This window comes from Neovison vison, chromosome 3, assembly GCF_020171115.1.
Source record: "Neovison vison isolate M4711 chromosome 3, ASM_NN_V1, whole genome shotgun sequence".
Taxonomy (NCBI): Eukaryota; Metazoa; Chordata; class Mammalia; order Carnivora; family Mustelidae; genus Neogale; species Neogale vison.
Window position 1 is genome coordinate 102,477,711 of NC_058093.1, and position 288,358 is coordinate 102,766,068.

At 43.9% G+C, this 288,358-nt stretch overlaps 3 protein-coding genes across 4 annotated transcripts; 2 read left to right on the plus strand and 1 right to left on the minus strand.

Annotated features, from left to right (window-relative positions):
- The first annotated feature begins 10,599 nt into the window (after positions 1-10,599).
- LOC122901870 (5-hydroxytryptamine receptor 5B) lies at positions 10,600-23,257 on the plus strand. The gene is made up of 2 exons (XM_044240950.1): positions 10,600-11,412; positions 22,495-23,257. The coding sequence occupies exons 1-2, from the start codon at positions 10,633-10,635 to the stop codon at positions 22,825-22,827; spliced, it is 1,113 nt and encodes a 370-aa protein (XP_044096885.1). The 5' UTR covers positions 10,600-10,632; the 3' UTR covers positions 22,828-23,257.
- A 5,251-nt stretch (positions 23,258-28,508) lies between these two features.
- On the minus strand, positions 28,509-121,336 carry CCDC93 (coiled-coil domain containing 93). Of its 2 annotated transcripts, none has more exons than XM_044242606.1 (24): positions 121,154-121,336; positions 116,837-116,950; positions 115,243-115,337; positions 106,905-107,016; positions 102,123-102,221; positions 101,281-101,337; positions 92,157-92,257; positions 84,024-84,060; positions 80,896-80,988; positions 80,559-80,606; positions 79,624-79,710; positions 63,725-63,841; positions 60,405-60,467; positions 56,710-56,783; positions 55,457-55,538; positions 54,922-54,993; positions 53,303-53,356; positions 51,374-51,436; positions 49,117-49,225; positions 45,502-45,584; positions 44,411-44,448; positions 42,976-43,060; positions 38,047-38,160; positions 28,509-33,550 (listed from the first exon to the last, which is right to left on the minus strand). In XM_044242606.1, the coding sequence occupies exons 1-24, from the start codon at positions 121,193-121,195 to the stop codon at positions 33,497-33,499; spliced, it is 1,893 nt and encodes a 630-aa protein (XP_044098541.1). In that variant the 5' UTR covers positions 121,196-121,336; the 3' UTR covers positions 28,509-33,496. The 2 variants fall into 2 exon arrangements, with proteins under 2 accessions (XP_044098541.1, XP_044098540.1); XM_044242605.1 differs by having other exon boundaries at positions 80,559-80,609; positions 121,154-121,335.
- Positions 121,337-189,757: 68,421 nt separating this feature from the next.
- INSIG2 (insulin induced gene 2) lies at positions 189,758-208,540 on the plus strand. Its single transcript, XM_044242607.1, has 6 exons — positions 189,758-190,006; positions 195,219-195,600; positions 202,002-202,126; positions 205,299-205,465; positions 205,645-205,744; positions 206,707-208,540. Exons 2-6 carry the CDS (start codon positions 195,357-195,359, stop codon positions 206,746-206,748), a joined length of 678 nt encoding a protein of 225 aa, XP_044098542.1. The 5' UTR covers positions 189,758-190,006; positions 195,219-195,356; the 3' UTR covers positions 206,749-208,540.
- The last annotated feature ends 79,818 nt before the right edge of the window (positions 208,541-288,358 follow it).

Consider the following 288,358-nt stretch of genomic DNA (forward strand, 5'->3'; position numbering starts at 1 on the left):
TAAGGGTTGAGGTTTGAATGCATGGAACAAAAAACAGAAGCCCCTACCTCTGGTCCTGAAAAAGAAAGCAGCTGGGGGGAAGAAAAGCAGACCATCTGCTAATTAAGACTCCAAAAGAGTAGTGGGAGGAGCAATTACTCTAAGGCTCTGTCTCTCCCCACATTCCTGCAAACAAATTAGCAGACACCCACACGATGGAAAAACAAATGCCAATTATGCCTCAATGTTTCCTGGAACATGTTTTCTCTTCCCCATCACCAACTGATTGTTATTTTCTTTTTTAGCATTAAATGCTTTTTACCTTATTTTATTTATTTTTACTGTGTTATGTGAGTCACCATACAGTACATCATTAGTTTCTGATGTAGCATCCCATGATTTATTGTTTGCGTACAACACCCAGTGCTCCGTGCAATCCGTGGCCTCCTCACCATCTGATTATTGGCATTACTTTGATTGTGGGTTGGAGGTACGCCTGTTGCTTATCTGGAGAAATTATTTTCATCCATTTTCATTCAAAAGCAAAGCTGCGGTAGTGGGGAGCCTGAGGGCCCAACCCAGAAACCAGGTCAGTTTCTCCTGGGTGGGAGGTGGGAAAGAACACCATGTCCAGGCGCGGCGGAGAGCACGAGGGGGAGGACTGAGGACCAAGGACAGGCATTTACAGCAGAGAAGAGGAACGTGCATTTTAGAAAGTATTACAGGGTGCCTGGGTGGCTCAGTGGGTTAAGCCTCTGCCTTCAGCTCAGGTCATGATCTCAAGGTCCTGGGATTGAGCCCCACATCGGGCTCTCTGCTCAGCAGGGAGCCTGCTTCCTCCTCCTTCTCTCTCTGCCTGCCTCTCTGCCTACTTGTGACCTCTCTCTGTCAAATAAATAAATAAATCTTAAAAAAAAAAAAAAAGGTATTCTATTATGACGTAAGAAATAAATGAAAAGATGTGGTTAACAATTGTTTTCTTAAGGCAGAGGACACTGTGGCTGATGTTACTGTACAAAGACTAAGTTCCTAGATCTATTTCCCACTCTGGATGGACCGGGCTTGACAAACCTCAATGAGACAAGCCGCGGGTGTGAGGGGGAGAGGCGGCTTTTGCAAAGTTTTGCAGGCACCTTTTTGGTGTTTCTGGGGGTGGAGGCCTGAATTTCCCCTTTGTTGGCAGGCAACTCTTTTGAGTATTTTGGTTATGTCAAGGCAAAGGGGCCATCCTTTCTGGAACAAGAGGTTCCAGAAGCACAAGGAGAGTGTTTTCCTTCTATTTGGAATTCTTCTCTGCTGATCATGTCCCCTTAGGGGAAAGAAATTCCTCCAGGTATGGATTGACACTGTAATGACCTTAAAATATTTTTGTTTGTTCCTAAGGGTGTGTGTGTGTGTGTGTGTGTGTGTGTGTGTGTGTGTATGCAGAGGCATGCTTGTTCAAGAACTTAACCTTCTGTGACAAGAGCAAAAATGGACCGGGACTGTAGCCGGGGGCATGCAGCACCTGTCTTCACTTCCTCCTTTCTTCTCAATGCTTCACATCAGGCATTGTTGCAGACTGAATCACTCTGAGTTCAGGGAACGTACCTCTTCTGAGGTTTCAGCTGGTATTTGCCTCGGCGAGAGAGGAACTCATGCCAAGCCTGGGGAGGAACATTTATTCTGGATAAAAGGAGCCATTCTGGGGGGCTGGAGACCCCAGAAATGGGCTATGGGGTGTGAAGACTGAGGGATTGAAGCCAGAGCTCCAGAGGCCGGGAGAAATGCTCCAGGGCCCTCACATGGAGGGAGGTGGCTAACCCTTGCAAATGATGATTCCCAACAGCTAAACCCAGCACCCAGTGGTTTCCTCAGTGTGATTCCTGAATCTAGGTTATCATGTGGGAAACCATGCCCATGTTGAGGACCTTTCTCTGGGAAACCACAGGAAGGGTACCCAGATGGACTCAGAATACCTGTGGTCAAGGAGAACATTCTAGATGGGAGATGCCAGCTAGACAGAGCCATCTGATTGGCCTAAGTCAGTGGTTCTCAACTACAGGGGACATCAGGCAATGTCTGGAGATGTTTTAGATTGTCACAGTTGGGGAATTGCTACTGGCATCCAGTGGGTAGAGAACAATGATGCTGCTAAACATCCTGGAATAACAGCCACCCTCCTCCCCTGTCCCCTGCCCTCACCACCCGATATGCAGTAAAGAATTATCTAGCCCAAAATGTCAGTAGTGCTTAGGTTGGGCAACTCTGACTTAGACGCAGGTAGTAAATGCACTTAGATGTTGATATGCAAACATAACAAAAGCCGGATCTCCAAAAACGAATGATGTTGATTTTAAATGAAAAGGCTCTCTGGCAAAAGGCAACAAGACAAGATGTATTTGTTGTGGGTCAAGTTGTGTCAGGTTTTGTTCTGGGGTCCCAGCAGCCAACAGAACAAATTTCTTGTCCTCATGGAATTTGTGTTCTAGCTGGGAAAACAGATCCTTAAGAATCGTGTACATTTTGGATCATAATTATAATGATAGTTCTTGTGAATTACTCATTGAATCCAACAATCCTCTGGGATGTGCACTACTCTAATCCCCACTTATTAAGACACTGAGGCATAGAAGTAAGTAGCTTGTCCACGATCCCACAGTTGACAGACCTGACAGACCCAGCCTGACTTCTTTTTTCTTTTTTTTTTTTTTTAAGATTTTATTTATTTATTTGACAGAGAGAGAGATCACAAGCAGGCAGAGAGACAGATAGAGGGAGCGGGGAAACAGGCTCCTCGCTGAGCAGAGAGCCTGATGTGGGATTCCATCCCAGGACCCTGGGATCATGACCTGAGCTGAAGGCAGAGGCTTGACCCACTGAGCCACCCAGGTGCCCCCAGCCTGACTTCTTGATAGCATTTAACATTGCTTATTGTCAGACAGACTTTAGAGCTTAATGAGCGACATGATTTTGGTCCGAAACTTACTTTGTCTTGCTGCTTCCTTTCATGTGTGAACTGGAGGTAATAAAAGTATCACCTAGGATTGTTGTTGGCACTGAATGTGTTAATGTATAGAAAGCGCTTGGTGTTCAGTGAGGGTTAATGAGTTATACAGAGCACATGTCAAGTGCATAGAGAACCTACTTTGGACCAGCAGTTCTCAAAGTCTGGTCCCTCGGTCAGCAGCATCAATATCAGCTTCATCTGATTATAAATGCAAACTTGACCCCGAGCTCACACCTAACCCCGAGGTGAGGGGTTTGGTGTCCCAGCAATCCGTGTTTCAAAAAGCTCTTCAGATGCACACTGAAGTTTGAGAACTAAAGAATCAGACCAAGTTTGAGCTGTGATATGGGAATTTTTCTAGACTCTGCCCTGCCTTCTTCCCTGGCTACAAACTGGTTTGCTTTTCTTCTTTCAGTCATTTGGAAATTCTTTTACTTCTTTTTGTCCCCCCCCCACTGTTTCTTCATTTCTACCTAGCTTTGTGCTTAGCAGATCTCTTCTCCTCACCTTTTTTTTTTAAATTAAGATTTTATTTATTTGTTAGAGACAGAGAGAAGAAAGACACATGCATGCACAAGCAGGGGGAGCTGCAGGCAGAGGGAGAAGCAGGCTCCCCGCTGAGCAAAGAGCCTGATATGGACTCGATTCCAGGACCCTGGGATCATGACCTGAGCCCAAGGCAGGTGCTTTTTTTTTTTTTTTTTTAAAGATTTTATTTATTTATGTGACAGACAGAGATTACAAGCAGGCAGAGAAACAGGCAGAGAGAGGGGAGGAAGCAGGCTCCCCGCTGAGCAGAGAGCCCGATGCGGGTCTTGATCCTAGGACTCTGAGATCATGACCTGAGCCGAAGGCAGCAGCTTAACCCACTGAGCCACCCAGGCGCCCCAAGGCAGGTGCTTTTTAACTGACTGAGCCACTCAGACATCCCTTCTCTTCACCTTCTATGATAAGATATTTTCTCTGATATACTTAAATACCCTCAACTGTTCTCCATCTCCAGTGAACTAGCCCTTCCTTCCATCCATCCTCCCCCCCTCTTTTCCTTCCTTCTTTCCTTCCTCTCTCTTTTCTTCCCTCCCTCCCTCTCTCCCTCCAGGCAGCTTTAGGAGCCACTCCAGGTCCTGAGTAACACCCAGAGGAAGAGCAAGGAGAAGCCCCACCATATCCTCAGGGACCCTGTTATCTGGTAGAGAGACAGAAATGTGTCTCTGTCCCTGGACTGGCTTCCAGGGCCAGCGGGAGCAAGGGCACTGGCGGAGGCTGGGAGTGCAGCAGAGGTAGGGATCAGAACAGCTTCTCAAGGGACTTAATGCTTGTCTGAGACTTAATGAACAAATAGGAAAAAAAGCCCGATGCGATGATATTAAAAAATCATCTGGAAGAACACAAGGGCAATAGTATCAAAGAATGAATGCTTTTTAATAACAGCACAACAACCCAGGAACAAAATCATGGGAGAGGCATGAAAGTAGTAAAGAGAGAGAGAAGCATCTGCTGACTAAAGAAGATAGAAATGTTCTCCCTGTGTTTTCATTAAAAACAAAAACGGACAAGCCCAAACTGAAAAAAACTCTCATTTAGTCCACGTGGGCACTTCCTGACCATTTTCTGCTGGTGTGTCTGGGATTCTTGTTGTTCTCCTTGTGTCTCTAAGCCTTGGCTCACCATTTCCTCCTGCCCAGCATTCCCTCCTCCTCTTCCCCCACCGTCGGTAAAAATCCTCCCGGCTCTTAATGTCCAGGTCAGATTCCGCCTCCTTCAAGAGACCTTCTCTGCCCTTCCTCTTCAGAGGTGATTTCTTTCCTCCAGCGAGACCAGAAACCTTTGCGTGTACTTCTAATTAGCTGTTGGCACATGTTTCTTGCATTCCAGTGACCAGATTCTCTTCTCTGGTGGCTGGAAGGAATCCAGGATAAGGACATCATCCTATCTGCCTCTGTACCAATGCCATGTCTTGCTCTCAATAATCGGGGCTGGACTCCCTTGGACAGGATGACACACAGTATGGGCATGAGATGATCCAGAACCCGTCGCCTTCAGGGTCCCACGCGACTCCAGAGGAATCAGAGAGCAACATTTTAAAATCTGTTCATAAATTTTTTTTTTTAAAGATTTTATTTATTTATTTGAGAGAGAGAGACAGTGAGAGAGAGCATGAGCGAGGAGAAGGTCAGAGAGCGAAGCAGACTCCCCATGGAGCTGGGAGCCTGATGTGGGACTCGATCCCGGGACTCCAGGATCACGCCCTGAGCCGAAGGCAGTCGTCCAACCAACTGAGCCACCCAGGCGTCCCTGTTCATAAATTTTAATAGCAGAAGTAGAGGGCAGGAAAGCAACTTATGATTACAGAGTAAATTAAAGACACTGATGGAGAAAGGATCGATGTGTCTTACTATATAAAAGAAACCCTTATTCAACAAAATGTAATAGAATAAATGCAAAGAGAGGAATGACAGAGGAAACAGCATGTGACAGCAACACTGATGAAAATTCCTCCCTAATTCCATTGCAGTTGATCGATATTCGTAAGTTCAGTACCCAGATTCCTGTGTTAAGTAGTTAAAATGGGATGAACAGCTCTACATAGATAATAAATCACCATGTGGAAAGATGCAGGATTTTCAGCCATTGAAGAAATGTAAATTGAAACAAAACATATCATAATACACCAATTAAACATTTTTCTTCTAAAGATAAAAAAATTGATTTGGACAGGGTTGTCAATCTCTCTTGTTTCTCCAAAACCTGGGCCAAGAGAACAATAAATCCATTAAATCTCTCTAAGGCACAATTCGGAAATATGTAAAAACAATCATACTGTTCTTTTGTTTCAGCTCAGTTATTAAATTTGGGAGAAAAATGCATCAAAGAGAAGTCCCAAAAGGGCAAAAGAATTCTTCTCATTGTAATTTAAAACTCAGCAAACAAAGGTACCGAGTGGGCAGGGCTCTGATGGTACTTGGTCCTTGCAAGCAACAAGTGACGTGCTAACTGTTTGCAGATGCTCTCGGAAGACATGAGACCACAGATCAGAGACAAGGACGGTTATCGCTCTAGGCAAGAGCTGTAGCCTGAGCTCCAGGGACATCTGTGCTGGGTCCCCACATATCCCAAGTCCCATGGAGGTTACGGGAGGGCCTGTGATGGACACCCGCACCTGACCAGGGTGGGGGATGGACTACTGTGTTACAGGAGCAGAGCGCTGGCCTTGGGGGCTCCTCTGCCTTCTATAGGGAGCAGAGGGAAGCTTGCCCTGTGCCCTGGGGGAGAGGTCGCCTCATCCCTTAAGGCCACCTGCTGCAAACACAACTCTGCCAAGTGGCCTGCGTGTGACCAGTCAGGGCCCTGGATCCTTGGTGTGCCCTACAGGAACGTGCCTGGCTACTTGGGACACACAGACCACCTCTTCCAACAATTCTTCTTTCATTCCTTCAACACATCCGCTCAAATGTCTTCAATCCCCTTCTGTGTACACAGAATTAGATATAAGAAACAGCAGTGAGGAGGTTCTCTCCTTAGGAGGAACTTAGATGTTAGTGGGGAAGGTAGGTAACAAAGAGGAATGAAATTAAACAACATGATGTCACATGGCAAAGTGTTGTGAAGACAAATGAAGCAGAACAGTGGGAGACAGCACAGCTTATAATTAATTCAGCTTTCTGATAAATTAGATTTGTTCATTAAAAAAAAAACTTTTGCTATTAATAATGCAAGATCTGAAGACATTTGGTTTATTTTGTACATCTTTATTCAAAAGGTAAAATTAGGATATTTAGAAACTTCTTTTTTTAATGATAAGCCTCTTTCCTGTTGGAACCAATATTTTGATTCATGGATGCTTTGTTGCTCATTTCTTTTTCCTTTTGTTTATTTCCTCCATCAGAAAGTAAGTTCCTGAGCCCCTGGGTCACTCAGTTGGTTAAGTGACTGCCTTTGGCTCAGGTCATGATCTTGGGAATCCCAGGGTCGAGTCCCACATCAGGGCTCCCTGATCAGTAGGGGTGGGGTGTCTGGGGGTGGGAGATTCTGCTTCTCCTTCTGACCCTCCCCCTTCTCATGCTCTCTCTCCAAAAAAACAAAACAAAAACAACAAACAAACAAACAAAAACCAAAAACTAGAATGTGTGCTCCTGTATATTGTTTAAGCTTTACGTTCCTCCAACATATTTCACAGTTACCTTGTCACTTTGGTTTTAAGCAGAGAGAATACCTTTAGAGAGAGGAATAGATTGTCAACTGATGGTCGGGGCTGGAGACAGTGACACTGGAGCAAGAAAACCAGAATGGAGTCAGCCAATGAGCCTCTCCTGAGGGAAGCGCATCCCAGAGAGAAGGAACAACACACCCACAAAAGCCCAGAGAATGGAATGTGCTTGTCCCTTTCCAGAAATCTGAGGCTGGGGTGTCTGGAGTGCAGAGAGGGAAACTGAGACGCGGGTGGAGAACCCCAAGCTGACCTGTAATTGAGACAATAGAGTCCATCCTTCCTTCCTTCCTTTCTCTTTCTCTCTTTCTTTCTTTTCTTTTCTTTTCTTTTCTTTCTTTCTTTCTTAGAGAGTGCTCACTAGAGTGCACTAGGGGGCGGGGTGGGGGTGGGGGTGGGAGGGAGAAAGAGACTCTTAAGCAGGCTCCATGCCCGGGGTAGAATTCAAATGAGCTCAATGAGCTTAACTGGAGCATGAGGCTCAGTCTCAGGACCCTGAGATCAGGGCCTGAGCTGAAATCAAGAGTTGGACCCATAACTGACTGAGCCACCCAGGCGCCCCAGAGACAACATAATTTTCTAACATGACAAACAGACTTTTTATATAAAGTAATTTCTAGAAAACAGTTAAAGGAAAACAATCGGACTAGACCCCAGTCCAGTGCAGAGAGGGCAGCTTGGCTCCACAGACACATGGGCTGGGGGGTGGGGGAAGAGTCAGAAGGGCTAAGTCCCAGCTGTGAGGCACAAGGCAGGGCCACAGACCTCTCTGTTCTCCATCTGCAAATGGGAATGAGGCCTAAAAGGGTGTGGGTAAGATCAAGGGAAATAAAATATGTGCAAGAATTTTCTTGCTACCAATGTTGGAGTCATTGCAATTGAACAAACAGGATCTACATCAAAGATCGAAAGAGAACTAAATGGAAGGTTTAAACTCAAAGTTAAATAGTTGTAAGTGGTCACCCGGGTAAGGAACACTTCCTCAACCCTCTGCCACCGGCTTCCTCTAACTACACGGTTCTGTGATCATCTCTTGGCAGATGTAATTAGCCTCATTTCTGAAATGAGGAAACAGAGTCTAAGTTGCCCAAAGTCTCTCAAGTACTAAATGGCACATTATAAAATATGCAACTACGAATAGACTATAGAGCAACACAGAACATGTTAAGCGAAATCTACAAAAGGAAATAAGACTGATTTTAGGCTTAAAAAAATGTATGTGGCTGGGAGCAAAGACATGAGAACAATAGCGAGCTAGGCACCTGACTGGGGCAACAGGAGTTCTGTCACATTTTTTATGTTCTTCGTTCTTGTTACAATGTTGCCCAATAAAATGGGGAGAACATTATTGTGAAACTATTTCAAAGGCTGGTCCCCATTTTCTGTTCAAGGAGTGTTCTCATCATGTGAGTTTTCTGAAAAACCATCCAACATCCCACTTTTTCCAAGACCAAATGCAAAAACCCTGCTCCTTGGCCTTACACCGGCACGTCTGTCTCCTTGACCCCAGCCTTTCATGCTCCTATGAAGTGCAACCCTCCATCTGGCCCACTTCCTCCCTGCATTTCAGGAAACAGGAAGCGTTCTCCGACCACAACATCCCCATCTTTGTGATCCCTGAACAGCCCATTTCTGGGGTGGACACTTAGGCCTGTTAAGTGTTTTTTACTTCCTTGCAGGTTGCTTCCTCTACCCCACGAGTCTGCTATCAAGTGTGCATGTGTACGCAAGGACCAGCGCACAGAGTATGCAGAAAGCAGAAAGTACCCATTTAGCAAGCGGATAAAGAAGGGAGAGCAAAGGAGAAGGACGTTGGTGGAGTCTCCTTCCTGCTGGGTCCAGATCCCCAAACACTGCCCCAGGGGCCAGGTATGGGACTGCTCCAGGGAAGAAAACCCTTCCATCTGCTACAGCCTCAGGGGCCTTTCTAGAATGCGTCTCTCTGGGAGCGGACTCTCAGGGTACAGTGCCCCCTCTCTGGCTGTTCCTGGGATGTCCTAAGAAGCCAGTGGAGGACTTCTGGTCTGTTACAGTGAAAATAAAAGGGACACTTTGGGCTCTGCGTTGGTGTTTCTAACCTATGCCCAGGAACAGAAGTAATGCAGCCTCGGGTTGAATTCATTTTGACTGAACTATTTTTTAAAAGTGTGAGACTGAGGGGTGCCTGGGTGGCTCAGTCATTAGGTGTCTGCCTTCCCCTTGGGTCCTGGGACTCTGGCCCTGCCTGGGGCTACCTGCCCATCAGGAAGCCTGCTTTTCCCTCTGGCACTCCCCCTGCTTGTGTTCCGTCTCCTTTCTCACTGTCTCTCTTCCCTTAATAAAATTTTAAAAATCTTAAATAAAATCTTTTAAAAAAAAGTCTGAGGCTGAAAGTGGGGGAGAGCAGTAGAAGGTTAGGGGGATTTTGTCCCTTCCTATCTGTTTCTGCCTTTGCCTGAGGGTCAACAAAAAATAATTCCCAGCCTTAACCTTGATCTGAAGACCTGGAAGATATGTAACACAGTCAGAGACGTTAGCAAATACTAGGGGGCGGGGTGGGAAGGACAGATGGGGATGTGGTGGGGCAGGGTTAGGGATGGCGGGGATGGGTCCTAAAGGCTACCTCTCAGGGACCTCTGCCACACTGCCTAGAGGCAGCGCTCTTCCTGCCCCGAGCCAGAGAGAACTTCTCAAGGCACCGTGAAGCCCCTGCCAGCTAGAAGTGCGCGGGTGAAGCGGCAGGATGGAGGCGGCCTTAGGGTCTCTCCCTTTGTGTACCTCACTACCCGAACCTCCTCTTCCAGGTATGCGTGGGATCTTGATTCCATGAGACCAGAACTCCTCCGTCTGGGAGAGGGGTTGGGGGGCGCCTCTGTTTCTCGATGTTAAACCGTGCCACCAGGCGGATCCCAAGGGTCCGCGAAGGTGGCGGCTACCGAAAGGCTGAGAGATCCTGAACCTTCTCCGGAGACAGCCACAGTTAGGGTTCTCTCCGCAGGGCGGAGGTGGGGAGCCCCGCACGGCGGCGGCGGCATGATGGCCTGCCTGGTGTTCAGCACCCGCCCTTCCCGGTGCAGCCCGGCCCCTGCGGCCGCCCGCTGTGGGTGGGAGCACCTCTCCAAGCCCGCCCCTGCGCGCGGACACTCGGCGGCGCTCCCAGATTCCCAGCCCTGTGACAGCCCGTTGCCCCGGGGACGGCGCGGAGAGGTGGGAGGGCCCGGCGCACCGAGCCCACCTGGACTCCCAAGGGGGTCCCACTCTCTTTTTTCCCTCTACTGGAAAGGAAGTCCACGAGGGTTCCGAGCCAAAAGGGGGCTGTGAACCAAGGAGGCACAAGGTAGGGCGACTTGGACACCTGCCCCCCGTCCTCCCGGGGCACGCAGCGACCCCTTCCACGCCCGCACCTGCCGGGTCCACGCGAGCCCCGGGAGGAGCGCTTGTGTCCCTGTCGGGAAGCCGGGATCCCCCGCCGCGCGCCATGGAAGCCACTAACCTCTCGGTGGCCGCCACCGGCGTCGCCCTTCCCCAGGGCTCCGAAGCCTGCAGCATGGGCCCGAGCCCCAGCGGGGTCGTTGGGTCGACGACCGCGGGCGATTCCGCCCTGCCGGGCCGCGAGCCGCCTTTCTCCGTCTTCACGGTGCTGGTGGTGACGCTGCTGGTGCTGCTGATCGCGGCCACTTTCCTGTGGAACCTGCTGGTTCTGGTCACCATTCTGCGTGTCCGCGCCTTCCATCGTGTGCCGCACAATTTGGTGGCCTCGACGGCTGTGTCAGACGTGCTCGTGGCGGCGCTGGTGATGCCCCTGAGCCTGGTGAGCGAGCTGTCGGCCGGGCGACGCTGGCGGTTGGGCCGGAGCCTGTGCCACGTGTGGATCTCCTTCGACGTGCTGTGTTGCACCGCCAGCATCTGGAACGTGGCGGCCATCGCCCTGGACCGCTACTGGACCATCACGCGCCACCTGCAGTACACGCTGCGCACCCGCCGCCGCGCCTCGGCGCTCATGATCGCGCTCACCTGGGCGCTCTCGGCGCTCATCGCCCTAGCGCCGCTGCTCTTCGGCTGGGGTGAGGCGTACGATGCGCGGCGCCAGCGCTGCCAGGTGAGCCAGGAGCCCTCCTACGCCGTCTTCTCCACCTGCGGCGCCTTCTACCTGCCGCTCGGCGTGGTGCTGTTCGTCTACTGGAAGATCTACAAGGCGGCCAAGTTTCGTTTCGGCCGCCGCCGCCGGGCAGTGCTGCCGCTGCCCGCCCCCGTGCAGGTGAGGAGCCGCCTGCCGAACAGGGGGTCGAGGGGGAGGTCAGGGCTTGGTCCCCGCGAGAACAGGCGGCGGAAGCTGGCACCCTCGGGGCGCGCACCGGGAGCGCACGGAGAGTTTGTCATCTGCTCTCCCGGAGCGCGCACGAGGGGCGCCTCACCTGCGCACCTGCGCTCTCCCGGAGCGCTCACTGAGGGGCGCGCACGCGGCGGGGGGCGGGGGTGCGGACCTGGCGCGCCGGGGAAGGGGTTTCACCAAGCGCGCACCCGGCCTGGCGGGGGCCGCGGGGGCCGCGGGTGCACGCCGCCCAAGGGGGCTTGCAGGGGCAGCGTTCCGGGTCGAGTTGAGGGCAAGATCCATGAGCCGCGCCCTTGGTGCTTTCCCCAGGGGTGGCGTTGTCCCTATGACTCCGGCAGCCGGCCACTTCCTGGTCCCGAAGAGACAGAGCGGGACTGCGGCTCGCTGGGAGAGTGTCCTGCAGAGTTCCACATTCCTGGGGTTTCCTTCTCCGCTGTGCCCTGGTCCACCCTCTGCAAGCTAGAAACGGATCTCGAACTCTGTCGGCCAGCTCCCTGCCAGAGAGGAAGTGAGTGTAAAATCTAGCCTAAGTATCACTTTCCTCTTGCTACCCCAACCTCAGTGCTTTCCTCTAGCGACTTTGGAAGGAGAGAGAACCGTCGATTCAGATCCCAGCCTGGGACATGGGGTCTAGTTGCTTCATCTCTGCGGGCCTCTTCTCCACATCTTTAAACAAGTTCATTCCTGCTTCAGAGGGTTCTTGGTGAGGAATGATCACACTTGACGGAGTGTGGGAGGAATCAGCACACTGCCTGGCACCCCGGGGCGCGGGTGAAGGGGCAGAGCTGGCTGGAGTAGGCATCAGGTCTGCACTGGTCCAGATCATAATCCTGGAAATGAATGAGACAGAGGAACACGCATTTGGCAGAACCTTCTCTGATTGCCTTTAGAACTGGAACTTTCTGTCTTTTGGCCAGACCCGAATAAATGCCAGCTCCCTCCTCACCCTAGACGACCCAAACTTTCCCTTTTTGGGGGGTGGTGGTCAGGCTCTGAGTCCTGGAGAACAATAAGAGGATTTTTTTTTTTTTTGTCCCTTCCCAAATACAATAGAGTAGTTGCCCTTTGTCCACAGGCATACTTTCCAAGACCCCCAGGAGATGCCTAAAACCGCAGAGCGCTGAATCATTAATACTGTTTTTTTTTCCTATACATACTTACCTAAGAGTTTAATTTATAAATTAGACACAGAGGTTAACAACATTCCTAATGATAAAAATACAATTATAATAATATACTATAATAAAAACTATGTGAATGTGATCTCTCTCAAAATATTTTACTGTACTCACCTTTCCTCTGGTGATGCTGTGAGATGATAAAATGCCCACATGATGAGATGAAGCGGGGTGATGACGTAGACATTGTGATGATGTCATGTTAGGCTACCACCGACCTGGAGGAATCAGGAGAATCGTCTACTTCCGGACCTTGGTTGATGACAGATAACTGAAACTTTGAGAAGGGAAGCAAAAGCATGGAAAAGAAGAAGGAGGGGGAGACCACTGTGTATGGCTCAAGGAAGGACTGCTGGTGGGAGGGGCCCCGGGGGTAAGGGACAGTAAGTTTTCTGTTGTTAGTTTTGTTTTAATTTTGGAAAGTTAACTCAGATACGTAGGCTACTCAAACATATGTGTTTTAAAAAGCAGGCTTTTTCCTCTTCATTAAATGGCAGAGGGATTTTGTAGCATAAAATAGGAATGTCAAGGCTATAATTGGAAAGTGTTGGTAGGGGAGAGCTTTATTCAGAATTAATGATGTTCTTTGAAAGGTCCCTTGGAAATGCCTGGGATGATTATAGCTTTTCTGTCTGATTGCAGAGGTAGGCTGACTTTGAATAGCTACATCAATCCAATGTGCACCTAGAGAAATCATGGTGGAATGGTTGCCAGAAAGGCTTGCCAAGCCTGAGTTTGGCATTCATTTTTGAAAGCCCCATTCAGGCAAGTGATAGATACCACGAAGAGAGTTAACAAGAACCTGGCCAATCTGGGGTAGCCATGGGTGGAGAGAAAGAGCTCTGGGAGACAGGGCCAGTGCTATGATTTTCCATTTGCTGGCAGTGGGACCCAGGGCAAGCCCTTCCCCTGCTTTAGACTGCAAGTTCTCTTCTCTAAAACACAGTATCCATCTAAGCTATGGCTGGGACTCTCAAGTCACGTGATGCTGAGATTGTAGATGGCATGATATCAGAGAGCATCCTGCTTCCTTAGGCTTTGGGCAGCCCTCACTCAGATGCCTGGAGATGCTGCTCAGTCAGCATCTACAAGCTTCTGGACACAAGACACCTGAATGGAAACTTACAATAATATACCTGTAATACTACCTCTCTACCTTCTCCTCTCCCCGCTGCCATTTCCCACACTCTAGGGAAAATGAGTTGAATTTAGGTGCTGCAGTGTGTCTGTACTGCTTTCTGTGGGGGGACAGAAGCACTTATGGAGTCTGAAGGCTCTAGTAATAGGGCTGTGTACGTCCTTCATTGTTTTCGCCATTCTGAGGCCAGGTCCCAACACTGAGATACGATCAGAAAGGGATGAGCCCCAGTTCCTGGGCAGTCATTTATTTCTCTGGGGCAAAATGTAGTTTTGGAAAGTAGAACTTTCCAACATTTACTAAGTGAGTCCTGTCATCCAGACACTGTGTTGGATGCTCTGCCTCCAACCTCTCATCTCATCTCCAGGACCCAGCTGGGCTGGCCTTATCATCTCGATCAGTCCGGATAAGCTAAGACCTGTTCAGCCACACGTAAGCTCCAAATGGACAGCTTATCTCACTCTCAAGAGTTCAAGATGGGTCCCCTCCCACAGAGCACTCCGCCTGGCAGCAACTCATAGATCTAGACCCCTTGCCATTATCTCGCTCTGTGGTCTAGAATGACTGGCTTCCAGGTTGCTGCGTGAGGGGAAGGGATGGATGGAAATATAGCAGCTTCTAGCAGCCTTCCCCTAAAGTGGGCACGTGTCAGTTCTGTCCTCAGCCTTGGCCAGCCAAACATCCAGGGAAGCGTGTGGATAATTCGGTGAATACTGTCTTTACCACCAGCCCTCATCTTGTAGTTGATGAAACTAAGTCACTGCAAAGTCAGTTCAGCTACGACCACAGAGTTATTGAGTGGAGAAGCTGAGGTCACTGTTCTTAACTTTGTCAATCCTCCATGCTGTCTGCCTCCAGGGACTTAACTGCTGAGCACCGTTCCATTGCCCACAGGAAGGAGGCAGCCATATCCCAGTCAAGGTGGGGCATCATGGGAGCAGGGGCTCAAAACTATGCTCCCAGGAGAGCTGACCACAGCTGAGCACGGAGACACTCAGGAGGCGGGGTTCATACCCACCCTGCCCTCCTTTCCTTCAGCTTTCTAGAATGAGCACCACATATAAAGTGTGTTTTGCCCCCCCCAACCCCACCAAACGACCCCCACAGGTCATGATTATTTTCCACTGGCCTGTGCCCTCTACTATTGAGAAGAAGAAAAAAGCAAAATCAATGGAGATTATGTCTTTGGCTTTTAAAATGTGACCTCAAAACTTTTTTTTTCCAATTGTTTGATTGCCATGCCCGTGTTCATGAGCAGGGCCTAATTATTCATTAGGCACAGTAGCCACAGTGCTTTTAGGGGCCCATGGAAATGGTTTGATTTTAATTTCTTTTAAAATTAGGGGAAGAATGAATGTAAGAGCAATGAATATATAGTAATGTAGCCAGCCTCGGTTATAGTAGTCTTCATAATAATATGGACAAAAAATATAATTTTTAATATTTTTTAATGGAGGCAGGGGCCCACAGAAGCAGAGATGCCTGGGGCTCATGAATGTGATAATGTCGACACCCTTCACTCACTTGCTCGCTCACTCAGTAAACATGTGCCTAGTGGTTAGGAGCAGGGGATTTGGAAGCAAGGAGACCTGGATATCAATTCTTTTTGTGCCACTTATTAGCACTGTAGCCAAGAGACTTAATTTAAGCCTGCATTTCCTTGTAGGTAAAATGGAAGTATGGCCACCTGCTTATAATATTCTTGTGATGAGTAAATGAGTTAATGGTGTATGGGGGTGTCAAAAATAGCAAACCATGAATGCAATCTGCTGCAGCATCTTCATTATTATTCTTTACAATTCCTCTTGTAAGTTATAAATAATGAATTGTGATTTTATTCTTATTACTACTATTACTCACCATCCTACATAGGAGAGTTACTTCTCGCTTGTGTAACAAACTAGCCCAAAGCTTAGTGGTGTAAAACAACAAACACGTATTAACCCACAGTTTCCGGTGGGTCAGACATGGGAATGGCTTTGCCCTTCTGGGCTCCAGGTCTCATGCAGTTGTAGCCAAAATGTCGGGTGGGGCGGCGGTCATTTGAAGGCTTCACTGGAGCTGGAGACTGCTTCCAAGATGGCTGACCCACATGGCTGTTAGCAGGAGGCCTCCCCAGGGCTGCTTGGGTGTTGTCACAACATGGCAGCTGACTTCCCTTCTTCCTGGAGAGCACAGCAAGGAGGGAACTGCAAATGCCTTTTACAAACTGGTCTCAGAAGTTACATGAGATCTCTTTCCCTATAGTCTATTCACTAGAAGTGAGTTGTCAACTGCAGCCCACACCCAAGGGAAGGGGAATTAGGCTCCACCTTTGGAAAAGTATCAGTGAACTTGTGGACAGATTTCAAAGCCATTGCCATAAGACACACAAATGGTGCTCAGAATTACTTGATTGACTGTTACTGACTTGCAAATCAGGCAATGTAGGAGCCTCTGAAGTTTCAAAGAATGAGTGAGCAGGGTCTCTGTTCTCCAAGGATTAATTTTAGTAGACCACAACTATAGAATTAAAAATTTAATAAAGTCTTATAGTTGCTCTGCTAGAAGTTAGTCCAGAATACAATGAATGGTCCTGAGAGACTCAACACTATAATGGGAAAGCACTTTGCACACAGTAAAGGACAAAATAGATGTGTAATACTGAACTGTAGGGTTTGTGACAACTTGGATCTGAGTGTTAGATAATGTTGCATTATAAATACTTGCCTTGCTAAGCTAACTCTGTGTATTAGCATAAATAACTTTTTGTGTTGTAAGCATATAGCACATAAGCCTTGAGTGACCTGAAATCTGTACAGAACCCATATGTTTTTGTCACTTGTCCAACGTTTAGTTGTCATTTGGACCACCCCGAAGACTAGGCTTGTCAGAACTTGGGTACGGGAAGAGTGGTGGAAAATCACCACCCTTGTTCTGATTCCATCTATTAAAAGAACTGTGGGCTCAAACACTTTCTCATGCCAGACTGCAAGCTTATTTTAACTTTAGGAAAGTACATTTTATGAATCAAATTGTATCAGTGGTAATAAAAAAATCTGGTTTATGGTTTGATTCTTTTAAGATTGGCCCCTAAGAGCCTGCAAGTTTCCAGAAGTACTTGGATGTGCCAAGGAGTGTTTCCTCTACACCTTCAGAAATGCTTCTGGCCTTCTAGTCTCTATAAACTTCTCTCTTGCTGTTCCCCTTACATTGTTATATTCATTCTGTCTCTTTACCTCTACTTCCATTTCTCTTTTCTCTCTGATTGGATTGTTGGGGAAGAGTGGAGGGGGAGAGGAGACAGGTGGCGGGGGTAGGCAGGTATGGCACGGGAACCGTGTGTCTTCACCAGTGACCTTGCAATGATCTACTTCTCAAATCTGTGTAGTTCTTGGAGAAGGTTGAACTTCTCAGTAGAACACTGAGGTCCAAAATCATGGCAGAGAAACTCCTAGAGGAGAGATCTCAAATCTATATTGCCCAGTGTCGGACCATAAATAAACCTGCCTTCTGTTCTCTGGAAACCTGAATCTTTTATACAGGGCCACAAGCCAAACTGTCTGCTTTTCCATGGGGAGACACTATCTCTGTCTTCCACGGTTGTTTGCTTTACAAACATCCTCAATAAGCCAGTCTAACCCTGGGTCTTTGCTAGCAAAATGTGCACAAATGCAAGAGACCGGCAAAAGAATCATCTCTCCCAAACCTCCTAATTCAATAGATTTTTACTGATTTTACTGTATACCATATGTGATAATAGGTGCTAGGTACTCTTCAGGGGACAGGACACTCATCGTCCCTGTTGTCCTGGCCTGTTGGTGGTGACACAGCATTCTAAACAATTTGGAATCTTTTCCCTGGCCTCAGAGTCCTGGTGGGAATAGTGGAACAGAATATTTCAAACTGGGACTTGATGGGAAATTCTACTACAGAGTCCCCATACACATAGTAGGTGGTTAATAAGTGTCTAAGCATATAGTGTCTGGCAGATCTGGTCCTTAATTAATTTCATATGAAAAAGCCTCAGATTCTATGAAATGTAAAGGTACACTCATCTTTGAGGTCCCCATCTCAGTATTGGCAGAGAGAGGCCATACAGCTCCAGAACCAGACAGAGCAGGCGGGCACCTTAATTCTGCTTTTTCCCTCTTTTGTGGCCTTGGCCATGGCATTTGGTGTCTCCAAACTTCTGTGTATTCAGAGCCCTTTTCCTTTTATAGCAGGACCCAAAAGGGCCAGGGTCCTACTGGTCGTGTGCCTTCAATAGCCCGTACTCTTTCCTGCAGATTAAGGGAGGTTTCTAACTGGAGGTCAGAGGCCCTTTAAAGCCTGAATGGTCAGGCTTTATGTTTAGATGGACGTGCAGAGGGAGGTCAGGGTGAAGAGGTGAGGGGAGAGAAGACAAGAAGGAGAGATGGAGAAGTTCAGGAATGGCCCCAGAGCTGGTGGCCAGAGACCCTAGAAATCACCACGAAGCCATACATGTCCACACTGAAGAAATCTCAAGCATATATATTCTTTTTTAAAATTATTTTTATTAACATATAATGTCCTATTTGCCCCAGAGATACAGGTGTGTGAATCATCAGGCATAACACATTTCACAGCACTCGCCACAGCATATACCCTCCCCAATGTCCATAACACTATCCCTCCCCCCCACCCATCAGCAACCCTCAGCTTGTTTTGTGAGATTAAGAGTTTCTTATGGTTTGTCTCCCTCCCAATCTCATCTTGTTTCATTTTTCCCTTCCGTACCCCTCAGCGCCCCCATCCTGCCTCTCAAATTCCTCATATCAGGGAGATCATATGGTAATTGTCTTTCTCTGATTGACTTATTTCACTCAGCATAATACCCTCTAGTTCCATCCATATCATTGCAAATGGCAAGATTTCATTTCTTTTGATTGGTGCATATTATTCCATGTATATTCCATATATATATCACATCTTCTTTATCCATTCATCTTTTGATGGACATCTAGGTTCTTTTCATAGTTTGGCTATTGTGGACATTGCTGCTATAAACATTGGGGTGCACTTGCCCCTTCGCATCCCTACATTTGTACCTTTAAGGTAAATACTCAGTTGTGCGATTGCTGGGTCATAGGATAGCTCTATTTTCAGCTTTTTGAGGAACCTCCATGCTCTTTTTCTTTCTTTCTTTTTTTATTTATTTATTTGACAGAGAGAGATCACAAGTAGGCAGAGAGGCAGGCAGAGAGAGAGAGGAGGAAGCAGGCTCCCCGCTGAGCAGAGAGCCCGATGCGGGACTCGATCCCAGGACCCTGAGATCATGACCTGAGCCGAAGGCAGTGGCTTAACCCACTGTCCATGCTCTTTTTCAAAGTGGCTGCACCAGCTTGCATTCCCACCAACAGTGTAGGAGGAGTCCCCTTTCTCTACATCCTTGCCAGCATCTATCGTGACTTGTTAATATTAGCTGTTCTGACTGGTGTGAGGTGGTATCTCACTGTGGTTTTGGTTTGTATGTCCCTGATGTCGAGCGATGTTGAGAACTTTTTCATGTGTCTGTTGGCCATTTGGATATCTTCTTTCAAGCATATATATTTTTTTTTTTTTAAAGAAGCTTTTATTTATTTATTTGACACAGAGAGAGAGATCACAAGTAGGTAGAGAGGCAGGCAGAGAGAGAGGGGGAAGCAGGCTCCCCACTGAGCAGAAAGCCCAATGCAGGGCTTGACCCCAGGACCCTGAGATCATGACCTTAGCTGAAGGCAGAGGCCCAACCCACCGAGCCACCCAGGCACCCCAAGCATATATATTCTTAAAGTAGATTCTATTGTGGCATCTGGGTGGCTCAGTGGGTTAAGCATCTGCCTTCAGCTCAGGGCATGATCTTGGGGTCTTGGGATTGAGCCCCACATTGGACTCCCTGCTCAGTGGGGAGTCTGCTTCTCCCACAGCCCCTCATCCCACTCGTGCTCTCTGTCTCTCAATAAATAAATACAATCTTAAAAAAAAAAGAAAATAAAAAGATATATTCTTTTGGAACCCATCCAGATCAATCACCTTTACTAAAGGTGCAGAACAGGTAGGGTTTGAGAGTGTGGTCTCCAGTTCAAAATACTCCCATTTGACTTCCAGCTCTTACCATTGGCAACTGGGTGATCTTGGACAAGGTATTTAGCTACCCAGAGTGTTTTCCCAACTCTAAAATGGAGATAATAATACCTCAAAAGTTGGATGCAAAAATGAATTCAAGTCATCCCTTCCAAACCTTTAGCATAGTGTCTGTTTTATGATAACTTCTCTGGGCTGTTTTTAGCCTCTTTTGGCTTTCTATTGGATATCACATGTCAGATGACAAAAGTCAAGCTAGTCAGTCTCCTTGCAAGCTGGAATCGTCATCCCAGGTTGACTCAGTCTCTTTGAAGCCGTTTCTAGAAAGATTGCACACTCTTCCAGCATCTCCCTCTGCATGGGGTGTAGCAGGCTCAGGGGGAGAGTTTAGGAAAATGGCTTCTAGCAAACAGATGCCGTGGAGGAGCAGAGCTGGGTTCTGCTAACGTCTCAGTGCTGGAGGCCAGGTCCTTTAAACCGACTTTTTCAGTGAACTTGCCTTTTCTGTTTCCTCTTCTCTCAGGAGCCCTTTGGAACCGAAGTCACTACATTTCTTTGCCTCAATAGCATAATAAGAATTTGGAATTTCCTTACCCTGGGAAGGGACTCAAGTGCCTGGGAAGCCAGGTTTGCTGGAAAAGTGCCCATTTCTGAGCCCTTAGGGAGGAAAACAAACTCGCCACCTTCCACTTCCGTTCCTGCACTGATAACGTTGCTCCCTCCCCACGACATGGCTCAGTATTCATGAACTGGTTTCAGGATGGCACCTTTTTGTGGCTGAGACTTGTTTGATGACTTGAGGATGGTCCACTATGAGGGACTAGGTCAGCACAGTCTCTTCATAAGGCGGATGAGGACATGGGTCTCACACCTGCCCATGGGGATCCGGCAAACCTTGGAAGGGCCCATCAGAGGGCCTCTGGCTGGCCTCTGTGGGGGTGCAGGGTGGGGAGAGGTAAATGCTGTCTATTCCCTTGCTGGCTTCCCTTGCCTTGTCATTGATGACTTCCAAGGGGCAGGTGGGAGGAGACCAGGTGTTGTGCTGGCAAAGGAGAGAACTCTACTTTGTCCACATGACTGTGGCTGATGTAGTGACTTTCCACCTGGAGGAGCTGGGGGCTATGGCGGGAGAAGCGGAAGACACTGAATTCGAAGGTGGTGCTGAGGTCAGGCCACCTGGGGGCTCCTCCACCTTTTGGTTTTGGCTGTCCTGACCCAGTGAGAGATGCAGGTGTGTGTGTGTGTGTGCTGCGGTCCCGTGTGGCTCTCCACGGTCGTGGGGCTGTCCTGCCAGCTGCTCCTAGTTGTGTGCATGCGAGTCTGGGAGCCTCTTGGCCCCCTGCGCCACCAGCGTCTGTGGCCACGGCTGGCAGCACCCGGGTAGGAGGGAAACGCAGGTGCGGACTGTTGTGTTGTCATGATCTCTGGCTCATTCAGCAACTGTTTCCTGAGTTCAGGCCAGGCACCAGATGCTGCTGTTGGGCAGGTGCATGTACAAGGAAGACACAGTCCCAGCCCTGGTTCAGCTTGGCCCAGGGTTGGGGAACAGGTGTAATAGCCAGAATTGCACAGATCTCTACAGAAGAAGAGAAAGGAGTACCAAACTGGGAGATGTGTTTGAGTTCATAGCATCAGAGAGGCCACTCTGAGAGGGCTGGTGGACCTGAGAGGTGAACAGGAGTGGACCGTGTGCTGCAGGCTGCTTCAATGGGAGTTATTACTGCAAAGGCATTTCAGTTGTTGTTTTAAAGCTAGGCAGTAGGGACTGCAGAATCTAAATGGAATCCATTTACCACATCGTTGTATAATTTCTTGCAGTATTGGTGTTTATAGGCTGCCTCTCCAGCTTTGAACTTCATGGCTGGGCTGGGATCTGTTCTCTTTGGGGTCCTAGTCCCAGCCCTCCGCCCACTCCATGAGTATCCAACAGGGGCATGTGCCAGGGGTTGCTCTGGGCATCCAGCACATTCCCAGTTCACTTCCACAGTGGCCTTACGATGGGGGGAGAGGACTTTGTCACCCAATTTCACAGATGGAGTAGCAGGTTTGGACACTGGGGCTGGAACTCCAGCCAGAGTCTGACACTGAGGCTCCTGTTCTTACCTGCCTCTCTCCCTTTTTGTATCTTATTATCCAACAACGTGGGCACCACCACTCTCACTCCAGGAAGAACCTTCAGGGCTTTTTTTTTTTTTAAATTAAGATTTTATTTATTTATTTGACAGAGAGATAGAGAGCACAAGTAGGCAGAGTGGCAGGCAGAGGGAAAGGGAGAGGGAGAAGCAGGCTCTCCTTGGAGCAGGGAGCCCGATGTGGGTCTCGATCCTAGGACGTTGAGATCATGATCTGAGCTGAAGGCAGATACTTAACCGACTGAGCCACCCAGGACTTCCTCCAGGCCTACCCCTCCCCCACCTCCCCCCACCCCCACCCGCCGCTGCCTTCGGGGCTTATTTTAACCTACAGTTTCAGGAACATTTTCACAACATTTTGTTTGGATTACGGTGTAAGCCCATCCTGAACGAGGCTGCCGGAGAGGTGTTGGCCACGCGGGAGCAGCTCCGTGCCGCTTTATCATCCAGGGTCAGGTTTCGTGTGTTAACCGCACGTTTCCTTTGTTCCAAGGTGAAGGAGGCCCCTCACGAGGCGGAGATGGTGTTCACGGCGCGGCGCCCGGTGGTGGCCTTTCAGATGAGCGGGGACTCGTGGCGGGAGCAGAAGGAGAAGCGGGCCGCCGTGATGGTGGGCATTCTCATCGGCGTGTTTGTACTGTGCTGGATCCCCTTCTTCCTGGCGGAGCTCATCAGCCCCCTCTGTGCCTGCAGCCTGCCCCCCATCTGGAAAAGCATCTTCTTGTGGCTGGGCTACTCCAATTCTTTCTTTAACCCCCTGATTTACACAGCGTTTAACAAGAACTACAACAACGCCTTCAAGAGCCTCTTCAGCAAGCAGAGATAAACCTAGGGCTCGGGAAGACACGTGGTAGGGCTGTGCGCAGGGAACTGGTATCTCTGCCCGCTCCAGGCATCTAGGAGACTTGCCCCATAGCAGAGCCGTACCACGGCGTGAGCCGTACCATGGGGCCTGGACTGTAGGAACAGCGATGCCCACGGCTCTCTGGAAAGACTGCGCATGTGTGGAAAGCGTGCCTGTAGGTCCTCTCCCGGGATGTGTGGCAGACATAGCTAATCGATCGTGGCACGTTTCTCCACAGAGCAGGATGTCTGCCTCGGGATCCTTTGCCGACAGCGCTCCAGTTACTGCTAACTGGTTGGAATGGACAAAAGAGTCGAAGCTGACTTGCCTTTCCTTTAATACCCTATTTCTCCGAGGGGATCCGTCTGCATCGAGCCCCAGTGGCCCGCTTTGGGGCCCAATAAAAAGTGTCTAGTGCAACCTCTAGCTACTGAATCAATCAGGCTTTCAGAGAAGTCTGATCATTTATATCATTGAGCTCTTTTTTCGTCAGTGAGAGACAGTGCTGGATGCTTAGATTGTCTTTAGATCAATTAAATTGGCCTTCCCGAAGGGGTGGGGGTGGTGAGACCCAGGCAGGAGTGTGTTTTAAAGCTCCCTAGGGGATTCTACTGTGCAGCCGGCCAGTGTTGAGGACCCCGGTGCGGTCCTTTCTCTGCTTCCCAACAAGGGAGAGCCCCTAGGAGAAATGTTCCCAGCACTCCACCATATGGACTTGTATGTGTAATAAAAATACTTTTGAAGCATTGATTTCTAGGCTCAAAATCATTCATATGTATGATCGATCACACACCCACACACACACACACACACACACTCACATATGCCACTGAAACAGAGATGACTGCTGTCTATGGCAAAACCACCCCAAGCTGCCGTAGTGAATCTTGGCCTTCCCGAAAATACCAAATGTGGCCCAGGCATTTAGGGATCCCAGGGCCTGGATGAGAGGCGATACCTGGACTGAGTCATGCTGGCCACAGTCCCTGTGATTTTGGAGAAGGGCTGATTGCTTACTGATTCGGGTTTTCAATGTATACAAATAGTTCACTCCCCCATCAGCTCACTGGATGTTTGAGGTACATAGACATTCTTTAAGCTTATACCATAGAGGACCTATAATTTGGGGTTTATCCACAGTGCCTTTCTCCAAAATCTTTGGGACCAGATGGGCTTTGGAACTTAGGAGTGTTTTTAAGTGTTAGAAAGGCAATCTGGTGTATATTGAATAAATTAGGCAACACCCCCATCTGGGTTGGGCCAGCAGTCTCTACTCAACAGGTGCAGTAAAATAAATGAATATTTACACTGTGAGAAAAGACTAAGAATAGCTAGCTAGCGTGGAGTCAGATCAGATTTTGTCACCGAATGAGTTAGAAACCACCTCTGTTTACCGAACTTTGTGTTTTTGCCATTGAGGACCCGTACAACCTCAAACCATCCACAGTCCTGACTTTGCTCCATGTCAGCCCTGTAGAGGGGAGGGAATTGAAGGCAGTCGGGGGAGAGCACCTGGTCTAACCATTCCTCTGTGGCTAGTAGTTGGGACACCACAATAGTGCTCCCTACACCAGCCTTCTTGGAGTCATATTTTGGAATTTTATTCTTTCATTGGAAGATACTTCACAAAAAAGTCATATGAAACATGTCAATGCATTTCACATAAAAATGTAAAGTCATCTGTTCCACTCTTTGTGAAGCATGTTTTCGTGTGATAATGAGGACTTTTAATTTATGATGTTTCCATTTTTCCCTTGATTAGGAAGAATAAACCATATTTCTGGCCTAACTTTGGAATCTGTGTAGGAACTGGCATCCTATTGATCTGTGTCTAAGGTTTCTAGCCAGTTTATAATTCCAATTCCCACTTATGTTTTCCTTATCCTAGTGTTTTCTGTTCTGTTTGTATTTTAACTATCATTGTCTGTCTATTTCCTACAAGCCACCTCAAATCCTCTGTGAACCAAGACAGGGAAGAAAGGAATGGGCACACTGTTGTGTTTGAAGGACTAGAGCTCAAGCTTGGGGCTATCAGGGATTTTCCCCTACCGGCTGAAATACACGAGGTGGTATTAGAAATCTTCTTCCCTGTCTCTTCATACTAATTATCTAGCACCCACCATGTGCTGCTGTTGTACTGGGTTTTATATACAAATGCTCATTTAATCCTACCTCTATCCTACAAGGTAGGTATTGTCCTCATTGAACCCTGTCCCAAGAGGGTAAGTAGCCTGTCTGTGGTCACACGAGTACATGGTAGCACTGGTATCTGGACTCAAGTCTGCCTGTCTCCAAGGCTGGGAAAGGATGGGAACTCAATGGACGTCGGCCTGGACTCCATGTTTCAGTGTTTGCCTGCGTTTTGCAGCATGAGCCCTGCACCTGGTGTAGTGGGTCTGCTTGCATTGTTCTCATTGGATTCCAGGCAGGATCCTTAGAGGAAGAGTCTAAGTAGAGTTGGCCGGGGGCGTTTGTAGAATTTTTTGGTTTACTCATCCTACTGAGTAGAATGCTTGATGATTGTGCTCATTTGGCCTGGGCTTTGACTTAATTGTGGATCATGATGGAAGCATCCCAGGCGGAAGGAATTATGTATGTGGAGCCCTTCTGAAAAGGAGGTTGCTGGCTTGCTGACTTGGTGACAATTTCTATTGGACCTTTCAGACTTGACCCTTTTCTTCAGTTAAGAAGACTTTCCCTGGCTACCATTATAACTACAAAATGCTCAATTTCTTTTTTTAAAAAAGATTTTATTTATTTACTTGACAGAGACACAGCAAACAGCAAGAGAGGGAACACAAGCAGGGGGAGCATGAGAGGGAGAAGCAGGCTCCCCACAGAGCAGGGAGCCTGATGCAGGGCTGGATCTCAGGATCCTGGGCTCATGACCTGAGCCGAAGGCAGCTGCTTAATGCTGAGCCACCCAGGTGCCCCTAAAAAATGCTTAATTTCTGAAACAGATCAGGTGATGACTATGTAAGGCTGCACTTGTAATTCTTTTTAATGAGAGCATCAGAGTAACAATCTATTGACAAAGTATCTGACTTATCAAGAACATTGCAGGGACTTCTTTAATAAGCATGTCTCTCCTCTGCCTCAAATCTCTTTGCTTGCAGCACCTAAGATGGGGGTGGGAGGATGGAATTAGTCTCTTCCTTGTGGAGATTCATTTGCTAAAGTATGTTCAGGTCAGAATCCAATTTCACAAAGTTCCAGTCTGTAGGATGGATGGGGCTAACCTAATCATATTATTTTATAATGAGTCATGTACAATGCATAAAGCGTGCTCCTTTTCTCCCCTTTAGCATGGCCTCCATGTTTCTTCCAGCATGTCGGACGGGAGTTTGGATTTGGACCACGATTGCTGTCCAGCAATCCCCACGTGGGTACCATTCCTAGAAGCCTGCTCTTCTGGGCCCTGACCTGGTCTCTCTGCACTGACGCTGGGCCATACAGAAAAGTGTCTGAGTCTGGGAGGTGTCCAGGAGTTGGCTGGGATCTCACCGACCCAGGCTGGGCCCTCCCGGGTCCAGCTTCAAGCAGCGGTTTGTTTGGGTCTAGGTGTGCAAGCCTGACCACCCAAGCACACTTCCAAACCTTTACTCCTAGCAAGTCTGCTAACAACCCACAGACCAACCAAAGACTGAAGTCAAGGGATGGGGAAGAGCATTCCACCCACCAGGATGCCATGACAAAGGTGTGTGTTCCAGGGGAGTGGAGAGTGGCAACAAATAATTCAGTGCTCCATATGTGAAAAAAGCAGAACATGAAAATTCAGAGTGTGGTTTAAAAAGGGTAAGCACAGTCTCTAAGGCTTTTGTTTCTGGTACATATTCACCTGGATTATCAATCATCTCTTGTCTGGGCTCCCTGCTGTTGCCCCTGCTTTCCTGGTTTGTGGTCAGTGCAGCTGCCAAGGCATCGGTCTTGAAATCCCCAAACCCTGCAATGATTTCCTGCACAGGTGCCATCCATATTCCTTAAAACTCACCTGCTGGGCCTGCTTCTACTTCAAGGACTTTACCCTCAGTAGCCCCTCCACCTGGCATCTCCCCCACATAGGCAAGCCTCACGGATGGCTCATTCCCTCACTAATCACGTGTTTGTTTGTTTATATTTCCTTAATGCTAAGAACACAGATATCCTAAAGAGACAAACAATGGAGAAACTCTTTTCTAGGCTGGATTTGATCACAATTTTGTATTCAAACTTCTGAAACAAAACAGCACATAAGTCTAGAAAATGCACATTCTCTTACCTGAATTAATTTGAAAACATGTAAACATTATCTTTAAAAATTACAAATATTAGGAGCGACTGGGTGGTTTAGTTGGTTAGACGTCTGCCTTTGGCTCAGGTCATGATCTCAGGGTCCTGGGATCGAGTACCTGCTCAGTGGGAACTCTGTCTCTCTCTCTCCCTCTGCCCCTCTGTGCTCTCTCACTCTCTCTCTCTCAAATAAATAAATAAAATCTTAAAAAAAAAAAAAGGTATCAAAATTAAGTTAATGCAGAGAAACTACCCATAGTTTTTTAAATCACAGCCAACATCTGGTTTTCTACATGACAAAAATAAAAGCATGTAAAATAATGTGCAGTTTATAGAATTCAAAGAAAATCAGGGTGGCTAAGAGTCAGGTCAAAGGGGCAATTAGGGACAGGAGACATTTCGTAAGGCGGATGCACTGGTGACATCTATGGCAAGGCTGGGCAGAACCAGGAGCCTGATACCGAGCAGGCCCCTATAGGAGGCACACCATTGGGTACGTGTCTCCAGTAGCCAGCAAATTAACTGGCGCTCTGGTGTAGTTTCCAGAATGAAAACCAAGGTAGCTCCCAGTAAAGAATGCAAAGGCAGTCCCTAACTATTCAGTATAAAATTGCAAAACACCACCAACCCAGACACTCCCGATCCTTCTCCCTTAATCAGCACGCTGAAGCAACAAGCGCTGTAGCTTACATGGTCTTAACTTGCTTGTATGTCTTCCCCGCTAGAGTGTAGTGAAGGCAAGTTCTTCTGTCTGCTTTGCTCACAGCTGTATTCCCAGGGCGTGACCCACAACAGAAGCTCAAATATTTGTTGGTTGAATGAAGGATCTGTCAGGGATTTATTTTTCTCATGGAACAAGAAATACGGGGGTGCGGGGCTCCTGGGTTGGTTCAAGAGGCTCGCCATGCCTTCAGGGAACCAGGCTCTCCCTGTCTTTTCTCTCTGCCCAAAGCTCTGCTTGTCGGGATGTGTCTTCTCATGGTCTCAAAATGGTTACGGCTGCTCCAGACACCTCATCCTTCCCCAACAATGTGCAAGAAGAGAAGCTCTCCTAACGCATCTTGTGCTGATACCAGCAGCAATGTCTCTGGCTCAGGGGTACTGCCTCCATCTTTTGCACCCCCAAAACCAGAGGAACAGGGGTGGTGCTGTGACTGTCGTGAGAGAGGGGCAAACCAACAGAGGGGAAACTGCTTCACAGTCCACTGCCCCCTTCCCGTCCCTGCTTCCTCTCCCTATAGCTGCTCTGTCAGAAGAGGCGAGCTCCCCTTTCCACTTCCCTATTTCCCCCAAGACCCAAGAAAGGGAGAGGTTAATTATTTTTCCTAAGGAAAGCAGATTTACTGAACATGAATCTTCTAGCATGTTTCTGATTGGTAGAAAATGAAATCAAGTTAAGATTTAAAAACTTTTATTTTTTGAATAGATAATACATGTACATGGTATAAAATTCAAAAGGTACAAAAGGTATACAGTGAAAAGCAATTCCCACCCCTCTTCCCAGAGGCAATTGAAGCCGTCAGGTTCCTGTGTATCCTCCCAGAGATAGTCTAGGCATACGCCAGAAGATCCATAGTCAGATGTGCATGTTTTCACCACACACGTGTGTATGCCCATCGACATGCATTTTTCTCCACCCCTCTCCCCTTTTCAAAAACAAACACTAGCATACCAAGAGCCTCTTGTCCCCTACTTTACCATGTGCCTTAGGGATCATCCCACGGCAGTACATACAGAGTGACTCCGTTCTTCTAAATTTAAGAGCCCGTTGCACGGATTCGCCATGATTTTCTTATCCCTTGCCCTATGTTGGTGGTAGTTTCCGACTTTTTGCTATTACAAATAATGCTGCACGAAAATCCCTGTACGTGGGTAAGATTCCTAGAAGTAGCATTGCCGGCTCAAGACGTCTGGGCACTGTTCAGAGATACTGTCCGACCATGGGTCTGCACAGTTCGTACTTCTACCAACACCGCATCCCAGTGCTGCTCCCCACTTCCTGGTTTCATGTGGCTGAGTCATGTCAACTAGTCAAGTGACTATTAGGTTCATGACATACTTTGAACCAAACAGACTCATGACCTAATAGTCCCTGACCCCGGTGTGTTCCCTTTCTCTTTCCCCATCTGGGGAGAAAAAACCCACATGAAAGGTAATTGCTTTGAAAGGTCTGAGACTTTTGACACCTCTGTCGTTCCGATCTTCGAGGCTGGAGTCTGACAGACACTCTAGGAGATCCTCACAAGCTGCTGAGTGAAACTGCCCATCTGTATGCAAACGGAGCATCAGTTAGATGCCAAGTTTCATTCTAAACTCTGCTAATACAGGGATACAAAGTCACAATTTAGAGAAGCTATTTTTTTCTGCCAAGATTTCCTGGCCATTAGCCTGAGCAAGACTCTGGGAGATTGCAAAGTTCCTGCTTTCTCCCACTCTGGGGGGTGGGCACGCAGCAGACTTCACAAAGGACTAAGAGATCAAACAGTAAGTAGCCTGTGCCACCAAGAGAGACAGCAGGGGAAAGTGCAGAAGGTGATCGGTGCTGCAGGCCACCACTGAATGGGTCTATAGCAGATTAGGAAAGCCATTGCCCGTGACCTTGGATGGATGGTGGTCCAGGCAGAGGCAGCAGCAAGGACAACAGCCACGGGCAGGTATGAGATTGGCGCGTCTGAGGAATGAGTATAAGGCTGATGCGGAAAACCCAAAGTATTCCCCACAATGTCACATGAGCCATAGGCCAGCTACTAGATCCCCTCAAAGCCTCTACACATTTATCGTGAGGAGAGTGGGCACCATGACAACAGGATTTTTTACATAGTGTTTTTCAGCCCATCGCCATGTGCTGTTGGAAGAAACGCTCTGGACTTGGGGAAAAGCACTGAGAGAAGGCGTGTGTTGGGGGGGTGGGGGCTCTGAGGATGCCTCATATAAGGTGCCCCACCTGACTATTGTGTGGCCACACAGATGGCCAGCAAGTACCTCACCTTGCTGGGGCTCTTCGCCAGACTGCTGTGTGGTAAGGGCTTGTACCCTGAAGCCGACATCAAACCCAAGGAAAGCATAAAGTGCTTCTTCAACGTTCTTCCCTGAAGCAAGCTTCAAGCCAACTCCACCTCTCAGGCTCAGGCAAAGTACCTGTTAGAGTTTATTGCTCGAATGGCTGCTTCCCTCTACACTGATCATCAGTCACGTGCAGAGAGGGCATGACCAGGCCACGCCTGGGGCGCAGGAATCAAGGACTGCACTGCTTGCAGTCCAAACCTCTGCTGGCAGGCCTGCTCTGGTCACTACAGACGTGATCAGGGCCAGCGACAGTCAGCCTGAGGTCATGGGGATGGCGCTTGGTGAGGTAGTTGAGGGCTGCCTGGGGCCATCCCTGTCCTCTGCTCCTGGTTTCAGAGGGTCCCAAGAGCTACGCTGTTTGTCAAGGAGTGATTCCTCAGCCTGAGAAAGGCCTGCTATCTGTCCCAGCCCCTCGGCCTTCTGGTCCTGCTTTAGCAGACACTGGCAGGCCCTGGCTACCCACAGAATATGGGCAACGGACCAGAACCCAGTGAGAACCATACACTCGAGACTCTAACAAGAACTTAGGCCTGACAAACCTGGAATTTGCTCTGTTCAAAAAGGAAACAGACCCCGACATGTCACTTTGGCAGCATTCTCAAACATTTGACACCTCCCTCTAGCGCAATGAGCTGACCCCAGGGACCCATGAGACCGAACCCAGGCAGAGGACATTAAGGAACATGTCTCAATGTCTCCCCATATACCTCGTGGCCCTCTGGTTTGTACTGCTCAGCAGCTCTGACTTCGGTTTATACCAAGGCAGCCCATGTACTCCACGAGATGTCTGTGTGTCAGGGAGGACGGCGTTCCACCTGAGGCTGGCGAAGAATGCCAGGGTACCCGGACAGCAAGCTTATGGCTCTGACTGAACAGGAGCAACAGAATGCTTCCTGGGGAAGCACACATTTCATATAAGTAACTTAAGCATGTTTCCTGCTGCACCCCCCGCCCCTTTTTAAACTCCAGAGAAGTCTGTGGGCTTAGCCCAATACCCAGTCATACTCTGGGCCCATGAGATGTCCCGGAAGGAACTCTCCTGAGGGGCTTCTGAAGTCAAAGGGCCTTAGGGCATCACACTGGCCTCTAAGGCCTGACTGTAAGGCATGCTTATGGTCCTAATTCCTCACAAAGACACCATCCACTCTGAAGCAAACACAGACTTTTCTAATCTGGCTCCTGCAGTCTAATCAAGATGTGTCCAAGGAATGGGAACGAACTTGTCTGTATTAGGCCTTGTGGGTTAAAAGGGGAAAGGAAATCTGATACCTCCCTAGAGCAAAACCAAATCAAAATGAAATTCTTTAGAAACACAGCCCAATAAATGCCCCTAAATGGTTATTAATTAGTAGCTTTGGATTCGTCATGCCATATTTGCCCTGATAGCAGAGGTGGGCTACTGAACCCCAGAATATAACCCACTCTCCTCCCTACCACCTCTGGACAAATAGACAATTTCATAACGGCTCAAAAGGCTAGGGAGTAGGTCCATGAGCTTCTCAACACGAAAACACAGATGTTTCCCCAAACCTGAAATAATTGGCAAACAGCTGCCCCCTCCCCAGCCCTCAGAGGGCCACCTGGTTTCTGGCTGTCACTGGCTTCAACTTCATGGGGCCGTTTCAAAAATCAACATGCAGCTGACAGCAGCCCTGTGGGAGCCACTGAGGGGAGACGTACAGGGCCCAGGAAGGGCACACTTGGCACAGGGGAGCATCACCTCGGGACCTGCTACTTCCACAGCTCTGGGAGCCGGACAGGCCTTGCTGCCTGACCACAGAAACCAGTGCCTACTGCTAATCCAGCAAGGGATTTTTAAAGGCCTGTGCACATCAGATTTGCTTACTACACATCTCAGAGAACTAAGAATGGATGTGCTGTTCCTGTGACTGCACTGAACACCCCAGCTGCCTCCCTGTATAAGTTTCTACGCGTCACGTTTGAGCCTGCTGACTAGCATGTGTGCAAGCATGCAGAATGAAATGCCCACCTCGTGCCAGGGTTCACTGGACACAGCTGGGCTGCCGGATCCCTGACAGCCACGAAAGGAGGGGCTCCCCATCTGGTCCTGACTGCTCATTTCTGGAGGACAGAGTCTACTACTCTGCCTGCCTTCAAGCCCCCGCCTCCCCTGGTCCTGAAGGCTGGTCCCAGCCGGCCTTTCCTGCAGAGACAGGCCCCTCCACTCCTTGCCCAACAAGCACGCTTGTACTCTCCCTGCACCCTTTCAAATTTCTAATTACAGTCATATTTATCCAAAGTGGCCTTCCCACCTATCTCCGCCTGTTAAAATGCAACTCCCCGTTCTGCTCTAGTCCCAGTACTGCCTCCCCTATGAAGTCTCCTGGATCTCTGTGTGCCTCACTGTTCTTCCTCCTCCAATGCCCTCTGCTTTCTGCTCACAGCATTTATCACGCAATCCCTGGAGCCTAGTGGATGGTGTGTGTCTCATCTCTTTGCTTGGCCCAGGACCTGTCCAGATATGGAGCTCCTGGCATGTGTGCCTAATGAAGAGGGGGGCACCATGTCTGGCTGGGACTCACGTGAGAAACAGGGCATATTAAGGTGTCCTTCTTGTTTACGGGGTCCTCAATATGAGGCCCCTGTTTTCAATTTTTGGTGAAATAAACTCGAGTCATGTGTAAGAATTCAGCCACTGAGCTTTCATTCTTGCGGCTACACAATTAAGACTGCTGGCTGACACCTCGAGGAGCCAGTAACAAAAGGCACCAAGGGTAAGCAAAGGGCCCATATGACCATATTCACGTGGGCTGGTCATTCAGCTAAGTCTTTGCTTACTAAAAAAAAAAAAAAAAAAAAACAAACCAAAAAACCTCAGGTGACTGAGCTCTGGGTCAAATGGGCTGTTTCTGCTCCCTGGGCCACTTGCTGGCTGCCCAAGGCACAGGGCCTGGATTTTATACTTCTGTCTCCCTCAGTGCCTACTTCTCAATGGTTGCTCAATTAACATCTGCTGAACAAGTGAATTCCTTTTTATTCAGAGTCCACACAGATACAGGTACCTTCATATGTGCAATGTTACTGGAGAAATTCAAGCTGACCCGACACAGAACAGATACTGCCCGCATTTCTTCATAGGATGACGGGTGTTCTCCAAGCCACCGCGTCTGCACCGTCTGGTTCCGTCAACAACAGAGAGATGAAATGGAAGCAAATGGGAGAAAGAAAATATCCTGGTGCTGCGATCATGGCCCCTGCATCTCTCTACTGTAGTGTTCAGAACTATCTTCACCATCTTGCAGTTGATAAATGGCGTTAAAAAAAATCGATGACATATGGTGACGTCTGGGAATCTTCAAGAGGCCTTGGCTCTCATTTTGGACAGCAGCACCTCATTCTTGCGGCCCTCCTGGAGAGGAAACAGAGAATGTGTCCATTAGCTTTCCCTAGTCCCCGGAGACACAGCGACGGGCCAACTAGACCGGGCCCCGTGCACGCTGCCTCCAGCACTGTGGAGTGGCCGGGACGGGTTCACCTGGCCTCCGGTGCCAAAATTACTGTAACGACAACTGGCTTCTGGACTGTCAGACTGAGAGCGGGGTGAGGATTAGGCACTGTCCTTCCAAAAGACTTCATGGAACCCCTGTAGCTCTCAAGGGGCCAGAAGCAGCCAGCAGACACTTAAGCGCCAATCCTGGACCACCGTGGTAAGGAAGGAAGGGGAAGGTACTCGGAGCCCGCAGCTGAAGGAGTGATGAAAGACAAACCTAGTTCACACAGCAAGCAGAGCACATGGCCAAGTTCTTACCCTGACAACAGCGAAGACTGGGTACATCCTTAGCTTTAAGAAAACAAACTCACAGAAGACTGGGAGAGAGACATGCACTGAGGGATCCTCCTCTTTACAAATAAGCTGTATGAGATCCATGACTGCGTGTACTGAGGGAGGTCACTGGTCCCAGCCCTGCGTGTGGAACCTGATGTCACCTCTGCATCACTCTGTATCTGCCTCTTCAAACATGACCCAGAGCTGCTCACTACGCATGCTCCTTCCCTCTTGTTCCCACTGGCCTTGACAACTCAGGATACCTCCATCTGCTGGCACTCACTCTCCCCTCCATCCTTGGGCCCTGTCACCAGGAGCTGGCTTTAAACTGAGAAGTGAACATGGTAGCAGGAAGGGCCTGGAGAGGCAAGCTGGAGGGGCCCAGCCGGAGAGTGAGGCCAGGTGTCCAGAAGCCATGCTCCCCTGGAGAGGCCCTTAGTGTGGAAGAAATTCTTCCACCCTTGAGCCCTCTGCATCCAAGACCCCCAAAGTCAACATTTCCATCTCCCTGGTCCTAGCTAGGTGCTCCCAGCTCTCTGCAGGCCCTTGGTTCTTTCTGGCAGTATCATAGCTCACGGCTGCAGGGACCCTGTTTTTACTAAGTGCCAGTTCATGTGCAGGTACTTAGCCTTCTCCTCAGGGCTGGGCTCCGGGCCGGGGCTAAGGCTGAATTACTGTCAGAAGCAAGGCACTCTGACACTTTCTGACTGCAGGTTCCTGGAGGGGGAGGCAGTTCACTGGTCCTGGGGCACGGGAAGAGAAAGACCTTTAGTAACATTTGTTTTACTAGAGAAGAAAGTTTTCCTCTTTAAAAGGAATTATTGAAAATAAAATAAAATGAGTTAGTGAGATTTGCTTGGGGAGAAAAGCTTTAGCCAAGAATAAAGTGCTGGTGTGGGGGTAAAGAAGGAAGAAGAACAGGCAGAGAGTCATACTATTATGAATCTCCCTACTTCTGTGTAATTTTTGAAAATTTCCATAATAAAAAAGGTAACAAAGCCATGAATAAATACATTCAGCTGTCACCCACTTTCACTTCTAAATGAGGCAAAACAACTCAGCAGTGTCTGGTGCACGTAGCGTCCTCAGCAGGGGCCAAGGTATGCACAAGACGCCGACATGATGCCGGAACATTGAGGACAGGTGTCCTCCTGTCACTTGCTATGTGTGAGCGCTGACGAAGTCTCACGCAATCTACTGGAGGCCTTTGAGGAAGCTACAGAATGATACTGTCCACCTGTTCAAAGCAAATGCAGAAAGGGTCCTTTAGGCATTTCCTTCCAGAAGAGAAGGGAAAAAACCTCCTTGCCTCTGTTTCTCTCCTACTGAAGACGGCATGCGGCCCACCACGTGCCCGACATGGAAGGGCAGCCCCTCGAAACTGGACTCAAAGTCAGCTTCATGAAAATGTATGGCCTGCATTCGTCAGTGTGAGGCTAGAATTTAAAGCTTGTTTTCGTGACCTTAAGAGAGACTGTGGTTTAGAGACATGGCTAATTAATGTGACACAGCAGCTGAAGAGATTTCAGAGTATGTGTTGTTCCCTGGCAGACTTGCTGTCAGCAAACCCAGCTGCGACAAGCAAGCCCACGGAGACTCAGACATCACAGGATGTCCGTAACCAGTGTCCCGAGGCCAGAGGAGGCTGGGGCTCAGGATGGGGGGGGGGCGCGCCATTGCGGCTCAGTGAGCATGCAGGACACAAACCCACTGAAGGGCACGACGGAGGTGGCCAGGGCCGGGCTCCGGACCCTGCGGTTGTGCTCTGCGTGCGGCTGCTGGCACGAGCACCAGAGACTGGGAAATGGTGGGCACGGGGAACCCAGCGGAGACCAGGCAGGCAGGGGAGAGGCAAGGACAGAGAGCAGAACAGAGAGCGTTCTGGAAGAAGAGCCTGGGATGAAGGTCTGCTCCTTCAGACGGATCTTCCACCACACAGGAGATCTTATCAGGTAACTGCCCTCTGGTGAAAGAGCAGCACCGCTCGGGCTGAAGGAGCGGAAACCAGGGAGCTGCCAGCCTCTGCTGCCTCTTCTTCCTCAAGCTGCGGCGGCCCCAAGAGGGGCCACGTCACCTCAGACGAGCGGGTAGAAGAAGTTCAAGATTTCGGAACACTGACACGCAGTTGCTAATTTTAAATCTTTGCCAAGTAAAATGTTAAAGAAGAAAAAAGTAGTAAATATTATCACTTTCATGTCAAAAACCAAGAAAATAGGCTGTTTTTTTTTTGTTTGTTTGTTTTTTAAAGGGGAGTCCCTTAAATGAAATCTGTTTAGTTGTCTGAAGAACACACACTCCCCTTTCTCTTTTTCCCCTGACTTGTTCTGGATGGAGGAAAATGGCACAGGCAGGCACATGGTCTGGGGGGTCTCAGCGGCTTGGAGGCACCCCCTTGTGCTCCCTGGCACAAGAGGCTCTGCGCCCAGGGAGACAGGAACACAGAAAGTCCGATGCTTACCATCCCTGAAGGAACCACTCCCTTAGGAGGTCATCTCAGTTCTGAGAGCGCAGAGTACGAGAATGAGCTTGTCCATTTTGCTTTTATGTGCTTTGATTTGGACAGCTTATACTTACCCTCCTCAACTTATCTGTTTTCTGTTTCTGTTGTCAAAAGGGCAGTGCTGGCTTGCCCAAGCAACATTTCATTCCTCCCTGCTGGGCCTTTTCTCTTTCTGAATTATTTGCATTAAAGGGGAAAAAAAAGTTCTGCTGGGGAGCAGTGAGTCCTGTTTGATCCCTCAGCTCACTCATTAGCCCTTCCAAAACTTCAGCTCCAGCCCCTGCTAACCACATGGGGCTCCTGACCCCAAGCACTTCACCCAGTCACCCTCCCAGCTGCCCAGGCTTACGTCTCCTGCTGCACCCATGGCCAAGTCCGCACCCGAGACAGACCTTCTCTGATCGCACCATCTCTGTTAGTGCCCCTTCCCCCAGCCAAAACTGAAGTTAGTTATTTGTTACTACTTGTTTACTGGGATTTGTGTTTCCTAGCTTGCTATCTGTCTCCCCAACCATAACATTAAGCTTCTTGACACAGGGAGTGGGTCTGTTTAACAACCTGATATACCCCAGAGGCATGGAAGGAGCTGGAAGAACATTTATGGAAAGTGTGAAAGATTTTGAAATGTCTGTGGGTTGTGGCCCCCAAAAGTTAAATTTAAAAAAAAGGAAAGGAGAGGTAGAAAAGGAAAAATTGGGAAGGAGAAACAAATTTTTAAAAATGTACAGAAATAAAATTTTTGGTATGAAAAGATCATACTTCTTATTCTGCAGACCCAACACCAGGATACATACAAGCTACACCTCTAGCTGTCTATATTCAGCAATCTCTACACTCTCTGAAATCACATGGATTTGAGTTAGAAAGGGGGAAGGAATTCCTGAAAATGAAGTAGCTGATACCCCAGTAAGTGGCAAAATGAAGTCTCCTTTCTGGAAAATCTCATAAGAAAAGGGCAAACACTTTTCTTTCTGAGCCCATGGAGCATGGTCCATTCCCAAATGCAGGGAGAGAAGACGGGGAGACAAAATTCAGCTGAGTGTGGGACATCATAGGAGGCAGACGCCTTTATCCCTCATGTGACCCAGCAGAATCCACCGATGAGGAAACAGGTGTGAGGGGATTTAGCCACTGCCCAAGTGCACAGCTGGTAAGTGCTAAAGGCAGGGTTCGAACCCAAGCCTGCCAAGCTCAAAGTTCACTCTTCCCACAGGCTTCCCAAGGTCCCTTTCCCACCTAGGATGGGATGAAGGAAAATTCCAGATCTGAATGTGTAATGAATGCTGTTCCCAGGTGGCCTTTGATGCTATTTTCTTGTGGGTTTAATATGCTTACTAAACGTTAGGGGAATGAAAATGAAGACGTGATGTCTCTCAGAACGTTCGAGACTTGAGAATGGTCCAGCGAACCACACAGTCCTGAACTAGCTAGATGCGGTACTTCACTGTGGGATCACACAGCTGTGGCCCATCCCCAGACCAGTGGGGAACCAGGCAACCGCTCTGGTTTTTCAAGGCTCGTCTTGAGACACACACAACCCCCCCACAGCCTTCTGTGGCTGGCCCCATCTCCGCCTTACCTCCTTGAACTCCTTCACAGTCTTAAAGTACAGCCTCTGCTTTTCTAACAGTTCCAAGTACTGGTCGTTCAACTGGTCTCTTCGCATCTTGTTCTCTTGCTTCTTCTTCTCCATCTGCGGAAATAGTTTGGGAAATGGGGAGGAAGGGGCACACTGTGACCAAGGGCTGCTGGCAACACTCAGAAGGCGACTATTACCAATATTTTCATGGACTTCCTTCCAGTATTTCTCTTTCTGCACACCACTTCTGAGCCTGACCTATTTATATGGGTGAAATTACAAAGAGGCTTCTCTCATTTCTTCAGCAATTCTATTACTGGGCACTAACTGTCCCATTTGTGTGTGTGTGTGTGTGTGTGTGTGTGTCTACAGTTTGACAATCAACGGCCTGGTGCTTCTCAACCAGGGGCTATTCTGGCCCCTGAAGAGCATGAGGTAGTGTCTGGGGATGGATTAAGTAGCCACAGCTGAGAGGAGAGGGTCCACTAGGAGCCAGGGATGCCGCTAAACCTTCTACAATGTGCAGCCCAGCCCTCACACGACAAGGTGTCATCTGGTCCAAAATGTTAACTGTGCTGAGGCTGAGAAATTCCTATGTAAATAACTGAGTCTGCTTTCTTGCATTATTTCCATACATTTTCATAGTATTTCCATGCTATTATACATTTTCTACAATCAAAACCTAAAATACTCAAGGCATCTGGGTGGTTCAGTGGGTTAAAGCATCTGCCTTCAGCTCAGGTCATGATCCCAGGGTCCTGGGATCTAGCCCTGCATCGGGCTCTCAGCTCAGCAGGAAGCCTGCTTCTCTTCCACTCTCTCTCTGCCTACTTGTGATCTCTGTCAAATAAATAAATAAAATCTTAAAAAAAAAAAAAAAACCTAAAAAACTTTAAGAATATTCCCAATCATACAGCTATTTTACCCATTTTTCTATTGGTGGAAAATTTAGGGTGTTTCCAGGACAGTGACCTCATAAATACAGGATCATTTGGGTTAAAGAGACTTTCCTAAGGTACTGAACAGCTTAATATTTGAACAAATATTGCGTGATCACCCTGAGGACTAAACGTGGTGGTGACGAGGTCATGTCACTGTTCCTGTAGAGGGTGTGAGCTAGAGGGGCTGATGCTAACCACACATCTCACACAATGAGCTCCATGTGCAAAGTCCTATTCATGATCACCACTGTGAAGACAGTGACAGGGCTGGGGCACAGAGAGGTGGGTGGGTGCACAGCCTCTTCAGGCTGGAGGGTCAGAGAGGGCTCTCTGAGGAGATGACATTTGGGCAGAGTCGGCAGTGGTATGTGCATGATTTCCAGCAGCAAGCGAGAGCATCGCAGATGGCGAGGGCAGAAAGCTGTGGAGGCAGCTGGTGCCTGGCTCACAGCAGGTGCTCACGAGTGCGTTGGACGGGCTCACTGGCCTCTGATGCCTGAGCAGTGCTTCTGAGGTACGCATTGGAAGGGACCACTCAGTAAATTCAGGTTAAAGCTTCACTGGCTGGACGGGATCCCAGTCATCCCCAGGCCCATTACCTGGTGAACTGCAACCCGGTGTCCCCACAGAGCCACTGATCTGCCTGGACCACTCCTGACCATGTGTCCAGCTCCGAAGTCACCTGGTGACCTGATCCTGAGCCCCCTGCCGTCTTTCCACAGGTCTGCACATGGACACTGGGACCAGGTCTGGAGTCTGCTAACCAGGAGGCAGGCAGTCCCCTCTGGAGACGCTGGTCAGGGCCATCTTACACTTGGCCCTGGCTCAGCAGGCGGCCCTGGTCCCTTCCGGAGGACTTCCTGATGCTGCCCAGATGACTATGGTTCCTGTAACCCATGTCCCACAGTTGCTAGGAACGTTTTCTGCTGAGTGGGTGGGACCTCTCTGCTGGGTCGCCACCCCTTGAGTTGCAAAGCCTGGTAGTTGGATCCCAAAACTTTCCTGCCTGCTCTGTCCTCCAGCAGAAAATTTGGCCATGAATGACTACATTTTAGTGCTATAAATAGGGAACTTGAATAAATTTAATTTGAATGTCCCCAGGACCCACTGCAAAAGGTAGTGCAGCAACCCTGAAATGGACTGAGCTTGAGGACAGAGAGACCTGGGTTCCAATCCTACTACTGTCACTCACTGTGTATACCTGGACAGGTTATTTCATCTTTTGGAATGACAGGTATCCTAGTTGCAAAATAAGAATATTATCACCTAGATCACAGGTCACAAGGTACAGATGACATTAACTGTGACATGAACGACACATCACTCAGTTCAAGGTAGCTCTTCAACAGAGACTAGGTTTTGTCTTCACACCGACACCCAGAATGTGAGTGATAACAAGCAGATCGAGCCCCCTCACCCTCAGAATCAGGAGATGACTCTTAGGTCTGAGTTTTATTTTCACACTGTCCTAGAAGCCCGTCCCCAGGAACACTGTTCCCATTCCTTGCTCACCCCCACACCCTAGGTCAGGAGCCCCAGATTCTTCTGCTGAGCACCTGCTCCCAGGATTCACCTCCTTGGGATGAGGTGCAAATGCCTTCCAGCGGGGCGCCTGGGCGGCTCAGTCATTAAGTGTCTGCCTTCAGCTTGGGTCATGATCCCAGGGAATGGGGATCGAGCCCTGCATTGGGCTCCCTGCTCTGCGGGAAGCCCGCTTCTCCCTCTCCCTCTGCTTGCCACTCCCCCTGCTTGTGCTCTCTCTCTCTGTCAAATAAATAAAATCTTTAAAAAAATAAAACGCCTTTCACTACGTGACTCTCTCTTCACTCAGGAGCCCCTCTGTGTACCATACACTGTTGCGTGTATACACTGCTGGTCTATGGTCCACTCTGTGTACATCCCACAGCCACCGATTCTGGGTGTGTGTGTGCTCTATGAGGACACAGACTCCCTGCCACATACACTCTGAGCAGGAGCCACGGTCGCATCCATACAGGGACTTTTGGTTTTGAAACAAATACATCAAAAGACTGCATTCAAACACATGCTGTTCTGCAAAGACAGCCTTCTTGCATTTGAAGTGCCAATATTCAAACCTGACCGGGAACCCTCTTTGAGAACTGACTTTGCAGTCAACTGAACGAATTCACTCACTCAGCAAACAGTTCCTGAAAGCCCACCGTGGGTCAGGTGCCGGGCTCGCCCCTGGTGATGGACACATGAAGAAGAGAGCCCTCTCTGTCCATGGGCACGCCCCCCCCCCATCTTGTACCCCACCACCTAGCTGGGGAGGCAGATGCACAGAGCAGCCTCTTCCCCCGGTCAGCACTGAGGTACCAACAGCACGAAGCCTGGGGAGAATGGAGACGATGAACGGATCACATCTGTTTCCTTCCCAAGGAAGGCATCTCCTGGTAAACAGGAAGCCAAGGGGAAAGAAACAAACTCCAAATCGATTGCCAGTGTTCTTTACTATGGACAAGAGCAGCTCTGCAGGTTGCCAGGTGGCTCAGTGGCTTGAGCCGCTGCCTCTTGATTTCAGCTCAGGTTATGATCTCAGGGTTGTGAGATGGAGCCCCATATTAGGCTCTGTGCTGGGGTGGAACCTGCTTAAGATTCTCTCTCCCGCTCCCTGACCCCCACTCAGCGGCTCTCATAAATTCTCAAAAAAAAAAAAAATAAATAAAAAAGCCGCTCCCTGAGGAGCATGATGCATGATGGCAGGGCGGAAAGGTCTGCCACGCTGTGATCCTGTTAAAGGCTTGTGGTCGGCTGGGCTCTCTGTGCTCCTCTTCTGCTACACCCTACCTAGTTCATCAAGAAGGGGCCGTCCTGACTTGGATTTGTGTACCCGTGCAAGGCAGGCCACGTGCTGCCTCACAACTGCTTTCATTTTTGGGGCCGAATAGTTTTGTCACTATTGGTAATTTTCTTTTCCTCCACTGACACCATTTTATTGAAGTCACTAAGGGGAAGGTTAGCTTTTTTCTAGAGGGGAAGGGATATAAAGAGCTTCTGCCCTTAGTTCATCTCTTATGAGATGAGATTATAGGCAGCGTGAAGGTTGGCCATCTGTGTGTGGGTTTTTACGATGACAAGTACCACAGACACTCTTTCCTTTGTGTGTCTGAATTCTGGCGTCACTCCCAATATCACTCTGTCCAAGTTCAAGACAGCAGGTGCCGAGTACCCAGAAGGTCACACGGCCATGCCGGAGGACCATTCCAGTGTGATCCATGTTCTTAAAGGGATCAAAAGTAAGAGATGTGGGAGTATTAGTGAGTTCTCATCTGGTTATAACAGCAGAAAATTGTGGCTACGTCTGATTTCCAGACAGTCATCAAATTCTTACTGCTGTCAAAATGGCCCAAGTGCAGAGCTGCAGAGTGATATAAACTCCATTCTGGCCCCAGACTGAATGATTCTCTGTAAAGCTATCTCTGGAACTCTTACAATGCTTACTGATACCTCTCTTCTCTTCTGAGGCATAACATCCTCTCACTTCAGAATTCAGTTTGGTCATTATTTGCATTTTTTATAGAGGATTCCTGAAAACTAAAATGCTCTCAGGATCCTAAGGAATGAATCTCTAATGGCAGAAATAAAGGAACCAAAGATCCAGTGAGGAAGAGACTGTGGGCAAGAAAAGACGACGCTGGTGAAAGTTGGTTTCCTCTCCTATACAATGTGGGTAACACTACTCATTTAGGAACCTTGTAGGAGGACTAGCACCAGGCTTGGCCCATAGTGGGTGTTCAATCCATGGGGCTACTGTTAAGAGCTGCCTTTAAATCACCAGCCTGTGGAGCTGGCACTGCCCACTGCAGGGTCGGAGGCACGCTGGGCACGCACGCTGTGGACACTGAAGGTGGGTCTTCAGGACTGGGAGCACATTCTCAAGACAAGCAGAAGAGACCTGCTCTTCCCAAGACCTTTTCTGAAACCAGGCTGGGATCCCAGCTGCATTACAGAAAACGAGCCCTCTCACCTTCATTCTGCTCTGCTTAATCCCTTCTACGATCTGTTCCATCTGACGTAAAAACTGGTCCCGGGCAGTAGGGGAGGCCATAGCTCTGAAAGGAACAATCAGCAGAGTGAGGAACAGAATGCGGGACACTGAGGAAGGGGGAGGGATCGAGGCCGAGGCAGTTAGGAATTCTAACCTCTGAGGAAGGCACGACAATTAGCCTCATCTCATAACTGAATATTAATCTTTTTTCCTCACTTTCTCTACAAATTGCTTAAGTAATATGTATTTATGTAAAGTAAAACAAAATGTTATTAAAATCAACAAAAACATTTCTTACTTTGATGATGACACACTGCCTAAAAAATGATTTCCATTTAGTTTTTAGAAATCTGAGGATCTGGAGGCACGGCTCCAGACTGGCAGACGTCTTCTGAGATTTTCCTAAATACACGGTCAGGAAACCTGGTCCTGTTTCTCAAGGCAGCAGCTAAATGAGTGGATTTCCTGGTGTCCTGAAACTGTCCCCTTCACTTCCTGTTCTGTGCTGGGAATGGCACCACAAGGATCCAAGCCCACAGACACAGGGACTAAGAATTCTTCCACAGGATGGCTGACAGAGCAGAGCTCATCATGGCACCATCGAACACTGCAGTATGTCTCAATTATCAGGAAATAATGAGGAAGTCACCATTTTTTAGAAATGTCACAGGGCTATAAGTCACTAACCGAATCTGAATCTTCTCAGGGAGCTGTGAATTTTAGTTAGAAATGAAGCTTAAGATCCAGAGTTCGTAATCCATTCAGATCTTAGTTACCGGTCACCTGCCAGGGGCTAAGAGAGGTTTGTGCTGGAAGCAAAAGGAGCCTGCTGTATAGACAGCAAGCCCTGGGCTGCTGGACAGTGAGCAGACCACTGGGCACGCTTGAGGGCTGGTATGACTTGGGTGCAGGTGGGCCTTGCTGCATAGTTCTTGGAAAAAAAGGATTCCTATCTGAATAAAGTTGTTTAGAAGATGCACAGTGACCTAAAAGCAAAATCTATCATTAGATTTAAAAATCTTTTTAAAAATTAGATTATTTCATTATCTAGACTATGAAGCATCTCTACGGGCTCAAGAACTAATGGTATTGATCAAATCTTAACAAGACAAAAACAAAAAAAAAAACAAAAACAGATTACACTAGTGAGGCACAAATTACTTGGGAGTTACTTTTTTCCCCAAGATATTCCTTGGTGTTTCTCAAACTCCCTCTAACATCACGGTATTTTTGCAAGAACCCTGAGACTGTGTAAAGCAAGACACAGGTGTACTTCGCAGTAGGGGTGAAAGCGTAAAAACCACCTGTCTAGCCCCGTCTCGCCCCTTGTACTTGCTACCGCAGGGAGGTGAACAGAATGAACTGTGCAGGGTACGCCCGGGTACTGATGGGAAGGAGGGCTGCCAGTACTTACTGTGAGAAGTTCTCATGAATTGAGTTCAGTAGGCTGATCTGAGGAGGAAAGGAATAAAAAAAAAAAGGAAGACCTATAAGCAAAAGGAGGTAAGAGCCTGCTATGTGCCCATCACTGTGGAAGTCCCCGGATATAGAGAAAAACAGAACTCAATGCCCCTCCTCAAGAAGTGTCCTCTAGGAAGACAGAGATTGATCTGGTTTGGTTGACAACAGTCCAGAAAGGGGACGCTAATTACACAGGCCTCCATCTGGGGCCAGGTCAAAGATGCACCCGTGATATGGTTCTTACTGAGGGGTAATCAGTGTGGGTTGGCCCAGTGATGAAATGGAAACAGATTCTGCCGACCTGGAGGTGAGGGGTGGGCAGGACTAGTATCACCAGATGCAAGGACCTTCACCGTCATTTCCCATTCTGTCTCCGTCATAGTCATACAAAGCGGGTGCAACGCCCTCTTTACAGAAAAACCCCTAAACTTGTCCAACTTGAAAGCGCATACAGTCGCCACTGCACTGTGCTGCTCCTGTAAAGACCGCATTGTTTCTTCTCTTCTTCCTTCAACTACAGCTGCACACCCTGCCGGCCTGCTCCAGTCATCTGCTGCTGGACGGGAGGGAGCCCGGAGTCATGAGTGTATTTACGCCGAGCACTGGAGTGATGCGGAGGGCGGCGTCAGTGTCTGGGGCAGCCTCTTCACTCTTGGCGAACGGTGATGACGAAATAGCTAGTTTCCCCGCGTCAACTGGAATAAGCCCACCATCCCCATTTTATTTAGCTACTTCCTCCCTTCCTTTAAAACTCAAACATAACTTTTGCCAAGCCGGGCCCCCCTTCGTGTGAGCCTCTTGTGTTTGTTTCTAGATGTCATTTCTCATAGGGCACCAGTTCCACGCAGGCTCAGGTGCGCGCGCAACGTTAGCTCCGAGGTGCCCCTTTCACTCTAACTTTGTGACCCAGCACGGGGCGCACAGCAGGCTCTCCTTCCACTTATGCTGACGGCCTCCTGCTCAGTTTGTCTGACCTTCCAGGGGTCAATAGCCCTGGTCTTGGATCATCTGATTAAGTTATTTTCTTTTCATACAGGTTCTTACCTCTTTTTCCAAATACACCTTTTTATCATCCAGGGTATTATACAAAGTGAAGAACTGCTTGGTTTCTTTGTGCACTGCTGAAACTGTAAATGCAAAGAAATCGACACACGAATAAGAAAATGGATCAGAACACTCCTAAGCACCCCCTGCCCCAGGAAGCCCGCCCACAGGAGCCCAGTGTGCTCAGGTGTCTGTGCGGAAGCCCCAGTGCACACCAGCCTGTGCAGAGCTGCCAAGGGCTGGCAGGAGCCGGCCTCTTGTGACTGGCCCAACTGGGATGAGGGGCTAGACAAACCTGGCAGCACCTGGGACAGGCAGCTTTCTCAGGTAAGGTGTCCTGGGTCAGGCAGGGGGAAGTGGCAAGGATGAGGAAACCCATGCCACCTCTTCCTGTCATGTGGCTTCCCTTCCTTCCCACATCACTCACAAGAAGGACCCACAACGTGCTGCTCCTTTTTGTAATCCCTATGCTTAGTAGGGGCCTATACAGCAGGGCCCCCCAAAATATCTACAGGATGAATGACATGCCTAACCCAGGGCAGCATATGTACCTGGTAAGAATGAATATTCTTCCCATTTCTGTGCATATAACTAGGGGGGAAAGGTCTTATTTACCAGGCTCCCAGCACCCCTTCCTGTAACATGACTCTGCACCTCTGTCCGCCTCATGTTCTTCACTCTTCCCTACAGAATGACTTAGGAGGAAAGCACCAAATTCCAGGACTGGGTCTGGGCCGTATTCACCAGGGGACGAGGTCAATGGGAGGAAGGGTTCTGGCCCCAGCTCATCCTCCTGCTTTGTGGCTGGGTGCTTGGGTGGCCCCCACGTGTCTCTGGGCCCATGTGCCATGTGCCTTCCTCATTGCTCTGAGTTCTCTTTAGCAATCCATGACCTGGACTGACAATCAGGCTTTGGGCCTAACCTGAGCCCTCCGACGTAGCTGGAACCAAAGTTCCGGACGTTTAATGGCGATCAGGCACTGGCCAGATGACAGTGGGGTCTGTCTCCCCAGGGGCTCTTGCTCCTTGAACACAGGTTCCCTCTGGAGCAGCACAAGTCGGGGGAGGGGAGAGAGGCCGAGCAGGCCGTGGGCACTGGTGGTTTCCTTGGGTGACTGCCACTAACACTTAACCCTGAATCTTTAAGCAAACTGGCCAACTTTTAATTTTATCACCAGTGATAGCTGTGTCCTCCTACAGCAGGGTGGGGACTGGCGATGCTGTCCTACACGTTTGGTAACAGAAATAAATAACCCGATACAAGTGTTCTGAGGCAACAGTTAAAAACGTTCCCAATATCGAAATGTCTAATTTGTAACAAAATCGCTACATGAACTACTCAGCATAAAATATGATTCTTGCTCAGAACTTCAGAACAGTGGATGTCAAGCCTGGCCAAAACATGGAACAGTCTGGGGAGTTTTAAAATCTCATGACCAATGAAATGAGATTTTCTGGAGGTGGGGTCTGGTGATTACAACACATAGCCAAGGCTGAAAATCACTGCCATAAACAAACCAATCAACCTTTAGTTTTGTTGCTCAGGAATGTGCCTGTCACCCTTCCTCTATCCAGATCAAGGACTGGGTTGGGGCTGTAGATATTTGACAATAATAATAATGAAAATGATATAGATATTTTGGTAAAACTCCTTGAAACTTTCTTTGATATAAAAATGTGCTATCAAAAGGACTTGAATATGTGTCAAATTTTACTCTGAAATACACAGATGCAAGGTATTGTTGATTATTATTACTGTTAAAAGCTGGAAAGTAGGGGCACCCAGGTAGCTCAGCAGGTTAAGCCTCTGCCTTTGGCTTGGGTCATGGTCTCAGGGTCCTAAGATCGAGCCCCGCATCGGGCTCTCTGCTCAGCAGGGAGCCTGTTCCCCCCCCCCCCCTGCCTACTTGTGATCTCTGTCAAATAAATAAAATCTTAAAAAAAAAATTTTGGAAAGCAGGCAGGGATACAGAATTATGGGGAAAGATTGAACTTAAGGTAGAAACTATTTTCTGCTGAGAAGCTGCCACTGTTGATACCTGGCTCAGACCACCTGAACCAAGCTCAAGGCTGTATATAACATCAGGATAGGGACAGACATGAAGTGAAGCATGACTCGAACCTGAGTAAGGACACTGCTCTGGCCTGAACCAGGAAGGATGTTCAAGAGGCCGAGAGCCCAAGGCAAAACCTGAGGGGGATTCTAGAAGAAGGGATGGAGTCTGTCAAGTGAGAATTGTAGGGCAGTGGCATTCTGGACTTGGGGTACAGCTCACAGGCCAAAAGGCAGATGTCCTCACGAGATGGGTGAGACACTGAGGGACAGCCGGGGAAGCTGGCCTGACTGATGCAGGACACTGATCAGTATCATGAGGACCTGAAGATCCTCTAATGATTATGGAGAGCTACTCCATGTTAGCGCTTTTAAAGCAAGAGTATAAAGTGATCAAATTTCTGTTTGGGAAAGACTTCTCAGACAAGAGTGCAGACTCCGGGCAGTGATGAGAAGGTGGCTACAGCAACAGTCCAGAAGAAAGGACTTGACCATTACGTGGAGACAGAACCAGAAGAGCAGCGAGAGCCACAGAAGACTAAGGGAATGGGGGTGCTAGACAGTGATCCCTGTGACCAGAAGGAGAAACAGGGTAGGGAAGCTGAATTCAGTTTTGTATATGCTGGGTCTGAAGAGTTGGGAAGGGGTCCCAGGTACAGGTAATGAGAGGAGTCAAGGTCTAAGCTGTGTGTCAAAGTGCATGGTGTGTGGAGGGGTGGTATGTGGACTGGGGAAGCCAGAATGTGGGCGTGGAGAAGGAAAGGCGGGCTCCAGGCAGGCTGCTCAGACTGGGGAGGTTCTGGAGATAAGAAGGAGAAATGTTTTCTTCAGGTGGCCCACAGAGCTCCTGAAGACTGGCCAGCAGAGAGAGAGGGAACATGACAGGGGGTGAGGGACTCAGACCAGCTAACGGTCAATGAGCTGAGCTCTGACACAAGTAAGAACAGTTACAACAGTGGCAGTGGGAACAGAGTGGCAGTGACAACTCCGAGGGTCACTCTGAACCTGACAGGACCAGCTCACTGATTCTAGCTGAGGGAGACCCAGTCCGGATTACTGGGTGAACATAGGCCGTCAAAGTCAGGACCACATGGGCAAGAAGGTTCACCTAGAAGAATAGTGACCAAGGACTGATCCAGAGGCCTATATCATGGACTGCTCATGTCCTGGGTAAGGCTGGAAAGCGGACAGGGAGCTCAGTGGCCAAACAGCTAACCAGGAAGAGGGTGGGTTTAAAACGTCAAGCTAGGAGCTCAGTGAGCTCTATCTGGCCACAGAGAGGGCGGCAGAGTGTCCCAGGGCTGCCCCTGGAATTAAGAGTCACTTATCAGTGGGCTCTGCAGAATGAGGGCCCAGGGGGCCTGATGGTGGCAGGTGGTGGTTCTCACTGACTGCCACGATGCACACCCTAGCCCGCGCACATGGGACAGAACTCTTGCCCCCCGTGCCTCCCAGGCTCAATGTGGAGTGATGCACGCCCTAGCCCACGCATGTAGGACAGAACCCTTGCCCCTGTGCCTCCCAGGCCCAGTGTGCAGCATGACTGTGTTCACTGCACCTACTCTGACGGTAGAGTTCAATGAATCTCTTCTGATACTGTATTAACTCAGCTCGGCTGGGGACTTCGTCAATCTTGCGGTGCAAAATCGCTATTTCTCGATTTCTTCGAGCCTAAAAGCAAAAGGAAGGGGGAGATAGTGCTATTTGGTAAAAGGTCTTACATGTTCTCTGGGGAGCCAAAATATTGCCCCACCTCCTTCTGAGCATAACCGCACACCCCACCCCAAAATCTGCAATTGGCTTGAGGACCGCATCTCAGACGGCCCCTCCTCCCACTTTGCAACACAGGGAGAAGGTATGTGTGTGTGTGTGTGTGGCTATGAACAAGAACCAGAGAAGGCAGCAAATGAATGGTGAGGTATGGAAGAGTCAGAGTGGGAAGGGCTTCTGTGGACAGCCCTCAGCCATCCCTCCAGGCCGCAGAGGACTCGAGCAGCTGACTCCGCCATCAGCAGGTGGGGAACAGGAATGAAAAGGCAGGCCTCCCAGGTGACGGAGAATGGACACCACCCTGCTACCTCCATATAAATTCCAAATTCCTTAGCCTACTGAAACGCTTGAACAACTTACTCCTACGGTGTGTTCCTCCTACTTCTGCCCTACCATGGACTGTGTGGTACTGCAGGCAAACTGGCCACTGATGGCACCTGGGGAGGCAGAGCGGTGCGGCGTGGCTGGGCTCTCACACCGTCCCCTTTCTTCTGTGCCACCTCATCTCCCTTGCCGGCCTCCCTGCTCACAACAGCACGTGGGAGTCTCTAAGTACCGGGGAAATGCAAGCCTCCCGGAGAGAAACCCACCAAACCCAGAGCAGGGTCTCTGTGGGTCTGGTCAGAGGGGAAAATGTGCTTGTCCTGTTGGCCAAGGCTCCCCTGTCCCTGGGGGCTCAGGCTCGGACTCCTGCATTGCGTCTGTTTGTTTCAGGAATCTTACTGCTTTTACTGCCATCTGTAGCCTTTCCTTTTCTACTGGCTCCTTCTCACCAACATTTAAATAGGCTAACGTCCCTCACCCCTCAAAAGCCTTTCTATTTGGTTGAGTGCCCAACTTTTAAGAGACGCAAACAGATCTCAGTAACACTCCTACACACACACACAGACACACATACCCTTGAACCCTGTTCTTTTTTTAATGCTTTTTCTCAGTGAATAATACAAGTACCTACCTGAGTCAGAAATTCAAGCACCAGCTTCTCAATCTCTCCTGTGCCAGTTCATGTCTGCCTGGGCCCATGGCCCCCACTCTGGCTCAGGCCCTCAGGAGGCTTATGGTTTTCCTGTAGCTTCCCTCTATCAAGTCTGAAGCTGCCCACGATAGGCAATTTGCATAACAACTCCCTTGTACTTGCATGGATAGGGATATCTCTTGGTTCTCAAATAGCCAGCCAGCTCCCGGAAGATGGGCCATCCCTTTTCTATTCCTGGCGCCTAACACAGCACTGAATATACATACAGGAAACACAGAGTCACAAAGTCTTCAAGCTATATACTTTCCAGGCTCCATTTAATTCTGTTCCTTTAAAGATTAGCAGCATCCCTGTATCAAGGACAAATCTGAGGTACTGAATTTAACCAAACAGCTGAGCAAAGGAAGCAAGAGCCAGAGATAGGAGAGAGGGGCTTACAAGCCCCTGCAGCTGTTTGACTGTTCCCGCCGGAGCCTGGCTTTCTCTTCCCCAAGAACAGGGAGAAGGCCCACGGCAAAGAACAACAAGGGTTAACTCCGGGCTGCCAAGCTTCTGTGAGTCAGATTCTGGCAGTGCCAGGGAATTGTGCAATGAAATTATGACTCTATGTGACTTCAGCTTTGGAACCAACTCTAAAACCTACTTCCCTCATATTTGATGGCTTTCTCACAAACCTCCAAGTTTATCAAATAAGACCGCTAAAATGGGCACATGATTTTAGAGGAAAAGTACTAGACAAGAGCATCGGAACCTGAAGGCTGGCTTTGGCACTTACCAGCTGCTTGACTTTGGACAGTACTTAACTGATTGGAGTCTATCTCCTCGTATAGAAAATGAAGCTAATACCTACTCCCCATGCAGGGATCGTGGTCAAATCCATTGAGATGACCGCGAAAGTAACAAACCAATGTGAGGCATTACTGTCAACATCTTAAACCACGCAGTTCCCCTCCAGACTGAAGACTGGCAAATAGCAGCCTTCGTACCCATTGTTCTTAGACACTGAGATGTTTTTGTTCTCTCCAGGATACCCAGGCAGGTGTACTTGTTTTTCTGCTCTTGCTTTTACTTACCTGTAGCAAACGGATCTTGTAAAGTTTCTCTTTCTCCATGTTATATCGTCTGTCCAGGTCTTCCTAAAAATTGGAAAACGACACAATTATCTAAAAGCAGGAAGCATTCGGGGCGTCTGGGTGGCTCAGTGGGTTAAAGCCTCTGCCTTCAGCTCAGGTCATGTGAGCCCCACATCGGGCTCTCTGCTTGCCAGGGAGCCTGCTTCCTCCTCTCTCTGACTGCCTCTCTGCCTTCCTGTAATCTCTATCTGTGAAATAAATAAATAAATAAATAAAAGCAGGCAGCTTTCAATCTTCGATAAATCATTTTCAAACTGAATTTTATTTTGATCACATCTTTCCATTCCAAGGCCCCAAATTTCTTTTCTCAAATGGCCAAGTTTAGGGTCTGGGTCCCGTGTCCTGTGAATCCCTTGAAAATCTTTCAACCTCACCTTATAACAGTTCTTCCTTTTTCTGGGGTCTAGCGCTCTTAAGTGAAGTATCCTCCAAATTTATGTGCCTCCCCCCCTCCAAAACTATGATGATAAGAAGATAATTATTAAGGAACCTGTTGTTCGAAGTCGCCGTGTTTATAGTGATACTGGTTTGCTTTCTTTGTTTCTACTTAGAGCTCTACTGTCCAACGTGATAGATGCTAGGTGTGTGTGGCTATTTAAATTTACATTGAATGAAATTTAAAAATATTCAGTTTCTCAACTGCAACAGCTGCATGTCAAGGGCTCCGTAGCACAAGGAGCTGGTGGCTGTCGTACTGAACAGCGCAGATACAGAACACTGCCCTTGCTGCAGAAAGTTCTTTTTTTTTTTTAAAGATTTTATTTATTTATTTGACAGAGAGAGATCACAAGTAGGCAGAGAGGCAGGTAGAGAGAGAAGGAGGAGGAAGCAGGCTCCCTGCTGAGCAGAGAGCCCGATGCGGGACTCGATCCCAGAACCTCAAGACCATGACCCGAGCTGAAGGCAGCGGCTTAACCCACTGAGCCACCCAGGCGCCCAGAAAGTTCTTTTGGACAGCACTGAAGCACAAGAGAGGAACTAGCTTGTGCTGAGCCTAGTGAGGTAAGAGACACGGTGACGTGGTTTGTTGCACCAAAGCAAGCGACAAACAGCATCAGAGGGAGCTTCTCCCCAGCACACGTGTGTACACGTGCAAGCACCCCCCCCACACACACACTCTGTCTCCTCCACAGGGCTTGGCGGCACCCAAACCCCACGCGGCTGTACTACAGGACTCCTGAAGCTCAGTCTGAGGCCACGAGGGGAAGAGGTGAACATTATAGGAGGCAAACCTTTAGAGGCTTTCCTGCTTTGCTCTTCTTCCTCCTTTCCTTGTTTTCTTTCTCCTGGATGTTTATGGGAGTGTGGGGAGCATGGGTTTAACTCAGAACAGGGGTCAGCAAACTTGCCGTTGAGCTAAGCCTCACTGCCTATTTTTGTAGATAAAGTTTTACAGGAACATAACCATGTCCTTTCATTTGCATACTGACTATGGCTGCTAGAGTGGGCTGGCACACCACACTGAAAGTATTTCCTATTTGGCTCTTTACAGTTTGCTGACCTTGAACGTAGTATGGTAGAGAGTTTTTCCCCGTGCATCACCTCTACCCCTCAGAGCCTATGTGTTGTGACAAGCCTGTATGGCCAAGTCACGAGCCTCTCCTTCTCAGCCGAGATGCCAGAGCAGACACAGATGCCTGGGACAGGCACAGAGTTGTGGGAGAAACCCCACCAGAACGGCAGTCTTCAGGGCCATCCCTGCAGAGACCCCGCTTCTGTCCGAGGGGCTACGAGCGTACAATGGGGCAAGCCCTCGAGACCCCGCCTGTGAGGCGGTGTCCTAGAGAAGACAAGTCGGCAGGAGAAGCTGTCAGGGGAGGGTACAGTGCTGGCCACTGCGCCGGAGGAAGACGGTAGGCGGGCACTTACACTATGAGTCATCACGGGAGTTAGGCCACCACGTGGCTCTCCAGCAGAGAGGCTCTGAAACAAAGAAAAGGAACACACACTTTCCTGAGTAAGGGAAATGGGACGGAAGCTGTGGGTCTGTGCTGCAGGAAGCAGTCGGGGCGGGCATGGGGGACAGTTCACTGACCGTCTTCAGGCCCCAGATTTTAAATTGTCCCTAAATGGGTGTCACACCCGAACAAGGTAAATGGCAACTGTCTTTGAATGGGATAATCCTTCTAACAAGATGGGACTGCCAAGAAGAAAAACAGGATCCTGAAAGTCTGATTTGTACAAACTCAGAGGCTGACTGGGCTGATGACTTGAGCCCTAAAGGTTCAGAGTTTTAGAAACAACTGGAAAGGCCATCTGGGTGTTGACGGTCCCAGGACACCACTGCACTGCATGGCCAGACTCTACTATTCCTCCGTGCCAGGCCCGTCCCAGCAGCATGGAGGCAACTCCAAGACACACGTGCTGCACAGCCAGGGGCATGGTCCCCGAGCGGTAGGGCATGCAGATGGGTGCCGGCCGGCTTGGACACAGCCAGGGGCACGGTCCCTGAGCTCAGGGCACACAGATGGGTGCTGGTTGGCTTGGACCAGTCCCATCCCCTCCCTGAGCCTTGAGCTGCCCAAGCTAGTTCTAAAGAGAGAGTGCGGTTAAGGGGGGTCAGAGACCAGGTCCAGCTCATGCATCCTCAGCGTAGAGGGCCTCAGAGAATGAGCCGGGAATGAACTGTGAGAAGGGAAAACACAAACAGCAATCCCTAAAATCTTATTTGGTGAGAGAAACACTTTTCTTTCTGGCCTGTGTTTTAACTTAACTTTTAAAGATTTTATTTATTTATTTGAGAGAGAGAGACAGTGAGAGAGAGCATGAGCGAGGAGAAGGTCAGAGAGCGAAGCAGACTCCCCATGGAGCTGGGAGCCTGATGTGGGACTCGATCCCGGGACTCTAGGATCACGCCCTGAGCCAGAGGCTGTCGTCCAACCAACTGAGCCACCCAGGCGTCCCTTAACTTAACTTTTAATGGAAATTCACACTAGCTCCTTGGAGGACCAAGGCCTCTGTCCTGAGAGCACTGGTCAGATATGTTCCATATGCCCAGCAATGTTCAGTGCTGTTGGGGCTCTGATATTACCTCTAGTTCCTTGCTTACTGTGCTCGCTGCGGCAGCACATATAGTTCCTTGCTTACTGCTGCCTTTTAGGAGTGGGGCCTGTCGCTAGGGAGGAGTGGAGGATGGAATGAATAAAGCAGGAAAACACTTAGAGGACGTGCTGCATGGGCAACAGCGGGTTTCTAGAAATACCCTTCCCTAAATGGAAGGAGAGGCCAGACCTGTCATTCGGTTAGTCCTGTCTGGAGCTGCTGCTGAGCACACCCACTGCTGCCTTTTACCCACCAGCAGAGGAGAAAGGGCAGCCACGGAAATCTAAGATAATCCTGTGAGGAAAACAGTTGAGAAGTGTGCGTGCAGAGGGCCGGGAAGCGGGCTGGTCCTTCTCAGCATCAGACTCACTGCTGGAGTCCTCCAGAAATCCTTCCGCTGGTAAGTCATAGCAGCACCTAACAGGTCCTCCGGAGCCTGCATTTACCTTTTCATCTCCTCCCGGCACTCTCTCAGCTTTCAAGTTTTCAATTTCCTGCTGCAGCCGTGTCATCTCTTCCTTTAAAAGGGAAATAAACATCGACAGAACTCAGAGTGCTAGTAAATGGACTTGGGCACACACCGCCCCACCACCAGACCGCCAGGGGCAAGGGCTTCTCCAGTGACCCACAGACAACCAACGCTGACGGGACAGCCCTGGGTCACATGAGGCTATTCTTTCACACTTCATGAGACTTTTAAATAGATACTTGGTCGTGAGTTAATGTTTGTAGACCGTGTTTGTGAGACTGTGCTCTCAGTCTGGGCTTTGGCACACCCAGGTACTAATCTCACTCACTTCCGGTACCATGGGGAGCACCCACTGTCGCACCCTGTTCCTCTTACTCAACTGACAGAACTGCTCCGGGAATCGGCTTTTCCGATGGCACCTGAGTAGGACGCCACAAGAGGACAAGGGGAAGTAAGGTGACACATTTCACAAGAGTCTGGTTCAAGGTCTGCTGACATCAAGCAACACTTACTCGACAATGTGCTTTAAACTCTTGTTCCTGACTTTTCAGATTTTCATTCATGGCTACAAGTGCTCTCAAGTTCTGCAGGAGACTGAAAAAGGAAGACCAAACAATGACATACAGAAAGCTGTTGTGATTTTCTGAATCACAACTAAAACCAAGCCCCCAGCTAAAAAGGGACTCCCTTCTTTATTTCCCTTGTCTCTTGCAAGAGCTTCCAATGGGCTCTCCACAAACAATAATTTAACTGACCACCATTTAACTGACATTATTACTCATTTATACACCCAAGTCCATCAGGCCACGTCCAAATAAATATCATAGAATGTAAAAATAAAATGTCAACTGCAGAGACAACAGTGAGTTTAAGAGCCCTGGGTCTCCTTGCTACCAATTACTCAGCAGTACTCAGAGCATAGACAGCATCACAACCTGTTTCTAATTTCCAGGAAAAGGAAACAAGTTGCTTAAGGTCATTAAAAGAATTAATTTGAAAATAAAAATACAAGTATCTGACAGGACTTGCTCCATATCATGAGAGAAGGGACTCTAATTACCAAGCCAAGTAATCTGTGGGTCCTTCTTCGCTAAAAGTGTCCTTCAAACCTGGGACTGCTCAGTCTGGGCTGGAAGTTTTTAGGATTTACAGTATCACTCGAGTGACACTTAGGGAGCATGGACCAACTAACTGCTTTGGAGCTAAGAAGGTCAAATATAAGTGTGTCTTACATGTAATTTAAATTGTTAAAGACAATTAATTTAAAATAAACAAAAACAAAAACAAAAACAAAAACAAAAAACACAAAACACTGCACCTTTAATACCAAGGAGGCAGGGCTGAAATGTCACCGGTAAAAAACACCAACCTGGTAGCAAGGGCTGACTCCAAGGAGGAGGAATGGGTGGCTGGCGCATGGGGGTGGGAGGAGGACTTTCACCAATGTCTTTTTGCTCTGTGAATGTATTATTTGGTTCTTAAAAACAAAAACCCCCCAAAAAGCAAAATCAAGAACGTGCTGCATTGGCTCTCAGGCGGAATCAGGTGAAGGAGGTGGCAGATTCCATGTGGCCCTGTATGTCAGCAGGTGCCTGAGCAATGGCGAGTTGCCACATTCTCGATCAGGTGTGTGAAAGGAAATGACTGACTCGGGGCTGGAGGCAGTGACCCTGGGCTCCTTAGCCCTGTGCTCAAAGCAAACCACCCGGCTCTGCCAGACTTACTTTCTTTAGGGAGGAAACATACACAGGCAGAAATCTCTCACCTGGGGTCTGCTTTGGATTCTATCTTCTCCAGGGCTGCCTGCTCTTTATCCAGTTTCTCACTGTGACGCTTCAGCTGTGAGACACAGAGAGGGAGGGTGGGGGAGAGAGAGAGACATAGAGAGGAGGTGCTGCTGCTAGGGACTGGGGAGGACCGAAGAGTAAGTGAGTCCTCCCTCCCCCGGCTCACATCTGCGCCCCACGTCCGGCAGCTGGCCCGGGCCTCCGGACTTGGCTGCACGCTGAGAAAACAGGTAGACGAGGGAAACAGGATGGGGGTGGGGAGCACAAAAGGGAAGGTCAACACTGGACCCTTTTAGACACATTCTGATGGTCCAAGAACCCTAGCAATAGCTGTGAACCTTGGCAATAGCTGTAAACCACAGCAGCAGACGGGTGGGAAGCCGAAAGCAATGTGGACAGCAGGGGCCCTTTGGCAGGTCAGGAGGAAGGGGGAATAAGAAGAGGCTACGAGCGACAGACCTGGTTGAAGTGCCATGCATGGCTATTAGCAGGGGAAGGGTTAAGTCCATCTTCTTGAATAACTTCACTTTCTTTTTCTGAGTCAAATGGTGAGGATTTTAAAAAAGAAATTTTAAAGAAACTCGTATTTCCATTTATAAGGTGTACTGTTATAACATGGAATGCTAAGCTGTTAAGAAAAGGTAAGAATAAAGCAGCTTTTTAAGGATGATCTCTACGATCTACTGTTAGCTGGAAGAAAACAATGTACAAAAAAACTGATGCCCTGTCTTTCCAGTGTGTAGGAGGGAATGCATACCCTGCATATAGACATGTATGAAAGGATATACGTGTTCCTTGTATGTGCCTGAAATATTTCTGACTCTTAAGAGACTGGTTCCCCTCTGGAGAGGGTAACTATATGGTTGGGTTACAGCGCTACAACCTTTGTGCTTTTTGAATTTTGAACTGTGTGAATTGTGTTACCTACTCAAAAAACAAACAAATAAACAAGCAAAAAACAAGTTAAAAAATGTTCCAACGGTACTAGCTGAAAACAGAAGAGCACAAGGTGCGATCAGCCCTTCTTGCCTCCAGCCCTAAAAAACCCAGATGACTACGCTCAAACAAGGGAGCAGGTACCTCAGGGCCAAGAAGGTGGCTGACAGAGAAGCAGGGCCTCGGAGGCCTCTGTGTGGGATCAGCAGACATGGGAAGAGTGGTCTGCAGGGCTGGGATCACAGCAGGAGCAGCTGGGCTAACCGGAGACGCCGGCTCCTCTAACGTCCAGCTGGAGCTCAAGCCCCAGAGGCAGGCAGGATCCCGGAACTGGCGAGACCGGGTGAAAGGTGGAGTGTCCAGACGCCATGTACCACTTACTACTGGCTGATCTCACCCAACAGGAGAACCCACCCTTCTAGAATAATCACACAAAGCCGGCTGCATACAATGGGTACAGAATCCACACAGTTGGTAATGGGAGGTTTCAGAATCAAAGATAAGCATGCCACCAAGAACTATCAAATTCATGTGCAGAAAGATAAAACCATAAATGAGAAAGATAAAATGGAACAAATGAATTTTGATCTGACGAAAGTTTATAGATCAAGAAAAACCTTAGATACAATTAATGCGCTTAGAGAAATGGGAGAGAATATTGCATATACTACAAAGAATCAACCTTACACACAGGAAATTAAAGTCGTGACTGCTGAAATTAAAAAGCGGACAGGCTCAAGGCAGGCGGCCTGCCGAAGCAAGGGCGCACAGCCTCCCTGCAGCTGTCAAGTCTTGCCATCTGTCCTTGACCTTCCCTGCCCTGCTCCACTTTACTCAATCCGCTGGAAAGACAGGTCTTCCCTGTTTTTCGGTGTTGCCAGATTATCCTGGGAAGGCAGGTGTCACCAAGAAGGTGAAACCAGCGCACCAGGAGGAGAAAGGGGTCAGAGTACTTGTGTGGGCCAACCCTTGACTGAAACAGATAAGGAGGCTGAAGCCCAAAGGTGAAGTTCACCACTTACCCAGATAAGAAGGCCTTATCTGGTCTTCAGTATTCTGACCAGGCAGGCTTCTCCAGAAGTTGCTGAGGGCTCAGTTTGGTACAGATCCCATTTCCAAGATGGGACTCGGGGTGAGTGCCCTACTACACAGTGAGTGAGCCCTCGGAGAGACAGGGCCAGACAGCCAGTGCTGGAGTCTGGCAGCCTCTGCACGGCCTCAGTGCCCCATCTGCAGCACAAGGATGGTAATAGCGTTGCCAGCGTGGTTATGGAGAGTCAGGGGACCAGTACAAGGCAGGTGCCTGGAGCACACCAGCACACACTGAGGTCGGCTACTATGATTATTTGAGGATAAGAACACCAGCTCCTATTATCGACTTAAATCACATCCCTACCCTTCTAGCACATGAAAGGAGCTCAACAAATATCTGATTTAGTAGTGTTCAGTACAAAGAAAACGACTTCAGAGCCACTTAGGATTTATATCCTAAGGCATGTTAAGTGTCCTAGGAAACTGATATCAAGATGCTTTGCCTTTAATCTCCCCCAGATGTTTATATAAAGACTGATCCATGACTTGGCAAGCTTCATGCCAGGGACTCTGTGGCATTAACATTTAGATAGCAGCAGGGCTTCCCCCCAGGAGTCTGCCATCCAACTCATAGGAATGCAGTCACAGAACAGCGTAAAGAGAGCTCATCTGTACAAATGCAACACAGGCATCTTTGGAGAGAAGGACAAAGAATTCATTCCAACTCTCATTCTTTTGCCTGCCCTTTTCAAACATTCTGACAATCACCGAAGAGACTAGCCCAAGTCAGAATTACAAAGTTTTGTCAATCTGACAACAAGGCAATGAACTGAGTGTGACACATGGCTACAGAAAAAAGAACTTTAGGCAAATTTCATGTGAAATTTAAAGAAAAGGGGGGGCTGTCTTGGTCTCAGAGAGATCTCTGAAGATCAGTCCTGCTTCCACCTGGTTCAGAAAGTCCTGGGCAGAGCACCCCCTGCATGTGGTTCTTGTAGAGTACAGCTAGGGCCCGAGCACCAAAATAACAGAGGAGAGACCATCAGATCCAGATGAGGACAACTTTCTATGGAGACGCAAGGGACAGAAATATCGAAATTCCCCTCCTGACCCAATGTTTGTTTTCTTGGCCCGGTTTCCTAGGCAATGAGCAGTGGGAGGAAAACAACACTAACACTGACAGGAGATGGCACACTCCAAACCCAGGTGAGAAAACAGGTCATGTGGTTTGAAATACTCCTACCACCCCTCCTCCTCCTCCTCCGACCCTGTCCCCCATCCCACCTAGAAGAAAACCGGCAATTCTGAATAACAAATTACAGCCTCTGCAGTTCTCTCATCTTATAAAAAGAAACCCCCTCATTCTTCAGGAATTCAGGATTTTGGAGCTGTTCTCTAGCCTGCGGCTTGTGGAGGTTAAGAGGAGCGGGGCCCACTTCAAATTCTGAGGCCCGTGCCCCGCCCATCAGCCTGGCCTTCCTCAGGAAGCCCTTCCCCATCCTTATGGCCCATGGCAGTGTCCCCTGCCAAGATTGCTGAGGCTTTTGAACATGGCAGTGTGGGTAAACTGACGGCAGGGGTCATGTGCTACAATGTGCTTATCCTCTGTCCCCAGATGGTCCCTGAGCCCTCAGAGTCCACAAAGGCTGACAATCCAGGGTGTTCCATTAATGATGCAGATCAAAAGCGGTTCTGAAAATCTCACCTCTGTCAGAGTTTGCTTTGTTTCATCGTATCTGGCTTGTAGGCTGGTATGACTTGCCTGCAGCTGGAAAAGAAAGGGAACAGATATCGGCTCTTGTTCAGTCCTCAAAACAGCACAGCTGTGAGGGGATCCCCATCTCACAGAGGGGAAAATGGAAATTCAACAGAGATTTAAACTGAGTGAATGTGGGAATTTTAGAATGGTTGCTGACAACAGATGAAGACAAAATTCATATAGTTAGCACCAACTATATGTCAGGGGACAAACGAGGCATTCTGCATGAATCCTATCACTGAATCCTTACATTTAAAGGGAGAAGACGTTTTTTTTCATTTTACATATGAGGAACTAAAGACTCTGAGGGGTTAAGTTACTGGATGAAAGTTTCACAGCTGCTAACTGATAAAGCCTGCTAACTGATCAAATCCAGATCTAACTTTTCTGTATGGCTATGGAAAAGTAGCCAGTTCACTTACCCACTGTGCCCATTCCCAGAATATAAACTGCATTTCACAACTCAGGATGCTAGCACAGAATATGACTGGCTGGCAAACAATCTGAGATAGATGACAGAATTCAAGACTTCAACACGAAGAGACAGAAGATGAATGACCTTTCCTGTTCAAAGTTACATGATTGTAAACTTACATCAGGAAAATGTCATTTCTCTTTTCCTTACTAAAAGATATATTCTTGTGCTATGAACTTTTAAAAATCTGAAAACATTCATCCAAAGCTCAAAGAGTCTACACATTTCCACTTTTGAAAAGGGGAAGTGGCAGAAAATGAAAACAGACTCTGGCTGTTACCCACGTTCAAATTAGCAAAGATATCCTGTATCTCAATGATTGCTTCAAAGTAACTTGACCCATCCTGAAATGTGTAAGTAACCCATTAAAGAATTATGCTGCCTTCAGGAATCACTAGTCCTAAATCATGCTTCTAGTCTTCATAACTGATGAATGGTTACATTTCCAAAAAGGCCTATCAAGAAGCCAACTCAAGCAGAGAGCAAGAGTGATAAAGGAGGGACGCAGGTAGGCTCTGGCTTCTCCTTTTTCAAGGAAGCCATCTGTGCAATGAGAACTTTCACGGACATGTTTGTGTAATTGGCAGAGAAGAATTATTTCTGGAGAATTTTTCTTTTGAAATACTAGTGACTGAACTCCTGAAGCCCTTTTGTGGCTCCAGGAAGGGGTCCTGGCATTTCCCACCTTCCTGTCCACCTCTCACCCATGCACTCACCCAATCCCCCAGCTAACATTTACCCAGTGCTCTGCTCACATGACGTATTTAGGAGAAGGTGAGGAACATGACCTAGTCCTTACCCGCAAGGATGTGGACAAGTGCACTAGGGATCAGAGTGTGAGAATATCTGGAGAAGAGCCAGGCCTAGAGGAGGTCCCAGGACAGTCTGGCTTATCAGCATGTCTAAGGAAGGCTCCACAACAAAGACTCATGCGAGCTGGATCTTGGCAGGGACGTAGCCTGCTAAGAAGTGAAGACTCATTTCTTCCACTTGATTAATTTAACTTATAAGAGCTCTCTTCATCTGCTCATCTGACCATCTTTTCCCAAACATGGGATGTCTCAGTAGCTTAGCCTACTTTTCATCTTGCTGGAATCCTTCATGATCATCCTGCCCTCATTTTCTTCTTCAAAAATTAACTCCTAGACCCAGCCCCAAATTCAGCAGTAGATTACAATCCCCTTTCTAGATTCCTCTTTCCTTCCTCAATGTCAAGTTTCTGCTCAGCTACCTACTAGCTACATTCTAGTTCTATGCCTCTATAATGCATTCCCCTGTTGGACCATGAGATACTCTTTACTCCTTCTCTTGCTTTGGCCCTTCTTCCATTTCTCTGTTGGGGTAGGACTCTCCCCATGGTTGTCACCAAGGCCATGAGTGCCTCCTGCTTACTTTCCACCTGCATGATCTTGGAACAGGGGTTCCTGGGTTTAAGGAGTTTGGATTCTCTCCTATACTATTGATAAACATACAAACTGGTAGAATGTTTGGTGAATAATTTGATGGTTTTAAGCAAAATAGAAAATGCCTGTATTTTTGACCTAGCAATCCCACTTCCTAAAGTCATTCTTTTTTTTTTTTTTTTATTTGAGAGAGAGAGAGTGTGAGAGAGAGCATGAGCGAGGAGAAGGTCAGAGAGTGAAGCAGACTCCCCATGGAGCTGGGAGCCTGATGTGGGACTCGATCCCGGGACTCCAGGATCACGCCCTGAGCCGAAGGCAGTCGTCCAACCAACTGCGCCACCCAGGCGTCCCCTAAAGTCATTCTTATACAAATACATATTTGCACAAAGATGACAATTTTACAAAAATGTTCATGGTAGTGTAAATTTGCAGTTGGGGGAGAGCCCTGAAACAATCTACATACCTGTGAACAGGGGACAGGTACAGTAAATTATAGTACATATACACTATGTTGCATTATGGGGTCAATTAGAAACAATGAGGTAGATCTATATATTCAAAATTTTGGTTTTTCCATTAGTAAGCTGAGTGATCACAGACAAAACTACCTCATGTCTCTGTTTCTCAGTTTCCTTATTCATAAAAGGAGAACAACAATACCTCCTCCACAAGGATGTTGTGTAAAAAGAATAAGTTAGTTCTTCGTTCATCTCCACAGCCAAGTTTTAGGCCTAGCACAGAGCAGCGCTCAGTGAACACTGTCAATCAATAAAAGCTATTCTTTTTTTTTTTTTTTTTAAGATTTTATTCATTTGACACAGAGAGAGAGAGAGAGATCACAAGTAGGCAGAGAGAGGGGGGAAGCAGGCTCCCCGCCGAGCAGAGAGCCGGATGCGGGACTTGATCCCAGGACCCTGAGATCACGACCCGAGCCAAAGGCAGAGGCTCAACCCACTGAGCCACCCAGGCGCCCAATAAATGCTATTCTTAAGTCTTGTGATGTTCTTCTAGCGCTGGGTTGGCAAATTTTTTCAGTTGGGGCCAGACAGTAAATATTTTAGGCTTTGTGAGCCACATTTGGAAAGGGCCAAGTAGTAAATATTTTATACTTTCTGGGCCATGTGGTCTCTGCTGCAATTACTTAGTTCTGCCCTGGAGCTTGAAAACGGCCACAGAAAATACGTAAAGAAGTTGATGTGCATATATTCCAAGAAAACCTTACTTATAAAAACAGGTGGCAGCTGGATTGGCCCAAGGGCTGTAGGATGTTAATCCCTGTTCTAGAACCGCCATTCTAACATGAATATCTTCACTCCTTCCCTGGTTTCTCCCTTCTTGAAGAGAAGCTTCATATTACTTGAAAGAAATTATAAAAAGAAAACACCAACCTCTTCCAGATGTTTGGTCTTCTGTAGAATCTGCTTATTCAAGGAGATGACTTTGCGACGATGAAGTTGAGAGGTTCCTAATTTTTCTGGACTTTCTTCGGCTGACAGCTCAGACTGCTGTGGGAAACACGGAGGGCAAGCCCAAAGGATTTAGTAAGCCCACCTCAGTCTGCGTAAGAGACCCAGCCCTGCTCACCCTGGGCAGAGCACTACCTGGCAGCCTGTCCAAACCAAGCCAGCTCAGCCATGGGGTCCTATGCAACACCCAGGTCCAGATGCGGGGAGCCAACACAACGATCAAGACCCTTACCAATGGAATCTGCATTCCTGGCAGAGGGAACGGCATGTGCAGAAGCACAGAAACACATAATAATATGGTTATGTGGAGGCAACTGGCACCATCAAAGCAGTAAGTGTCTGGAAGCACTTAAAATGAAAAGCAACAGCCTTGTTTCTCCCCGTCCACGGATCCATTCCCTTTTAACCATTTCTTATTTCTACTCTTTTGGTGTCCACAAATGATAGAGCTGAGGGGATGGAAGCTGCTGATGGGGCAGCAAGACGGGGGGAGGTGGGGGGAGGCGAGGGGAGGCGAGGGAGAAAAAGGGTTGCATGGGTGGCAGGGACCTGCCAGGCCTCGAAGGGAGTCAGGGAGAGATTTCTCGGTGAAGCAGCAACAGCACTAACAAACCACACAGAGGAGGACGGAGCTTGATACGGACTCTGAACACAAACACCAGCCTCAGGATAAACAAATTAAAGGGTTGATCCTGTTGTAATAGGAGTCCTTCCAATACTTCTTGGATGGTCATATAAAGGCTTAAATGAGCTTTATTAAACAAACGCCCATTTCTACCACATTTCCCTTTTCAACTGGAAGTATCCTAGTACCAAACTAAGCACTGACTTTAAGCCCTAGTGCAACAAAACTGTTTGGGTATTCGATTTTTTTCTTGCATGTTTTAACAGTGATCATAAGCCTTGAAAGTCTGGAAAATCTGTCCATGGGGAAAAGAGATGGGAAAGTGAGAGAAGGAGAAATTGGATGGAATAGTCACCATTTATTTTGGTTAAGGATTTCCCTGAATAATTCAGCAGCACTACTAACGGATGATGAGTTTTTGCTACTTAATGGTTCCGGAGGTGGGGAACAACCAGCAGGATGTGGCTGCATAAAACAGTAAGGAACATCACTTTCCATCTCCTAGACTGGTAGGCCATAACAGAAATAGAAAAACTGAGCATTTGGTACTGCAACACACCTTGCCTTGAAAACCAGGACTTCGGAAAATGTCAACTAACATATTCCAGCTTATTAGATCTCTGGAAATTGGAGTTAACATTTAAAAATACATTTGGTCGTATCAAGATATTCACAACCTATAGTATGGGGAGGGAGAATTGTTTCTGAAAATGATTTGAGTATAAAAAAAGAGGGAGGAGGAAGGACCACTTCCTATCGATTTCCAAATCACTTGTCAGAAACAACTATAATGAGCTAATTACATCTCCTTTACTTGATAGTGTCACCCTGAACTATTTTATTAACTTGGCCACTTTTGTCTGCTATATATTTAATAGCTTTTTCTTATAGTTCATTTTCAGATTTGGGTTTTAACATCCAACTCAGATTGCTGGGCACTGATTTCCAGCATGTCTTTGGCATATCCTCACAGCATTTAACGTAACTTGGAGAATTACCCAAGCCTTCCAGCTCATGATTTATTGACATCTGAAAGAGAATTCCATGTTCACTGGAACTACCCCACAGGTTATGTCCCTCTGTTTGATGTCAGGATTATCTTGAATATTTTGACCTCCTCCAACTTGCCTCTGTGGCTCCAGACAGAGCTGTGGGCTGGCAGGATTATCCCCCAGGACTCCCTCTAGTCCATTGGGGCAAGCACATACTCATTCAGTGTTGTTCTGCACCTCTGGCCTGGCTTGATGGTGTCTCCAAGTTTTAGCAGGTCTTCCTGCCAATGAACTGCTTTTATGGCCAGGGTCCTAAGACCATGGAAAGTGTATTTTCCACCCAGTTCTTCTACCTACCTGGCATTCCTACAACATTGTTTTAAAATCAAGGCCTCTGGCTTCGCTGCCAAGAAATGCTTCTTGCAGGAAAACCAGTAGCTATCTTGGTATCTGGAAAGAAGGTTTTGGGGCTGGTTGGCTAGCTCTTTCTTTCTCTTTTTCTCTCTCTCTCACTGTCTTTCTATCTAGACTTAATTTTTAGCCACAGGGTCCCTCAAGAGCCTCATGACAGGGGTCTTTGGGGTCAAAATCTTTTTCATAATACTAAAATGTCATTTTTTCATTCTCATTCTCTCATTATTATACAGTGAAGTTTTCCAGATGTTACATGTCATGTATTAGTGTCATTGCTTTGACATTAATATATAAAGCATTTATTATTATCCTCTGTAAATGAATTAATATGTAAGCTACTGAGACCTCAGTAGTTTTTAAGAGTTCTTAAAGGGTCCTGAAACGAAAATTTTGAGAACCACTACTTTAATCTAAGGGGACTGGCTCACTTGAGAATCATGTATTGGAACCAACCATGCATTGGGGTACTCTTAACTCCAATCAGAAGAGTGGGCCCACCTATCACTTATACAACATTGAGAGAGGAAAGTTCTTTCACTAGATAGGTGATTCAGAGAACTATATGAATAGAGAAAATACACTTAGAGTTCACAGAAAGACCTTGAAGTCACTCTACAAACTTAATCTATCTGTTACGATATGCTCTAAGCAGACATGGGCTTTCAACATCCTTTCTCTCATTGATAGGTAGCAATTCTCATTGCTAAGTGCAATCCCTTACATTTGAATCTGCAAAGCATTAATACACATTAATACCAGAACATTAAATGCCATTTCCATATGTGATATCTCTCTAGCCCAATTAAAATGAATAATATGCACATTACAGGCCCATAGTTCACATGAATTTGTAGGTTCCTCTGTTTGCCTTTGAGTCTAGAGATGGTGCTATGCGAAGCACTTTGTTTAATGGGAAGTTATTTTTCTGCAGATATCATTGTTTATTCTAGAGCTAAACTGAAGAGTCAACCACGTCAGTGGAAAGCTGATAGCTCTACTTTTCAAACATACTTTTTGTTAAGCAATCTAGAGACTGATAAAGGCAGAAACAGGTCTTTAGAGCACCTGGCATCCTGGTCATTGCCAGTCACAGTGAGAAGGGAATTGAAGAAGATGAAGTTGATCTGAAAGGATGAGTCAAAGCTGGACAGATGGAGAACAAGGAGAAGAAACTATAGTAAATTCTTGACAGAAAAAATTTAAATCCTTGGGGCATCTTAACTGATTTCTATGTTAAAAGTGCAGTATCTCTCCAAGAATGCCAATCATCTACAAATAATTCCATTTGTGTTTACACTGGAGGGAGGGCTAAAGAACCAATCTAATTTCATTCAACAATTTCAGATTAAGAACGTGCTTTCAAAACCACAGAGTGGATTAAGATGACTTCTACTGCAGATTCAATGTTTCCTAATAACTGACAGATATTCACAACTTCCACTGTTAGGCGAACGAGATTTAAATGTCACTCGATAATATTAGTCTTGTTCAAAATAGTAAATTCCTAAGAGAACTAAAAAATGATTACTTTAGCTAAAACTATATACTTTTATAATGAAAGAGACCCCTAAGGTTATCTACATATCAACCTTCTTCCTAAAATAGGAATCTCTCCTGTATTACCTCCCTCCCCACACTAAAATATGGTTCCTAAGTTGTCAGCAAGAAAGATCCCTATCTCATGATATAGTTCTCTGTCCGCAACAGATGGACTTCGGTTTCTGGCACCTTGATGAATCTTTCTATTGAAAGCAAATACACAGATAATATAAAATTAATTAATTAATGGATTGATTAATTAATTTAGTGTATGCATGCACACAGGTGGTGCGGGAAGTCCCAGGCAGACTCCTGACCTGAGCTGAAATCGAGTCAGATGCTTAACCAAGTGAGCCACCCAAACATCCCAAAATATTTATTTTTAAAATATTAAAAAAAACCCCTATTAGCTAACAAGAATGTAAGAAAACCTACAAGGCCAAAGAGTTAGTGAAAGTGGAGCTCCAGGAAGGTATATATAACCACTGAGGTTGGCTGTTTTCTTGAAAGTACTTGCCAATACCAGGTGATCTCAAGCAATGATTTTTTATAATTCAGTAACTGCTTTGCATAAATGAATGAAAGAAGAAAAAAAATCTGCAGTGAGATTTCGTAACAGGTCCAGTTCTGTAATCCAAATGCATACACTACCTGGATGGTCAAAAAAACCCACAAGTCAAGACTATGTATGCGATGGACCTGGGCTGGGGTGCCTCCAGATGCTTGCTGGAAATAAAAGCAAACCCCACCCCGGAAGAACAGAAACTCATCTCTAGGCTTCAAAGAATTTCTACAAGTAAATTTTCAGGGCACACGAGCTCACAATCCAAATTTGAAAGCATGTGCATAGTAGGAGCAAAAAGCCAGCAGAGACAGAATCAGACCTTGCAAAGACTCAAATGCATACACGGCCATTCTTCCCTAAGGCAACAGAGGTAAGTGCAATCACTCTTCCAGGTAACAGATTCACCTAAAAGTATCCACAGCTCTTTCATCTCCCCTTTCTGTAAAACATGTCGGTACCCTTCCATCTTGGTTACTACCCTCTAGAAATATGCTAGCTGACAAGGGACCTTTCCAACTCTTCACTGGAGTCTGAGCCCTGAAGATGGGATGGGACTATTCATTCACCCTCTCTGCTTCCATTGGTGAAACGGGATACGTAAACATTTTTTTACTATCCCTGACTCCCACTGATGAAATCCCATGAACCTCGAAGACCCATATTCATGCAACCCTGATGCATCTAAGACGCAGCTCTGGGCTCCACGGCAGGCAATGCAGTGTATCTGCCCAGAAAGCACTGTGCATTTAGGAGGCATGAACAAATCCAGAACTCTTCACTCTTCTCCCCACAAACTACCATCCCGTCAGATGGCAAGCTCACTGAATCTTGAATTGGTGTGACTGATTTTTCTGAAGTGAAATGGAACAGTTCCCGCATACCTTCTTGAACAAATGGATTTGTTTGGGCTCCTAATTTCAATCTAAGATATTTTTGAATGTTGACTCTATTCTCTGGGGTGTAGCCATCTCTTTGTTTTAGCTTTAAATGATGTCCAAATCTGACAAACTAATTCTGTGCCTTTATCCAGATTGATAAAGACTCTAAAAAGGTAGACTGTGCGGTGCAGCTTGAGACAATCCTACTAGGTCGACAACTAATTAGCTGATACCATTTTTTTTCTCTTTTTATGTTATTACTTACTGCATCAGTCCCCCAGATTTTAGGAAATCCTGGAATATTTTAACCCCACATTTAGCATCATTCTCTCCAGATTTATAGGGTTCCTTAATCTCTAAATTCAGATTGTAGTTTTAAATCTCTCTATCCCACCTTCCTTTACCTCTTTCAATTACCCTTTAGTCAGATCCTATTATGTGAGAGGCCCAGTGGTAGGCAGTGGGGACACAGACCTTACTCCTGGACATCCACAGTTCAATCAGGTAAAACCAACTCATGCACAAATAAAGGTGTTGTCCTCTACATTCTCTCCTAGCCTAAACTGTGCTATAGAGTAAAAGAGAGTTTTGAAAGGTCTTCTTGATCTGTCTTTCCTCTCTCCCACAAATGGTCATGAAAACCGTATTGTGTTAGGCACTGGGAATTATGCAATGATCCCAGCTCTCATTTACAGGGGGACAGATAGAGACAAATGAAAACAGCATATTGTCAGTAGTGCTCGGAAGGAGACTACCAGGAGTGGAGCCACACAACATCACAGAAAAGCCCGTCATAGGGAGGAAAGTCACTGGTCCTGGCCGCTAGGTGAGTCTTTGCACAAACCTGCAGAGACTTGTCAGCCTCTGCTGAGCAGTCATTATGCATCAGGCAACAGAGATGAGAGCTGCAAGAGGAAACTTGGCCCTCCGGAAGTTGACAGATTTAGGGTGTAACTTAACACTTGTGACCTTGTATGAAGAAATGCAGTCCAGAATGAAGGAGTACAAAAATCCAACCCTGGAAAAAAAAAAAGACCTTTTTTTCTATCTCTGGTCACAGCAGGAGGTTCCCAAGAAGAAAACTTCTCCCTGGTACTGATGAGGGAGCAGGAGGCTGGCTGAGGAGGGAGCAGGGGCTGGCGCCTTGCACCCCCTCTCTACCCACTCCCTTTAGTAATATGTGTGACATTCCTCAGGCACCCCTGATTGCCCTGAAAGAAGAACAAATGGTTATATTGCAGAGATCACAGTCCTGTAAGGCAGGAGTCTCCCTTTGTTTGCAAATGTCCTTGAGATTTACAAACAAAGAAGTTACCTTATCAATAGCCCAATTTCCAAGGACACATAACTCAGTTCCTCAAGCCCTAATGCCACCCTCCCCTCCATAAGAAACCAAAGGAGGCGGAGGTAAAAAGAAAAGTAAATAAAGTTAAATTTCTTCTAAACCTAAATCTCACTCACAAGGATGCTTGATAGCAGGAATGTAACATTCCACCAGGAAACTCCCAATTGTCTTTATGTTAATGCCTCATTAGAAAGGAAGTGGCCTTGACTTGATAGTAACCAGGCCTTCAATATCCTGATAGTATTCTTTGCCCCAATAGCTCTTCTGAACACCCCTTTGTCCTCACCTACCCAACTCCTGTGTATATAACCAGACACTCCTCACAGGCTCGGGGCAGCCGCATCTCTGCCTGCCCACGGGTCCTGTCCCCGTGCTCTAATAAACCACCTTTTTGCACCAGAGACGTCTTAAGAAATCTTTCTTTAGCCGTCAGCTCCGAACCTCACCCCACTGAACCTCACCTAGGTTCGAGAACTTCATCAGTACCATACTTCTTCCCAAGCTCCACATGCTAATGCTGCTGAAAAAAATGGTAAAAATGCTTTCCTGTGGTGGGACTGGTGGGATTAGAAACATTTGCATCTTAGTTGACTAGAAACCACACTGGTTCTGACTCAGGCCTGATTCTTATAACAAAGGAGTCAGGATTTCCCGTTGCTAAGTTTTCCATGATCTGCTAATCTCAGCAAGGTTCCCGGGGTGCAGTAACTTTCCCCAGTCCCCATCCCCCTTAAACTTTATCTTTCCATTTCACCTCAACTGGGTATAGTTTTAAAGTCATTCATTCTGCCCATTTATTCCTATGACAAAAAGTTAAATGTCAACTCTATTGGGTCTGTGGCTCTGGGAATGAAGGAGGAACAATAAAAAGGACCGCCATCTTCCAGGCCCTCCCTGCCCCCTTCCTTAACCCTTGACTCTCCCGCCATAAGGATGTATGCCCAGGTCACATTTCCACAAGTAACCCGATACCTATGCAGGAAACAGGACTTCCCTGACCCTCCGATCACCAAATACCCTACCTTATATGGGTGTAAACCTATGCCCTGTCTTACCCCAGGTAAAAGACTCCCCCAACCCACTCCTGGCAGGACTTCCCCAACTCTCCTCTCTGGAGTCCCGGAACTTCGCCCGAGGGCACCTTTAATAAATCTTGCCTTGTACCTACTGAGCCTGCTGTCATGTTTATCTCGCCTGTAAAACCTTACAAACTCTACCAACCAGTTTGCATTGGGCACATATACTGACATTTCAAATGGCAACAGAAACCAAATAGCAACTGGTATCCATCTGAGATCATACAGGTCATGTTATTCTGTCATTTCTCTGCTTACGGGTTGACTGATGGCTAACTCGGAGCTCCCGGAGGCAGCAGGCAGTGTCCACCTCTTCCTTGTAACTAGGCCCTGCAACGTCCTCCACCCCCCGGCGGACACTGCTAGATTCCACAGTGTGTGCGCAACAGGTGTTGGCTGCGGGAGGAAATCATCCCATCTTGGGGCTCAACTGTCAGTTTCCCGACAGAAAAGAAGTCAAAGCTCAAGACTGAACATATCTCCAAAATACCAATTTTCTTTATAAGTGTTTGAAAAAGCTAACTGGAATAGCCCTACCTGGAAATAAGAAACCAGGGTAGAGAAACAACACTATGAAGGCAGTTACCGCAAGAGGGCGGCTGACATATTAGCAACTGACACTTTTGGGTCAATCCCACCCAATTCAGTTAGACAGATTCCCTGAGTAGGCACCGGCCATGGTACGTGCCTAGCATCACCTGGTTTGTAACAGTTCCTGTGGGGGACCACTATCACCTACTTGCTCCCATGCCAGACAGGCTGCCGTCAAGAGGCAGGCCACCACCTGGCCCAAGCAACTGGACCCCGGAGGTATATGGGACCTAAGCCACGCCAGAGAAATCATCCTTAGGACTCTACGCATAGAAGTGGGGAGGGTGCTAGAAGACTGACAGTCTGTGGTGAAGCCAGCAGGTGACAACAGAGAGAGAAACCAAGGGAAGCAAGAGCAGAGATGAGACACAAGGCTGCTGGAGTCCCTGGGACCCCTGCATTCACAGACCTCCCAGTTATGATAAACACTCCCTTTTTGCTTATACCATTACAGGCAGCTTCCAGTCCTTGCAAACAAAAGGCTCCTACTCGCATACTGTCCAAGTTAGCGAGCGTGGAACTTAGGAGGCAGCTGGTTTTGCATCATAGTGGAATATAAATTATCACAGAGGAGAGGGACAAGGACAAGTGGGACAAAATCCCCCCTAATCAAATGTGGTTGTCTGCATTCTCTAAATTTTTTTTTTTTTTAAGATTTTATTTTATTTGACAGAGAGAGATCACAAGTAGGCAGAGAGGCAGGCAGAGAGAGAGAGAGGAGGAAGCAGGCTCCCCGCCGAGCAGAGAGCCCAATGCGGGACTCGATCCCAGGACCCTGAGATCATGACCCGAGCCGAAGGCAGCGGCTTAACCCACTGAGCCACCCAGGCGCCCTGTCTGCATTCTCTAGAGGGGACTTAATTTCCTTTGTGTTTTTATATGTGCATTCCTGACCATACCCCGGCCATGACCTCTTTTTGGCTACACCCAGCTCAATTACCTGAGCACCCCCAGGTGCTCCTGAAAGACCTAACTTCAAGACCGGCGGGGCTTCCAATTAACTGCCAGAAAATGGGCCTCAGAATCAAAAGTTCAGAAGCAATGGTGCCAGAATTTCTTAATTGCCGGAAAGGAACATTTCCAAAACCTATTAAGAAAAAAATTTCTTCCACAAATAAGTCCTTTGATGGCTGAAAATTCATCAGAATGTTACATTCTAAAGGTTATAAAACTGATAGGAAAAATCACACATGCACACACCCCAAACAGAAACTTCCACAGCTTTTAGCAGCACAGGTGTGATTGCGTGTGTGTGCCTGGGCCACACCATTTTCATTTTGCTTATTTCTGTGGCTAGTTCCCAACATGACCTGGCTTCTCTCTACTTAGCCTAAGGTAGGCAGCTGGACAGTGACAGAATCTAAAGAGGTTTGTCACTGCAAGCCTGGAAGGTGAATGAGAAGGATGACGGCAAAGGATTATGGCTTGCCCCTACAGACACTCTACTTTGCCAAGGAGACAGGTTTCAAAGTCAGACAGTTCTGTATGCGAACCTGGAACTTCTTAGCTATGTGATACCGGACAAGTGACTCAACCCTTTAGTGTCCTCATCTGCAAAATGGATTTAACATCACACGCTTACATTCTGAACACCAACACTGTCAGGTCCTTGCTCCGAGGTTGCAGAGAGCAGTAAAACGTGGTCCACATACACATAAACAGAGAGTTTCAGCTGCACGTGAGGAAGTACAATGATGAAGGAAGGCAGAGGATTATATGCAAGGAGGCAGCACACTGCTCTGAGAATTCACGAGATCATCACATACAAGGCACTGAGCACAGAAAAGGCACTCAGGATAGACTCTTCTGATTCCCCAAGGCAGATCTGTGCTTCTAGATTAACAAAATGTTCTAAGATTCTATCTCAGGAAGATGCTGACCAAGGAATGATTTAGCTGGCTGTCACGTATTAAAGTGGTTGAAATGATATAGGGTTCATTAGTAAGTGGCATTAGGGAGAGTCCCTTCTTGTCCTTCTAGGGGACCTGGCTACTTCCTTGGCTCAGCTTCCTTCCCCTTCTTCTGACACAAGCTAGTGCAGGATTGTAGAGCAGAAGTGGGTTTTGGATAGTCAAGCTTTTTAGTGTTCTGCAAATGACAGTTATAGACTCTCCTTCCCTATAAAAATGAAGGCTAAGACGCAGCGAGCTTATTAGACATCAACACCAAAAAGCACAGCAGTGTCTCATATAGCGCATTCTGGAAAGGGCATTACCCTTCAGAAAAGAAGGGAGATGGTGCTCTTTGGCTGAGAGCCTACATGAACTCATGAATTATATATCTGGGAGCTTCTTCACATTCCTCTTCCCTGCTGCTTTACAGGAACCATATTAAATTGAGTTACATATCTCAGAGGCTTGCTTTGAAACACATGGGTTATTTATCATGTTACACTGTTAGAAGAGCCTGTGAACTTTAAAATCAAAGAGAAGCCTGCACATGTGTTTTCCCACATTTTTTATATCCTAATGCCTGTCAGCTTTCCAAGCACCAGGCTGGCTGTTCGATTCACTGCCTGCTCACAAAATCATTTTCACTCTTTCATACTCCCAAAACTATCTTGTCCCTTTTCTTCACTAAGCAGAAATCCATCCTGTTACCAGATTAATTTGGGTTTCTTACAAGTACCTCTGAAGGCCTCCCTCTGAGGCATCCCTCAATCCCATCTCCACTTCCAAGGGATTTGTTACGGAAACCCGAAAGGTGAGGGCATGGACTTTTGATAAACTGCCAGTGCCTGGTATCAGCCCAGGTATCATGGCAGTAAGATTTTTTTTTTAAAGATCTTACTTATTTATTTGACAGAGAGAGATCACAAGTAAGCAGAGAGAGAGAGAGAGGGAAGCAGGCTCCCCGCTGAGTAGGGAGCCTGATGCAGGACTCGATCCCAGGATCCTGAGATCATGACCGAAGGCAGCGGCTTAACCCACTGAGCCACCCAGGCGCCCCATGGCAGTAAGATTGAAGCGGAAACCAAACAGTGTGGTGGACAACCCTAGGAAAGCCCTATCCCCTCTGCCTCCTGGTGTTCAGGCCTTCATGTAAGCCCATCCCCTGAATGTGGATGGGACCTGTGACCTGCTTCTAACCAATAGAAGACAGTGAAGTGATGGGATATATGTGAGTGCATGCACCTAGCTGTTATACAGAACTACAACGTCTAGCCTATGAGGAGGTGCTCTTCCTTGCTGGCTTTGATCAAACAAGTGGCGATTTGGGGAAGGCCACATGGCAAGGAACCGAAGGCAGCCAGCAGCCAGCAGCCAGCAAGAGCTGAGGACTTCAGCCAACAGGCTGAATCCTGTTAACAACCACATGAGCTTAGAAGTGGATCCTGCCCCAGCTGAGCCTCAGATAAGAAAGCAGACCTGGGCAGCACTTTCACTGTGAGAGCCCTAAACAAAAAAATCCTGCTATTCTGTGCTCAACTGCTCACCCCCAGTGACTGTGAGATAATAAGTGTGTGTTGTTGGGGCACCTGGGTGGCTCAGTGGGTTAAGGCCTCTGCCTTTGGCTCAGGTCATGGTCTCCGGGTCCTGGGATCAAGCCCCGCATCGGGCTTTCTGCTCAGCACGGAGCCTGCTTACTGCTCTCTCTCTGCCTGCCTCTTCACCTACTTGTAATCTCTGTCTGTCAAATAAATAAATAAAATCTTAAAAAAAAATGTGTGTGTTGTTTTAAGCTACCACCTTTGTTGTAATACTGATGTGCAGCAGTAGATAACTAAATGTACGAATAAGCAGAGGAGAAGTAAAGCAGCCTCTGGCATCTGAGAGCCAACCTGGCCTTCTCGACAAGACCTTGATGTTGCTGGGAGCTGCCCTGCACATCCTAGATCTTGGTGCTTTACATAGGTAATTTCAAAGAATGTCAACATCACACAATGTCTTGAAGATGAAGGAAAAGACATGAGCATTCTGTAATCATGTCTGAACATGGACCAAATCTTATAATTGCTCAAATCGCAAAAATGACCAAACATACCCCTATGCTGGCTAATAATAGTACACAGCTTTAACCATGATTCATTACCTCATCTTTTTAATTTTTTTCATTCCCCCATCTTATTAAATTTATTTAGACACTCATTTTTTTTTTTAAAGATTTTATTTATTTATTTTTGACAGAGAGAGATCACAAGTAGACAGAGAGGCAGGCAGAGAGAGAGGAGGAAGCAGGCTCCCCGCCGAGCAGAGAGCCCGATGCGGGGCTCGATCCCAGGACCCTGAGATCATGACCCGAGCCGAAGACAGCGGCTTAACCCACTGAGCCACCCAGGCGCCCATATTTAGACACTCATTTATAGGATCGCCCTTCCTTAAAACATCCAACAGACAGCAAAGCCCTACTTTCTTGGTCCTTCCCACAAATCACCTAAAACAAGCCAGAATCCCACAGTAAGGCTTTCCTAATGCTTCCTTACTGAGATGTCGCATGGCTCCCCACTTGTGCACAGTCTCCCCCACCAGCACCAGCAATAAACCCGACTGTTCAACTACAGTTGTGCTCCTCATGCTCTCTGGTGAGAGGCCACTGATAAAACAGGAGCAAACAATAAAGCAAACAACAACTACAACAAAGCCAAACAGAACTTCACCATGGAAATTGCATAAAATTAGAGGAGTATAAACCAATCAAGTAAGAAAGAGTCCATAAACAGTTTAAATTAAATAAACCCCACAAAAATACAATAAGCTATCTCCAAGTAAGTATAAAGAAATTATGAATAAATGGTATTAGGAGAGTGGATAGGAGGAGGAAAATTGGCACGAATCCCATTTTAGAATATAAATAAAAGTGAACTCCACATAAGTTAAAGAATTAAACATCATCAGTAAAAGATGAACTGAAATGTAATGGATTACTTATTGGATCCATGGAAAGATGATGACCCTGTCACCTGGAAACAATAATAAAAAGATCCATTGATTTACGTACAAATTCCTTGTTTATAATGAAAAGCAATCCAAAAATAAAAAAACACTGGGTGTTACATGCAACTAATGAATCACTGAATACTACATCAAAAACTAATGATGTACTGTATGGTGGCTAACTTACTGTATATTAAAAAAAACAAAAAGAACAGCCAAGAAATACTTTAGTGATGAAATATATAAATCTAGAATATAGACTATATTCAAATTTTTAAAAAATTATTTTTAATTTTTATAAACAATATTTTTATCCCCAGGGGTACAGGTCTGTGAATCGCCAAAGACTATATTCAAATTTATATGAAAAACATCACATACCCAAAAGATAAATGAGTACAGGTAATAACAATTTATATAGTACAAAATAGAGCAAACAAAAACATGGAACCATGGCCCATACTCTCAGGTGCAGAGGTGCTATCTTATAGCTACTAAAGTAGCAAGTTAGACAAAAGAACAAAGTTGGAAATGTGGGGCCACGGTGAAGCCCCTTTATCACTGACAGTATTGTGTGCTGTTACAATTTATTTGTAAAGCAACAAAGAGAGATAACCCAACACCCAAGTCCTAAAAAAATCTCTTAGTAGAAACTATCTGCTCAGAGTTTACGACAGCATTATCCACAGTGGCAAACACAGACAACTTAGAAGTCGAACAACAGGGAAATGTTTGAGGAACTGGGATGTATTAACACATGAATTATCTAGTATTCAAATAAGTGCAAAGGCTAGAAACATAAAAAATCTTTAGGATTCGACATGCCAAAAAAAAAATGCACACTATAAAAAGCAAATGAAGGTAAGTATCAGCTAAAAGCTCTCACGTGCCAGACACTGTTTGAGGTATTTAGTCACATTTCACTTAATCTTCACAAAATCCTGACAGCGAAGTAGTATTATCGCCATTTTACATAGGGAGATAGGAGGACAAAGAGGGGTTAAATAAATTGGTCAAGGTCATACAGCTGGGACATAGAGGAGACAGATATGAACCAAGACATGACTTCAAATGCTGTCTTTTTAACTGTACCACCCTACCTCTTGATGCCCTACCTGATGGCTGCAACTAGGAACCACCATGGAGATGTGGGACCAACCCTGGAGGGTAATATGCAAATGTGAGATGACTCTGATATGAGAATAAGATTAATAGGATATAATTTAAAAAAGCATTACCTTTAACGCTATATGATCTACATACATAATGCAAAAAACACAATCAAGCGGTGAACCCTGAACCTCTAATTCTTCATTAGCAGTTTAATTACCTATGTCCTTGGAAAAACACTGGTTCCAAACTACTTCCAACGTCACTCCTTTCTGGCAGAATGGAATGTAGGTAGAGAGTGCAGTCACAGGTCGTGGGTACAGATCACAGTACAAGGGTGAGGAGGAAAAGTTCAGGGGATAACAGACCCAAAAGGAGACACGGACATGAAGAGCTGACTGGGGAAAGAGGTAAGCTTCAGGACTCCCAGGCAAAGAGAGGCATACGACCAACAAAGGAGGGTCAGCCTGCTTGGTTTCCCTCTTAAAATAATCTGAGCTCTTATCTACCGGCAGTGGGTGAGTATGAAGACAAAAGTCAGGGCCCCTGCAGTGAGTACCCCACCTTCTAGTTGTTTTTTTTAAAAAAAACTGGATTCAGCAATGCTATGTGGCAACATAAAGGCAAGTGCCATCCAATTGTGTGCTGACCACCAATCAAGAAACTTGATTATACATTGGGGCAATGTATAAATCGTTCTCCTCAATTACACTTTCAGGGCTTTTAAGCTGATCTGTAACTTTGAGGATTATCTAAGTCCTTTTCCAGTCAAATCTCTGAGGACACTTTGACTACTGTCATCTCTCCTTGGTGGCAGACTGAAACAGAGGATACTTTGGACTCCATGAAAGTTGGATTAGAAAACCTATATTAAGCAGCACTGATTTGGCGGGTAGCGGGTAGGGGAAATGTGAGAATCACACCCCCGGACTTTCTAAGCCATTTTACTCATTGTATTGCTCAAAGACCCCTCATTGGTGGGAGGTGATCCCCTGCTGTGTTTACAGAAGGTCATAACTCTCAGTTTCAGGAGACATCCTTTCCCCAAGTACATCATCTCTGCAAAATCACTTGAGGAGAATATTGCACGGAGAGCTGGAGCATAACTAATTTGTCGTCAAGGCTTCTGAGACAGGGAAGGCAAAGCTGGATGCTTTAATACACATCAACGTTTTAGGGCGATGGACTTGAGTATGGCTGGGGAAGGAAGGATGTGAAACAATGCCCTGTAAATCTGATTTCACCGATACTACATCTCAGCCAGACCAGAATCAGTTATGTGCAAAATGATTAATCACCATCTCCCTGAAATAGTCAAGGTCCTGCTGCCTATTCTTGGGATAGAAAAAAATCTAACACTGAAATATAGCTTTTAGGCTTTAGTTCATTCTATACCCTTTTAATAAAGTGGAACAAAAAATTTTGCCTTGGGCTTGGCTGAGTTATGGGGTTTGTCTCCTAAGTGGCAAAAGCTTATTCTTCGACCCAATCACCAAACTGAGCCCGAGTTATAAGAAGCCTGGTAGAGAAGGAAAAATGCCTATGCTATACCTCGGACATCAATTTATCAGATGTGATCCTTTCTCTGAGAGACAGGTTTTCTCTTTATATGTATAGAAAAAAGGCACTGCAGAAGAAAATTAACTGAGCTAACAGACAAATGCTGACGGCTTTGCATGGCGTGCATGTTTCTGACAAATGTCGCTGGTGAATTACAATGTGACTCCATCAATGATATGGAAAGGTATAGGGACACAGAAGAGATCCTGGGGCATGACCTGAGGCTAAGACTCCACCTGGGGCCCCACATACCTTCTCTGCGTACTCGGACACGATCTGCTTGATCTCGGCGGAGCAGAGTCCCACAATCTGGCCTACGGAGCTGGCAGTGAGGCGGCTCTGCAGTCACGGGGAGGGGGGGCTTCTTAAGGCCATGCCTTGTCTTTCACAGAACTGGAAAATCTGAATGCTCTGAGTCGTATAGCAAAAATAGATAATACTCCCGGGGAGGAGGGGGAATACTCTGGGCTTTGTTTAGGTATCTATCAACAAGGAAAGGGGAAAACAAGCCGTGGGGCAAATGGTAAGCCATCTCTCCATCATATGAATCATTCAAATGTTTGTGCCAGATTCTTCCTGGTCCCTGGGAAATCATTCTTTACCCCAAATACCCCATCTCAGGGTCTCTTCCTGAGCAGAGGAACCTGGAAGTCTTAGAACTGAGGGGAAGAAAAAATACACATGGGACAGAAACAGGAATCTTAGAGCTCTCCAAATACCTCATTACTGCCACAGGCTTTTCCTGCCCTAAAAAGGAGGGATCCTTTCAAAGCCCTTGGTTAAGCCCTTTGGACAGGCCCTGAGGTCTGGGAAGACCAATGAAAAATGTGGTGTTGTATTTTCTAAGCAGATGGAGTGGGAAGGACGAGGGTTCTTCTGGCATGGGTGGTTGTGGAGAGGCAGGGCTGAACCACGGCTCCTCTACAGATGTCCTTGTGATGCCGTCCCAGCAAGGACATCTCACTCTCACAAGGGTCCTTGCAGATCCCCAGAGGTTCCCATGGACGGCAACACTATGCACTGGGAGAAAGCTTCCTAAAAGACCCTAAGGAAAGAGGAAGCACTGACTGCTAAAAAGACAGGGCTCTGATGAAGGAGGTCCCTCTGGGAGGAGGCTCCTTGGAGTAGCAGAGGGCGGTTCCACATCCCCACCTCCACATGGCGCCCCCCACACAATGCCCCCTCACCTCCTCATTCGCCATGGCGGTCATCTTGGTCATCAATGACTGGATACGCTGCTGGAAGAACGGAGAGAAGTAGCAGTGAGTGGACCCCAGTATGTAAGGCTTCTGCAATGGGTCTACACAGACTTTTGCGGTGCAATCCAAGGTTGTTTACTTGTTGTCTCTAGTGAGGCTCATGGGGGAAGGGGTGAGGAAAGGAAACTGGAAAGGGTGTGAGAGGCCAGCTAACAGCAGTGGGGTGTGGGAGGCAGTTGGCCGCTTGCAAAGCTGGGGATGAAGGAACAATTTCTCCCCAGATGCCTGAAACAGAAGCCCCAGGGGACCTACACGGGCCACACACCTCTTCAGCAGCTTGAAGCTCATCTTCCTCACAGGCATCAGCTTTTTCTGCAGCCGAGAGCCCTGCGGGAAGGACCGTCTTCTTGTCCTCGGCCTGGAAGGGAAGATGCAAAAATAGCTGGGCCCTGGAGATGAAGACTCAGTGGAGAAAGGATGACAACGCAAAGGGGCACAGATCTGTGAAGGACAATATGCATATCTGGAAAGGTGAACCAGTCCCTGCCAAAGAGTGGGGAATCCAGAGACCTGAGCTTCAAGTCCTACCACAGACCGAGCAGGTCAAGGTCAGGGCCTTGGACCGTGTCTCACTCCATTGCTATACTGCTTGCTGGTTCAATGCCTATCAGGTCGCATGCATTTGCCAGACTCCTCCTTTGACTGGGTCTCCTCCCTGCCTTAACGCCTTCAAGAGCAAATCACTGTCTAACAGAGTATATTTTTCAAACGGCCACTTGAGACCCACTGGGGGACATGCAAGTCCTTTAGCAGGTATGGCCAGCATCTATAGACATGACACGAAAATAAGAGAACAGGACACATCAAAGTGCTTTACACATAGTAAAGAGTTAGGCACTGCTCTGTGAAACCTTTATTTTGGAGTTGTCTGTGTGTGTACTGAATCATGATGAAAAACAGAATTCTTACTGCTAAGAGTAGCCAACAAAGTTTAAAAAACACTGGCCTAAAGGATAAAAATCGAACTGCTTCACCTGGTGATCCAGCTTCTGGCTCTGGACCCAGCCTGAGGCTCTAAACATACCCACCGCCACACTCAAGACACCTGCATGACCTGAAGCTTCTCAAAACTGCACTGCAAGTCTAGAGAGCTTGCTCCTAGTTCCGTGTCTGCCGCCTGCCAGCGGGGCGACCGCAGGCTTACCTTCTCTGGATATCAGGGTCCTCTTGGATTGAAAACGAGAAATGGCAGTCTCAGACAGCCTCCTTAGACTGACCCAATTCTAGAAGGCTTTTCTATAACCTGCCTGTAACTGACCCCAGGGAACACTGTGAGCTCCTCACTGCAGGGGATATAGGTATCCCCTGATTTCGAAAACTCGCGTTAGGCCACTTTGCTTTCACAAAAGACCCCTATTAGTACCTGTTGTTGCTGACCAAAAGAAATCTGAAAAGGATTTTCGCTTTTACAAAAAAAGGTGAAAGCGAAAACAGTTTTCAGCGTTCCTTTAGCTGTGAGCCCATTAGGAGGGAGTGTGTAACCTGGGCAATGAAAGCGGGCTGCTGAGCTCCTTCCCTGGGAACGACATTCAGCATCTCAGCATCAAGCTGCAAGAGCTTCGAACTATATCCAAGCATCTGTGCTTTGTCTCAATTTATTTTGTGTGTCTGTTGGCAAGGCTCGTATCAGAAAAGCCTAAGACTTGACTTTTTGGGTCTAGGAATGCTCACAAATTTTTCATATAAATGATGGCAATTGCTTCTTTGCTTTATACCATTTTGGCTTATAAAAGGCTTTACAGCTACACTCTACTTTGGGATAGTAGAGGAAACTTGTATCTGTATTTGTAGACAAGCCCAAAGTGAATACTGTGAGCATCGGGACATGAGCATCGCATGGCTTTTCCAATCATAATTAATACACCCAGTAACTATATGCACAGACATTCTCTTCAGACTAAATTACATGCCAAATTGAAAGTACACATCAAATTCTTATTATGTATCAGATGCCACCTGACATACACAAATCCAGAAAACCCTTGCTTTGGAGGAAATGACTGTTTAGTTAAAAATAAAAACACAACAGTTGCAAAATTAAATAACGAGAAGACCGAAAAAGAAGGTACCCTAATCAATGACTGGCTGCCCCGAACTACCACTGCCCCTGATAAAACAGCTCATGCTTATTTGGTATCTCCCGCATGATGAGTCATTCTCCCCACCAAGGCTACAAGGGGGTACAGTGACCGCCCCTCCTTCACAGATGCCGTGAACTGAGGCGCAGGGAGTAAGTACACTGTCCGAAGTCACACAGAGAAGGGATCTGAAACCAGCCAGCCTGCCTTTGGCACACACGCTCCTAGTCACTCTCTGTGCCGTCTGCTGACTGAGACAGCAATCACCACATAACGCAGGAGGCTGAGAGCCAGGCAGGCTTCCTGGAAGGATTGGGGTTCTGCACAAAGCCGGAGCGGCATGAGAACAGAGCCTAGAGAGGAAGTGTCCTATGCAAGGAACTCTTGGGAGTCTGATGGGGAATGAGGGAAAAAAAAAGAGTACGCATGGATCTCAAACTATAGGACTCTGCTTTTTAAGAGCCAACAACAACTTTAGTCAGCATTCCATTATTTAAAAGGCAGTGGTTAAGAGCACAGGCTTTGCTGTCCCACAGACCTGGGATTCTTATTACTTCCCTTGAAGGGCCTGCGTGATTGTGGACAAATCCCAGAGCCTCTCTGAGCCTCACAGCTTTCTGACCTCAGCTTTTCTGAAAAAAGGTAGTGTCTTCCTCACTGAGTTGCTCAGGGAAGTAAATGAAGAAAGGACGTGCAGAGCCCTGCAAAAAGGGGCTGAGGCACAGTACGGGGTCTGGCCCTATAAGATGCACATGCCCGCCCTGTAGCTGATGGCTAAGGCTCATCAGTAAACACATACATTATGGGAGGTTTCTGAGACTGCCGTGTGAAGTCAGAATGCCCACTTCGACTTCCCTGAGTTCTCCACACTAGGCTGTCTTAGGGCAGGCCTGCAACATGCGGCTGTGTTCTACATCACTGGCAGCACCCTGCTCACACCTGTCTAGGGTCTCCCTCCTCCAGCAGGGAGTGCCCAGGGCCCTGCAGCAGACTTCATCTTCATACCTCTGGAGTTAGGAGAGCCCAGCTGGTTGTCTCTGGGGCCATGACTTCCAGCCCTTCCATGAGGCTGCTGCTTCAGGTCCCTGGCCCACGAGGGTGGCAGACCGCAGCTAGTACAGGGAGATGCAGTGGAACCAGGCAGCTGTCACATCCCTGCCGACACGGGTTGCCCAGGGACTGGAGCCTGGGTCACTGTGGAGACGCATCCCCCCATTCTTGCTAAGCCCGGGGCCCACCAGCATCAGACAGAGGCAAAGGGGAGGGGCGCTTCCATCTCTCCAATGTTTTCTCCCATTATCTATGCTTTTCTTACCTTCTCTGTTTTGCTCTGGCGGCTAAATCCATATCTCCTGCAGGCCACAAAAAAGGGGAGTTCAATTACTATTTGAAAATCACACCAATGTGGTCAAATGCATTTGGGTTGGATTTTTATATGAAAAGCACCAAAGAAAATTTAAGCCTTACGGTAACTGGAGAAAATGTTTTAAGTGCCAAACCACAGACAGAGGCCACTGTTTTTGAATGAAGGGCCAGCCATTCTACTTCCCAGGTGAACACTATGAACGGGAGTTCTCCGAGGGAACACAGTGCAATATTCTTTTTTAAGTGCAGCCATTCCTCCCTGAATCAGGAGCTGTATTTCAGGCCCAAAGTTTAAGCTAAAAGCCTTAAAACTTTCTGTATGAACAAATGCAAGTGTGTTTGCTTGGGGTAAGGATGCTCCCTAATGGTTCTGTTCAGAACCTGGAGTCCGGCCTATTTTTCATTCTCCAGCGTCGCCCAAGCATGATGCCAACAATGTTATGTGTTCACTTCAGGCAACCTTACATTCAAAGAAACTCACAAAAGCACTTTAGTTTAAATTAGTTTATGTTTAGGTTCTTTTTTTTTTTTTTTTTAAAGCAAGTATAGCAATGTGCAAACCATTCAACCTGAAATGAAAAGCATGATGCAAAACACCACACCTCACTTACCTTCAAGTAGTTTCTAAAGAGATAAAGGTACATGCAGCCATTTAAGGAAAGCAAAGGAAGGATGCCTACTCCACCCTTGCTCAGGCTGGGCCTCACCGGCTGGGCTGGTGTACTGGCCTCCAGGCTCACTGCACTCCCACTCCACCTCACTCCCTCTCCGGCTCCCCAGCAGCCTCATCTGCACACGTCAATGGCAGGCCTCTTCCCTCTGGGGCACCTTCACTAAGGCTTCCCTTCTGCAGCTCTGCCTAGCAACCCCTTAGCTTCACCTTCTCACCTGCCATGTTCCCATGTGGTCCCTGCCTGGCAGACCGCTGTGCACACACGGGCTGTTCTCCTGCTTTCCATTCACGCCCACAACTCCGCTCTCAAGGCCCCTCCTCTCTGAAGCATGGCCCACGAAGGACAGTATGCCTGGGCCAATCCACCCCACCTCTGTCGTGCCCCATCCACCCCGCCTCCGACGGCAAGCACGTCCAGCAGTCTGTGTGCCTGTCTGCACCCTCTTCCCTGAGGGCATGGGAGCTCCTTTTACATTTTGTATTTCCAGTGCACACTGAACAAATAAACTGAACAGAAGTGGAAGAACATGCGGGAATCCAGAAGCCAAAGCATCATCCGGCCTTAGGGGAGGCTGTCATGTAACTGGAGAGACCCCAGCTGAGCACAGTGTGCCCCTTCATTTGGCACAAATGTACAGATAAGTGCAGCCAACTAAAGGTAAATTTGGAGTGTCCACACGGTTTCTGAATGGCCCGGTGGCAGATTCTGTGCATTCGTTTCACAATGTCTGAGGAAACTCCTTATACTACAGAGGTTGGGAAACAAAAGACTCTAGTTTTTCTTTTTCTTTTTTTTTTTTTAAGCGGGGGAAGGGCAGAGGGCGAGAGAGACTCTCAAGCTGGCTCCACACTGAGTGCAGAGCCCAAGACAGGGCTTGATCTCATAACCCTGAGATCATGACCTGTACTGAAATCATGAGTCAGACGCTTAGTGGACTGAGACAGCCAGAAGCCCCCAGAAACTCTAGTTTCTACACTTGGGCGCACCCAGGGCTGCAAATGCTACCCTGAGCTCCAGAAATCAGGGGTGCTTCCCGGCCATGTGAATGAGCAGCAGCCAGCTGAGGAGAGAGGTATGCTGTGCAGTGTGGGTCACAGAGGTAACCTGGTTCTGGGGCCAGCAGCTGTGGCAGTGGCATCCTGATTCCGGCTGAAGTGGCGTGGTTTCTTTGTGAGCAGCCATGAACCTGGCATCCCAACCCCTCAGGCCACTAGCTAGCTTCCCCATGGTGGAGGCAGAAGCAGCATCCTTGCCCGGTTCTGATGTGCTGCTTGGGCAGGGACCCCACCCAGCTTGGATCCCACCTCTCAAACGTTCCCAAGGATCCATGGAGTCAACCCCTTCTGCTGGAACTAGCTGGAGGGTTTGTGTTCTCACACAGCGATCCCTGACCAATAGAGGATCTCACCACAGTTCCCCATGCCTTGAAGTAACCTTGTACCTTGGGTGTTCTTGGTCTAGTCTGTGGAGACCCTTAGGGCAGATGACATACCCTCAGACAGAGAGGCCTCATCTAAGGAGCCAGAACTTTTTGGATTTTCCAAATAAAGCAGTAAGCAACTCAATGTGAGTGACTCAGTTCCTGCCTCTTCTACTCCTTGGTAAAGACAGAGGTTTTGGGAAGAAGCTTCTGACCACCCAAAGACCTGGGTTAGGCACCAGTGTGCTCATCCCAAGGGCTACACTAATTACATCTGATCCTACAAATCTGTCTGTTGCACTCCTGGAATGAGTACTTCACTCATTTTTTTAAATAGTTTTTTAAACTGAAAAATGATTCGTATCACATAAAATTTACCATTTGAAACTATACACTTCAGTGGTTTTTGGGCAGATTCACTATTTGTGCAACCATCACCACTATCTAATCCCAGAATAGTTCCATCACTCCAGAAAGAAACTCCATAGCTATCAGAAGCTCATCTCAAATCCCCCTCTCCAGCCCCTGGCTACCGTTAACTGATTTTCTGTCTTGAGGGATTCACCTGTTCTGGACATATCATATACACAGAATCTTGGGTAGCCTTCTGTGACTGGCTCCTTCACTCAGCATGGTTCAGACAGCTCCACTGACTTATGTTTCCCCAGCACCTAGAACAGTGCCTGGCACATAGTAGGTACTCAGTCAATGTATGCTGAATGAGTAGAGTCCAGCTGATTTTTCTAATAGTCTCCTTCTCCATGTGTCATGGTGACAAGGCTTCCAGGACAAAGAGCTGCCCTTGGTTGCCTATTAATGCCTGCCTCATTACGTTCACTGGCCAAGATGTCTCCGGGAGACTTCCATGTTGTTTGAGCTTCACCAGGAGAACATGTATCCCTTTCTGGCCTAGCATCCCTCACAAAGAACAAGGGGATGCTTCCCCTTCTTTCTGCCACAAGCATTTACTTCACTTTTATCTTTCACAGGTGTGCTGCTCTACCCTCCCAACTCCCTCTCCTCTTGCCCTGTCTTCCCTGCCCCTTCCTCACAAGGGCCAGCCCGAGATTGGTGCTGCCAGATGCTTTCATTTGTTCCCACCTTTCCCCGTGTTAGCTCTGAGCCACCAGTCCCGCTGATGTCCTACCCTGTCAGCACCGACAGAACTCTGGTCTCTCACCGCCCACTTTACCTCCTCACTTCCTACACCTCACACTTGATCTTTAACATCAAGGAGGTACATCTTCTAGAACAGCATAGTCTAAAAAAAATGGAATGAGAGCCAAATAGATAATGTTAAATTAGTAGGTTCACATATTCAAATTACTTCAAACTTAAACTTTTCCCAATAACTAAATCAAGCATGAGTCTTTAAATGTAACTTAATTAAAATTAAAATCCTGGGGACGCCTGGGTGGCTCAGTTGGTTGGACGACTACCTTCGGCTCAGGGCGTGATCCTGGAGTCCCGGGATCGAGTCCCGCATCAGGCTCCCAGCTCCATGGGGAGTCTGCTTCGCTCTCTGACCTTCTCCTCGCTCATGCTCTCTCTCACTGTCTCTCTCTCTCAAATAAATAAATAAAATTAAAAAAAAAAAATTAAAATCCTGTCCTTGAGTCACACTAGTCAAACATCAAATGCTCAACAGCCACATATGGCTAATACTACAGCACTGGAGATCACAGTTCTAGAAAACAAACTAACCTTCAAAAACAACTGCTGCAGGGCAAATTAAGTCTGGTATCAAACTATCTGAAATCCTGAACAAAACAGGGGCATAAAAAAAGCCCTGAATTGGGGGGTGGGGGGAGGGATAGGGTGGCTGCATTACGGACATGGGGGAGGATACGTGTTATGGTGAGTGCTGTGAATTGTGTAAGCCTGATGATTCACACACCTGTACCTCTGGGGCAAATAATACATTATATTTTAATAAAAATAATTTCAAAAAACACACTAAATTGTATGTATTTAAAAAGTGTAACGGGATGAGTTTTGACATATATATGTACATCTGTGAACTTAGATTTCTTTTAACTCACGTACTGCTTTTATACATACAAAAAACCAAAACTCAACTAAATAAAGCTCCAGTGTTCCTAAAACACAACACAACAAAACAAAACAAAACGCAATGCCCTAAACAGTAAGGACTGTGGACCCTGTTCTCCGTTCATTCCACAAGCATGTACAAGATACCTTCCATGAGCACGTCACAGGCCTTGCCATCACAGAGGATATAAATAGGTTGCGAGAGTCACGTCATATTTCATTTACTAAGGAAGAGAATGACTTCAAAGCAACTAAAATCAGGTCTCAAATAGTGTGGAAAAGGCTAATGCCAGGATTCTAGTGGTTATGCTTCAAAATTCCACCTCTAGGTTTTTGGAGAGAGTCACAGGCCCAAGGTACAGTCACTTGCTGCTGTGACAGCAAACCAAGATTCAGAGTTTCAACCCCTCCAGGAGTGGAATTTCAAGTCAAACAATCTAGGATTTTCTGGACAGAGGTAATCTGTCATAAGGGCCCTCTCCATCCTCCAAAGGAAGATGAGGTAATCACCTAAAAAGACTCCTTTTCTTCCCCCTAAAGGAAGGTGACCTTGACTGAAACAATCTTTGTTTTCTTTTGCTAGTAACTTCTTATCCTATCCTCCTTCCTATAAAAACCTACTGTTTTGTACAGCTTGTGGGAACTCATTTCTGCTTGCTTCATAGGAGGCTGCTGGGTTCATGAATCACTTAATAAAGCCAATTAGATCTTCAAATGTACTTGGCTGAGACTTGGGCTTTAACAAAGTCAAATATACTGCACATAAAATGCACTTCCGCACAGGTAGGTGTTTTAATTTAGCTCCTAAAAGCTGACTGGACGCATAACAAAACTGAAATAGTATAAACTTGCAATTTTGTTGAAGTCTAAAATCAAAACCATGAGTCTTGTTTTTCCAATATCATAACACTTAAATCTATCCAAACGTGAACAGGCATACACAGCATGGCTGACAGGATTCAAAGTCCAACTTCATTTCAGCAAATAAGTCAAAAAAGGTGAAAGAAGCTGGAACACTGACCTCAAAGACACATGCAGTGTGGGCCTAGACTAATGAGTAACCTTCAACCCCAAAGAGTTTCAGACCTTCTTACTCCAGGAGTCAAAATACTTGCCCTCTTATCCAGAGGTGAGATATAGAGGAAACCAGAGGCACGGACAAGAGATGGGGGATGTGGATTCTTAGGTGGTGGGGATGAGCAATTCAGGGGTGCCATGATGTTCACACCAAAGGGAGAGACAGGATGGAGGGGGAGTCCCAGGGCCAGTGGAGGCCCAGCCTTGCTTGACTGGGGAAGGGAAGGAGGAAGAGTGGGTTAGACCTCTCAGCAGGGGTTGGGAGGGACTAGTGCTAGGGGTACAGAGTACAGGGACAAGGAGAACTAAAAGAAGAGGCGCATTTGAATCTACAGGTCATATTTAAGGGCATTTGAGAACTGAAAACTGTTGCTACTGCTGACAGAGCTTAGCAGTTGACATTTACTGTTTTCTGCACAGGACAAACTACTCATGTAATCCTCATTTAATGGGCAAGACCATTTATCTAGGGGACAGTACTGACCAAACCCTGAGGAGAAAGTCTGATGGCCAGAAAGGAGGCGAGGGCTTTCCCAAGAAGGGGGAATGAAATGCATACTTGCTGAAGCTTTAAGTTTTGTCCAATATGCTCTGTCAGTTTTAATGATCACTCACTTCTTGTTCAGTGTCAGACCAAACAATAAAGACTGGGCCTGTCTTCCTAAAACCGGAGCCAAACTTCCCCTGGAGGCTCAAACAATACTTGTAGCTAATGATAAGAGCATGTTATCAGGGTCCAACAAACCTGAGTTCAAGTCCCAGTGTGAGGCTCTTAATCATTCTTAAGAGCAGTTAATAGTTGATGTTGGGCAGGTTACTTCTTAAATTTTCTGATGCTATCTTTACCATTCTCAAAAAAAGAGAACTGAGGTGACTGAACCATCAGAAGGTCCTAAGCATCCACTTCCCCACGTCTCACAAACTCACCATTACCTCATCAGGAAAGCTAAACAGGGAGAAAAATAACCTCTCTCCTTAAGAAAAAAAAAAAAAAAATCCTTCAGCGAACACCCACCCTAAGATCAGAACTCAGCAGAAGTCAGCCTGACCCCATCAACAGGAACCAAGATTGACATCGATACACTCTGCTCTTTCTTATGCTCCAGATTTGAGAGGAGTCGCAGAAGTAAACCTGTGCATTGCTCCCTTCCCTAGAGAAATCCCCACCAGGCTCTGGACCCTAACTGCACCAACCACTCCTAAGGATGGGCAGGGACATCCTGAAGTCACCCAGTAATCACAGGACAATAATGACTGCCCTCTATGACACATGCCAAAGAGCCAGTTTAAAACTGAGAATCTTAAAAAAAAAAAAATAGTGAAATATTGTCAGCCTGGTCTCGGTAAGGTAGACAATTCACCAAATCTCTGACTCCTTTTTATCCCCAGGAACATGTGAGTATTCCGTGACAATGCGCAAAAAATGGAGGTATGAACAATATAAACTAAGAAAAGCATAACACTCTCCTGAGTATTTTTGGGCTCTGGAACATGTGACACCCAGCGAGGTGGTCTTTCCACCATGGCTCAACTGGGGCAGTATGGCCCCACCTGCCCACCTATAGCTGGGGCTTGGTTGGAAAACTCCATTCCAGGGCCCAGGACTCACAACCCGTCCAGCTGCTCAGGGTCTAACACTCAGAAGGGCCCCACGCTTGGTTGTCTTTGTGGTCCTGAAATTCCTAATAATTAGACATTGCTAGCAATTTTTAACAAGGGGCTCTGCATTTTCATTTTATCCTGGGCCCCACAAATTATGTAGATGGCTTGGTGGTGCCTGACTCAGAAGAGGAGTTCAATTCACAGCAGCAACTGGGGAGCTACGAGGAGAAGACATCAGACCCGGCTGAGGGCCAGAACTCACACCTTCCTTCAAATGAAACACACCAGCTTTAACTCTTAGGAAGGACGGACCTGATGCCACACAACTCCCTCCCAAAGAGAAAGGAAGAAATAAGGTGGCAACTTTTTGGGAAATGTTTTCTATATGAAAGATGAAGTATTTAAGCCAATGAAGCCGAACTTCTTTCTGGTTCTCTCTAGTGCCTCAGAGTGGGGAAGCCTTCAGATGCTCACACAGGGAGGTGCTGGGGTCAGAGCTGTTAGTTCCAGCCACCGGAGGAGGGCTGGGTTACTAGACAGGGCAGCACACAGCAACCACTCTCAGCATAAAGAAAGGAAGCACAAGGAGACATACTCACATCAAGGAATCAGTTACCCTACGTAGAAAATACAGGACATCAATGAAGGTTAATACCCAAGGTCAACCAAGAATTCAATGAGAACAGCACTTCTTTATGTGCTTTTTAAGTGAAAAATGAGAATAAAAGATAACTGGTATTTTTAAAAAAATTACAAAGGTTATTAAGAAATGATAAAATACTTCTAAACTCCTCATCTTCCCGCTCAGGAAAATCCCTCACGGGAAATCAAAACTACTACTCTAACACTTAAAACTACTGTTAACTGCTTTCGATCCTGTAGTTTACCTGAAGATTTTAACCAATGGCAGGAATATGAAGGGCAGACTGCAGCTGGCCTCACCAAATACCCCAAACACTCCAACTCCCCAGAAGGGCAAGGCTAGAGCCCACAATCATACACACATTTCCAAAGAGGATCTGCAAAAACCAGGCCTCCCCACCCTCGGGAATGCTACCCACAGAAATGTGGGTAGGTCAACCCCAAAGAGGAAAGTCCCCGGTGATGGAAATCTTGGGACAGAAACAGTAAATTCGATCAGGTAAAAAACAAAAAACACAAACCACAATCAAATTAATCTCAGTGAAGCAACCTAAATTAGCTTTCCTTTTCAAAGGCTTTATAAAACAGACACTTCAGGCTGGGTCCCCGTCGTTACCTGCCATATTCCAAAAGTGTGGCATGGACTCGGGATTCTTCATCGAGCAGCTCTTCTGCTCCCTGCTGACGTTTGTATTTCCGACGGGGCTTGTAAACATCCTAAGAAGTGGATGAGACAGATGGCTTACTGAGTGTGAGAATGCTCCCTTTCTGAACTGCCTGCTGGTGCACCCGGCCAGTCAGGGAGTGAGTCTCTCCCCATCATGGCGGGCGTGCCTGCCTCCTGCAGGAGAACAGTGGGCACTCAGGGCGGCTGCCTCAAGGAGGTCGCTCCTTTGACATTCATACAGTTAATAAATATTTCCACTCAAGATACTGCTTGTCAACTTTAACTTGGTGTTTCTTTTTCTTTTCTTTTTTTTAAGATTTATTCATTTATTTTTAGAGAGGGAGAGAGATTGAGAGTGGCAGAGGGAGACAGACAGAGAGCATCCCCAAGAAGACTTCCCACTGAGCAGGGAGCCTGACACGGGGCTCAATCCCATGACCCTGAGATCGTGACCTGAGCAGAAACCAGGAGCTGGACACTCAACTGACTGAGCCACTCAGGTGCCCCCTTGGTGTTTCTTCTGTACTTTGGCATTTTAATACTTTTTGTGGTCAAACTTATCAGTCGTTTTATATCTTACTTATTACCAGGGATTGTTACCAAAAAACAAAACAAAACAAAACAAAACACCCACAAAAGCAAAAAAACAAAAACACCAAAAAACAAACTTCTTGTCTGTTACTTGTACAGGTTATACTTAGCTTTTTAATCTACTCAGAAACTTTTTTCCCTGAATAGAAAATTAAGAATCCCAACATCATCAATTTAATAGTCTAGCCTTCACTTGATCTGAAATAGCATACGTGTATGTAACATGTACCAATGTTACCCTCTTCAATTCCTCTTGCTTTGTGAACCTTTATCCTGTCTCCACTGTTCGTTTTCAAATTTCCTGGCTATTGTAAGCATTCTCTCTTTCAAATGAATTCTAGTATCAACTTGTCAGGTTCATAATAAATAACTGCTGAGTTTTGATTAGAATCATACCAAATTTACAGATTATTTTGGAAAGAACTGGCATATTTATAATATTGAATCTTGCCCTGGGAAGCAAGGCTTATTTCTCTATTCAGATTTTATTCCATAAAATGTCCCAGAAAAAAATACAAACTTTCTAGTCACTGCATAGCCAGACCTTTCCACCACCCAGAGCCACAAACCAGTTAAGCGACCAGTTTAACAAGTTAAAAACTTCTGGTGTATAGGTTAACCCAGAATCCTTAAAAAAAAAAAAAAATGCTTAAATGGTAAAGGAGATTTCAATTCTTAGACTTTAACAGCAGAAAAGAAGAACAGACACAAAACCTTCAGCGATAATAACTTTTTTACAAACGTATTGGGCTAAGGTTTATCCCAAAAAAGGTGTATAGAAACACAGATGCTCTTTCAATTTTCGCTGACTTTTTAAATTACTAGAATGTAATTTAATTATAAATGTAGAACAAACACAGATCTATTTTGTATAGGACAAATTCTGAAAGTATATATATATATATATTTCTTGAACAAAGTACATGCCATGTAGTAGGTGCTAAATTAATGTAGTTCTTCACTCCCAGATGACCTGATTTAGCATTCTGCCCCAAATTAATGTCCTCCTTGAGTGTCAAGCTGGCAGTCAAATAGTATCTTAGGAAAATGAGCTCAGGGCTCTGGGTGCAAGTAGGCAAATATTTATCCAAGGAAAGTATTTCAGTTGTTTGTCCCTGATCTTTTCTTCTCCACGACCAGAGTTCATCACAACTAACCTCTACGTGGACATCATAAGGACAAGCACTACTGTCAGGTTTCTTCAGAGAGTGGTATTTTTATTCCAAGTAGAACTGTACCTCCCTTGATAATTCTTAACTTTAGTATTTTACTGTTTATTACAAAAAGTTTCAAACATACAGAAAAACATCCTTTTGTAACACATACCATATAATTTTAACAATTTTATAAAAAAAAAAAAAAAAAGGAATGGACTAGGGTCTGGGATGACACTGGAGTGTTCTTGTAACTTGCTGCCAGAAATAATTCCTAGTTTGCTGCTGGTGCCTGCATGAATAGGAAGCTATAAATAATGTAAAACAGATTCATGGGGAAATGCAACACATAACGAATCCGCATGACGTCAGTTACTGAATATGATTTAATTCTCGCTGAGCTCTACTATTACAGCAGTACTATATAATTGAGCTTAACTGCTATCTTCCTTAGTTACCACTGATAGAGTCAATGAGCTAAGACAGGAAATTGGATTCTTCTAAAAAAAGGACTGCTCCAAAACAATAGCATACTGAAACCAAGAGCTACAAGGACCTTTTATTCTGGGAAACAGTGACAATGTTGGCCTCTGTGTAATTATTCCTTATACTTGAAAACGCCTCATACATGTCTCACCTTTGCATTTATTTATTTATTTATTTATTTGACAGACAAAGATCACAAGTAGGCAGAGAGGCAGGCAGAGAGAGAGGGGGGAAGCAGGCTCTCCTCGGAACAGAGAGCCAGATGCAGGGCTCGATCCCAGGACCCTGGGATCATGACCTGAGCCGAAGGCAGAGGATTTAACCCACTGAGCCACCCAGGCGCCCCTCACCTTTGCATTTCATAACTGTTCCCAGAAGTAGAGACAAAGCAGATGCTTTTACCCCCACTTTATTACTTAAGAAGCAGAGCTTATATAATTTGTCCAGGATCTCTAAAATAGTATTAGACCTGGTCCTAGGTCCCCAGACTGCTAGTCCCAGGGTTTTTCTAATACGCTCGCTTGCTTCTGGTGGGCACTCCCGCCACCCTCCAGTGATCTCAGATGAGTCTTCTCACAAGACCACCGTATACCCAAGGCTGCTGTATGGATCATTACAATGGCTGCTTAAGTAACAAGGACCTAAATGTCAGAGGTTTTCAGGTCAACTGAAAAAACTATTGCTAAGTCACCCTTTAAAGCAACAGGAATCAGCAATGATGTCTAGTCTGGGGTATGCCATTAACTAGCTCTGTGACCTTGGGAATTCCCTTCAATGGGCCTGTTCCATTAGCTGTAAAACCAGGGCTAGACTAATAGTCCTTGAATAGGCTCTTGTTCTCTGTGCTGAAGGACATATGAGCAGGGTGAACATACTAAAGTGACTCTTTAGTAAAGCAGAGCTCTGGCACTGTGAGAGTCACAGATTTCTACCTTACGGGTCTGGTTACAAGACACTGGTTAGAAGAATTCCTGAGTCACATTTCAAACGGCAGGGAAGGGAGGTGGAAGGTGGAAGAGCACAACACTGGGGCAAGGTCTGCAGCACAGATCAATCACTATTACAGAGGGTTTCTCTTTTCTGAAATAATGAGCAGGCAGGGAGACAGCCACCACCAACTTGGCCTTCTCTGGTTAAGAGCTCCAGTGCGCCAAGCCACACGTGGGTCAGCAGGAACTGACATTCCCCTGACTGGCCTCCGCTGACCTTAACACATTTCTCAGGGCTCAACTTTCAGAGACACACCTCAGCCCAGGTACCCCACAAAGTAAGTCAGCTTCACCTAACGGGGCTCCACAGACAACTCCACCATCAACACCAGTGTCCTGAAAGATCCTGTAGGAAAAGTTATTATATCTGGGACAAATACATTTTTCCCCCCTCCATTCTCACACTAATAAAACAACAAAGGAAACAAAGCCCCTAGGTACTAAGTGAAGGAAATGGGAGATCGATGGATGGCGACCATTTCTGGACAGAGGAACACGTCTGCAGGGAGGAAAGTTAGCTGGGGAGCCAGAGTTTTCTCCAGACTTTGTTCCCTTTTCTCTTCTCTTTCACATGAGCTCTGTTCTGCTCCTTCAGGACCAACACACATCCCACCGCAGGGCTCCAATGTGAGTTGCTGGGTAAGATAAAGGTCACTGTATTAAATAGAGAGGCCAGAGATGGCTTCTGCACTTTGGTTCTTAGGTTTATTTCCTCACAGCAGGCTGAAACCTACTGGCTCAAAAGCATGCCAGGGTCAAACTCTAATTTTTATACATCCAGTCATTTCAAATGTGGCCCAAATAGGAAGATTGTTAGCCACTGTCTGTGTCATATACTTTACACAACTGTGTAAAGACAGTCTATGACACAGACACTGTCTGTGTCATATACTTTACACAACTGCATGTGCTGACCACTGATAGGGTAAGCCCTGGGACTGGAAAGACCCAAAACTGCTGCTGCAAATCTCCTTCAGAGATCTCTGACTACACAATCTCTGTGCTGTTGCTGTGTGACATTGCTGAGGCACCTGGACAATCTCCAGGAAACCCAGGGGGTTCCCTCGCTCCCCTCCCGTTCAGGATGCAGCCCTGGCGCCTAGAACTCTGGATGGTGGCTTGCTGTGAGGGACTGACTGCCCCATCCTACAAGTTCACCTGTCAAAGCATCACCCCAGTATAGCTTCTGTGCTCTGCTGCCCCCTCGTGGTCATATCTTTTTCCTTGAAGAGACCCCAAATTCCCTTGATTCCCTTACTGAGGGAAATTCACTGCTTTGACCTCACTTCCTAGAGTGTGATCGGGCACATGGTGAGTGTGCAACTAACATTACTGAATGCATACGTGCACAGATAAGCTTTTAGTCCTAATCCCGTTTACCTTACTACCTGCCTGATTTGGGGCAAGTTACTTTAACCTCTGTGATTCTCCATCTATAAAAAAGATATAAGTATGGTTATTATGAGGATTATTCCATAGTATCTGACACACAGCAAGAGCTAAGTTAGATAATATATATCTAAGCTAAAATATATATAGATATACATAGATATAGATATATCTATGTATGTATATCTAAGATAGCTATATATATATATATATATATATATATAATTTTTTTTTGTTGTTGTTGGGGGGGAAGGGGCAGAGGAGAGGGAGAGAAGAAATCTCTGAGCCAACATCAAGAGTTGGACACTTAAACAACTGAGCCTAAGAGATCTGTTTTTAATATAGTATTATTGATAAAATGTACTAACATTTTTTTATGTATGTAGCCACATCTGTATTTTATGCGCTGAATGAAAAGGCCTTTCTCATAGCATTTGTGCAGTAATAATTTCAAATGTCATGGTCTCCTAGGTGATCCCATCAGTTCCGCAAAGCATTTTCTTCAACTAAACTGGAAGTTCTAAGGGTCCTTTCCCCACGTCTACTCTTACACAAAATTCTAAATATTACCAAAAAGTGTTCAATGAATAGTAAGCTTTAGGTAAAATTTCACAGGTACTCTTTACTCCAGGGTAACCGAGAATAGCAGACCTCACTGCACAGAACAGACCCTTGAGATATATGAAGGCTGACGGCTGAGACAAGGAGGAAGGAAGCTGTACAACAGGCTAAGTGAGACAAATGAGCAACTATGTGATGACACGAAAAGGAGAAGGTGGTAAGGGGGGACCTGTCCTGGGTGGCAAGAGTTTTGATTTCTTACGTGCTTTGAAAATACACCTCCCATCAGCAGGACTTCTACAAAGCAGCTAGCTATTCTGTAAAAAGAAGGTATGGAGAAGCCAAGAAATAACACATTTCAAGAGAAAGCCAAAGTACTGGGAATAATCCCCAAGAGGAAGAAAAATGAGGCCAAGACAAAGAGAGAAAACCTCAAAGTGATGAGTGCAGAAATTCAAGTTCACAGCAGTCTTTCTGCCTGGCAATCTGCCAAGAGGTACTAACAGCCTTAGGCATAACCTCTGACCCAAATCCATTTCATCCAATATTTCCTAAGTAAATAAAGATAAAAGGAAAAACTTAGCTATGAGAACGTCCTATATAGTGGCCAAAAGAAAAAATAAGATACAAAGTAAGCTAGTTAAATTAATACCACATAATGAATAATCTTTCCCCCATAGCCAGTAAAAAAGGCTATGGGGGAAAGACAGTCTCAATTACACTGCTGAGCAAAAACCAAAACAGAATATACAATGTGATGCCATTTTTAGGGATCTCTACTTCTCTGTATTGATATCCCTAACTCTGTACTTCCTACTTGGAATATATATCAGTAATGATCCCTGGCTGATGGCATCATGGTGACTTAGTCTTTGTAATTTTTCCCCATTTCTTCATCTTTTGTTATTATTACTAAGTTACTAGTACCAAATAAATATAGGCTTTTTTAAAACAAAAAATCATGCACCAAAAAATGGCTGGGCTACATAACCAAGGACAGATGTAAAAGACTGGAACAGTCTTATAACTATAAGCTAAATATTTTACTTTTTTAAAAGATTTTATTTATTTATTTGACAGACAGAGATCACAAGTAGGCAGAGAGGCAGGTAGAGAGAGAGAAGGAAGCAGGCTCCCTGCCGGGCAGAGAGCCTGAAGTGGGGCTTGATCCCAGGACCCTGAGATCATGGCCTGAGCTGAAGGCAGAGGCTTAACCGACAGAGCCACCCAGGTGCCACAAAAATAAGATAAGTATTTTTAAAAAATATTAAAAGTTTTAATATTTATTTTTTAAGAAGAGGTTATATCTAAGTAAGAATAAGTAAAAGCCTGCTGGTTGAGGTGCAATGGTATTATGTTCATAGATGAAGAAAGACAACACAATAGTTTCCACTTGGCAGACATCCTCTAGTTGGACAACGGGTTTTCAAGTAGAAAAGTCACAGTAAATGACCCCGCAGGGGACTGAAGAGGTGGCACGAGAGCACCTTGCCACTCTAGATGCCTCCGAATCTCTGGGACCTGGATAAGTAACATCTCAGAGCCTGAAATAAGCCAGGAAAGTTGCCATAAGTTGGTGCCAGGAGTGTGTGGGAAATCAGAGTCCAGGCAAAGAGAGGAAATGGGAGGAGCACCACACCTGTCATATTTGGGATCTGATGTAAAATCAAAATCTGGCTGCTTCTTCCTATTCTGCAAATACGGAGGGAATCTGTTAACCATTCTGGCTTCAAGCTTCTGATTTCTAAATCAGAAATAATAATATGTAACTCGCTGAGTGTTGGGGAGGAGCTAATGAGAGGATGCCTGGGAAAGGCCTAATTAGGTGCCAAACACATAAAAGGCCCTCAATCAATATGTGGCAGCTATAGATATATGTTTTAGAAGGCTGGGTCTGGAAATTAGGCACCTATTGTGGGACCTTATTTGAATCCATAAGTTACCATTCACAATTTAAGTTTGGGATTCTAGATTCATCGGTAAGAAGCAGGTAAGAAACACTGAGGAGGCAGGTGAAGGGCAGACCTGGGTAAAGGGTAGAAAGAGAGGGAAACAGCCTTCAGAACCCAAGACATACCCAACAAATCAGTTATTATTTTTCATGACAAATGTAGTTAGGAGGAATCCTTAATAGCTTTCAAAGACACTATATTGGTAAGTTTAAAAAAACACAATTATATTCAAAGTATGATTCCAGCTCAGTATAAAAATGCACATTAAAAACATGGAAGAGGGGGCACCTGGGTGGCTCAGTGGGTTAAAGCCTCTGCCTTCGGCTCAGGTCATGATCCCAGGGTCTTGGGATCGAGCCCCAAGTCAGGCTCTCTGCTCTGCAGGGAGCCTGCTTCTTCCCTTCTCTCTCTCTGCCTGTCTCTCTGCCTGCCTGTGATCTCTCTCTCCCTGTCAAATAAATAAAATCTTTAAAAACAACAACAACAACACGGAAGAGGGAGCCTGGTTGCTCGGTTGGTTACATGTCTGCCTTCAGCTCCCATCAGGATCCCTGGTCCCTGCTTAGCAGGGGGAGTCCGCTTCTCTCCTGCCTACTCTGCCTGCCACTTCCCCTGTTTTTGCTCTCTTTCTCTCTCTGACAAATAAATAAAATCTTAAAAAAAAAATGGAAGAAATATGTCCAAGCATCAAAAGAAGCTGCTTCTGGGCTGTGACATTAAGGCTGATTCTGTTCCTCCGTATCTATCAATCTTAAAAAAAAAAAACAAAAAACTTTAAGGATGTCTAAACAGAACAACTATTTCATAACCAGGGGAAAACAATTACTCTGAAGTTGTATCATGTCCTGTTGTTATTATTATCTGACACTGCCACTGTATCTGCGAATAGTGTCTGGCTTCAGAGTGTAACTGTCTTCAAAGTTTTCTACTCCTTCCATTTCCAAAATGGAATTGTGAAAAGAAAGAAATTTACAACTGTAAAGTGACAAAGACTTTTCTTGTTTTAAATGAGCACTTCACGTCATCAAATGATTCTTTTTCTTTTTTTTAAAGATTTTATTTACTTATTTGACAGAGAGAGATCACAAGAAGGCAGAGAGCAGGCAGAGAAAGAGAGGAGGAAGCAGGCTCCCTGCTGAGCAGAGAGCCCGATGCGGGACTCGATTCCAGGATCTTGAGATCATGACCTGAACCGAAGGCAGTGGCTTAACCCACTGAGCCACCCAGGCGCCCCACGTCATCAAATGATTCTTATTCTTTTTAGAGTGATCACCTTGGAAGACCACATATTTATTCTTAAAGTGGGGGGGAAATGCAAAATAACTGGGCACATTATTTTTGGAAGGAAGCGAACTTGCCCCCAGGCACTGGGGCTTCATTCCCAGCAGCTCCAGTAGGAAGGCTGGGGCTGGGTGGGGTGTGTGCTGGCGATAAGGTTCTGCTGGGCTGGCCTAGAAAGGTTTGAAAAGCTCTCCACTGCCCCTCGCAGCCGGGGCAGTGGGTGCCTGAGTGCAGACTCCACAGTTAAGATCCACTGTGTGGGTGGCCAAGGCCATCCCAGTTTGTCACACAAAACTCAGGAGCTGCTCTGCCTCTCCAGAGCCACCATAGGATGCTAACCTCAATTTGCCAGCTCCAATTCAAAGGAGCTCTTCAAAGTTGACACCTGCCACTGGCACAAATGAGGAAAGACTTTGGATCTGGAAAATTCCTCCCAGAAAACTGCAACGAAGAAAAACATAGGGCAGCGGTTGTGGCATTTTCTACCCATGAATGCCAGGGTGCAGGTATGGACACTGAGGTAGGCGGGGCCTCACTCACACACCTACTTGAGGTCAGCACCTAGGCAATCCCAGGAGGGACTGGGCAAGGGCTTTGGGATTTGAATCACGGGGCTATTTGGAGGCTATGAACCTATGTCCTTCCCTCACACAGGGGCAGGGGAACTTACTGAAAGGTCAACAACTGTCTTGATGGCCTTTTCTTTTCTCTTTGTGAAGTCATCATCCTGCAAGACAAAACACAGGGATCAAACAAATGGTGTGTGAAGATTGAAACTCAACTGGACTTCTTAGAAACCTGTCTTACAAACTGATTTCTCATCACAGCTTTGCCTACAGGAGCTTCCACCTTCTAACAAAGTGGACGATGACGTTCACGGGAAGAAGCCAGGGCCTCTGCAGATGGCTCCAGAACAGGTCCCACGGTGGTAAGAAAGAGGGGACCACGGAGTGTAGTACTGAAGCCAAGTGTTCTCATTCAAACCCTGATGAGCTCTGACACCCACGGCAACCGACTCAGTCTCCAAGCCTCAGTCTCACCATCTGGTAACAGGGACCCCACCACCTACGTCAAGGAGTGGCTATGAAGCTTAAAGAGAAGGCATGTGAAGGGCTGGGGCTGAGCAGTAAGGACTCAAGAGCTATGTGTTATTATCGCAGTAGGGGAGGTTACTATTAAATTGGTACTATAGGAATGCCCTAGACAATGACCTATGTGGTCTCTTGAAAAGCTTTATACAATCATTAAAAAAATACACTCATGTTCTTATGATTTAATAAGAGTTCTGACTCAAGTACTAAAATTGAGAGAAAAGGACAAGACTGCAGGGCTTTATATCAGCGCCCATTTGAAGAGGCAGTTCTGACGAGCCAGGAGGCCTGCTATCAATGCTGGCCAGGCGGGGGCACAGACATCCCGCAGATGGGTCCGAGTTCACTCTGCTCCTCCCTGGGGAGTCTCTAAGTGTACCCTCATGTATACTGGACGAGAAAAGAAGAGGAGAATACTGACCTCGGGGAGACTGTAGGTTTTCTGGAACTGGGATATGGAGTAGGAGCGGATGTAGTCCCCCATTTCTTCCTTGGTTTCTATAGCTCGCTTCACCAGCCACTGGGAAAGAAAGGTGGGAAATGAGAGGTTTGGGATGAACCATCACTGCGGTAAAGGCCGACTCTGAGACGGTACAACCCGTGAACCCAAATCACTTGAACCCAATATTTGAACTGGCTGAGTGATGAGAAACTATCCACACCTACTGTCCTATGCAAAAAGCAGCCCGCTGAGCATCCGAGATGCTGAGATCCACTGGGATCAAGAGCAGAGCCGCTGTGCAGGAGGCTTAAAGCCTTATGTTGGATGCTCAGGCCTCAGTGTCCCTCTGTGTAGAGGTGAGAATATATCGTTTCTTTCACCTCATAGAGCTACTGTGGGAGCACATGAAATCCTAAGCACTAGAATGCTCTGTAAATGCCTGAAGCACAACACGAATTTAGTCACACAGCCCCCTGGTTCTAGTGGCAGATCTGAACATCACTCTTTCTTGTGCTGCCGGTGCCACAGACCAGAGAGACGGAAGAGAGCCTCAGAGAACGTCTAGTACGATCCCTTGTTTCACTGACTGCAATGACCTCCCAAAAATTCAGGCTGGTTGATTATACAGCCCTAGGCTTCAAGGGAGCAAGGCACTCACAGCATTTGCTCTGTTTTTGTTTGTTTGTTTGTTTTGTTTTTAAGATTTTTATTTATTTATTTGAGAGAGAGAGAGCACGAGAGGGCAGAAGGTCAGAGGGAGAAGAAGACTCCCCATGGGGCTGGGAGCCCGATGCGGGACTCAAACCCAGAACTCCAGGATCATGCCCTGAACCGAAGGCAGTTGCCCAACCAACTAAGCCACCAGGCACTCCAGCATTGGCTGTCTTAATCCACACAATATCATGCCAGCCACGCAGTCCAGAACCTGAGGCTCAGAGACCTGTCCATTGCTCCGCAAGTAGCAAGCACAAGGCTGGGAGTCTCAGTCTCTCCCATACCGGAAGACTGGACATACAGGCTTTGTTTTCTAGCTGCACTGGGCTGATATGCAGAAACAGCTGTTCTTCAGTGCTCCCCACTTAAAGCTCCAGTTAGTGACAACACACACAGACACCCCCCCCAGCACCTGTGGAAGACGCTGGTGCTGAGAGTAAGAATGCAGGATACAGAAACACAGCCTCTGCCTCTCCTCCCTGGCTCTTCATGCAATCCCTTTATAACAAAAGAGCATCATGGAGGGGGATGCCATCTGTCTGAGTCGCCATGCTCTGTCCAGACAGCTAGTACGTCTCGAAAGCAGTACATGGACAGTAGCTGTATTTCCCCATGAGCACAGCATACTTGGCAAGCCTTAGCTACCAAGGAAAGCAGACACATGGCATACGGCATGGTGCTCCAACAGGGATGGATGGGATGCTTGCTCACAGAGGACAGCCAACTCAAGTAAAGGACATGTTCAGGAAATCGCTGCCCAAGATGGGGATGGCTGCAAAGAACTCTAGAAGGAATATATCTTTATTGTTAGTTTCATTTATTTTCATCACTCCACTCACCCCACCTCCAAACAAGGACCTCGGGCACTAAAACCCAGAAGCAAGGACAAAAGATTGGACAGTATTCAGAGATTCTGTAGCCCCTCTCCCACACCTCACCCAGCATCACAGCCCAAGACAAATAAGGAGGCTGACTCCCTGCTCAACTCAACTTCTCTCTGCTTTTCTTTGGATGGGGAGATGCAGCTTCTGGACTCTCAAAGTTGTTTCTTTTTCAGATGTTCCTCCATGAATTAGATCTACACCGACTTTTTACTTGGCTGGATCCTGGTGAGTGTGATGTGATAAGAAAGGTATGGAGTGTTAGGATTCAGAGAACCGGTCACCGTTTTGGAGGTCCTAGAGTGAAGGGCTTTGGAGGGAACCTCTTAGACAGCCGAGCTCTGCTGTGGGCCCCCAGCATTCAAGCAAAGTACCTACCCTCACAGGATTCCCATGTCCGGCATGGAAGGAAAAGATAGGACCAAGAACTACTGGGGTTGGAAGTTAGACCCATTCTTCTCGGGGCTGCCATTCAGAGTGTTCCTAGTGCTAAACAGTGTGAACACAGGTGGTGAGCCTCTACAAGTACACAAGACAGCTAGTTTGATGACTGCTCTTTACTGGTCTCCAGCAAAACGGGCAAAAACTACAAGTATGTGGTTAGTTTTTCATAATACTTTCATAGTATTCCACTTAAGGGACTATCCTTTATTCCGAGATTGGGGGTTAAAAGGCCTTTCTTTTAGGAAATGACAGAGAAAGACAGTTGTTATAATTTCTTTATTGAAGTATAACTGATATACAGTGTTATATTAGTTTCAGGGGCACAACATAGTGATTCGACAATTCTATGCATTACTCAGTGCTCACCACAATAAATGCAGTCACCATATGTCACCACACAATGTTATTACAGTAGTATTGACTATATTCCCTAGGCTGTACTTTTCATGTCTGTCACTTATTTATTCAATAACTGGAAGTTTGTACCTCTTTACTATTCCCTTCACCTATTTTGTTCGACCCCCACCTGCCTCCCCTCAGGCATCCACCAGTCTGTTTTCTGTATTTAAGAGTCTGTTTATTTTGATAGTTGTTACTCTTAAAGATTTCTTGCCTGGCAAGATACAGGTGGCAACCATAGATCGTCTCCATTTTTGCTTTAAAATTTTACAGACACATGTAATTAACAAATCTGGTAACTATTAATGTTGGTTCTCACACCCAGACAGGAGGCCCTCCAGCATTCCACGTACAGCACAGAACATTCAGATGGGGACGCCTGGGTGGCTCAGTGGGTTAAAGCCTCTGCCTTCGGCTCAGGTTGTGATCCCGGGGTCCTGGGATCAAGCCCTGCCTCGGGCTCTCTGCTCGGCAGGGAGCCTGCTTTCCCCCTCTCTCTGCCTCTCTGCCTACTTGTGATCTCTGTCTGTCAAGTAAATAAAAATAAATAAATAAATAAAAAAGAACATTTAGATGTTCTAAAAGCCCAAACTAATGCCAGAAGATCACTTCCCTTTCATCACCTTCTCCTACCTGGACCAGATGTTTTGCACTCAAAGTTCTAGCTTAGGGCTGAGTAAGGTTGAATCACTAGAGATTCAGGCTTTGGGGGAAAAGCCAACAACTTCACAGCATGGTGGTGATGGAAGTTTCACTGATAATCAACTAAGGGTCTCTACTTCCTGTTTTCACAAAAAGGACCATGTACCATTCCTGCTGCATCAGAGGGAGAAAGTCCAACCAAGCCAATGAATCAAATTCTGAGTTAAAGCCTTAGCTTCCTATTTACAGACTTTAAGGGATTTGACTGAAAGTCTATTTCAGGGGAAGTTCCCAAACATAGTAACAAAACCAGAAAAGACTGTGGAACACTTACAAAGCACTTACTAAAACATGCTGGTCCCTCAGCTGAGTGCTAGCTACATATTAATGTACTTAATTCTCATCCTGTCAGACAGGTACTACTACTGTTTCTATTTAACAGATGCAAAGTTAAGTCATTTACCCAAGGTCATGCAGCTAAATGGCAGAGCCAAGATCTGAACCCAGGAAGTCTCCAGTCTAATAATATCTTAACTAAGATATTAACTAATAATAATAATCTTACCACAGGACTGGAAGACTATTCAAGCAGGGGCTGCATGAATGGCAGAGTGGGAACAGTACAAGGTCCAGTGACAAGGAGTTCAGACGGGAATCTTGCTTGTCTGCACACCAGCTCTCTGGCCTTAAGCAAATCAGTTACTCTCTGTATCTCCTTGCCTCAGACATAATGACTGGGATTATAATAGGTGCTTCAAAGAACTCTATAAGGATCATTTGCAAAGCGCTGTTCACACAGCAGGCCCTTTGCGTCTCCTCTTTTCACAGTGCCCAGAGGAGGATAGACACCAGACTGCAAGGATGTAGGGGGTTGTACAGCGTGAGCCACTTAATCACAGAGCCTTGGGAAACAGCCAGGGTAAAAACAAGCTCCCATTAGACATCCAGTCATCAAATAAAGACTAACTGCCGACACGGTGCCAGACATTCCACGAGGTGCTGGAGACACTAGAGTGAGCAGGGCAGCTAGCTATGGTGCCTGCCCCCAAGAAGCTCACCGTCTGACAGGAGGGGCAGAAGTGGTTACAAACGATAGCAAGAAAGATTCCTACGAAGGAAAGGAATATGGCCAGGAGGAGTGAATACGGCAAAGGAGGCTGTTCTAGATTAGGAGGGGGTCAATGGAAGCTTTCTCGAGGAGGTTTGGTAGAACTGAAATCTGAAAGATGAATATGGATTAAGTAGGAAATGAGAAAAACCTTGCAGCCTGAGGGAAAGGCCCTGTGACAGGAGGAAGCATAATAATATGTATGAGAAAATCGGAAAGAAAGTGAGAGAAGCTAGAACAGATAAAGCAAAGAAGAGCATGGAATAAGGTCAGGCTCGACAGGTGGGACAGGTCCAGGGCACGGGCTGCTACGGAGTTCTATCTTTACCAAAAGGGCAATGAAAACCAGTTAATGGGAACGTTCAAAGATCACGACAGAGGACGGTGAAACCAGAGTGGAAGGGATGGAGTACTGTCTCCTGAGGATGCCATCAGGGGGCATCACCCTGCCGGGCTCCACCAATTCCACACCATACCCATGAGGTCCAGGATCTAGGCCAGACGGCCTGACAGCCAGACCCGCTATGGGGATTCTGACCTGCAGAGGACAAGAAAGCATGAAGAGGCTCTCACCTGGACAACAGGAAATATGTGAATAAAATCCATGCCCTGGATCTGGTGGGGCTCCAGCTGGTGTGGACACTTCATCCTTGGCAGGACTGAGACGATTTTTTCGGATAGTGCTCTGTTTGGAAAAAACCAGCAAAGAGTGAGAACACACTAAGTGGCCCTTAAGACATCTCTCAAGTCTGGGCGGCATTCCAGAAGAATCTGGGGCTTCTCAGCGCCAGACCGTGACCAAACTTCTCCTGGCTGCCTGCAAAATGAGAAAAATAAGCACAATTTAGATGTGTGTGTATGCATGTGGCTGAGGCCACAATACTGCTTTCATGCTTTATTCCAGAATGTTTTTCTCCCTATCTTTTTTATATTAAACCACACCGTTTCTTTTTTTTTTTTTTTAATTTTATTTATTTATTTGACAGACAGAGATCACAAGCAGGCAGAGAGACAGGCAGAGTGAAAGGAAGGAAAGCAGGCTCCTGGCCAAGCAAAGAGCCCGAATCGGGGCTCGATCCCAAGGCGTTGGGATCATGACCTGAGCCGAAGGCAAAGGTTTTAACCCACTGAGCCACCCAGGCACCCCTTAAACCATACCATTTCTTTATGAAATTGTGGTGATGTCTGAGGTAGTAATTATTACTGAACATCCTTACATGGTAAAATAGGAAGTTTTCAGTGTCCCATGTTCTTTTACATTTTGTTAAACACTGACCTACTTTTTCCAAAGATCTGGGAACCACTAGGTTACATATTAAAAAAATGGTTCTAAATATCATCCAGGCAACAAATATTACCAGGCCCTGTGCTGGGTGCCCAGAATATTAAGACAAAACATGGGGCCCTATACTGGAAAAAAAAATTTTTTTTTTGAGTTCTTCACTATTGCATAAAAGTGTTTTTAAAATAAAAAGATAGCCTTTCTTTTTTTAATACTTTAAAATTAATCCCAGATTTGGGGAAACCATGCCCTAGTTCTTTTTGTCCAGGGAGCAGAATTTTTCTGCTTCTCATGGGGGGGCACTCTGATCTCTCTCCAACACCTTGCTTCAGTCCTAGAAAACATCAGGGAGTAGGGAGGGGAAGAACGGGGCTCCCTGAGACCCCAGAGCATCCTTCTAGCTCCATTCAGGAGGCCAGCATCCTCCCCCTGCTCCTGCCTGGACCCGGGTGGGGCACTTTTACGGCTGGAGTGATAGAGCCAACTGCGGGCAAGTCTACACCATGGCAGACTTCAGTTTCCTTCTCTACTCAGCTGATACTTGATCTCCAGATGTTGGGTTCTTGTTTCTTACATCCTAATTGGATCAGATTCAAGAGGAGAGAGCAGAGGTTATTTAGTGGGTTATTTAGTGTGACTGTTGAGAAACAGTCACAAGGCATGTCCTTGTGGGGCCATATGGAGAAATGGGGGCATCTAGCTCAGCTTACATGGATAGTTTAGGTTACAGTCCCACCTAAAACCCTTCTAAAAAATAACCTTAGCCTGTTACAGCAGCTCCTGTAGTCTTATCTCAAAGTGAAGACTATTTTCCCAGGTCTTACTAGATGATTCAAATTCAGCAAGTCTGGGTCTACCTGAAGGATTTCTTGTTCAAGGAACAAGGAAACTTATCTTTCTGCAGCTCCATAATCCTTCCCAAAAAACAGACACCCTTAAGACCAACAACGAACAAAGGCCTGAGTGAGAGCAATTATTGTCTTATCTATGCTGCCCTTAGTAGATTCTATGCTCTCAGTCTTGGTGGGAACTAAGTACAATCTAGGGAGAAAAGCTAAACAGCTTCCCAAGGAATGGTCCCTGGAGAACACACTACAAAACTATGTTTATTCCTGGCACCAAGGTTGTGACTGCTAAAAGAGAAAGAGTCATGCCCACAGCTCCATGGATCACAACAGCCATGTCCAGTCCAATATGTTAAGAGAAAAAAATATGGTCAGGGGAAGACGGACACCCTACTGTATACATTCACAGAAGGAGGGGACACCCATCTCCCAGGAGGGAAGCCTAGGAGAGAACATTTTCACCTCCCACAGAGGGAGTGCATATGTGAATTATCCAGAAGGTCCGAGGCATGGAAGGACACTGTCCTGTGGCTCTCGGCCACTACTGCAATCTCTTCTCTCTGACCAGCATGTCTTTGGGACACATGCATCTTTCTGGTCACAAGAAGTGTGGCTACCCAATGGGAAAGCATTGGCTGGCCAGCTGTTGCTGGGGCTCAAATGGGATAGTTTGGTAGGTAAGTATTAACAAACCCAGTTGAGAGCGTATCTAAGGCTCTCTCTACAACACACTTTATTTTTTATTTTAATCTCCATCAGACTCTGTTTAATTTCCTTGAAACTTGTAAGGGGAAGAGGCTGGTGCTTAGTTGGCTCTGCATCCTGAACTCCAAGCTTAGCAAATGAAGGACTTGGCATTCTTGCTCAGGGCAGGTATTAACTGTTGATAGACACCTGGCTTTTCTGCTCAGTTATATTTTGGTTCAGTGGGAGGAAAGCTCCCCCTAGTGGCTACAGATCTGAGGCTGCAGAGGGCTACTGGTTGCATGGAACCATTCAGTAGCTTAAAAACAAGAGGCTCAGACCCCCAACACTATCCAGCTCAACCCTCTCTACTTTCAGACCGAGTTGTCTCTGGCCACTGATCAGAGACTGACTACCTTCCTGGGTCATAAAGGCCCTGAGGGAAGGATGCCCCGGGTCATCTCGGGGTTTATAAGCCTATTAAACCTGCCTCCCAGAACTCACTGCCAAGACTGAGGTCTTACTCGCAGCATACGGAAGCAGCTGGAGGCACAAATACTGCTGGACTGAGAGAGGGACGTGGTGGGGGGGACGCAGGCAGGCTGGGGGGAAGGGAGAAAAGTCAGGAGAACTTCTTGTGGAAGTCCACCAGCCCCTATCTGTTTCTCCCTGTAGCTCAGGGTAGACTCTCTGACTTTCTGAAAATCTGGGAAAATGACAAATGCAGAGGTCCCCCGTCAGGTTTCCTAGCCTAAGACTGAACAATGCCCACTTGCGACTACAGGTGATTGGTTGGATTCCTTCAGTTTTTAAGTGTTCAGTACATGGTTTCCTTCTCCACTGCAAACAGTTTGAAAGAGAGTGAATTGAATCAGGGTGCAAATTCCAGCTCCATCACTGGCTCTGAGACTTTTGGCAAGTCACCTGATCCCTCTGGTCCAGTACTCCCATCATAAAATGAGGAAAAAATGCCTTTCCTCCTTATTTGAACGTATAGTGAAGATGAAACAGTAAAATGCGTGCACAAGTGCTCTGCACACAGGTGCCTCACACTTGTGTGTTACCGCACTCCATTATGGGCCTAAAATTCTCATGACCTCTGAGCACAGGACTCTGTAGTACGGGACTTTAGGAAAGGCTGGGAGGGTATAGACAGAAGGAGGGTATAGACAGAAGGCAGAAGCTCATGAAACCCTTCAGGAAAAAGGATCAACAAGAACAGAGAGTCCTCAATTGGGCACACACAGAAAAGAGCCTGAAAGATAACGACGCCCTCAAGAGCTAAGTGCACTCCTCAGACAGTGCTATCTGGCCCCTCATCACATCAGCTGGGACATACTGAGGCATGCAAACAGAAGGCAGTATTAAGTCCAAATTTCACACAACCAGAACATATTAGAAAACCAAACAGAAAAGACTTTTGAATAACTCAGTACACTGTGGCTATGGCATTTCTTTTACAGATAACAGAGACCCGAATGCCTGATGCACTGCTAGAGGCTGGTGGATCTTCAGTCCTGCAAACTGCTGCCCTCAGCTTCGCCCACAATTACAGTCCATGGCTCTGCACTTAAAACACACCAAGTACCTACCAGAGAACATACTACTGGATATCCTCAACCCTTTATCCAAACCCTCTGGGGGCACATGTGTTTCAGAATTCACAACTTTTTAGATGTTTGCACTTTCATGGACCTAACAGGCATATACTATATATTATGTAGAGCCCAAGTGAAATCTAGACTTGAAATGATTATTTCTGCAGCAAAAGTTATGAATGTTCACCTATGTGGGGTCCATATTGACTATAAAAAGCCTTAAGAAAGTTCAGGTCATGTTTTGTTCCCAAATCAATTTTGCACCCACACGTAGAATGAAAGAAGCCTGTTTTCATTGTTTTTTAGATTTCAGATTAAGAATCTGTATAAAAACACTGCACTCCAGTATCTGTTAAGAGTAGTGTCACTGCTGGGAAAGTATAATAACTCTCAAGGACACGAAAGTGAAAAAGGGGCTAAGAACCACTCTAAAACACCAAGGGAGTTTAGGAAGAAGGGCTACATGGAACCTAGGAAATGGGAAGACTGGTGCAGAAAGAATGCACTAATGAAATCCCAGAACGTCAGGGGTGCTGCAGGTGTCAAAAGCAATCACTTAAACTGAAACAGAAAGAGGCTTCATTCAGGGATATCTTTGAGAAGATAGTGAATTTATGTTAATAAACAGACTAAGAAAGAATCTGGTCAATCTTAGCTATAGGTAAGGATATGGTGCTTCTTTGTGGGAAAAAGAAAAAGGCAATCAGAAACTCAAGGAAAATAAGCTGGATAAACATGAGGCAAATTACAGCAAGCCTGATTTTCAGTGACTTTTTGTACAGACCACCTCCACTTGCTCAGGCCAAACCCCTCAGAACCAGTCTTGACTCTGCTCTTACTCACACCCAGATCCAATCTGTCATGACATTCTGTTGTTTCTCCCTTCAAAGAGGATCCAGAATCCCTCCACTGCTAGCCCACTGTCCTGGCCACCATCTTCTCCCCTGAGCATGGCTACAGTATGCTTAAGAAGCTCCCTGCTGCCAACTTCATCCCCTCACTCAGTAATCAGAGGGGTCCTTCTAAATCCGATTATGAACAGATTATGTTCCTCCTCTGCTCAAAACCCTTCAAGAATTTCCCATCTTGCTCAGAGTAAACTTAAAGCCTTTATTTACTCTGACCTACGAAGTTCTACCCGATCTGGCCCCTACAACCTGTCTGCCCCTCTCCCATTGTTCCCTCCGCTCCAGCTCACTGTACACCAAGCAAGCTTCTACTGGGAGCCTTCACGCTCACCGTCTCCTTTGTTTGGAACCCTCTTTTCTCAAGTCTTAGCTCCCATATCACCTCTTCAATGAGGCCATGCTGACTTAAAGTCACACAACTGCCTCCAAAGCATGTTCCTCTTCATATACCATTCCAGCTGTAATTTTTTTTTCATAGCACATATTATTTCTATATGTAATTCGATTATTTATTAAATTAGCTGTTTCTGGTCTGTCTCCCCGCCGAAGACTCTAAGCTCTGTGAGGGCAGGACATGTTTCATTAACATACCCTAAGTACCCAGAACAATGCCTGCCTGACCCATAGGCGGGACTCCATAAATATTTGGTGAGTCAATGAATAAATAAGGATTCTTTTTGACTGTAATATTTGAATATTCTCCACCAACAGCACCATTGTCGTCCAAAAGATTATATTTCTTTTTCTCTGGCACCATCACAATTCTTAGTTCTTATTGTAAACACTATTTATAGATTTACTTTTAGAATCTACCTGTAGATAAAGCATGGACAATTTAATTGCTATTACAGAAAACAGACCATAAATATTATGCTCTAAACATTGTAAGAGTAATGATATGATGGTAAATGGAGGCTGAAAGGAAGAAGGAAAAATGGAGAGCAAAAACATTTACCCTACATAGCTAGGAGCCAGGAGAAACCATCTCATATAAATGAGTCAAGAAACAGAAGCTTATATTGATTAAAGCTATCCAACTAATCCTAGAAAAACAGATAATAATTACAAAAGTGGAAGAGGAGAGGCAAAGGGGATGTAGTGAGTAGCACAGGTGAGCTAAATTCCTCCTCTTATCAGATTTAAATGAAAAATACATAATTAGAGATATGGAAGTGAGCTCTTTGAAAAAATCTAAAAGCTAAACAGGCAAAGATGGTTCTTTCCAGGGAATAAAACCAGGGTTTTATAGAATGGGAATAGGGAGAGTGGTTAGCAGTATATGTTGTACCCTTTGGCAGTATTTGAATTTTTTTTTAAACTTCATGAATGTGTCACCTACACAATAAAAACAAAATAATATAAAATAAAAAATAAAATAAAAAACACATGTCTGGATTAAGCCCAGCCAGCAGAGAGCAGAGCCACACACACAGACTCCATCCCACTGACTCCTAGTAAGAACTTTTCACTGACAGGTCACTGACTGCAATGCCACGGTCCCAGAGTGACAGATGCTCCAGATGCAGAGCTCAGCTATTCATGGCCGGGCACTGAGGAGCTCAGTGTCACAGAGAACAGAATGTCCTCTTTAACGAGCAGCCCAGAGATGTCCTTTGGTCCTGTTATTGTAAGAATTTCGGTGATACCGATTTTTCTTCAGCCTGGAAACTATGAATTGGGTAATTTATCATGCGTTTCTCTTTTTGTTGGCTGCCAGAAAGCCTGGAGCCAAGTCTGTGGCTCACCCTTATAAAAAAAAAAAAAAAAGCACAGCATGTTGTGGCCTGTGACAAATGTTGTAGCCTTATCCCCACCTCAGTTTGTTTTCCCTTTGCTTTGCTTTGCCTTTTCTCTATCACTGCTTCATATACATATTTGTGAACTACCTTCAATCCATTTGGAAGAGTTTTTTCCTGGGGGAGGATTAAGCTTCAGAAAAATTAAGTCACAGATGCACACAGATCTGAAATCACAAATATCTCTCCTGACAGATAAGGGACCGGAGGCTTGTCCAAGGTTACACAGCTGCCCACTGGCAGGGCAGGGCAGAATGTGGGAGCCTAGTGGTCTAATGAGATCACCAAACCCCTGGTGAGCTACGGAAGACTGGGTGGGGTCCACTCAGGTGAAACCTGTAATAGGGAGTCCATGCTGCCTTCTCTCAGTGGCAGGCAAAGTGCAGCTCTGCCTTACGAAGAAGCAAAGGGGAGGGAAAGCGTCTCTTCTCACTCTGCTCAGCTTCCATCCAGTACATTCCTTCCAGCTGCCTTTGGAAAGAGATAAACTAAGTAGTCTGGGACACTCTTAGAGAGTATCAGAAAAACTATTAGAGCTGCAGAACATCACTCATCATTGGGGGAAATGCAAATCAAAACCACAGTGAGATACTACCTCCCACTTGTTAGAATGTTTAAACTCAAAAAGACTAACAAAAAAGATAACTAACACTGGCAAGGCCACAGAGAAAGGGGAACTTTTGTCCACTGCTGGTGAGACTGTAAATTGGTGCACCGGCTATGGAAAACAGTATAGATGTTCCTCAGAAAATAGAAAAATAAAAAATTCTAAAAAATCATAGAACTACCTATGACCCAGCAATTTTATTCTGGGTATTTAACAGAAGGAAATGAAATCAGGATCTTAAAGAGATACCTGCAGCCCCACATTCATGGCAGCATTACAATGGCCAACTGTGGAAACAACCCAAGTGTCCATCCATGGAAGAATGGATAAAGGAGATATGGTGTGTGTTCACACTGGAACATTATTCCACCATAAAAAAAAAAGGAAATCCTGCTCTTTGCAACAATATGGATGGACCTTGAGAGCATTATGCGAAGTGAAAGAAGTCAGAGAAAAACAAATACTGTATATTTTCATGTGTATGCGGGAGTCTAAAGTAACTGAATTCACAGAAACAGAGAACAGACTGGAGGTTGCCAGAGGTAAAGAGTGTGGGGTGAGGGAACTGGCGGAAGGGTGACAAGAAGTACAAAAGGTACTTGTAATTATAAGATAGATATGTCCTGGGGATGTGATGTACAGCAAGGAGACTTGAGTTAACAATACTGTATTGTGTATTTTGAAAGTTGCCAAGAGCGTAGATGTTCACATCACAAGAAAAAGTTGTGATAACAAAGTTCACATAAAGTTATGATAAGAAAAAGTTCAAAAAAAAAAAAAAAAGAAAAAGTTCATATCACAAGAAAAAACATTTATAGCTATACGAAGTGATGGATGTTAACTGAACTTACTGTGGTGATCATTTTGCAATACATATACCAAATCATTGTGTTGTACATCTTAAATCAATACAATGTTATGTGACGATAATCTCTCAATGAAACTAGAAAAAGAGAGTGAGAAAGAGAATAGTCTGAGCATTAAATGATGTATAGACTAGCTTTGTGACTGTGGCTTCTATCAAACTCCGTTTCATAATCTATAAAACTGTGATAATACATACCTGTTGCAATGAAAATCAAAACAAAATATGTAAGGCATCTAGCACAATTTTTGGCACATAGAGAATACTCAAAAGTTCATTCCCTTCTCCCCCTTTAGGCTCATCTGTGGCAAACCCTAATAACTTACATTTTTTGTCCTATTGTAGAGTTTTCCTGAAACAGCAAATCAACGTCTATGTCAAAGCTGCAAGTGGTAATGCACCAAGTCATCCCTCCTACTACCTGCAAGACACAAAGAAAATACCTGTTTTCTCCTTCTAGTTTGGGGAGAGGGGAGGAAATGGAAGGGAGAAAAATATGTAGTTTTTTATAGAATCAATGATCATACAAAAGTGTATCTCGTTAGAGAGAGAGCACATGTCCTTCTGACTCCATCAACTACAACTCATCTAAAACAGTACCGCCGAATAAAACTTCTGCAGCGATGGAAATGTCCTGTGTGCATACTGGACAGTACGCACATGGCACAGATGGGGCTAGTGTGACCAAGAAGTTGACTTATACTATGAAACAAACATCATTCACAGATCCTCCTTATATTGAGACATTAACTCTTAGCCAGGAGAAGGCTTAATCCAGTTTTAGGTAAGTGCCAGATTCCAGAGGAATTACGTGTTTTGAAGATCAGACAGGTTAGTAGCAAGGCTGACATTTGTGGCTCATTACTGAATTTCCGTACATCTTGTTTTTTTCATGTATCTAAAGGAGAGAAGAATCCCTGTTCTACTTTTCGCAGAGGACCTTTCAGAGGTGCAAATGACCTCTGAGGTAAAAAACAAAAACAAAAAACAACTCCAGCTAAATACTTTTTAGATATAGCTTGATGAGGACTCTGATCTCTGGCTGTGTTTAAACACAGTGAGATGCCTATAAATACAGATTCCGGGCCCCAGCCCAGATCTAACCAAATATCAAAGGGTGAGGCCGCAACATCTGTACTATAGAACAGTCCACAGCGATTGTTATGCCAAGCCAGGCTGTGGTCCACTGGGGCACTCAACACTTTCTTCCACCGGGAAGCTTTCCTGGCCTGTTCTGTCTGATCTGGAATATTCATTTCTGCTGCACTTAATACATCATGACACTGAGTATGCTGCTTTACTTGTCTCCCTTCCCTATTCTATAGAAGCTGGCCTCCTTGAGTACAGGGCCTTGGTCTGATCTTTGTGCCCTCAATACTTATTAAGAATCCTTGTACAGGATTCTTGAAGGTTCTGCTGAATTAACAGACTTCAACCCATAGTGACTTCTCTCCCCGCATAGTGACACTCACTGCCTCCAAATTCAGAACTAACCATCATTAGAATATGTGGCAATTGTGTGCACAATGACTTGGGACAGCTCCTGGGACGCCTGGGTGGCTCAGTTGGTTGGACGACTGCCTTCGACTTGGGACAGCTCCTTATTAACTCAGATTTTATCTCACATAACCTTTCTCTCTCCACCCAAACAGTAAGTTCCTTAAAAGGAAGAACTAGTTCTAATGTTTTTTGCACTTCCCAAAGCTCTGTACACAGAAAAGGAATTCAAGGCATATCTACTGACACATTTTTATTTTCTTGTAATAGGAAATTGAAACACTTCTAATAATGAACCTGAATCCAAGAGAAACATGGACATTAGAGAAAGTAAAAACACAATATCTTCCTCTTTTCTCAGCCCTGGTAAACCACTCCATCCCAACAAAACACAGCCTAATGGTTAGAAAGGTTTCCTCTTACCTTGTCAAAAGGTGACAAACCTTTAATTCGTGCCCTGAAATATCCAGCTGCAACCAAAAGCTCCAGAATTTCAGTCAGCTTGACGTTTTGTTCTTCATCTTCTCTTGTTTCAACCTAGAAGAAGAGTCAAAAGTTAGGCTGCTAAAATCCACCTTGAATAAAGGAACACTGGGTGTATTTCTGACGCCACAATTTAATAGCTGAGGAGCTGGTGACATTGGCTTTCTTGCTGTGTTCATGCTGGAGCATGGGGACACAGTGCCACCAGAGTCACAAAGAACAGCATCCTCAGGCCTCAATAAGCTGTGTTTACTGTCACAGGTGGCAAGAAAAGACACACAGGCGATACAGATTATGCCTCTGGTGCTGAAGAAAACCAGGGACAGGCAGATTACAGCATATTACCTCCCTGTTCTCTAACGCATCGCTTACTTGACAGATTCCGACTAAATAATAAACTTCTAACAGACAAAAACAAGGTTTTTGGTTTTTTTTAAACTTTATGCACATCTTGGTCCCAAAAGCTACTGACAAACAGAGCAAGAACAAAGAAGGGAGTTCAAATATGTGTCTTTCTCTGCACTTCTCTTTAGATCTCTAAAGCAAATACAAGGCGGGCTTTCAACCCAGATCCACTGAAGGATGATTACTGCCACAAAATGGGATCGCCTTAAAAATAATAAATTCAGGGGCACCTGGGTGGCTCAGTGGGTTAAAACCTCTGCCTTCGGCTCAGGTCATGATCCCAGAGTCCTGGGATCGAGGCCCACATTGGGCTCCCTGCTCGGCGGAGAGCCTGCTTCCCTCTCACTCTCTGCCTGTCTCTCTGCCCACGTGTGATCAGTGTCAAATAAATAAATAAATAAAATCTTTAAAAAAATAATAAATTCATCTAATATATTGGAATAGGGACCTGATTTTAAAATTTTAAGTTGTATCTTACCTTTGCTCCCAGGTGTTGACAACTTAAAACTACTGAAATATTCTAGTGCTTTTGCCTCCATCTGCTTTCACCTCATCTGCTTTATTATACATGTCACATTGACCTCCTCCCTTTCATTTACACTTCCTGCCAGGACTACTGCAACTGCCTCTCAATCTTCCTTCTGTTAATCTGTTTTCCTCCCTCCCTCCTAAATCACAACTTTCAGATCTTCCCTCTTTAGCTCATCCCCCAGACCTTATCATTAACACATCATACACTGTCTGTAAGATAAACTCCAACATTCTTAGTCTGGCATTTGGATCTTTGGCTGCAACCTATCTTTTCAGCTCCAGCCTTCACCTCCCTCCAGAACAATCCAGTCGTGGTATGGACAACCTCAAGCATGGCTCATTCCCCTTTCTTCACTATTCATACCCCTTCTCTTCTCCTGATACTCCCTAACCACCCAGAAACCAGCTTCAAATTCTAGCTCCTATTTGATGCCAACCCTGACAAATGTAGCCAGAAATGGTCACTCCTCTGCATTTCTATTTTATTTATAGTTCTAGCCATTCATACAATTAAGTATCAACCTCTTCTGAGTGAAATGTCTGGTGTTAATATATATGCCTGTCTTTTGAAATGGCCTATTAGCTGGATCAAGAGAGGACAATATTTTATTCAGTCATGTTTACAACTCTTCTGAAGCAGCACTAGACTCAAAGGGCAATTAAATACGGAATGACATGTTCAATCATCACACAAAGTGCATGACCTATGCCAGTCATAGATTAACAAAATGTTTTCGTAGTCATGACACTGATAATGGAAATTCAAGTTTATTTTGAAGTACAAATTGCCAGGAGAGGGAGCTTACATATTAACAAATAGTTGAACAAAGAATTATTAAAATGACTGACAATCTCTTGCAGTAGGAGGTGGTAAAGGCAACACCTTGTTTCACTCCTCAAATCACCTTGGTCCAAGCTATCAAAGCATTTCCTCGTTCTTAGGGGACATGCAAAAATTAAGTAATATTAATTATTCACACCTTCTCTTCCTTTGCAAAAGATCTGGGATAGTTAAGCAACATCTCTAAGTGAGGAGACTCAAAGAAAAGAGAAGGTAAAGAGCAATATGGTTCACAAAGAAGGAGTAGAAGAAAAAAATGGGATGATATAAGCATTTTCTTCAAACTCCTAGGATGTAAAACATGAACCTTTCATTTGTTCAGTCATCACTAATCATGAAAACACTTCCAAGAAGAGGACATTTCATCCCAGGAGGATTATTCGTGGTTTGCCTGGACCTAATGAACACCCACTGCCAACCCCAAGGCAGATGCATGGCCCATGGTTTTTATCCACTCATCCCCAGAAAGGAGAAGTATATATAGTTTTGCAATATAATCTGTGAAATAACTTCTGGTGCAAGACACTGAATGGAGACTGTTAGTTAAGACTCCACATTCACTTCACAGATTAATACTGAAACAAAATGAGAAAGGGCCACAGGTTAACACACAGTGACTGAAAGAATGCCCTCTCTTGACGGTATCAAAAGCCATCAGATTGGCTAATACAGCCATTGTTAAAAAACTAAAATTCTGATAAAGATGAATGACTGTGAGCTCTTAAACCAGGCGCTCTAAATTTTCATTGCTCTGTACTATAGTTCATGGAAGCTGGAAGGCAGTGCCAAGTCTAGCTATCTTCTCTATCCTTCACAGACATAGAGTAAAGGGTTTAAAAAATTAAATTTAAAGAATTAACTGGATTAGTGACAGCTTAATGACAGAGACTATCCATATTCACATGTACTGGTCTTTGAACTGAATGATACTAATTTAACTCTATCTACCCTCTGTGCCTCCTAATTGCCAAGAACTGTCTTAGGTCCCCCAGAAAAGTGACAAATCAGACCCAGCCTCCTGGCAGTCAGAGAAGGGTTACACAAAGGACTCAGAGGACCATGTTGCTTTTTATTTTAGAAAGATCCCCATTTATAGTACTTTAGGACACTGAATTAAAGGGATTTAAGGTGGAACCTGAGAGGCCAGACAGGAGTCTATAGCAAAAGGTTAGGCAAAAACTCGTAAGAGCCTAAAACAAGTGACAAACAAGAAATATCAAACACCAGGATACAGCTCTGAGTCTTCACAATCCCCCATTCCATCAATGTAATTTGCATGTAAGGTTTTACCCAATAAAAGGATTCTGACAACAGGACATTTCTTAGGTTTTCCTAAGATTACAACAAAATGGACTTACATTCTGCGCGCACACACTCACAGATAAATCTGTCCTTCCATCACTATATCCCCAGCTTTTATGCACAGAACAGCGATCCCTCAGTTAGTGGGTACTTGTGGGATGAAGAACTGAGGATTGGGAGCGGGTCGGGTGGGTGGGATGACAGGCGGTTGAAAGGTAAGGAACCACTCACCATGTCAAGGCATCAGTCCTCCTGCCAAATGCCTGCTTCAAAACCTTAGGAGGGGGACAGAGGTGCAGTGTGGGTTCCATTTCTTTCCAGAATCTAGTAAACTAAACTAGACTTAGCTTTGGAGTAAAACGACTGAAGAGAAGACACTTGCAAACCACCTAGCTCTAGGAATGACACTTGCAGCCAGAAGGAAATGCACGTTCCCTTTATGCCTAGCCAGTGTGGAAATCCGGAAACCACTGATCATCCTATCCCTTAGGACCGAGTGAGTATTTAATGACACCGCTGTACGGAAAGGCACCCGCTATGCTCTGGAGAAGCAGCCACGCTTCCGCCAGGCGCACTGCCGGGCCACACAGCCCCACCGGACAGCGCGTCGCCTCCCGCAGACAACCCAGTGCGCGCACGGTTCCCAAACTTCCAGCTGCTACAGGGTCTGGTGTGCATTCCCTGCACACACCGAGGCGAGTTGGGGTGGGGGGTATCGGGACCCCGCGGGCCCCTCGGGGCGGCAAGAGGCGCCACAAGGTCACCGCCCTTTGCACAACCCGAGCCGGGACCGTCCCAGCACGCGTCTCGTGACTCCCAGGGCGCTGCAGCCCCGGGCTTCGGGGCGAGCCCTGCGGCGCCAGGGGTGGGGGACACTGCCCGGGAGAAGTAGGACCTCTGGCCCCGCGGCGCCTGGGGCTGCGTGGAGCTAGGTATTGGGCTGGGAAGACCACCTCCCTCCCCGGGGACCCGAGAGCGGCTGAAGTTTGTCCCCGCCCCCGCCCAGGCAGGGGGACCTCCCTGGTCCCCAGCGCATAAGGCCAGCTCTCCCCGCCTGGGACACACCTGAGAAGGGGGCGGGGCGCTCCAAACGCTTCCCGGGCGCCGCTCTGCCCGCCACCCGCCGGCTCGGCCCTCTCCCAGGAACCCGGACGTGTCTGGGAGAGGGAGGTCCTTACCTCCGGGAGACCCTGGCCCTCCGGGCCCTTGGGCAACCCCATGGCCCTGTGACAGACGTGCGGCGGCAGCAAAGCTCGCGGAGCGCCCGGAGGAAGCTGTCCCCGGCCGCGGAGCTGCTACCGGGGTGGAGGCAAAGCGGAAACTTCCTCCGTCGTCGCTGCAGCCGCCGCCGGCCGGGAGCTCGGCTGTCCGGCGGAGCATGCGCGTTAGGACGGGAGCGCGGCGCGACTGCGCCTGCGTGAGAGCCGCCCCGGGGGAAGGCCGGACGGCGAGGGAAGCTGGAGATACTGTCCCGGCCGGGCTCCGTGGCCGCTGTTCCGCGGGAGCCGCGCTCCAGAGCTCCGCACTTTTCTCCGAGTCCTTCACAAAAGGGGCGATTCCCTCACCTCGCAAAATTTTGCATTTTGGCTCCCTCTCTGCGTTTCACAGGCATCGGATGCCCCCAGTGGGGTTGCTGTCCGCTCCGCGAGCCGGACTTTGGAAGCTCCCTCAGTCTGGTGTTGAAATTCCAGCATGAAATGCGTTTGGGAATTCCAGACCTCGGCCCGGTTCTAGCTGAATCGGGGTGTCCCCCTGCTTCACGCGCACTTGCGCTAACTTCTCGATATGTATACGGACCAGGGAACAGAGCCTCCAAGAAAGGTTGCTGCACGCCCGCTGCTTCTTCAGTGTTCCAGGCAGTGCGTCTTGTTTCTCAGGATACCTGGTTTGGGGTAATGTCTCCCTACCTCCAACACCCCTAACTGGGTCTTCCTTAGGAAAAGGTCGCCTCTGCGAGTGCATCTCTATTTTGACGTCATTTTAGCCTTCACATCGCTTACATGCTGCACCCCCTGTCTGTCCCAGAAAATGGATGGCAGTTACGTAAAAGGGTTCTCTCCCGGGCCACAAGACCCCCTCCAAACCCGCACTTGTTTCACAGTGGCTTCTCTAGCTTTTTAAGTTTTATTTATTTATTTAATTTTAAGCGATGAAGAAAGAGGTGACTTGAAAATTTGCTGTAGAAAAGATCTTTCCCGAGGGGCGGAGCAGGGAAAGGGATGGGGAGAGTGGGGAATAAGAAGCTCAGAGCTCCTAGAGATCAAGTGGGGTGTGTGTATGTGTGTGTGCGTGCGTGTGTGTGTGTGTGTGTTTCCTCTCTGCATACCTAGCATCTTAATAAGCAGAAAATCAGTAAATGTTTGTCCTGGGAGGAATTCTTTGGGCTTTTGGTATTCTTCCTGGAGTTTATCCTGACGGAATACCCACCCATGTAATCTCAAAGGCTCTAGAAACGGCCATTTCCTTCTTAAATTCAGTTAGCAAATACCACTAACAAAGCTGTGTGCCAGGCATCACAAATTTTAGAAAACTGAATAGGGAAATTAGGGGGTTGAGATGGGAACTCTCATAGCAGAGTTAGGGGACATCTTGTGCAGAGTTAGGGGACATCTTGTGCTCACCCATTGGAAAGCCAATGAATCTCAATTTTTAAGGCACCCATTATCCACTTCCCAAACGTATTTATTTTTGTAATTTTAAAATCGCCTTTCCCGGAGGTGGTATACAATGAGAGGGAAGGGAGGGTAATTTGTGGCTGCTGTTGAATGACTAGAAAGTATTGATGCCTAGGGACAGATAGCAAAATCTCACATAGCAGGCAAGCCTAAATAGCTGTATATAAAGTAGTTCAGAGAATAGGGTCTAGAGAATAATAGAAATCAGGTAGGCCACACACAAGTTCCCTGTTGGAAATGCCTTCACAATATTTAAATAAACATGAGCAGCTAACTTGCCCAGTTTTCCTGTCTGGGTAGGGTGACAGTGGAAGACTTGGGTTGGCAGTGTGCCTTTTTTTTTTTTTTCCCTCCCTTAGAGATCCCAGCAAAAAGGCCATGGCAGCAGTCAAGAAAGCTTGGGCTTTCTGTGTTTGAGAGCGAAACCCCAGTGCAGCTTTGGAGAAGACCTTGAACAATGTCAGAAAAGGAGGTTTGTGAGGACTTTGGAATAAATGCATCTCTGTTCTTCTCCAGTGGCTGAGGGTATCCCTACAAACATTTTGTCACCCTAATGGGATCTTTGGGGGTTAGGGATCATTCTCTCTCTCCTTTGCACATTGAATACAGAGCTGTATGATGTTTTTCTAAGTGCACACTTCTCAGGAACCTCACAAATACTTTCCTTTTTTGGGTTGAAAAAAGGGGATGCCATAGTAAAGAGCTTCCTGTTAGGATTACCTTTATCCTAAGTGAAGTTTTCTAGAAAACCTCAATCATTTTGTTCTCATTTCTCCCAGCCCTTCCTACTTGGCTCTTGCTGTGACCAGCAAGGAGAATCATGGAGTCATAAAGCAGAAAGGATCTTAAAGGCATCTAGTGTGTGTTTAGGAAAGCAGAGTGACCCCGTTTAAGTCACATAGCATGTTAGTGGCTGTGCTGAGACCAGAACCCCAAATTTCTGATTAACAATGTTTTTTTATTCATCTATCAAACTTTCATTCATACAACAAACATTACCTCTATATCAGTGGTTCTCAAACTTGCTGCACATTGGAATCAAAGCTATCAAAGTCTGACAAACCATAAGTGACTCTTAATCTCACAAAACAAACTGAGGGTTGCTGGGGGGAGGGGGGTTGGGAGAAGGGGGGTGGGGTTATGGACACTGGGGAGAGTATGTGCTTTGGTGAGTGCTGTGAACTGTGTAAACCTGGCGATTCACAGACCTGTACCCCTGGGGATAAAAATATATGTTTATAAAAAATTAAAAATTAAAAAAAAAAAGCTACCAAAGTCTGAATTCTACTCCCAGAGATTCTGCTTTAATTGGTCTGCGGAGAGATATAAATATGAGAACTTTTCCCCTTGGGGTATATTGTTTTATATGCAGCACAGTAGTGAACAGTGACTTCTTAAGTTTCCTTATAGATCATGGTGGCACACAGAATTTAAGATCCATAAATGAACTAGGAGTCTTTAAGTTAAATGAGTTCTTCCGGAAGATTCTTAATCGTATGCTAATCTATTCTCAAACAGTAAAATTTTGCAACACACCATTCTTTATTTAGCATATCCCATTTCTTTTTTTTTTTTTTTTTTTAAAGATTTTATTTATTTGACAGAGAGAAATCACAAGTAGGCAGAGAGGCAGGCAGAGAGAGAGAGGGGAGAAAGCAGGTTCCCTGCGGAGCAGAGAGCCCGACGCGGGGCTCGATCCCAGAACCCTGGGATCATGACCTGAGCCGAAGGCAGAGGCTTTAACCCACTGAGCCACCCAGGCGCCCCAGCATATCCCATTTCTATAGTGAAAAAATGAAGGCCTGGGTGGTGCAAGCAAACTTAAACCCCCTCTGCTTCTGGACACAACCCAACACATACACTCACACACACTCCCACACACATACACACATACATACACTCACACACACGCACACAATACAGTCACACACAACTCATACATACGTGCACACCCTTACATATACACTCACACACACACGCTATATCTCCTGTAACAAATAAGATCTCCCATTTTCTTGGTAACATGATTTAATATTTTAAATTGTCTTATTGGGGGAGGCAAAGTTTAAAAAATGTGACATATTTAAAATTTCACAGGTGATTCCATTGAGCAACCAATTTGAGCCCCACTCTTCTCTGTGCCAGGGAATAGTTCCTGGTGCTGGAGAAGCTGCAGTCGGCAAGCCAGATGAAATATTACTGCCAGAAATGAAACATGCCACTTCATAAGACAATATTGGCTAGATGAGTTCTCTTCAGGGAAAAAAAATAGCGCAACAAATATGAGAGGGAATAACTGGAGTCCGAGGCCCTTCCAGATGAAGGGGTCAGGATAGACTGTCAGGCTCCTTTCGACGGGAGATCTAAATCTCAAGAAAGTGCCATGAAAAGAGCCCAGAAAAAAGCATTCCAGGCAGAAGGAGCATCCGGGGTGTTCTGGACAACCTCCCTTTGCCCCCGCCCCAGACCCATTCTTTCCCCTCTCACCTTGCTTGCCACCAGGCTAGGCTGGTTGGTTAGGGCTTCTTCAGCAGGGCCTGGCATGTAGGCACCTGTAGGGTGAGGAGCTAGTGTGGGGGTCCTGGTGGGTAGAGTCTTGGGAATCATTTGGCAAATATATGAAAAACTTAGAAAATATCCTTGGATATGATGCTGCCACTTTTAGGGCTTATGTGCAAAGATCTTCATCACAATATTATTTATGAAAGAAAAACCTGGAAACCATGTCAACAGCCCATGAAAGCGAATGGTTAAATACATTTTAATGTGTCCATTTTGTGCTTCAGGAGGGTGCTGGTAAAAATGTTCACTGCAGCAGGCCTGCAAAAAAAGGGTGAGAGATGAAGCTAGGTAAATAAGAACAAAATCTGCCTGTCCTGTCAGAAAATTGGTAAAACTTTTAAAAGGCAAACTGGGAAAATGTTCATTACCTGTAACAAGAGTTCTTACAAATGAGAAAGAAAAATTTGATACAAAAGTGAGCAAAGGAAAAAAAATGAACAAAAGACTTGAAGAGAGAATTTCTAAAAGAAATTTTCACTATGCATATGAAAAAAATTCTCAGCTTCAAATTAAAAAAAATTAAAATGAGGTACCTTTCATGAAAATAATAATTACTGTTTAAAGGACATTAAACTGCTGTCGTACCCCCTAGTCAATAAGTACATTTTTACGAAGGTTCTAGAGGGTGATTTGGCAAAGTTAATTTTTCTCCAAATATTCGTTGAGTGCCTGCTGTGTGCCAGGCACTGAGAAGCAATCTAACTGGGGGGCGGCAGGAGTGATTCAGCACCCAGGGGGCATTGGGAGTTTTCACCGTGATTGAGAAGTATTATCAACATTTAGCACCCAGATGTTATGGATGGCAAGGGTCCTGCATTAACTTTGGGTCATAAGAATTGCTTTGGCCAGAGGAGTGTGGGAAGCTCTGGGATTGTGTCAGTTTGGGCTGCGGGGCAAGAACCCTTCTGTGTTTCCATCACTCTCTCATGCTCATTCCACCCATCATGAGAACCTACCCAGGCAGCCACTGCTCCCCGCCTGGGCCTCTGGCTGAGAAACAGACATGAGAGGAGGGAGGGGACCTGAAACCCAGCCCAGCTCAATCCAGCCAGCCCCGTGAGCAGTATATCAATGGTTGTTCTGAGCACTGAAGATTTGGAGTTGTTTGCTAAGTGTGGTCACTTAGCAAACCTGACATAGACATGGCACAAGGAAGAATTGTCCCTCCAAATGCTATACCGCCCCCCCCAGCATCCCCACATGGCAAACACTGGATACAGAAAACGAACAATGTGGAGTTGTGGGATGAACGTGCACAGTCAACAAATAATCATATCAACAATTATATGTTTGCATGTTGAAGTCAGTGCTCTTAATGACAAGTTGAAAGGTAGGATGAAAAAGAGGAACAGGAGGTATGATTTTGAGTGAAAAGTCATTCAAAGTTTCTCCAAGGACATGGCGTTGGAAACCTGGAGTTGAGCAAGAGTTAGACACAGAGTAGGGAAAAGCATTTCAGGCTGAGGAACCTGAATGGCCAAGCAGGGGAGTTCTGAGTACCTGAGGGGCTGGAGCACAGATGACTCAAGGTGGTTGGTGAGACTGTGAGGCCCAGATCAGGCAGACCTGTTGGACCATCAGAAGGGGTTTAGATAGGGGCGACTGGGTGGTTCAGTTGGTTAAGTATCTGCCTTTGGCTCAGGTCATGATCCCAGGGTCCTAGGATTGAGCCGCACATGGGGCTCCCTGCTTGGTAGGGGGTCTACTTCTCCCTCTCCCTCTGCCCTACCTTCCTGCTCGTGCTCATTTTCTCTCTCTCAAATAAGTAAAATCTTAAAAATAAAAGAAGGGGTTTGGATCTCACTGAAGCACCAGTCAGATGGCTTAAGAAAAATTGTTTGATAACAATTTAGTCTTATCACTGGAATCAATTCAGCCCTTGGTCTGTAGAAATGGACTTTGAGTTTCAAACATCCCCAGTGGCAAGGCTGCTTATGTAAAATTGCTACTACTCTTCATGTTATGGGGACTTGGTAAATAGCTGCAACCAAAAATCCAACCCTGACCCTGTGTGGAAATGGAAAAAAAGAAAACAATGCACTCAGGAAATTAACTGCTAAATAAAGTGCATTTATATAACATTGTCCTAGGAATTACAGTTCTGTCAAGCTTCCATGGCAAACTAAATGAGAGAAAACCCAAAATCACTTTAGAAGAGAGGACAAAGGATACTGTTTTTCTGGATCAATGGACTTCTTAACTAGCAATAAAGCTATGTTATGCTTTCATTATCTTGAAACCAAATAAGATGGAAGTAATGAACTTTTAAGATTCACACATATATTGTGAATTTCTAAAATGTTATCCTAAGACCCTTCACGTGTCTCAATAAAGACAAGAGCTGCTGCCCTGGTTCTGGGTTATTTTGTTGGGCTTGTTAGCAACAGCAAAATTACTCTACCCACAAATAGGATAACACAGACATCACTAATTTATAAGATTGCATTTAGGTAATCTAAAGTTCTAAAACATCACCCTAAAAATTATAATCCTAACAAGCATTTTTTTTTAAGATTTTATTTATTTATTTGACAGAGAGAGAGAGAGATCGCAAGTAGGCAGAGAGGCAGGCAGAGAGAGAGGGGGGAAGCAGACTCCGCGCTGAGCAGAGAGCCCGATGCGGGGCTCAATCCCAGGACCCTGGGATCATGACCTGAGCCAAAGGCAGAGGCTTAACCCACTGAGCCACCCAGGCGCCCCCTAACAAGCATTTATATGAACCATTGCATCATCCTTTAATAACAGTAAAACTAAGAGGAAAAGAAATCTGAATTCCATTCATGGCAGAAAAAAAATCTGTTGCTGTTCTTGATCCTCAGAAGTGGACTCATTACAAGTAGGATCAACTTGGAAGGTGATTCACTTCTGTTTTCGGGTTGTGTAGATAGAGGACCGAGTCCAGTGCTTGGCATAGCAACATATCCTGTTGCCAGCAGAGGATGTGATGGGCCAGTGAAGACCCTCAGTGGAGAGAATTCCTGGAGATATTCTTCCTCACTTTTTAGAATGGGGGAAAGGATAGAGAGTCCTCTTCTCAAGAACTGCCCATGTGAGTAAAGAGATGTGTGTGACACTGTCCATGGCAAGTATGGTATGAGATAGAAAAGTACTTAACATGACCTGATATTCATCAAAAGAATGAATGTATGAGGGGTGCCTGGGTAGCTCAATGGGTTAAGCCTCTGCCTTCTGCTCAGGTCATGATCTCAAGGTCCTGGGATCCAGCCCCGCATCGGGCTCTCTGCTCAGCAGGGAGCCTGCTTCCATCTTTCCCTCTGCCTACTTGTGATCTCTCTCTCTGTCAAATAAATAAATACAATTGAAAAAAATTTAAAAAAAAGAATGGATGTATGATTTGTGATATCTCCGTGGGTTAATACACAGTAGTGAAAATGAGCTAGAGTTACATGTTTGAATATTACATGATAACTAGGAAAAATATACAGTTGAATTTTTAAGAAAACAGCATTCATAATGATTAGCTAAGTTTACAAACACTCCAAATAATATTCAATGCTTATGTATACAGAAATGTGTAATAGAAGTGTGAAAACGTGCATGAGAATTATATTCATGATTGTGGTTTTCTCTGGAGGGATTGGAGGAGGAGCAGGAACAGAAAGGAGGGCATCAACTCTATAATGTTTTACTTTTAGGGGAGAGAAGATCTGAGGCAAATGCAGTGTAATGACAATATTTGATAGAGAATATGACAGATGGGTAATTATTACATTGTCTTTATTTCTGCATATATAAATTATTTTATAATCAAAATATGCTAAAAATGAAATAAGGAGAAACAAGCACTAAAGTGACTTAGAGGCAAGAAAGAGGGGATGGAGGGTGTTGACTCCTCTTTGGAAAAGCTTGACTATGGTAAGAAGATGGTGAGGCATAGCATGATTGATGGAGGGTTTGTTTCCTTGACTTTCTTTTAAGATGGCAAAGAGTTAAGTATCTTTCATTAAATCACAGGGAAGAATCCAATCGAAAAAAAGAGACTGAAGACATACACTTCAGCCTTAGAGCCTGAGCTCTTACAAATCTCTCACAATTTTCCCCCATAGATTGTCAGCTCCTCAAAGAAGGACAAGACTGTGTGTGTTCTATTTATCTGCAACAAGTGCACCATGAATGGATGAGTGGATGGATGGTTGGATGGATGGATAGGTAATGGATGGATGGATGGATGGATGGATGACAGCCTGGTGGGTGAATGGATGAGACGGAGGGTGGGGATATTAGCATAATGTGTTTATCAGAGTGGCCACCAGATGGCAGATGTGACAGGCAATGATTATCCTTTCAGAGAAAGTTCAATGGTGGCTACAAGTTACAATTCTTTTCTTACATAAGCTTATCTAAGTGGAATATGCTCAACATTTAAGTGGAAATTTGGGAATTTCCTGCTGTCGACCTCTCATTTTGAGTATCAGTAGGCCAATTTAGTCTTTCCTGGGAAAAAAGCTATAGATGCAAAGAAATGTATAGTTGTATTGACTTGTGGTTATAAAGGGACTGAACACATGTGTTTGTCTTGTTTCTTTTGAAATCCAAATAAAAGGGTGGCAAAAGTATGATACTACAAAGACCATGAGAATGGAAAGGGAAATGAAAATGCTATTATAACCAGTTGATTTTAATGGGTTACACTTGATAAGGTGCAATCAGGATACAACTGGGTTTTCTTCCCATCCATCTTCTTCTTCTTCTCCCACCCCCTTTTTTTAAAGATATTTGACAGAGAGAGAGACAAAGAGAGAGGGAATACAAGCAGATGGAGTGGGAGAGGGAGGAGAACAGACTCTCTGCTGAGTGGGGAGCCCAATGCGGAGCTCAATCCCAGGACCCTGGGATCATGACCTGAGCCAAAGGCAGCCACTTAACGGACTTGAACCACCCAGGACATCCCCCCCCCCCAAATCCATCTTCTTTAAAGTTGTTCTGCTAGGTGCCCTTTCCCCCATACCTGGATGATATCTTGTGCAGATTCTAAGGCTCTTCTGGGTACTTTTGCAGATGAAAATATTCTCTTCTTCAGATATTAAAGAGTCCCATCAAGTCTGATCTTCAATCTTTCATCCAGTTCATACCTTCTCCCCTTTCCTAGCTTGGATCCAACCTTGAATTTTGCGAAATGTGAGTAGGGGTTTAAGATCTGTGCTTTTATCTCTCTCTACCCCCTGTTCTTGCCCCACTTACTAACTTATGCCTCTGACCCTCCCATTAGGAGAGAAAAGGAAAATTGTATTTGATTGAGTTATTGTATTTGATGTTGATGACTCTGTGCAGCATGTGCCCCAAAGCTGACCCTTTTCCTTGGGGCAGGAGAGGATTTTTGCCTATTACCTTGTGTTTTTTGACCTTGCCCTGTTCTCCTCACACTTCACTAGGTGAAGCACCATGCACCTGACATCTCATGATGTCGCCTTAATTCTCCCCCCATGTATTCCTGGTGCAGACCCACTCTGTTGGTGTAGAACTCTTGGGTAGGATCCTTTCAAGCTCACGCTTCCTTTGCTGGTTCCTACTTAGTTCTGGGGAGAAACTTAGGAATCTCTGTCTAATCTAACTAGTCTCTGTCTAATCTAATCTAACTATGGAAGTTTAGGCCATTCCACTCTGTTCCTTTCTTTGTTCTACTCAGACGTCCCCAGGCAGCCTCAGGTGAATAGAAGGCACTAATGCTCCTGTCCCCCACACACATGATAACCCTCAGTCCAGAGGACATGTGTCTAGTTCTCCCAAGGACACTCTTTCCCCCACCCTTTTCCTAGGCTGCAACACAGAGCAGGCCCATAGGCTTCTGCAGCTCAGCAGAAGCTGGCTGATGGTTGAGACATTGGTCTCCATCTGTGACAGGTCCCCCCAGAGTTTTGAGTATGTTCATGACCCTTGCTTGGCTAAAGAGATGAAAAGAAAGACCTATTTTAAATACTCACTCCCAAACAAGTAACTCGTCAAAAATAATTCCCACTCTGAACAAAGAGAATAAAGTTGTTTGCTTATATATGTATGTCTGTATTATTTTCTTATATGGGATAGAGACAGGAGGTGAGGTAGGACAGAGGAATAGAATTTGTTTTATTGTCTTATAGTAAGTCCTATATGAATGATCTGGCGTCTTCCTTTGGAATATGGGAGTGCATTACATTCTGGGCTTTGAGCCTTTGCCAGAACTCCAAATTTATTTGAAAAGACTCATTTAACATCCTGGCGTACCTTAATTACATAATTATAATTCTAGATAATTACAGATTATAACTAGTAATCATTAGAATATTTAAAAAGAGCTCTTGGAAATTTGAGAAAAATGATAGCTGAAATTAAAAATCTGATAGAAGAGCTGGAAGACAAAGCCTTGGAAATATCTGGGAGATCAGACATCATAACAGAAGACAACAGAAGAGGGAATTTCCAAAGCAATAATAAAGGAGTGTCCAGATTGAAAAGGCTTTCCAGGTACCATGTATAATAAGTGGAGAAAGGATCCATACCCACACATATTATAGCAACATTTCAGGACACTAAAGATAAGGAGAAGATGCTGAGAACTTACAGAGAGAAAGACCAGGTCATGTAACAAAGAAATGAGGATCAGAATGGCATAATTTCAGACACAAAAAGATGGAAGACCATTCCATGCTCTTGGATCGGAAGAATAAACATCGTTAAAATGTCTATACTGCCTAGAGCAATCTATACTTTTAATGCCATTCCGATCAAAATTCCACCGGCATTCTTCAAAGAGCTGGAGCAAATAATCCAAAAATTTGTATGGAATCAGAAGAGACCCCGAATCGCTAAGGAAACGTTGAAAAACAAAAATAAAGCTGGCGGCATCACCTTACCTGATTTCAAGCTTTATTACAAAGCTGTGATCACCAAGACAGCATGGTACTGGCATAAAAACAGACACATAGACCAGTGGAACAGAGTAGAGAGCCCTGATATGGACCCTCAACTCTATGGTCAATTAATCTTCGACAAAACAGGAAAAAATATACAGTGGAAAAAAGACAGTCTCTTCAATAAATGGTGCTGGGAAAGCTGGACAGCTATATGTAGAAGAATGAAACTCGACCATTCTCTTACACCGTACACAAAGATCAACTCAAAATGGATAAAAGACCTCAACGTGAGACAGGAATCTATCAGAATCTTAGAGGAGAACATAGGCAGTAATCTCTTCGATATCAGCCACAGCAACTTCTTTCAAGATACGTCTCCAAAGGCAAAGGAAACAAAAGCGAAAATAGACTTCTGGGACTTCATCAAAATCAAAAGCTTCTGCACAGCAAAGGAAACAGTCAAAAAAACAAAGAGGCAACCCACGGAATGGGAGAAGATATTTGCAAATGACAGTACAGACAAAAGGTTGATATCCAGGATCTATAATGAACTCCTCAAACTCAACCCACACGAAACAGACAAACACATCAAAAAATGGGCAGAAGATATGAACAGACACTTCTCCAATCAAGAAATACAAATGGCTATCAGACACATGAAAAAATGCTCATCATCATTAGCCCTCAGGGAGATTCAAATTAAAACCACATTGAGATATCACCTTACACCAGTTAGAATGGCCAAAATTAACAAAACAGGAAACAACATGTGTTGGAGAGGATGTGGAGAAAGGGGAACCCTCTTACACTGTTGGTGGGAATGCAAGTTGGTGCAGCCTCTTTGGAGAACAGTGTGGAGATTCCTCAAGAAATTAAAAATAGAGCTTCCCTACGACCCTGCAATTGCACTCCTGGGTATTTACCCCAAAGATACAGATGTCGTGAAAAGAAGGGCCATCTGTACCCCAATGTTTATAGCAGCAATGACCACAGTCGCCAAACTATGGAAAGAACCAAGATGCCCTTCAACGGATGAATGGATAAGGAAGATGTGGTCCATATACACTATGGAGTATTATGCCTCCATCAGAAAGGACGAATATCCAACTTTTGTAGCAACATGGACGGGACTGGAAGAGATTATGCTGAGTGAAATCAGTCAAGCAGAGAGAGTCAATTATCATATGGTTTCACTCATTTGTGGAGCATAACCAATAGCATGGAGGACAAGGGGCGTTAGAGAGTAGTAGGGAATTTGGGTAAATTGGAAGGGGAGGTGAACCATGAGAGACTATGGACTCTGAAAAACAGTCTGAGGGGTTTGAAGTGGCGGGGGGGTGGGAGGTTGGGGGTACCAGGTGGTGGGTATTATAGAGGGCACAGCTTGCATGGAGCACTGGGTGTGGTGAACAAATAATGAATACTGTTTTTCTGAAAATAAATAAATTGGGGAGAAAAAAAAAAAAATGGCATAATTTCTCGAGTAGCACAGGAAGCCAGAACACAGTGGAACGATGCATTCAAAATTCTAAAAAAAGTTCCTGTTAATCTAGATTTCTATTCTCTGGTAAGATTTTTATCAACCAGGAGGATAGAATAAAAATATATTTAAATATGCAAATGGACTTGCTAGTTGTCTATGCAATTTTCATTCTCCCCTGCACCCCTTCTAGAATCTCTCAGATATAAAATTGCGCCCTGTCAATTTCTACAGTTCCCAGCTTTCTGTGCAGATTAGTAGACATAAGACCTACCTTTGAGAAATAAAATACAGATAGATATGTCCTCTAAAGGATTTTCTACCTATTGTTTACCATATCCCAGTCTTGTCTTTTGCTTAGACACAAAGCTTGAGTTGGAGCAACATTTCCCCCCATTTCTGTACATGGTCCTGTTGACCTGTACACTCGCGTTGTTTTGAATCCCATGGCTTTCCGCTTTATGGTTCTGTTAACTACTCTTGAGTTCTTCTCCTGCCCAAAGACAGTGAGTCTCCTTTTGATCAAAGTTGGTGACTTAATGTCTTTCTGGTGTCTGTACTCCTAGTGCCTAGAGGAGTAGGTTTTCAAAGACAGGTTTTTGAATGAATGCATGAACCAAAGAGAGAAGAAACATCCTCCTCCTCGATCATTTTCTAAGACACCCTCATCCTCCTTGAGACTCTAACACTAAACTCATAATTTATTTTCCTCACCATCTCTTGCTCACAACCTCCATGACCTCAGCACCTATGAGATCCTTCCAACCTCTGACTTCAACATGGCTTGACTTCTAGGGGATGGATGAATGATTCCCAGTTTCCTTCTTGCATCCTTATTTTCCTCTCCCACGGTGCTTTATTGGCTCTCTTCCGAACAATGAGTGTACCTTCCAGTACTCCTTCATGACACTGTCACCAGGTGTATCATTTAACCAGCAGAGCCCCCAGTTTAAAAACCGACTTAGTACAAATAGTCTGTGCACTTGGTTTCCCTTTCACGATTTGATCTAAACATGCTACCCTAGATTTCTTACCTCTTCTCAAATCCACCTAGAACCATCCTCGTGCTTTGCAATTGTTCATACTCCTGTCTGCCTGGTATCACTCTTGCATTTCCTCCAGCCCACAGCCCCTCATCACCACCCCCCCCCACCAGTTGAAAGTGTACCCATTGTCCTAGGACCAGTTCCAGTGCCACTTTCTCCCATGAAGCATTTCCCAATGATTCAGGCAGAATTAATCCCTGGAGCCTCTATGGCTGCAAAAGCCCTTTGCTATTATGTCTATTATAAGCATTTATTAGGACCGTTAATACCTTACATGGTTACTTGCCCATGTGTACTCATGGAGGATGTTCCATTTCTGTAATACTCACAGACTTAGCATACAGTGCCTGGCGTGTAGCACATACTAGAAAATTGTTAGATGAAACGAATTGAGATTCAAGGAGCTTATCCCCGACAATGATTTAAGTCTAGTGACTTGTGGTTAGAGGCAAGGGCAAGGCATATCTACTCCCTTAGGGATGCTGCCTCATAATTATTTTAAAAGTTTTCTATTTTATCAAAAGGCCTTAGAAACTGCTCCTTTTCAAAGCTCCACCAAACTATTATTTTCCTAATTAATTATTGCAGCGGGATAACTATTGCATAAATCAATCCTCAACTTAGTTTGATCGTGATCACTAATGAAATAGATTGGAGATCTGGAGCCCCAAAGAGAATGTTTTCAGATGAATAATATATTTTATTTGTCAGCAGTCCTCAGACTCAATTTATGGTGAAATTAACTGAAAGTGGATTGCAAATAATTGTCAGCTCATTGTCAGTCTGCATTTCCAAGGCCCTGAATAGATAGAATGACGAAAGGTAATTTCGTTTTTCTTCGTAATTGCTTCTGGATAATACCAGGGCCTTTGAAAGAGAGTGTGAGGCTGTGCATTTTGAAAATTGCAAAGAAGATGCAAAGCCTGGGTTGAATACCAAAAATTCTCAATATGTCAGATGCAGCAGAATTAACATTTCTAGGGTTCTTGCTATCTGTTTGGCTAAAATTGCCTACAACAGATAACATGATTTTGGACTTGAGATATGAAAAGCATTATTTCACGTGTCAATAGTGATCATTAGGTTGGGGATCTGAGCTCGGGTCCCTTTCTGATAATTTCTGAAAGGGGTTAAAAAGTAATAAGGCTTCTTGCAAATGATATAAGGGCTTAGAGAAGCCTTTCAGGTATTTAAGATTACCAGAGAAGAAAATAATCTACAGCCCAGTGGAGACAAATGAGCTTCCCAAGAACAAATGCAGAAGATGAGCAGATGAAGAAAGAAAGAAAACTTGGTGAAAGAGGAGAATAAAACAACCACCTCAGTTTTCCATCACTTATTCTAAAACTAATTAAGTTGAAGGAGATCGTCGTCTGTCACCATGCCGTAAATCCCTAACCAGTGAAAAGTATCTGACCACTGTACTGTCAGACTTCAGATCTCCACTTTCCACAGTGTGTTCCACTGAATAGACCTTGAATTGCTCCTACGGTTCATCCCATGAAAGGGTTGCACAGCTCAAACAAGTTCGGAAATGTTGCACATAGTTTTCCTGTTAGGGGATCATAACATTAACCTAAGAAACCCCTTGGAAAGTCCTGCCATAGAACAACTGTACAACATTGACCAAATATTCCACAAGCATCTTTTAAAAGGTATCCAGTCAAATGTATTTATTTTTTCATATGTACAAGTGGACATCTTTGTTACATTTCTTGATTTTTTAAAATTCTAGGGTAGTTAACGTACAGTGTTGTAGTAGTTTCAGGTGTACGACAGAGTGACTCAACACTTTTTAAAAATTTACTTGACAGACAGAGCTCATAAATGGGCAGAGAGTCAGGCAGAGAGAGAGAGAGAGAGGAGGAAGCAGGCTCCCTGCTGAGCAGAGAGCCTGATATAGGGCTCAATCCCAGGACCCTGGGATCATGACCTGAGCTGAAGGCAAAGGCTTTAACCCACGGAGCCACCCAGGTGCCCCAATTCAACACTTTGATACCCTCTTGATCCATCCATGTTGTTGCAAATGGCAAGATTTCTTTTTTTGTGGCTGAGTAATATTGCATTGTATACACACACACACACACACACACACACACACACACATATACCTCTTCTTCTTCTTTTTTAAAAAATTTATTTATTTGGCAGACAGAGATCACAAATAGGCAGAGAGAGAGGAGGAAGCAGCCTGCCGCCGAGCAGAGAGCTCGATCTGGGGCTCGATCCCAGGACGCTGGGATCATGACCCAAGCTGAAGGCAGAGGTCCAACCCACTGAGCCACCCAGGCGCCCCGTACCTCCTCTTCTTTATCCATTTTTCTATTGATAGACACTTGGCCTGCCTCTATAGTTGGCTATTGTAAATAATGCTGCAGTTAACAGAGGGGTGCATGTATCTTTCCAAATTAATGATTTTGTTTTCTTTGGGTAAATACCCAATAGCAGAACTACCAGCTCATATGCTAATTCTACTTTTAATTTTTTGCGGAACCGCCATTCTGTTTTCCATAGTGCCTGCACCCATTTGCGTTTCCGCCAGCAGAGGATGAGGGTTCCTTTTCCTCCACACCAACACTTCTTGTTTCTTAGTCGTGTTCAACTATAGGTACCAACCGGTGCTCTGTGGAGCACTGGTGTTCCCGTGGAAGCCTATTTGAGCAATGGCTCACTAGTAGACCAGGCTGGCTGGTAATGCAAAAAGGTCTTGCATATTGGTCTGTATATTGAGGTGTAGTGCATCCCCAGACCTTCTATGTGGGAGAAGGCTGTCTGTGCTTGATTCTGTGTGTATGTCAGAGACTGACTTAGTTGGCACCGCTGTCTTGAGCAGGATGGGCAGGAAAAGTAAGGAAGCGAGTTGTGATCTTTATTAAATAACTGGCTCCCCTTAAGGCAAATGGGAAAGTTAAGTATTGTTATGGAGAGACCCTCAGTTATCAACCAGCCAGGAGGAAAAGTACCCAAATGGAACCTCCACTCTCTTCTAAGTAATGTGCGGTATGTTTCCTCCTTGAAAGCCTCCATAGGTCTCAGTGCTGTGACCTTAACATAGGCTCCCTGTGGCTGCCGCCCCAGGCTCAAGCCCACCTCCACACACCCGCCCCACACCACTCCCTCTTCTTGCTCCCTGTGCCCCAGGCCTCTGGCCGCAGATCTCCCAGAGGTCCAGCTGTTCTCAACACCCACTGCAGGCTCACCTTTGGGGACCCCTCTTGGAAGCTTCTCCTGACTTCCCTGAAGAAACCACCCTACACACACCCCCTCTTCCCAGATCAGGTCCTCTGTGGAACACTAGATTTTCTTGCTAACATTTTTAGCAAATGTTAATTCTATGTGGGGATACTTGTTAACGTGGTACTGGGGTATGACATACATTCAGTAAAGTGCCGAATCTTGAAGAATGTTTACGGGTGTATAAATCCAAGGAACCGCCACCCAGATTCGACTATAAAACATGGCCAACATCCCAGAAGGCTGTGCCTTCCCTCCCTCCTCATAGATGATTCTCTCTTCTAACCTTTATCTTCATAGGCTAGTTTTTCTGTTTTTGAACTTCCTATAGATGCTCACCATTGTCACTGTGAGGTGGACCCAGCTTGCTGTGTTTAGAGCATTTTACTGTTACTGCTATAATATTCCACTGTATGAAGTACCACAACTTCTTAACTCCCAATATATGTAACTCTGTTCTCTGTGAACTTCATGAAACTACAGAAGATGTGCCTGTGTTGTTGATTGGAATGTCCTTGGGCCTTGCACAGTGCCTGGCAAAGACAAGGGACCCAGAATTTTTGTGGCAAAAAATGGACTTAAAAAAAATTATTGGTATTGGTGTTAATCCCTTTTATTAGTAAAGACAATGCCTTTCATTTTATGGATAAAAAATCAGGACCTGAAACATAAAGAAGTGAAGCTGATGTTAAAACAGATCCACAGACCCAGCCACTTACAATTATGCAGATGTATGTGAGGAAATGCCACAGACTGCCAGCAAACCAGAAGCTGGGAAGTGTCAAGGAAGGATTCCCCTGCAGGTTACAAAGGGAACATGTCCTTGCTGACACCTTGATCTTCTAGCCTCCAGGACTGTGAGGCAATGAATTTGCCTTGTTTTAAGCCATCTCGTTTGTTGTACTTCATTATGGTAGCCCCAGGAATCAAATACAGAGATTAGGAAGAAGGAAAATCACAAGTCTCCCTAATCCCCTATTGGCTGATGACACCTTTGTGGCACCTTTGAGAATGTGCCTCTCGGATTTCCCAGTACAATGAGTGCAATTGACCAGTGGCTCCAATGCCAGACTCTGATCCATTGTTGAGTTTGTACCAGCCACACTGCCCACGCTCCAACAACTGGATTCTTCCAGGCAACTTTGCTGTGAGCATTTCCTTCATCTCCTAAATTTCCTTTGTGAACTGGAAAATGGGTAGGGATGGGACTGTGGTGACACCTAGCACCCTAGACCGACACTGAGAATACAATGGAGCCTGCTTCCCTCCTTCCTTTTTCCAAACTTCACACAGATTTCTCTTGTCCTAACCCAGAACCACACAGGGAAGGGGATTCTGCTAAATATATCTCCCACTTAGCTGAAGGGCCACGATACAAATCAACATTGTTTGTCCTCTGCGTTGTTTCTGCAGAGAAGCTAGTTCAATGTCTTGCTTGGGCATATATTCCTGACTGTGGTGTTCTGGAAAAACGCAGGGGACAGGAAGGGCTATAGCCCATAGCACGACCCGAGAGCCATTCCCCTAATCTCTCAATTTGGGGCAGAGCTTCATCCATGACCCCACTCTGCTACAGGCTCCAGAGTCAAGATTCTGGTCCTTTCAATGTTTCTGGAGAATGGTTCTCTGATTTCTTGTGGCCATCAGCGGGTTAGTGACCCAACTATAACAGACAAAGGTGGGAGATTAGGGGTGTGTCCAGTTCCTCTAACAGGCTACAGATGGTCTTCCCTTTGTCAGCCTGGAGCCTTTTCCTCCTGTTCTTCTGACTACCTGGCCCCTTCGCTCTGGGGTTTGGAGGTTCTCAGTGGCAAATCACTCTCACCATTACCCCAAGAGGGCTCTGAGTTGTCTTCCTCCCTCCCTTTTGTAAAGCCAGAGACTAGTCCTCCATTTGTTTTCCTACTTCCAAAATTTTGTGACCTTTTTTTGTTTGCAAGTGCCAATTTTCATCCACTGTGGTTTCTCTTGTTCTCATTATCCTTGTCAGTTAAACTTAATTATTATTTTCTTATCATTTCAGTTGTGTCTTGGCAAGAAGTAGTGATCAATATGTATATTCAGCCTACTATTTTAAACACAAGATTTTTCCATTTACTCTTCGTACCCAGGCCCCAGCCTTGTTTCCCACCACCCAGGGAACTCTTGCACGAGTTTCCACTAACCTCCAATTCCCAGATCAGGAGACTCTTTCTAGTCCTCATCTTGCTTAAATATTCTGTAGTACCCAGTGCTGCCCATAGCCACTGCCTACTGCGGCCTGGTGGACATTCTATTCTGTTCTGGGCCTCCTGAAAACTCCCTGATGGCTCCCTCTGTCCTCTTTGCTGGCTTCTCCTTTCCTCTCTCTTTCCTTGACATTCTTTAGAGCTTTATCTTTGCTCCTCTTTTCACTACACCCTAACCATGGTTTCAATGACCATGTCTACACAGGCAATTCTCAAATCTCTACCTTCATTTGTGTTAGGGCGAGACTCCTTGTTGCAGGAAATAGAATCTTGGTTCACATTTGCTTAGGGCTGAAAGGGGCTCATTTATGTAATTGAGGGCTCAACCAAGGTGCTCCAAAGCGATGCCTGCATGGACACTTATTTCTCTCTGCATCTCTCCGCTCTGTCTTCCTCCACAGCGTCCTTGGTCTCACATGGCCACTGTCTACATAGCGACAAGTTAGCGACTGGATGCTCCAGGATCCCATGGTCTGCCCGTCTCAATATCCTGGGCATATATTGTGGAGGAAGGAGGGTATCTCTCATCCCCACAGCCGTAGCAAGGTTCTTGGGAGTATGTGGCTTTGCCAGACCTGCCTGTGAGCTCTTCTCTGGGCCCTGATAGAAGGGGTGGGAGTTTGTCTTGCCCGAACCAAAGGGGCTCCACAGGCAGGGTTGCCATGGCATCAGAGAGGAGGAGTGGGTCAACAAAAGAGAAGTGGGCCAGGGAAGGGCTGGAGAGGGGAAGGAAGGACCGTTGCATTCATTCCGACAGTTTGATTGCCCAGGGCTGTCATCCTGGCTCTTTAGGCCCCTTATCTGTGTCTGTAAAATGAGGAGGCTGGACTCCCAAGGCCCTACAGCTACTATAATCTTTATTTTAATTCTATGAATAATGGATACATAAAGTAGAACCTTGTAAAGGTGCCTCTGGGCACAGTCTGAGGGCGGTAGAGCATGATGGTTGAGAGCAGGAGCTCTGAATTCAGACTGCCTGGGTTCTGCATTTGGCCATCACCTCGGGGTGGGATTTGTGGGGGTGTGCTCTCCACAGTCTCACGGGATGCCACGTGCAGAGAGCCTTGCACTGGGTTTTATGTTGTGCTGTCACTGTCCTGAGATTCTGGATCATTCTATCTTTGAGCTTAAGTTTAACAGGTGAAGCCCGACAAGACATTGTCGGAGCACGCACGTGAGTAGAGATGAGTGCAGTGTCAGTGTCCACTGCTCCTCGCCAGCTTCTGCCCCTCTAGTGTTTTGCAATGGCCCCAGGAGCGCAGAGTTCTGGTGGGCCCACAATATCCGTGAGATCAGTGAGACCCAAAGTGCATACCAGGTAAACCCATTATGTCTGTGACTGACTTTCTGTTTGCACTTGGACTTGTTCTGAATGCAGAGAGAAGGCAGTGGCATTCTAAGATAGGTGAATGGACGGGAACCCTACCTTGTCCTGCTATATATTATTTCTCTGTATTAGCCCCCCCCGTCTGTGCTGCCAATCATGGCATGGAAGGAAAAAGAACCATAATTCCTTTTCCTTTCAGTCCTTCCTTACTCATCTAGCAAGCCAAAGGTAGAGAGTGTTGGTAGAATGTGCACTTCTCAGGTGAAGTAAAAGCGCCTGAGTTAATTTTGTGCAGGGTTTCTGCTGTTCTGGGAAGAGCAAGACACATATAGAAGCTACAAAATAACACACTGCATAATTTCAGTGATTTTGCATGAGTTAAATGTTCTTATGTTTGCCTTTAAAACTGATAAATTGCACAATATAAAAATAAATGATCCAATCCATACTTATAACCTAAAGATAACATTTTCTTTGCTTAGGATGATGTAAAATAGCAAATAAGAATTCATAGCAAAGTGGGGACAGACTGAGGAAGAGAGGCAAAAGCCTCTCTTGTATTTGTATTTCAGTACCGTTAATGGCATTTTTCTCTTGCTGTTGAAACGAGAGATTCCACATTTTCATTTTGCACTGGGCCCCACAAATTATGTAGCTGACCCTGCATCAGCAAATTATTTGACTCTCAGTGCCTCTGTTTCCTTGTTTGTGAACTGGGCACAATAACAATGTCTCCATCCCTAGACTGATTGCAGGATGAACAGGGCTTGATATTCAGCAATCCCTCCACAAATGTGAACTTCCATTATACAGATGAACTAGTGTGGAGTGAATCTGTATGATACGTGGAGATCAATTTTAAATTTCCCCCTCTTTTGACTTGATGTTAACCACATCAGGTAGCTGATTTCCTCTCTTTACTGATACGGCTGTAATTTGAATATTTCACCACAATTTGTTAATGGGCTCGCTTAGTTTACTGCTTAGATAATGTTATTGGAAGTAGTCAGCAGAATACCTTAAAGTGAAGGAAAACATTTCAGGAGAGAACAGTGTGCACCAAACTTTTTTGATTCCAAATAAAAGCTGAAGGGAGGATTAAGCTATTGTTTCCGCCAAAGAACCCGAAGAGCATGTTTTCCACTTCCTGACAACAGATGGCGATATCGCTAAGCAAATGGAGGACATTGTCCCTGGTTTGAGAAATTCTGCAATCAAGGGTGAGGAGGGAAGCAAAGCTATAAACAATATATGGAAAACAATGAATATTTTAATTAGCTGTTAATAACTGAATATCGAATCCTTGTCTTCCGCCTAACTCACAACAGTGTTATGACAGCTAATTAATAAGTGATTGTAAAGGAAATGATTAATTATTTACAGTAATAATTAGAATGGCTTACATGCTTGTAATCATAAAACAGTTTTCAAAAGTAGATGGATCCCAAGCAAATATCGTTCTGCTGTTGCAGGGAAATTGTGGTGCCCTTTTAGGATGATTTCTATTTTATTCCACACTGTGTGGATTTATTAAACAGGTACCATTACGCATTTGTTCCATCAAGTTTCATTCCAGCCATGGAATAGAAAATCACGTATGTGTATTTTTTTTTTTAAAGAAACTCCTGTCATACTTATTTAAAATTATGTACATGAGGGGAAATGTGAAAGCTTCCACGTGTCTCTTCGAAAGATATCAACACCAAAACAAAATCCTGGACCAGAAGAATAAAGCCTTTCCCTAGAGTCTCTGTTTCCAGTGCCTGATTCTCATATATAAAAACAAAACTAAAAAGCAAGTGTAGAAGTCCAAACTTCTCCTCCTCCTTCTCATTCCATATTTCAGATCTCTTTGAACTGCCTATGTCTTCAGGATATAATGAAACCCCTTGCTCTGGAAGGAAGCCACGAAAGATAGATTTCAAGACCTTTTCCTTTCCTCTCTGCTAGTAGCAGAGCTAATGCAGTTTACTTATTAGATGAATCACCATGGATACTGATACACTCAAGCCAAGTCTACCCGAGTGAGGGGAATTGGAGAATTGAGGCAATTATCCTCGTAATTTAAATAAACAGCGTCCCCTCGTTTTTGTTTTGGTTACCTGAATTTTTCAGGTGAATGTCTAATTTTAGTTTGGAATTACAAGAGCTGGCTCCTGCCTTAACTCTCTGATTAAATTAGCTAGCAGAGCTTGGGGCTTCTTTGCTGGGAAGCACTGTAAGAACATGTACCCCGGGCAAACGTATTCCTCTACTCTCTGTTTTATAATCCCAAGCATTTCTGCCTGGCCTTTGGATAAACAAGGGCACTAGTTTAGGTCTAGGAAGAGATATTTCTGGAGGGTAGGCAACATTCAGGGCTGCAAATGGTTGCTTAGAGAGACCAGATCTTTTCCATCAGACAAAGACATTCATAATACCATGTCCTTCCTGACAATATGGCCCCCAACATGTCGTGCACGGACCACGTGTTTCTCTCCTGGCCCCAGTCCAAGCCATAACCTGTACCGGCACTTCCAATCAGGATTTTACGGCTGGTCTTGGCTGCCTCTCCTAATCCTGTCTTCTCAGGCTGCATCCCAACTTTGCCAGTGTGAACCCCCCAATCTCATGACCCCTACCTTGGTGCCAATGGGTATTCTTGGGAGTGCTAGGGGAGAGGAGTTTTGTAAGTGTAAGGCATAACTGTATTTCTAAGTAACATGGCAACATATGATTGTGATTTAATATCCATATTCAGTGTCTTAATTCTTTAGCACCTCTTGTCTTTAAGCCACTATTGTTAGAGTTCAAAGAGAATCCTGGTGGTGGTTAATGCCATAGTGACCCACAATGGAGCCCCAGATGACCCTGATCTGCATTTCTTTTTGTATTGTGCATTTTCGAAGACCGAGTCTCTGCTGTGGGCCATCCTTTATTTTGCTCTGTGACTCAGCACTAAGGATTCCTATGGCTATCTCATCTCTTAATTTCTTCCCCCCACTCACCAGTGGGAGATGGATATGGGGCATGTGCAGAGGCTGGGATTCTTTCTGATTGGTCAGTAATCTTGCAGGTGCAGGGGCTATAGGATATAAATGGACATTGGCAGCTGATGGACCTGTGACGGACTCTCATTCCTTCACTTTGCTGTTGTTTCCTTTGTGACTCTATCTCATCTCCCCTGAACTTCCATTTTTGTTTCTGTGAAACAAGGATAATTACATAGATCTTGCAGAATAGTGATTGGAAATAACTTCTGTGAAGTGTCTGGCATGAGGTACATGTTTAATAATGGTAGCCATTCTTAGAATTGCTCTTTGTGCCACAGGAGCACAGACAGTTTTATTTATTACTGCTAGGTTTCATTCTTCTTTGTCCACCTTATCACGGCTTTATCCATCAGTACTTATGTTCTGAAAACATAATGGGAACCCAACACTGTAGGGAACGCAGATGACACGTGCGGCGGTGGCTCTGCCTCTAATGAATTGCTCTCTTGTTAAGAAAAGCCATGAACAGAGTAATAATAATAGCGTCAATAATAATCAGAGCTAATATAGATTGAGGATTTTCCTCTGTATCACGCTTTGTGCTAAATGCTTTACAAATTGGATCTCATTGCATCGTCACAATAATCCATTAAATGAACACTCTTATTGTCACTCCTGCTTTCCTGAAGAGGAAAAATAGGCCCAGAGAGGTTAGGGGACTTGCCCAAGGTCAAGATTACACAGCAAAGGGTGGTAGAACCAGGACTTAAACTCAGGCCATCTGACTCCAGAACTTGTGCCTTTAACGTTTCTACTTACTTGTTCTGTGGGCAGTATTAAGTGGTGAAAACAAAGAACAGTATACTTCCCAAGAATGGAGAGGCCATCATAGGATAGAAGGCAACCAGGAGATTTTTTGGAAGGGGGGGACCTTAAAAAGTAGTAGTTAGTGATAAAATGTAACAGGCACAGGAAGGTGAATGAGAAGCTCCCCCTATGAAACCGCGTGTCCATCATTATTCTGTTTGAGTTGATGCCAGGGCCCAAATCTTCCCAAGTGATTCAGTCCTGGTGGAGGTGTTCCTGGATCCTACGATCTCATTTCTCTTACATCAATCTTTAAGACTTCATGGTTCAAAAATCAAGGGGTTTTGGTGCTGGAAGGGATGCCAAGAGTCACATTGCGAACTCCAGAGAGAGGGTATGAGTTGCCCAAGATGATATAGCTGGCCCAGCTAGAACTCAGGCCTCTTCACTGACATACTGGTCCTCTTTCCACTTGCCACGTGGGCCCCTGACTGTTTTTGACAACAGGGTCGGGGATGTAAGGTTTTACCAACCTTCTGCTAGCTCCGTTTCAAGTGCTGAGTGTGTGGCCTTCTTGAATACACACGTCTCCCCCAGATACTTTTCTTCCCTTAATCAGGGAGGGTAGGTATTTACCCAAAGACATTATTGGCCAGTCTGCCTCCCCCTCACCAAAATGCCTAGAACAGAACACAATATGCTGAGGGCCCGCTTTCTCCCACGAGGAAGTCAGGCTTCCCCCCAAACTGGAAGCAAGAGTGTTCACACTCAAAATCAGAGGGTTTGATTAGATTTTAGAGTTGTCCATACACCCTCTTCCCGCCACCTGCTATATTATGTGTTCAGCCGGACACTCTTGTTGGAAACAATGTCTTTATTTAAAACAAAAATTCGAGCCTGGTTAGACAAATGCATAAACAGGTATTCAATGGTGATTGCGAGTAACTTCTTCGAAGAGGCAGCCTCTGCCCGTTGTCAGCTGGTCCCTGCTGAGTTGTTTGATGCATTCACTGCATTTTATATTACTTAATGTGTCTTATGTATCTGCCAATAAATCTGAAATACAGGTCACAGAATATGCAGCTCAAGGAAATCCATAAAAGTAGTAGAGAGAGGCTTCACCAACTGCATCAGATTGCTAAAAGCTGAGGTCATTTCCTCTTGCTAAAAATGTAGAGCTTCATAAATTATTTTTATCACCTCCAGAGCCAAGCAAACAGTTTTGCACAGATGCCAAAGGGGTTTCATTGCTTTTTTTTTTCTCTTTAAGCTGAAAACATTTTTCTCAGTCCTTCCGCAAAATGATTGTGTGTGTGTGTGTGTTTTTTTTTTTTTAAACACATCCTGGCATATTGCATGTAGATCTAGGAACCAAAACACAATTGCATTTGGTCAGGGTCTTCAGTCAAAGTGACTCTACCTGAGCTCAGAAGAGGTTTCCGACCTAGGTTTAATTACTCCCTGTGGTTGGGGGTTGACACTGTTTCCTTTAATACATTTTTAAGGAGATGTTAGGTATGCAGACACAGTAAAAATGAGCAGCGAACATGCAGTGAGGAACTTTATAGAAAACACTACTGAATTAACTTACAGTACATTTGTTAAACATGAGCACCTCTAATAATGACATTTCATTTAACAATGCCCTTTGTCTTTACAGTTCATCACTTACCTATTTCGGTAATGAACTGCAGTCATACCATTCTGATTTTCTCCTAATGTAAAGGCTCAGCTCACTTCACTGCCAGTGAAGCATGATGCTATTATTCTGTTCCTGGCTTAGGAAAAAAGCTATAGAATATATCACAATTCTAATTGGCTAACAACTATTAAACTCTACGATTGTTAAGGGCACCCAGTGATTCTGTTTGGCTTTTGATGGGGATAAGTAAAATAAAGAAAGAGAAATGGTTTGAAAAAAAAAAAAAAGAGGTTAGTGTGTATACTTTATGAGCAGTAACCCAAGTCTCCGTTGAAAAAATATGAGCACACATTATATTTAATAGCTCAAATGTTATCTTAATTCTTTATCAACAATTCATGCAGATAGCTTAATACCAAATATTTTAGTTAGGATTAACAATCTGTGAAACAGAAGGTTTAGCAAATGAGAGATGGAATTTGTTCTACCTGCAGCCGCAAGCAGAGGCAAATGCAAGCTGCTGGAAAGCTGGGTCATGCAGGAGACATTCTTTTTCTGCCAAGCAAATGCAAGCAGATTCGGAAAATATTGTGTCTCTCGTAGCCCTGATTTATCCTTTCTACAGAAGGTAATGAAGCCTGTGTCCAAACTTCTTTTTGTCCCTTTTGCAAAGCTTTGCTGAGGATGAAAGATAGGTGCCTCCCCTGTTTTCCTTTTTCCACGTGGCAGAGTCCCCTAAGGCATCTGCCCCCCTCTCCCTTCTGAACTCACCAAAACATCTCATTAGTAAAGGCAAGATTCAGCTCCCCATCATCTTTCCCCAGCTGAGGCAAAGCTGCACAATTTACAATAGATCTTTGGAAAACTGCTTTTTACCGAGTGTGGCTGCATCTATAGATCTCTCTCAATTACCCACAGTAAATTTAGGCATTGTACAAGAGCAAATTTTACAGTCCATGAAGAGATGAAGTGAAATCTAGATGAAATTCATTGTGACAGATTCCCAGTTAGTGCTCTGATGTGTCTGTATTACAGAAGATAGACATTCTATTAGCATGGAAGCTCCCATAATGGACTGTGAATCATCTCAGGTAATAGAGATGCCAAGCAGAATGACTGAAAAGCACTATTGAATTCCATTAGAGCTCTTTGTTTTTAAATCAGTCATTTCTCGTGAATAACCAACTATACACTTCTTGACCCTATCTCCGAGTGATAATTGTGGACTAATATTACAATACATTAATCTGAGTTACTGTGTGATTCCCATTTCAGTTGCAGGCTGATTCGGGGTTTCCTAAAATGCCAGGGCCCTTTCCTTTGGACGTTGGAACTTCTATCGCAAACTGGCAGCTTTGGAAATGGCCTGTTCCACGATCCCCTGTTTTGGTCTGTTTCGACATCGCTGGGATCGTTCCTCACGGTCAGAGTGTAAGCAAAGATGTTGTATTGTGACCCTGTGACTTTCTGCCCCTTTTTCCTTTAAGGATATCCCCTGCACCAGGTCACCCATCCTGGGCAAAACAATTAGCACAGAGGTAAGCCTGTAATGAAACCATTTTAAATAATCCAGATTAGCGAGGTTTTTTTGTTTTGTTTTGTTTTTCATCTTAAGTGGGTAGCCAACTGTTAGGAAAATAAAGAAACCACATTCTACTGCGCAAACAGCCCCACCTCATTTATCAATCAAATATGATTGATCAGACTTAGTAATTACTTGGATAATTAGGACCAGGTTTCAGTTTGTGTAGGACTCTGAAGGCTTTGGATGCCTGCGTAATTACCACTTGTACAGTAGACCAAGTTGCGTGATTTATTCTGTTCAATTATAATATAAACACAGAGCACTTAGAATAGACAGCCCGAACACCACACATTTCTTAATCCACTGCATTTGATACAAACACTAGAGCTTGTCATGAAGCAAAGCTCTCCCTGACCAACAGTTCTGAGGTTTGCATCTATACATGACCAACAAAAATAAGTCTCTTCTCGCGCCTCATGCCTCCCACCTGATTTACAAGGTAGGGGAGAGGTAATTTGGAAAGGGGACCGTGGTATCCAGAGGGTGGCAATGCCAGCTGAGTTGCTTTGAGATTCTCCCATAAATCTCGTGGGGAACAACTTTAAAGAGAGTCGACTTTACCTCTTCTGTCTACGATCCTCTATTCTCACATCAGGATGAACAACATTATCCTCATCGCAGGAGGACCCGAGCCCAGCGCCTCAACATGAGGCTCTCTCCTTAATGTTGTAATGACAGGTGTAAGATTAACTTTGTTAGGTGTCTAGCCACTCATGCAAACTAAATTAAATTAATGGAACAAATTTCTCTCATAATTAAGATAAAAATTCATGTCAGCTGTAACCTTGCTGTACACTAATTATATACAAATGATTTATCATCTGCTTCGCCCAGAATATTAATCCTTACCTCATTGATAACTGCAGCCAGTGTTAAGAGATGAGAGTTGATTAACTATGACAGATTGGGCAACCACAGCCCTCGGTGCCGGCACAACCAGTGAGACCAATAACACTCAAGTCGCTCTCCGGGTTGAAAATGCATTCCCATGGAAACAGATGCATGCTTAATGAAGGATACTGAGATTATTTTCAATAATGACTGATATTGGAACAGTGGGCAGAGCTGATCAATAACAATTAACCACTTAGGCTGCTAAAGACATGGTTAGAGAAAGCAGGTTATTTACACATTAGTAGAACCTTATTCGAAAACGAGTACTCCATAATGTCTCTATGCTGCGCCGTTTCTCTTTTTTCCTGCCTCGGAGGGGTTCCATGGTGGAGAGATGGTAATGTGCCAAGAGCCCTCCTGTCGCCTCTTAGCGCCTGCTTATGAAATGAGTGATTGATGTTGCCAGCGGTTCTTTGGATGCTCTCAAGATAGCTGCCAAATGTATCAAGGAAGGTCCAAAAGCAACTGTGACCATGAAACTCATACTGCTTTGTAGGGATTTGGTTTGGTGGAAAACTTTACTGCCAAGGCGTAACTCAATTGTACAGAAAATTCTTTTGATCTTTCATTGTATGCTCTTTTATTTAATTTTAAAGAGTCCAAGACGAGTTGTGCAGATATTTGAGGAAACCTTCTGCTTTGGACTCCTCTGTCACACTGGCTGGAAAGAGCTTTAATAACAGAAATTTAATAATAGATAAGGCTTTCAAAGCTATTTGGAAATTTGCACTTTTATTTTGTATTAATTTGAATCACCCCAGGAGTCGAGATCTTGTAATGCTAATTACTAATATAGACTCCCAGAATCCCTGCCCTGACAGTCAGCTTGGAGAAATCCCAACTCCCTGGGCCAAAAAGTGTTAATAAAAAGTGATTAGCTACTTAGGCCAAGTCCTATTATAATAATGCATTATATTTCCCTTGAATGGGTTACGTGCATTCTCATTTCTCTGAATGAAGAAAATGGTTGAGGGAGATGAAAATCGGGCGTTTTAGCTGGCATTGTGACCAAAAGAATCCAGCTTTAAAAAAAAAATAGGAGAGAATGCTTCTTTCTCCACACTTCTTAAATTTTGACTCTAGATCTGTAAATGCAAATAAACAGAAACATACTCTGCATATTTGCCGGTGTAGCTCATCTATTTCTCCCGTTATGCGGACCGACCTAGATTTGAACTGATTCTAGCAGTGAACCCCAGCTCCAACATGCTATGTGTGTGTATTAGAAGTTTTAAGTACATAAAAGAGGGTAGCAATCTTGCCCTTTCCCCCTGTGGGGCAGACATGCCCCGCTTAAATCTTCAGCCACGGAAAAGCTGTAGCTGGGAGTCCACATGGATGCTAATGAATTTGGAACAACATTTATGTGGCTGAACAAAAGTGGATCCCAAACACCCCAAGTCAAGCGCAGCAAACAAGAAATAGGCTGACACATTTCTATCAGGAAGGCAGCCAGAACGTCAAACTCTTGAATGATATTGGGCGATCTCAGCTCTGTTTTATCATCTCCGTAAATAAATCTGGAGATGATAAACAACCATAAACACCTGTAAAGATTGCTCCATAAAAATAAAATAAAAAGCATATACCCTCCCCACATCTCTCCCATCTCATTGCCCCCTTTCCTAATGAACCTTTTGCTAAATCTCCTGGTGGAGATAGAACTACATTTAACACAAAGGTAGTGAGAGTAATAGTATATTTCCTACCTACAGGAACTAGAACCTACAGGAAGGGGGGAAAAAAAAAGCAAGAAACAAACCTAGCATTCTTAGGGTACAGGCTATATTATTTAGCTGTCTTGATTGGACTTGCTGTGTACTGTCTTTCCAAAAACACGACGATCTTACCCCAGTGCTTTGGACTTCTTCAGTTTTTACTACAACTGAAAACACTTACACCCCTATACCCAGGCTGGCAATGTAGTAGAGGCAATTACGCTATCCCTATCGCCTGAACAACACAATTATTGGGAAGATAATAAGATTATCCAGGCTTTTGCTTCTTAAAATTATACTGAGGCACACGGGCTGACTCCTGTTTCTTATGCATTCATCTTTAAAACAAATAAGGGAAGTAAAAATGTGCCGCTAAGCTAATGAGGACCGTGAGACAGAGCCATAGATACATTTTCTCACTTGCCTAATGAGCAAAGTGACAGACAGTGAAACAGTTCACACTTGAGTAATTCCCTAGTCATCAGCAACTGCAGAGGGGCCCCTCCTGCTGGAGCTTTGGAGGGGGGTGGTCGGGACATGTAATAAATTGACCCTGGCTCTGCCGGCCGGAATAAGTTATCACAAAGAGAGAGGTCTTGGGGTACACTCCCTGAGGAAATCTAACCAGGAAAAAAAAAAAGTCCATTTAAGGCATCTCCAGCCATACATTCAATTAGAATTAAATTAAAACAATGGAAAAAAGAATCACCTTCTCCTCACCCAGCCAGCTGCCTGAAGGCGGTTGGATGGCTAGGATCTGGAAGATAGTGACGTCTCCCCCCACCCCCACCCCCTGACCAAGGTCTGAACACTGCTTTTAAATGGTCATAAGCACGTTTCATTTTTGGGGAGAGTGGGCAAGGCAGGAGAGGGTAGGTATAGTCTAGGGGTGGTGTGTGTGTGTGTGCGCGCGCGCGTGTGAGAGAGAGAGTAAAAAATAATCTTTTTACTGACTAGTTTGGGGCCTCTGTGAAGTCCATGGGGAAGGGGGTGCTGAAAATCCACCAGTTTTCCTGTTGGCTTGTTGAAAGGAAAGGAACTACAACTTGGTTCATACCGACTCTGGGCCAGGCCCTCTTTATCCTTATTTTATCCTCATGCTGAAGGGGAGTAAGTGGGACCTGTGCTGTTTCAGCCAAGGGAACAAACTGAGGCCCCCACACCACCGTGGAGCCATTTGCTGAAGCTCATATGGCCACTAATGGAAGCAATGAGATTCAAATTTTAGTCTACCTGGCTCCACAGCCCACACTCTTTCCACTCAGAAGAATCTTATTGGCCCCCTCACGAGAACGCTGATAAATGAGAAAGAGTTTGAGAGAAAAGCCAACCAGAGAAATGTAGTGGGGAGCACACAGTCCTTCTAAGCCATTAAAACTTCATGTCTAGGGGCGCCTGGGTGGTTCAGTGGGTTAAAGCCTCTGCCTTCGGCTCAGGTCATGGTCCCAGGGTCCTGGGATCGAGCCCCACATCGGGCTCTCTGCTCAACGGGGAGCCTGCTTCCTCCTCTCTCTGCCTGCCTCTCTTCCTGCTTGTGATCTCTGTCAAATAAAGAAATAAAATCTTAAAAAAAAAAAAAAAAACTTCATGTCTAGAAAAATAATTCTTTGACCTGTGGATTGAGACTTAAAATTCTTTCACTTAAATGATTGTATTTACTTCATAGAGGCAGTCGCCACGTTATGGAGAGTGAAACAGAGGTCCAGAGACTCTGGAAACCAGCCACAGGTCACTCAGCCAGGGGCTGATGAAGCCGGGACCAGACCAAGTTCCCCAGGCTCTTTTCAGGACATTCCACTCACTGGCCTGCCTGCACATAGAACACGAAGGTTGGTGGACACGCTAGGACTGCCTAAAGCTGACCCAGCGTGATAGGAACATACAGTGTCCTGCAAACTGTGGTAAAAACTTTCTATTACTTATATATGCTTTTAAAGATCTTATTTATTTATTTGAAAGAGAGAGTGAGCAAGAGAGAAAACACAAGCAGCGGGAGTAGCAGAGGCAGAGGGAGAAGCAGGTTCCCCACTGAACAGGGAGCCTGACACGGGGCTCGATCCTACAACCCTGGAATCGTGACCTGAGCTGAAGGCAGATGCTTAACTGACTGAGCCACCCAGGTGTCTTGTTGCTTTTATTTTTATTTGTTGAGAATTTTTGGTAAGGAAGCAGTACGTAAGGAGTTCCACCTTGTTTGTGTGAGATTAGCTGTCATAAATTTAAGAGACTGCATTCTTTAAAAAGAAAAAGACAGGAGGGATACAGGGGTAGCTCAGTCGGTTAAGGGTCTGACTTTTGATTTCTGCTCAGGTTATGCTCTCAAGGTCGTGAGATCGAGCCCCCCATCTGGCTCTGGGTTGACCACTGGAGTCTGCTTGTCTCTCTCCCTCTGCGCCTCTCCCTGCTCTCTCTCTCAAGTAAATAAATGAATTTTTTAAAAAAGGAAGAAGCCAAGAAAAGCATACTTAAAGTATTTGACTCAGCTAAATGAAGGAGGGAGGGAACTGCTCTGACAACAGTGTTAGTTATTAGCTGACGGGTGCCCACTATTGGCTAAAAAGTGAAACGCATACATGATGACGCCACCAAGGTGAGGGAATGCACGACTGTTACTCTCATCTTACAAAGGAGAAACCCAAAGCTTGTCACTCCCACTGTGTCCCTGGGCCCCGATATATTGGTGCGACTCGGGGGCTGAAGATGGCTCCCAGGATACCAAATATCCAGTATGTTCGGTCTTCAACCATTCATCCTGGTGTCATTTATATCATACATACGCATGGCTTAAAACCTGGTTAAAATATTTAGCACATCCTGTATATTCTCATCTTAGTGCTTTAATGACCACAGTATCTTCCACGTCAGAGTGGGCCCGTTCAATATGTGCCGGTGCACCATCTTTTAGAGAGGTTCTTTACTTTATTCAAATTACTAATCATTTAGAGCATCACTAAAAGGCTTTCTCCCTTGCTCCCCATGCATGCTTAACCTAATTAACTATAAATGAGGAAAATGCTATCCACATTAAAAGAAAATGTTAACGTATAAATTATCCCACTCTTTCTGGTGAGGCTAAGGACTCCTTTAGGGAGCTAAGGACTCCTTTAGGCAGACTCTCTGTTTCTGTGTTCTCTGTGCCGTCCTTCCATAGAATGGGCCACAGAAATTTGTGTTCATCGTGGGCCCCTTCCTCAGTATTGATCATGATACTATGTATAACCTTGCAAATTGTCCCTCTTTGTGTTTGCTTAAGTACTCTCAGGAAACTAGAAGGATGAAGTGAAAAGCATCTAAAATGCTTTCAGGAGAGCCCCATAGGGTAGAGAAGTAGCAAATGACATCCTAGACTTGTCCCTCAGTACTGGAATTCCTGATGCTCACCTGCCTCTATCGACACATCCATCTAGAGGAAGCGAGAAGAGTCTTAAAAACCTCAGTTCATAGATCCCCAGAATGTCCTCTTTCTGGCTGACACGACCCACCCACTCCCAAAGCTGCCTTCCTGGAGGGGCCATTCCATTCGATGGTCGACACAAGTGGGCAAAGGTCTTCTGAAAACTCTTATTAGAAAGAGTGGGCACCTGGGTGGCTCAGTGGGTTAAGCTTCTGCCTTCAGCTCGGGTCATGATCTCGGGGTCTTGGGATCAAGCCCCACATCAGGCTCTCTGCTCAGTGGGGAGCCTGCTTCCCCCCCCCTCTCTGCCTGCCTCTCTGCCTACTTGTGATCTATCTCTCTCTCTCTCTCTCTCAATCTCTCTCTCTCGCTGTCAAATAAATAAATAAATAAATAAATAAATATCTTTGGGGAAAAAAATAAAAGAAAGAGTGCCCATTAACGCATTAATCTGAAAGCCCAGATTAATTTATCAAATGGTCCTAGATTTAACCTTTGAGAGCTGAGTGCAGGCCACTGGCAGAACAGAATGTGGAGCAGGAAACTGGCTATTGGGCAGGAGGAGAGGTTGGGACTGTAGATCATTCCCAGAGGAAGCTGTTGGGGAAAGGCCCTGAGCGGTTCATGAACACCAGTGGAGGCAATGGGTGGCAGCACCCAAAGCAGGATTCCCCATTCTTCAGCTTGGCTTGTATTTTTGTCCCTACTTTGAATACACGTGATGGATTAGGATAGACTATTCTGAGATTCTAGCAACTAGGAAAATGCAACTGGCATAGACAGTTCCCGATTTTCTCTCCTATTATGCCCTTACTCCTCTCAACCTTTGCTCTGCTTGTCAAGTGCATGAAAAAGTCCACTTCATTCTTATAGCTCTGGGGGAAACTCTAGTCTTTGGGGGCATTAGTTGGAGGTCCCTGCCCACCCCCAGCTTTGCTGTGCACCAACACCTCCTACCCTGAGCTATGTGAAGTGGGGAGTAGTGGAGGCTGTGATCAAGCCACTGGGGGATGCCCGAGTCCAAGCAGGCTTAACATCCACATGTGCAGTCAATTCTTGATTATCCACACCAATGGTCTGTGACCCAGGCCCAGGTAATCCCAAATAATTGACAATCCAAAAGGAATTTCTCTTTGGTTTTGGACTATGCTCTGACTTTTCCAGCCGAAGCTCTCCTTCTCCCACTTATGCTTTTCTTGGTAGGATATTAAGAATCATTTATGTTCCTTCAGCTGGGCATGTGGTCTGAGCAATTGCTTGAAGTCAGCCCCAGATTGAAAATTTGCCTACTCCATAGACAAATGATTCCCTTGCAGGCAGTTGAATTTGACAGTATCATATATTGCATAAAGAATAGTCTGTCCAGGCTACTGTTGTTCATTCATTCATTCATTCACCCGTTTGACACACATGCATAGAGCTCCTACTGGGTTCTAGGCACTGTACTATGAATTAGGGATATAGAGATGAAAGATTGAGCCCCAGCTCTTGAGGGATGTACCTTCTAGTGGGACTTAATGGAATAGAATTTAGTATCTTGCTTTGGACCTGCATATGCCCACTGCATATTCATTTATCATTCCAATTTTCAGCTTAACATCTATCTAGCTCCCTTCATTTGAGAAGTTTTAGTATTTGGGGGGAAGAGCTGTAGGTGATTATTGGATTGGTTGGGGGCTCCCACAGATGGAAAGAACCAGATCACTCCAGTTTTGAGGATCAGATATACCAAAAATGAAGAGATGCCTAAGCCAGGTGTACATTTATAGATTCTGAATGTTTACATTTAAAAAATTCATGTTTTAACACTCTAAAAAGTATAGTGTTTATATAAATTTGTTTGGAGAAAATCTCAAGAGTATACATTTCAGGCCCTTCATGAATGTGAGATTGGACTGCTCCTCCTTCTGTTCCTGTTCCCACACAAACCCCACCAGGTAGAGCCCTGGTTGAAGGGAGGGAGGTCTAGGTGGGGCTGAGTGGAGTCAGCGTAAAGCTCAGAAGAACCTCTGTAAATATGAAGTAGTTGATCCATGGCTCTCTGTCCTGTGGTCACAAGGAATAGTTCACAGCAAGACAAGACACATCTTAAGTACTTTGACCCCAAAGGCATCAGATCCATTTGTTTCTACAAAGTCAGCATGTTCCCATTGGAAGAATCTGATGGAGTACCTAGCGAGGGGTTACCACCACTCTGTTAAGTCTATACGACCCCCCACAACTCTCCATACACACTCATGTCAATCCTCAGTCCTCTTCTTGAAAAGCCCACGGAAGGTAAGACACTTCTGACAATGTTAAAATTGGGATTAAAAGTACGAGGTTGTCATTTACCTTCTGTTTTTGTGTTTGGGAAGGTAAAGAGCACACTAAATAAATTTCTGGTGACAATTTCCCCATTTAAATTAGTTACGATGGATGCTGTATAATTAATGTTGTCTTAACCCCCATTGCTTATTAGCAACTTTGCAGGAGTTCCCTCCTGGAGAAGATCAAGATGAGATGTTTATAAATTGGTTTTTCAGATAATATGCATGCTACGAGGCATTTTCTCTCTGTGCCTTGTCTTCTACTTAAATGTTCAATGTTTGTTAATGTTATGACTCGGAATCATTAACTATCACCTCGAAGATCCTGCGTCCCCTATGGGTTCAGAAATGCAGAGTAGTTTGGGTGGCCGAGATGGAAAAAGCCTTGGGCTATCTTCAAGGCTAATTTGGTATACTGAAATATCTGTCCAGTAGCCAGGATTATAGCCTCAGCTTTGCCCTCGCCCCTGTTCATACACAGCTCAGCCCTTTGCCTCCTGGCTGAAATAGGTATTTTCTCCTTTTTTTCCATTTCCTTTCAGAGTTCCCAATGTTTCACTCCAAAAATCTCTATTCCTCCAGTGACTTGTACTTTATTCTTTCTTTTCTATCCCTAACACCTAGTAAGTTCTCTCTTTCTTTCCAGTTATTTCCAAAAGAGTGATTCACATGTCACACAAATTGAAACTGGAATTTTTGTGGTTGCTAAAAAGACAGGAGTCAATCCTTTAATACTTAACATTTCCAGGACGCCTGGGTGGCTCAGTGGGTTAAGCCGCTGCCTTCGGCTCAGGTCATGATCCCAGCCTCCTGGGATTGAGTCCCACATCGGGCTCCTTGCTCAGCAGGGAGCCTGCTTCTCCCTCTGCCTCTGCCTGCCGCTCTCTCTGTAAAATAAATAAATAAAAATCTTTAAAAAAATACTTAACATTTCCCACAGGAGAACTTGTGGTTTAGAGGCATTTATTTTATTTTTTTTATTTTATTTTTTGGTGTGTGTGAATGTGGGGGTTGGGTTTGTAGGTCAAACAGTGAGAACGGGAGGTTGGAAGCCACAGGAAGACCAATAGGATCAAACTTGGTTGTGGTTGTATATAAAGAAGCATAAGGTATGGGCAGAAGGTCCCATTCGTTCTGGCTAGTTAGGAGGGATGAAGTTAGTGAAAACTTTTCTGAAGTCCAAGTCAGAGTCATTTTATAAAGCATGTGATGATTTGCTGTCCTTTAATGGAAAAACCCATTACTTAAGTAACAGCTAACCTTCAGCAAACATTTACTGTGTCAGGCACTGTGTAAGTGCTTTATGGAAATGAAACTCACTCAAGGTTGGTGCTTCTATGAATAGCACCTTTAATCACCCCTCTTTTGCTTAGCGAGGAAGTAGAGAAGATAAGAATTAAACTTGGGTCTGCATGACGCTAGAGTCTTGAATGCTTGAACATCACATGCTAATAGCATAAAACTCAAGCTTAGCAGTTACTGTTGGAGTAGTGGGGACAGGATGGCATGAAGTCTAACATCCTTCCTCCTTAAATATATCTCATGGATAGAAGACAGCTGGGATGACCACTGCAGTGTGGTCCAGGTACATACTGCTGGGTAAAAAATCACCCCCAAACTTCCTATTTTATAGTATCTCAAGATTTTGTGGCTCAGGCATTTAAGCAGGGCTCACTCAGCTGGGTAATCCTGTCCCAAGTAGTTTTGATTTAGATCACCTAGATTCAGCTGGTGGGTGGGCTGGGCTGGGGGCTTCAAAATACCTTCAGTTGTTTTTCTGCCACTTGGCAGGGAAAATGGAAGTGGGGTTCAGTTGAGACTGTGATCAGAGCATAGTGGCCTTGGGGTGCTGGAACTTCTTCTGTGGCTGGTTTGGGCTCCCAGAGTATTCCAAAATATGGAAAGTAGATGCTTCCGGGCTCTTAAGCCCTGGGCTCGGCATTTGCACTTCACTTCTACAATGTTCTTAAGCTCATTGAAAGGAGAGTTCATTGTCACTAACTCCATCCCATATATCCCACTTATGACCCACATCTAGGCTCCAACCTCCTCCTCCCCTAGTCCTCTGGAACTCACCTTCGTGCAGACACCAAGAAACCTCCTCATCATTGAATTAAAAGATTTTTTTTCCCTGTTCTTATGTTATGTAACTTTTCTATGACAACTGACTTTCCCAATCATTTCTTTGTGGAAAGTCCCCTCTCTTGATCATTCACACTAGTTTCTCTTCCTCTGCTTTCCTTTTAAATTCCGATTGACCTCAGAGTTTAATCTTTTGGCCTCTTGCCTTTATTATATACCAGTGGTTCTCTACTAGGAACAGTTGTCCTCTCCAGAGACATTTGGCAATGTCCAGAGACAGCTTTGGTTATTAAAATGGAGTGCTACTAGGGCGCCTGGGTGGCTCAGTGGGTTAAGCCGCTGCCTTCGGCTCAGGTCATGATCTCAGGGTTCTGGGATCGAGTCCCACATCGGGCTCTCTGCTCAGCAGGGAGCCCGCTTCCTCCTCTCTCTCTCTGCCTGCCTCTCTGCCTACTTGTGATCTCTGTCTGTCAAATAAATAAATAAAATCTTAAAAAAAAAAAAATGGAGTGCTACTAGAACCGAGTAGGTAGAGGTCAGGAATGTTGCTAAACATCCTACAGTGCACAGGACAGCCCCAGACAACAAAGAATTATCCATTCCTAAATATCAGTGGTGCTGAGCTCCAGAAACCTTCCTGTGGCTTTAAAAAGTGGGTACTGGAGAGAGGGTGAATCTTAGTAGCTTCCCTTCCTTGGGGAGCTATCACTGAAGAGGGGCACCTTCTTGGCAAATAGCACGGTGTAATGGAAAGACAAAGGTTTTGTGCTTAATAGATCTAGATTCAAATCCTAATTCTCCCATGGCATAGATCTTAATTTCTACTTTGTGGAGTTGTCTTGATGACCAAATCAGATAATCCCTATAAAATATCAAGTACAGAGTAGGTTCATAAAAGCTAACCTTTTCCTCTAAATCACATAACAGATGTCCCCTTCAAGCCTAGGCTTTGTTTACTGTGTAATACCTGAAAGGTACCTGCTGCATCATAAGATTCAAATAAATATTTGCAGGAGGAAATATGAATAAAGCCACTTTACTTCTTTAAGAAGTTGCTTGTCCTGAGAGCTCTCTATCTAGAGATGTTTTCTTTTCTTCTGTCCTTGTTGGACCTTGTTTAGAAGTGGGTTTTGTAACTTTAATTGCATTATATAGCCCAGCCCCAACAGCACAATAACCAGGTCATTGGCTTGGCATGTAACCTTTTAGTTAAAAAGTAGGTAACGGCCCATAATATAAAGTAGTAAACACGGATAGCCTTGTGCTCTTGTAGTTACAGCAAAAGTTGCAGAAGAGGGTAACTTCAGAGGCCTATGTGGTACCTCTTGGTCCTTAGTATTGATGCTCACTGTAAAAGGAAAGGTTTACATATTTGGGGGTCTCTCTTCCTCTATATTTTTGTGCCTAATAAGAAGTTAACAACCTAACCTAATTGTTCTGGGATTCAAAGAAAGAATCATAAAGGAGACTACTTCTATGTGGTTTTGTACAATGTAAATCAGTAACATTTAACATGTATGCCCCTGTTTCCTTCAGACTTCCTCTCCACATGGTCATCAAGGTAAGCTTTTGGAAACCTGAAGCTCATAATGCACTATCCCCTACCTCCTATTATAATAGGATAAAAACAAAATTTTATAACATGGCATATAAATCTCTATGTGATTTATCCTCTACTATTTCTCCTTTGGACTTCGATTCACTTCCCTGATTATGGTGAAGTCCACTCATAGAGTTGTGTATCTCTCTGTCATGGTCCTTGGCTAAGTCACACAATTATTCCTTTATTAGTGTCCTTCTTTGATTAACATTAATCTCTCTCTCATAAACTCTGCTCTTCTACCCTTCTACCATATCCCCAGAGCCTGACACATAATAGCTGCTCAGTAAACACTTCTTAAATGATAATACTTAAGCAGAAGAGATGATATCATTAGTAGTTATCATTTCTTAACTTCAGCATTGGACCTAACCGAAGCCCACTTCTGCTAAAATAGGTAACGACCACTTCTAAACCAAAGGAGATATGAGCTAGAAACAGAACGAGTTCATTGATGATGATGGTGATGGATAGTATATAGATAATATTAATACATAATTAAATTAATAAAACAATTTTACCTAATAGGTAAATCTTAGTCTTTACTGAGTGCTCACTCACTATCTGCCAGGTAGTATGCTAGGTAATGGAGATAAAATATGGAGCAGATCGGTGAGACTCCCATCTATTATCTCAATCAATAGTTCTGTTAACTAGGTACGATTATTTCCCCACTTTATGGACAAGAAATTGTGGAAGGTTAAGTAAAGTCATGACCATACAGCCAGTAAGTTGCTGATAGAGCAGGTATTTGAACCTGGGGGTGACTCTAAAGTTGTTAACCATTAAAGCATATAATTTTTAAAGAAAATAGATTAGGAGAGGGCTAGTGCCTCAATCTAAGGAGCTAATATCTCTTGGCAAACACTGGAGATACGAACACATTCACCGGCATCCAGAAAGAATTGGGCATCACTGTGTGCCAGACACTGTTTTACCTGTCATATATACCTTTTTCTCTAATCTCCAAAGAAATTACTCTCCATAGCTTACCAGGCTCAGAGGGGAGAGAGGCGCAGAAAGGAGAGCAAAAGTGGGACACTTGAAAACTTCCAGCTCTGCAAGTCTTTACAACATAACTTTTAAATTGTATTTTAAAGGCAGGAAAACCTTTTGAATTCAGACTCAATAAACCCAGAATTTATAATATTGAGACACTGAATCATAGACTTTTACAACTGAAAAAGACCTAAGAGATCATCTAGTCCAAGCCCTTCATGGAGCTTCAGATTGAGTATAAAATTAGATAAATCTTAGGTAGCTCAAAACTTTTATTTTATTCGTGTAACGTCACGATTTATAGGCCAATCCCAACTTGTCATTTGAAAAGACCTACTCAGTTTAAATGAATTAGTAACCACTTCGATCAATTTATAACTACAGTTGTGTGTACAAAAAGTGTATTTCTTTAAAAATATTTTACATTTGTAATAGTCACTAATTCATATAGGAGGTTACCAACAGGACTCCTCTTAGTGGAGGAATGAGATATGAATGAAATTTTATTATTCAAAGAAGTTTCAAGACCCGAGACACACATATATCATGGAGTAGAAAAAGCACAGTCCCAAAGTGAGACGAAAGTCTTCCTTCCAGGTCCCTTCCCTTCTTCCCTTCCTCCTTCTTTCTTTCTTTTAACCCCATGCTACTGCTGCATTCTATTGTCCTGGACAAGTGAGGATAGCTCATATTTTAAAGCCTTAAAGTCATCTGTAGGATCTAGAATGTTTCCAGCTTCCCAGGCCATTCAAAAGGAATAACTCCGAGCAGAAAAGATGACATTGTTGGTGAAACTGAAGGCTCACCTGAATTTACTTTAATGGGGGACCCCCAGCTCTCCAGAGGGAAATGTCGGCAAAGATATCACTGGGAGCTCAGAGGAAAATATTATGTTCTAACCTTTTAAAAATTAATCCAACTATTAGCAGGGATCCCAACTGTATTTCATTCAAGCCATAATCCGAAAGGTATGATGATTAAACCAAGACAAATGTAGTGTCATAAGCAAATGTCACGCCATAGATTTACCTACCAACAAGACATTGGCATGGTTCAGGTCAGAGGTTAATTAAAGACATCGAAAGGTCATTCTGTGATTAGGTGAAAGCAGAGTTTTAATAGGGCATCAGTCCGACCCACACTGACAGAAGATTTATGCCGGCCGCGATGACACCGCCACGAATCCTGCTGATAACAAGAGCCTCAATATTGGACTGAACAGAATGATGAATGGAGCACATATCTCCTCACACTTCTCATTACAAGCTCTTTCACTCCTGGTGGCACTTAGCAGCATTTATTTACTGGGGTTTGAAGGTGCGGGACAGCAGGACAGTATATCTAATACTTTTAAATGTAGACTTGTGATATAAAAATGAAACAAGAGATAAGATTAGGTCTTTGAATAATTGCACAGCTTTTCTTCCAAGATTATATTCACTAGTACTAACATTATTTTTCCCCCCTATGTTCTTCTGGTGTGTGAGCAGTTCAAGAAAATTAATTGTCTGAGGCAGAAGGTCAGGAGGAAAAATTACTGATAAGCATTAAACATGCTATAAAATAACGCCTTGCCGCATTCTGCCTTCCTTAGCCCTCAGGATATGAACAAAAGATAATATAAAGAAAAGGATATACACATTTCCCCCTATGCCATATTTAGGGTTGTTTCAGCACTGTTCTTATTTGGATTCAATTAGGTATAAGATCTAGAAAGAAAGCCAAATGAATGCAAAACAATAAAAATCACACAACTTACAATATCGCTCAGCTGAAAGCATCATGTAAGAGAACGCAAACCCTGATGAATAATGTTTACTTTTTCACGAAACTCCTTTCCAACATGTTATATATTTATCAAGCCGCTAGAGTGTAAATTCTGTGAATAAGTCCTATCATCTCTCCACCAGGAGACACCATGAAAATTCTAATTACAGAAAACTGGTAGTATTATAAAAAGGCTACTTTCTGCAGATTCGAACATGTCAGTGGCTGCGATTTCACAATCGAAAGATCAGACTCTTTCTGCTTGGGCCGCCAGCCCCAGGCCGGACCCGGGGACGATCCCATCCTACCTAACCCCAAGTCGGTCCTCACGTTTATTCAGAAACCAAGAGGAGTCAGCCCGAATGGAAGTCTAAGAGCTGAAGCTTGCCGCAGAACAGCTCTGAGAACATCGCCTTCCCTTTTCTCCCCCACTAGCCAATCGTAGTCCCGGGTGGAGAACAAATTGCAGGTGGATTTACACAGTCATAATCAGCCCGGCCCGTCCAACCACCCGGAGCCACAGGAACGCAGATGTGTGTGCGTCGACCAGGCACACAACTTAAGGACCCATTTCTTGGCACTGAACAAGCCAAATAAACATTTTGAGTGGCTGACAGAACCCCACTGAGAGCGGCTGAGGGAACCCCACTGAGAGCGGAACCCCACTGAGGGCGGGCAAGCTGCTACTCATGAGGATGTTCTTGTTGGCTTTTATGACTTTTCACTTAGGATTTTCATTTGCCCTGACAAATGCCAGCTAGAGAAGTTTCAGACTAGGGACGCCTGGGTGGCTCAGTTGGTTGGACGACTGCCTTCGGCTCAGGGCGTGATCCCGGAGTCCCGGGATCGAGTCCCGCATCAGGCTCCCAGCTCCATGGGGAGTCTGCTTCGCTCTCTGACCTTCTCCTCGCTCGTGCTCTCTCTCACTGTCTCTCTCTCTCAAATAAATAAATAAAATCTTTAAAAAAAAAAAAAGTTTCAGACTAGATAATATGGCCGCGCAAAAGAGCTTCTGGTGTCCTCCAGTCAAATCTATCTGAGGCTCATTTACGTAGGTGAGGGGCAGTATTCAAATGAGAGGCTATTGCAGACCAGTCCTTGCTGGGAACCCAGGCTGCAGCCAGGCCAGTCATTGCACCAGGCAGGATCAGCATGGTGGCCATCGTCATCCCAGAAGTATGTTGATCAGTTTCTGCCAGTCCACATTCTATCTGCTAATGTTCACAGAGCCTTCAGAGTAGTGCGTATGTGTGTGTGTATGTGTGTGTGTTGTAGCTGTTTGGCGGTGGCAGGAATCAGTATATAGTAGAATGGGGGAAAATAGTAAAGTTCTGCAATTTGTGTATAGGGAGTATAATATTTTCCAGACTGCTAGGAAGAAATGTCTTCCTGATGTTTTATTTTTATTTTCAGAGGAAACTTGAAGTGAAACAATGTAAACAGCCCTTGCCCACTTCCCCCTGCAAACCACTAGACTGAAATAGTATGAAAATAATATGATGTTATTTACTCTCTTTTTTTCAGTACCAGGAACATCTTATGGGAGAATTTGGGAAAACCATACTCATTCAAAAAAATCCATAAAAATAACCACCGATGAACTAATGTTTATTGATAAAAATAACCACCGATGAACTAATGTTTATTGATAAGCTATTCTAAGCTAGATATAACAAAGGACTTTAAAAAAGTACACATCATAGACCCTGCCCTTAGTGGGCTTAAGACTCTCTGAGAAAACATACAAGAACATCAGAAGTATGAGTCTCAGCACAAAGCAAGGCTGCATCTGATAATTACTAAAGAAACAATATGGAGTTTGGCAAATTTTTCTGTAAAGGCAGATAGTAATTATATTAGACTTGCGTGTTATGTGGTTTCTGGCTCAACCTCTCAGTTCTGCTCTTGTAGAAAGAAAGCAGCTATAGACAATACTTAGATGAATGGGGTGGCTGTGTCCCATTGAAATTGTTATTTACAAAAATGGATGGCAGGCTGCATTTGCATGGAGGGCCAGGTTTTGTTCACCTCCGGTGTAGCCATTAAGTACCTAGGTATTTAGAGAAAGGAGGAAGGAGTGTTTACGTGGGTGGAAAGGAAAGTCTTCATGCACTAGCAGGAGATTGAAGCCTCTGTAGGAATTAGGGGCAGAGAGGTAATATTCTTGGTGAGAACATTGTAAACAAAGGCTATGTATAGTAGGAAGGCTTTGTGCTGGGGTGGGTGGGAGTAAAAATAGGAAAACAAACAAACAAACAAACAAAAAACAACAAACCAGCTTCTCCAGGACTGTAGCCCAAGAGGGAAGGGCATTTCCTCTTCTGACAAGCAACTGCTGAGAGATTAAATGCACAAATAGGTCCTGAGATGCTTATTCCTAAAACCACAGTGCCCCATTTAGGTCCTTTGACTCTTCCACTAGGCAATGTTTTTAGACTATCTCTTTTTGGAGGATTGGCATTTCAGGCTCCAGGGTGCAGAGATGACCGCCCACAGAAGAATGAAATTCATTGTATGACTATCTGGGAAAGTTCTTTTGCAATGTTTTCTCTCTGTTGTCAAGAGCTGCACACCAAGCCAAATGACCACGGTAGTTCTAAAAGTCTGTGTCTCTGATGACAAGACCTCCCAGTCCACGCCAAACGCTAAACCAAGAGGGTATCATTTTTTTAAAATTTATATTTTTATTGAAATTCAATTTACTATATACTGTATTATTAGTTTCAGAGGTAGATTTCAGTGGTTCATCAGTTGCATACAATACCCATTACTTCAAGTACCCTCTTTAATGCCCATCACCCAGTTACCCCATCCCCCCGCCATCCTCCCCTCCAGCACCCTCAGTTTGTTCTCTATAGTTTAGAGTCTCTTATGGTTTGCCTTCCTCTCTGTTTTCATCTTATTTTATTTTTCTTTCCCTTCCCCTATGTTCATCCATTTTGTTTCTTAAATTCCACCTGAGTGAAATCTTACAGTATTTGTCTTTCTCTGACTGACTTATTTCACTTAGCATAATACCTTCTAGTTCCGTCTGTGTTGTTAAAAATGGCAAGATTTCATTCTTTCTGATGGCGGAATCATATCCCATTGTATATATATATATACACTACATCTTCTTTATTCATTCATCTGTCGGTAGACATTGGGCTCTTTCCATGGTTTGGCTCCTGTGGACATTGCTGCTATAAACACAGGGATGTATGTGCCCATTTGAATCACTATGTTTGTATCCTTTGGATAAATGCCCAGCAGTGCAATTGCTCGGTCATGCAGTAGCTCTATTTTTAACTTTTTGAGGAAACTCCATACTGATTTCCAGAATGGCTACACCAGTTTGCATCCCCACCAACAGTGTAAGAAGGTTCCCAAAAGGGTGACATTTCTAAAAGTACACTAATTGGAACACTAGTTTGGCCAGATGATTCCCAGAAAAAAGAGGGCTCTGTGGTGTAACCTACGCTTCCTCCTAGAGATTGACCAGGTATGTCAGAAAATTAAAGGACATGAGAAGACCTATTGCAAAGAAATCTGTTTAACTTGCATAACCACAAATTTCCCAAATATTTCACCACAGAATCTTTTTCCATGAAGCATCTATGAATATTTCATAGAACCCGTTTTGGAAAACAATGCTTTAAAGAAACAGACATAGGAATAAATATTGTGAACGGTTTCTAGTCATGGCTTCAAGTTCACATGAAAGACAAAGTGGGGTGGTGAGAGAGAGAGAGAGAGATTTAGAAACTCAAGTGACTCTCGAGGGGTGTAAGTGTAGGGTAGAATGGAGCCTTCTTCTTTCCTGTAGCTATTTAAAGTCTACTGGTCCCAACACACCCACAATGTTCTAATTTCAGGTGAACAGGAGTACTAAAATGCAAGATGGGATAGAGAAATATGGTAGCAGGATATTTAAACTTATTTTCTTCTTATTTTTTTTCTGCTTATTGTTGTTGATGTTCGACTCCTGGCTTTGTTCCCTTCTTCCATGTCCTTCTGGAGCCTTTGTTTGACTGAAAGCATGAAAATGATTGTCATCCTGAGCTATTCTTGGCAGGCAGAACTGAGCTTGGAGGGAAAACAAAACGTATGATTAGCAAGTACATAAACATCCCCATCCAGGCCTAACTCCCCTCCTCCGTAGAGCAGAGGAGAACTGTGCAGAGGAGCGAAGCAACCAAGAATTCCATCGCAGTATCTAGAGAATTCACTGGGAAATTCTGTGAAATTTGCTGCTAACAAAGTCAGACATTACAATCTAATTAAATATGCTCCTATGTTGAAGAGGCTGTACTTAACAGTAGCGTTGTTTTTTTTTTTAATCTTTCTATGTGTTTTCAGGGTGTACTAATTTTTATGCACTGTATAGCTATCTAGTTTTGTTAGCTCATCCATTTAGTAAGTATTTATTCAGGTTGTACTGTGTATCAAATACTTGTCAATCAATGAAGACTATGAAAGGAATCCTGCCTTTGAGAAGCAGATGGTCAAGATGGGGAAAGAGACACAGAGGCTTCTAAATGCAATCAGGTATTCTAGATACATGCTAGAGCTTGGTATAGGTAGGGGGCAAATCAAGGGAATCAGTTACCAGTTCTATCTGGAAGTGCCAGAAATCTCATGCAGGAGCTAGACTTAGAACCAAATCTTGAAAAATGAGCAACAGGGCATGTACCAAACGGATAGGTATTCCCATGATCCAGAAATGTTTTGCTGGTTAGTTCCATGTGCATTTAGTGATTGGCAAATCCTTGTACCCCACCCATCTCTATGCCATCTTGTAGTTGAGAATATTTTATCATTGGGAATCTTTAAATTGAAATGCATGAACCCAAGGTGGTGGTTGTTCAAGACGATCCACTGGAGTGTGGAAAGAAAATGTCAGAACTTTAAAAATTTCATCTCATTCCGTTGAAATTTCTAGTTTTGAGTTTTGCAATGTGCAAATGAAAACCATCATACATGTTTATAATTTATAATTAAATATCCACATGTTGGTGGTGCATGGTGCAAATTTTTTTTTTCACTCATGGGGCACATGGTCAAAAGGTTTCATTTATTCATTATTCATCTGTGAAGTAATTGCAAGTATCTTAGATTTGTCTTTTTTATTCAATAGACTATTCCTTGGAGTTTTCTTAGACATTATTATTTCTTAGACATTATTATTTTCTTAGACATTATTTCTTAGACATTATTATTCTTAGACATTATTGTCTTTTTTATTCAATAGACTATTCCTTGGAGTTTTCTTAGACATTATTATTATTATTTTTTTTTTTAGTGATGGAAATATATTATTTTGTGCCTCTATTATGCTCCAGGTTTTGTACTAGGCACTTTGCATAAAGTACCTCAGTTTACTTTTTGAATAGTCCTAATGAGATTGAGGTAAGTATCCCAGTATTTGATTGAAAAATTTAGGAGCATAGAAGTTTAGTAATGACCTCCAGATTAAAAGGTGGCAGAACTAGGATTGAAATTAGTGGTAGTCTTATTTAAGTGGCAGTATGTTGAACAATTAACAACGGCCTTTTCAAAGCCAATGGCAACAAATTCCTAAGTACTTTCTTTGTTTTGTCAAAGGTGTTAGAAATTAAGTACTCCTAGTTTTTCTGCTCTAATTTTTCTATGAAAGTGTGTATACCTATGAGCAAAAGTGAACTCTGGTGCTTATTGGATTTATTCCTAAACCCTTTAGGATTGCATTTGATTTTTAAAAATGTATTTCTCCTTTGATCTAGAAAGAATTATCCATTTCCAGTAATATAAATAGAAAACATGTCTTTAGTACTTATTATGCATCAGAGGTTGTAAAAAAAAAATCTTTCCATATAACAGCACATCTTCAGCTAGGTTACTCCTTAGGTAATAATAGCTAGTAAGTAATGGAGCCCAAATTCTAATCCAGGCAACGTGACTCTGGCTTTGGGACTCATGCTATGCTGTTAACCACTAGGCTATATTCCCTCCCCATAAAAAGGCACAGAGTTGCCTGAACAAAAATGTTCACTGTGGTGTTGTTTGCAATAGGGAAAAATTGGAAGCAACCTAAAATGCCCAACAACATCATCCATCACTACGTTACATTCCTTGCTGAACCTCTGCATGGAATGGAATATGACAAATGCTATGCAGCCAAGAAAAATGCTAATGGTATGGGTTTCTTAGGGCAGCCACAAGAGGTTTCCACAAACTACGTGGCTTAAGGCCACAGGAGTTTCTTCTCATGGTTCTGGAAGCCAGAGGTCCCAAATTGAGGTATCAGCAGGGCCATACTGCCTCTGAAGTAGCTGGCAGTATGGGGCAGGGGGTAGTTTTTTTGCCTCAGTCAAGCTTCTGGTGCCTTCCTCTTTTCCTTGGCTTGTGGCAGCATCTTCCAACCTCTGTCTTGTCTTTACATGGGCCTCTCTATGTCCAAATCACCCTCTTTTTCCTTATACAGACACTAGTCATTGAATTCAGGGACCCTATGTACAGAATGATTTCATCTCAAGACCCTCAAATAATTAAATTTTCAAAGACACTATTTCCCCATTAGGTCACAGTCTCTGGTTCTGGATGGACATGAAATTTGGGGGAAAATAACTCACTATACTCATTCAAACCTATATTTATTGAGATGCAAAATGAAACATTATTTTTTTTTAAGATTTTATTTATTTATTTGACAGACAGAGATCACAGGTAGGCAGAGAGGCAAGCAGAGAGAGAGGAGGAAGCAGGCTCCCTGCTGAGCAGAGAGCCCGATGCGGGGCTCGATCCCAGGACCCTGGGATCATGACCTGAGCCAAAGGCAGAGGCTTTAACCCACTGAGCCACCTAGGCGCCCCCAAAATGAAATATTATTAAATAAAAAAATTCCATTAAAAAGCAATATGCCTGTTATGATTTCATTTTTTTAATAGATTTTATTTATTTATTTGACAGACAGAGATCGCAAGTAGGCAGAAAAGGAGGCAGAGAGAGAGGAGGAAGCAGGCTCAGTGCTGAGCAGAGAGCCCGATGTGGGGCTCGATCCCAGGATCCTGGGATCATGACCCAAGCCAAAGGCAGAGGCTTTAACCCACTGAGCCACCCATGATTTCATTTTTGTAAAAAGTATATGTTAACCTGCATGTGCACATGCATAGAAAAATGTTCAGAAAAATACAGCCAGAATATTAATACTGATTATCTCTCTGCAACAGTATTATGGGTAATTTTTTGCTTTTCTCTTTATTGTTTCCCCTACAGCATTTTTGCTATGAAAAGAAATAATCAGAAAAACAATTTCTGGGTTTTTTTTTTAAGCAAATCTATATTTGACTCAAAATTTCCCAAACACTTGAATGACAGAGTACAAAATCTTATTGGTCTTAGACTTTTGATGCTTACAGAAAATCACTTCAGGGAATGGTTAGAAAGGATTTGGCTTTTTTGTTTGCATAGAAAAACACTTTATCAGCTCTTCCCAGGTTCCAAACCTCAAGTCCTTTGTCACTGCCCACCCCCCCACCCCCATTAACTACAAAAACCCTGTAAACTCAATTTTTTACCTCTTGGTTATGGTCATACATCTTTCTTTCTCCACAGAATCTTTAGATATTAGACAAAGGGTTTTAAAGGTAGCTTACAGTGTGAATCAATATCACTTTAATTTTTCCATGTGCAAAAACTCACCTTCCCACCAGTATTGTGACTTAAGGTGAAGATCGCATCCTACTTCTTTGCCTTCTCCTGTTGTGATAACCTATCTCTGAATGCTGAGAAAATAAGTGTTGAGTTCTCATAATGGTCTGATGTTTTATGAGAAGTTGAAAGGCTTTCCCCAGTACCAATTCCTTTTCTTTGTGGCAAATCTGCTATTTCTCTCGTGTGTGTTATCTGTTACTGTCAGTTCTTTGGGTAGGATTGTTTCTGTACTTTCTATCTCTGTGGTCTGAGTTCTAGTCCCTTGGGATGTCCACACTATTTTGTCATCATGTTTGCAATTTGTTTTCATGAAAAATGTATTTAGAGGTTCTAAACATGGAAAATAATGTTGAGAACATTAACAGATCCATATAGTCAAATTTACTATGATGATCCTGCCAGGTTGAGAACTCTCTGAGGGCACAAACTGGGCTTTCTCCCTTCTGTATCTCCATGTCTACTACCCTCTCTGGCCTACAGCACTCAGTAAATGCGCTTGCTTACATGGCTTTCAGGACATGAGACCTCCCCTCAGCTTATTTGGCTGACACTCAGACTATTATTTTCCCACCACGGATGGGCAGTGACAGTGCCTTGTAGTCCGAGAAGAAAGAGGACCAGCAGATTCTTCTGACCCTGCTTCTCAGTGTGCAACTCAGTGTGCAAACTTGTCCCTAAGATACAGGGCACAGCTCTGGGCACACTTGTTTCTAAGCTGTGATTTAGGGATGCAAGACAATGAGCAATGGGAGGAGGAGTGTCTGCGGTGAACATTTCTTAATGAAAAGGATTAAGGATCAAGGATATGTTGTCAGTTCCCCCCTGTATTCTACCCCAGTTGTCACCCAGGCAAAACATTTGGAGCAGCCTCTCTGCTTCCATGTCCCCAACTCATGTCATGTGCATTCCCTACATGAATACTCTGTGTGGTGCCTGGGACCAGCAAACCCACCACAGACAATGTTCATGAACACCCCCCACCCCACGCAGACAATTTCTAGGAAGAGTGTTGATATTGACTGTATTTATATAATATTTGATGAGTGTGTGAAGGACTCAGGGGTTTTTAGAAAGTGGGCACAAACACAGGATGGCACTTTTTCCAGCAGAGACATTAAGGAGCCCAGAGGACCTTCGGATCACCCTGTGGGGGCAGGTGCTGCCTCCATTCGAGAGGTAATTACCTCAGCAGAGGGAGTAAAGCAGAATCCTAAGTGCAGAGGAAATGCTCCATCCCTTTTTCCGACCACATAGAAGATGGAGAGTACCACAGCTAGCTGAATGTTCACTTTGTGATTACTGGATGAATGAACTTGGTATTGTTTTAGTGATGGTTACTCGAGAAATAACACTGGCAAAAAGAGCGTCCAGATCCTTGGGTGGCTTCATCCAGAACGGCCTTCGGGATAATATTGGGGGCAGAACACACCTTCCTGCTAGGTGTGTGAAACAGAAAAGGAAGCAGCTGGGTCAGTAGGGAGGCTGAATTACTGAACAACATTCGGCATAATTACTGGAGCAGGAAAGAAACGCCTGGTTGTTTGCATCATTTCTTGCTTCAAAAAAGAGAAGTTAAAAACCCTGATAGAGACAGATGTAAATTTTCTGTTTCAGGACTCCCAGCTGACAGATAGAGTCCTGCTTAAAAAAAAAAAAAAAAAGTAAAATAAAGTCTTAATGCAAAAATAGCAAAATTGCAAAGGAGGAGAGAAAAGTAGCCTCAGATTTGCGAGAAATATCAATCTTCGAAGTCCATTATCCAAAGACCTTGTACATCAATACTTGATTTGAATTATGGAGCTGGGTTGTACCTTCATTTACATGGTATTTCCCCAAGTAGCCAGATAATATCAATATCTTGCATTTATATGACGATCATCTTCCCAGATGGCTTCATTAAATTGTATGTTTTATGAGACCCACTTTCTGAAACGTGGTCATCTCTGAATGAGAATGATGCTCCTGGGTAACTCGGGGCAAGGGAAAAATCATGTTTTGCATTTATGCTGTCTTTCTATCAGTGATCATAAAAATCTTCAGTTAGCAAGCATTTCCTGAGCATCTGCGTGGGCAGAGCCCGAGACGAGGCTCTATATGGTAACATACGGAAGATTAAAAGGTGTGGGCCCAACCCTCTAATACCTCAGTCTTTGTTAAGAACAATCTTTCTGTTTCAGAAAAGTGAAAACTTGTGGCCAGAGAAGTTAGAGAATTGGCCCGTGTCCTGTACTATATCTGTTCCAGAAATGGGAGTCCTTGTTTCTGGGTTTGGGTATGAGTAATTGATTTGGATACTGACATCATGAAATGTTTCAAATATTTCAAAATCGCATTTAAGTGGAAAGCATAAGGATTTGCTTTTAGTTAAGGAAGAAAAGATCAGACCCTGAAGAAGGAAAATGAAGAAGAGTCCTTTAAGTTGTCAATATAGATTCATACAGATTGCTAAAATATCTAGGACTGTGGTAATTGCGATGAGGGCACCAAAGACGAGTATGGATGACTTTGAAAGTAAACTATTGCTTACATGTGGTGTCTTCAAGGCAAGAGAAAACTGCACTTGCCTCTTGAATAAAGATTTAATGTGGTGGTTTATCTCTCTACCTTGTAAAATCGTAAGGATCCCTGGTAGAAAAAACTCACTTAGCAATGCCCAGCATGATGTTTGGGCATATGGACCTTTAGTCCATAAAGATTAGGAGGATGTTATATTGGCTAGATACATCTAGCAGAGCCTTTCTTGAGAGTTTAGGTTTTAAGGAGTTTGGACAGGGAGTACGGAGGAGAGGGGAGAGGGTAGGGGTAGTAGACTAAAGAAGGGAAGAAGGAATAGTCCAGGGTAAAAAGAAAGCCAAAAGGAGAACTTAAAGGGCTGGGAAAAATTTGTTTTCTTTATAAACCCTGTAGGGACTGTACTCACGTGGAGCATACTATATACTTAGAAATATGGGGATATTGGGGCGCCTGGGTGGCTCAGTGGGTTAAGCCGCTGCCTTCGGCTCAGCTCATGATCTCAGGGTTCTGGGATCGAGTCCCGCATCGGGCTCTCTGCTCAGCAGGGAGCCTGCTTCCTCCTCTCTCTCTCTGCCTGCCTCTCTGTCTACTTGTGATCTCTCTCTGTCAAATAAATAAATAAAATCTTAAAAAAAAAAGAAATATGGGGATATAAGACTATTATATTTAAAATACCTACAAGATAGGGTGCCTGGGTGGCTCGGTTGTTAAGCATCTGCCTTCAGCTCAGGTCATGATCCCAGGGTCCAGTGTTTGAGCCCCAGGTTGGGCTCGCTGCTCAGTGGGGAGTCAGCTTCTCCCTCTCCCACTCCCCCTGTTTGTGTTCCTGCTCTTGCTGTGTCTCTCTCTGTCAAATAAATAAATAAAATCTTTTAAAAAAAATCTTTAAAAGATCATACAACATGGTAGAAATTCCATTGTTAATACTGATCTCTTGGGATGTGGGGTGAGTCATTTCACTTACCCAGGCCTTAGATATCCTATCTGTTAAACAACAGGGCAGACTAGATGATCTCTAAGACAATTTTTTTAATTATGCAGAAGTCTGTTATTCTATTTAAATGGGAATATGGGCCATTTGGAACAAAAAGTAGGGGAGTCATTGTCCTGATGCTTACTTAGCTCGGTAAAGAGAAGGGACAATATTAAAATCCAAGGTCTTGTAACCCTCTCTTGATGTACTACCAAAGCATTTTCAACACAACAGCCTATTATCAAACTGTGTTGAATTCTATACTTTCAACTTTAAAAGACCTCAGCCAGATTCAGATGCATTTTAAATAATGAATGTTTCATCTCCATGGTAGATTTCTCTGTATTTTTTTTTTTAATCTTTCTAAAGCTGAGCTCTTGTTCTAAGATGTCTAACTTGTGGTTCTCTTAGTCAATAAGAAAACTTAAAGTTTTTCATTTAAAATGAAACTATTTTCTATAAAACATTCTCAATTTCAAAACCTTTTCCCACAAAGCAAGACTGCTAGATTATGGGGCGCCTGAAGTGGCTCAGTTGGTTAAGCGTCTGCCTTTGACTCAAGTCATGATCCCAGGACACCAGAATGAGCCCTGATGTGGGGCCTCTGTGCAGCAGGGAGTCTACTTCTCCCCCAGCCCTTTCCCCTTTTCCTGCGCTCGGGTGTGTGTGTGCGCTCTCTCGCTCTCAAAGGAATAAATAAAACCTTAAAAAAGAGAGAGAGAGAGAGAGTGGTAGATTATATGTTAAAATAATATTCTAAGTGATGTAACAGTTCAGGGACTAGCAAGATCGTAAAAGGTCATTGGTATTTAGGGGAAAAAAAAGCTTCAAAGTAGAAACAGGCTTAAAGTTCAGCCCGGAAATGTGGGACTGGAATTATTGGAGAAAGAGGATTTCTAGTTCTTAGAGTATCTTAAGGAAGAGCAGGACTTCCTGTATGCCTGTTTACGAATCATTCTGGCCCAGAAGGAAGTTTTCACTGATCCATGACCACTCAGAAAAGTAAAGAGCAACGTCGCTAAATATGTCCGAAAACTAAACACCAGCAATTTAAAGGACCATCCTTTATTTGAGACAACGTCCTTCCTTTGGTTTAGTGTTAAAACCTCCTTTTATGAAACAAGAAGGATCGGTGGCTAGGAGATGTTTTTACTTGAGGAAATAATGGCTTTGAATTTGGCCTCCATGGGATGGTTTCTCTCTTTCCCTTTGAAATTTTACTGGTCCCTGAAATCCAAAGATCTGGGCACCACCGGTTAAGTGAGTATTCCTGATACGTGGCCTTGACTGCTGCCCTCACTCACGTGGGCCAAGAGGTTGAGTACAGCTTTCTAACAAGGAAATCCTAACACATACTGGTATGTGTGAGGATTTTATTTACCCGTTCCTGTGATATGTCATAGCAGGAGATGCTGACCAGGCTCAGCTGTGATGTTGCTAGAGTTAAGCTTAATATGGTGGACGTAGGGCACATCCCAGGTTTTTCAACTATATAGCAGCCTGGAAAATACCATCTGCTTTGTAGCCTTTAATTTATTTTAGAGTTTCATGCCACGTTGGCAGCTGGAGATCTGCCAGTCTGCTTACCAAAGTCCCTGCTTTGTATTGATTAAATAAAGGAACTTGTTCACAATCCTTCCTCATTCCGCGGTTGTAGATTGTTAGATGGCTGGATTTTTACCTTATTCCATGCATGCTGGGTTCCTCTCACGGAAGCCAACCTGGGATGTTTAAAGGGCTCCTTCGCTCCTGCATTCAGGGTGGGACCTTACCTCTAGGTCACCTGTAAACAAATCATTTCCATCTGGAGGAAACAAGTGTGGGGACACAGTGCTTTATTACAACACTTAATAGTTTTCTGTTTCCAAAATTGCCCCCTTTCCTCCGCACCCAATCTCCTGGCCTAATACTAAGGAGTATACTAAAGAGTAGAAGGAAATTTTTTTCTTTAAAGATATTATTTGTTTATTTGACAGAGAGAAAGAGAGACAGTGAGAGAGGGAACACAAGCAGGGGGAGAGAGAGAGAAGCAGGCTTCTGGAGGAGCAGAGAGCCCAAGGCAGGGCTCCATCCTAGGACCCCAAGGTCATGACCTGAGCCAAAGGCTTAATGACGGAGCCACCCAAGCACCCCAGGATAGAAGGAAATTTTAAAGGTGGTGCTAGGGCTGGTGCTGTGAAAAATGAGCTTTCTATATTTCCATAGGCAAATTTTATACATGCTTTTTTTTTTAAAGATTTTATTTATTTATTTGACAGAGAGAGATCACAAGTAGGCAGAGAGGCAGGCAGAGAGAGGAGGAAGCAGGCTCCCTGCTGAGCAGAGAGCCCGATGTAGGGCTCGATCCCAGGACCCTGGGATCATGATCTGAGCTGAAGGCAGTGGCTTAATCCACTGAGCCACCCAGGTGCCCTTATACATGCTTTTATAGCTCACTATCTTTGAGCTGATATGGGGAAAAAAAAAAAACTTTAGAAACACAAACTCTGACTTCATCTTTTTCAACTCAAAGGTAAAAGAAACAGAGGCCAAGTTAGACAGTGAGAAGCTCAAGGTCACCCAGCTAGTTAGCCAAGGTGCAAGCACTCCAGGTTGATCTAGTGGTGTCTCTCCTACCTCCCTTCAATACCCCACCGGAATTGAAATCATTGCAATAGCCACTACCAAGTACTTAACAATGGATATTTGATGGTGGTCCTTTCAGTCTGTGCCAGGGTGGTTTTCACTTTTTCCCTTCATCAGCAGGGGAAGGCAAGGACATTGCACTGCCTCTAATATTTCATGCTTAGCCCTGGATTCCCTTGGTTTTATATTTCTGACTCTTCCCTCAGTTTCTTGTAAGGCTTTATGATTTAATTTAATTTTAGCTTATGGCTGGCTTTGGTACCCAGAAGAGTGGTAATTTGTCCTTTAAATTATTCACCCAGGGGAGTCGGTGTTCTTAGAAAGTGAGGGAGGAGAACCTGTGGGCTTCGTCCCCTCAGAGGGATACGTGACACACACCGATGCTTCACTCACTGGTTCTCTCCCCACAGTACCTTATCTCTCATGTTCAGCCTGGTTCCTATAATACCTTGTATTTCTGCAGAGCTTTTCACATTAACAAACAAAGCAATTTCCATACTATTTACACAGTGACTCATGACAATTTTTACACCCACAAGGGTACACCCTGGACAAGCAGCATTCCCCTACATTAGGCTCTCTGTAGGAAAATGTCCTATAGTTATTTGCAGAGAGGAACTTGGGACAACAGTCTTGGCTCTGACATTCAGAGCTCAACATAGGGACAGCTCAGCATGGGTTGTCCCTCTGGACTCGGTAGCTCAGGACGGAGGTCGGTGCTGCAAGGGTTACAAAAGAAAGGAAGGAATGGGTCACCATGACCCTAGCAGATCTTGCTGAAGTTGCTGACAAAACCAGGCAAAAACATAGACAACTACTCATAAAGAACAAATCACCGGCCAGGGTGTTTGGTACTGATGTATAGTGGCTGTTCTACTCACACCAGGAGTCCAGAATAGAGAGATGGTTGCCATTTTCAGTGAAAAGATAATAAGGATAAGAGATCGGGGTACCTGGGTGGCTCAGTCAGTTCAGCGTCTGCCTTTGGCTCAGGTCATGATCTCGGGGTCCTGGAATCGAGCCTCATGTCGGGCTCCCTGCTCAGTGGGGAGTCTGCTTCTCCCTCTCCCTTTGCACCTCCCTCTGCTCATGTTCTCTCTGTCTCTCAAATAAATAAATAAAACCTTTAAAAAATATATGGGTAACAGATGAAGAAGATTAACAGTTACTGCTTAGTGAATGCCTACTAATGTGCTAAATCCTCTCTATATAGTCTTCCATTTAATCCCACTGTCAGTTAGGGACACATGGGTGGCTCAGTTGGTTAAGCATCTGACTTTGGCTGAGACCATCATCTCAGGGTCCTGGGATTCAGCCCTACTTCAGGCTCCCTGCTCAGCGGAGAATCTGCTTCTCCTTCTCCCTCTGTCCCTCCTGCTGTTCTGCTTTCTCTCTCTCTCAAATAAGTAAAAAATCTTAAAAAATTAATTCCACTGTCAGTTAATCCTACTGCCATCACTATTATCATATGAAATTTATTCTCCTAATGAAGTAAAATCATATTCTCCAGATTACCCAGCTAGCTAGTGAGGAAGAGCAGAAATGGACTCTCAGGTCTGTCTGACTCTTCCCCATAAACCTTCTCCACCCTAAGAAGGGGATAAGAAGCATTAACAAGGGGCCAGTATCGAGCGTGTTAATGTTAAGCAGGGTTATGCAGACAGAGGAAAGGGACTGCCAGCATTCCATTTATAGGGACTCTGAGAAAAGGAATAAAATATTTTCAAAGCTTAACTTTTGGCATTACCGTGGAATGGAAATAATGGAAGAGCCCCTTATAAACTGATAGGACTCCATGGGCTCGTCTCTGATGAATTCAAACAGGAAAGAGACAAGCAATCATGGTCAAAGGGAAGACAGCAGTGTAAGCCTGTAAGAATATTAGACCCTAATGGCCAGGATAGAGGGAGGTATATGAAACATGCTAAGCATTTGAGGTCATGCATGCTTAGGTCATATACACTTTACTTAAGTAAAGGATGGCTTTGTTGTGTGGTGCCAGGGCTCTGTTTGCTGGGCTCCACTAACCTGGTGGCATTTTAAATACCTGTGCACAAATTTTCTGACAGTCCTCTCATTGAGAGCTGGAGTCCACGTCTCCTGTCTCTAAATCTGGACAAAACTTAGTGATCGGCTGACCAAAAGAGGATGGCGGAAGTGACACCGTGTGACTTAAAGGCAATAAAGCTGCTTCCTGGTTTGATCCACAGCAACTGATGGCTGGAACACCTGGTGGGAATGTCAGCCCCAAGGAAATCAGCCAAACGGCAAGAATCCATCTGCCGGGGCGGGGTGGGGGGCAGGCATTTACCTATGGGGGACCATAGCAGGAGCCCGATGGTTAAAAGCAAAAAGAAAATTGAAGTATGGAAAAGCATTAGGTCTCAGGAGAGAAGCAGAAGTGAAAGATAAAAAATAAGTCCTAGGGTCAAACTGGAAACAGATTAGACTGTGGAGTGCCAGCATTTAGGACTGGAGTTGTGAATAATCCACATGTAAGTGGTTCAGGCCTGAGGTGATGAGTCACACAAGGCACGTTTTCATAGATGGGACAGATGTGTGTCCCAAGTTTAAGGAGCCTGCTACTTGCAGTGTTGAAAGAGAAGAGGAAGAGAGTAGAACCACTTCACTGCTTTAATTCCTATGTTTTTTCCAGCTGAAAGATTTTCAGAGAAAGAAAAGCAGCCCTAATACTAGTTTGTAAAAGGAAGGTAGGGGAGAAACCTGTAAGAAAGCACTAGCCACTCAAAATGCATTTAAGTTTCATGGCTTGGATGAGTCACATTTCCTAGAGGCTACAAGGATCTTAGGATAAAAACGAGGAACTCCTGTAGATAATTTCTGAAGACCCTTAAGAATTAGGGAAAACTGAAAATGGACAAATGTCTTGTTCTCAAAGCAGAGGTGAATCCTGTGAATTCTGGGAGACGTCCTTGACATCTGGGGAATTTTCTAGAACAAAGCATTAAAGAGATGACTTGCAAGCTCTCAACAAATGAATCAGCATCAGTCAGTGAAGCTGAAACTGTTAGTCCGGCTTTCGAAACATATTTACCAGTCTGTAATGACCCCACTCTGAATGTAAGCTGGGCCGACAGTGAACAGAATTCTTTTTTGATGAGTGGATTTATGTCAAACCAAATGGCAGGGCTCTCTCTCGAGCCTACCACAGGCCTCTGTGCCTGTTGCTGCAGTACCCAAAGTGTTGATTAAGGACTTGGATAAGATCCTGATGGCCTGCAGAGGCAGTCTGCAGGTAACACAAGCCTTACGGGGGCTCATCATTATGTTGAACCGTGGAATTTGCACGGGAAAGAAATTCAACAGAAAAATCACAATCCCTTTTGTTTAGGCATCCACCCGTCGTCCTCAGTGGAAAACATGGAAAAATCTAAACACTCTCAAATTCGACCCACAACTTTACTGGAACAGGATAGAGAAAATGTGGTTTGTGCACATGGAAAGGATTTAAGAGCTGTTTAAATTTAACAACTCAATACAACTTAATAATAGGATATGACTGCCAAAAACGCTACTGTAGTGAGGCGTTGTGTTCAAGGAGGGATCGAAAATGAGGGATGTGGTGATGCAGCTTTGGTGTTTGTTCTGGAAGTAACCCTATGGAGGGGATGTTGATAGTCTGAAGCATGCCCAAAAGAAAGCAACAATTATGGTAAGAGGATGGAGAACGTGTCATATGGAAAATGGTTAAGCAAATGGTGTATTTAACGGGGACAAGAGCCCGTGGGGGGTGCAGAGCAGGAGATGTTCACAATCTCAAGGCTGTCACATGAAGTGGTGTCAGTGGGTGGGAAGTCATCAAGAAGCCGGATATAGTTGAACTCCAAGTAGAACTTTCTCGCACCTCGAGCTCTGAAGAGATGAAACAAGTTTCCCTAAGAGGTGAGGAATTTTTTTTTTTTTATACTTTTTAAAAAAGATTTTATTTATTTATTTGACAGGCAGAGCTCACAAGTATGCAGAGAGGCAGGCAGAGAGGTAGTGGGCAGGAAGCAGGTTCCCCGCTGAGCAGAGAGCCCAATGCAGGCCTTGATCCCTGGACCCTGAGGTCATGACCTGAGCCGAAGGCAGAGGTTTTAAACCACTGAGCCATTCAGGTGCCCTGAGGTGAGGAATTTTTGATCCTGGAGGCATTCAACAGAAATAGGAATGCCATTTGTCAAGGCAAATATCAAAGTGATTAATGGTAATATCCACAAAACCATGACGTTGTATGACTACTTTATTACACATATTCCTTATGACAAGAAGCACTTCAATGATGAGAAAACGGAGGATCAGAGAAGGCAAGTCACTTGCCCAAGAATAACCAGATGGTAATAGAGAGCAGAGCCTGGAACCAAGATATGCCTCCTTCTACACAGGGCACATGCTTTTCGTTTACCTCAGGCTCCCTTAAATAAAACTGAGCTCTAGGAGTGGACACACAGCAATTTTTGAAATCACAGAAGAGCAGTGGGACCTACTGGAGCTCAAGTGTTTAATAAAGTCTCTGAAAATAGTGAGCATCACCGGGACTCTCCAGACCATCAATGAGCTACACATATTATGTTCCAGGCTGGAATGCCTTTTCAACTAATGGTTTTATCATACTTCAGTACTAACATTAATTTTATGAATCTAAGATCTGCTTCTGAAAAGTCTAAGTTCATTTAATTCTCTTTAATCGCTATTAATACATTGATTGCTAGTCTTTTAAAAAAAAAAGCAATGATTCTCAAATTCTAAAGGAAATAAATTTAAAATCACTTCAAGCAATGTCTTTATTTTTATGAAAAATTCTTCTGGAAGTTTCTGTTTTTGGCAAATCTGAGTCCCAGAAGTAATCTAAATCTAAACCATTGAGTTTCTTTAAGTGTGTTTTATGTCTGTTACATCACCTAGCCGTATACATATTCCTTTTGGGAAATTTTCAGAAATTTGACTGTTTGTGTCTTCCATCTGTTATCAGATGAAATCCTCTGCTTTTGTGAATCAATGTGTATACACATGCATTTATAATTGGCAAGCCAGAGGAGATTCTCTGCTACTTTTTTCAGTCTCTTATAAAAATAATAAACTATGCCCAGAATATTCAATCTATCTTTTCATAACTCTAGACCGAAAATACATGAAGTTACCCACCGTTCCGTTGTAGTTACAAATGTGAGGTGATTTTACAATAATGATGTTTATCTTCTTGGATATAATATACTTATAATAAACAATACATGGATATATTGCATATCTAAAATATATGGATATATTGGATATAATAAACTTATATAATAAAAAATAAACTTAGACTATGAGTCTAGCTTAAGTTCAATTAGAGATTGGAGTACACATTCTGCCTTTGGGAGAGACTGAATAGTATCGAAGCCCCCAGTGTGTGAATTCAATTCGAAGGCAAGAGTGTCACACAACAGAAACAGCAGTGCGGTTATTTAGCAAGAGAGAAATCTTTTAGAGAGCACATTGTTATGTTTTTTGACCTCAAATTGCATAGGCCCTTGTAATAATTAATAGCTAGTGTTGCCTCTCTGTTCTTGGTCTCTATCATTGCCTCTCTGACAAATAGTTTATAGTCTATAGTCTTTCCAGTTGTCTTCTCACTGTGATGTTTTACACCCCAGTGATTTTGTCTTAGAGTTGTGTTCTGCATTTGCCTGCTCATCCGCGATGACCTTGTTGGGGCTTTGTTTAGTTTATTTGTTGCCTGATGATACATACCAAGCCTTACAGGGACCATTGGACTTTATATACATTCAATTTATTGACTTTGGTTGCCACTACTTCCTAACAGACCCCAAAACACCCAACAGCGTTACATCAAGGTCACTACTAAAAGGTGACTGCTCTTCTTACTGACCTCTCCCTTCAGAGTTTTGGGGGTTCACCCTGCCCCTGTTCGCCATCCTCCTCCCCTCTCTGGAAACATGTTGTCATTGTTTTTTCCCTCTGTAATCAGTACCAGTCTTCCTAATAATCAAAGATTGATGCAGTGCAACCTTGAGAATTCAGGTGAGTTTGCCTGCTTGTGATTAGATTGATTCGTAAGCACCTCTGTCACTTCCTCCCCCATCCCAACCCCCAGTTTGTTTGAATGTGCTATAGAGTTTGCCATTAAACAAAAAATGGTAAAATCAGGCTAAAAGTAATTGCAGAAAACCTTTAATGCGTTTATATCCAAGAAGATAAATATCATTATTACAAAATCACCTCACATTTGTAACTACAACTGAATGGTGGGTAACTTCATATATATTCATATATATTTTCATCACTAGAGTGATGAAAAGATAGATTGAATATTCTGGGCATATTATCAAGGAAACGTGCAAAAACTTTATCTACAGATAGACCAAGAATTATCTATTATCACCTCAGTGTGTGTTAGATGAATACAGTAGAAAAAATTTCTTTTTACATGATCTAAAAGATTTCAAGAATGGTTCTTAAATCAAGATGAATTCTATTAAAAAAAAAAAAGCACTGAATTAGGAATGAGTAGATCTGATTTCTATTCCAACCCAACTGCTAATATACCTTGGGTAAGATATTCCTCTCAAGAGCCTCCCCTGTCTACCTCACATCACTGAGAAAGGAGGTAAGATCTTACACTGAAAGTAAAATGCAAGTCTCTTTTCCCTGATAAAGCATGCTCCATTCCTGGGTCTAGTTACCCCCAGCACTTCCAGCTCTGGCAATTGGGTTATATGTCCACTCAGAGTCCATTGTGATTGTTGCCAATTATGTCGTTGTGATTGCATAATGTAATTTAAAATTGGGAAACTGATGGAGGCACCCGGGTGGCTCAGTCAGCTGAGCATCCCACTCCTGGTTTTGGTGCAGATCATGATTTCATGGGTCATGGGACCGAGTCCTGCATGGGGCCCACCAGTCAGTATGGCGTCTGCTTGAAGATTCTCTTCCTCTGCCCTTCATCTTACCTATGAAAACTCTGTCTCTTTCTCAAATAAATAATCTTTTAAAAAATTTGTAAATCGATGAAATGGAAATATTAAAAGGGCAGGTTTTGTTTCTAAGACAAATAAGTCAAAAGCTACATATACTTGGTTAAGGTGAGTGTTACAAAAACATTTGTAGCTGTATTGAAAGGTAGGCTAGACATTTGTAAAAGACTGGAAAGACATGTAGAAGAAGTGTTCAATTCACAGGTATTTTGGATTCCATCCATCTAAGAACACTTTAAACAAAATGAAAGGCATGAAATTTTTGAATTTACTGAGGTGGAGTGAATTTGGAATGCAAATTTGCCTGAGGGTCAGCTTGTACCTACATTTCCACAGGTACTCATTTACGTTTTTATTTCCTTCTGCTCTCCTCATTTCTGCTCATTCTGCCCTGTGTGGGTGGGGAGTGGCTTTACTTCCTATCACCTTTACACCAAGGTGTTGTCCTTGGCTGTTCCAACTTTTAAACTTGAGGTCTAAGTCCCCAGATTAGCAAGCCTCAAGATTTTACATTTGTTCTCATCTGAAAAGTCTGTCAAAACAGAATTTCAATTTTTTTCCCAACCAGGAAAATGTTTCAGGGCAAGTTGCTTTCCTTCTTCTGCTTACTTCTTTAAGGTCCTACTTTCCCTTAGATGTTGGCCTGGTAATCCTCCTTTATCTTCTCAGCTCCTTTGTGATACTTAAAATATATTCCAACAAACACTTTTGGTTTCAGTGGGAGGGCTTTTCTTTAAGCACCTGATCTACATTACATGGTATAGACTTTCTACTGGCCGTCTGCTCATGACTTTTACCGAGAAACCAAACTCTCTTGGAATTGGCAATCCCTCTAAAAGATGTTGGTGCCAGATTTGAAAGTGGAGAGTGCCATAATTCAAACTTTTTCCTAAAATAAAACTAGAACCACTGGGTTGCTTTGTATTATACAAGTCTTTCTCCCATGTGCTCAAAGAGGTTATAAATTTTAGGTGGACAAATTGATGGTGGGCAATAATTTAATTTCACCTCCATTTCTTGATTTTTTCTCTACCATTTTAGTATTCTGGGCAAATCTAATACAGGGCTTTCCAATAAAATTTCATGTGATGATAGAAATATTCTGTAATCTGTCCTGTTTACATGGGTTTATTGCACACTTGAAATGTGTGCCTGCACAACTAAATTTTAAAATTTATTTCATTTAAATTAATTTAGGGTGCCTGAGTGGCTCAGTCAGTTAAATGTCTGACTCTTGGTTTTGGCTCAGGTCATGGCCTCAGGGTCGTGAGATGGACCTGTGTTGGGTTCCATGCTCAGCATGGAGTCTGCTTGAGGTTCTCTCTCTCCCTTTCCTTCTGCCCCTTCCCTGGTCACACTCACAATCACTCACTCACTCACTCACTCTCTCTCAAATAAATACATGAATAAAATCTTAAATTAATCAAATAGCAGTATATGGCTAGTGCCTGCTGTACTGGACACTGTAGATTCTAAGACAAATTTCTTTATGATACTTCAGGATAAATATTGGTTAAATGACAGGCTTCATCAAAACAGTTTTGTGACCATGGTCTTCTCTCCAGAAGATATGTGTTCATTAAATCAAAATAGCAGCAATTGCTATTGACATAAAACAAATAACAGATACAGCAAAATACTAATTAACTCCCAAAATAGTTATTGAGTTTGTATTATTAAATAGGCACCATACTAGGCATTGAAAAGTGTGCCATATGCCTGATGATGCTTCTGCTTTCTATGTAGATGTCATTGATTGACAGATGACAGAGGATTTTATAAACAGCCTTCAATGTAAAATACAATTTCATTCCTTCAACTTTCCTTACTATACTAGCCTGAAATGTTTAACAATATGGAAACATAGTCAAATACTGTGAGATGCCCTGGAGAAGGGAAAGAATCACAGGTTCCCTGGGACCACCATGTCCTAGCATGTTAAAGGATCTCAGAATCCCCATATTGAAAATATGTTTCATTTTTTTCTAATCCAATGCTTACCAAATACAAATGTAGAACCTCATCCCTCTCCTCTCACAAACTACCTGTTAATATTGATTCTATGGAATGTATTTTGAGAATTGGAGATCTATGCTAAGGAATTTTATAAAGCATAAATAATCAAAAACACTGAATAATCTAAGTTAGGTTTTTGTTTTGTTTTGTTTTTCAAAGTGGCATTTGCAGATATTTAAGGGACATGAATATATTTTCAGTATTCTATAATTCCCCTGAAGAATTTTGAAATGATACAATTTTACTTACATGATAACCTTCAAATATTACTGCAAGCCTGTTCTGGATTATGTTGATGAACATGTTCTAACAGGGTACTCTTACATGATTTCTCTTAAGATTGGCCTATAATTGTTTTACATTGATTTGAAAAAAAAAAAAAAGAGGTGGATTTAAATGACCATTTGCCCCAGATAAAGGGCCAGTAATGGTAGGGTTCATTGTAAAAATAAAGGTTTAATAAAGAGAAGTGGTGAGAGAATTGAACCATCACATGACATACAGTATTAAAATCACATTTTATCTTAAAATAATCCATTCTGGAGCAAAGATTTAAATATTTACTGAAATTCTTCAAGTTCAAAAAAAAAAACACCTTTCATACTACAATTTGAAACTTACGTATTTTATACTTTTGTTCTTATTTATTTTGCAAGTGTTTTGGTTTATAGAGGTATATGGCTTAAGCCTAAGAATTTTCTGTCTAGATTTATGTTTAGAATACTGTAATTTTTGTCAGTTTAAAGTAATATCAGGATAAAATAATTGAACTCAAAACTAGGAGTGTATAAAAGTTATTTATGTGTGAAAACACTGCTCTAGGATATTTCTATTACATTTCTGAATGTATCATATTGTGCTCTTAAATATTTAGCCAATATTTAAAATTGGTTTGCATTCCATGGCCATGCATCATCTGTTAAATTTGCTGTGAGGCTAGAGAAGGTCTGGAAAGTATTAAAAACTCATCATGGATGATCATGAGTTGACTGTCTTTAATATCATTGTAGACAAAAATAGCTTTATTGAACTATTCAAATATGGTAATGTCAAATTTGGTGGTTTTTCTCCCCTCCCTGATCTCTGTTGTCTTAAAAAAAATCCATACATAGAGTACTCATTATGCAAAGCTTGGTTTCAGCTACCACTTATAAGTCAGTGACTCCAGATCTTTATTTCCAGACTATTTGCTCATTTGAATTCCAGATGCACACTTCCAGTGCTCTACTAGATATTTAAATCTGAGTGTTCAACAAGTATTTCAATCTCATTCAACCCAATACTTGTGCTCTTGATCTGAATCAATGGTGTTACTTCCACTCAAACTCAAAACTCTGAAGTCATCTTCTGCTTCTTTCTTTCCTTCATCCTCTCATCAATGGCCAGTAAGTCCTGCCAATTCTTTGTACCCCTGCCATTGTCTTAGTTCAATAGCCACCTACCTAGATTCCCCACTACCAGTTCCCTTCCATGCCAATTTAGTTCAAAATTGGAAGGAAATATCACCCAGTTGACTTGCTTCTATCTTGTATGAGCTGGCCTAGTTTCATTTCCTGAGACTCCTGCCTTACCAGGCTTGAATTTATTGAAGGCAAAGCCTCTGTCTCATTCGTCTTTGCGTGCCAGTGTTTAACAAAATTCCAAGCATGCAAGTGGTGTATGCTACATGTTGCTGAATGTTGATGGTGCTAGTGAGCAGCTGAGAGCACAGGTTTTGGAATCAGATAGATCTAAATTAAATTTCTGCCTCCTCTGCCACTTACTTAGTTGCTAAGTGACCCTGGGCAAATTAACCCTAAGACAGTGATTCTCAGCTCTGGATGCACATTGGGATTATACAAGGAATCTATTAAAATGGTACAGGTCCTCTCCTTAGCCCAATTAAATCAGAATACATAGAGGATGAGGCTCAGACACAAGAAATTTCAATAGAGGGGTGCCTGGGTGGCTCAGTGGGTGAAAGCCTCTGCCTTTGGCTCAGATCATGATCCCTGGGTCCTGGGATCAAGCCCTGCATTGGGCTCTTTGCTCAGCGGGGAGCCTGCTGCCTCTCTGCCTACTTGTGATCTCTGTCTCTCAAATAAATAAATAAATAAATAAATAAATAAATAAAATCTTAAAAAAAAGAAATTTTGATAGATCCTTGGGCAATCCTAATACGCAGCCAAGATTGGGTATCACAGTTCTTGGTCTTAATTCCTCCTCTACTACATAATATCTATTTTAAAGGGTTTTTTGAGCAGGTGAAATGAAATTAAATTTAGTGCAGTGTATGACACACTGATTGAGAATGTGCTTAATCATGATATTAATACACAACCTCAATGTGTGACCTCTTCCTTCTCAATTGCTACTCCCCAGCGATTCCACCTTCTTTTGAATTCCTGGAATATATCAACCTTTTTCAGCTTTAAATAAATATTTAAACTAAAATAAATGCCTCTATAGGCTAAAATTTTCCATAAGGGTTTTCTTAAAAGTGAATTCTCGTGTTTGAAAAAGACAGCTTAGGGGAGACATAAGCTGGACAAATAGAACTCATACTTACAGAAAGCCTTAATGTCAGGACATTTTTGAGGTTGTTGTCTCTTTTGTAGGTGCTCTTCCCTTTTCCTTTAAAAATTCTTCACCCATCCATATAATCTGCCCAAATCTTATTTTACTGCTTCTCCCTCTCCCTCTACCTCTTTCCCCTGCTTGTGCTCTCTCCCGCTCTCCCTCTCTCAAATAAATAAATAAAATCTTTTAAAAAGAGAGACATTCATAAGCTATAGGAAACATTAGAGAAAACAAGAAAGAGCATATAAATACTTGCCTAGATATATTTTGTTGCAGATTTAATTTAGCCTTTAATTTTGAGAAATAAGTGTATTGCTATAAAGGTTAGAAATATAAAAATCCATCTTACTGTTAACCACTCAAAGGAAGGGGGGGGAAAGGTATTTCACTGACACTTTTATGGGAAGCTCTTAAACAATTATGGTACGCCTAAATTTCACCTAAAACTTTCCTCAAGACCACTATAATCTGATCACATTCATACATAGTACACCTCCCAACAAAGAGGGGGTTATAAGATTCTCTATTTTCTCTACTTTGCTATCGACCTCCAAAGCTCTTCCTGGGAAAACATCTGTCCTCAAACTGTGCTACCTGGTCGAACTTGTGGAACCATTATTAATAAAGACCTTATGAAGTGGTGTGGGATGGAGATGAGCGAAATATCAGTTATGCTTTTATGATTTAGTACAGGACGTGAAAACGTAAAGAGTAAAGCCCAGCGAAAGCACAGATACTCAGAGTCAGCGTCCCTGGCGGGGGATCTGGGCGGCCTGTGCTCCAGAGCCAATTCCTCCTGGAGCAGAGGCACACGCTGAGCGTCACGCCTCCCAGAGAGTGTGCGTGTGTCAGTGCGCGATTCTCTCACACCGCCCACTGGGCTTGGATACTCGTCACAACCCAGGATTGCCTGGTCAGCAAACAACAGCTGACCTAACCACCTCCCACTCTCCAAACAGTCCACGCCTACAAGCAGGAGCTGATTTCGGGCAAACCGGAAGGTCCTTTGCCCCGTCTCGCCCGCTCAACAACCAGCGCGGGTACGAACCGGAAGTTCCTCTGCCCCGATCGTCAGAACGCCTCCTCGTGGACTGCACAGGCGCAGTGGGGCTTCGGCGGAGTTGTGGGAGGGGAGGAGGAAGAGGTGGAGGGGGGCGGGAGCCGGTCCCAGAAGATGGCGGAGGCGGGGGTGAGTTGGGGGTCCCCCTGCGAAGCTCGGGAGCTATGGTGCTGAGGGAAGAGGCCTGAAGAGGGGGATGGCCTTTGGGAAGAGGAACCGCTTGTGTTTTTGCAGGCTAGGAACCCTGCTGGCAGATGCGGGTAGCCAGGACCACAGATGGGGCCTGAAGGGCAAGGGCTCCCGCTTACCTGGTGAAGGGTCGGCGAAGTCCGGAGGCGGACAGCGGGGTCGGGCGGAGGTCATAGGAGAGGCCGAGTCTCCCCGGACAGTGGAAGAGTGTCCGAGCGGAAAGAAGACTGGAGGACGGCGGGAAGGGCGACCCTGGAGATCTGATGAAGCTGGAGGTCGGCGAGCTGTCAACCATAGAGCTGTCAGGATTTGGGAGGCTTGTGGCCAGGGAGACTCAGGTTGGGGAGGTGGATGGATCCAAAAGCGTAGCTTTTGTAGTAAGTTTGGAATCCACAAAAAGGTATGTTGATTATTAGGTTGAGGAGTGGGACTTTGGCATTTGGATTGGAATTGAACACCTTTGGAGTAGGTGTGTGGGTCAGTCCAAAGGGAATACTTGCTGGGATCTAGAAGTCAGTTGGTGATAGTTACTGGGATTTGGGGGCTGCTCAGTGGGGATTGGCAATCTGGAAAAGCAAAGCGGTGTGGATGATAGGGGACGGGGAGGGGGGGTGGGGGAAGTGTGCTAAAACAAGTGATCATAACCCATGCCCTGTTAGTGTTGGAAAAAAGTTTTAAAAGTATGGGATAAGCTTGATAGTCTAGGAAAATATGGAAAATATGTCATGAAGGGCTTCCTGTTTTGTAGGATTAATGAGACATGCTTTAAGAAGGAATCGGTAGACTTGAGCCGTGGGCCACTGGAACTGGCCCATACCAGTATTGCAGTGGAGCAGAGGATTTCAGGGGAAGGCAGCCAAACAGTGGCTAGATTGTGTTTTCCAACTTTGGGGCTTATCCCTGGTTGCCTATCACTGAGTGAAAATGAAGGGATGCCTAACTAATAGGGTCTCCAGGGAAAAAAAATATTAGCCTGTTTTCCATTTTCATTCTTTCACTGCACATTATGTTGACTAGTGTGATTTGTTGTAGTTGTCAGTACATATCTGATACAAAGTTACCATGCAGTGAATCATGTACATTTGGGAAAGAGGTTGATTCTTTTTAAACTGACAACTGTTGCTTTTTCGAATGGTCCACTGCAAAGGGAAGGAGAAAATGCAGTTGAGTAATTTAGAGACTCATTTTCATTGTTATCAAAAAAGTACTCAAATGATAGAGTAACCTTTTTAGTGAATGAGATTTGACATTTAAAAGTAGTAATGGGATGTGAATGCTGTTTGTTTAATGGTTTCTGTGTTTGGGTTTTAATGTAGAAAGGAAATATAAGTGGCATTGTCTTCAAGACAAACATATTTGTCTTTCTAGAAGTTTTAGTGTGCAAAGTCTATGATTCACATTTGTGTGCTTCTATTTTTCATTGATGTGTGTTTTTCCTAATGTTTATGCTTATTCTGTTTTGAGAATACCATTATAATTAAGAGAGCATCTAATGAAAGATGTGAGGTAGTAATTTAGTTTTATTATTTATAGCCTATCTGAACTAAACACCTGAAGAGATAGGGTTCTATAAGGAAGGAAATATACTTCTGTGACTGTTAATCATTGGAGGATGAATGATCTTGTGTGATTTGAGAGGGTGTTGGAATTGATAAAATACACTCGGTTCTTAAGGTTATAGAAAATTTTTTGTTTGTTTTCAAATGCCTATTGCCTAAAAGTTGTTTCAGTTGAAGACATGAACTTTGATTTTCATTCCAAAAGTCTGGAATCACTTGCCACTTTTTTTTTTTAAAGGAATAATATCACCCATTAACAGGCGATCCTATAGCTGGCCTAGTATTTTTTCATTTTTGATGATTTGTTATTGGCCTGTCTAAACTATTTTTCTCTTTGTTTAGTAATGTACTTTATAGAAGTTATAGGTCAGAGCTCAAGAAAGAATAAGGATTTCTTATATACAGTGGGAGATTTTTCTTTGTCAGTTTTTGAAAAAAAAAAAACCACCATTATTTTTGTATTAACATTAGTTGATCAGTATGACTTTAAAAGTTGCCACTTGTGTGACTCATGAATTGTTTTTGTATGGTGTTTGTAGTTGGGACAGTGTGGTGAAATGTGAAGGAACTCTAGAAGGACCCAGAGTGTTGGGGATGTGGGGGGAGAATGCCAGTCCTGGTGCTACCTGATAACAGTGTTATCATCTCAGGAAGTTACTTAACTTACTCTGCTTTGTAAAAATGGGGAAAAACACTTACCTCCCTACCAGGATTATCATTGAAGATCTGTTGAGGTATTGTTCTCTCTAAATAATACCTTTATACCAAAGATTTTTTCCCTAATCAACAAATTATTTCTTGAATAATCTAAATTTTTCAAATATAGATTTTTTTTTAAATTTTGGAGAAGAATCAAATTTATCATTGATACAAGAATAATGTTTAAAGGTATAGGTACATTTTATTTTAAGAAAAAAAAATCAATACTTAACCAGAAAACCAAACTTTACAATAAACAGATTAAGGGCATACTTAATCCCAAGAGCTTTCATTTAAATAACCTACTTCCCTGTTCTGTTACTATAAACAGCATGCTTTTTTAAGGAACTGAACTGTTGTTGCATAGTAGGGATGTGGGAGTAGGGAGTGAGTGGTCTTGTGGAATTTCTTATCTAGTAAAATGATAAAACTGTTAGATCACTGGTTAACTTCTTTTGGATTATGGACTTTTTAAGTACTTGCTATAAACTGTGCAACTGTCCAGAAAAGTGCATATATATACAACTTTTTTGTTTTGTTTTGCATCAGGCTCAAGTATCCCCTGGAACAGATGATCTCTCAGTTCTCTTTTCTTTCTTAAATTTTAGGATACTGTGATTCTAAAGCATTCTTTTATTTTTGTCTCTAGTAATTATATGCTATTATATTACTATATAGTCATAAAAATCAGCTTTTTGGATTTTTAAAATACTATCTTTAAAAAGAGAACTCATTCAAATAAACAGTCTCCAAAACAACATTGTGTTACTTTTAAAGAAAACTTTTGGGGTGAAGTAGGAATCTATAAACAAGCACTGCTAGGAAAGGTTGAATAAAGAGCTATTGTAGAATAACATAAACAAACAACTTAGAAAGTCTCTAGCTTGAGGAAATAGTCTGTGGCAATCTGTGGCCCTGAGTGGGAGGACATTGCCAATCTGGTGGTGTTTGGAAATATTGTAGAAACATTTTTGGTTGTCTCAAATGGGTGAGGGGGCACACACTGGCATTTAGTGGGCACGAGCCAGGGACGTTAAGTGTTTTGCAATGCCTAGGGCAGTTTCACTCAGCAAGGAATTGTCCTGCCAAAAATGCCATTGCCCTCTGACAAACACTGGTGATTGTGAGCTGGGGCCTGGCACAACTGGAAAAAGCTTTTTAAGTTGAAGTTATTAAGCTCTTACAGAAACACAATTTCAACACACCATATCCTTTGCCATTAATTCCCTCTTGGAAAAAAAATCACAGTCATAAAAGAAGGATTTACTAGAGGAATTGGGGCTACTTAAAATGTATGTATACTCTTTGTTCTCGAGTAGCCATTTTAACAGCAGAAGTTGGGGCACCTCGCTGTGTCTACTGGACGTCTGGCAAGTGAAGGGTCTTAGGCAGTATGGTGGCATAAGAGTCTGTAAATTGGCCGTATGATTTTTTTTTTCTTTAAAATACCTTTTCACACCTTGATCTAGTAATTTTGAAGAAAATTTTAAAGCATTTTTGCATTTACTGTCATGATCTCTGTGATATTATATGGTTGCCTACTTACACTGAGGATATATTACAGTTGAGTTAGATTTTCCATGTCTGCCATCTCTTCAGTAACCAAATCCCCTTCCACAAATCCATGTGCCAAAAGAGAAGTCTGAGGAGTTAGGCCAGAATAGGACTCAGGTTTAGAGGGAAGAGGTGGGTTTTGGACTCAGACCTAAGGTAAGATTCCAGTACTGTTACTATGTGTCATGTGATGATAAGCAAGTTGCTAAATCTCTTTGACTTTGATTTCATTTGTAAAATGAGGATGGTAATACTTACCTTTGGATGATTTTGAAGATTAGGGCTAACTGTATGTCCAGGGAGCTGTATCAATAGTCATGATTATGGTGATGATGAAAAGTTCTGTAGCAACTGAATACCTGGCATGCTTATTTGCTGGATTGCACAGTAAGGAAGAGTCTGCAGGACCAGAACAGGAAGAGATGGGTTCTAGACGTTTTCAGTTGGTGTGTAGAATGTATTTGTCCATGAATCAGCGATAAGATGTACTGTTTTCTGTAGTCCTCTAAGCTGCAGAGCTCAGTCATGCTGTAGACTAAGTTAGGTTTGTGAGGACTAGCTTGAGGACAGACATCCCACTGTGAGTGTTGGGCACAGAGCTTTGGATGTGACAGAGGTTCAGTAAAACAAAACAAAACAAAACAAACAAAAAAACCCAGTCTGTTGTCTGTGTTTAGCACATGGAACTGATTGGCTGTGACACGGCTTACTAGTACTCGCAAATGTTCTCATTTTCATACAGATTATTTCTAAAGTCGGCTCCCCTCTCTCCAAACCTCAGTTTACACATGGGTCTTGTGTTCACAGAAAGCATCAGATGTTCTTTGTCTTAACCAGTTGCACACAAGAGACCACTTTCCCTGGCTTTTAGGAGCCATGTGGCCAAAACTCCTTAGTCTGGGCATGAGGTTACTCTATATTTTCTTAGCTTCCTTTCTTCTGCTTCCTAGTGCAACTCTTTCACAGTAGCTTTGTGGTTGCAACAGAGGGCTACTGGGTCCAGGCAGGGGTGGGACACAGCTGTGGCCCTGCAGAGAGAAGGTCTGCTTTCTGTGCTTGGTTTATGTATAGGTAAGTGGGCGGCAGTCTGTGTTTTCTAAGATGCTTTTGTGCAAAAGTCAAATATACAGCCTGTAAACATGAAAACAGTGACCTCCATGGAGGTCATCCTTATGAGCAAGTCACATTTTATTGTGAGCAGTACAGAATTTTCAGTTAGAATATGTTGATTTTCTGTATAAATTCATTTTTTTTTTTTATAAAGCATAAAGATTTTTACCTAAATCTGCAGGCCCATCTGTTCTGGGTTGGAAATTTAGGTAGAAGAAACAGAAACTTGGATTTTAATCTTCCAGATTCTGGTAGAACTATCGCAGGTAACCTGCTCTGCATTTCTCTGAAGCAGAACAAGCTGTTTTTATTATTATTCTAACCTTTGAGCTTCGCAGGTCACTTATTCTGTCTTAGTATATATAACTATAACACTTTTTTATTATACCATGCCTATAAGAATGCTTTTCAAACCACTTCTTATTCAGTAAATACTAATTTAAATAAATACGTAAGCTTGTCATTTCATTATTTGTACTTTGAAATTAATTAGTATTGAAATCAGAAAAATTGTATGATCATTTATTAGATAAACATTGATTTCTTTTCTTCTTATCTCTTGCAGGATTTCTGGTAGGTCCTCTTTTAGGATAAGATGCTGTAACTGTTGAAACGCCAGTCTGCGCTGATTCACAGACAGTTGGCTTTTCAGCTGGGAAGCCTTTTTCTCCCCGCCTTGCTGGTTTACTGAACTGATGAAACCATGGCAGAAGGAGAGACAGAATCACCTGGGCCCAAAAAGCGCGGCCCCTACATTTCATCTGTCACGAGCAGGAGTGTGAACTTGATGATTCGTGGAGTGGTACTATTTTTTATTGGAGTATTTCTTGCCTTAGTGTTAAATTTACTTCAGATTCAGAGAAATGTGACGCTCTTTCCACCTGACGTGATCGCCAGCATCTTTTCTTCAGCGTGGTGGGTACCGCCGTGCTGTGGCACAGCCTCAGGTATGTGTAGGCTGCTTCTGTAATGCTTAGAAAGAAAGGAGGCCGCATGCATGTGGATGTTGTCTGGGCAGTACTTGTTTTTCAGCTTTGATTTCAATGCGGGACAGTGGACCTGTTTTAAATGAGCAGTTTGATGCGTTGAGGCAAATTCACACAGTGGTGTTATCAATCACCACAATCCTGCTGTGGTACATTTCCATGACCCACAGATTCTCTTGTGCTCTCCTGCTGTCCATTCCCTACCCCCAGCCTCAGGCTTCCACTTATCTTTCTGTTTCTGTCCCTACGTTATTTTTGCCTGTTTGCCATGTAATATAAATGGAATCACAGTGTAGATACTCTTGTGTCTGATTTCTGTCTGACCTATGAACTTTAACAATTTAATCTTAAAAGAATCTTACTTCCCTTTGGGATGAGGCTCTTAACTTCTTAATTTTGTCTTTTCTTCAACCCACCTCATATTAATCCTTTTTTAAAAATAATTTTTTAAAAAAGATTTTATTTATTTATTTGACAGAGATCACAAGTAGGCAGAGAAAGAGGGAAAGCAGGCTCCCTGCTGAGCAGAGAGTCTGATGTGGGGCTCGATCCCAGGACCCTGAGATCATGACCTGAGCCGAAGGCAGCGGCTTAACCCACTGAGCCACCCAGGCACTCCAGTTCTTACTCTGAGTTATTTTGATGATCATTGTCACTGTGGTTTTAAGGCTTAGACCTGTGTGTTATGGTCTTGTTTTTGAAGTACATGACAACTTGAGAGATGGAGTAGTGTTATGCAAGTTTAAAGCTTCATGTTGTTATTTTTTAGATTTTTGTACCTGTTTTTTTTCTTGGTATCTTGTTTTCAGATATGGTTTAAGGATAATGAATACTTAAAGAGATTAATAAGGTGGATTCTCTTTGCTTACAGTCATTAGCCTATTTCAGTAGTTACTTTAGTTCTTTCTTGGTGGACAGTGTGTGAGGGATAAAGTGGAGCATTTCAGAAAGCCTACTTCATGCAGAGCTTCCATAATTGATGCTCTTTAGCTTTTTCTACTGACTGAGACCAATAGATTAATAAAATTTTATAAAAGAAAGTATTAGAAGGAAGCCATCATTGTGTGGTAGAAGAAAAATATGATTGAGGGAGAAAATTGCTTTTTGGAATGTCCATTTGGTGTCTCATACTTAAAATACACCAATACCTTGCAGTAAAATGTACTCTTGACTTCCATCCTTGAGCTGGAGGTTGAAGGGGGGGGAGTTAGGTGTGAGATGTTTTAGAATGACTTGTGGAATCTGCTGGACAGTTGCATGGATGGAGAGGCATGTTGTGGTAAGGTTTCAGTGTGGTTTATGTGTCAGTGTCTCTATCACAATATTCACATTAAAAGTTTATAAAGGCAGTGATTCGTAATTTCCCCAGGGTTATTACATTTTCTGAGACACTAAACAAACTCATCCAAATAGAATAGAAAGCATAAATTATATTTTATCATTCTCTGCTGTGTTTACTAGTCCTCATGTATTTTCTTTTATTTCATCTAAACTAAAAAGAGAAAACCTAAGTTTTCCCATCGTCTTTTTCTTTTCTTCTTTTTTTTTTAAGATTTTATTTATTTATTTTACAGAGATCACAAGTAGGCAGAGAGGCAGGTAGAGAGAGAAGGGGAAGCAGGTTCCCTGCTGAGGAGAGAGCTTGATGCAGGGCTCAATCCCTGGACCCTGGGATCATGACCTGAGCTGAAGGCAGAGGCTTTAGCCCACTGAATCACCCAGGTGCCCCACCCATCATCTTTTTCTAGTTTGTTTATTTTCTCGCATGGTATAGCTGCTCTCTGGCTACCAATTGAAGCTTGTTGGGATTTGGAAGAACATGACTTTTCAGAATAGACAAAGGACGTCAAGGGAGGGAAACTTACTTACTGACTGCCTCCTAATGTGCTAGGCACATCCCTTAACCCCAGGGATCTGTAGGGCAACTTTGGGAGTGAGATTTTGGCATTGTGCCTACTTTGGGGAATGAGGAACCTGATAGGAAGAGAGGATGTCATTGAGCCCAGGGTCTCAGAGCTGGTGAATGGTGCAGCTGGCTCCAGCATTCCAGGCTGGAGGAGGGGAAAGAGGAAGCTACTCACACTTCCTCTTGACTCAGGGTAAGCTTGTAGACGAAGTGCCAGGCTTTGATGGAACCTGCTGTTGTGTGTTGGGCTTTTGTGGCTGGGGCAGGAGAACAGGTTTCTTTGTACTAGGAGGTTTCTTTGTACCACCATTAAGGAGAGGACCAGGGGTTGTGTCTGTCCCTGTGACATGGGCACTTTTGCCACAAACTCATATTTAGGAAGGACAATTCCAAATGTTAATGCCACATTTCAGTTACTTTGTCCCTGCTTTCCTTCCTTTTCCCAGCCACTAGGTTTGTCACACTTACAAACCTAACTTCATACTTCCCCACTTAGGGGATTTACACTTAAGTGTTTCTCCCGAAAGCAGTGCATTCCATGAGGTATGTGGGTACACGGAGGTACAGAGGCATTTGGAAATCTAGATTCTAGTTAACTCTGCTACTGATTTTGTTGGGTGAGTCATGGCATTTAGTAGATGAGAGTGAAGATACCAGTTTTGTGAACATTACTGAAGGTAGAAAATGGATTCTTGCACCTCCTGCCCCCAGTTTTGGGGAAAATGTCAAGGAAATAAGAAGTCAATGATATAAGAAACACAGTGTGTACATGTTTACATGTGTTTGAAGTATATATATGTTTTTGTGTACATGTGCTAGTATGCATTTTCAAAAATTTCTAGGCTTTTACCATCTTAAGTCAGAAAAATTGATAATTGTCCTTTGTTTTTCCTGTCCAACTAATATTCATAGACAGAGCAGCTAGCTACCTTCTGGAGATTCTCCAGAATCACCACTTTCTACATGCAAACAGAAGGGTCCCTGGCTATCTGCTATCTTCCCCTATAGCACCTACTGCTGAAAAATTAGCAGTGCTTCTGGAGGGACACCCAGTAGAGAACTCTGGTCTATTTCCTTTGATTTCATTTTCTTTTTCTTAGTTCTCTATTTTTAATTTAATAATGGCTGGTGTTTCAAGTTGATTAACTTCTCAGTATGTGCAGCGATTAGAATCAGAGTTAGAAACCTCTTGAACGTTAGGGGGCCTGCAAAGGAATCCTTCCGAGGAAAGAATGGAGGAAAAAGATAACTATCATTGTGTGGGTAAAGTAACTAGGGAAATTGATTTGAAAATTGCAAGTAACCAAATTATATTCATACCTGTGAAGCTAATATCTAACAAAGAAAAAACAGATCTTTTCAGTTTAGCCCAGCAGTCATTTACCCAGTTCCTGGAGAGCCCTGAAAGTTTCCTCCTGCTCTCACATCTCCAGGTTTCCAAGTTTCCATGTTTCCTCTGTCTCTTGGTCCAGACCCTCTACTGCTCTGATGGGAATTTTCAGTTTTTCTTTTTCTGCTTCTAATTTTTCACTCTGACCACCCGCCAATCCCTTCTCTCCATCATGTGTGGTACACTTAGCACTGTAAGAGTGAGCAGCCTTTAGTCTGCTACAAATGCAATGGAATTATTTCTTGATTCCCCAGTGTCTACAGGGTAGTTTCTATGATACGACCCTTGCCAACTTTGTCTTCTTCAGAGTCTTTCTGAAGCTCCCTTTTTGCCTAAAGCTTAACAATTTTCAGGTGACAGTGGGTATTTTCATTGTCCATACTTTTCCCCAGACTTTTCCCTTGGATTAGAAAGCTCTTTCCATGCCACTGACGTGCTGCACTCGGCTCCTCCCTCAGGGGCCACCTTTTCTGTGAAGCTTTCCCAACACTCCAGCACCCTGCCTCCCCTCAGCAGAAGAAGACTGGGCCCCCACTAGGCCCTGTCAGTACCACCCCTAACATATTACTGTATTGCATTGTTTCTGTGCTCACTTTGGGACTGGGATCACGTCTTACTCTTTTTTTCTTTTAAAATCCCTGGCAGATAGCAAGAACTGGATATACTATAGGAATTTAGGTATTTATTGAATGAAACATTGTGTATCTTGTCGTAGTTTTCCGTGAAAGTCTATCTCCTTCAGTGGCTTCGTTTTTCCCCACCCTTTCTTGAAAAACATTTGATTTAACTGTTCCTCTTAGTGCATCACTGAATTAAAAACAGTACCCCAAAAATGTGATGACTTAATATTGATGTTTTGCAAACTTCTTCTGCTTTTGTCTTGGTACGCTGTAACAGGTTGCTGGGAAGTAAATCTATCCCAAGAGATGTTATTTTGCATCAGAGAGCCCTTCAATTAAGCAGGACAGTGTTTGCATATCATGTTATACAGGCATGATTTTAACAATCTCTTGTTAAAATAAAAAAGTCAGAAGGAGGAGAAAAGAAGCCCAGACATCCTTCTGCTGAACTCGCAAACAGTGGGGTCTCACTGTGCTATAGACGCTGCTATCAGACTCTGCCATGCCTTTATTTAAAGGGAAGGAAGAAGACATTTAATGGAAAGTGACAAGCTTCCTCGAATTCTTCTTCTCAGTGAGCAACCGAGAACCATGCATACTCAATGGATTTGATTTTTATTGGCAAATCCCAAGGTTGGCAGCGTGGCAGTTTAAATTCCTTTTTGTGTTTTTGCTTTCTCTCCTCAGTTGTCTCTCACTTGTGAGTCTGACATCACATGCATACAAATCTAGTCAATTTTACTTATTTATATCTTTGCACACACGTCAGTATTCTCTATGTGATAATTCTTTACCTATGGCATCAGCTGCTGAGGAAAATTGACTTGGAATGCCTGATCTTAGTTGATTTTAGTCAGCAACAGGCAAAGGGAGGAGAGAGAGGGAGAGAGAGAGTGAGGAATGACATGAGCTGTTAGTTTCATGACCCCTTGAGAGGAAAAAAAAAAAAAGGTAATACTCATTTCGATGTATTTCAACTGTTAGGCATGCTTGTTGCCATTTTAATTTTGTAGGAATTTGGAAATGCTGTCAGTTAATCTCCCAGGATTTTAGAGTCAAGCCTTTTAAATAGGAATATGATATGCAAGTTTTAAATTTACTAATAGTTGTTGGAGGTCCACATTGCTGAAATTTGTTGTTAATCTCTTGATGGTCTATGAACCATCTCTACTCAGCAAAAGCCTAACTCAGAAGAGCACTTTCAGATTTGTGGATTAGAGCATGCATATGTCATTGCAGCTGCTCACCCCCAGATGGAGGGGTGACTGTGTGACCTCTTTTTAATATTGCTCCATTGGTCTGCTAGCCTGTGATTTTTGAAATTAATTGATTTCTCTTTTTCCTTAAAGATTGAATGTGTCTTTTGTAAGATCTAGCCAATACCAGGCCAGGTGGGGGGGTGGTTCCTGATCCTCAGGCACTCAAGATTTTGGTACAGTAATTTCAAGATACATCATAGGTAGCACTGGACATCAGTTGTGTCTTTATTACTTGATGGCAACATGGCCATTCTGTTTTTAGGGAAATGAGCAAGTCAAGGCTGCTTAGCTATTTCCCATTAAATTTAATCTGTAGAAGTGCATTTTCCTTATAACTTGTTGAAGAATGTTTTGGTTCATTAAGGCCTCTTTTTAGTGACTAACTTTACATATAAAATCTCTTCCCATAAATGAATAAAATGTTGACGTTTGACAAGTACTTTAGTTAAAAATTGGGCGTGAATATTTGGAGTCTCAATCATAGACATTTTGTATACAGTTTTTCATAATTATATGGTTAACCTTCAAGATGTTCTTTCCAAAACTGAGAAATGTACTAAAATGACTTCTCACCTTTAAGAAGGAATTTAAATTTTAACTGAAAATGTACAGTTCTTATAGAGAACTCTATAGAGGGGAACGTCAGGACACAGCCCTGGGCACAGGAGACAAGCTGGAGGCACTAGAGTAATCTGTAGACCAGGACATCCGTAGCCATCGGAACAAACACTATGTGTGGGGTGACCTTACTGTATGCATTTATGCTTCCAGCTTCTCTTTGGACAGTTTGTGTGGCATTTTATAACATGCTTCTTGGTTATGTACTTCAGAGAGAACATTGCTTAGCTGCCAGCTGGTCTGATGTTTTCAGATCTCAGCGATAGGAGTAGTAGAGAAGAAGCATGCAGCATCTAGTGCAAACTGCTAAATCATGACTCATACAGTGAAGTAGTGCTCTGCAATTATAATTTGGAATACTGTTGTAATCATTTACAGTGATTTCTGCAGTGGTGCCCCCCCCCTTTGGGGAGGTAAGTTTAAAAATATCAGTGATTGATGTTAAGCAACTTGGAGAGCTTTTGAAACAATCTTTCAAATGCTTGTGGGGGTTGTAGTGACTCTTTTAGCTTAAGTTTTGCCAGTATAGCATTGGAGATGACTTAATTTTTTTCTCCTTCTTTCCACAGCTGTGATTGGATTATTATACCCCTGCATTGACAGGCATCTAGGAGAACCACATAAATTTAAAAGAGAGTGGTCCAGTGTGATGCGGTGCGTAGCCGTCTTTGTTGGTATAAATCATGCCAGCGCTGTATCCTTTCCGCTGTAACGAAATGCATAATCACAAAGCAGTTCCAACAAACCAAAGGTTAAACAGTCCCTTGCAACTTCACCGTTGTCAAGTTGTGATATGTCCCCTTTGTCATAAAAAGAACATGTGCTATGTTGTTGAAACATCACGGTAGCAGCCGTGCAGTTAATGGTTTGGGTATGGCCTTTTATTTAAACCCCCGTGTTTGAGGACCACTGAACAACCTGGCACGTTTAAACATTTTGCGTGTTCTTCTTGAACTAGGTTACATAATTCTGTGTAGTTTTGCTAACTCTTGGATTGAAACAGATACATTTTCAAAGGATTTCTTCCCTCTCTCTCTTCGTTTAAGACTTGCCAGTGAGGACACGTAGTGGCTTCAGGATGCTGGCTGTTTTTTTATTTGTTTTTAATGTACGGAATCTGTAATTTTTTCCAAGAAAAGACTCATCCGCTGGTTTTAATCAATGCCAGCAAACCACATAAATGTTCTTAAAGGTGTCGTAAGTGGAAATGTTCAGCTTAGCCTTTGGCCAAAAAGAACATTTGTCCCTAAGGTACATATATTTAAAGTCTGATCATTTATGGATTCTGACATTTTATTTCGTGATCAGAGTGTTTTTTTGAGAATCCCAGCTGGAAAGGTAAAGTAGCCTCTATTTCCCTTCTTCCCCGTCTTTTCCCTGATACCACAGAGAAAAAAAAGTCCACCCCAGAATAAAAGTTTTTGCTCTTGTAAGACTTTCATCCTGTCATCCTCCCCACTGCCTCTCCTCTCCTCTCCCGCCCCTGACTTTCCTTTGTAGAAGAGAGCCTGAGACTGGCTAGTGCAGTCTTCCCTCTTCTAGAAGATATGGCTCAGAGAGTGGAAGGGGCAGGAGCTTTGATGCTGGGAAGAGCATGCAGTGCAGGTCAGGCTGCCTAGGGTTCCCTTGTGTGGCTCTGCACTGGGCTCATGGCTGGTGGTTAGCTGGAGAGAGGGTGGGGCACATGGTGGATGGATTCCTGTGTCTTTCATAGGAAATACTGAGCTGTTTTGGAGAAGCTTGAGTGGGGGAACAAGGGCAAGTGGCAAGGTCCTCCATTCTGCAAACACATTTGCCTTTTTTTTCTCCAGTTGTGATAGCCCTTGGGGATTTGTAAATTTGGAAGCCCCTCAGTGGTGGTTACTAGTTTGGCTTTCCATTTCCATTTGTATTAAAGAATTTCCCAACAAGTTTAGCTTGGAGGAATCTTTGAGATTTAGGATTTTATAACAAACAGATCTAGTGGTGGGGAGTGCTTAAGAAGATAGACTCATAAAATATTGTATCTAGAGGAAAACTTAGAAATCACCCAGTTACACATTTTCTTTATAAAGATAACAAGACAAATGAAAGCTAAGAGTTAGGTACTTTGCCAAGGTGCTCGTCCTGCAAGGCTGGGACAGAGGTGAGATCAGACCACAGAGATCCTGGCTTGAGTCTAGAAAGGGCTCCTTCCCTCATTCAGGAGCCCCCTAAGCATGTAAATCCCTCCCAACTGGTGGATTAGACCATTCTATCACAGATGTTTCAGGTGTTTTTAAATAGAGAAATTTAGATAGTCTTTTCTGGAATTTAAAAACCTTTATATATCTAATTTAAGTTTTTTTGCTTTGGTCATTCTTTTCTTTCTCTGTCAATGAAATACTTGAATATAGTGATTTCTTTTTTACTGTTCTGTCCACCATTGAAGCAAAATCCAAAATGTCTGCAAAATTTATCACATAGACTTAATAATATTAGGTTCCTTAGACCAGAGAAAATCCCATGGTACTATTTTTCAGGTAGAAGTATTTTACCTATTTACCCTAGAAACCTTATTTTCCTTTGATTCTTAATAAAGTTTGTTTAGTTATCAGATAGAACTCAGTGAATATCAATTATAAGAATGTTTATTGCATAGGAAAATCAGAGCATATAACCTTTCCTTTGGAGTGTTAGGTATAATGCCTGCAAAAGAATAAGAAAAGCTTTTGCAGAAAGCATACCATAAACTGTAGGGTTTTTTTATTTTTTTATTTTGGTAAATCAACCTAATCAGGAAATGACCTTGAGAGAATGGCCAAAGATGGCCCTCAGATGCTAAGAAGTACATGAAGTGGGTGTTGGAGATAGGGGTGGGGGTGGGTGGTAAGTACAGGATGTTAAAGGAAGTGGGAAGTAGTTTTATATGCATTTTTTGAACTTCTCCTCTCTTCTCTGTAGTGGCAGCATGGCCAGTTAGTTTGGTTGAGCTATCTAGCCCCCCCTGGGGAGCCGGATATAGAGCCAAGATGTGGCCTTTGGGACATAGATAATGCCCTTTTAATGATACTTGAAATTAATTCCTTTAGTGTAATCCTCTAGCAAAGAAATGAGAAAATTGAATTTGTAAAGCTTCGTTTTGCCCAGAGATTTTGGAGTAGAAAAGGGCTGCACATTTGTGAATAGATGCTTAAGTAAGTGACGGAAATAAAATATCATTTGAGCAAACTGTCCTATACCAGAAAGTCTCAGGCACCAAAATAGCTTGGCAGGTTGCAAGATAATGTTCACTTCAAGGCTTTATCCTCAACAAATTAAAACTAGAACAGTTGACATAATAGAAAGGGATACTGTGTCCTTGGTCCTCTTGTTTCTGAACTGCATTATTATAAAATGTGTCTGTCAGTAAATCATATAAAGAATGTGGTACCCTGTTAAATAGCTGTCAACTCTTCTATTTTCAAGTTCTTGTATGATTCGTAAGTAATTCTGAACCTGTTTGAGAAGTAATATTGGTTTCTTTTTTAGCAAAAGTGTGTTCTTTTAGCAATACTTGTGTTCCGAGACTTCTGGTTACATTTTTAGCAAAGAAAGCATTTCTCATGTAATGGGTCTGATCTTGTAATTGTGAATGTAGACAGAAGGCTTTTTGGGGGTGGGTTGTGGGGGAAATACAAGTAGGTGGGATCTGTTAATGAAATATCATTCTCTCTGTGTATCTTTAGTAAATATCGCAGACAGTTTTAATCTCACCGAGTGTCCTGCATTGTATGGAAAGACTGAACTCACTCTAGAATAAGCAATCAGTTCCTGTCTCAGCAGTAACATCTTATTTTAGAAAAATGAACAGTTGGTATTATTTGGTGACAAGTTTTAAGAAGATGACTCTTTAACACTGATCTCAGAAAGTGGATTTTGATAACAACATACAGTTGTCTCTCACACTGGCTGCCCTCTCCATTGGACTATGGTGGACGTTTGATAGATCTAGAAGTGGTTTTGGCCTTGGAGTAGGAATTGCTTTCTTGGCAACCTTGGTCACTCAACTGCTAGTCTATAATGGTGTTTATCAGTAAGTATTCTTTTTGGTGCTTGTTTGCTAAAAGAAATAAACAATTGATTCCAGAATTGAGATTTTAGAATTGGGTTAGCCACTTTAATGTACAGAGTAACTTATTTCCATTGTAATTTTCTTTATATGTATCACTGTACTTCCTGGTTGGGTTGTTAAAAACATTTCTGTTATTCTAGATACACATCTCCAGATTTTCTCTATGTTCGTTCTTGGTTACCATGTATATTTTTTGCTGGAGGCATAACAATGGGAAACATTGGTCGACAACTGGCAATGGTAAGCTGATGCTTATTATTTCATCCGTTACTGAGTTGTAAAACAAGTTTTCTCCACGCCAAGCATACTGAGAGTCAAAGGAACCCCTGGATAGAAAGGCTAAAAGGTGTTACGGATAAGGTGATAGGATTTAACCTCTAATTTTTTTTAACTAGTCTATAGTCTATCACAGAGAGACAGTTTTTAAAAGTGAAAATCAGCCTTACTAATAACTATGTTGCTTCAGTAGATATAGATTAGGACTATCTCTGGCAAATCAAGATGTTTGAACATTTTAGTTAAGAAGAAAAAAGACGCTGTTGGTCATGCCTGTAGTGAATGGGAGGAGTCAAGGAGCTGCATTTGGAGGCCAGAGCAGTTGCATGGATAAGTGCTCTCTGTGTCATTGTAGCTGCTGGGAGAACTGAGTGGCTTGGGTGGCTGTCTTTTTAATAGTCTGGCCATCCAATTATCTTAAGCCCATTAGTTTCCTTTATCTTGAATTGTGGGTGAACATTTGTAGCTGTACTTCTAAAATACTGTCTTGACCAGAAGATTTTGCTAATGTAATAGTCTTCTCCCCCTTGATTTTATAAAGTGATTTGAAAAAAATATTACCTGAATTCACTGTATAGTCCTGCTCTTAAGTTCATGACCTTTCCTTTGCTGATTCGCCTTACCAAGCACTCAGAGAAACCCGTTTGCCTCCCTTCGCGTTATAGGATTGATCTGAATCATACTGTTATCATTTACGTGTGATGCAGAAACCTTGTTTTTTGCCTGCGTTTGCTATGTCTCTTTCACTTCTTGACTGTGAGCTTTCTTTTTCCCATCACATTTGTCATTTGCTTCTAATCCTTGAATAACTCTCAGATTCTTTGACAAATAAAGTGGGCATATGTTAATAAAGTATTAATTTCTAGTCTGTATGGAAATTGCTATTCAAAATACACCTTAATCTGTTAACCTTTTAATTTTTACAGTATGAATGTAAAGTTATCGCAGAAAAATCTCATCAGGAATGAAGAAGACAAAAATGTATCTTCTATACAGAAAAACAGGATGAAAAGGGCACGTAAATGATCGCTATATCAACCAAGCTTCGGACTGTAAAATTGCCAGGATGCAGTTTTTCCCTTGATTGGTGTATATATTTGTGTGTATGTGTGTGTGTGTATGTGTGTGTATAGATATATACGTATATACACACACACATACACACACTTCCACACATATACATGCACATACGCATGTATTACTGCAATCTGTGATTGCTTCATCTGTAAATCAGTTACAAACCTTGATGTATTTGACTTAAATAACTATAAAATATATGCACTACATTAAACAGCGTGTTCATTAATAGATGAAATTTTTTAATTAATTTTTTAAACATACCATATATTGTATCACAATGTTGATGTGCCAAAATATTCTGTTAGTGTCATGCAGAGTATAAGAATGCTTGAACAGTTTATAAACTTAGTGAAATAAAATAAGAGGAAAGCCAAAAAAAAGAAAGAAAAAGAAAAATGGAAAGCTGGTATATTCTCTTCTGCTTATGTTGTGCCTTTTCATTTTTCTCATCACAGCAGTATGAGTTATGGGTCCCCTGATGGGTGGCTAGTTTCTATTTTAATGTTGTCTCAGAGAGCGTGGGTGTTTTAATTGGTAATGAAAATGAACTTCCATAGAACATTTTAAAACCTGCATTACTGGAGAGCATCCAAAAAAGAAATTCTGCTGGAGGTAAAAGTGATGAGCAGGAGAGGGTTATCAGCATTAAATTGTTTTAAGTCTAAGTCTGCAAGGCTATATGTAATTAAAAGAAGGCACCATTGGGAAATTTAGCTAGAATAAATATGTTATAGAAATACCAAAATGACCTTTGCAGTGCCACAAAGTGTGAAATGATGTTGTCATTTGCAGTACAGTAACTCATTGCTTTTGCACATGGAACACCCAAGAAACCCTAAACAGATCAAAATGAAGTTTCTAATTCTCTTGGGTTCTGTAATCTGTTGGGTTCTGTGAAGCAAACCACATTAGCTTGGCTGGGTCATGTGACTGACAGTCAGTGGAATGCCATCTGGGGAATGGATGAGCATATCACTTCTTTTATATTCATATGTCCATGAGTGAACAGTTCAAGCCTGTTCCAGAATGTCCTGAGATGGCATATACCATGCATGTTAAAGATTTCAATAGCAATTTTGTGCATATCTTTCCAACAACGGGAACCATTTAAGTGTGGTTTAAACATATTTTTAGTTAACTTTTTCCTCAGTTTTTACTTTTGAAATTGATGACAATTGTCTGATACACAGGGGTGGAACTTTCTCCTTACTTTGGGTTTGTGTGTGTGTCCGTGTGTGTGTGTGTGTGTGTATGTGTGTGTGTGTGTGTGATTGAGTGAGAGAGAATGTACATGTAGAAATGTATGTGCATGTGCCCATGCTCTCGTAATGTGTCAACTAGATACTGTTTAATTTGGGGGTTTAAAACCATTGCTGTCAGACTGAGATCTCATATGCCAAACTTTAATCTGCTTTTACATTTTATGGCTGAAAGTATAAAGATCCTAAAAGGATTTCATATTGAATATATGTATACAATCTTAACTATAGTGGTGGTAAACATACTACTATAATTTATTATTCTATCTTCCAGATAATGTTATTCATTTAGAACAAATAAGGTATATTTTTAGAATCAACTTTGTAAGCACTATAAATCTTTAATAAGTTATAAGGTCTATGATGTGTTTACTTTGAAAATTGCTGTTAAAAGCAAGATGTATTAAATACATAATTATCATCTTGGTTAAGAGTCATTTTTTTCTTCCTCGTGCTAAATCTTAGAATCTAATACTGAGAATTAATTTAATAAAATTAACATGTATGATTGAATTTGCTAAGAAATAATGAAAGGAAACCAAGTCTAATATTACAGGAATTGAATGGCTATCACTTGGGAATTCTCAAGATTATTTTCAGATCATCTAGAAAACAAGATATTAGTGGCAAAAATAAAATTGTTTTGATATTTTGATAAACATGTAAATATATTACATCCAGTTTTTTGCAGTGAAAGAAAGTAGACATCTTTCAACATTGCTACATTGGCAGCACTTCCTTTTATTAAAGTTCTGGAAAGCAAACACTTGAAAACTGAAACTTAATTCTACAAAAGCACAGGAAAACAATTAAAATTAACTATCCAGAATCCTGCTGATACTTTTGTTATAAAATTTATTTGTTTGCACTGAGCCATTTTACTTTGATCAAGGGCGGTGGAATCTCTTAGTGGCACATACATTCACACGTCTTGTGTTTTCAGGTGGAATCCGGACTTGGTCATTATTAAATAGTTCTCTAATTTTCTTGGCTCACTTGCCTGCACAGTGAAGTACAGCTAACCCTTGAACAACAGGCACTGACCCCTGTACAGTCCAAGGTCAGCATACAACTTTTGACTCCCCCAAAACTTAAATACTTGTAGCCTTACTGAAACATATTTTGTGTATGTATTGTATTTTGTATTCTTATAATAAAGATGGAGAAAAAGTGTTCTTAAGAAAATCATAAGGAAGAGAAAATACATTTATAGTACTGTACCACATTTATCGAAAAAAATCCACATATAAGTGGACCTGTGTGGTTCAAACCCAGGTTGTTCAAAGGTCAACTGTGTGTTGTTTGTAAGGTAATTCAATTCAATTCAACTGATGGTCTGTGTGTGTAAAGTCCTAGCTTTGTGCATGTGGAAGAATGTGCTTCACTCTCCCAGAACATTTAGCAGGCCTTAGAATTCTAGGTTCATAGGCTAACCCACCGCCCCCTGCCCCACCACTCCCATTATGTTGAAGACTTTTAACTCATTGTTTATGCCATCTAGTGTTGGAGATGATAAATCTGCTATTAGTGTGATTTTCTTTCCTTTGTAGGTAATTTTGGTTTTTCTCTCCAGGAGCTTTTACACAGAATTTTCTTTATCTTCACAGTTACTCTGTTTCACTTTGACCTGTTTAGCTTTAGATTTGTTTTTACTTTTCTTGCTTGTTATTCAGTATGCACTTTCATTCTGTGTGCTCATGTCTTCAATTCTGGGAAAATTTTCAAGCTAGCTGCATGTTGGAATCATATGGGAACTTGTAAGTATGCTGATGCCTTGTTCCCACTCCCAGAGACTCTAAAATAATTGGCCTGGGGTGTGCGCTGAACATGAAGATTTTCATAAATTCCCCAGCCAGTTTTAATGTGCAGCCCAGATTGCCATTGGTTGGTGTAGATGCGTGTAAGATGAGGGGAATGTTTGAGGCGAGAGAGAGATCATAACTTTGGGAACGAAGAGTGAGGGACACATTGAGATACATTTTAGACTAACATCTGAACATGATGACTTGAGTATGAAGGATAAGGAAGAAAAGTGGGACTTAACATTTCTTTCTTGGGAAACCGGGTGGATGGTATTCCTATAAACCAAAGAGGAATGCAGAGAAGCAGGTGAGTGGGTAAAGTTAATGAGTTTGATCAGCTCAGCTATGTCTGGAACATCTGGTAAAGATGCATCATAAGCAATTGGATATAGCAGTCTGGGTTATTGGAATAAAGTGAGGGAGCTTGTCGTTGGCATGTGTCCATGATCTTTGACACTGTGGAGGTGGATGAGATCTCCAAGGAGCATGTTAGAGCAAACAGAGATGAGATCTGAGGCCTAGTGGTATGTGCAGAAGAGCTGGTGAAGGAGGTGGAGGGGCTGTGGTCAGAAGTGGGAGAAGAAATAGAAGAGCAATGTGCTTGAAACCAGAAGGGAGAAGGGAGAAGGGAGCTAGAAGTTTGAAGTGCAGTTGGAAGGAATTATTAACCTTACAGGTAAAGGGGATGTGACTGTTTTATGTTGGAAAATGCTTTTCCTAACCTATTTTATCTTAACATTTGAAGTCTTTCATTGTATACGAATAGCTTACAAAATATATTTGGGACAAGTCTGATCATATACTGAGCTGTATATTACAAGGGAGGGCAGCTGGGATTAGCTAGAGAACTTTGAGGGAATGGTGGAGATTTGGACAGCCTCTACAAAGAGCAGACACAGGGACTGACTAGAGATGAAGAAAGAGTTTCTAGATCATTTGAGGCCATCAAGGACTCAAGGCCAGAGATAAGATTCTTAACAGTGGAGCCAATCAACATGGTAGTGCCATGTCTAGGGGGGCTCAGTAGTCCAGGAGTTTAGGGCAATTGTGATGGGATAGATTGATTCTCATTGGGAATTTATTGGAAGACATGGCACAAAGGCTATGTGAAAAATGAGTGGAGGCTTCTAACAAAAGATCAAGGGATCTTTTATCACAGGATCCAGGCAAATTGGGAAGGGAAGTTGAATCAGCAGTGCTGACCTAACTGTGTAAGGGGTATTATGCGAAATAAGTCACTCAGAGAAAGACAATTATATGATCTCCCTGATACAAGAAATTTGAAAGACAGGATGGGGGGGGTCACTGGGGAGAAGGGAGGGAAAAATGAAACAAGATGGGATGGGGGAGGGAGACAAACCGTAAGAAACTCTTAATCTCAGGAAATAAACTGAGTGTTGCTGGGGGGTGGGGCATAGGGATGGGTTGGCTGGGTGGTGGACATTGGGGAGGGTATGTGCTACAGTGTGTGCTGTAAATTATGTAAGCCTGATGATTCACAGACCTGTACCCCTGAAAGAAACACTACATTATATGTTAATTTAAAAAAAAAAGTGGGGGGGGCACCTGGGTGGCTCAGTGGGTTAAAGCCTCTGCCTTCAGTTCAGGTCATGGTCTCAGAGTCCTGGGATTGAGCCCCGCATTGGGTTCTCTGCTCGGCAGAGAGCCTGCTTCCTCCCTCTCTCTGCCTACCTCTCTGCCTGCGTGTGCTCTCTCTGTCAAATAAATAAATAAAATATTAAAAAAAAAAAAAAAGAATGAGGTGCGCTAAAAGGACTGAATGCCCTGAGGTAAAAAGCCCTTTTTCACAAAAAGGGTGATAGGCTTGGGGTTTGTAGTCAAGAATTTAGTGGAACATTTCCAGGTTGAGAGGTCCAAGGTGTGATCTAAACAACTTTGTTTACATAGTTCACCAACGTAGGTGGAGACGCACAGCAGAGGAGTGGACTCAAGGCCCGTGTAACCAGCTATTAGAGCAGTAGTAGTGTTACCTGGAATGATCTCAGAGGTCAGGTGCAAAGGACGGTCTTATCTGTAATCCTCCCAACCATTTGAAGGAAATACTTACCAGATGCCTTGACTGGATTGGGATTTTAATTCGAGTCTCTTCTCCCTTCTTTTACTTATTTTGTAGTTTAGCCACATCATCTGAAATTTCAGCACAGGTTGTAGTAAATCCTGTTCAGTCAGAGACAGTTCCTCTTTACTCTAGGGCTTTTTTTTTTTTTTTTTTTTTGGTCTTTGTTCTTATTATATGTTCTCTGTTTTTCTTCTCTCCTTTCCTTCTCAAATGCCTCTATCCAAAAGATCTTTGACCTTTTGTTTCTGTTTTCTGGATATCCCTTAGCTTTTCTCTGTTGTGCTGCACTCATTCAGTTAGTTAACTGGATCTTCCAGCTCAATGAGCTGCTCTTCAGCTATATCCACTCAGCATTCAGCCATCACTGGGTTTTTAATTTCAGCGATCACATACTGTGTTTTCTAAGATCTTTATTGTATTGTATTGTATGGAAGTGTGTTGTCATTCTTGTATCTTCTGGGGATATTAATTTTTCTACTTTTAAAGGTCGTAACTTTTCTACATAGCCAATGTAGGGAAGGGCAGGATGAGCCTATCTGTAGGTATGAGTGCTCCCTTGTGGGCTTTGGGAGTACTACCATGCCTCTCTGAACTTAGTCCTCACTCTTACCACTTTCATCTGGGGTGGATACTGTGTTGTCTCCATCCAGTCCAAGATGGGGGAGTAGAAGTGTTGCTTCAGCCCAGTGGCTGCTTCCACAAGGGCCTGCTTGAACCTATCAGGTCGGTTGGGTGTTTTCATCTCTGAGCGTCAGCCACCTCTGAGCTTAGAATCTGTGGTTTCATTTATAGCAAGTCCCCTCCTTTAGGGTTTTTGAGCTGTGGTTTCTCTCCATTTATCTGGTCTCAGTTGTTTTCTCACTTTCTGGAGTTCCTTGTAGTATCTGGTCCATGGAGGATACATCTCATTTGGCAGTATAGTTGTGGATTTCTTTTCTTTTTAATTTTTTGTTGTTGTTTCTATTGACCTGAGGTAGGAGAGAGAAGCTACAGCTTAAGTAGTCTGTCTTCCTGATTCAACTTTCTCCACTCCTTTTTGATACCATGAAATCATGCCTCCTGCCTGTTTATTTGTCTTTATGTTTCAAAAACTCAATTTAGTTAGAAGCTGAGAAAAATAGGTTAAGTCAGTGGCTTCTTTTTTGGCCTCAATAAAAATTGAGGTATGGAGATTATTTTTTTCCTTTCAAAATACATTTAGTTCATTGAGTTCATTGTGCCAGAGGGTTAAGTATACTAGTATCTCTTCCTTTATGCCTCCCTTCTTTTTACCACTGATGAAATCTGTGAAACCTGTCATCTTTCTTTGTGATTTACAAGACAGACTTTTCCAGGATATGTCAGCTGTTCTGAAGACAATGTTGTTAAGTATCAGATTTGGCAGATCAGATAGATAATGATGTGCCTGGGAAAGAATGGGCTATTGATGAGCCTTGTGTCAGAACTGTTTGCCATATATGGACAATTTTTCCCTTTCACCATTTCCCCGGCTGCGGTCTCCATGTGGATTTCATGAACAAGGGGCAGTTTTGATTCCAAATGGAAACCATGCTCTGGTGTCCTTCTGTTCTTTTCATGGCAGGGTTTGCAATTGCCATTGCAATTCCTATGGTGTTCCCAGAGGTGGGCTTTGAAAGTAATGAGCACTTAGGAAATATACTGCCACTTAAAATAAGCTTTTTTTTTTTCATCACTGCTTTGAAAACAATAAATCGACTCCGAGCTACTGTGTTTCCATATGACTGTTGCCTTTGCAAGATTTGTCTCTTTCTTGGAAACACTTTTTGAGGATACTTGTATGGGATGTGATCATGGACCAATTCATTGTGATGAGCAATTGAGGAAACAAAGGGAAGAAAGAACCTAAGTGCTGAATCTGTTTGTTTTAGAAGAAAAGTTTCTAAAATGCATTTCCTGGGAATTTCTGCCACTGAATGAAACTCATTTCTATTCCCTTTGTAGTCATCACATGTCACTCCTAGATCTTCTGGGAATGTCTACCCAACCAAAGTATGACAGTGGCAGTTCTGTTTTGAAAAAAATCCTTTCTGCTTTGACAAAAGTCTGCGATTTTCCAGCAGGACATTACAGAAAAACGAAGTGCTACCCCATCATTTTGGGATCAGCCAGATGCAGCTGCCGTGCAGAATCTCGGCATATTGGCTTGGGGAGCCCGTAGACTGACAATTTGACCATGTCACTTAAAGATGTTTGTAAAGACAAACCTTTGTGGAATTTTCTATGCCTCAGACCCAGTGTATGTCCGTGTCATGCCTGTCTAAGAGAAAGCAAGTCAGTCTACGTTGAAGCACATCTTTCCAGAATATATGGTAAAATTCATAATAAGGTTGAGTCAAGTTCAGCTTTCCCCCCCCCCAGAAAGAATAAATCTGTGATCCTTCAATGTTTGATAGTATTAGTTCTGGTTCTGGGTCCCAACTAACTATAAAAGGACTGGGATGTGTAATCCCTCCCCTGGAGGAGAGAAGAACTACATACAGGTGATCACTAATAGTGTCTGCTACCGTTGGCATAAAGCATTTTGTGACACTGTCTGCCTGCTAGCATATTTTCTGTCCTAAGTGATTCATAGTGAACACAACTAGGAGAAAATAAGATACTTTTTTTGGTGGTAAAATTAAAATTATTGTCTTTAAAATACATAATATATAAACTTAGTATCCAAGTTCTAAAATGGTGGGAAAGAAGGAAGGGGCTCACCTTTGCCTTTTCCTGTCATCTAAAAGGAGAAAGTCCAGGGCTTGGTTGGGGGGGTGGGGGCGGCTGCTCAGTCGGTTTGGCGTCTGCTGAGGTCATGATGCAGGCATCCTGGAATCAAGCCCCACATCGGGCTCCCTGCTCAATGGGGAGTCTGCTTCTTCCTCTCCCTCTGCCCGTTTCCCCCCATCTGTGCTTGTGCTCTCAACTCTGTAGCATGCTTTTTCTCTCAAATAAATAAATAAAATCCTAAAAAAAAAAAAAAAGTGAAGGGAAGAAAATGAATCAGGTGTTTGCTTTGTGACTTCTCTAAACATCCCTGCCACACCCCTCCAGATATACAGACAGCTGCCAACGTCTATGTTTTTCCTAAAGGCAGAGCAGGGTTTCCAATTCTGGTGTGACTTAGCTCTAGTGACCAAGGGTCCTCCTCATCACCATAGGCGCTGTCCCTACCAGTCCCTGCAAGTGGTTTCCCCTAAGTATTTCCAGCAGATTTCTCTGGCTGTCCCCTTAGAGTGAGTGACTTCGCACCGTCGTCATTTCTGACTCAGGTACAGCCTTGTCACAGACACAGCTCGTGTTTAATACAGTACTTGGCTCCAGAGCCTGGCTTATTTTATAAAGCTAATAGAGGTATTCTTAGAGAGCCTAACAGCTTCAGCCCTCCATGAATGCTTAGAAGTGGACCTTGAGCCTCTCTTGATAATAGATGTTCTACTGCATTCATTTCATCTATTCTCCTTCTGACAGAATAGGAAGGTGATGAAATTTTTTTAACAGGTTTTGACTTCTGACCTTTTAAAAAGTTCAGTTTGGGAGACATCTATGTGAATTATTAATGCTGGGTGGTATCGTTTTTTATGTGCCCCATAATACGTGAGTCCATGCCTTGGGGCATCCACACAAATGGGTTGTACAGGGGATATGTTCTGTGAGAGTAAGAACATGGTGTTAGTCTGCTGGTCAGGAAAGGCCTCCGAAGGGTGGGGACACAGGTACTGATGAGGTGTGAAGGAAGGACCGAACTCAGCTCGAGGAAGGGAGGACAATTTTTGGTGGCATGGGATGAGCAGGAAAACAATATGAGCAGACCGGCGAATGTACTCTGGGGAATCCAAAGTCCAGTCTGGAAGCAGGGAAGATGGCAGGTAGAGGAAGTGGTGGGGGAGGACGTCAAACATAGGGACTGACTTCTCTTTGAGGGCTTAAATGACTCCTGTAGAGCCTGCAAGCTGGGCATGCTTCTTGGGAAGAGTCCACAGCTGCCTGTGGGGGTTATTCTAGAAGGCTTACAAGTTGACACTGCCCCATCTGCCACAGTTCATAGCATCCGCATTATTTATCAGTCACCATCGTTATCAGGTTTTTCTTGGAAAAGAACATTCTGAGGCTGATCCAGGTGTGATCCTGAGGTTTGGCAGAGTGAATTGGGGAAAGAGCCAGCCTTGGGAATCTGACAAACTGCTAGGCTGGAACGCCGCATGACTTCCTTATAGACTGGGACCCCGGGCGAGTCCCCTGAGCTTTCTAAACCTCAGTTTCCTCATCTGTGAAATGGAGATACACTGCCATCTTCTTTTGAGGCCTCTGAACATCAAAGCAATGATATGTAACGTGAACAGTCAACCAGTTAAATATTTGTTCCTTTCCCTTTTCTTCTTGTTCCCACTTCTGAGTATAGGTACTGAGCCACACATGGGCATTTCCTGTGCATCAAGACACTCTCTAATGTTTCTGTCTAATTGAAAGGGCACAGAATGCACAAACCCACTATGCCAACCGACCACCAGCTACAGCTTCACTTGTTAGGTCACTTTTCAGGGACCTGGCTCATTGTGATTATACTGAGTAATTGATTGTTGGGCTGGAGGTCTGGCCGGCTTAGGCCAGACCGTGTCATCCACGGAAAGAAGCTCAGAGCAGGTGTCACAGGACGGCATGAGGGCACCAGAGGGAAGGAAGAATGTGGGAAATAGGAGATAGGTTTTGTCAGCATCTTATTTTTGCCTAGGGATGATGGCTCTGTCCTCATACTTTATAGTGTCACCACGGTGAGACTGCAGTTTCCCCAAGAAGGAGTTACATTTTAATTAGCTCTAGGTACCCGATTTCTGATACATCAGTCCTTTTCTCCAGGCCTCCCTGTTTCGGGTTCTTTTTGCTCATGTCCGCCACTTGCTACTCCTTTTATGCGTATCAGAAGGAAACCACCAAGCAGCCTGGAAATCCTATTACCAGACCTCAGGATATTAATTGTCGAGTTCTCCCCCACGGTTACACAAGTGCTGAAAAAGTGGTTCTCTTTCAACAGAGTCTTGTCAAAACGCCAGGCACAGTTTGTTTTTGACATTTGCTGCTACTGTTAAATAATAGTCTTGCTTCTGTCATAGCTAATGTTGACTTGAAGGCATTTGGAGGGCATTTCTCAACTCCAGCCTTAACAGAAAGACCTGGGGCTTGACAGATATTTTTTTTTATTTTTTTTATTTTTTGCTTGCCCAAGGCAACTGAACATAAGGGTTGCAACCTTTGCTTTTCTAACCTCAAGAAAATTTCAAATGGGCATATGCACCACTTCAAACTTGAATTGTATGCATGCTGTTGCCCTCAGACGTAAACACTCACACACACACACACACACACACACACACACACACACACTGCAGTTCTTGAAGTTTTGCCATCCTAGGAGTGACATTTAAATCCATTAAATAGTATCGCACTTTAAGACCCCTTAAATCCTGGCTGTTCTGCCGTGGTAAACCTTTATCTGTTAGGATGTCATACTTAATTACAGATCTCTTTAAAATCAATAAGCAGTTTTATTGTTTCTGTGTTTGCAATGGCACAAGCCCTTGAGCACTGCCCAGTTAAGCATTCACTGTGTGCCATCTGTCAGAGAGAATCCGGGCTTTTCACATGTAGCACTTTTTTCCCTGGCGATGTCCATTAGAAATTTAATTTATGCTCTCTTCCCCACTTCCGTGAGAAGGCATCCTTTGCATTTTTCCCTGAATGTCTTCTAGACAAATGTGTAGGGACCTTCTAAAGGCATTGAAATTTCTGAAATATTCACCATTTTTGTGAGGTAATAGAGGGGAGGCTAAGACCAAAAAAAGAAAAAAAAAAAAGGGCAGAGCAAGTGAAAATTGTACAAGAACTCTGTGGAATTGCGTGGCAGTTGGCATCAATTCTATGTGAAGAGGCCAAGAAATGCACAGTTGGTTTCGAAGTAAATACCAAAGGAATGTTTAATTAGACAGTTCTATTTTGCAGTTTCAGAAAAATACAAGTGTACCAATCATTAGCATTTCCAATAAGTAAGGCAGCTTGGGTTTGGGGCTGTTATGTGGAACAGTAGACCGAAAGCCCATGGAGAGGTATCCTTCATGCTCTGTGGCACACCTCTCTTTGATGACCTCTGTCTCAAAATTCATCCTCAAATTTTGAGAAATAAGTTTTAGAGATTTCCCAAATTACAAACTCTGAGACTGTGAATTATCATACCATTATTAACCTCCCTCTCTCTTTCCCTTTATCCTGATGCTGATATTTGTCTGGGAGACTAGGTTTAAATGGTAGTTGCTTTTCCTCTAAGAATAATATGGATTCATTTGAAATCAGGATGTAATTGTCCCATGATGACTCAGGTACATCACGTGGCCGCTGAACTGAATTCTAAGATGCACAGAGAAGAATGGTATAGTGGGGGGGGGACCCTAACATTCATCTAGGACAAATATGAGTAGGACAGTCTGCTCTTGGCGTTTTGCAAACACAGAAGCACAACTCACATTGCCTAAGTGCTTGTCCCAGGTCACACGGCCAGCTAGTAACAGAATGAGACATTTCAGTAGCATTAAGAAGGCAGTAACATTTAATTCATGAGAAGCGGAGATAGGATTCTATAACTCTGGAGATTTATGGTGGTGTTGACAGCTGGTAGGAAGTGGGCATTCGTGAATTGTGAGTGTTTTCATTATGAAGGGCAAGTATTTGTTACCTTAAGTAATAGCTGGTAAATAAGACCAAGTATCAAGTATATGCTCTACCTTTACTCCATTAAAACTATGAGGTTGGTATTATTTTCTATAAAGAGGTAAGCTCAGTCCTTTACAGGAAGCAACAGAGGCTTACAGAGGTCATAATCTGCCCACGTCACTCAAGTAGACTCAATGTCCGGAGACAGAGCCCAAGTGCTCATTCTTCTCAGGCTGTGTCTGGACTGCTTGTGTGTATATAATCGCAGGTGTATATATGTTGGTGAAAATGAAATGGTTATATGTGGAACTTAGACATGTATATGGAAGTCACGTCCTTGCCCTTCCTAAACAAATTTAAATTTTAGTTGGAACAATGAACAATGTCACCTGTATAGTTCTTGGCTAAGAAATTATATCTGAGCCTGTGATTTATTATTTTTTGATGAAATAAGTTAGATGTCTTAAAAGAAGAGGTGTGGGAAAAGATTATTTGAATCTTGACGTATTAAAGTGGAGATTTTTTTTAAGATTTTATTTCTTATTGACAGACAGAGATCACAAGTAGGCAGAGAGGCAGACAGAGAGAGGTGGGGAAGCAGGATCCCTGCTGAGCAGAGAGCCCTACATGGGGGGCTCGATCCCAGAACCCTGGGATCATGACCTGTAAAGTGGAGATATTTTTAAGTCAAAGAATTAGGTTAAATAGTCTCATAATGAAGAAATAGAATGTAATGCACTTCTTACCAGATACATTTTCATTTATGACTTAAATCTGAGCTTCCAAGCTACTCAATTATCTTCAATTTTAAAATTAAAGTTGACATATTGAAAACATTTTCGAAGTTGCTGGCGTATCCACAAGAGAACAATGACAAAATGGACCCATCATCTAAATTTCCATCAGACTTGCATATGAAAAAGCATTACAAGCTTTATTCGTGAGGTTGGAAGTGATTTTTTTGCACATTATCCCCTATATTTTGACATTTCTGACCTTAATGAAGACAGGGGAAAAAAATATGATGAGGCTAATTGTCAGATCAAGGACTCTAATTACTTTAAATGGAAGAAGGTAATTACTTCCTCTCCCTCTACCCCACCTTTAGCTTTGCAAAGGATAGCCCTACATACCACATTAAACTACTCCTTCCTGAGCATGCCCTTCCCAACTAAGCCAATGAGGAAGCTAGAACTGCAAGGTCATGGTGATGAATGGGGTTGGCTGGGTGGGGATCCAGGGTTGATGGCTATATCATTTGGGACTTTGGGGGTTATTCTTGACAGAATACGTGATCCAGAACGACTTAAGCAAGCAAGATAGTTATTGGCTCATGAAACTGGCTTCACATATAATTGAGATTCAGCTTTCCAAAACTGGCATCAGGATGCAGCTGCTTCTATCCCTTCGATCTGCTGTGTCACCATTAGTCTTGGGCTTCCCAGAGGCGGGATGGTGTTTGCAGTGCCAGTCTTGTGTCCTCTCCTGCTCACAAGCCATCTCTCAGGAACCTCAGCAGAGGTCTTAACATATCTTGTTGGCTCTGGTCAAGTCAAGCGTCCACTGCCAGACTAATTCCTACAGCTGGTTCTCCACAGAAAAAAAATGGGACATGATGATAAAAATAAGGTAAATGTAAAAAAAAAAAGAACAAAAACAAAGACAAAACCCCAAAAAACAGCAATAACCAAAAACAAAAATGGGTATCCTGTATCAGAGCCAAAAAGTCATAATGAAGCAAGAAGCTGGAAAAGCAAGAGGAAGGAGTTAGTTGTCAAGAGAAAAAGACAATAGGAAATGATAAAAGAGAAGAGAGGAAAACCATTTGCTAACTTTCTACACCTCATGAAACTTACATGTTCCTTCCAATAAACAAAAAGAATTTCAATTGAGTGGTTTTCTGTTCTTTGTAACCAAGTGACCATGACTAAGATAGTTTGCTACTGTTTCCTTCACTGATAAAGGCTGGATTCCAGGTAATGCATAAACTGTAGATGCCCTGCAGAGAACTTGTGTCCTTCGTGGGAAGAGAAGACCACCCACCAAACATTACCCAGATTACTGGAAACCATCAGAGGTATGGTTTGAGCTAAGTGAACTTGGACTGCCCCCCACCACCCCCCCGCCATGGAACCTGAAGTTCTGAGGTACTCAGAAAACACCTACACTCAGTTCATGCAAAACTACCCTTTTCCAAACCCTTTCCCGCTTTTGCCAGATACATCTTATTTTATGACCTGAATTTGAAGCAACTGAGAAAGTTCCCAGCTCAGCTTTCTCACTTGGAGCAAGAGAGGAAGACTCCTGGTAATCCACGTGGTAAATCATCAATTAGTTTACTTTTTACTTCCTTTAGATAGGTGTGTTCTTTTGCAAACAAGGACGTTTAGGTCAGTGAGGCTGGAGACCCCCACTGAAGAGATTCTAGTGACTAGAATCTGAGTCAGACCACAACTCAACCATTTCAGTCTCTTGTCTGAAAGGCAAACTGAGAAAAGAGAGTCCAAACCCTCTCCCAAGGAATCCATCCTACATTTTTAGCTGCTCTCCTCTTCATTTGGCATCTACCAAATGTGAGGTTACAAGGCTTGAGAGATTGATCTGCACTTGCGGAAGAGAGGAATGCATTTATTCAGTTTCTGCTGCAAGCCCCAAAGCAGGCAGGTTGTGGGACTACCTTTGGACAAATATTTTCATGATGTCATGATTTAAGAGAAAGATCACAGTTTCCCAGAGATTCTGTGCTAGTAGAGGACAGGTTTCTCGGGCTTGTTGTCCATCCCATCTTGCTGGCTCACCATGAAAGTGGAATACCAGCTCCAGCACTGGAATTAAGTTCCCTAGCCTATCTCTAGAACACTCTATGGAGTTGTACAGGGGTACCACCTGTAGTCATTTGGCTTAGGTCCCTGCCATATTCAGCTAAACTACTTTGATTTTTGGCAAGCCAAATAATTCCACTAGTAGAGGATGTCTTTACACATTCCGAATGAAATTGTCTTATTTTGCCAAACCATTAAGTCCTTTTCTTAATAAAGTTGATATGCTGGGTCAGTCTCTGCTCCCCACATGTCCTAAACCCCTTTCTCTCTTCATTATTACTGGAATAAGTATAGAATGGAGCAAAACAAAACAAACAAATCTTGCCCTCTGAAACCAAGCGATTAGGGAAATGTTAGGTTACTCTTGGCAACTGAGAGGTGGACTCGAAGGTAACACAAGAAGCTCACCGTTTCTGTGTTGTTTTTTTAATGATCCTCCTCTCCCCAATGGGTTGATTAGTGTGTCTTTCCAAGGGCTGTCTTCAGTTCTTGTCCTGGGAAAGTACCCGTTTCCAAGCCTCACCCCCACAACCCATAAATGAAGAAGGAAGGTCACGTGCATGGGAGTTGCAGAGTGCAAGAGATGCCTATCAAAAACACAAGTCCTCTCACCTAGATAATTTATCGCTTGTAGAACCTTAGCTTTTGATCCTAATCATCTTAAAAGTGAATTTATTTCATACTGAATTGCTTGTACAAAAAGCAAAAGTGTACATCATTCAGTAGCTTTCAATTGAAAACCTCTTTCTTTGCCTCTGCAGTTCCATGACGTGAGGCAGGCAGGAGTTGCTTTTGAAGGATTAGTCTTCCTTGGAAGGATTAGCAAATTGGATCTTCTTTCTGTGACGAAATACTGCTTCTCTGTATGTGAGGGTTAGTGCTGTGTGGTTGGAAGGCTCTGGATGAGGGTCCAAACCTCATGGATCTAGTTTTAGCTCTGCTAGTAGTTTGCTGTCTGACACAACTTTGAATCTGTTTCCTCACCAATAGAATGAAGCCACTGGATGAGCTGGTCTCTGAAAGAGGCAACACAGCAGAGTGACTAGTATTGGGGTCCTGGCTCTGCCCTCACTCATGGTTTCAATTTGAGGAAGTGATTTTACCTCCACTTGCCTTGTTGAATCTGTAAAACATGGATGCCTTGAATTGATGTGAAGATTAATTAGCCTCAGACATACAAAGTGTCTAGAAGAGAGCTTGGCTCAGAGTCAGTGCTCAAATGGTATTATCAGGTACATCACCATCTAAAATCCCTTCAAGCCACCAATAGGACCTTGCCCTACCCACCATAGAAATGCAAAAGAGGATTTGATTTTTTTAACTTGATGTAGGGAAAGAAAAGTCTATATATGAAAAAATAAGGAGGGGTGCCTGAGTGGCTCAGTTGAGTTTCCAATTCTTTTTTTTTTTAATTTTTAAAATAATTAAATTTTTAAATTTTAAATTTTATTTATTTATTTAGAGAGAACATGAGCATAGGGTGAGGAAGAGAATCCACTGAGCATGGAGCTGACCGATGGGCTCCATCACATGACCCTGAGATCATGACCTAAGCTGAAATAGAGAGTCAGGTGCTTAACCGACTGAGCCATCTAGGTGCCCCATGTGTCTGACTCTTGATCTTGACTCAGGTCTTGATCTCATAGTCATGAGTTCAAGCCCTGCATTTTTTTAACTAGGGCTTAAAAGAAATTAGGAAACAGTACAAAATTATCTGATTAAATGAAAGATTGACTGTCCTGTCAAGTAGTACCAATAAAAGGAAATACAGGGGCACCTGAGTGGCTCAGTCAGTAGAGCGTCTGTCTTCAGCTTAGGTCATGATCCCAGGGTCCTGGGATTGAGCCCCACATCAGGCTCCTTGCTCATCAGGGAGTCTGCTTCTCCCTCTAACCCTCCCCCTCACTCCTGCTCTTCCTCTGTCTCTCTCAAATAAATAAATAAAATCTTAAAGGAAAAAAAAATTAGGAAGTACGGACTTTGGTCAGTCTTGCAGGGCCCTTTTCTTTATGACAAGAATGAATTTTTTCTTCTCCCCTCTGGAAACCATCCGTTTCTCTGTCTTTATGGGTCTTTTTCTGCTTTTATTTGTTTGTTCATTGTTTTGTTTTTAAGATTCCACATATAAGCGAAATTATGTGGTATTTACCTTTCCCTGTGTGACTTATTTCACTTACTAGAATACCCTCTAGCTCCAACCACGTTATTGCAAATGGCAAGATCTCATTCTTTTTTATGGCTAATATTCCATTATATGTGTGTGTGTTTATGTCAGGCATATATATGATATATGTATACAGAATGATTTTTGGTTGGAGATGATCTAACAGACATCTCTGACAGACCTTACGATTTTTCCATACCCACTCTTCCCTTGGAACTGGCTCCTCCCCAGCCTTTCCACATCTCAGGAATAGCAACATTGTCTCAGATCAGTTGGACCAAAAATGAATAAAGATACAAAGTAACAGAATCATAACTGTGGATGTAATAAATATATATCAAACTACTTGCCCTGAAGGTAGAGAACATATTTTTGCCACCCATGTCTGTGGGACAGACACAATAATTGGCCACACCCACTGATCACCACAAGTGAATTCAGAGTAAGTTTCAAAAAGTAGAGGTAATGTGGACATTACAATGCAGTAAAATTTAAAATTGATCAAAAATCAGAATTTTAAGAACATTGTAATTTTAACAAATTTTGAGTTAAAGGAAAAGTACAAATTCAAACTACAGAATTTCTAAAAATCAGTAATAATGAAAATATGACTACTTACTAGAATTTGAATCTAAAGGATTGAATTAAAGCAGCACACATGGGAGATGTCATAGCCTAAAAAAGGAACATTTATTTAAACACAGAAGAGATGAAATAGAAGGAATTAAGAATCAACTCAAGTCAGAAAAAAAAAAGGACAACAAAATAAACCAGAGGAAAGCAGAAGAATTAAAATAAGAAAAATTAATGAGGTAGATAATGGGGGAGAACTAAGTGAATAAGTGAATATGCTGGGTCATTGGGGGCAAAATCAGTAAAACAGATAAGCCTTCTCAGACATCAAGGAAGAAAAAACAAAGGCAAAACAAACAAAGAGACCCCCCCCCCAAAAGGCAAGTAAAATAGTGCAGAAAGCAAGAAAATTTTAAAAACAATTTTATACAACCTTTCTAAACTTGTGAATTTAAAAGAAATGGATCCTTTTCCAGGAGAATATGATTTACCGAAACCAACTCTAGAACATCTATAAGCCAATTTTCATAGAAAAAGTTAGGTAGTATTATAAAGAAATTAATATTTAAAAAGCACCAGAGCTAGAAGTTTCCTGGGCAAATTTAGCCAAACCTTTAAAGGATGCATAGTTCCAAGACCATTTAAACTATTCCAGAGCAGAGACAAGGAAGGGCAACTTTTTTTAACCCTGCTAGGATAACATCAATAACAAAGGCTGTAGAAAAACAACAACAACAATAAATGAATCTCATACATGAATATGGATGCATAAATTCTAAATAAAATATTAACAATCAGAACTCAGCAACATATGAAAAGAATAATTCTTTACTACCAAGTGCAGCTTATTCCAAAAATGGAAGGACAGTTCATCAAAATGGGTTTAAGAAGAAAAATTATGTGATCATTTTTATAGATGCTTGAAGATGCATTTTTGAGAATCCAAGTTGAAAACATTGGAAAGATCAGAAATTGTTAAAATTGGTGGCTCATGGGGCAGAGAATAGGAGTAGAAATTGGGGCAGATACAAGCATGAGTCAGGGATAGGGTTCTCAATGTACGTCTTTTTATATCCTTTTCATTTTCAGACCATGTGATCCTTTTACCTGTTCAAAAAGTAAAATTCTCCATGAATGTTAAATATTATTATTTAGCTGCTATTGTATTCTGTGCCAGGCACTTTGAACTGTGCTCTTGTTGAAAAAATTAAGCTTCGAGTGAATTACAGACAAGGGCAACATTGTGTCACATGATCGTGAGTGAGATCACTAAAATAAAAACCAAATGTGCTGGTTACATCCCTTCTAGAAGAGCTCTCTTTGCTCCACCTTGACTAGAGGGTGGAGGGAAACCCCAGACTTGCTCCAGCACAAACAACCCTACTTACAGACTTTGATAAGTTGTAAATTACAACCCAAGCCCACAGGGCTGATGGGACTTCATCATTTGATATGGGAGGAAAGCAAACCGGAAGTGATACGCTCCAGTCATGGCGGCAGAGCTTGGGCCTCCCATCTGCCTTCCTCAAAAACAAACAGTGGAGTGGTTACATGGGCAGCGTCCGCCAGGACTACTGAAAGAATCCTGACATCGTCCAAAGACATCAACTCCGCCGCATTTACTGAGGACCTGCCCTGTGTCAGGTTCCGGGACACAGAACTCAACATCTCCCCACTCATCTCCAGAGGGCTCAGACTGCAGAGGGACACACGAACTGGGGCCACCTGTTAGGACCTGCTTCTCCAGGCATGTGCGACAGGTTCAGAGGATGCCCACCGAAAGCTCGGTCACCTAGCCGGGGCCTTCAGGCCAGGCAAGCCTGCCCAAGTTTTCAAGGGTGTGTCAGAGTTTGCAAGACACAGAGGTGCCAAGAGGTGGTGAAAACAGCATGGAGCCAAGAGACCTTTGCTTAAACCACCCTTCAGCCGGAAAGACCCTCTGTCTTCTCCTCGGACCACTCTCCATGGTTCCAGGCACCCCCACAGAGACAGCTGGGGCAAGGACACCCTCTGTTGCCCTCCGTCTCAACCCGGTGTGGTTGATCATGCTTGCTAGTGTACCCCGAGGACTAGCCTAGGCCTGGCGTGCCATAGGTGCTTGGTCTAGACTTGGCAACTGAGCAAAGGGTTCCTAAGCTGTGTTCCTGAAGGAAAGCTGGCCAGGAATTTTTGTGTCATGTGTTCCATTTTTTTCTTTATTTATTTTTTAAATATTTTATTTCATCATTTGAGAGAGAGAGCAAGAGTGAGAGCGGCAGCAGAGGGGAGAGGCAGAGGGAGAAGCAGACTCCCCACTCAGCAGGGAGCCGGATGTGGGGCTTCATCCCAGGACCTGGAGATCATGACCTGAGCCAAAGGGAGACGCCTAACTGACTGAGCCATTCATTTCTCTGGGTAAACCTATATGACAAACATGAAAACCCATTCATGTGCTTATTCTTTTCTGAAAGAGCTGCCGGTACTGACCGACTGAGGGTCCGGTGACAGCTGATAATACTGGACTTGGAAACAGTATCCCTTCACCTGAGTCCACTTAACCCTGTTCCCTGTGCTCTGCACTCCTCCTTCTACTTCCAGTGCACAGCTCCTCTCTCCCCAGGATCTTAGCAAGGATCTCATGTCAGTTAGAAACAGATACACTTTAAAGGGCTGCCTAAGGGCTGTGCCCCCGTGGGTGGTACACGGACGTCCTGCTGCTCCTTATTGTTTAGTGTGTGACCCTCAGCTGCTCACCTAACTTCTAGCCCTAGTTTCTCCCCCTGTAAAAGAGAAATGTCATTCCTACTCTGTTCATTGGCCATGTTTGTGAAACTCTCAGTGGAACACCCAGGACACAATAGATTCTCAATAAACGGGAGCAGAGAACAGTGGCTATTATTATTGGTGACGGCAACTATGGGTTTATCGGTTTATTTATCCACCTGGCACATCACAAATACCCATCAGCAGAGCCTGCTCCTTATTCTGTTATCGTGTGTGTGCAGGGAACAGTGACGAGCAGACGAAGATATTGAGAAAGTCATTAAACAGTTCTACGTGAGTTGGGCAGTGAATTGTGAAATCTTGGCAAGGGGACAAATAAGACTGAAAACAAGACTTTTCGAACCACAGGGACAAGGATGGTCTTTAGATAAAGTAAAACCTGGGTTTAAATACCCAGAACACTGCAGAGGTAGATTCTTGGTGTCTGATCTAACTCCTTTGCCCTTCAACTTGCCTGGATTCTTGGGCAGATGCTCACTTCTTTCCCTCCGCCCCTTCAGTTCACTTTTGGTCTGTTCCCCACCCCACCTCCCTCTGCCCTGGGCTCTGCTTCCTGTCCTCTTCCCTACAGAGGAGGTCCTGGGTCTTCCTCCTCAGGTCCTGGTGTGTGTCGTCATGACCCACGCTTTCGTGCAGACCAGACTCTATAGTCGCCCTTGATTTCTCTTCTGCTTTCTCTGCCATTGTTTGTTTGCTGTATGTGAATGATCCTTGAGTTTTCCATCCCCGCTGGCACGCTTGGTGTGTAGTCACCAGGAATGGCAGTTGGACCTCGGTGGTGGCCTCTCTGCCCTCAGTGGTTGCCCACACTCACCTCTCCCAGTTATGTCTTCCCTTGCAATCAGAGCGAGCCTTCCAATGCAGTCACTGCTGCCCTGAGGACAGTCTGTCTCCTTAGCGTGGTGCCCAAAGCCTTCAGGTCCTGCCTCTGCCACCTCTCCACCCCTGTCCTGGCCCACACTGAACACGTCTCTTGCCGGGCACACCTTCCCCCACCTCCAACCCAGGACTCAGCTCTGGCACCATCTCCTCCAAGAAGCCTTCGCTGACAATCCCCTGTCCTCACTCGACTTAAATTCACAGTACTGACATCATAGTATGGTTGCCTGACACCTGTCCATCTCCCTGTAGGGGACGGTGCTGAAGAGTGGGTCATCTGGAGTCCACTCACCTGGGTTCACATCTGGGAACTCCCACCCATCAGCTGTGGGGTCTTGCACAAGTTTTCACACACCCCTACACACACACCCACACACACACCGCGCTTCAGTCTTCCATCTGCAAACTGAGAAGGAACCACGGCACCTGCTTCTCAGGTTGTCGTGAGGGTAAAACAATTCACACACACAGAGTGCTGGGAATGGAGGTGGCACATTATAAGGCCTGCATGAGCATGAATTATTATTATTAGATCACCTTAAGGACAGGGCTCTTTTTCATTCACCTGATGAGCCCCTGGCACTGAATTAATGAATAATAATAGCACTAACCTCAATGAGCAGAGGAATGACTGTTTGTAGAGACAGCACTGCCTACAGCCTAGAAAATGTCTATACATACCGCATCTCATTTAGTCCTCAGCACCGGGCTGTCGGACACCTGCAACTAGCCCCATCTCACAGGCGAAGGGGCTGAGACACAGAGAGTGCTGGAATGGTCCAGTCTGTTGGGGAACCAAACCTTACAGATGGTATTCAGACCAGCCAGTCCGATGTCAGTAAGCATGCATTTGGAATTTGGGGACTTCAGTCACTGAGACTGGGTCAGCATCTTCTGTTCGTCCAGATTTTGTCTGGCAAACTCCTGCTTGTACTTAACTCGCAGACGAAAAGTCACTGCCCCTGAGGAGCCTCGCTGGCCCTCTTGGGACACCTCATCTCTATGTCACCATGTGGCATTTCTCTCTGTTGGCTGGCATCTCCTCTACTCTGTGTGCTCTCTAGAGGCAAGGGCCACTAACCATCCATCTCAGTATCTTCCCGCTTTCCAAAAGGGGAGGAAAAAAAAAAATGGAAAAGGACACTTGTTTTTCCCTTTCTAAAGGCCACTTTTTGAGCCTTCATATAAGTGTATACCCTAAACTCAATGGTAGTTATTGATATTGAATACAAGGCAAGATCAGTGCCTTGTATTCAAAAATATTCATTTCTTCTCATTCAAAATATTCATTTCTTCTCCTCAAAATCTGGCCCTCCACAGAGTGCCAGTCTCATTGACCTCAGTCAGGAGCTGCTCACCCTATCCAGTCATGAGGAAGATACGCGGCAAGGCCGTGGACCATGGCCAAGGCACTGGCTTTTTCTGAAATGGTCAGAGCATGTTAGCAATGGATGCTGGGGTGAAGAGTTCAGTTTTCAGGGCTAATCACTGTGAAAGGACAGATGATTTTAAGCAGGTTGGGAAGTTTTTTCAGTAACCTTTTGAGCCTTGACTGGCCTGCCAAAAAATATGTATCTGAGAGCTGTCCAGGTTACTGAGCTCTGCCTTGAATTGTTTCTATGTGTTCCCACATCTCTGAGATACTACTCAAGATTCAACTCTTATGTTGGTTCAGGTCCTCTACGAAGTAGACACCACACAGTATTACACATGCATGAAAGGGATTTACTGGGGAGTGGGGGGGATGCCTGTGAAGGAAAGGAAAAGGCAGGAAACCAAAGTCTTCAGACAGAGATGCAGGTCTGACAGCTCTGAAACGAGGTAGGAGGAAGGGAGAGTGGGTAGGAAGAGTGTCAGGCCCCAGGGCCATCCTCAGAGAGTCTCAACCAGACCAATGAGGAATCCTAGAGCTGAATGTATTATTAGGCTCTGATGTCTGTAGGAATGGCCTGCATGAATGCTCTGGCTGGCTCTGGGGGCAGCCAGGGGATGTGTGGCAGGAACACAAGGGCGGATCAAAAGGGCGACAGCTGGGGCTGTCAGTCATGCTTCGCAGAGCTGGAGATCTGGGCACGGGTTCCTCCCCCTACACACCAGGTTGGTTGTCGAAAGCCTCTTAGCCACTGGTCAGCTTTCTGGGTTGGGCAGATGGGTCTACCCTTTTGATCCCATTTGGGATCTCCCACCCCAAATAAGGAGGGTTGATAGGATCTTGGAATTCCAAAAATGATAAATAGCCAGTATAAAAGGAACTCTGTGAAAGGCGTTGTAATTCTTCCCATAACAAAGATAAAGAAAAAAGGTTTCTTGGCCAAAAGAGTTCAGAAAACACCTGCTTTTAAACAGTGTTAAACAGATTTCCAGGATTTCTTATAGCTGTTACTAGGCTGATGTATATCTTGAGTCTTCAGGGGGAACAAAACAGTGTGTAGAGTTGTCAAATTTATATGACCATTGGCTGTCCCTCCACCCCCAAATTTTATTATATTTTTTAGAGTATCTTATGAGACATGCTTTTGGAAATGCTTAACATGCTGTATATCTCCTGTATGTCCCTCCAGATCCACTCCTGAGCCTTCCCTGCTCTGCTTTGTGCCTACGAGGCTGAGCTTCATGGACAGTGGCCCTCCCTTGCCCTTTACCAAGCTTGTCCAAGCAGAACTTTGGAATAATGGGAGTACTTTCCATCTGTGCTGTCCAGTAGGAGAGCTGCTGGCCATATACAGCTATTGAGCACTTGAACTGGGGGCTAATATGACAAAAGACCTAAATTTTAAATTTTAATGAATTTGAATAGCTACCTATGCCTAGTGGTTCCTGTCCTGGACAGCAAAGTTCTAGATTTTGCCTTAGGTTTGTCCAGTAAGAAGCACTAGCTGCAGACGAGGGAGTAGAAGGAGAATAAAAAAATTATTGATTTCCCTGGCCTCCTCCTGAAGGAGGTAGGCTGACTCTTCTGTCAGAGGCCTCACCTCTGGTCAGACAGGCCTAGATTCTGACACCAGTTCCAGTGTGTGTTTTTTTTTTCCCTCACACCAAGCAATTCTCCAATAGTTCAGGTAAATTCTCACTATTTCCTGGAGATAGCATTAGACCCCACAGGTTAAGGGCTCAGTCCTATGAGACTGACCCCTCTTCCTACTTCAGATGCTGACTGAAAGTTCAAGCTGTGACCTGTGCTTCTTATCAATCGGCTCTAGACCAGAGGTTCCAACAACCTCTTCCTTGGGTTTGGTTAATTTGCTAGAGCTGCTCACTCAGAGAAATTCAAAGAAACATTTTACTGACTAAAGTTCGTTATAAATGATATAATTCAGGAAGAGCCAGATGGAAGACATGCATAGAGTGAGGTGTGAGGAGAAAGGGGTGTGAAGTTTCCATGCTCTCCCAGCATCTCCCACAGGAAGCTCTCCACACCTGTCTGCTTAGGTTTTCGTGGAGGCTTCGTTCTATAAGCATGGTTGATTAAAAAATTGGCCATTGGCTACCAACTTCCAGGTGCCCTCCCCACCCCTGCAAAGGTCAGAGGGGTGGGACTGAAAGTCCCAACCTTCTAACCACATGGTTGGTTCTCCTGGTATCCAGCCCCGTCATCCTCAAGAGTTTTCCAAAAGTCACCTCAATAGCGTAAGTCAGGTGTGGTTGGAAGGGCTGAAAGGGGTTTGTTGTGACTTTCAGGACATCTTTACTGCTCTCATCCCTTGGGAAATTCCCAGGGTTTTAGGAGTTCTGTGCCGGAGATGGGGACAAAGAATGAATATCTATTTCTTGTTATAAATCACAATATGCATTGGACACCTGGGTGGCTCAGTCGGTTAAGCATCTGATTCTTGGTTTTGGCTCAGGTCATGATCTCCGGGTGGTGAGATTGAGTCCCACATCAGGCTCCAGATCAGCTGGGAGTCTGCTCAGGATTCTCTCTTACCCTCTGCCCCTCCCCCATGTGTGTACACACTCATTCTCTCTCTCTTTCAAATAAATAAATGAATCACAATATACACAGCCATCTCCATATGCCGCTATCTCCTGAATTCAGCAAGTACTTACCACCCTTTGAGGCTGTGCACGGTCGGCAGGCTGCTGCGCCAAACGTGGGGTTCTCTGTGTCCCCTGCCCATGCAATTACGAATAGTCTTGGGAAGTTCTGCTCAATTGCTCAGGTTGAGCATGCCATCTGTTTCCTGCCAGGACCCTGCCTGAAGCACTGATGTCAAACGGGCGGGTTTTAACTCTGAAAAATATGTATCATGTAGTAATAGTGAACAAGTCAGGAAACATTTATGATGCGGATGAAAAATCCTTGCCCCAAACACTCCCTGCCCCTCCACCTGCCTTCTCCTCCACCCGAGACACGGAGGCAAGAACCTTGATCTCTTTGGCTGCTGAATTAGACCTTCTCCCTTCCCATCAAAGCTCAGCTAGGACAAAGTTTCCTGGGCTGTTTCTCCGGAGGTTTGGACATCCCTTTGGGGTTGCCAGAAGTGTAGGCAAATGGGATGGGGAGGCAGTCTTCTCGTACCAGCTATGCTTAGGCAATCAAATGTTACAGTTAGAGTAGTCTAGTACCTGAAATGTGGGGCATAGGAGGATACCCCAAGGAAAATCTGATCATGAAGGGGCACAGGAAGCCAGCAAGTTGATTCCATGAATTTCTGAACAGTGTGTGTGTGGGGGAGAGGGAAATGTGTGCTGATGGTTGCCATAATTCAAGAACCTGAGGGCTGAGACTGGCAAGTGAATGCTAGCCATAGGTCCCCATTGTGTTAAAATTTGTCCTATATCCTGGGATAACCAGTGTCCTGAATAACAGGGGTATGGGACCCAAGAAATTGGAAGCTGGCAGACCTTGATACCACCTGACATTACTGCAGGGGATCTGGAGTCTCAGCCCTTGAGCACTGGTCAACCAACATGAATTTGAAAATTCTGCTGGTTTGTGAACTAAAGGCTCTTCATATGCTGACCCATTTGTTTCCCCCTGATTGAGGGTTGAGGCAATCTTCAGATGATTGGATGCTTATTCTGAACACCCAGCACAGTGCTAGGCTGGAAAGGGGTTGAAGACAGTTAGCACCGTCCAATTTCTGAGGAAGTCCAAAGTACCCTATTCAGTGCACAGCTGAATAAGTGTGTGTGCTGTGCATAAGTCTTTTTGAGGTGGGAGAATATAGGTCTATATAAATGCTGAAGTGTATCTATGATTTTCTGGGTGATCAGGTGTATAAAAGGACTATGGATTGATTACAGATGTAGATTTTCCTAATGACCTATGGATCTATTCTCTTTTCCAGAGGATCACATTCCTACTCCCTAACTCAGCAAAAGGTCTCATTTAGGCTAAATTCCTCTATAAAAGGTCTCCCTACTCCAGCTGTGGGTATCTTGACTGTGGTTATCATTACCCATTAGGACCACGGGCCAGATGTTTTTCTTTCACAACATCCAAAAGGCTTCTTTTCTGAGGACATCATCAAGTCAAGGGAAATATTGAGTCAAGGGGAATCAAACCCATACTGTGGAGGAGCCCTGGATGGTTTACTAACAATGACCTTGAGACAAGAACTCACACGCAGTAACCAGATGCAGATGTAGCAGCAGGGTCCTGAGGTGAGCTGTCCAGTGTGCCTCACAGGGTCCTGTGTAATTCCTAGTGTGCGTCTCCTGAATTTTCTTCCTTATTCAGCATGGATCCAGGACACTCCATTAGGGGCTGGTCACCTTCTCCTGCAAAAGTTGATATGCTTACTGTACAGGCCTCTCATCCGATCGTAACGGCTTAAGATCTGTATTAAGAATGCATTAGCCTGCCATGATCCAGAACTCTCACTGTGATTGCTCGGATCAGTCATGCGCAGTGCTGAGTGAATTCCGTAACTCCCACTACTTGCTGCAAATGTTCAGAGTAGTCTTCTGGTGCATGGCCCTATTGCACCAAGATTTTGTGGAACTCCCTAACTTTGGGGAGGAACAATTCCTGGGTTGAGTGCCACCTTGGAAGTCTCCCATTAGTCAAAAAAAGAAAAAAAAAAGTTGTTCCCCCCCACTCCCCACCCAGGTGACTTCCTGCATTTCAATTCTAAAGATTACCTGTGAATATAACCATTCTGTGATACCAAATCATGTTATGACATGGACTATTTGGTCATATTATGCCCAATTATAAGTGAACTAGGAGGAATTTACACCCACATTATCATTCAAATGATGGCATTATTGTATTGTGTAATGCATTTTGGCTTCTTCCTAGCTTCTAGTGGTTGCTGGAAACCCTTGGACATTCTTGGCCTATAGCTGAATCGCTGTAATTGCTGCCTCAGTCTTCACATGTCTGTTTTTCCTTTGGGTGTCTGTATCTATGTCTTCACTTGGCTTTCTTCAAGGGCACCAGCCATTGGGTGTAAAGCCCACCCTAATCCTGTCTGATCTCATCTTAATTATTCGCATCTGCAAAGACCCTATTTCCAAATAAGTTCACATGCTGAGGTTCTAGGTATGCATGAATTGGCGGGGGTTGGTGGGGGGACACTAGGCAACCCAGTATACTGATCGGTCTCTGCATGATGGATGCATTCCCCTTTCACGTACTGTGTGTCTGCTCCCCAGCTGGGTTTTGTAAGAATAAGAGTCTTGCAAAAGGACATGCAATTCTCCTAGTCTGAAATTTGGAGGCATTCAGAATTTGAGTATAGTAACTGGATTCTGTCCCTGGTACTGCTATAATTAGGTTACCTTTATTCCTCTCTGAATCATTAACTTTGAAAACTGCTGGTTCAGTCTGTGACAACCCGTGATACATCATCTTTAACCATTCTGCACCACCATAAAAAAAAAAAATGCTGCTCCAGTACTAATTTATTGCTCCATGACACAAATGGTGCATCTCAAACAAACTCAGCCAATTTTAAGGATGATTTCTGGGCAGTTTAAAAAGAATTCTTCTGCCAGCTTTTTGAAAAGGTTGCTTTAGAGATTATTATTTTCGGTTTCAGGACAAATCCATGAATTTGGCCCATTCATGTTAGCAATAGGGAGGCGATGCCTCTCTTGTCCATAAAACTTGAATACACGGGTGTCAGAAGTGATTTTTCTGAAGTTAACTTTTCCCATACTTGGAGTTATCAGTTTCTGTCGTGCTGGTGTGCATTTCAGCTGAGGTTTTATTACATTGTGTTGGCAGCACATTATGTTTTTTACACATGGATTTGATTGAGAAATGAAACTGGAATAAGAATGAGGTAGCAGCAGCATCTGCTGCAAGACTCAACTATTGCCATTGTCAATCAGCCTGATTGATTAAATATGGTGGTACACATTTTTATTAAAATGAAATACTTCTCTTGAAAAAGGACCATTATGCCCATAGATGATATGACTCTCCTGAAGAGTGTGCCTGAGGAAGACGCCTCTTGGTGGAGTGCAATAACTGGGGGTGGCTGAAACAAATAGGAGAGTTCAGACTCGCTCTGGGTAATTTCGTGAATTTGTTATTTTTTGGTGTAGGGAAGAAGTGAACCAACACTCTGGGGGACTAAGGCCTATAAAAGGTCTGGAGTTTGACTGGGTCCCCAGACCCTATCCCTTCATTCGTTGATGTCCTATGGCCCACCTGGTTGTAAGGCATCCCCTATGACCCAGAATTTCGTGCAAGTAAGAGCAAACATCCTGGTCCACTAAAGTTCCACTTCCCTCATTTTCCATTCAAACCCATTTTTAGCTTTTTGTCATTTTAAAAATCTGAAAAACTGATGAACAGAGTTGAGAGGAGAACGGAGACTCTTGAGAATGAGAATGGGCGGACTATTCCATTGGCTTGGATGAGGACCCAGCAAACATCATCACTGTCTGCAAAACTCTGAAATCTGGAGCAACTTCAGAGAGGAAGTGGTGAGGGATTGGGTATTAGACCATTAAAAACCCAAAGAGGTGAAACAGGAACTGAGGACTGCTCCCTGGAGGGCAAAGCACTGATGTGATTGGGCCCGTTCAGTTTTGATGTGGGTGTTTGTGTGTGTGTATGTGTTGCTGTGGTCACTCAGAAGTCCTTGGCTGGGGCTGGGTATTCCTGGAGTATTGATACTTTCCCTGGCTCAGGCCAGCCTAAATTCCGGGAGCCTGTTTAATCATGGTCCCCAGCAAAAATGTCTCCTGTTGGAATCCATTTAGGACAATAATCCAAAAGGCTTTGCATTAGTGTAAAACACAGGGCTTCAGAAGAGGGATTTTCAGAAAAATAAGTGGGCAATAAGAAAAGAAAAACCTTTGGAGTAATTCTTTTAACACACAGAATGCTTCTGCTGTGGGGCTGGTGTCAAGACTAATCTTACAGGATTGAGATATTTTCAGCTGTATCCAATTTAGGTTTCGGCTTTTCCTCACAGAGGGATTGCTTCTGAAACAATCTTTCTCACTGCTCTCCTTACCCTTGTCTTCTAAAGCCTGTTTGTAGATTTGGGGATTGCTAACAGATTTTAAGAAGAACAAGAAATTAAAAAAAAAAAAAAAGAAGAAGAAGAACAAGAAATTTCTGAAAATACCACACAGCTAAAAGCCAAAAACAGGAACACTTGGAAACTTGGAAACATTTTCTCTTCTCTTCTCTTCTCCTTTCTTCCTCCCTCCCTCCATTTCTTCCTTCCTTCCTTTCTTCTTTCTTTTTTTCTCAAAATATTTTGTCAAGTGATGGCCTCCAACTCTCAGTCAACTTTATGTCTTGACTTAGCCATGAAGGATGAAAACCCCACAGAGAGTTGCAATTTTAAACTTGGAGCTTCCCGTAGAATCCCTACACCTTCTTTTAGAGTATGACCTCTGTTTATCTGTTCTTTCTTCGCATCTTGGTTCTTATCAATGCCAAATCCACAAACAGAGACCAGCAGATGTATGCTGGGATATGAAAACCCAGTAAACTGTCTGGAAGCCCACAGGTACCCTGGTTTTTTGGCTGGAGTTTTGCTATTATTGGAGGTCAGAAACATGTAGGATATCAGTACCAGATAAGCAACACACACACTAAGGGTCAGGCAGATATGTGGGCAAAAGCCAACCAAAGTTCAGAAGTCCAGGAAGCCATATAAGTGAGGTCAACATGACATCAATCCAAACACTGTGTTTTAACCTGATTTAGAGGCAAAGAGCCTGCTGATTAAGGGAATGAGTGTCAGTCTTACTATACCTTAATCTTTCTATATATCACTTTCCTCATCTGCAAAGCAGAGACTTCTTATGGGGTGATTAGAGATAAGGTGAAATAATGTTAAGTAAATCTCTTGTCTGACACCCAGAAAATGCTTAACATTAGGATGTCTGCTTTCCGATTTCCAATGTGCCACCCTCAAAGGCAGAGCAGACATGAGTTTGAGAGGTGATAAGCCCAATGAGCAGATGCAAAAGTGACCAGGTTGGTAGTGGAACATGGGAAGAAAGAAATGGTCCATTTGGACCCAGGCTTGAGTGGACCAATGTACTCACAGTAAAAAATTGGGGACTTGTACTTGGGACTTGTACTAGCTGATTTTCCCCCCTCCTCAATTGCTGACAGTTTTGAAAGAGTTTTAGCTGCCCTAGTTTTGCCACTATTGATGTTATTATGGTGGGTTTCCTTTAATTTTTTGTTAAAGTATAACATACTTACAGAAAAGTGCATGATCATGAGCAGCAACTCAATGAATTTTAACAATCTGAGCATGCTCATGGAACCAGTAGCCAAATCAAGATCAGAACAATTTTAGTACCCTGAAAGCCCCCTTCCGGCACCCTTCTAGCCACTATTCCTACTCTACTATACCTTTTGACAGATGACATACAGAAAATGCTTAAGCCACCATTCTGACTTCTAATACCAGTGATCAGTTTCATCTGTGTTTGACTGTTCATAAATAAAATCACATACCACATGCTCTTTCATGTCTCACTTTTTTTCTATTCATACCCTGGCTTGCACTTCAAGTTCACTCATTCCAAATACATGTCTATCATGTTCTATAGTTTGCATAGATCACTATATTCATCCTGTTGTTGGTGGGCATTTGGGATGTTTCCAATTCAGAGATAATATGAATAGTGTTTCTATGAATATTCTTGGGCATGTTTTTTGATGGACCTGTGTGCTCATTTTTCTTGATTATATCCCTAAGAATGGAATTACTGGGTCAGCTACAGTAGATGCTATCAGATTTCCAAAGTGGTTGTACCTGTTTACTCTCCCCAGTAATATATGCAAATTCTGGCTTCTCCACAGTTTCCCAATTACTTGGTATAGTCTCTGTCATTTTAACTTTTCTGGTGGGTCTAGTGTATTGTGCTGTGGATATAAATTCTCATTTTTCAGTTGACAAACAAAGTTGGGTGCCTTTTCTGATTGGAAATCTATGGGCCAAAGAAGCTGGAAGTTGTCTTCAAAGACCTACAACTAAAAGGTGATTATAAACAGTGGGTCTCCTGATACCCACACTGTCTCCAGACTGAGGTGTGGACTTAGGCCATAGTGATCAGAACAGGGGTGCCAATGGGTCCTCACACTCTGCCCTGTCTCTTTGCATCTTGAGTTATATATTCCATTCTGGGCCCTACACTTTGAGAAGGATGAGGATGAATGAGAGCATGGTTAGAGGGGAGTGACCAGGTCAGCAGTCAAACCAGCAAGGGAAACAGTCAGAAGAACTGGGAGTGTTCAACCTGTAAGGAGAGGACAAAGGTAAAACAAAAAATTGTCATTTAATTGATGGAGGGCTATCTTCTGGAAGAGAGGCCAGGCTTTTGCTGTGGGACCCATGAAGCAAAGCTAAAAACTACAAATGAAGATAGATGTCAGGATAGCAAAGTTCACCCCATCATTATTTGGTTCTTTCTTCTGGCTTAAGCCTAGTGATGCGTAGACAGTGAAGCCAGCACAGTCCCCTCACAAGTCACAAAATGTTCTCACCTAATTGGCATAAATTAGCTAGAATCTGTAAATAAGGGACACCTAAGAAGACAAGTGGCACCTACTTCATAATGCTGTTCTTCCTAACAAATATTTATGGACTCCTCCAAGCTGCAAGGCCCAGACCTGAGTTCTTCACAAAGGATGGGTATGGTTATAACTGGAGGCATCACATATTTACTGCTGGATTCTTGAAAAACTGGTACTTGTAAAACAAAGCCAATTGGGGCCAGAACAGGTAAGTGGTCAAACAAAGAAGACATTTTAAGATAATTTATCATATTTATTTGGTTCAGGGTGAGTGAGAGAGACCGACGGCCAGGAGTAGGGCCAAGTTTGCATGTGGCCAATGGAGTTTGAGAGGTCTTGAAGGATAGATGAAATAATTTGATGGCTAAACAAGGGCTATTGGAAAGAAGCAATCAAGGCAGGCCAGGCAAAGGAGGTAAAAAGAGTCAAGTACAAAAGCAAAGGAGATGAGACCTTTAAGGAAGTGTGAACAGGGTGGATGGAGGGTGAAGGTCAAGGATCAAGGGTGGGAATTATTTCAAAGGGTCTGCAAATTCATATATCAAATATTATCTGTAGTTTATGCGTAATGTCACAGACACAAATGTTTATGCTGTTTGAAGTATGTACAGATGTCATACTGATTTAAATATTTTTTAAAAATGTACTGAAGTCATAGTTGGTTTTATGATACATTTTCTTTAATCAGCAGATTCTAAAAGTTGTAATTCCTCACATGTTTGAGTAAGGGGATATTTTTTCATTCAACAGGTGTCTGACACTTGCAATCACTGATAATTATTAGTCTTAAATATGACTATTTGTGTCGATTTACAAAAAGACTGGAAATACAGAGAATTAAGTAGGAGAAAGATAAGTGAAGTCTGAAAGGGAATTTGGGTTACACTCTTGTCACTCTCAGGCCTCATAGGAATTCAGGAGCTCATATTCTACATTCCCCTACTTCTGGCTGGGGTCAGATCTCTACCACCTTTGACAGATGACTATCTTGTTCTTTGTCATTATCTGGATTTGTTTTCCCCATTTTTTTTTTTTGAGTGGAAACCACTGAAGTGGGTATCATGGGAAATACAGAGGAAAATAAAATATGTTCCTTGCTTTCTGGAAAAAGAAAAAAATAACTGCTCAGACCCTTCATTTTGAAATCGAGTTGCTTTCTCTGCCAGGATTTCTTTTTTTTTTTTTTTTTCAATTTATTTTCAGAAAAACAGTATTCATTATTTTTTCACCACACCCAGTGCTCCATGCAAGCTGTGCCCTCTATAATACCCACCACCTGGTACCCCAACCTCCCACCCCCCCGCCACTGCAAACCCCTCAGATTGTTTTTCAGAGTCCATAGTCTCTCATGGTTCATCTCCCCTTCCAATTTACCCAAAAGCACATACCCTCCCCAATGTCCATAACCCTACCCCCCTTCTCCCAACCCCCCGCTCCCCAGCAACCCACAGTTTGTTTTGTGAGATTAAGAGTCACTTATGGTTTGTCTCCCTCCCTATCCCATCTTGCTTCATGGATTCTTCTCCTACCCACTTAAGCCCCCATGTTGCATCACCACTTCCTCATATCAGGGAGATCATATGATAGTTGTCTTTCTCCGCTTGACTTATTTCGCTAAGCATGATACGCTCTAGTTCCATCCATGTTGTCGCAAATTCTGCCAGGATTTCTTTACTGAATCCAAGTTTGACCTTTGAAGGACTATCATGGAGTGGTCTCAGGATCCACATTTTCTTTTGTATGGGATCACAAAAAGATGCTTGATGCATAAAAGACAAAAAGAGCAAGAGGCTAGATGCTGTCAATAAGCCATTTCATTACTGTTGACAGCACTCTTCCAACAGCATTGGAGAAAATATAGTAAGGACACTGATGGAGTCTCACTGGAGTCACAACAGTGAAAAAGATTCTCTCATTCCCTGTGCACCTGTAGCATGCATGTGCATGCACGCACACACACACACGTGTGCACCTTGCAAACTATGTACTTGTGAAACAAGCTAATCAATGTTGGAACAAGCAAGCCATCAAATAAATAAAAAAAAGACATCTTAAGGAAGGCTCCTATTTTCTCACTGACAGGAGACACATTAACTTAGCAACAGCTGCTCTTGTGAGAAGACATTTTTCTTTGGGTTGTCAACAGGTTTGATCCCCACCCCCCCACAACACACACACACCATTATACTAGCATATATCTAGGAAAATTCCAATGTGATATCACTATTTTTGCAGTTAGCTAAATAACTGGTGTAATACAGGAAGCATTCTCTAGCCCTTTCCCAGTGGAAGGATGGGTTATTTCACTTTTCCAAAAGCCATGAACTCTGTGCAGAGAACACTATCATCCCACAAAATAGCATATCTAGAAAGAAATTTCCCAAAGGTAATAACCTTTGAGCTGAGCTGTAAATAATGAAATCTGCCTCATCTTCCACCCTGGCCAGTGCCTGTGTTAGTAGTTCGATACATGGTTATTAACTGATTGAATTAATACACCCCAAAAAAGCACACACATATATATTTAGCATAAAGATAAAGCCAGGCATATAATGAAAATGAAAGGGGAAGCATGAAGGTTATTCAAGGTTGGTAACAGGATTAGAAATGCTTCATACTGATTAAGTCCAGGAAGGTGAGGAGTTAAATTAGCCTCAGAGGATCAAAAGGCCAGATGTGTTGGGGTGTATCCAAAAGCTATTCCATGGGATTGAAGAGGGAGAGAGGGGACCGTTGTTCGGGAACAATGAGGACTAAAGAGCACTATGATATTTAAAATCATTTATTCAAATACTTACAAGATGCAACAAAAAAATAAGATGGCCCCAATTCACAAGGAACTCACAGTCTTCCAGAGAAGATAAATGTAAAACACACAGACTAGAAGATGGTAGACTAAGTGATAAAACATAGTACACGTAGTGTTTCATAGACATATGCAGAATGGCCACTAACCCCATCTGTCCTTAGATAAGAAAGGGCTTCTGCTAGAGGTTAGCCAGGCAGAGGATGTGAAACTATGTTCCTGGCAGAGGAAATTACATGTGCAGGAGAGTATAATAAGTTAGGGCAGCGGTTCCTAAGTATGACCACATATTAGATCCACCTGGAGGACTTAAACACAGCAACCAATCAGCTTCACTTCTGACAATGACTGAATAGCTTGCATGAGAATATATTTCCCAACAAAGCTAATATAAAAGCTCTATAAAATAAAAAAGCAGCTAACTCCTTGAAGGCATTAGAGAATAATCAAAGCAGCTAGGCTTTGTGGGGCCAGAATCCCAGAGAAAAGTCAGGCTTGATATTTTCTGATGCTTTTATTCTGAACGTGTTTGTCGATTTATAAGTAGAATGGGACTGAGAGACTGGGCAGAAAGCATCAAATCAGAGATTTTGGTAGTCTTATGGCACTAGCAAGATGAAAATCAGAGTTCAGGGTTATTAAGGTAGCAGGGACTTTGAAGATCAAGATTCCAAAGAAAAGAGAACCTCAAAGAGGTGAGCCAATATTCTGTCTTGTTTTCATATGGAGGCATTTACCAATATTTCTAAGTTGTGTGGGACAGAATAGAGAGATTATAAAGCAACACAGAACTTTTCTGCAGTCTCACAGTATTGGGTGGACCTTTACTGGAATTCAGGACACAAGAAAAAAGAAGGCCTTATAAATATTGAGGCGTTCAAGTAAGATGTATAAAGGCTATACCCTGACATTAAAGGCATTCCAAAAATAAATCAACCCTTATGAAAACCAAAAATCAAGTCTTGAATGACCTCAGTTATTACTCAGAGAAAGTGATTTTTTTCTACTTTAACTGCCAGTCAGAAGAAAATTAAGACCCCTGAGCAGGAAGAAAACATAACCTAAATCCTCTATAATTTATTATACATAAGGTCCAGCTTTCAATTAAATAGCATTTGACATGCCAGGTGGAAAAAAAAGAGAAAGAAACATAGACTAGAAACAGACCCATAGTAATTACAGATACTAAAATTATTTGGTACTGTCTTTAATTGTGATTAATATGTGCAAAAAGTAGATGACAAGATAAATAATTTCACCAGGCAGCTGGACTCTCACAATAAGAATGAAAAGGAATTTTTTGAGTGAAAGCTATAATAACTGAAATAAATAACTCAATAGATAGACTTAACAGAAAACTAGACATATCAAGAGAAACAATTAGAAAATTTAAGTGTAGGTTAGAAAATCTCAGATTAGGTTAAAAAAATCACAAAGAGGAGGAAGGCTGAAAAACATGCAATAAAGGACATAGGAGACATCTGGGACATAGTGAAAAGTTTCAGTCATCTGTAAGTATAAATTCAGAAAGAGAAGAGAGAGAAAATTGGGTCAGAAGAAATCTCAGAAGAGATACTCTGAGAATTTTCTAGAATTAATGAAAATCATCCAGTTACAAATTCAATAAACACAACGAAGACCAAACAGTGAATACAAGTAAAGCCATACACAGGAACATCATAGTCAACCTGCTTAAAATCAAAGACAAAGAGGAAACCTTAAAAGATGGCATTTAAAAAGAGACATCTTATCCTCAAGGGAACAGCAAGTACTAAGACAGAAATGCTGGAAGCAAACAAAACAAACAGCAATGGAGTTGCAGATTTATCATGTTGAAAAGAAATATTTCCCATTCTGAAATTCTATACCCAGCAAAAATATCCTATAAAAAATAAAAATAAAATGAAGCCTTTTTATACTACCAAGTTGAGAGAATTTGCTACCAACTGACACACTAATAGTAATATTGAAAGTAGTTCTTTAAGCAAATGATAAATGATCTCAAATGGAATGCAGAAATGCAAGAAGAAATGACGAGCAGTACAAATGTAAATGTATAAATTAGATGAATATTTATTGTGTATAACAACAACTACAAAATCATGTATTTGGGGTTTAAAAATGGATAGAATTAAAATGCATGAAAATTATAGCATAAAAGTAGAAATCTGAGTAAGTGGAGTGAAAGAATTCTAAGGTTGTTGCATTTTCTGGGAAATAATAAAAATATCAGTCTACAGCAGACTATAACAAATCAAGGATATACATTTCTCAAAGTGTGAATCTTGGGTTGGCTGCAGCAGCATCACCAGCAAACTTGTTAGAAATGTAATTTCTTGGGTTCCTCTCAGGCCTGCTGAAGCAGAAAATCTGAAAACTACACTTTGGAAAGCCTTCGAGATGTCTCTGATGCATGCAGAAGTTTGAGAGTCTTTACCTTAGAAGAACTACTGCAAGAATAATAAAAGAATTTATGATTAACAAGCTAATATTAATACAGGGGAGAATGGGATGATAGAAATACTTGGTTAGTCCAAAAGGAGACAATGGAAAAACAAAGGATGACTGAGGGAAAGGGACAAATAGAAAAGAAATAATAATATAATAATAATAAGGTGGGAGATTTTAAAATCAAATATATCAGTAATTATTTTAAATATAAGTACATTAACTACTCAAAAGATGAAGATTGTCAAATAAATGCTAAATTCAACTAAGTGTTACCTGTAAAAGACACCTCATAAATACAGATACAGAGAGATTGAAAGTAAAATGATGGAAAAAATATACAGGGAAACAGTAACCAAAATAAGAGGTGTAGTATCTATATTTATATGAACAAAGCAGACCTAAGGAAAAAAAGCAATCCTAGAGATTAATAGGGACATTTCAAAATGTTAAAAGGGCCAACCTACAAAGAAGAAATAGCAATTATATATTTTAAATGGCCTCATAGTAAAGCAAAAAAAAAAAAAAAGACAAAGAAAGAATAGAAAAGTCTACTAACAAAATAGGAGATTTTAGCATAGCCCTCTTAATAATGGTTAAAGTAAATAGATGAAATATTAGCAGAACTATAGAAAATTTGAAAAACACAACTAACAAGCCTCCTAACTGACATCTATACATCACTGAACCCTGTAACTGCAGATTACATTTTCTTTTTAAGTTTTTATAAAATAATTACCAGAACAGACTATCAACTGAGCAACAAAACAAGTTTCAACACATTTCAAAGGACTGGTATTAAACACAGAATAGATTCCCTGACCACAGTGAAGTTTAATTATATGTAAATTAAATCCATGACTCAAAGAAGAAATAAAAATTAGAAAATATTTTGAAAGGAATGATAATAAAGATAAATCGTATCAACACTTGTGGGAGACAGCTAATGCTATGCTTCAAGAGAAATGTCTAGCCTTAAAACGTACGTATTAAAGAATAAGAAAGAATTAAAATTTGTTATTTTAACATCCATTTTAAGAAGTTAGACAAGGAATGACAAATTAAACCCAAGATGGTAGAAAGAAGACAATAATAAAAATAAGATATGAAATTAATGAAACAAAATGAGCATATTATAAAAAAATCAATAATGCTGGATGCTATTTCTTTGAATTGACTGAAAGAATTGCTGAGTGAAGTAAGTCAAGCAGAGAAAGTTAATTATCACATGGTTTCACTTACTTGTGAAGCATAAGGAGTAACATGGAGGACATTAGAAGGAAAGGAAAAGTGAATTGGGGGAAGTCAGAGGGTGAGACGAACCATGAGAGACTGTGGACTCTGAGAAACAAACTGAGGATTTTGGAGGGGAGGGACTTGGGGGGATGGGTGAGCCTGGTGGAGCGTATTAAGAAGGGCACATATTGTATAGAGCACTGGGTGTGGTGCATAAATAATGACTCTTGGAACACTGAAAAAATAAATTTTAAAAAATACATTATTCGAATTAAAAAAAAAGAATTGATAAAGGCCCAGGAGGAGTGATTATGAAGAAAAAGAGAACACACAGTACCAGTATGCAGATGGGATCAGCATGAAGAAATGTAGATGAAATCTCTACAGATCTGAGAGATATTAAGAAGCAATATGATAAAAAATAAATTATAAAAAAAAGAAGCAATATGATATCATGAAGACACTATGCTAGTAAATTTGAAAATTGAAGTGGATCAATTTCTTGAAAAACACAACTTGCCAATTCTGTGCCAAAAAACAGAAACAAAAACCAGCAATTCTATTTTCCCATGTGTTCTAATGGATATATGTTAACCACAGTCAATGACAGTGTCTAATAACTTTAATATCTGGATTATCTATGGGTCTGCTTCTATTGTCTCTTTCTCTTGTTTTTCCTCATGTGGGATATAAACCTTTCCACAGAGAAAATATTAAATTCCATATAGCTTTGTCAGTGAACCATTTAAAGTTGAAATAAGATGGGTTATTCATAAACTCTTTCAGAGATTAGAAAAAAAAAAGAACAATTTTTAGCTTGTTTTCTGAAGCCAACCTAAGCCTGTACCAAAACTTTACAAGTTTTGAAGATTGTCAAATAAATGCAAAATTCAACTAAATGTTACCTATAAAAGAGACCTCATAAATACAGATACAGAGAGATTGAAAGTAAAATGATGGAAAAATATATAGGGAAGCATTAACCAAAATAAGAGGTGTAGTAGCTGTATTTATACAAACAAAGGAGACTTAAGGAAAAACAACAATTCTAGAGATTAGTAGGGACATTTCAAAATGTTAAAAGGATCAACCTACAAGAAAGAAATAACAATTATAAATTTTAAATAGCCTTATAGTAAGGCAAAAAAAAAAAGTAAAGAAAAAATAGAAAAGTCTACTAATAAAAGAGGAGATTTTAACAGAGCACTTTGACAAGTGCAGAACAAGAAAGGAAAATTATAGGCCAATTTTTTTCATTAATATAAACTCAAAAGACCTAAAGAAAATCAAGTCCAGTTATATATAAAGAAGAGAATATCATGACAGAAAGAGGCTTATGCTAGGAATGCAAGGTTAGCTTAACATTAGAGAATCAGTCATTATAATTCACCACATTAACAGAATAAAGGAGGAAATATATCATGAGAAAGATCACATATCTAAAAAGATGTGAAAAAAGTGCTCATAAAAATTGAACCTTTATTCATAATTAAAATTCTCGGCCAAGGAACATTAACAGAGACCTTAATATAATATAGAGTATCTATTTAATGCTGAAATTTTGAAAGTTTTCATCTTGATACTAGAAATGAGACAAGCATGCTCACTATTAAAATTAGACATATTATGATCATGTTCTTAAAATATCCAAATGGGGGTGCCTGGGTAGCTCAGTAAGTTAAGCAGCTGCTTTCGGCTCAGGTCATGATCCCAGGGCCCTGGGATCGAGCCCCACATCAGGCTTCTTGCACAGCGGGCAGCCTGCTTCTCCCCTGCCTGCTATTCCCTCTGCTTGTGCTTGTTCTCTGTCTCTCTTGCTTTCCCTCTCTGTGCCAAATTTTAAAAAATCTTAAAAAGTAATAAATAAACTATAAAAATGAATATATAAATAAATAATTAGAAGTCAGAACTCGATTCAGTGAAGACACTGGTTACAAGGTAAGTTAAGAATCATGTTTCTATATACTATCCACAAATAATTCAAAAATAAAGTTTTAAAAATGACACACTTTGTAATAGATTAAAATTTCCTAATACTCAAGACTATGTCTACAGAAACAACAAGAATTCCACACTTAGATTACAAAACATTTTTTGAGGGAAATTAAAGAAGACCTAATAAAAAGAAGGATACACAATATGAATCAGAAGACTTAATTTTGGAGAAAGTGTCCACTTTCCCAAAATAGATCTATAGAGTAAATGTGATTCCATTCAAAGTCCCAAGGATTTTTAAAAATTGACATGCTGATTCTCAAATGTATATAACATGCTGTGGGGGCAAGAAGAGCTAAGACAGCCTGAAAGAAAAACAAAGGTAGAGAACTTACACTATAGAAAGACTTCCTATAAAATGATAATAGGTAAGCTAGGTGGAATGGCTACACAGATAGGCAAACAGACCAGTAGAACAGAGTAAAGAATTCAGAAACAAGCTTACATATGTATGGGTGCTTGACTTCTGTGAGAAAAACACTACTTGAATGCAGTAAAGAGGGTAGTCTTTGTTAATAATTGGTTCAAGCTTCATTGGATGTCCATTTGGGGAAAAAAAAATAGCTTCTACCTTACATTGTATGCAGAAGTTTTTTTCAGGTGTACTACAAATTCAAATATGAAGGGTAAACAATAAATATTCTAGAACATAGCATAGGAGAATATCTTTAACCCCTTAGGTGGCAAATATTTCTTATATCAGAAACAAAATCATAACAAAAAAACTGATAAATTGGACTTCATGAAAATCATTCAAATTAAAAACTCGGCTCATTTGATTCAGCAAACCACCACTGTTAAAAACAAGGATATCAGATAATTTTTGGATGGCATCTATGTTTCTGAGAAAAGAACAGGTCAACAGGCTGGTGAGTAAGAGTCAAGTTGTTCAGCTATCACAACAGCAAATGCTGGATGAGTTTTCAGACTTCTTTATGACATTTTAAAGATACAGTAAAAGCTGCACTGATTTGGGGCAAAAAGCAAACAAACAAACAAGCTCAAAGACACCAAAGAGATTGAACAGAAAAGCCACAGCATGAGAGAAGATATTTGCAATCTTTGTCTAACAAAGAACTTTGGCACCAAGAATAAAGATCTTACAAATCAACATATAAAAACAAACTACGACGTCACAAAAGGGGGAATGGTCCAATGGGCCAACAAATATATGGAAAGGCTCTCAAGTCCATTAATTACCAAGGAACTTATATCCACAGTGTGATACAACTATACAGCCATCAGAATGGCTAAAATTAAAAAGAAACTCAAAATATCAATTTTGGAGAACGTGGACCAAAGAGAGCCTTCACACACTGTCGGTGGGAGTGTTAGTGAACACAACGCTTTGGAAAACAACTTGACATTATCTACTAAAAGTGAACAAATGTGTATCCACTGATTCAGTGATTTTATTCCAAGGTATAGCCGTGTAAACACGTGAGCACCAAAAGAGATGCCAAGAAAGAGTTTGTAGCAACATTATTCATCCGTGATCTCCCCAAGTGAAACAACCCAAATGCCAGTGAACAGTAAAATGGATAAAGAAATAATAATAGACCCACACAATAGAGTCTTAGGTACCAATAAGGGAACAAGTTACAGTTATCACAAAAAATGGGGGTGAATCTCACAAATTATTGAGCAAAAGAAGTCAGATATCAAAGAATACATGTTACATGAGTCCATTTATAGGTAGTTCAAAACCAGGCAAAATTTAATCTATAAAATAGAAGGAAGAAGAGCAGTTAGCTGGAGAATCAGGTGGATAATGACTTGGAAGAGGCACAAAAGATTTCTGGAGTGTTAGCAATAATCTGAATCTTGATATGATGGTAGCACAGATGTATTCATTTTAAGGTTGATGGACCTGAGCTTGAGTTTGATTCATTGGGGGTATAACCCTGACATACTGCTTAAACTCTGCAAAGTGTTGGCTTCTTCACTGTAAATTTCAGATAAATAAGACCTTGTAAGGATGAATGAAATGGCAAAGGGAAAGCTCTGCGCTGAGCGAGATACTTCCCAAATAGCGGTTCCTTTTACCCCACTTAGTATGCACTGACTTTGTTAGAGACGATGTCCTCCCTGATCCCTGTGCTCCCTTACCATCCACATACTTCAGTGAGGCACTGTTTATGAAAGGTTTTATCCTATAATGGGCTGGCAGCCATCTATACAATAGGGATAGAGCCAATGGCTATTCGACAGAGTTACGAGATGTAACTGGACTGGGGACCAAACCTATAATCTTGACCTCTTTGGACCCGGCGGCGGGCTGTGTGTACAGCCCGTATGGCTCAAGTGTTAGGAATCTTTTCTAGTTCCAGCTGTCTTCCCAGGGCCAGCAAGGCCTCTTGGATGCAGATAGATGCCTGTCATTTTTCTTCATTCGCTCTCTTGGAGTAAGGGATGAGGCAATGATGTGGAGGGGCACTCCATGCATTTGGCCCAGTCCCAATTTGCGGAATTGGATTTTGCCTCCCTGGACTCTCCCTACAATTCCTCTTGGATCGAGTGTCCTTGGCTTCCTGTCCTCCACTGCTGGAGGGGGAGTATCGGGCAGCTGTGAAACATCTGCCCCGGCATTCCACCTTCATTAGAGAGGTGGACAAAATGATATATGTGTGAATTTTTCAAATGGCGTGTGTGTGTTTGTCTGCCCTTGTATACAATTTCATCTTTAAGGCCCTTTCTGGAGTCGCGGGGATGAAGAGCAGCATGGAGTTGACGCTATCATTATTACAGCGAGACCCTCATATTACTTTGGCGGATATAATGTTTCCCAGGCATATAACGTTTTTCATTTAAAGAGGCAGCCTAGAGCACATTCCAGCTCGAAGGATTTTCCTTTCTGGATGGTGGTTTCCTCCTCCAAGTCCTTGGGAAAATGTTGCCACATTTTTCACCGGAATGATTTCACTTCCTGGAAAAAAGAACATATAGAACTCTTATAAATTCAATTTTTAAAAAACATTTTTAGGAGTCTCTCTTCTAAACATTAATTTTAGGATTTTAGGAGTCTTTCTAATTCTTTCCAGAAAACAGACACTCCTGAGAGTGACTCTAGGGAGTGTAGAACCCCAGAAGGAAGGGGGAGGCCAGGACCGAGGGTGCTGGGCTCCTGCTTGGCAGTGGGGCTGGTGGTGCATTGTGGGTTGGGGAACTCAGCGCTAGAGGGAAGACTGTCTCCAGACAAGTCGGTGTGCATTTTTTTAAACTTTTCAATTATTTTTTATTAATTAGTTTTATCAATATATAATGTATAATGTATTATTTGCCCCAGGGGTACAGGTCTGTGAATAGTCAAGCTTATGTTCTTCCTTGTGTATCCTTGGGCATTTAATCTCGTCCCTGAAAGCAGAACCACAATCCTTGATCTACAGGATTAAACAAAATAGTGTATACCAGTGGTTTTCATTTGGAACCCCCTTGCGCCTGGGGGATATTCCTCAATGTTTGGAGACATTCTTGGTTGTCCCAACTCCGGTGTGTGTGGGTGGGTGGGTCAGTGTGCCTGCGCGCACGCTACTGGCCTCTAGTGGATAGAGTCCAGAGGTGCTGTTCCCTGCAATGCACAGGAGAGCTCCCCCCAAACAAAGAATCCATGGGCCCAGAATGCCAATTGTGCCAAGGTTAGAAAACCCTGGTTTTACATGAGCGCACAGAGCGGTCACTTAGGAGATCTTTTCTCCCTCTTCCTTTGATCCATAATTTCCTTCCCAAGCCTTCTGTCTGCTGAAGCATCTTTAGAATTTTAGGTTTCTTTGGTTAGTTCATGTTCTCTTCTCCATAGTGGCTATTTTAAATCTCTTCGCTCCTGTCAGATCTCACATCCCACCGGCTCTTCCCTCTCACTCTCCGCAGATGACAAACCTGCAGAGAAAATACATTTAATGAGAATTCATTCAACTCTCTGCTCCCAAACCTACCAACCTGCCTAACCTGTACCTCTGAGGCAGACATGCTATTTCCAAACTAAAGCCACCCCTTTCTTCTTTGTCATTGGAGTCTTAATTTTGCCTGGGTGGAGATGCCTTCCGCTCAGGGAAGTGGGTTCAGCCTCGCCTGGGGATGACTCTTAAATCCCAATTTTAGGTAATATGATGTATCAAGAAGTCTTCTGGAGGGCTTCTAGGATATTTTTTTCTTTGTTTTAAGAGGAAATCAATGTGAGGAGAAACTGTGTCCCTCACCAACCCCTGCTTCCTGACTATGAATTGGTCATTTAAGGATGTAGTGCTTAGAGCCACTGCAGCCATCTTGCAACCATGAGGCAAATCAGAGGGTCATTAGTTCTGAGCCCTGACACTGTTGAGCTCCTTAACTGATGACAGTGAAGAACTACCTTGTGACTTATAAAATTTAAGTTCAAATCACAGTTCTGGAAGATTTGCTGCTGCTTGTGCCTAAACGATATTTCTAACTAATACAGTATCTTTTTTCATTTTTGTTTCAGTAAAATACCTCTTGAATCCTATCTCCATCCATTTCCTTCTAGATTCTCCTTTATCATTATTTCCTTCTTCTCTTCTATATATTTTTTAACCTTTTCTTCCCATTGGTTTGCAGATATTAAAACACACCTGAGACCCTTCCACCTTAAAAAAAAAAATCATTCTCAAAACCCTCCCTATACTTACCCCTGTCTAGGTACTTCCTTATTTTTCATCTTAACTGTCATGATAATTTCCGTAAGTTTTGCCTGCACTTGCTGTCCCTTCCTCCATTATCTCCCACCTGCCTCTCAGCCTTGGCAATCTGGATTCCTCTGGAACTTGCCCAGTCCCCAAGAGTTCCACTTTGCCCTCTCCAATAAATACTTCTAAAGTCTTATCTCATCATGGCAACATGATGGCAACCCTTCTTGGCTTCTATCATGCTGTGCTCTCTGTGGGGCTATCTTCTGCCTCTCCAGCTGACTGTCAGCCTCCTGAGTTGAGTTCCTTCTTCTGCCCACCTCTTAGGGGGTTCCCTGACAGCTCTCCTCTCCCCCTCTCTGTTCTTACTCTCTGGGAGGTCTTGTCACCAGCCCAACAGGCACACATCATCCAGATACTCCCAAACTTCTGTCTCCAGTCTAGAACTTTCCTGATTTGGGATCCACATAATCATCTGCTCTTGGACAACTCTACTTGGATGTCTCCCCAGAACCTCAGTCCTGACACATCCAAAATTAATTTTAATATCTCCCCTTGAAGCCTTCTATCAGTCAATGGTGCCACCTTTTACCTAACTGCCTAAGGCAAGCACTTGGGGATCACTGCTGATATCTTTCCTGTGTCACCTGTCCTCCAATCTTCCATGAATGCTGTGAGTCATATTCTCTAAACCTCTCTCTGCTTCCCCTAGTCTCCTGTAGTCTCTCCCTTAGTTAATTTCCTATGAGTACTTCCTGGCATGTTTCCTCATCTCTGTGTTGCCTTGCTCCAACCCATTCTGCTTTTCAAAGTGTGAATCTGATCTATGTTGGTTTGTATGGTATGGTCCAAATTCATTGCCGTGATTTATGATGCTCCGACTTCTGGTCAGTTTTTCCCTTATACTCTCTGAGAAAGGGTAGGCATCAGCCTATAGGAAGTTTCTAGAAACTTCTACCTCCACCCCTTCTACCCCATCCCACCCCAGCCTGAACGACTCTACTTGTCTCAGAAAGCCACATGATTCTAACACACCTGTCTGGATTAGGAGCCATTCCTATGTGCCTCACCACCACCTTGGAGCTCTGAGCCCACTGAATTTAAGTCATTGTGTCTGTATCCCTGTTAAACCATAAGCTCCATGAGTGCAGGCTTTGTGGCTGACTTGGTCACCATTTGTAGATGCTCACTCAATGTTTGTGGAGTGATGTGATAAGAATAACAGGACGAGCAAGCAGTTACGGACATGTCAAGGGTCCTCTTTTGTACCATGCAGGTGACCTCTCCCTCTCCAGTGGCAGCCGCTTTCCCTCCTTTTCAGAATCTCTCTTCCATGCCCTGTTTCCAACCCATCTCCTTCTGAAGTCCACATGTAGTCTCTGCCCACTTTCCAGTTTGTAAGCTTATCAAGCTTCATCTAATTCTCAGGACAATTGTGAGGTGGCATTGTTACTTTTATTGTAGGGATCAAGTTGAGGGAGGTGAAGTACATTTCCAAAGGTCACACAGCTGGAGATGGCAAAGCCAAGGTGCACATGCTTTGTCCTTCAGCCCTGTGCACGTCCCACCACAGTAATCTCGCATGACTGTCTTGGAGAGGTGTTTCATTTACAGTACTGTTTAGCTGTTCATGGGAATTCATGGTATACTGTCATCCTGAGTGTTGAGAAAACTGAACTGGTCTTTTTGTAACTAGTATGTTCTCAGGAAATTCTTGTTGGTTGCTTAGCTGACAATTCCAACTTAGAGTCTGGGCAGAGGGAGGGTCAAGAGGAGTGTTCTTGGGGTCCGAACGACTCCATACTTCATCCTTGCAAGAAGAAAAAGCTCATCTCTCACATCAAACTCCATTGGCTGCCCAAAACGGGAGCATAATAAAGGTTGGTTTTCTTCCCTCTGGCTCTCAAGAACTTTGCTGTAATCCTTCAAAGAACCCTCCATGTAAGACCTCCCTTTCTGAAATTTGCATGGGCTAGAAAGTTAACTTCCAGCTCGGTGTTTGTGAAGCTTTGGTCATGATTAGGTGCTTTGTGAATGGAGCCCTAGGACTGTTAAACATGGCAGGTGGTAGCCCAGTCAGTGCCCTGGGTGTCCTGGAGGGGAATGTCTCCTACATTGGGATTCCACAAGATCCCCTTGAGAAATGTAATACTACCTTATCAGTCATCACTGCCTTTTAAGAAAAAGCTACAGTTGATTTCCTTCTTAGTATTCATTTGTCCATTTATTTATTCACTCAATACATGTATTTGGAATCAATGGCAGGCTGTGCAATCCACTGGGAATACAGGTCACAAAAAGTTACAACGACTGGAAACATTCTGGAGGTGGAGTGTTAGGAAAGGCTCTCTGGAGGAGGTAAAGATCTGGGAGATAAGAAGATGTTATCCAGATGCAGTGTGGGATACACTGTGGCGAGCTCTGGAAGGGGTCCCAAGCCTCGTTTCCTGCCTCCCAGAAACCGAAAATCAAGTTAAAAGGGCAAGGCAGCTTCCTATGATATGGTTAAGAAACTCTGTTGAGTGGTTGCTGTTAAGTGTCCAAATGGATGAAATAGATTTTAAATTCCAGTGAGGTGAGATCACTAGATTTCAGTGAGATGGGAAATGGGAGACATTTCCATTTGACGAAGAGGATAGGGCTCAGGATGACAGCCTCACCACCTCGGGCTGCCTCCTGAGGAAGTGAGTTTCCCATCAGTAGAGGTATACAAGCAGGGCCTCTGGACCTTAACTCTGGACCTTAACTTATGGATAAGGTTGGGTGGTCAAGGAAGGTGACAGAAATTACATACAGGGAGACCAGTGTGTTTTGAACTTCAACTGTTCAAATGCCTCTCATGATTTTTGCTATACCTCAGCTCCAACTGTGTTGTTGTATAGTGACTGTTTTAATTAAGGAGATATATTTAAAAAGAAGCTAGTGCAGATCTACACTTGTAAATTGCCTCTTACATTTATTAAGTAAAAATGGCAAGACGTAAAAACATGATGGACCCCATCACTTGTAATATATGTTACATACACACATCACCCGTAAACTAGAAAACATAAAATAAGCCAGTAATGCTGATTGCCGCTGGGAAGGATGCTGACAGACCAGAGCCCACATTACACATTCAAAGAAAAGAAATGAAGGATGGGTGCCTAGTGGCACAGTTGGTTGAGTATGTGACTCTTGGTTTTGGCTCAGGTAGTGATCCCTGGGTCCTGAGATGGAGACCCACATCAGACTCTGCGCTAAGCATGGAGTCTGCTTGAGATTCTCTTTCTGCCCCTCTCCCCTGCTCTCACTGTCTCTCAAATAAATAAATAAATCTTAAAAAAGAGAAATGAATGAAAATCCTTTTAAAAAGCAATGTCAATTACATTGCCCTTTTGATGAATGTGGGCTATATAGCCACAGAAAAAAATTTTGAATAGTGGACACCAAGGGGCTACCTTTCTTTCTTTTTTCTATATTTTCTAAAATTTCTCCGGGGAATGTGTACCTGGCTTTTGATTTGGAAACTGTGTTAAATGACACTACTGGGTAAGGAAGAATAAAGCAGACAGGTATAAGAGGTAGGAGGAAGCAGGAAGAGCTACCTACACACTTAGAGAGTAGAGGTGGGAGGGAAGATCATGGCTATGAGGACATTTGTGATCCAACAGAGTTTCAGCCTGATTAGAGAGGCTGGAGCAGGTACTGGGTGGGAAGGATCCAAGCACAGAGTCAGAGACTGACTTTGATGTCCTACAGTGAAAGGTTGTGGGTTGTGGAGTGGCTTTGGCTGGAGAAGGGGTCTGGGGGCTGAGAGCAGAGTTGTGGGAAGGGAATGGAGAGGCGGGAGGAGGCCCAGGGAACAGAATCAAGACTGAGGCAAGGTGGTGGTGACAGAGTGCCAAGAAGTTGACAGGGCCACTGAGTCCCTCGGTCCTAGGACGTCCCTTTCAGTTTGCCATTATACGCAAAACCTCAGTCATTGGGCATGGTGGCCCTGGTTCGGACTCAGGAGGGGTGGCCTGCGCAGGGTAAGGGAAGGCTTATGGGTGACCCAGAAATGAAGGGTCCTGAACTGGGGCGAGCTGGGACTTAGGTAGTGATGGGGGTCAGCAGCCAATCTGGGGATATCCGGCCTGAGTGAGCTTGTGTCCTAACAGTGGGGGTTGTTTGGCCTGTCTTCCTGGAGAACACAGGAAGACGTGGGGTGCACGGGGGTGCCTGCTGGTCAGCACCTGGCTTATGAGGTGCCTGTTACCGGCACATCACTAAATCCTTCCTGTTTCAGTGGTAGTGGGCATGCCATACTTTAGGAAAAGCTGGCTGGGGTTGAGTTTGGGTGAGACGGTCTGGGAGTCATAGAGCACCTGTAGAGGTAGGATTCCAGGCAACTAGGGAAAGCCCAAACGAACTGGAGTAGTCTAGGTGAAGGAGGGACCAGTGAAGGAGGTTTCTGGAGGTTTCTGGAAATGGAGACAACAAGAGTAAACAAAGTCTAGGACGAGTAGGGCAACTGCTACAATTTGATTTACTGAATAAATGTGTGATGCCCCAGTGTGAAGGAAGTGGACAGCAGATGGTCATCTCTTTTTCTCATGGGAATGGAAAGGGGTCCCACTTAAGTGGAATTTTGTAAAATCGACTTGGTCTTCCACCCTGCCCCAGACCACTGAAAATTCCAGTTGATATAAGGCATAGCTCTCAGCCTTATCAGTGTCTTTGGAAACGAAGTCAAGGACTCTTAGAAACCTTAAATGTGAGGTTCTGAAAGCGTCCTTTTCCATAGTTCTGCAAACCTAACCCTGTATTTAGCTCTCTGTTTGCAATTCCATCCGAGATGGGTACTTCGTCCTCCTTTCAGACAAGACGTCAGGAAGACATATTTTCCTTTTTCCTAATTTCCTTTAAGAAGAAACTGACATTTGCCTATACAGTTCTATTTTTTTCCTTTTGGTTTTTAATTATAAAAAGCTTCTCACCACTGATTTATTATATAGGGAACAAATTGTGTCTTTGAGACCCACTGCACTGTAATTACTTGAGTTAGCACCGCGGGTATCCTTCCAGGGGCCAGCAGTCAATTTTGACTCAGAATAGATAATACACCGACTGCTATTAAGTTTAATGTAGATTAATGTGAGTTGCTTCCCTTTTCATGTATGTATGCAGGTACCAATAATTAAGATTAATTTCCACTAGATAGAATGGCCTTCATTGTGCACAGTGCCAGAAAATGCTCCTTTAATAGCTGTTAATTGGATATATTTGCTTTGATGGTGAAATCCTGATTAGTCGTGTTACCCTGAAAACTCCCCTCCTTGCTCCCCCCACCTCTGCCCACTCTCGAGGAGAAAAAGAGATTGAGGATAGCAGAGTCAGAGCTTTGGAGGTGATGAACTCCTTTGCACTGCCTAGCCCAAAGCACCCCCATGAGCTCCATCTTCAAGAACATCGGCCCTGGGTGCTTCCATTCCCTGAGTGCCTACTAAGTGCTAGGTGCTTTATGTGCATTCTTCAAGACAACACTGTGAGGTGTTTATACAAATGAAGAACTTGAGTTTCCATCATGTTAGAGCATCTGCAGACTTCACGTACCCCGGAAGTGATAGAATGGGGATTCCAGACGGGCCACTTCCTGACTAAATGCAAGAAGATTTCAAAAATTGCCAAGGGGGGCCATTACCAGTAGCACTGTTGCTTTTCCATTTTCCGTTGCTGTGAAGGTCTTAGAGCCTACGGGGAAGTGCCATCTCCCCTCCCTCCCCTGTGTCTCTCTTCACTATTCTTTCCCCTCCTCATTGCATTACAGTGGTTCAAGGCCGAATAGAAAGAGAACGGAAACTCTCAGAGATGCTCTGAAGCATCCAGGCCAAAGCCCTTTTATTCTTCAACAGCTTCATAGCCTGGTTTAAGTGAGGCAACATTGTGGAATGGTTAATAGTTCTAGAAAGATGTCTTACTTCTCCTTAGCAGTAACCCCCTCTCCATTCTCCTTCTAAGCCGGGAGCTTGCTTCCGTATATATCCATGTTTTCCACATGGTGTAGGTACTCTTACAAAAAGCAAAAATTCCTGGCAGTCATTGCCCATACCCAGCTTCTTCTGGCTAACTCCAGTGCTGTTTGGTGGAGGGAGCTCCGAGAGAAGGAGAGAAGGCTTCAGGATGAACTTGGTCTCTCTCTATTTTGCTCAGGCTTATTGTAGTCTCTAGAAGAGCTGAGATGTGATTTAGGGTACCTAGAGAGAGGTATGATTGGGGGTACAGAACTCGCTGCTCTTGTGTGTCCCCATGGCACATACTTTGGGGGCCAGAAGAGTTGAGCTGGAATCTTGCTTCTGCCACGGATGAGCTGTGAGGCCTTGGTCAGCTTACTTAACTGCTCTGAGCCTTTCCTTTCCTCCTTAGACCACCTGATTCCCAGGGTATGTTGTTTTGTTTGGTTTGTTTTTTCAGAGGAAAAGTGAGGTAATGTGTGTGAAGCCCTTAAGGCAGGATTTGGCACATTCGATGAATATCATTTTCCTTTCCATTTCTTGGGATTGTGGCCCTACCGATGTGCTTCAGGAGAAGCAACGAACTTCATGACATTTTTCCTGACCTGGGTGGAGCTGCATATACACTGACACCAATGGGCAGGAAAAAATTATCCCCAAGTTCTTTTGGGGGTATTCATTCAAATCTTTTTTCTCTGTAAACTGAGAAAGTTGGGTTCAGTCAATGGAGTGTCCATGGCATCGTGAATGGGCAATTTCTCATTGCACTGGTCAGTCTCACACTTTAGGGTACATTGAGCATCACCTTCCCTACCCACTAATTGCCTCCTAGTGCCCTCAGCATTGCAACAGCTTACTCTCACACTTGTGAATGCCCCCCAGGGGATGTTATGCTCCCCAATGACAGCTGAGACCCGCCCCCAGCCCCAGCTGAGTTCCCTGGGTTCTAAAGTTTCTCAGTGGTTCCTGCAACATTTTTCCCCAGAGCATGGGGGCCCCAGAGTCAGGCTTGCCTTTCTGGAAATAGTGTTGGATGGTCTGAGATCTGCTATGAGGGCCTGAGCTGGAAGTCCCTTGCCCTGGACTGATCTGGTCCCTGACCTTCCCTCCCCACTGCTGGTTGCCGATACCAGCCTGGCTCCCACATCCTCACTTGGCCCTTGATAACCAAGGAACCTTCTGGTTGAGAAGAGGTGAAATGTCTTGACCTCCATGTGATACTCTGTCCCCATGTGTCTGTGAGTTGAAAGGGGTAATTAGGTTTTGTGTCCCTTCCCCACAGGGTCTTAAGGGCTCTCTGGCCCCTTTGATGAGGAGTTGAAAGTGAAGTTTGAAAAAATATGATTGATGTTTATATGCAGAACATGATTTGGGGGGTGTTAAGCAGTTTTTTAAATAGCTATAAAAGTTTCTAATTGGGTCTAGTTCTGCTTTCAGAACTCTCTGTAAATCCCATTATAGCTGCGAGATGAATATTTTCGATGGAAGAATGGCCCAGGGTTCAGTAGCCTTGCCTGGGGAGTCTGGCTTGGGTTTGAATCATGGTCTATCATTTATTAGCACATGATATCATGTGAATTACTAAATCCTTTATGGCCTCAGCCTCAGTTTCTCCTCCAGTCATGGGGAAAAAGAAACCTATCTTGCAGAAAGTTGCTGTGATCACTAATGAAACCCACGTTTCAAAGCAACCAATACATGAGAATAGTTCGTGAAAAGGCAAAAACCTTAAGCACAGAGAATGGGCTTAAATTAGAGCAAGATGGGCTGAAGTTAGTTCTGAGGAAAAAAGTCTTGAATGTATAAATGTATATATTGTTTTACTGCTGGACAAAGTAAGAATGTCTGGAATTCCTGAAAATCTTCAAGAATACATGAACTTTTCCATCAGAAGTAGTTCTGCTATGGCATAGCCCAGCAGAGGAGAGTTTGTGATTTTCACTTCCGACTGTACGGATGGCCGTGTCCTCACTGCACGTCTGATGGTGCACGTCTGCCTGGCAGGTATGTGCCTGGCAGGTACGCTTGGGGCTTGTTGGCTGCTCGCTGAGCACGTTTCCACCACCCCCTGGTCAGGGATGCGTCTGTACAATTTTGCCTGAGTGGACATGCACGGACCCGAATTTTTAAAAGAACCAGTGCAGAGGTCCATCTTCCTAAGAAGGCCACGCTTAAAAGAAGGAATTAGTATACGCTCAAGTTTGATGGGAGACACTAGATTCAGAGGTCTGCACACACAGGGAGAACCAGCAGCAAAAATGGACATCCAAGATAGGAACACGTGGGACATGACACATTAGCAAAGAGTGGAAACTGAGTGGGGCCCACAGGATTAAGCTCAGTGGGACATGAGGAGTCATAGGACCGAGCCACTGGGCAGAGCAAAGCCCTGGTAGCCTATGTGATGACTGCTCTTTCTTGAATGACCTGGACGGACCTTGAGAGCTCAGTGAGGCTTTCTTAGGAATGCTCAATATAGAGTTGTCGAATTTAATTCTGGTATTCTGGAGTTGAGAGACAATAACCTACCCCAAAGAAGAGTGAAGGGACAGTGAGCTACCCTGAGGCCCTCGCATGGATGTTAGCTGGCCCACCTGGAGATTCTGCTGATATTTGGGTTCAGAAGTGTCTGTAGGGGGACAGCTGCTTCCATAAATTCTAGGGCTGGCATTTGGTGTTGGGGGTAGGGTTTGTTGCATTCCATTGTTGAGAGACATTGTTCAGACCCTGGCATTCCTCTTTGACTAGGATATTTGTGATGGGAGGATGGATGGATGGAAGGACAGGTAGATGGGGGAAAGTAAATAGGAAGATAGATAGGAAGAACAAAGAAGAAAGGAAGAAACTGATGGAAAAACCTGAAGTTTAACATTGAATCCAAAGAGTTCCGCCTCATTCTGGATTTCATGCTCAAGAATGGAACTTCAGAGACAGAGAAAACCCAGCAAGTGACAAGGACCAAGGAGGATTCATAAAAGAACATGAAAAAAATTTTTTTCATTTTGTTCAATATGAGCTGGGATGTGCTCAGAACTAACGTCAAAAGACATGCATTGAGCCACCTGGGCAGTCACAACGCTCTTGGATTTTAGTCCAATAATCAAAGTGCTTCAAGAAGGTAGTTTTAACCCAAATTATAAGGAACATTTCTTTTCATTCTATTAAATTATTATACGGAACATGAGGTGGTTATGGATTGGAATTATTGTTGGGACTAATGGATGGGATTTACTTGGAGTCACGTTTAGCAGGACACGTATGGTTAAAAGACTGCCCACCAGTGAAGCAGACTTGCTTGTGACATCTTGAGCCCCTCGTCCTTGAAAATGAACTGTCAGGCAGGTGGTGAACTTGGTTCCTACACTCGGTCAACAGTTGCACCAAAGACCTCTCAATTCTTATTTTAATTCCTAGGTTTTATGTTTCTAGAATCAAGGGGAATTCGATAATTCTCCTGTGGCAGATGCCATCCTAAGTTTTTATGCAGGCTAAAAAACAAGCGGAATACAAACGGATGGGGTAATGTTGGGGAGGAAGGAAGGAAAGGAGACCGTGATAAAGGGCTAAAGTTGGCCTTGTCTCACTGAATCCTTGCAATTGCCCGGGGAGGTATGTGTGATTAGCTTCATTCTTAGAGGAGGAAACTGATACTTAGAGAGGTTAAGTACATATCTGAGGTGACACAGTTAATTAGCAGCACAGATGGGTTCTTGCCTAGTCTTTCCAAAGCCCAAATCCTAGCTCTCTCTGCCATGCCCTAAGCCTCCTCAAAGTGCCTTGTCTGGAATTTCCCTGGGGTGCTGTTAACCAGTACGGCTCTGGCCTGATGGCCTTGGGTTTGAAGGGGTGCCACCTGCCTTACCTTGAGCTGTGCCCTTGAGGCAGGCAGGGGGTAGGGTGTTAGTGAATCGGTGCGGAGGTAAGAATGCCCCGGAGGTTTGCCCATCACACATTAACTCTCTCCCAACTGTCCCCTCAACAAACATATTGGCCCCAAATTGTAACTGAATAAAACTCGATTACGTAGGTTTTCAGTATGGTGTTTTACCTTGGAAATCAGGAAACAAGATTCTCATCCCAGGTCCAGCATTTATTCTTTCTGAGACTCAATTACTTTATTTTAAAAGGAAAGGAAAGGAGGAAAAACTAAGTCATCTCTAGAGTCTTTCAAATATGTTCTATAATTTATAATAATGATATAAAATGGATGCACATATATGTGAATATATATCTGTGTATATATAATAATGTGTTTATGTGTATGCTAATATTTAAATCAACATCTGCTTATCTGCACTTAGATCAGCCACAGTGATATAATTATCCAATAATCCAAAACTGGAAAATGGTTTAAAATCAATTGTTTGGCTTTGGAGTGCATTATTTAGTGATTTTTGTTGCAGAATTATTTAAAATAATAATTAAAAAGCTTTATTTCCTAACAGCACCCTGATTGGTTGGAGCAAGGAGGACTGAAGGAAATTCACTTGGGTTGAAACAAAATCACCTGCAGAGTGATGGCCAATAGCCAAGAGCTGGCCATGGTCTTGGGGGCTCTTTGGTGTCAGACAGGTCTAGGTCTGGGTCCTGACCTTCCAGTTCCTTGGGTAGGGCAATCGTAAGCAGTATATTTAACTTCTTTGAGCCTCAGTTTCCCCCACTGGAAAGTGGGGAGAGCAGTACCTATCTTATAAAATTGTCAAGGGTGAGACTTGGCCGTATTTTGTGCCTGGTACAGGTCAGTGCCCTCCGAAGGGCAGCTGGTATCATCATGCATGTCCTTATGGTCATTCCTACCCTGCCCTCAAGGGCACAGTCACCCTTTCTTCTCCTGGGTGAGCATGTTGCACCAGAGTACCGAAAGGCATTTGCCAAACATTTGGGTGAGTAGCAAGATCATCTCGACTGTAGAAATGAAGGTCTGAAATTCACCTCCAAAAAAACCATTCCCGTTTGCTTTTGGCCATGCCACCGAAGATTGGGGGGGTGGTTCCCCCTGCCTCTATGAATGGGTCCCCAGTCACCAGCTTCAGCCTCCTCCTGCTGTGGTGGGCACTGTTCTGGGGCGCTCCAGCCAGGAGGGGGTTAAAACCAACATTTGCAGATAAAGAGGTAAACATATTTACATTCCTCTCTTCACACTTTATGCATATGTCATGCAGTGAATAGTTTTAGAGGTCTGTTTGTACTATCTCTCCAGAATTTTTACAGTCTGGAGGACACAAAATCTCTATAAAGTGACTTATTGAAATAGAAGCAGATTGGTAAAACCGTTTCCCTCTTATGAACTGTGAAGAATGATCCTCTAAATGAAATCAGGAAGGAACTGGACAGAATCTTGTTTAATGGTCTGACAAAATGAATCACAACGATTCCAGACATCCATCACTGCTAAAAAGGAACCACAAATGATCTGTGAACCACTATATATTGATTACCCATGTAGTACAAGTGTCGGATTTAATGTTCACACACCATAGAGAGGCGGCAGGGACAGATGGTGCCTTAACTCTTCTTTGATAGATTTTAATGGTGAAATATTGATTTCTATCTGGCCAAGGCCTGCTGTTAGGGGCCAAAGTCATTTGTTGGGTATTGCCGGACACCCAGTCGGCCCGGCGTAATCAATCATTTTTGGCAAGGCAGGTGAAAATCCAGAGAGAAGCACCTTGGAACCCAAACTGGAGCGTGATGTGTCTGAGTCCAGCCACCTAGAGAAAGAGAGAGAGAGAGAGAGAGAGAGAGGACTCTTGGAGATTGTGCTTGTAAAGAATTATTAATGATAAGACATGTTTACTGAGGAGAGTCGCAGCGAATCAGAGCTGACATGAAATAGTCTGGGAGCCTCGTGGAGAAAATGAGCCTCTTGCTAAGAGGGACTATATTTTATTTAAACATCCTTCTAAGGCTGAGAACTCAGGTAATCTGTTGTGTTACAAGCCACTGGCTGTTCTTGCCATCCAGAGAGATAACACTGAGGCGCTAATAGGAACACATCAATCACAATCAGGCTGCAATTCCAGTGGTGTCTCGTCCTCCCAGCTCCTCTTTAAGCTCCTTTAATAATGGTGATAACATAGTTCGGGGGCTGCTGAGAGGGGCTCTCCCCTCTGAGGGTCATATTCATAAAGTGAATAGCTTGCCAAGTCAGCACCCTGGGAAACCGATCTCTGCCGGACTTCCTTGCAGGAAGAGAAGGAGGAGCATGGGCGAATGGGGCGGGTTGGAATCCAACAGAATTTTCTGTCATCTGTTGGCCCTTGAGGTTCTGTGATGTCGCTCCTATCTCCTTCTAAGAAAGGGCTCTGTGCGTGTGTGTGTGTGTGTGTGTGTGTGTGATGTGTAATTATCAAACCACAAGACTCATTTCTTAGGTAGCTTATAAAATGGTCTTGAAGGTGATTCCCAGTTGGAGCTCTCCACGTTTTGTGTATGACAACCTCATGTGAATGGGTATATGGCTTCCCCAGAGGATTCTGGGAAGAGGATGTGTGAGGCAGGTGGGGGGCAATGGGGAATCCTCTGGACTTCTGCGGCTCTGTGTCAGTCTCTATCCTATCACCCTCAAGGTCAACATCTTTTTGCTGATTTGACTTCCCTGTAGGCTATGAGTTACTTGAGCGTGGTATTTGTGTCTAATTAATTGTTATATCCTCAGTACCTACACATGATCTTGGGACTCACAAGATACTCAACTCATGAATACGGAGGAACACATAAATGCAGGTGCTTATACCGAAAGAAGTAACACTGCTTTGCACCTTTTGAGTAGCCACATAAATATGTGTGTTGTGGGTGTGTAAATACACACATTCACGAAAGCATGCACTGACTTTATAAAGACATGTAACCTTATTTGTGTGACTTGACTTCTTTTTGCAAGACAGCATGGCTTAGTGGATGACAGCTTGGATAAAAGAGGCGGACGTGGGGCGCCTGGGTGGCTCAGTGGGTTAAGCCGCTGCCTTTGGCTCAGGTCATGATCTCAGGGTCCTGGGATCAAGTCCCGCATCCGGCTCTCTGCTCAGCAGGGAGCCTGCTTCCCTCTCTCTCTCTCTCTCTCTGCCTGCCTCTCCATCTACTTGTGATTTCTCTCTGTCAAATAAATAAAATCTTAAAAAAAAAAAAAAAGAGGCGGACTGCCTGCATTCAAATCCTGGCGCCAGCACTTATTGGAAGATGACTGTGGACAAGTTGCTTGAACTCTCTGTGCCTCAGTTACCTCATCTGTAGAGTGGGAAGAATAACATACTTGTTTTGAGGATTAAATGAGTTAGTAGACACGCAGCATTTATAATAGTACATTGCATACACTAAGCATAAATGTTTTACAGTATGTGTATATATATACATGTACATATATATGTTTAAATTACATATTTAGCTATGGCATTATATTTGAAATCTTTATATAAATGAATACATATCTATTTCGGAAATACATAAGCCTTTAAATGGTTGCTGTTAGGGATCCCAACCAATATTCAAGTCTGAACTGAGAGCAGTAAATTTAATTTGGTGGTAGTTAGATGGGGTGACAGGTATGTCCTTAGTATGTTTATCTCCCAAAATCTTCCGTGAAGGTGTGTATCTCTAACTGAACAAGTTTATATATCCACGCACACATGCGAAGCTGATGCAGGGCAGGATGAACCCAGCTTTGTGGACCGCCCCAGATGTGCAACCTGCCCCCAGATGTGCGAGTGCGGGCAGCAGATTCCGCTTAGATTATCTTGCTTACCTAATGATTTTTGCTTCACTGCCTTGCTCGATTGTGTTCACCAGGACGGCAGGCTATTAAAATGTCAAGGCACATTGAATTGTTGTTATCCAGGAGAGAGACCTTTCCAATCAACCTGTGTTCTGGGGGTTGCATAAACTCCAAGAAGGCGATTGGAGAAAGGCTTTATGGCTTTTTTACATAGATGGGGGTGAGCAGGAAGGTTGGGAGAGGGCACGGGGAGGGGGAGGAGAGGTGGGACAGGATCGGGGTTTATGGCAGCTGGAGTGTGCTAATTAAAATGCCATCTCCTCAAACAGGTATTGGTGGCTCCTCGCCTTTGCATTTATGGGTAACTGCAATAGGGCCTTGCTGTGTGATGCTTTGGTTTAACGGAGGGAGGAGGAGGGGACTCACAGTGGGCGGTGGGGGTGGGGCTGAGAGGCTGCACTGTTGAGAATCAGGGGTGGGGTACATCGAGCAGAAATAGCGAGGACTTATAACCCGGGTTGGCAGAAGGGATTAGAGAGAAAAACAAAGGCTTCTTTGGCGCTGCATGGGTCCCAGCTCTGCGGAGGGCGACGCTCTCTGCACCCCGAGCGCTGGTGGCCTTAACCCACGCGGTACCTCTGGCCCGGCTCCGCCTGCGCCAGCTGGGACAGTCTGGAGACGGTCTTCTGTTCACGCCGTCAAGTCTCATTTGGCCGAGGATTTATTTTCCTTCGGGGACCGAGGGGAAGCAGGGGCAAAGGACGTTCTCATAAAGTATCCAGCGAGCGGGGCCGCTGGGGGCTCGCGCAGAAACTCAAAGTTCCCTGGCTGGACTTTATCCCTTTGTTCACATCGGCTGGCAAATATTTAGCTTTCCCCGGCCACGTCTGTTTCGTTTTTGTTTCAAAAGAGATGACTTTGTTTTTAACGGCGCGGGGCTCGGCGAGGCGCTCCGTGCGTCCCGCCCCCTCGCCTCGGGCGTCACTGCCTCGCGGCGCCAGCTCGGTGGCCCCGGGGCCGCCAGGCGTCCCCGCCTTTGTCAGGCTTTTCCGTCCGGGTGTTAGCTGCGCGCGCGCGCACGCACGCTCGATCGCATCCCCGCGCTCTCCCGCGCGCCTGCGCGCACGCCCCGCTCCGCCCCCTGCACCGCCTCCATCCCCCGGCTGTCGCACCCGCCAGTCCTCGAGTTCGCGTCCCTGTTCGCAGCGGGATGTCCCGAGCTGTCCACCTGGGGCTCCTGTGCCCGGCGCAGCCCGATTTTTTTCTTTTTCTTTCTTTCTTTCTTTTTTTTTTTTTCTTAAATCCAAGTTCGCGTTTCCCGCTAACCTTCCTTCCGGCGTCTCTTTTAGCTGGCTGGCCGCGGGCAGTGTCTTAATAAGAATTCATCTGACTTCTCTCTCCGTGCGTCCCTCTTCCTTGGAGGAGGGTGACGGGGCTTCCAGAGCCCGCCAGACCTGCTTTGGTACTTTAACCGCACCTTTCATCCAGAGGCAGCTTCTCCCTCAGCACACACTTCCAGGAGGCTTTCCTCCCACTAGCGCCCGCGCAGTGTCCCTCATTACAGTTCCCAGGGTCCCATTAACTCTCAGCTTCACCAGGCTTTATCGAAAATGCCTGTTTATTTTTATCCCTACAAAACTGGCGGTTCATTCATTTAATCATTTATTGAGCATCTACTCTTAAGTATTAACCTATTGTTAAGTACTGAGGTTATAACAGGAAGAAAAACAAGACACAGTTCTTCCCACTGTGGTCTCTGAAAGATTCTCTCCAGGTCAGAGGCAGTGTTATACTTATTTCTGTAATCTGGAACATACTGATGCTAATGCATTAATGCTAATGCATGTTAATACTAAATGCACTCTGAATACATAGATGAAAGGCAGAATGAGCCCTCTCCCACCCTTTTGGGGAACCTCACCAGCGTTTTCTGTTTGCTGTTTCATTATTTAAAACACAATCTTAATGACAAGCTCGATAGAAGCTTTTACTTAAAATTTTAAGTTCCTGTACACCCATTATGTCTCTGGGTCTCTGAAGCCACCTTATGAGTTGGCTTGTGGTCCAGTACTAGCATTTCATCTTATTAAGGCTCAGGGAGTACAAAGTCAGAGGTCAAATGGCCCCTTGGTGATGGAGCCCGATCAGAGTTGACCCTTGGGCTCTGTATGGCCAGCCCAGCTCTGCACTCCAGCTCTGTACAGGACGTGTGTCCTCGTCTCCTGTGCCTGCCACATGTTTCCCAACCAGAATCTCAGGAAAATGGTAAAAGAGGGAATGGGTGGATGCCCAGTTTCTATTTAATTCTCTTCCAGATTTTTCCTGGGCCCTCCCTGACACAAGAGATATTTAGGAAGGGGACTCATTTAATGGATATTCAGGTATGATTTTTCTCTCTTAGCTTCCTCTTAGCCCCACTCTTGCCCCTCGTGATCTTTCCAGAGTAGGGTGAGCTCACCTCTGTCTTAACTGGATTTTCACCAGGAACTTGAGGCTGCGTGCTATTCCCATCCCCTGGGTCAGTTCATTTCTGTGATTAGATTTGTTTAATTAACATAACTAGGAGGCCCTATGTACCTCGGCCAAGAGGGACGGACAGCTCCCCAAATGCTTTCTGGACACTGTGCCAATGGCAGCTTTGGGTCCATGCCAGTGCCCTTAACTTCACCCACTTGTGGCATTTGAGCTGCTGACAGTGTTGTTGAAGGCAGGACTTGAGGTACCCTGGCTGCTGCCTTGAACAGATAACCTGCCACAAGGAGAACACACTGGATATTGGTGGGGCTTAGTCACCAGCAGTAAAGCATAGCTCCGGCTTGCCTATAGTGCACTGTAGATAGTGTTCTTTATTTTTTTTTCGTTAAGATTTTATCTATTTATTTGACAGAAATCACAAGTAGGCAGAGAAGCAGGCAGAGAGAGGGAGAAGCAGGCTCTCCACTGAGCAGAGAGCCCGATGCAGAGCTTGATCCTAGGACCCTGGGATCATGACCTGTGCCAAAGGCAGAGGCTTTAGGCAGAGGCTTTAACACTGAGCCACCTAGGTGCCCCCAGACAGTGTTCTATATCACCTGGAGCATCTGGGATTTCATTTCTCTGAGTTAAAAGTTCCTAATCTGTAAAATGGGAAAAACAAAGTTTACCTCACCACACTGATAGCAGGATTCAGTGAGACAGTCTGTAAAGAGACCTCTTAATGTCTTGCACAGAGGGCACCCACTCCCCAGCTGTCTCCTTCTAGTATACACACCGACACATACACACCACACACACAAGTGCGCGCACACACACACACATACACACACACACAACACAGTCACCAGCTTCATCCCAGCCGGGCTCTTCTTCATTCTTTCACTTCCATCCATCGTTTTCTGATATTCCTTTAGTTTTCCCCCTCCTCCTATATTTTCTTCCTTCTTCTTTCCCCCTTTTTAGTGTCCTCACCTCATTTGGCTCCTTGACCTTATCCTTTTCATGAAGTTTACTCATCTGGGCTCTACTCAATGACAGTGAGTCATGTGGTCTGGGGCCAGTTAAGAAACTTCTTTGGGCAAGAGCCCCTCTTTCTTCAGAAGCACCTTTCCTAGCAGTGTTAACCATGCCTGTGCCCTCATCGGACCCCTGACCCCTTGAGGTAGGGATTGTGGCTTAATGAGCTAGAACATGGGGGGACTTGAAAAGGGTTGGGGGGAAGGAAGGAAAGGAGGGAGGACGAGAAGAAGGAAGGTAGGAAGGAAGGATGGATGGACAGGAGAAAGGGTGGAAGGAAGGGAGGGAGAGATGGAGGGAGGAAGGGCTCTTTTTATGATCCAAGGTGGTCAGTCTTATGAATTCCAGAGGCTGCACATGACTACCAGTAGCCTCTGCCTACCTTTATGCAAGTTCATAGAAGTAATTCTTGCCTCCAGCCAGGGGACTGGCTGCTGAATGGAGCTCAGGCTGGGTTTCAGACCTCGTTTGCCTCCTTGGCTATAGCTCAGGGCACATCGTATAGCACGTGAGTTCTGCTGCAAAAGGAATCGAGAATACAGCATAGGCTGCCCGGCACTGGTCTGACTCATGTTGTCAGTTGAGGTGGTTCAGACTTCTGTTAAAAGAAGTCCTTGCCATTGGCCTGCACCATGGTCATGTAGCTGTTTCGCACAGAGCTGCAGTGGAGCACGGGGAGCTCATTCCCAGTGTGACAGAGCTACGTCAGGCTTCCTAGACATGCAGTCATTTGGCAATGGCTGCCACCCTCATGACGGTGGGAGAAAGGAGTGCCTCCTTCCCTCACGTACCTTGAAGTTTGCCCTCATTGGGTGACCCTCCTTTAATATGACTGTAGACAATACGTATAGCTAATTTTATTAAGTGCCTAGTCAATGCTAGTTAATACTAAAGCTAGTGCAATGTTTTTTTACTCCTCACAAAGCTCCATGGAATAGGCAGAAATCTCCCCATTCACAGACATGGAAATGAGGTCTCAGAGAAGTAAGTGGTGGAAGTAAGGTAAGTAAGTATGTTGGTGGAAGACAGGTGAGTAAGTTGATGGAAGACACTTTCCAGCGCAATGTGAGCTCATCTCCCCAGAGATCCGGGGTCCGGGGTCTCTGATCTGAGAGTTCTCTTTAGTGGCTGCCAGATGTCTTGGAAGAACCTCGCACCGCAGTAAGGTGGGAAAGGGCATCTCTGAGCTGGAGGGCAGATATGGTTCAAGGAACTGGCTAGGTGACAGCTTTGTTTGGCCAGAGCCCGGCCCATATCAAAACCACATGGACACTCCTCTTTTCTTCTTGCCAAAGAACAAAAGAAGAGATTAAAACTTTGTGCTCCCAGGAGGCGCACACATTTTGAGGGGCTTCTGCTAATATAGCCTGCAGGAATATGAAACACTTGTCACTTTTTAGAAGCAGAGGCGGCAGAAAAAGGTCATATTTTCATCTTTTCAAGTTTCCAGTCATAAAATGAATTTTTTTCCCCTTAATCTCCTCCCTTTCAATAAGTCTCGGTGCTCTCGAGTTACTCGTTTTTCCACAATTTCCTGAAATTTCAAGTCTCTCCTGCACTAAGACTTGGTGTTTGCCACAACCTCAGACTGTCTACTGGCAAGTGAGTTTTTAGATAAGTTTAAAAATCAAATCCAGGGGCGCCTGGGTGACTCAGTGGGTTAAGCTGCTGCCTTCGGCTCAGGTCATGATCTTGGGCTCCTGGGATCGAGTCCCGCATCGGGCTCTCTGCTCGGCAGGGAGCCTGCTTCCTCCTCTCTCTCTGCCTGCCTCTCTGCCTACTTGTGATCTCTCTCTGTCAAATAAATAAATAAAATCTTTAAAAAAAAATCAAATCCATTAGGAGTGGCAGCCTTGGGGGGACTGTAGGTGGGGGGTGGTGGTGGTACAGAGAGCCTACTCCACAAATCTACACCAAAAACACAACAGAGACCTGAGTTCAGAAGGCTGTGCTGACCCCTGGGCAGCGATTCCTCTATCTCTCTGAGCCTTAGTTTTCACATCTGGAAAATGGCGGCACCTGTAAGTGCCTCCCAGGGCTGCCTTAAGGAATGAATGAAGTGACGTGAGAAGGCATGGGGCAAGAGCTGGCCCTTGGTGGTCCCTGCCTCGACACTTACCATGTCCCCTCCAGTCATTCTAGCCATGTCGTTTCCCACTATTTCTGGCTCCCATGCAAACTTCTGTAACTTAGCTCTAGGCAGCTGCTGTGGGTTTTATGCCGGAATTATTCAGTTTTCATTTTGATTGGTTTTTCTCCGAGTCTACACCACAAGTGGGCTTCCATCTGGGGTCATTTTGCTTTGTATCTCTCCCACCAACATGGGCATCTTGGGTGTTGCATGGGGCTTTAAACTTGCAGCTGATAGGGAATGGAGGCTCTGCTCCACTTTCTCTGGGTCCCATGCCATATGACCACTTGGTGCACTTGTCGTTGAGCCACATAGGTCCAATGTAAACATTTGACAGGGGCAGTTTTGCTTTGTGGTTATGAGCAGTGAAGATGCCTCTGACCCAAGTACTTACCTGTTGACAAATCCCTTAGTCCCTCTGAGCTTCAGATTGCCATTGGTAAGATAGGGACAATGGAGAGTGTCTCTCAGGGCTAGTGTGGAGATTACATGAAATCACAGATGTAAAGAGAGAGGTCTATGCCTCTATAGAGTAATGGCCTAATATATTTGTAGCTGGTATTTTTATTCTTAATGTGTGAAGGCTATCTATTTATCTACCGACTTACCTCCGACCTGCCTGCCTACCTGTCTACTTCTTCTACTTATCCACCTATCTACCATCTATCACGTCAAATATTCCTGGTGATTTTCATTACAATCTCTCAAGAAATGACTCTTCACAAAATATTGGCTCCAAGGTTGAATTGAAATAGTGTTGCAACCACTTCACGGGGCATGGTCCCCCATACAGGTTATAGACTAAGTACATTTAATTTGCTTACTCCGCCTTTAAGAGAAATTGCTTAATGTCACTCAAATTTAGGATTTTTACCTGAACTTTGTAAAGCAAACAACATAATCAAATGTATTACTATAAGCACACATCTGATTAACCTTAAAAAGTGAGTTTATGCATGTGGTGATGATGATTGCTGTTCTTAAAAACAAAGGAGCTGTTGTTTCTTTGAGAAATTCTGTTAACTATCTAACTCCCTTGGGTCCAAGAATACATTGAAGAGGTTCTCGTCCGTTCACTCTGTAAATACTGGCTGAATCACAGGATATGGAAAAGAGTAAAAGGCGGCTGGTTCCTGCCCTCCAAGAAGTCTCTGTCCGGTGGGGAGACCAGCCTAGGTCAGTACCCCTGTGCTCCAGTAGAAGTAGACAGAGGGGTGTTCTGGAGGCAGAGGGAAGGAGTTTTCAATCAGGACTGGTAGAGGAAAAAGGGGTATCCAAGGAGGCTCCGTGGAGCAGCAGAGATAACTGACTTGGGAATTTCACAGAAGGGGGGGAGGTTCCATATATTGGGGAAGAAAGAATGAGTATGATGATGGGGCTGCAGAAGGGAGGGGAGACGGAGAGGCAGACGGGCTGAGCTTCAAGATGTTCACTGTGACCAGTCAAGCCGAGGAAGTATGGACAGGATCCCAAGAGCCGCAGGAGCGGGAGTGATGTGACCATGTTACATGTCATGTGTAAGTGTGTTAGAGTACTGGGAATATGGAGGGCATGCTTGGGAGTCGGGGAGGCATTGTGCTGAAGCAGGGAGAGAGTCAGAGAATTACTTCCCTAGCATCTGCCCCTCCTGGGAGCCTGTGAGAAATACAGATTCTTTATCTCCACTCTAGACCAACTGAGTCAGGGTCAGCATTTTAACAAGGCTCCAGGGCGATTGATATTCACCCCGCATTGGAAGACTCCTGAGAAATTCGGGACTGAACTAGCATGGGCCTGCGGCATTAGTGATAGAAGGGGAAGAATTTGCATCCTGTGTGAGTCTCTGGTTCCACTGAAAAGTGGAATGACTTAGCAGGGAAGAATTGAAGAATTTTTTTGGCAAGTTCTCTCTAGAAGCTGCCGTGTAAATGTGCATTTTGTGCCATCAGATATGTAAATGAGTTAGCTGCCCAGAGTTTATTAAGAAGTCCTGAAATGTACTAAAAGAGACTGTGACAGATGAATTGCTTATGCAGGGCTGTGTTCAGAGAGGGTGCTAGATAAATACAATTTGAGTAGATAATTTAAAGTGAGGGGTCTTCCTTACCTTGTTGGAATTAGGGGCATGTAACGTGTCTGGGGATGGGCAGCTGCAATCACGGACAGACGAATGGTATTGGACCAGTGTATGGCTGGCTAGACCTGGGTGTGTATGAGGGTGACTTATCTTTTAGAAAAACTCCATTCATTCACATTCGTCTGCTGAATGTTATGTCAGACACTGGGAATACAGAGATGAGCCAGAGAGGGTTCACAAACTGAAGGTGTTTGAGTGGCCCGCTGCCTGGATGTGAAGTGTTCAGCAAGGACAGAATGCTCAGCATCTTGCCAAGCTTTGGCACAGAGTAACATGCTGGGGCACCTACGTTCTGAGCCAGAGACCCCCAGATGCCAAACTCTTCCCTACCCTGGGCAAGTGCCATGGCCCCTTCGTGCCTCAGCTTCCACACTGCAAAGGGAGAAAGGTAATACTTCTTAGGGTGGTTGTCAGGAAGAGATGAGCGTCTGTGTGCAAAGTGCTCAGGAAAGGGTAACAATCTTCCGTCACCACCACCACCACCATCATCATCATCATCATGGTTGTTACTGTATGATCCTTATCTTTGTTTCGACTCTTTCGAGGGATACAGAAGAAACACAAAACACATTCTCAGCTCTCAAGAAAATTCCTAGCTTGTTCAGAGGAGCCTGTGACTCTTGATTTCAGAATTGTGAGTTTGAACCCCATGTAGGGAGTTGAGATTACTTAAATAAATTCAACTTAAAAAAAAAAAAGAAAAGAAATTTTCTAGCTAGTTGGAGAAAGATTACATACCCATGGAAGAGGGATTGCCAGTGACAAAAGTTGGTTCAGGCCCTTCCATGGGGTAGGGGGCTGTCAATTTTGAGAGGCTCTGCAGAAGGTGCCCTCTGTGGGCTGGGACTCCCAGGAAGATGCTGTTGAGACACGAGTGTCAGGACAGAAGAGGCCACTGGGAGGACAAGAGCAGCGGAACCCTATGGATTTGGAGAGAGAAGGACCAACAACAGCCTTTTGCCCCAAGGCTCTTATGGTACACAAAGGAAGCAAACCAGAGAGGGTAGAAGTAGACAATTCTTCCTCCTGGTCACTCAGCTGAGGAGCAGTTGTACTGTGTCAGGAACCCCATCATCTGGCTCCTGAACTAATAGGCCATCTGCACAACACACCACAGCATACCAGGAGCTCACTGGTGCCCAGGCTTGGCTGAATTGTGAGGCCAGGTATAATAGGGTGCACACGAAGGGGTTGGGGTTCTGAGTCTGGTCAAGGATGACATCCAGCCTCTGCCCCAGTCAGCAGAATCCCCTCTTACCTGGCTCTTCCAGTGGCTCCTTCTGTCCCCTCCCTCTCTTCCTTGCCTCCTCAGATATGTCCCCAGGGCAACATGCAAGGCCTTGTTGGAAACAGGACTGGGAGAGACTCCTAGTCTCTCAAGCAGCAGGGATGGAGAAGGTATTTCACTGAGAATGGGACTCCACTGATTGACAGTGGCAGCCAGTGTTGTACTGAGAGAACTGAGGCTCCACTGGGAGCCTGTGGGAAAGCGTGCGATGATTGATTAGCAATGCCTGTCAAGGGTGCAAGAAGAGAAGAGTGGTTACTCCAGGGTCTGTGTTTATTTCCCCAGAAACAAGGTCTGGACCTGGCAAATGTTTTCATTTCTGACTCACAACCCTACAATGTCATGATCACTAGTTCGTGCAATGATTCGATTTGGTACTAGAGATAAGAAGAAAAATCCACAAACTAACCAGCCCCAAACACAAACAACATCCAATCCAACAAATAAGTAAACAAACAACCTTTCTTTGCCCTTAAGAATTCTTGGGGTCTTCAGAGCCCTAGACTATCCAAAGGGTAGCTGTGTTTAAGATACCCTCTATGTGAACCTTTGGAGCATTTTCTTCCCTTGAACCCACCAGATCTGATCACTGGATTGCATGTTATATTTAACCCAAGTTTCATAGGGTTCGTATCTGGAAACACCCTGCATGGTATTCTCTGTGGCCGCATCTCCAACCTAGCCCTGCCTTTTGGCCAGAGCCTGCACTCCTTTCCGTCCCCCACCACAGGAGACTGTGGAGTCAGTATGCCCCTTGAAAAGAGAGCACCCCGAGTAATGCAACCTTTACAAAGTAGGGTGAATGTGACATGTGGTTGTTCCTGGCCAATGCATACTCAGGTATGGGAGCAGCTCTCTTTCTAAGCCACAGGTGTAGGAAGAAGGCCTGGGTCTACTTTGCTGACTTTTATAGAAGCACCCATAGCCTTGGAGCCTGGTTTCCCTTTGTTACCACAAGCATACCTCTGCAAGTCTCCTGGCTGCTCCTAGCTGTCCAGCTTTGACCTTGGATTAAAGCTAAGGCACCTGACCTTTATAGGGAACCAGCCTGAGACCTTATTGAAAAGTAAGTAAGCCAATATATATGTGACAGTTACTATTAAGTTTGCTCTGAGTAAGAGGGACCCCAAATAGCAGTGCTTAAATAGATAGCAATTACTCTCTGTCACTTAAGTTTAGAGATATGTGGCCTGAGCTGGCCTGGAGCTCCTCTCTGTACAGTTCTCAAGTTTCTACTTTCTTTTAGTCACTTGTCCACTGTTCCCAAGTTTGTCCCTTTCCTCATGGTCCAGTCTGATTGCATCCACATCCATGTTCCCGCAGAAGATTGGAGAAAGGTCTGAAAAACCATTGGCAAAGGGCATGAACTATCCATCACTTTCACATACTCCCACTTACATCCCATTGGTCAGAACTGAATCACATGGTCACACCCGGCTGCAAGGGAGTCTGGGAAATTCCTTTATCCAGGGGGCCATGTGCCCTACCAAACATGTAATATTTATGGGAAGAGGGGAAGAATAAAATTTGGGGTCCAACCAAACCCTGCCCCAGTTTATGAAACACTTAGAGCTGTGCTCAGCTAAATGATAAGTCCTCCCCTGTTTTTGCTCATTGCATGCATGGACTTAGGATGGCATGAGTGTGGGTTTTCATTTCATACCAGCACATGTCACTCCTGGTACTGTTTTCTAAATTGACCACCCAAAGAATTTGTGCCAGAAGAGATTCCTTTTACTGCCTTCTTGCAAGGGAGCTGGTGAGTATTTGATGGGTAGGTTCCTTGCTTATAAGTTGACGAAGTTAGTTCATGTTTCCTTGAAAGTCAGAAACCTTTCAGTGACTTACACAGCCACCTTTGCATACCAGGGGGAGGCTGTGAAGGTGGAACCTTGGCATATCACACTGCAGAGATGACTGATCCCCTCAGCCTTTCATTCTTTCAAGAAGAAAGACATGTATGGTACCCAGACCCTCCTTCTTTTTTGTTCTGGGGCTTAAGGTCATGTGGTAATGACTCATTTTTACCAGTATTTACCCAGGGTGGGCAAGTGCCCATTGTGGGAGAATACATATTGCCCTTGACCTCATGGAGTTTTCAGTAATTGGGAAGACAGATATTAAACCCATGACTACCCAAATCATTCTTTAATTATAATAGTATCTAGAATTAATCACTCTTAGTAACTAAAGAGTCATTTTCAATACCTGCTTGCTTCTCACCTGCCTCATCTGAGTAGGTACCAGGTCCTGAGACTTCTTTCTTGGAATGGCTCTGACGTGATTTGTCCCTTTCATCTCTCACTATTGCTGGCCTGCCCCTGGTCTTCATGATCTCTTCTGACTGCTAGGTTCATGTGGAATTTGAGTGTGTGGGCTCTGGAGGGAGGCTGCCTCCCCCCCCCCCCCACTTACTGGTGTCTTGTGACCCTGGGTTTATTTGACCTCTGGGTCTCCATTTCCTCTCCTTTAAAGTGAAATGGTAACAGACAGACTGTATTTGTTTGCTAGAGCTTCTGGAACAAAATACCACAAAGCAGATGGCTTAAACAACAGAAATGCATTGTCTCTCAGTTCTGGAGGCCAGAAGTCTGAGATCGTGGTCTCAGTGGAGATGGTTCCATCCAAAGACAATGAGAAAAATTTGATTCTGGGAGTTAGGACTTGAACATACAGCTTTTTGATGGATACAATTCAACCCTTAACATTGGCTCTATACCAATGTATATGTATGTAAAGCACATAGAATAGGGTGTGGCACAAAGAAGGCCTCAGGATCAGGAACTATTGTTTTGAATTGTGACATCTTTCCAGCTGGTCCTCTAGCTCCAATCCCTGCTCTCCTGTATAGCTGAAATGGTAGATCAGTCAATACAAACATATCTCATTATGTCCCTGCTCAGAACCCAGTCCTTACCATGCCCTTCAAGCCTCTGTATAATCTGGTGCAAATTAACCCAACTCTTCTCCATCTTCCCACATTACATTTATAGCTTTTTTTTTTTTTAAGATTTTATTTATTTATTTGACAGAGAGAAATCACAAGTAGGACAAGTAGGCAGAGAGGCAGGCAGAGAGAGAGGAAGGAAAGCAGGCCCCCCGCTGAGCAGAGAGCCCGATGCGGGACTCGATCCCAGGACCCTGAGATCATGACCTGAGCCGAAGGCAGTGGCCCAACCCACTGAGCCACCCAGGCGCCCCACATTTATAGCTTTAGCATTCACAGCCAAGCACTATGCAAAGCCGATGATAAATTACATTTATAGCTTTATCATGTAATTTATCATCGGCTTTGCATAGTGCTTGGCTGTGAATGCTAGCAGCCTCCCAGGTGAGCTTCTTAGGGCCAGGACCATGATTACTCAATCTACTCTCCACTGTAGATCTCTTCACGTTCAGCTTCGTAACTCTTGTGTCCACAACAGTGCCAGGCCTCCCCCCAGATTTTCTGCAGTGCTGACCAGTGCTCCGTGCTGCTGCTCTCTGTGTGTGTGTGTGTGTGTTTGTGTGTGTTTGTGTGTGTATGTGTGTGTGTGAGAGAGAAAGAGAGAGAGAGCGCAATGAATGAGTTTGTCTTTCTCACCATTCTGGAGGCTGGAAAGTCCAAGATCAAGTTGCTAGCCCTTGGGTTCCTGGTGAGAGCTCTCTTGCAGATTGCCTTCTAGCCATGTCCTCACATGGAGGAGAGGTCATCTCTCTTGTATCTCATAAGGGCACTAATTGCATTCACGAGGACTCCACTCTTAGGACCTAATTATCTCTCAAAGGCCCTACCTTCAAACAGCATCACAGTGGGGATTAGGGTTTTAGCATAATAATTGTGGGGTTGGAGGTGGACACAGATATCCAGTGCTTGGCATGTACCACATCTGCTTCTTATCTGGCAAAGTGACCTTCGTCACACTGGGCTCACCTCCTGGACTCCTTTCTCAACTCTGGACCCAGCTAGTTCCCCTCCTATTCTCTCCCATAACATCCTTCTCCTCCAGCCAAAGTCCGAAGCTGTTTGTGGGTAGTGAGGAAGTTCACTGGCAGGAGTGGTAGATGTCTGGAAAAAGAGGAGCCTGAGGCTCCAGGCAGGCTGGTGGTGGCTGTGAGATGCTGCAGCTGCTGTCCTCCTAGTTTGCCATTCTGGTTCCACCTTGAGTGCTATGTTCAGGCTCTATGTGTATTGTATTGTATTGTATTTTACCCCTTTCAGTGATGCCCGTCTGTTCTCAGGTATTTTGTGTCCTCATGCTCCTTGACCTATATCTAAACCTGTCTTGAGAAAGAAAACACTCTAAGATTTCCAGTCCTTAAGACAAACAGAAGTCACAGGATCCTACTTCTTAGTGTGGCTCCTGATGAGGGACTGGAAGGTTTTTTTCCCTATGGAAGTGCGTGGGGGGAGAAGGCAGGAGTATAAGTAGAGGGAGTGTCTACCCTGGGCAGCTGCAAACCCTCCCTGGAGAAAGCACTTCCAGATCCAGCTCTTGGCACCTACCCTACTACTGCACTTCCAGGGATGTATTTCCTTTACTAGTGAGTCAGAAGTGGCCCTTTGGGGTCAGCTCTGTAGAATTGTAAAGGGGCGAACAGTGTGCTCTGGGACCTGAAGGCATGTATCCAGATCAATAGGCTGGGCAGACATAGGAAACATGAATGATGGAAACACAGGGATGCATGTGCCCCCTACATGCAGGAGACACGCATCAGTGCAGACTGCAGGCAGACCAAGGGGTTGAATGGAAGGCAGTGATTAGTTCTGGTAGGGGATTCTGGGAAGACTACGTGGAGAAGGTGGCAGAGGGACCAACCAAGGCTGGAGGAAGAGAGTGGATGGTCAGGAATGGTCCAAGAAGGGAGAAAGTTATGTATTGGAACTAGAAACTAGGAGTCTTGGTGGAGAGACATGTTTGGGGATGGGGAGAAGAGTCCAAAAGTCCACATCAAGGAAAAATGATAATGAAGCTTCTCAAAGAATTTCCTTTGCGTTCCAGATCTCATCTGCCTTCCCCTGAGTCCTGCCTATGCAGGGCTTCTCTAGCCCATACAGAACCTCTGTGCAAGTTAAAAAAAAGTGTCTCCTTCTGGGCTGACCCAGCCCTGCAGGCACACAGTTTGGCCAGCAGATGGCGCCTCTTTGTGGCTTGGGAAAGCCAAGGCTGATGGCGTGGTCAGCCCAGAACTGACTGAACTTTAGATTCCCTCATGGCTTTCAGCAGGGCCTCTTTGCGCAGGGAAACCTGGTCTGCACCCCTTTAGCCTCTTGGACCCTCTGAACACATCAGACCCTTTCTACAACTTTGTCAGGTGCCATTCCTTCCACCTGTAAATTCCAACCCAACCCCCTCCCCCCCAAACACTGCCAAAGACAGTGACACTGTCTGACTTTCTGAGGCACAGGGGATGATCTGTATTTTGAGTTCCTGCATGCAGGAACTGGGCTGGCCACTGCAGACCCACCAGCATATCCCAGACTGGTCCTGGCCACCCAATAGGGCACAGGGACGTCTATTGAGCGAGTAGCTGAATTGGGCCATATTCTTCAATGCATCTTCCTGTGTCTTCTCTATATTCTCTGCTACCAGAGAGGTGAGCAGGTTAAATACCATTAATTTCATTTCATACAAACCAGACTGATGGTCACAGAGGGTCAGCAGCCTGCTGGAGGTCCCAATCTATCTCTGCATTCTTATTTCCTACAGGAACCCTACCTAACTTTTCTCGCAATGTGCTCCATCAAATCCAATTACTCCCTGCCTCTTGAAGAGGCTCTGTATTGCACTGCCAGTTCAAATACCATCTTCTCCATGGGGTACATGCAATTTCTGGGTTCTGAAGTCTGCTAGGCACCCACTCAGTATTTGTACTGTGCTTTGCCTGGTGGGCTTACGTCTCAGCTTTTCTGAAAGCTGAGAGTGCTCAGTTCTGGACCCCATTTGCTATTGTGTCTTTTGAACTGCTGGGGCAGTGTCTTCTGGATAATAGGATGCAGAAAGGGTTAAGGCAGCTTATTTTGAGGTAGTTAAGTCAGTGGCTCTCAAACTTTTCACCCAAGACCCACAGTAACAAATGCTTTTGGTATAATGATCCTGTGCCTTTATATGTATACATTCTTTTTTGAAACTAACTTTTCCAAAACAGCATCTCCCCTGGTAATGCACAACACACTCTTTTTCTCTCTTTTTTTAAAAAATTATTTTTAAAAAAGATTTTATTTATTTATTTGAGAGAGAGAGAGAGCTGGGGGGAAGAGCAAGGGAGAGGGAAAAGCAAACTTCCAGCTGAGCAGAGAGCCTGACTAGGGGCTCGATCCTAGGACCCTGGGATCATGACCTAAGTCAAAGTCAGATGCTTAACTGACTGAGCCACCCAGGCACACCCTAATATTTTCTATCCAATGCCATTGTGCTTTTAAAACTGCTGGTTGTGACCTATTAAATTGACTTCACAACCCACCAATGGATCATGGACCTCAGTTTGAAGACACTGATTGAAACTACCAAGAGGCAGGATTCCGAGAAAGCATTGGCCAGTGGGCTAACCCGAATTCTGTCCTTGGATAGGCATGGGAGGTAGTGGTGGAGGCTGAATTTAGTGAGGACGCATCTGGACCTGGAGTCAGATTTGTTGCCCTTTTATGGCCATGGGCACATGTCCTGACCTCCCATTCTGTTCCTTGTGTGGCACCCAGGACCCTCCTACGCCTCCTGGAAGTCCCCCCTTGATAACTAAAAATGGCAAGGCTCTTCCTCTCTGCCTCTCCATGTATGTGTCACTTGTTCCACTATCCCAGCACTATTGTCCCTGTTTGTCCCCCAAGACAGAGGAGGGGAGAGAGTGTTTTGTCCATTCTTACACTCTAGGTACTTGCAGCAACCCTGGCCTACAGATACTCAGTGAATGTCGGCTAAAGAAATGGGTGAGTGAATAAAGAAATGGGTGACTGTAGCATCAGGATCCTGCTGAGTGGGGAGTCCCAGGGGTTGCCAGCTTAGATGCCCTCAAATCAAGATGTTGGCAGAGCTGGTTTTCTCTTGAGGCTCCAAGGTAGTGTTGTTCCTTCCCTCTTCCAGCCTCTGGTGGCCGCTGGTGAGTTCCCTGCAGTGCAGCCATATCCCCCCAGTCTCTGACTATGTGGTCACATGGCCCCTTCCTCTTCTGTATCAAATTGCCCCTTAGTTTCCCCCTAATGAGGACCCTTGTGGTTATAGTTAGGGCCCACTCAGATTATCCAGGATAGTCTTCCCATCTCAGCATCCTTAATCATATCTTCAAAGTCTTCTTGCCACATAAGGTGACATTCCTAGGTTCTGGGGTTAGAACCAGAATATCTCTGAGGATCATTCTTCCATCTACCATACCATGATTGACCGGAGGCAGATGGAGTTTGGAGCTAAGAGGAACCCCATTTTCTTCTGGCTGGACTAATCTTCTTACTGTAGACACAGGAAAGGGAAGACTATATGGAGGAAACAACTTGCCCATGGTCATTGGCTGGTTAGGAGCAAGGCTAGGCTAGCATTTTGGGTTTTTGCCACTTCCACGACAGTTGCTGCTATGAAGTATTCTGTGGTTCTGAGATTATTTATATATATATAAATATATATATACATATATATATACACACACACACACAAACATACACCACACACACACACACACACACACATGCATATATATATATTTTTGGGGGGGGGTCAAGGTATTCTTGGCAGTGGTATCTAAAATGCCAAAGATTCAGCACTTGTAGTTTCCACCCTAAAAGTCAGACATGTTGTCAGTTATTTAGAGAGTTTTGGAGTTGAACTAATAGATGAAAAGCTGCTGTTACTTTCCACAGAGGTGATGCATCCTTAAAGTCTTGAGGATTTTTAAAGCCCCCATGAGCTGCCCGTGACACCTTAAAATAAATGTAGGTACTCCTCCTTCTTAATCCCATTAATTATTCATGTCTTACTTTTCATTCAAACTACTCATATCCCAAGTACTCCATACATTTTTTTTCCTGGTTGTAATCACGCAATTCAATAAATCCAAAGAAAGTTACATCTCTTGTGTTCAGAGGGTCCAATTCCTTCAGTTCTGCATGGGGGGGGCTAGGAGATTTAAACTTTTCCTTCTAAATTGAACTCATGTCAGAAAGGAAATAGAAGAAGTAACTGAGGAAAAAGCATCAGGTAAGGTGTGATGGATCAGTTGGTCCCATGGGATCCCCAGCCCAATGTGTCCCTGGATATATGTGAGGGGGAAGGGCCTTCCTAATGGTGTCTCTGAATATGCTCAGACATTCTGATCTACCCTTAAGAAACCAACATGGCTTCACCAATTTCTTTACAGGGAGTGAAAGAGGGATAGTGACAGGACTCTTTATACACCCTACATATATGTCTATATAAATATACAGATATAAGTATAGACACGTGTGTATGTGTGTGTGTTTTTATATGACCCTCTTAGAATAATGCATCCCATAACTTTACCCTAAACAGCTCTGTGTAAATTAGAACTTAATGCTTGGGTTTCCATCACTTTCCAAGGGGAATGATGTAAGTGGGAAGTCTGTTATAATGTCCTGATGTGGGGAAGCACCTCTGTTTTCCTTTGTGGTTCTTGTTCTTAAGCTCATCCATTGACAAGGCAGATGAAGGCAGGCTATAACTCTTGGCACATGTCTGGATCAGACAGAGAACAACCTTCCCAAGAGTTATGGGTTTGAAACACGTGTCTGGCTGTCCAGCTGATGAGGAGGATCTAAAATGTTCGGACTCCATTTCTGTAGAGAGCAGAACCAGTCACACCCTTAATGGTGCCTTTATTCCTTTGTGCATCTCATGCAGCCCTGATCACTTTGAACATTTGTGGTGATTGTGCCCTTACCTTTTCTTTCTGCTAATTTAGAAGCTCCACATCTGACTTACATCTGTTTCTCCAATCTAAGGACCTGGCATCCAGCACTCAACAAATATTTGTTGAGTGCATGATTTGGTTGAAATTTTTCTGTTTTGAGGTTTTTATGTTTTGTCTTTCACAGTAGTTTAACTTGGAGGCTTTCTGTAGCAGCAAATACTAAATAAATATCCACAAGAGCCTGTAGTGTGACACATCAACCTCGGTGAGGAGGTGGTGAAAGACAGTGGGGAGCACGGTGTCGTGGGGCAACAGGCAGCCCTACTCAGCCTCAGCCTACGTGGACGTTTGTGACTATGGACTCAGTATTTCTAGATCATCCCTTTTTTCCAAAATAAGCTGGGACATATGGATTTTAATATGAGAGTGTCTGGCTGCATTGGGTCTGAGAACTTGCCTGTCCAGAGTTACTCTCTGACTAATGAAATGATCCATTCTGTGCATGGAATAGTCTAGTGAAACTGAACTAACTAACTCTCTCTCTCTCTCTCTCTCTCTCTCTCTGCCTGTCCTTCTCCCCTTCAAAAATACTTCATTTTGTTCTAGGAACGTTAATTATTGAGTAATTTCCTTATGTTGTGTTACACTCATAAGTCGTTCTGGAATGACTTCATTTCTTGCGAAATGATCATTCAGGAGACTCAAGTGAAATAAAATTAGAAATAACTTACATCGCTTTGCTGTTACCTCCGTCATATTTGCTGACTATTACTCTCTTTCTAGATGGATAGGTGGATTCTGCGCAGGACCCAAAGATGAGTGAAAGCTCCATTCTCATCCTCTAGGACTAATGTTGCCTCAGACTCAGGGAAAAAGGCCCTACCCTAGTCCTGTGCCTAGGACAGTGCTGCTTATACTCAAGTGTGCACAGAAGGCCCAGGAAATCTTGTTAAAGGGCTCATTCTGATTCACGAGGTCTGGGCTGAGGCCGGAGATTCTGCATTTCTAATAAGCTCCAGAATGAGGCTGATGTTACTGGGTTGAGTTACATTTTGAGTAAGAAAGCTTAGAGACTCTGATCTGGCCTAGTATTCCTCCTCACAAGGTCAAGAATCTTGTGGAGTCCAGGGGTAGTGCCTATGGGGAGACCGTGCCTTCTACCTTCTTGGCCATATTCTGGGTGCTGGGACCCTGAGGTTTCCTCTTGAGTGGCTCCAAGCCCTCATTCAGGACCTGCATGATTTTCTTTTCTAGATCGTCTTCCCAAGGGTAGACTGTACCACTCACCCTCAGGCCTGAGCATTAGCTGAGGTGTTTATGGGAGGTGCAGAAGGGACTTGATGTGAGGCCTGAGGTGTCCACGTCATGCACACAAGATCTAGCAGTCTGTTTTCCAAGCCCTCCAGGGGATTCTTCCACACATCCACTACTCTAGATGAAGCAGGTCCAGAAGTAAAAACAAGCTGCTTGGAAATCCTATAACATAATATGAGATCAGCAATCCTAAGACAGTATCATTCCTCTGGCAACATTAAGAGGAAGCTTCCACTGTCTTTTCCTGTTAACTGTACCACTGGCTTTGGACTGTGGACAAAATCACTCCCTTCTCTGAGCTTCCAAGTTTTTACCTGCAAAATAAGAGCTGGACTATAAATTCTTAAAGGGTTTCCAGGTCTAATTTTAGGATTTAGATCTTCCAGATCTAAAAGGCAGTGTATCTGAAAATATTTTCCTTAAAATCTGTGAAATAGCTTCAGTTTTTATTCACATTCCAATGTCACTGATTAATTTTGTAAACTTTTCTCTTTTAAAATATATCTACTCCTGAGTGAAATGAAGGGCAAAGAGCTTCCCGGGATAATAACTCTCTAGCAGGACACCTTAAACTTGTTCTTGTTAGAAAAGCAGATTCTAGTTCCAGAAATCTGGGGTAGAGCCTGAGATTCTGCATTTACAGCAAGCCCTCCAGGTGATGCCCATGCTCCTGTTTGAGGGGGAGGGCACACTTCAGTAACAAGTTTCTGTAGTGTCGGTAAGTACATTCTGAACTTCCTTCTGAAGACCTGGGATTAGTCTGAAAGAGAAATGGTGCATTATCGAGGCAGGGAACAGAGGGAGAGTAATTTACAGCAGTGCACAAAAGCCTGCCATTTGGTAGGTAATGTAATCAATGAACTGTAACTAGTTATAAACTAGAGAGAATGTGCCCCCATTAAAGGGGGTGGATACTACTCAGCTCTAGCTGATTGGTCCCATGGAGCAGTGTGACCCAAGGTGGCCAGATTTTCCAACTTTTTAAGAGGGTCACCAACTGAGTTCCTTGCAGTCTTTTGATTTTCAAATCCCATCAATTAGCTTACATTAAACTAACCAACTAAACCTCAAGTACTGAACTGACATCATATAAGCCAAACAAAACTAGTATGAAGACCAAATGGTCTGTGAAAAGATAAATTCAGGAGGGAAAGAAGTCCACCTTGGGCTTTGGGATTGGGGGAAAGTAGGGAGGGAACATCAGACAGTCAGAAGCCTGCCTGGGTCTCATCAGTGCAGAAGAAGGGGACAAAAAGGTGAATGGTTGAAAAAAAAGGAAGTGAGAGAACTCAGAACAATTTGACTACGTTCAAAGATACACCTACTTATTCTATCTCTTCCTCTTAGAGTTGCTGCAGAATTTCTCCCCCTGGAAACTGGGGTAGGGAAAAATTAGTGGAAAGGGGCTCATGGCTGAATCTGAATCATGAGTGATGTGTTTCAACTCCAAGGTAGGGAGGGGCCCCAAACCCCTCCCATGCCCCTAGAAGCGATGCTGTGCAGTGGCCCTTGGGGGATGCTTTCTTCATCCACCTGCTGAGCTCGCTGCTTCACTGGGGAGGCTCCATGACCACACGTTGTCCAAGTCCTTGTGGGTAGACTTTTGGATGGGAAGATTCCAGAGGACATTCCCAGAGGAGACTTGGACACAATAAGTTGGAGAGACATCATCTGGTTCAAATTCTCATTTTGTCACATCTCACATCTCACTGAAGGCACAGACTAAAACCAAATCTTTCAAACTAAAGTTTCAGTGCCCTTTTCAACTTTGACTCTGGGTTATTGAGAAGACTAAATGTGAACACATGTGAAAAGGGCTTTCTTTGTAAGACATAAACCATCGCAAATATGTTAGTGATTGTTGGGAGGAAGCAGAAAGCCAGTTAAGCCTGAGTTAGCATCCTTTGCTCTTACTAGCTTTGTAAACAGTCAAGTGATTTAACTTCTCCAAACTCATCTCCCCACCTGTAAAATGGGAACAGGTAAATAAAGCCTATCTCATAGAAGTCAGATTAGTAGCTGTAAAGCACCCGCTGTTTTGTCTGACACAAAATAGTTGCTGCACAATTAATAGTAGCTAATATAATTAATAAGGGATTTGAATATATTTGGAATAATTATTATAATACTATAATAGAATTAATATAAATACATAAAATAATATATTATATTAATTCTATTATAGTAATATAATAAATATTCTGAATATATTCAAATCCCTTAAAATTCCTATTTCTACTTTGAAATGTTTTACAAATTTAAGTATTTAAATTAATTTAATAAGTTTAATAAATTTAAATAAATACTGATACATAAAAAGAAAATCAGAATGATTTCTACATCTGGAAGTTAATCACTGATACCACCTCTAGAAACTCTTCTAGACTTTGGTATAAATATCCTTCTTGTAAAAATATAATTATAGTGTTTTGCAACTTTTAAATTGACTCAAAAATGTATTACAGGTGCCATCATTAATTATATTTTTACATCATTTAAGAGAGCTGCAGAGTACTTCTATTTCTGGGAAGATGGAGTAGATGAAGTCTTCCCTGTTCCATCCCTAAGTACAACCCAAAACCCTGAACATTATGTATAAAACATAAGAATACTCTGAAAGGTGGAAAGAAAAAGACAAATCAGATCAAGAACTTCAGGACCCAAAGAACAATTCAGTGATGAAATTCCTGGGTTTTTGTTTTGCCTCAGATATCCCAGAATTGGAACTGGAGAAGCCAGCAACCTGAAAACACCAATGGGATGGACAAAAAAACAAAAAACAAAAGACTACTCAGTCAAAGACTACTCTCTCTACCCAAAGGATTAGGAAAGGGGCATCCTAGGAAGATTGAAAACTTTCAGACAGTAAACATTTTATTCTAGACTAATGCCACAGAAAAAAATTGTGTTCCTACCCACACCCATGCCTGGAAAGACCAGGTGGGGAGCCTGGATTTATACCTCCACAAGGCCATAGTGAAGCAGCCCAACACACAAACACAGTGGAGTGGTGTCAGGAAAGGTGAAGTAGGAAGGCAGGATTTTTATCTCTACCAGCGGGTAACAAGTTCCTCCCAACCCCTGCATGATGATGTTGGGGGAGACCACATGGTAAGCCTGGACTTCCATGACCACTTGACAGTAATGAGACCCTTCTCCCCCTCTCCACTGGTATGATAGCAGAGGAGGCTTAGGAAATCAGAACTTTTCTCGTTACCCAGCGGTAATGAGGCTTTCCTCACTATGATGTTAGTGGGGACCATGTGGAGAGGTAGAACTCTCACCCTGCCCAGCAGTAAGAAGAGTGCTCTTTCCCTGTTGGTATTAAACAGAGGCCTGGTGGAGAACCCGAACTTCTACCATCATACTGGGAATAATGAAGGAGTGTCTCTCCTCTTCCTCTTGGAGTGATGTCAGAGAAAACGAAATAAAATAGAAAATCTACATATGATCTAGAGATTTATGTGATAATATAAATATGTCCGGTTTCAACAGAAAGTCACTTTTCATACCAAG

Coding starts and splice junctions, on each gene's coding strand:
- LOC122901870 (XM_044240950.1), top strand. CDS start 10,633: ATGGAAGCCACTAACCTCTCGGTGGCCGCCACCGGCGTCGCCCTTCCC. Junction 11,413..22,494: donor CGCTGCCCGCCCCCGTGCAG/GTGAGGAGCCGC, acceptor CTTTGTTCCAAG/GTGAAGGAGGCCCCTCACGA.
- CCDC93 (XM_044242605.1), bottom strand. CDS start 121,195: ATGGGGTTGCCCAAGGGCCCGGAGGGCCAGGGTCTCCCGGAG. Junction 53,357..54,921: donor TGCCGGGAGGAGATGAAAAG/GTAAATGCAGGC, acceptor TCTTTGTTTCAG/AGCCTCTCTGCTGGAGAGCC. Junction 33,551..38,046: donor CTGTGAAGGAGTTCAAGGAG/GTAAGGCGGAGA, acceptor TTTCCTCTCCAG/GAGGGCCGCAAGAATGAGGT.
- INSIG2 (XM_044242607.1), top strand. CDS start 195,357: ATGGCAGAAGGAGAGACAGAATCACCTGGGCCCAAAAAGCGCGGCCCC. Junction 202,127..205,298: donor GTATAAATCATGCCAGCGCT/GTATCCTTTCCG, acceptor CACTGATCTCAG/AAAGTGGATTTTGATAACAA. Junction 205,745..206,706: donor TTGGTCGACAACTGGCAATG/GTAAGCTGATGC, acceptor TAATTTTTACAG/TATGAATGTAAAGTTATCGC.